Source organism: Syzygium oleosum, unplaced genomic scaffold, assembly GCF_021117445.2.
Source record: "Syzygium oleosum isolate NSW1041296 unplaced genomic scaffold, Sole_v2.1 Sole_v2.13, whole genome shotgun sequence".
NCBI lineage: Eukaryota > Viridiplantae > Streptophyta > Magnoliopsida > Myrtales > Myrtaceae > Syzygium > Syzygium oleosum.
This window is the reverse complement of record NW_026607497.1, coordinates 5,242,646-5,525,103: the sequence shown is the minus strand read 5'-3', so window position 1 is coordinate 5,525,103 and position 282,458 is coordinate 5,242,646. Positions and strand designations below refer to the sequence as shown.

Sequence of the window (282,458 nt, the reverse complement as noted above, 5' to 3'; positions counted from 1 at the left end):
TAGAAAAGCTTTATTTTGTGGGATTCTCCTTTTGTAGAGATCTTGTAATTTCTTCCACAAAGTATCCACTTTCATTTCTTGAGTAACATGATAAAACACACTATCGTCCATCCATTGTTAAATAAACCCAACCGTTTCTCTATTTATTTGCTCTCATTCTTTTTCTTCCTTGTCTTCTTTAGCCTCATCACCATTGACGAGATCATACAAATCTCTGCGATATAACATGTCTTCCATTCGAGGCTTCCAAATGGAGTAATTTGAGGCATTTAACTTAAACATTGTCCCCCTATTTTCCTCCATTCAATTTAACTACTCATGTCGGCTCTCATAACACTTTGTTGGAGAGAATCGGGCAACAATTCAACAAGAACTAACACAATCCAAGATCAATTTCTTCCCAAAACTAAACCAACCGAAATCGACTTAACCCCAGCAACAACCAACAATATATTTCAGCAACACAACCTCCAAATAAGTAAATATAATGCATAAATGATAAAAAGACAAATGCAACAACAACACCAAGATTTTACATGGAAAACCCAATGCCGGAAAAACTACGTCAGCAATTTCCGATCAAATTTGGCCAGATGGACTTGATTACACTAGTTACCTAACTAGTGCGCTTTCGGTACCTAATCTTGTTCAATCATCAACAAAAATGTTCAAGCAGCCTTCTTGCAAATAATAAATCCTGAGATTCTATTCCTAACCAGGCTAAAGAGAAACAATAATATTGAAAGTGCGCAATTGAATAGTAATCAAAATGTAAATGCACAAACAAACGACCTAACACTTGTATGCAAAAAAACATTCAAAACCTTATTGTAAAGCCCTAAAGCTTGTTCAATTTGGAGCAAAATTTTTAATCAAAGATTTTCGCATATTTCAAGAGAAAATTAATCAAAACCCAATTTCCAAGCTTTTTCCTAATTTTAGAAAAAATACTTTTTTCGGAAATTTTTAATATTTTTATTTATAAAAAATAATTTTTAAATTTAATCCGAAATAGGGACCCAGGCTGGCCCCTAGGGCCCAGTCCGAACATGGGCTATGATCTGGTCCTGCGTTTTTTGGGCCAAAGAAGACACGATTGGGCTTTTGTATCAAACCCATCTTAAAGCGATGTAAAGCCCAAGCAAACAATAGTCCAATATTTCTACCATAGGTAATGAAGCCCAAAAATCATCACTCCAATTCAAGCCCAGGACTCACTAATAAAGAACAAACAAAAACCCGCACAATACTTTCTCTACTCAATCCGCACGCCCGGTAGTCATCTTTTCTACAGACCGAAAATGCTCAAGCTCAATCAACATGAGTTCCAGAAACACCATTAAAGCTCTACACGCCGAAACCCCGAGTCATGGTCGCGGTCCATGGCATCCATCATCGAACCTCCTACCGTTGATCGATCGCCTCTGATCGTTAAACACCACCGTCAGCCACCATCAAAGCAAACGCAATAACGACCGGGAAACAAATATAAAAGACAACGTGCAGATTCGATTTCATTAACCAAAGATTCTAACTGAAATGGTGCTCATTATCCAATGGAAGATTCTTTTCATGAAAACAAACACGCTCATAAGTGTTCCAAATAGTCCAGGATCGGAATAAACTGTATGCTAACCTGGTTTGGGCATTTTAACAAACACACCGTGGGCGATTTCTCAATGGTGTTTAGATACTCAAAGCAACTTGGCGACAGACTCCTGAATCAAAGCCAACGTGCAAACGCATTAAACCTCGTCAGTCCAACATCAAGACTAATCCTATTTTCGCTCAAACAGAAACTATATCTGGACACTTTTTTGCTCGTATCTTCAGCGAACCATGACAAAGGAATAGATTCGTACCTTGTCGAAACAGGGCTCCGATAGCAGTCGATGAACGGGTGGCTTGAGACAGCTAAGAGGTTCGTCACCAACTGGGGTACGGACCGGTGATGGAGCTTCAATCGTGCGCAAAGCTTGCTGGACTACTCAGCCAAAAGGCAAGGTCGAACAGGGGAGTCGCCGGCACATCTTTCGGGACCGATCTACAACGAGAAGCGACGATGAACGATGCTGCGGGACGCCGTGGGGAGTCGGTAATGAACTTTTTAAAGTCTTTTCTTTTCTCAAAATCTCAGTCTCTCCTGATTGTGGCGTCTCCCGCTCTCTCTGAATCCCGTATGAGCTTGTGGAGGTGAACACAGGTTTCGGACTTGAAGAACCCCCGCTTCGAGTCTCTGAGGTCGAGGACCGGGGTGCACTCCTTGCGGCGGCCGAACCGAGAGCGACGAGAGATGATGCGGCGACGGCGAAACCCGCGGGGATGGCAGTGAACATCGATGAACAGCGACGAACGGTGATCTCCAGTGACGATCGAGGAGAATCGGGAAGGAAAAATAGTTGTTTTCGGAGAAAGAATCCTTCGTCCCCCCTCCTCTCGTCTCGTCTCGTCTCCTTCTCTTTAATGAGCGACCGGCAGGCACGTATGGTCTCTGCCGCCGCCAGCCTGCCGTGGCCGGCCTGATCCCGACCCAGGGATCACGCCACAACCTGCTCTGCCTCTGCCGCTTCTTACTTCATTGTTTTGTTCCTTTTGCTCGTACCAACGAGCGTAAGGGAAGGCCGAATGGGGGCTAGGCTGAGGGGGAAGTGGTGCTGGGCCGAAATAAATGAAAGAAAGAAACGGGCCAAAGAAAGAAAAGAGGGATTGGGCTGGGAGAGGAAAGAGCCCGAATGAGGGGCAGTGGGGAAGGGCCGGATCGGACCGGATCGAATATTTTAATATTTTTAATAAATAAATTCTATTATTATTAGTGTGAATGCTCCTAATATCTATATGTTATGCAATTTAGTGAGAATCATTTTTGTTTAGGGGTTAAGAATTAATCCCTAATTTTCTATGCAATTAAATCATAAATGAATAGCCAAAATTTAGGTGTCAACATTCATGAAGGTCAACATTCATGAAAGCATATTAATCAAGTCTACGATAAAATCATTAAAGGACTTGCATGGCTATGTTCATAACCATATGGTTGACAAATGTATAATAACTTTCGGTCCACAATCTACAGCTGACTTGTAATCTCAAAGATTTTAGTGTTGATTCTTCATGACAAATTTCCATGCCAGATAAATTTATTAATATCTTTGGCTGAATGGGTTAAGGTCGGTCTTCACTTCTAATGGCACTTGCTTCATTTTTCTGTTTTTTGCTTCTTTCTTCTTAAAGTTGTGTGCTTAACAGATCTCATTATTCATCTTCTCAATTCAACTTATACACAATTGTCCCCAAGAAATAAGAAGATAAAACATTAAAAACAAGCCCCCATAAGGGAAATACCATTTCAAGCCGATCTAGTGACATCTTTATTCATTGAATCTACGTTACATAGTTTTTTTTTTGGGTCTAACTACATTACATAGTTTTTTTTTTGGGTCTAACTACATTACATAGTTTAAAGAGACAACTAAGACTCAGCAATTTCATTATCCATGAAATTTGATGGCTTTTCGCTTTGACTTCTCCATCCACTCGGCTGCTCTTTTCTTCAAGATTCTCACAACTTGCACGAGCCATTTGGGCCTTCCCATTTCAAATGCCATGTATGTTATGGAAATCCCAATTACGATTTCAGATGCATAACCAAGCCACACCACTTTCTGCTTGAACCATTCATGCACTTCGGGGTCAAAAGTCGACAAGGACGACTGTGGAGGAGGTTGAGCATCACTAGGGCATGATTTTGGCAATGGAGTTCCACATAAGCCTGAATTCCCACTAAACGAGTCGCTTAAAAATGTGCTTAATTGCTTGTCTTGAGGAATTCAACCGATGAGTTGATTCTTCGAGAGGTTTAAGTACCCAAGGGATGCCAAATCTCCCAATTTTTTTGGGAATTACCCTACTAAGCATGTTTGAAGAAAGATCAAGCCATCCAAGATTAGTCAAGTTTCCTACAGTCAAAGGGATAGAACCAGTAAGGTGGTTATGAGAAAGGTTGAGCCCTATAAGAGAGTGAAGATGTCCAATAACTCCCGGGATATCCCCTTGGAAAGAGTTGTGTGACAAGTCAATGGTGGTGAAGACTGTCAAGATCTTCACTAACTCAATCTCTAGCCTTTTCATCGTCACAGTCACCGAATTTTCATATGATCTCCATTGGAAAGACTGCTTCATGTACAATGATCCGTCTTGCCCATCTTCTCTATTCATCGTTCCTTTAAGGTTCATTATCAAGTTAGCTAGTAAAGGACCACCAAAGTTGTTGTTGGAGAGATCCAAAATGCGTAACTTGGGAAAGAAGAGACTTCCCCTCAGAATATTCAAATGACCCTTAAAATTGTTGGACCTCAAAATAAGAACTTTTAGTTTTGGGAGTTTTCCCAACCATCTTGGGAATATACCATCTATTTGATTGCCACTGAGATCCAAAATTTCTAGATATGTACATTTGACAAGGGACCGGGGCAATGTGCCTTTGAACTAATTTCGACTCGAATCAAGAGTTGTCAATCCATATATAAAAAAAATTGATTGTGGAATCGTGCCCTGAAGTTGGTTCATTCGCAAGTTCAAAACTGAGAGAAGGGTGCTAAATTTGTTAAGCATCGAGGCAAACTACCTGTTAAATCATTGTTAGACAAGTCGATCATCTCGAGATTGGTGGCATTGCATATCAAAGAAGGGATCTTTCCTGTTATATTATTATTTGCAATGAAATAATACCTTGTGATCAGAGATGGAAGTGGAATTGGCCCTCCAAATTTGTTGTTGGACCTAATGAGGTGTTGGAGAAAACCTTTGCGGGCCACCATCCCATAAAATTGTTGTTGGAAATAAATAAATATTCAAGAGCAGGGAATGAGAGTTCAAAGGCAGTGGGGTTGATCCTACCGTGAAATTTGTTGGATTGCAAATCAAGGAGAAACGGTTGTGGTGCTTCCAACCAATGTGGGAAGATATCATTAAACTTGCTGTGACTGAGAACTAGTATTGATAAGTTCACGCATTTGACTAGGGAGCACGGTAATGACCCTTGTAATTTATTACTGCTCAAGTCTAGATACTTAAGATCAGTTATATTACCAAAACATAGGGGCAGATTCCCCGAGAAATTATTGTTAGACAAATATAAATCCACAAGTGAACTTAACTGACAAATCGAAGAGGGGATCTCACCAGTAAAATCATTGTAAGAGGCATCAAAGTAAGAGGTATAAGGTGAAGGGAGATTGGAAGTGGCCCTTGGAAGGAATTGTTCCATAGGTCAATAGTCCACAATCGCTTCCAATGCAATTGTTGTATGCCTCCCACAAGAAGGTTACAAGAAAGATCTAAATGTTCCAATGTATCCCAGCTTACTCCCAAAAACCACCTCGGGATCTCCCCACTAATCTTATTGAAAGAAAGGTCTAAGTCTATCAAGCTTTCTAACGAATTCAAGAAATATGGAACTTGGTCAAGTTGCAATTTGACATAATCAACACTTGAAGCTTCGGTAGAAGAAGAGAACCATTGGAATAGAGAGTACCACGAAACCAATTGCAAGCAAGATCGAGACGGATGACGTTACCGGTGACAGTGTTGCAAATGACCCCATTCCACCACCAACAATCTACGCTCTTGTTCCATGCGAAAGCCATATTGCATGAGCATCCTCCCTGTTCATAATGGGAAAGATAGGGGCCCGACGTCTTTTTATCAAGGACGAAGGAATTCTTAAAATTGAGCGAGCATCGCGCTGGTCAGGAGGGCAAAGGGGGAAGGCAAAGGAAAGATGGGAATGTAAGAAAAAGAGGAAACGGAGGAGGCCAAGGATCCGATACCACTCCATTTTGCAATTTAGCTCGCGAGTGAGTTTATTGTTGGTGGGGAATGCCTCAACTTATATAGCCCTTGTCAAGGTGAAGTCATTGAAACAAGTCTTCTCTCAAAGGTCTGTTGGTGGGCTCACAACATGTGTTAACCGTTCTAAAAGCTCTGTCACTTGGCATACAAGTAATTTCATGTAAGATTCAGTCAAAATGATTTCTCATTTTCTCATGGTTAAGGAAGATTAGATTTTCTGTTAAAGTTAGTTTAGTCAATAGGTACACAAGCATGTAAAACAAATATCCAGGTTAAACGAATTTCTTTGCTAGACACATACACTTTACACTATACATTACCTTTACATCAATCATGATTCACGACGAGGATGGACAAATTGAAACATTAACAGGGAGAGATATTTGACGTAAGCTTTGTGACCCCAACCCTCGAAGTCTATACTACATCCTGAAGATTGTTGGGGAGAATCGGGGTAGCAATTCAACAAGAACCAAGCCTAATCCAGGATCAATATCTCCCCCATAATTAAATCGACCAAAATCGACTTAATCCTAGCAACAACCAATAATATTCCAGCAATTCAACCTTGCAATAATAAGGAGACAAATGCAACAACGACACCGAGATTTAACGTGAAAACTCAATTAGGGAAAAATCACGGACCGCCCCAAAAAAACTTCCACTAATCACCAAGAATAGTGGGATACACAAAGTTCTTCTCTAGTCACACACTAGAGGTACAACATCAACATTATAACATCATTTCCATCACCACAAATGTGGATTTACATAAATAGAGGAGCAAAACCCTAACCGCGAATGGAAAGTTTGGAGGAGATTCTCAATGAATGAAACCGATCAACTAGTAGCCCTTGGTCTCACGAACAACATACTAAAATTTGAGCTAATTCCGACAACGTTTGGCCCTCGAACCGGGACTGCGAAGATGCGCCCCTTTTCTTTCTTCTCTTCCCTGCACTCTCATGCTCTCGGTGAGACTCACTCTGTTTTTCTCTCTCTTGGGCACACTCACGATAGCAGCACCTTTTTCTCCCCTTTTTTTGACTTTTTGACTTTTCTTTTTTTTTTCTTTTTAACATATTGGCTGGGCCCCACAAATGAGACGGACCCAGCCAACAAATCTCCCCCTCCGCCTCATTTGAGAAGTTCCATCATGCCCGTCTTGTTTCTACACGAATCAAGTTTCACCATGGGCAAGACTTTGGTCATCATGTCAGATCCATTGTCGTCGGTATGGACTTTCTCGAGTAGAAAGAGCTTCTCTTCTAATTTTTCTTGGATCCAATGATACTTCATATCAATATGCTTTGACCTTGAATGCAACACCGAATTTTTGCTGAAATGGATAGCACTCATGCTATCACAATATAGAACGGTCTTCTCTTGCTTCAAGCCCAACTCTTGTAGGAATTTCTACATCCACAAAAGTTCCTTATCTCCTTCGGTAATAGCGATATACTCCGCTTCAATCGTAGATAAAGTAGCACATTTTTGCAATCTTGACTACCATGAAACTGCTCCCTCTGCAAAAATCATCATGTAACCCGATGTGGACTTTCGATAATCAATATCACCAGCATAGTCCACATCTGAATAGCCACTCAACTCAGGCTTTCCATTTCTATAACACAAGCAGAATCTGGAAGTGCTTCTAAGATACTTCAAAATCCATTTAACAGCAGCCCAATACTATTTACCGGGATTTGGGAGAAATCTACTCACAACACCAACTGCATAAACAATATCTGGTCTTGTACAAACCATGGCATACATCAAACCACCCACGGCCGATGCATAAGGAATTTTCATCATCTCTTCCTTCTCTTTCTCACTTGTAGGACACTCGTCACTACTTAACTTGAAATGACTAGGAAATGGAGTACTTACCGGTTTACATGTGCTCATGTCAAATCTTTCCAACACCTTGTCAGTGTACTTCTTTTGAGATAGCCGAAGTTTCTTGTTCAACCTATCATGAGTAATTTTCATGCCAAGTATTTGCTTAGCCGGACCTAGATCCTTCATTGCAAAAGTTTTACTCAACTCATTTTTTAAGCTCTTGATTTTTCATATCATCCACATAGAGTAGGAGGACAAAAAAATCATTATCCGAGAATCTTTTCATAAAGATACAAGAATCGGAGTTGGTCTTACCATACCCATGATCTTCCATGAATGATTCGAGCTTCATATACCATTGCCTTGGTGCTTGCTTGAGACCATACAAACTTTTTCTCAATTTACATACAAGGTGCTCCTTGCATTCGACTATAAAACCCTCTGGTTGCTCCATGTATATTTCTTCCTCTAAGTCTCCATGAAGAAAAGCCGTCTTTACATCAAGTTATTCAATTTCTAAATTCAAGGTGGCGGCCAACCCAAGAACAACTCGAATAGAAGGCATTTTTACAACCGGTGAAAATATCTATTCAAAGTCAATTCCTTTCTTTTGACGAAAACCCTTCACAACAAGCCTAGTCTTGTATCATGGTCACAAACTACTTTCTTCCGTCTTCAACTTATACACCCACTTATTTGTGAGTTTTCTCTTGCCCATAGGCAACTTCACCAATTCAAATGTATGATTCTCATGCAATGATTTGAGCTCCTCAGTCATTCTTTTGATCACATGACATAGCCTCTTCTTAAGTTTCTGGCTCTCCTGCTGTCGCGACCGAACTCCCGAGCCCTTTTTTATCAACATGCAAAAAAGGGGGGCTCGCCTGGTACGTGTTAAGTCTAGATTTGGGACTTAACTCGGGCTCTCCCAAGCCCATACCATATCGCGACTTAGGGTTTAAGTTTCTTAACATGCAGATGATTTATATCGAGGAGTCGCCACTAATCGATTTGGGGTGGGTCGATTAGAAACCCAAATAGGGTGATGGGAGAATCACCCAATTCCTACGAACTAGAGATTAAATGAGTTCGGGGACTTGGTTACACTAGTTGGATAACTAATGCCCTTTCGGTACCATTTTACCCTGTTCATTTCTGAAAACATTTGTCAGGCAATTTGGATTGATTTTAGGACCTTTCTCCTAACATGTGAGGTGATCAAGCGAGTGCATAATCAGAAACGATTAGCAGTCAGGAACACAACAATTCATGCAGCCTAAGGTTCTAACCTTAACTAAGTCAGATGACATTCAAAACACAACTCATGCGATTGTATTAAAAACATGCATAATAATACGGCGATAATAAAAATAACATGCAAAATATTAACGTGCAATCTCAGGCTTGTCCAATTTAAATAAGACAATAATATGCATAATAATACAGCAATAAATTAAAAACTTAGATATAACATAATTTTTAAAAAAAAAATTAAAAATTTTTTTTTTTGAAAAGAAAAAGAAAAAAATAATAATACAAAAAAAAATTTAATTTTTTTAAAAAAAAATTTTTTAATTTTTTTTTAAATGAAATAAAATAAAAATATAATATTAACCGGATCGGGTCGGATCCGACCCGGGTCAACAGATCCGACCCGAGCGTTGACCCGGCTCGGATCGGTCAATCCGGGTCGGTCGGAACCGACCCGGGTCAACGGATCCGAGTCGGTCGAAATCAACCCGGGTCAACGGATCCGACCCGGGCGTTGACCCGGGTCGGAACTGTTAATCCGGGTCGGTCGGAATCGACCCGAGTCAACGGATCCGACCCGGGTCGGGTCGGATCTGTTGATTCGGGTCGAATCCGACCCGAACAAACAGACCCGCGGGGAGGGGGGCGCCGGAGAGGCCAAAATTGGCCGTCCGCCGGCTGACCCAGGCCAGCGCCGCCCCCAAATCGCCCGACTAGGACCGCCTGTGGGCTGTGCCACTCACCTGAGTCGCCGTCAGACCACCGTTCGCTGGCCGGCGATGAAACAAAAACCAGCTTGGTTGAGACATTTTGTCGAACACTGGGCGTGCGCGGTGGAAATCAGCCGATTTCGACCTCCTCCGGCGGCACGGTTAGCTCCGACGGCTGCGGCTGACGTTCGACTGCGAGTGGGGACCGGGACCGGCGACGGCATGGGCCGGGAATCGCGCGACTCGGCCGGCGCGAGTCCCGGCCGGACCGCGTGCAAAAAACAGGGGAGGACAGAGGTGATCGGGACCCGGGGATGCTCACCGGTCGACGGCGCGGCTGGGCGGTTTTCTGGCTATTCCGTGGGCGACGGCGATGCTGCTGACTGTCCTTCCTGTTCCGGCGTGGCCTCGGTTTGCTCTCTCTCTCTCTCTCTCTCTCTCTTTTCTCTCTGTGTCTCTCCCTGCTCTGTTTTCTCTCAAAATGGCCGACCGGGCCGCTTCGGGTTGGCTGGCCGGCTTGCTTGGTGACGACGAGGCCGGGCTGGGACCCGCAAGACCCTCCGAGGCTCCTCTCTCTTCTCGGTTTCTCTCTGATTCTCTCCGGCCTCTCTCGGACTCTCTCTCCGTTTTTCTCCAAAAATGGCCGACCCCGGCTCTCTCTCTCTCTCTGGCTATTTATAGTCGGCGACGACGAACCTATGCCTCCCCGCGTCGGCGTGACGATGGCCTGCACCGGCCTACCTGCCCCGCGACTTTTGCGGCCATAGCAGGCCGGTGCAGAGCAGAGCAGAGGGGGGGCCGAGAGGAACAGGGAGCCGAGAGGGAGGAAGGGATAGGGAGAAGGGAAATGGGGAGGACGGGACTGGCCATTAATGCCAGTCCCGTCGGCATGCTCTCTCGGCCTTCCTCTGGCCAGATAGCGACGCCGAGGAGCGGCGCCGCCGTGCGTCGGCGTGACGTCTCGAGCAGGGGAGAACAGGGGCGAGAGAGCGACCGGCGAAGGGGAAGAAGAAAGGAAGGGCTGGGCCGGGCCAGGCCCAGCTGCGGGGGAAAAGAAGAAAAGAAAAGGAAAAGGGCCGAGCCCGGGGGAAAAAAAGGAAAAAAAAGGAAAAAAGAAATGGGCCGGGTCGGCCCAGCTCCGACCCGGCCCGACTCGATTTTTTTTTTTTTAAATTAAACTCTATAATAGACTCTATTAGTGCAAATGTACCTAATTTCTATATGCAATGCATTTAAATTGAAATATTTTTGTTTTAGGAATTAAAGAAAATTAATTCCTAAATTTTGTGTAATTAATTTTTGGAGATATTAAAAATAGGTGTCAACACCTGCATTGTCTATGTTCTCTTTCAGATCTTCTAACCTGAGGTAGAACTGGCTGTTTTTGCTTAACTGGCTCAACTGGTTGTTCTTGCTCAACTGTTTCACCTGTCTTAACTGAAGAATCAATATTTTGCGAGAATTCACCATCTTCATGATTTCCATATACTTCTCCCCCGTGATTTCTACCCAATACAGTAGGAGGACTTAGACTGAAACTAACATAATGTTGAGCGACATTCTTTGGCCTCCCTAGATTATCAATGTCTTCAATGGTTGATACTCAAAGAATACCACATCTCGGCTACTAATGACTTTCTTTGCAACTGGATCCCATAACCTGTAGCCAAACTCTTCATGTCCATAACCCAAGAAGATACACTGTTTAGACTAGTCATCAAGCTTCGACCTTTCATCTCTTGGAATATGCACGAATGCCCGGCAACCAAATACTTTCAAGTAATTATACGAAACATCTTTCCTACACCAAACTCTTTGCGAAACATCCCCCTTAAGAGGAACTGATGGAGAAAGATTTATCAAGTCCACTGCTATTCTCATCGCTTCACCCCAAAATGACTTGGGCAACTTCGTATGAGAGAGCATACATCGAATTCGATCATTAATTGTCCGGTTCATTCTCTCCGTCACTCCATTTTGTTGTGGTGTTTTTGGAACAATCTTCTCAAGCTTGATACCATAATTCCTGCAATAATGTTCAAACGGGCCTCTATATTCACCACCATTGTCAGCTCGAATGTATTTCAACTTCTTCCCGGTTTCTCTTTCTACGTTGACATGAAATTGTTTGAAAGCCGCAAGCGCCTAGTCTTTAGATTTCAAAGCAACAACCCACACTTTTCTAAAACAATCATCAATAAATGTCACAAAGTACAATGCACCACCAAATGTTCTAGCATCCATGCAACAAACATTGGTGTGAACTAAATCACGTACATTTGATTTCGTATGTGGAGAGGAACTATGAAATGAGAATCTATGTTGCTTACCCGTAAGGCAATGAGTACATTCCTTCAGATTTCTCTCCTTCAATGGTAGGAGATTCTTTCTCGCGAGAGTTTCAAGCCCCTTCTCACTAAGATAACCGAGTCTCATATGCTATAGGTCAACTGAGGAGTCCTCCACTACATTCACATCTTCCTTGACCAACTTAGCTTGCATGGTGTAGAGAGTGCATGTCTTCTTACCCTTAGCCACTATCATGGAACCCTTAGTCAATTTCCATTTGCCGTCACTGAAGGTATTGCAATAACCATCATCATCTAAAGCACCTGTGGAGATCAAGTGAAGTCGAATATCTGGAACATGTCTCACATTTTTCAGAAGCAAACTACATCCAACGTCGGTCTCCAAATGAATGTCTCCCATGCCGATAACCTTGGAAACACCACTGTTTCTCATCCTAACACAACCAAAATCACCGCTGCGATAGGAAGTAAAATAGTCATGTCGTGAGGTGACATGAAATAAAGTTCCAGAATCAACAACCCAGCTAGAGTCTTGGCATGTAAGGTTCACACAACCATCGTCACATATAAACATAATATCGCCATCGAATGCAACTGCTGCTGTAACCTGTTTTTCTTCTTTCTTTTGATCACCATTTTTTTCATGAGATTTATCTCTCTTTCGCAACCAACACCCTTTGGCATAATGTCCCATCTTTCCACAATTGTAGCACTTCACACTCCTCCTCGACCTTGACTTCGATCTTCCTCTTGACTTGCCCCTGTTATCATTACTTTGAAACTTTCTTGATTGAGTTCCCGCCCTGCTTTCTATGACAAGAGCCTTCGATTTAGAAGCATAATTCAAGCTTTTTCTCCTTGTTTTTCATTGAATAGGACCATGCTCATAGAAAGCACATTGGAAAGAGCCTAATTGTTTAATGCCATAACCAAAGTGTCCCAACTATCGGGAAGAGTACCAAGCAATGGACATGCTTGCAATACATCACCTAAGTTAATCTCAAGATTTGTCAATTGATTTACAACATCTTGAAATTCACTCAAGTGTTCCGACATGCTACTTCCCTCCTTGTATCTCGAGTTCACAAGTTTTTTAATTAGAAAAGCTTTATTTTGTGGGGTTCTCCTCTCATAGAGATCTTGCAATTTCTTTCACAAAGTGTCCTCTTTTGTTTCTTGAGCAACATGATGAAACACACTATCATCAATCCATTGTTGAATAAACCTAACCGTTTTTCGATTCATTCGCTTCCATTCTTTGTCTTCCTGATCTCATTTAGCCTCATCACCCTCAACGGGATCAAACAAATCTTTACAATATAACAAGTCTTCCATCTGAGGCTTCCAAATGCTGTAATTCGAGGCATTTAACTTAAACATGGTGCCACTAGTTTCCTCCATTCAATACTAGAATCTCAACGCTAGCTCTGATACCACTTTGTTGGGGAGAATCGGGGCAATAATTCACCAAGAACCAAGCCCAATCCAGGATCAAAATCTCCCCCACAATTAAACTGACCGAAATCGACTTAATCCTAGCAACAACCAACAATATTACAACAATGCAACCTTACAATAATAAGGAGACAAATGCAATGACACCAAGATTTAATGTGGAAACCCGATGAGGGAAAAACCATGGACCGCTCCAAAAACTTTCACTAATCACCAAGAATAGTAGAATATACAAAGTTCTTCTCTAGTCACACACTAGAGGCACAACATCAACAATGTATCAACATTTCCATCACCACAAAGGTGAATTTACATAAATGGAGAAAAAAAACCATAATCGTGAATGGAGAGTTCGAAGGAGATTCTTAACGAACGAAACCAATCAACTCATAGCCCTCGGTCTCACGAACAACATACTGAAATTTGAGCCAATTCCGATAACGTTTGGCTCTCGAATACAGCGTCTCTCTCTTTGCAACACCATGCTAGCTTCTCTCTCTTTTTCATTAGTAGCGGCTGGATGTTCTTGAATCAATTGTACACTCCGGACAAGCTTTCGCAGCTCCTATTGGCAGTACAACATAGGAAAATATTCACTATAAACATGTAAACTCAATGGGAAAATTGTCTAAAAAGTCCTAAACCTATTGTACTTTTGCCAATTCAAACCTAAACTTTTTAAGTTCGCCAATTCAGTTTCAAACCTTTTCACTCCTTGCTAATTGAGTCTATCCTGCCAATTTTGACAGGCCAGCGCTGATGTGGCCGCAGGCTGTTTGGGCAACGCTGGTGTGGTAATTTTTAAATATTTTTTTTGAATTTTTAAATATTTTTCTTTTTTTTTCTGCCCTTCTTCCACTACCGGCCAGAGGCACAAGCCGACGAGGTCTACCTCGCCAGCCTCTGGCGAAGGTCGCCCCCGCTGGCCACTGGCGAGGGCGAACCTCAACCGCCACTACCAGGTCGACCTCGCCATCGCTAGGCGTCACCTTGCCCATATCCTGCAAGGTCGAGCCTCGCCCAGCCATGGCGAGACCGACTTCGTCGTCGCTGGGCAAGGTGACGCCCAGCTACGGCAGGGCCGACCTCGCCTTGATTGGGCGAGGCCGGCCTGGCAGCGGCGGGTGAAGCTCGCCCTCGCTAGTGGCGGCGAGGTCGACCTCGCCTGCCCAAGCCTCTAGTCGATCGCCAGATTGGCCAGAAGGAAGAAGGGTAGAAAAAAAAGAAAGAAAGAAAAGGCAAAAAACGAAAATAATATTTAAAAATTCGAAAAAAAAAATATTCAAAAATCCTCACGTCAGCGTTGCTCCGATGGCCGACACAGGCAAGCTAAAATTGGCCGGATGGACTCAATTGGCAAGAAATGAAAATGTTTATGACTGAATTGGCAAACTTAAAAGGTTTAAAACCGAATTAGCAAAAGTACAATAGGTTTATGACTTTTTAGACAATTTTCCCTAAACTCAACACTAATTATGACAATGCGACATAGTGGATGTCAACCACGCTAACCATTGGCAATTGGCAAACGCAAATTTCAGCGACGGGCAATGTTCGCATTGTGCACTGAAGAACGGTCTAAAGATGGTGAAGTTTGTGCATGGCAAGGGCAGCCACATACATAATGTTGTGCAAGTTAGAGGAATGAATTAGCCCGACCAACTACTATAGGCTTGTGCAGATGTTACCTACATGCCCATGTGTAAAGGTGTGTGCCCATGAAAAACCATCAATTGCTTTACGTTGTCAAGTGCAGAATGTCAAATGAGAAATTAATTTCTATTTTCAGTACATAAAACTGTCGACACTTAATATTAAGTACTTAAACTCTTAGTACTTATTTTTTTAGTCTTATCAAACGAGCTTTTAGACTTCGAATATGCGGGCCTAGTTAAGCTCCCAAGGGCACCCATAAAAGAGAGCATGGGCGGGCCACGACATATCGCTGGATTCTTCTGTTGAAAATAATAAATGGAAAATAAATATGGAGAAAGAAATGAAATAAAAAATAGCCTCATGTAAGTTTTGGAAATGAGGAAATAACATAATAAAGTGAAAAATATCGCATCGTACTGACAAGTGTCAGAAAAATTGGTTTTTAAGGATATAATATTCGGAATCAAGAAATTGGGGGCGGGCTTGGCTAATAATTAGGTTTATTCACCCTATCCAATGTTGGAATTCAGCTTGTCGAATACAGAGGTGGCCCGATCGTTAAGAATTATATAGGTCGGGATTCCTTTTATATTCTTTTAAGGCCAAACCCAACCTCTGTTTTCAACTCTTTATCATTTTCATTTGTCTAATTTTCTTTTGCTTCCTCGTTCCTTTTACAAACAACGTCCAAGTCATAGAGAAATATTACTGATGAATACTCGATGATGATCTTATGAGCTTTTCTGAGGACTCGTGTTTCAGTGTTGAAGGTCACACCGTGTTAGAAACAGAAAACGATTGCATGCCTTCAAACTCGTACGAAATCGCCGTTTTTTTACTTTCGGGAGTGGGGGGTTTCTTCTTGGCACTTGCTGTCTGAGGACGATTCTCAAATGGCTTGAACCCCAACCACGAGCAATTGGCAGTTTGATGTGGAACTTCATTTGCTCGACATATCTGGAGTCCATGACAACGCAGCAAGCACTTGTAGCTAGTCATGGCCACGGTTCAGGAACCGCCGGTTCCGGTTCGTGGCCACGTATGAATCGGAACCGGCGGTTCCGGGCCGGTTCCGGTTCCGGCCGATTCCGGTTCCAGCTGGTTCTGGTTCCGGTTCGTAATTTAAAAATTAATAAAATAAATTATAAAATAAAAATTGCAGGCCTAGTAGGCTGGTCCTCCGTCGGTCGTTGCTCGGGCTTCGCAGCCTTGGCCACGGTGGCGGAGGCGGGGTTCAAGGCGGCGAGGAGATGAAGCGGGAGACGGGGGCGGCGGCGAGGGGGAGAAGGAGGGGGCCGGGAGGGGGACGGGGACGGGGACGGGAACGGGGAGGAGGAGCGGGGGGTCCTCCTCCTCCGGGATCGGGAGGAGGGGAGGAGGAGGGGGCGTCGGCGTCGGCAGCTGCGGCCATGGGCGGCAGCGGCGGCGGCGGGGGTCAGATCTGGGGCGACGGGAGGTGGGCGGAGGAGAAAAGGGGAGGAGGTGCAAGGTAGCGAGGGGGAAGGAGGAGGGGGCGTCGGCGTTGGCGTCGGCGGCCATGGGTGGGGGCGACGGCGGCGACAGCGGCGGGGGTCAGATCTGGGAAGACAGGGGGCGGGTGGAGGAGAAGAAGAAGGAGGAGAAGGAGAAGGAGAAGAAGAAGATCAGAGCACGTGAGAGAGAGAGAGAGACATGTCAATGCAGCAGCAGTTTTTTTTTTTTTTGGAATCGGAACCGAGCCCGTAGGCCACGAGCTGGTTCCGGTTCTGAACCGCGGGCCCGGTCAACGGGCCGGTCCCGGGTTTGACCCGGGCCGGTTCCGGGCCAAAACCGGCCTGTGGCCATGTCTACTTGTAGCTCCATGGGAATGAAACCTTCAAATTGGCATACCCATTTCTCCTGAATCTGACTTACAATCTTGCGAATCGTCAGACCCTGTAAGCAAGAACAAGTAATTGGCGTGAAATTGATTTTCATTGCGACATGGATTAGCCATGTTCTAATGTATAACTAGGAAATCACAGAGTGTGGCGAAGGAAATTATGAAAGTGGAAAATTCAAAAAATAAAGGAAACACGTTCTATTAAGATTTCAGGCTATCGAAAAAGAGCGCCTGCTCACATCTAATGCGAAATCTTGTCTATAAAGATATATACACATACACGCATTCCTAACACTTCAAAAGGGTACCGAAAAACCTAATTAATCGTCCTCAGGGATCAGAAATGGAACCACGTAAAATGCAGGCCACCATATCACCCCACAACTGGATCTTATCAACTGATCTCTAACACTAACACATGGATCCTCCCATCTTCCAGCACTGATCCGTCTCCCATATCTGCCTTGGGCAACGCGCTGACACCGCGGCGGCAGTGATTGCTACCGCGAACCGGCTACGCCCCGGGAGCAGCCGCGTTGGCAGACACGGCAATGTCTGGTTGCGAGACCCTGGCAAGCCTCTGGTAGGCAGTCTCGAACTCCTGACACATGGCGCCAGCCCGGATTCCCAGCACCTCGTACAGTTGTCAAAGTCGTCATGTAACCAATTGAGCCCTTGTTCCATGAGCTTGTCTTTAGATAATATGTGAACCCAGCATTCTACGCCCTTGTTTCACGAGCAACAATCACTGTCGTTCTTCCACCCACTTGTCCTGGGATTGCAGTATGAATGGGAGTCATTAGAAGAGTGAGTGAGTTGCTAAACTACAGTAATGTATTGCTCGGCACAGGATGACAAAATTGTTCTGTTGAAAAAGGGAGGACCCATAATTGTAAAGAAAGAGAAACGAGAAAACAGAGGATTTGGCATAAGCCCATGCTATACCCAATATATCACAGGGAATAGAATTTTGTAAAATAGCAAAGTCGATGATATATACACAGACATGTTTGAGTATAATATAATATTTAGGGTGTGTTTGTTTCGCGAAAAATGAATGATTTGAAAATATTTTTCAAATGATGATTGCTCGTATTATTTACAAAAATGAATGAACGAAAAATAATTTTCATCGTTTACGAAAATTTTTAGACGTAAATTATTGTTGATAATGACAACATTATTTGTTGACTAATTATTTCAAGCGATATAAGACATCATTTTTACGAAAATTTTTATCAAATCATTTATATTCTGCGAAACAAAGAGAGCCTTATTGACTCATGAAAATAACAATGCCGAGTTCAAATCTCATACTTGATTTTCACGCCTGCTTCTTTTTTATTGTCTTTGTCAAGAAAAAAAAGTGCGGGAAGGGGTTCTATTTTAAATCAGAAAGAATGACAAAGCTTGTGGGAAATTCACCGGGAAAATTACCAAAAAAATCCTAAACCTTTTGCAATTGTGCCAATTCAGTCCTAAACCTTTTTTTTTTGCCAATTCAGTCCTAAACCTTTTACAATTGTGCCAATTCAGTCCATCCGGCGACTTTTGGCCGGTCGGCGCTGACGTGGACGCCGACCGGCTGACGTGGCAATTTTTCATAATTTTTTTTTATTATTTTTTGAATTTTTTTATTTTTTTCTCTTTCCTTTTTTTTTCACCTATCTTCTTCCCCAGTCGCCAGTCCGGCGACCGGCGAGAGGCTGAGGCCAGCGAGGAGGCCTCGCCAGATCTGGGCGAGACCTCGCCCGGCGACGGCGAGGCTGACCCTCGCCCGGCGACGGCGAGGCCGCCCAGATCTGGCGAGGCCTCGCCGTAGCTAGGTGAGGTCGACCTCGCCCGGCGACGGCGAGGCTGGCCCGGCGACGGTGAGGTCTCGCCAGATCTGGGCGGCCTCACCATCGCCGGGCGAGGCCTTGCCCGGTCATGGCGAGGTCGGCCTCGCCGGCGACGGCGAGGCCGCCCAGATCTGGCGAGACCTCGCCGTCGCCATGGCCGGGGCGAGGTCGAGCTCGCCGGGCCATGGCGACGGCGAGGTCTCGCCAGATCTGGGAGGCCTCGCCATCGCCGGGAGAGGCCTTGCCGTCGCCGGGCGAGGCATCGCCCAGATCTGGCGAGGTCGACCTCACCGTCGCCGGGCGAGGTCAACCTCGCCGTCGCCGGGCGAGGTCGAGCTTGCCAGGCGACGGCGAGGTCTAACCAGATATGGGCGGCCTTGCCGTCGCCGGGCGAGGCCTCGCCCAAATCTGGCAAGGTCGACCTCGCCGTCGCCGGGCGAGATCAACCTCGCCATGGCCTGGCGAGGTTGACCTCGCCCAGATCTGGCGAGGCCGGCCTCTTCGTCGCTGGGCGAGGTCGACCTCACCCATGGCCGGCGAGGTGGACCTCGCCGGCCTCAGCCTCTCGCCGGTCGCCGGACCGGCGACCGGGGAATAAGATAGGCGAAAAAAAAAAAAGAAAGAGAAAATAATAAAAAATTATTAAAAATTGCCACGTCAGCGCCGGCTGGCCAAAAGTGGCCGGATGGACTAAATTGGCACAATTGCAAAAGGTTTAGGACCGAATTGGCCAAAAAAAAAGGTTTATGACTGAATTGGCACAATTGCAAAAGGTTTAGGACTTTTTTGGTAATTTTCTCAAATTCACCACATTCTGAATGTACCATTGACAGCGAGCCATTTAATAAACTTGTTTTCTTGCAAATTAATCAATACCAAAACCGAAACGAAGCTAAAATGGCAGCTAAATGCTCTTTCGGATCAAATTTTGAACTTCTTCATGAAGCCACATTTCTTAAGGCCTAATTCCAAAAAAAACCCTCAACTTTACACTTTGTCCCAATTATATCCTGAACTTTTTTTTGTCTCAAGAAAAACCTCAAACTTTTATCCGAGTCCCAAACCTGCCCTCCCGTTATAAATCCGTCCAATTAACGTCAGAAAAAAAAAAAAAAAAGAGAACCGGCAGCTGCGGCGATGGCCAAGCCTTCGCCGGTGGCCGCCACCACAACCGCCGGGAAGGAGCGGCGGCCCTCGCCTAGGCCTTCCTGAAGGCCGACGACCCTCGCCGTCCCCGGGCGAGTCGCCGGCGAGGGCGTGCAGCCCCCGATCTGGGGCGAGGGTCGCCCTCCCCCGGATCGGGCCGCACGCCCTCGCCGGTGACTCCGCCAGGGCCGCGAGGGTCGCCGGCTCGGAAGGCCCAGGCGAGGGCCGACGACCCTCGCCGGTCGCCGGCCCGAGCGAGTCGCCGGCCGCCGGCCCGGGCAAGTCGCTGCCGCCGGCCCGGCGAGTCGCCGGTGAGGCGTGCAGCCCTCGATCCGGGAGGGCGCGGGGCCGGCGAGGGACGCCGGCCTTCGGGAAGGCCCTAGCGAGGGCCGCCGCTCCTTCCCGGTGGTTGTGGCGACGGCCACCAGCGAAGGCTTGGCCACCGCCGTAGCTGCCGGTTCTCTTTTTTTTTTCTGACGTTAATTGGACGGATTTATAACGGGAGGGCAGATTTGGGACTCGGATAAAAGTTTGAGGTTTTTCTTGAGACAAAAAGAAGTTCAGGATATAATTGAGACAAAGTGTAAAGTTGAGGGTTTTTTTTTTTAATTAGGCCCATTTAAGCAGCAGAAGATTTAACTCAAGGTTTCAGGACTCTTCTAGTTTAGTACAAGTCCTGCTATTATTGGGGAAGACACTCTCCTTTATTACTTTTGATCAGTAAAGTCCCAACATAACATGTGTAAACCGTCCCCGTGAAGATGACAAATTACAAGTGAGCGCGTTTTTCGCTAGCAGTCTACAAATTGCTTACATACTTTATTAGTAATCAATTGATCACATATGAACAAATAACTATTTTACCACCATAAATTCCTAGTCGCTTATTAACTTTTGATTGCACGAGTACCCATGTTTATTTGTCAGTAACATCTTAATGAAATAATCAATTTACCATGTTTAAAAACCCTAGAAGATTACAAGCAGTAGTCCGTTCCTAAAAATGAGCACATTTTTTCCGTTTGCAGAGTTCGAATTGCTTACATATTTAACTAGGAGTGTCGGTTAACGGTTGCAACTTAGGGACAAAATAATTATTTTACTATTATAAATTTCTAGTAGATTATTAATTTCACTAATAGACCATTGGGCTGATTCGGACTACATAGAGGATACCGATGAGCCATTCATAAGACTGTCAAATATCACTCTAGAAATACATTTTATTTTTTAGGTTAATACCATGAAAAACCCCAAACCGGTACACCTGTGACAATTTTACCCCAAACTAATTTTTTGACCACCAAAAGCCCCAAACTGGTATACTTGTAACAAATTTACTCTCGGTTTGTTTCCGTTAAATTTTACTGTCAAATTATTTTGTTAAATGACAAGCGACAATTAACTGATGTACCAGTTTTATGTTTTACCCTCCGTTTGTCATTAGTTTACCAGTTTGTGATTTTTTGTGGTATTAATTCAATTTAACGGAAATTAATAGAGGGTAAATTTGTCATCAATATACCAGTTTGGGATTTTTACTGGTCAAAATATTAGTTTGGGGTAAATTTATCACAGGTGTACCAGTTTGGGATTTTTTGTGATCAAAAATTTAATTTTGGGTAAAATTGTTGCAGGTGTACAAGTTTAGGGTTTTTCATGGTATTAATCCTTATTTTTATCATCTTACCTACCAACAAAGGCAACGTGACAGATTATCAACGGAACGAAGGATATCTCATAAATTAGATTTACTTGATTGGAAATTTTTGGGGTGCGTATTTGCCGGGCTACAGAGTTTTTCTCCTTGACTCTATTCATTAGAGACATTGGAGTTGTCTTCAGGGCACTCATGCAAATTGGGCATTGGCAGGCTGATCTAATAACTTGGATTTTATTGGTGAATTTCTTCCATTATACCTTGCCACATAATACATGGCAAGGAAGTCTTTGTTCGGTATTCATGAAGGCATATTGATCAAGTCTGTGATAGCATTATTAATGAGGACATGCATGGCTATGGCCATAACCATATGGTAGACAAATTACTTTCGATTTTGACAGTCAATTATTGGGGAAGGCGCCCTCTTTTATTACTTTTAGTATAGTTAATTGGAATTCGAAGATGCTTTGAATATTCCGTTGAACGTTTTTTGTTCCACTTTGACCTATGTTCTCTATCAAAGAAAATGTATAATAGCTTCCGATCCATAATCTACTACTGACCTGCAATTTCAAAGATTTTAGATTTTGATTCTTCATGACCAATTTCCATGACAGATAAATTTATTAATATCTTTGACTGAATGGGTTAATGTCGGTCTTCACTTCTAATTGTTTATAGACCAATCAAGGCTGCGCCTAGGGGAAGATGGAAAAGATATCTGTAGAGGTTAATGGCACTTGCTTCTTTTTTCTGTTTTTTGCTCTCTTTTTTTCCTGAAAGTTGTGTGTTTGACATATCTCATTATTCGTCTTCTCAATTCATCTCATATACAATTGCACCGAGAATGAAGAAGAGAAAACATTAAAAACAAGCCTCCATAAGGGAAATAGCATTTCAAACTGATCTGGTTACATATTGATTCATTAAATCTACATTGCATAGTTCAAAGAGACAAACATTGCATAATTTAAAGAGACAACTAAGACTCAACAATTTCATTGTCCATGAAATTTGATGGCTTTTCGCTTTGACTTCTCCATCCACTCGCCTACTCTTCCCTCCAGCATTCTCACTTGCACGAGCCATTCGGGCCTTCCCATTTCAAATGCGATGTATGCTATAGAAATCCCAATTACAATTCCAGATGCATAACCCAGCCATACTACTTTATGCTTGAACCAACTCTCATGCACTTCGAGATCAAAAGTCGACAGGGATGACGGTGGAGGAGGTTGAGCATCACCAGGGCATGATTTTGGCAATGGAGTTCCACATAAGCCTAGATTCCCACTAAACGAGTCGCTTGAAAATGTGCTCAATTGCTTGTCTTGAGGAATTCGACCAGTGAGTTGGTTCTTCGAGAGGTTTAAGTACCCAAGGGATGCCAAATCTCCCAAATTTCCAGGAATTACCCCATTAAGCTTGTTTGAAGAAAGATCAAGCCATCCAAGATCAGTCAAGTTCCCTAGAGTCAAAGGAATGGAACCGGTTAGGTGGTTATGAGAAAGGTTGAGTCCTATGAGAGAGTGAAGATGTCCAATAACTCCTGGGATATTCCCTTGGAAAGAGTTGTGTGACAAGTCAATGGTTGTGAAAATGGTCAAGATCTTCACTAGCTCTGTCTCTCGCCCTTTCATCATCACAGTCACGGTATTTTTATATGACCCCATGTAGGAATGTTGTGGCATATACAATGGTTCGTATTGCCCATCTTCTCTATCCATCATGCCTTCAAGGTTCATTATCAAGTTGGCTGGCAAAGGACCGCCAAAGTTGTTGTTGGAGAGATCCAAAATGCGTAACTTGCTAAAGATGAGATCTCCCTTTGGAATATTCAAAAGACCCTCAAAATTGTTGGACCTCAAAATGAGAACTTTCAGTTCTGGGAGTTTTCCCAACCATCTCGGGAATGCATCCCCTAAATGATTGCTACTGAGATCTAGAATTTCCAGATATATACATTTGACAAGGGATCGGGGCAATGTGCCTTCAAACCGATTTCGACTCAAGTTAAGAGTTGACAAGCTATTTTTCGAAGAAAATGATTGTGGAATTGGCCCTCCAAATTTGTTGTTGGACAAATCTATTACATCTAATGAGGTGTTGGAGAAAACCTTTGTAGACCACCATCCAGTAAAGTTGTTGTTGGAAATTAATAAAGAACTAAGAGCAGGGAAGGAGAGTTCGAAGGCAGTGAGGTTGATCCTACCATGGAATTTGTTGGATTGCAAATCAAGGTAATACAATCGCGGTGCTTCTAGCCAATGTGGGAAGATATCATTGAACTCATTATGACTGAGGACTAATACTGATAAGTTCGCACATTTGACTAGGGAGCGCGGTAGTGGCCCTTGTAATTTATTGTTGCTCAAGTTTAGATGCTCAAGATTGGTTATATTACCAAAATAAGGGGGTATATTCCCAAAGAGACTATTGTTAGACAAATCTAAATCCAAGAGTTTGGTCATATTACCAAAACATAGGGGCATAATTCCCGAGAGATTATTGTTAGACAAATCTAATCTCAAGAGTGAACTCAACTGACAAATCGAAGAGGGGATCTCATCGGTGAAACCATTGTCGTTGGCGTAAAAGTAACGAGTAGAAGGTGAAGGGATCGGGAGTGGTCCTTGGAATGAGTTGTTCTGAAGGTCAATATACAACAATTGCTTCCGATGCAATTGGTGTATACCTCCCTCAAGAAGATTATTAGAAAGATCTAAATTTTTCAATGAATGATGGCTTATTTCCCAAAACCACTTTGGGATCTCCCCACTAATCTTATTGAAAGAGAGGTCTAAGCGTATCAATCTTTCTAACGAATTCAAGAAATAGGGGAACTTGGTCAAGTTGCAACTTGACATCTTCAATAATCGAAGCTTGGGGAGAAGGAGGGAACTATTGGAATAGAGAGCGCCACGAAACCGACGTAAAGAAAAATCAAGACCGATGACATTACCGGTGACATGGTCACAAGTGACGTCTTTCCATGAGCAGCAATCTACGCTCTTGTTCCATGCTAGGGCAAATGTGCATTCACGCCGTAGATAAGAGATAAAAGAGGGACAATAGGTTAAATCAAGGACGAAGGAATTCTTAAAATGGAGTAAGGCATCGCGCTGGTCAGGAGGGCAAAGGGGGGTGACAAAGGGAAGATGGGAATGTAAGAAAAAGACGAAACAGAGGAGGCCAGGGATTTGTTGCCACCCCATTTTGCAATTTGGCATGCAAGTGGGTTTACTGGTGGTGGGGAGGGCTTCAACTTATACAGCCCTTCTCAAGTGTGAAGTCATTGAAACAAGTCTTCTCTAAGGTCCGTTGGTGGGGTCACAACATGTGTCATCCATTTTAAAAGCTTTGTTGGTCGGCATACCAGTAATTTCATGTAAGATTCAGTCAGAATGATTTCTCATTTTCTCATGGTCAAGGAAGCTCAGGTTTTCTGTCAAAGTTAAGTTTTTTAGTCATAGGTACACAAGCGTCTAAAATAAAATATCCAGGTCAAAAGAAATTTTCTTTCCTAGACACATACACTTTACATTGTTCATTACTTTTGTATCAAACGTGACGAGGATGGACAGAAAGAAATATTAACAGGGGGTGATATTTGACAGAAGCTTTGTGACCCCCGACCATCGGGGTCTCCACTGCATCCTGAACATAAACAGTCTGGTGGAATATTGTGTTTTGGTCGAGCAAAATGGCTAAGAAGTCACAATCTTCTTGAAATGACTTAATTGTGATCACAAATTTGGTTTTCTTGATTGTCTTGGTGGGATTCCTTGGCTCTCTCTCTCTCTCTCTCTCTCTCTCTCTCTCTCTCTCTCTCTCTCTCTCTCTCTCTCTCTCTCTCTCTCTCTCTCTCTCTCTCTCTCTCTCTCTCTCTCTCTCTCTCTCTCTCTCTATATATATACACACACATGCGATGTGGAAGTCTTCTCCGCTTTTCTTGAAAGGCATATTACTCAAGTCTATGGCAGCATTTTTCATTTCATAGATATGCGTTGCTCTGTCATCACCGTCCGATAAATGAACTTTGGATAATTTATCAGGAAGAGGGCAATCATTTATGTTTTTTTTTCCAGTAATACAACTTTGAATTTTGCAATACTTTGAATGTCTCAAGTATCTTTAAGTTTGATGGAGTTGCTTATCTATTTTTTTTCGGCTACAATAGCTTACGACAACTTACATTAAGACACTGTAACTTCAAAACACGTATTACTCCAGTACCTAGCTGTGAGAGTAAGATGTAAAAAAATTATATGATGATTTTATAAATCTTGACATACATTTGAAAATGTGAGAAAGCAAACCTGCATCGTATGTCTATTCCACACAGACAGTAGCTTCAATTTCAAAGCAAAACCAATATCTCGAATTGGCCACACAACTTGTTAAAACCTACATAAAGTCCTTGTGGAAAGGCCTGCATAATTGCTCGGGATGCCGTGAATTTGATGCCACCCCATTTTGCACTTTAGCAGGCGAGTGAGTTATTGATGGTTGGGATAGGGATTCAACTTGTGTAAAAACGTTGGGAGATGGAAGTTTTTTTGCAGAAGGTATATAAATGAGATATCCACTAGTACCACCCCCTTTGCAGTGGCATACGTAAAGGAGATTTTGCAAGAATCGCAGGTTTGGATTATCTGCATAATGCTTGCAAGCTGCCCATGATCCTCAGAGACTAAAGACGACAAACATCTTGTCGTGTGAACTCAATTGTGCTGGACTTGGTGGACTATGAAAAGCAAAAATCAGACCATCATCCCATTCTCAACATGAACTGACTCTTGATGACCCACGCTTTCATATTCCAAGTCAAAAAGTCTGTTTTCACATTGCAAAACTATCGTCCGACACGCTTTATTCTATCGTACGAAAACCAAAAGAGGGGAGAAGGAAGAGAGTTGCATTACTATAGGCACTCAGGTGGTCGTTGTTCTGCTTTTTGTTTCAAGTCAAGTCTCCTCCATTATTGCTTACCAATGATGAATCGCTTCTCGTATGCTCGTAAGATTTACCCAACTTAATAAATTTGGTTAAGTTTGTATACAAATTGCCGATATGTTTTACTTTCATCTTCAATCATTGATCATCACGGTGAGCAGAAGAGTGCATAACTTTTAAGATTAAGCATCACATTGATCTCTCTCTCTCTCTCTCTCTCTCTCTCTCTCTCTCTCTCTCTCTCTCTCTCTCTCTCTCTCTCTCTCTCTCTCTCAGTTATATTTCTTTTCATTTATCAGGGTAAACACGAGCAGCATATGAAAGTTAATCTTATGTACATGATGGATTATATAATAAGATCATGAAGATCAATTGAGGATTGGCATGTCTAGAATCCACATGTGATTGATTATTTCGGTTTTGTTTAGTCCAGATAAACATTTTTGTTTTCGGCTTTGGCTCGACGTTTTCAAAATCTTCCCATGCATGTTATTCTAAATAAAACTGTTTGGCAAGGTTATTTTAGAAACTGTTATATAGTCTTGGGATGAATTACATTCGTGTTTTAGAATGTATTGTATAGTCATTTTGTTCTCCAATCTCTTATGAAAAAAATGAATTGACAGTAAAGAGGCGAAGAAGAGGTTCACGAATTGAATTTTAATTGGCATATAACATACAAAATTTCAAGAACTCAAAGCCTATTCAATATAACAAACCACACAATGAAATCAAATTTCGGCAAACCATCTCTTGCTTCTTTTCTTGTACCAATTCCACCAACCCAAGTATCAGCTGAGTAAACTCACCAGAATAATTTCTTGTGAAAACAGCTCCATCCTCAGAAGAACTGCAAGGAGAGAGTGTCCCACAATGGCTGCATGAATCACGACTTGAGATAATAATAAAGAAAGACCCATCCTTTGCTTCTTTTCAGGTGCTTTCTTTTCTCCTTTGATAAAGTATGATCTTGCTTTATTTTAAGATGGTCAAATCTGGTAAAGAGATAATAATAAAGAAAGACCTGAATGAATTTGAAACGGACCAGCATAATCTCGTAAAATTAGGACAAAGTATTCTTCACGTTCGTGCCGCTCAAAACACTATCTTCCCTTGTAACAGTCTGAATTTTCGATCCTTTTCCCGGGATATAAGAAATGAATATTTTGGCCAATGCACTTATAGTGAGATCTCACCCGGAAATGCGCATTCACGGGATGCTAACCTTAGGGGTAAGGCCATTACGAGACTGAGTTCACACGACCAAAGAACTCGACCTTGGTTCGACCTTCAACCATAAGGATTGACGAGGGAATGTTTTGGGCCAACAGAGACCGATGTATTTGATTGATCGTGTCCGAAGGGCACTAGTGACAGACCCTCGCAATCACATGACAATCGAGGTCGCCTTGGTTCGAGCAAACTTAAACGTGATTTGACTTAGTGTCGGTCACGGGTGGAGAGCGCGTAATCCCAATGAGCCACCCGTTAGCCAAAGATAAGCTAAAGTCGTGATTGTTCGATTTTAGTCATTTCTTGGAATTCGGGCTCGGGAATCGAGAATTTTGAAAGTGACAATTTTGAGCGGCCGATGACATTTTTGGCTTGGCTAACCTTGGGGCCACCCATTTCTGCAAAAAAAATGGATTTCAGTTCGGGACTGGAAAAATTACGATTTTGCCCCTCGGGACCCCGACGTTGATTCTGAGGCCATATGAGATTATTTTTTGAGGCCGATGTCATTTTAGGGTGGCCACGGATATTTGGAGTGGCTTCGGTCAAAAATTGGAATTTTGGCTCGGAAGTGAAAAGTAATATTATTTTAATCCCCAGGACTTTCCAGTCGATTTTCGAGAGCTTAAAAGGCTATTTTCGCGATTCCGACGCCATATTATGTTGGCCACACCCATTTGGGATTGGTATAGCCAAAAATTGGAATTTTGCCCCGGGACCGGAAAATGACCATTTTGCCCCTGGGCCGTTTTCAGTTCCGAATTTTGGGAAAATATTTGGGATAATTAAAAGTATTTATCAGCTGAATTATTGGACCTAATTACCTTTTTGCCCATCAATTATTTGGCTGGAATGATTAAGGCCCGTTAGATTAGGGGCATTTTGGTCAAAACCGTCGGATGGGCGACACGTGGCGCAACTAGCCCCCAATATTTGACCAGATTGGACTCCCTCTCTCTCTCCTCCTCCTCATTTTCGGCCAGCAGCCCCCGATCAGTCCCTCCTCCTCCACGTTTTCTCCTCCTTGGCCGGTTTCTCCCTCTTGGAGTTCGCCGTTGCCGGAGCACCGCCGGCCGCCGTCGCTGCTGCTGCCTCGTCTAACCACCACCCACCAGCACCACCACCCTTGACCCGTCCCCTTATCTCTCTCTCTCTTGTTTTCTCTCTCGGCGAAAAGGAACTGCCGTGTACCGCCGCTTGGAGGCCGACCGCCGCCGCGCCGAAGCTGGAACTGGTGAGCTGCTGCCGCCGCGATGCTCCAGCCGGCCGTACGTTGCTGGACGTCGGCGTCCGTACGGTGTCCGTATGGCGTCCGTACGTCTCCGCCGGCGACGTCGCTGCTGTTGCTGCTGTTCCGCACCGTTCCAGCCCTGGTTTGTCTCGCTTTTTAGGGTAAGTGTCTCCCCCAAAAACTACCTAGGACCTCGGGTATTTCTAGGCTCGTTTAGGACCCGGTTTAGGCAGTTTTGTGGCTGTTTTGGGACTGAATGAGTGATTGATTGTTTGGTGGTTGTGGACTGAATTGGCGATGAAAATTTGAGGTTTAGGAAGCTCGGGTAGGGCTGTGATGTTGTGGTTGGATTGGGGGTTGAATTGTGCAATCGATCGGTGGGATTATGCTATGAATTGAATTGTGTACGTGGTTCTGTGATTTGTGATTGTGGGCTAATTTGGATTATGCTTGGGTTGAAGGTGGTGTGGTAATGTGCCGTAGGTGTGTAGCCATGAGGTGTGGTGGTGTGATAGTGCATTCGCGTATTGAATTCGCGTGTCAAGAATGTGTGATTAGGTGGCGTGTTCGTGTGATGAGAATGTGCAATTGTGAAATGTGTGTGAAGTGTGTATGTTTGGCCGTGCGTTTGTTGGCCGTGTGTATGTGTGGTTTGAGTGGAACGAGGATACAGAAGTGTGGGATTGGTTGGAAAGGATCCGTCCTGAGGCGTGTACGTTTACGCGGGACGATGCCGTCCCTGACGAGGTGACGATGCCCGGCCCGACGGGGTGACAATGCCTGACGTGGTCAGAAGACCGTTGGCCTGATGCGTTTTACGCGGGCGCGGTAGAAGGAAAGTGTGTGTAGGATTCCGTCCTGAGACGTGTTTGTTTACGCGGGACGATGCCGTCCCTGACGAGGTGACGATGCCCGGCCCGACGGGGTGTCGATGCCTGACGAGGTCAGAAGACCGTTGGCCTGATGCGTTTTACGCGGGCACGGTAGTGGTGGAAGAGTTGAGAATGAGCGGGAATTGGCTTGAAGTGCAAGGTTTGAGAAAGTGACACATGGTGTGAGTAGTGTGCGAGTGTGTTTGTATCGCGTGATGTAATGCTTAATTATGGGGTAGAAACTGCTAGGCACGGTATGGGACGTGCCCAAGTGATTTCTGTCTTATAATTGAGGCACGCGCGTGTCTGTGATGTATTACTGTGAGGTGCCGGCTGTATTATGATCTAACGTGCAGGAACGTGCATGATGGGTTCCAGGTAAGTTCGTGTGTGATTGTTAGATTGATTGATCGTTGTGTGAGATGCGTGCTCTGTCTGGCGGTACGTGAGTGCCTACGTGGGGTTTGGAGTTGTACACTTATTGAGATTCGTCTCATAGTTGTATAATCCACAATTTCAGACCTCCAGCCGTAAACCCGGGAAGTTCGCCTCTTTTTTTTTTGAAGTTCGAGGAACCGCTTTTGGTGCCCGGTGGAGCTGCAAGTGAGTGTCCGGAGGCTCAAGCCCGAAGAATCAGGAGCAGAATGGAAAGGAAGGTGACCAATAGACTTTCCCTAGGGTATTTTAGGGGTTGTTTAACTTGGGTTATCTGATAGTGAAGTTAAGATAACCAAACCCCTGAACTTTTGTTAAAACGGTGGCGGAAGATGTTCGTCTGTATTTATGTCTGTAGTATGATGTTTGTATATTTGGTGCTGTATGAAGATGTTGTTGTTTGATTCTTATGGTGTTCTACTCCGTCGTCGTCATCTTTCTATCCGGGGTTTTTATATTCGCTTCCGCATGTGGCTCTGATGTTTGGGTTGGGTCGGCGACGTTCCTGGGACGTCACATCATTTCGACCGGAGCGGGATGTCGCAAGCTTGATGGGGTTCGGGGCGTGACATCCCTCATCATCGGCTGGTCTATGATTACTATCACGACTGGTGCTCCAACAAGAATAGTATGATACTAAGGGAGCGTTTTTTATATGACAGTTCCAATATAAAGAAAGGAAAACTTCCAGAGAGGCTGATTTTATGGAAAAATTACTATTAAAGTCCTAATCCTATTTCAATTGTGTCAATTCTAACCTAAACCTTTTAATTGTGCAAATTGAGTCTTAAACATTTTCATGTTTTGTCAATTGAGTCCATCCAGCCAATTTTGGCTGGAAATTGCTAACGTGGACGCTGGCCGTCCTCCGTGACACCGGCGATACTAACATGGATATTTTTTAATAATATTTTTATACTTTTGAATTTTTGTATAATTTTTTTCTATTTTCTTTTCTTTGCTTTGCTTTCTGTTTTTTTCCCTAGACTTAGGGCCAGCAAGGGTCACCAGCTGACCCTCGCTGGTCGCAAGGGCATCACGGCCTCACCAGGTCCAGTTGAGGCCCGCGATGGCCTCACTCACCCAGACCCAGTGAGGGCCGTGGCACCCTCCCCTGGCCAAATCCGGCAAGGCTTGCCAGCCTTAAGTCTAAGGAAAAAAAGAAAAAGAAAATAAAAGAAAAAAGAAAAAAAATTCATAAAATTATTAAAATATCAGTAAAAAATATCCACGTCAACGCCAGCCGTGTCACGTAGAACAACTGGTGTCTATGTGAGCGATTTCCAGCCAAAATTGACCAATGGACTCAATTAACAAAATGTGAAAATGTTTATGACGCATTTGACACAATTAAAAGGTTTTTTATTGAATTGGCACAATTACAATAAATTTAGGACTTTTTTGGTAATCCTCCTCTCATTTTACTTGTGAAGCATATAAAAACACTGAATCGAGCAATTCATGAAAACAATCTAGCAATTCGCTCCAAGGACATAATTCAGCAATATTTGAACACGCGTTAGGCTCCCGTGCTCCACTATTATGTCTGCTCTGCCATAGTGCCGTTGCAGCTTCATGCAACTACAGCAAGCCACCAAACATGACTTGGCTAAACTTGCTTGGAACGACAAGTCCATCTCATATGACATGGCTAGTCAATTCTCCTCGTTATCAAGAGAACTACTTCAATCTACTCGTATCACATTCTAGTTATTAGTGGGAGTATAATTTGACTTGATTGTGTACTCCACGGCCAACTGCACACGGAATTCGTCAAGCATTCTCTTGAGAGAATCGAACTCTTCAAGAATCCCAGAACAGCAGATCGTGTGAGAGCATTTTCTTTTATGAAAAAAATAAACAAATGATCGATGCAGAAATGCAACAGCAATAGCGAGCAGAAATTTTTGTGAGCTACCAACCCTAATCCAAAAGAAACCATAGAGCTAAAGTCACGTTTACGGATAAGCCAAAAAGAAAAGAAATGAAATCATTCTTCAATTTCAGTTCAATAAGTAATGTCTTTTGTCCGCAATCAAAAGGGAAAAGGCGTCTCAGGCTGATTCATCCCAAAATAAATACCCTTTTGGCAGGAATATGTCCTAAGCAAACCTCTCTTTCTGGTTGAAGAATGCGAGACAAAAATGTAGAAAATCGACACAATCTCTTGTTAGCATCCAAGTTCTGATTGCATATAATTTCGACAATTTCAAATGAATTCCCCATTTTTTTCCTCTCTCTCTCTCTCTCTCTCTCTCTCTCTCTCTCTCTCTCTATATATATATATATATATATATATATATATCCACGTGACTTTAACGTTGATGAAAAGAATAAGAAAAGTCACGTGGGCGAGCAACATGTAAACACATGTTTCAAGTTATCCACCAAATAATGTTTCAAGTTAACCACGTGACTTTAACGTTGACTTCTGGTAGGTATATCTTAGCCCGTTGATCATGTAAACACATGTTTCAAGTTATCCACCAAATAATGGAGATCACAGTTTTTTGGATGAACAATTGTTCATGCTTTTTTTCATTTTAAACTTTGAATGTAATTTAGGATCACCAAAATATTAACTTGTGAAGAGTTGTCGCGACCTAAAAATCAGGTTTTCGATCTTAGGCTAATGGATTACTAGATCAATTAAATTAATTAACCTAGCTCGAATTCTCCCAAACTCTACCAATTCGCAACTTAGGTCCAATTATGAGCATGCAAATATTTTCAATGGGAGCCGCCACTAATCATTTAAGGTAGGTTGATTAGAAACCTAAATAAAATAGCGGGAGTACTATTTTATTTCTGCGAACCAGAGATTATAAATCCGGGGACTTGGTTACGCTAGATTATCCTAACGTCCTTTCGGTACCAATCTCAAGAAAAACGCTCAATTCGGCAATTTTGATGAATTCTAACTTAGAGTTCAAAGGTGCAATTTTTTTTTATTTTCTTTTTTTTATGATTTTTTTTTATTTTTTATGTATTTTCGAATTTAAATTTAAGTCGCAAATCTTTTAGTAGAAAGATTATAACCGCTAAATCTTTCGAACTAAGTTTCGATCTGAAGCCTGACAGATCGATCCTAAAAATTCGAAATACCCGCTATGGAAATAACTCTATCTAAAGCCTTATAGATAGACTTATTCCCATGTGTGCGGTTGCGGATTAGGAGATTTTCCTAACCGATCACATCTTGAAAAGATTTTGCTATCTTGAATATCTTGGATATATTCAAAAGATTTTGAAATTTTCAAATTCTATCCAAGTAATACACATCCAAGATTTCCAAAAAATATTCAATTAAATCGCAGTTTTTAAATTAAGCGAGGCAATAAAATCCTAGTTAGATAACGCCCTCATCACTCAAAATCACATTAACATCAAATAACCCAATTTAGATAAGTGAAATATGGAGACCAAATTTGGCTTGAGAAAATGACCTAGTTAGGATGATTTGCTTCCGAAACAGGACTGGCGGATGATGGCGAACTTGATGGTGGCTTCACTGCGCGGACACCCACGAATTTGCTGGACGTTGATGATGAAACACAGCGCTACAAACGCTGCAAAGGTGTAGAACAGTAGCTTGGGTGGCAGTGGGTGATGCTCAATGGCTTCGCGGCACAGCAAATTTGTCACCATTGGCTCAAACTGTTGCGGAACGGAACAGCGGGTTCCGACTGATTACTGGAGCAGAGATGTCATCGAGCGGCTAGGACTGGACATAGTCATCGACTGGTCACGGTAGTGCAGAGGCGTCGGCGAACTGGATCAACAGCGACACGACAAGAAAGGCAGCTCGTGAAGGAACGAAGCAGCAAGCAACGTTGTCGGTGCAGCTTGTTCAAATACTTGTTTAAGAGATTGGACGGACTCGACAGCAAATCGCAGATGGGAGCGTCAGCAATCGGCGAGAGTACGAGGGTGACCAGTCAGAGAGAGAGTCTTTGAATTGTTGAGCACGTGAAAATCTACAACAGAAAAACTCAAGTGTGGCTGCAAATAGGAGAATGTCACTGAAGCTATTGACTGGTGGTCGTATAGTGCAACCACAAGTGGATAAGGGCTGGTCAATATGTTGCAACGGGTGCAGGAGTTATGAGGACTCGTCGGAGACTTGCTGGATCAAGTGTTGTAGCGAGTGGGAACCAAGACCATGAAGAAAAGACCTCGCTCTGTTCTATTCTCTCTCTTTCCTGTTCTCTCAATTGTGTGAAGTGAAGCCCCCCCTTTACCTTTGTTCGTAAGTGGCCTTTTATAGGTGGCATACCCTAGGGTTTTCATGGAAAAAGATAGAACTCAATTTCCTTCCAAGAATTCTAGAATATATTGCGTTTTATCCTTTCCTTTTTTCAACCCTTTCTTTGTTGACCAAATTTTTGTACGCAATCCACAGAATAAATTTTGCCCTCTTTCTTTATATTCACTTCCTAGGACAAATCAATTTGACAAATACCCCAATGAATTTTGGTAATGATAATTAATGGGCTAGGTCAAATTTTCATTACCGTGGGCTTAGTCTAGTTAAGCTCAGAATCATTCACTTAAGTCCGTCCGCTGCCTGTCTAATGCAAATGCAATTATATGAGCCAATTACTATAAATGCTCCTAAAATCTATATGCAATTTAACTAATTAATTTTTTTCTAGGGACCGGGATCGATCCCTAATTTTTATGCAAAGAATTACTAATTGGGTCTCCAAAATTTAGGTGTCAACAGCTGCCCCTCTTTGAGTGGAGGCTCGCAGAGGTTTCGCTCAAAGACTGAAACCTAAATTTAAACCATGCAAAATGATGAATGATCTTCTTCTTCTTCTTCTTTTTTGGGTTTTAATTCCAATTTTTCAAATGCAATGATGCATGATATGCAAACAATACGGAACGTATGCTAAGGCTTCTCACTTCATGAAGAGCGGTGAAAGAGCCTTACATACGGATCGCACAAAAAGCGCCCAAGTGAGGGAAAGCTTTATAATGCTGTGAACTTCCTCGATCTCCAAACTTCTAGTCCACTGGAAGTAAGGTTCTCAAGGTACCGGATTGCCTATCTGTTACCTGTAGTTTCCTACAGATGCGAAATAATGCATGATATGAAGAAAGAATTAAAAGGGACGTGTTGCCTATACCACCGGGCAATCACGAAAAGAATCATGTCACATGTTCCATTAGGTGAGCATGAGGTTAGTTGTGCCACCTATTCCACTGGGTGAACACGGAATGACAAACTATGCCGTCTGTTTCACTAGGCAAACATGAAATGGGGTGTGTTGTCTATTCCACTGGGCAACACAAAGAGATATGTCACCTATTCCACTTGGTGAACATACGAGAGAGATCATGTCTCCTATTCCACTGAGTGAATACGAAAACAGAAACAATGAAGAATAATTAGCATATGTACCTGAATTCTTCTTATGTTATAAAAATGATAGAGCTAATTGCATTGCACCTGTTTTTACCTAAGAAAATGTTAAAATAACACATGCGCATGGACAAAGAAAACATAATTCATGAATCTGCCTGCATTACCAAGCTTCACTGGGGAATTTATCAATAAGAACAACAATTTCCTCCTTTTGACAATTCGATCACATTAAATGAGAGACCTTTAATCAGAAATGACTTTTCACTCACTTTCAATGAAAGGCTTTTGACTCGACCTTTGATGCGGGTATCACTCAAACTCTCTTTATCGTGCTTGACAAAGGTTCGGATATTCTCAAAATTAAGTATGACTTGGCCATTCTGAGAGGTCTTTATAAGGATTGAAACTCAGGCTTGGTCAAAGGTTTCACAATAGGGACTCATGAGAGTCATAACTTTGAAAGAATTGATATCACCAGCTGCTCCGGGTTTATAAGTCAGGAATGCTGCACAAATGAGATAGAAAAATCTTGCTCGCACTTCTTCGAGCAACATTTATAAGCATTTGAAACTCTACGTTAACTCAAGTGCCCTATTCTGAAGAGACTTCGGTAAGGGTTGTAATGTAGATTCGGGTAGGCTTGAAATGAATGGCCTATTTCCATCAAAGGGGGTATTATGAACATGGAAATTGGTGATCATCCAATCATGCTACTGATACCATTGATCTATCTCTAGCAATTGCTCCACAAATGAACCTTCAAATGGTCTTTTCCTTAAAGAATGATCTTGCATATCAACTCAGTTCTCGCTGAAGCCTTTCTTTCTCTCATCATTTTTTTTTTGGTTTTTTTTTTTAGAGAGAGATTTTCTTTTCGAGAGATTTTTCTTCCTCTTTTTTAAGAGAGCTTTTTCCGAGAGAGAGAACTTCGATTTAATGGAGTCCTTTTGCGTCCTTTCTGATGAATTTTCTTTTAAGCTCCCATTTGCCTCAAGTCACCTTGAACTTGCGTTGAGATGATTTCATTTGTTTATCACAAGAATGATCATCAATCGGGTTGAAATGAATTCACCGCTCAAATTGGGTATGCAAAGGGTATAATGTGTAAGGATATAGAAAGAAATGCTTTTCGTCATATCTAAGGCACTCGAGCTAACACAGAATTTGCATGCAGTAAATATACTTGAAGATTGATGCAAGTGAAAGCGAGAAAATTCTAACCATTTTGAACTTTCTAAGAAATCGCCCCAGTATGGGGTTGTTCCTGACAGGGGTAACAAATGAAACTTCGTTCAAAGGGTTAAGCAAATGATAACTTGTAGTGTTTAGATAGAGGGAATGAATGCCTCTCATCATTTTGGTCGTCATTCTTTTCGTGAGATAATCCTTTACCTTGTCAGCACAGAATTTTCACTCAACTCGCACTGGGGATTATTATTCAGGACGTGTATGGAAATGACTTGCCTTTCATCATCTTGAAGTCTCTCATGCAATATGATCGCTTCATTAGGACAGAAATAGATTGCCAGATCAAAAGCCTTCCTCAAACAAAGCTTAGTAACATAACAAGAAAATCAATTGATTCATGAAATTCAATTTGAGACTTGATAGAAACAAAGTCAGAATGAGTACAAATCAAGTGCAATACTTCTTCACAGAATCAGAATTAACTGGTCTGGAAAAAACACGACCATCCATCTCGGCCAAAATCAAAGCACTTCCTGGAAGGACTTTCTTCACAATGTACGGGCCGCCATAATTTGGGGCAAATTTTCCTTCTGTAAGAGGAACTATCGGCAATAACTTCCGTAGGACAAGGTCGCCTACCTGAAAATGTCGAGGCTTGACTTTCTTGTTGAAAGATTTAGCAACTCGTTGTTGGTAGCACTGGCCATGACATAAAGCTCTAAGCCTTATCTCATCAATCATGTTCAACTGGTCCAATCTCTGCTGGATCCAATCTGCTTCTGACAATTGTACTTGTGAAAGAATACGTAACGAAGGAATTTCAACCTCAACAGGTAGAACTGCTTCCATACCATACACAAGAGAATATGGAGTTGCCCCTGTAGATGTCCAGATAGAAGTCCGATATGCCGTAAGTACAAAAGGTAATCTCTCATGCCAATCACGATAGTTCTAAGCTGTTTTAGCCAAAATTTTCTTGATATTCTTGTTGGCTGCTTCGACCGCTCCGTTCATCTGCGGACGATATGGAGAGGAATTCAGATGCTTGATCTTGAACTCCTTGAACAGATCATCCACCAATTTATTATTTAAATTCGACCCATTGTCAGTAATTATGGTCTCAGGTGCACCATATCGAGCAATGATGTCTCGATGAATGAACTTCACCACATTCCGGGCCGTCACTGTTGTATAGGACATAGCTTCGATCCACTTCGAAAAATAATCGATAGAGACCAGGATAAACCGATGTCCATTTGACGCTTTGGGATTGATTGGGCCAATCACATCAATGCCCCACATAGAAAATGGCCATGGTTCAGACATCTGATGCAATTCATTCGAAGGAGTATTAATCTTGTCACCATGGATCTGGCATTTGTGACAACTCCGGACATGCTGAATGCAATCACTCTCTAAAGTGAGCCAGTAATAACCCATCCTCATTATCTTCCTTGCTAGCATATGACCATTCATGTGCGGATCACATACTCCCTCATGTACTTCTAGCATCAAACGAACAGCCTCGATTGAATCAACACACCTTAATAAAACAGAATCATAGGACCGCTTGTATAGGCATTCTCCGCTCAAGAAGAACTTCGACGCCGTTTTCTTGATATACTTTTGGTCAGATGTGGTACTTTTCTCAGGAAACTCCTGTGTTTGAAGATATGCCTTGATATCATGATACCACGGCTTGCCGTCGGGCTCTTCTGTCATGGTCATGCAATAAGCCAGTTTATGTAAGACCTCTATCTTTAAAGGTTCAACTTCTAACCCATTTGTTACTCGTAGCATTGCCGATAACGTAGCCAGAGCATCGGCAAAATGGTTTTGAGTCCTTGATAAGTATTCAAACGAAATGTCTTCAAACTCTTCCACCAACTCCTCTAGATAGGCGTGATAGGGCTGCAACTTAGCATTTCTAGTTTGCCACTTACCAACGGTATGAAAAATAATGAGGGCTGAATCTCCAAACACCTTAAGTCGAGCTACTCCCATTTCGATTGCAGCTTGTAACCCGCGGATGCATGCTTCATATTCAGCGATATTGTTCGTGCAAGGAAATATCAGTTTTGCCGCCACTGGATAATGTTGTCCGCCTGGGGATATTAAAACTGCCCCGATACCTGATCCTAACAAGTTTACGGCCCCATCAAAATACATGGTCCATATATACTCATCAATTGGCATGACTCTATCCTCTAGTAGACCCAGATCCTCATTTTTCCCAGGATTTTTGGCCAGGACATCAGCAATTACTCGTCCTTTGACTGATTTTTTAGACAAGAATTGAACATTGAATTCTGAGATGAGAATCTGCCATTTTGCCAGTTTTCCAACCAAAGCGGATTGATTGAGCAAGTATTTGACGGGATCACACTCTGTTACAAGCAATATCTGATAGTGCAAAGTGTATTGCCTCAACCTGTGTAGCACCCAGACCAGTGCTGCGCACGTTCTTTCTGCTTCAGAATAGTTCATCTCAGAGGCGGTGAACTTCTTACTCAAATAATAAATCGCACGCTCTTTTCCATCCTCTTCACTTTTTTTAGCAAGCATGGCACCTAAAGACTCGCTGTGGATTGTAAGGTACAGGGTCAGAGGTTGCCCCGGCATCGGCAGAACAAGCACCGGCGGATTCATCAAGTAGTGCTTAAACTTGTCGAATGCCAGTTCACACTCTTCGTCCCATCTAACCAGCGCATTCTTCTTGAGAAGTTTAAAGAAAGGCTTCGCTGTCTCAAATAGCTGAGAAATAAATCTGGCTATATAGTTTAGTCTACCCATTAAGCTACGAACTTCTTTTACCGAAGAGGGAGATTTTATTTCACAAATGGCCTTCACTTTTGACGGGTCAATCTCAATCCCTTTGTCACTGATAATGAAGCCGAGTAGTTTGTCAGAAGCTGCCCCGAACACGCATTTTGCCGGATTGAGGCGCAATTTGAACTTGCGAAGCCTGTCGAATAATTTTGTCAAGGTTTCTATGTGATCTTCTCCACGCCGAGTTTTTGCAATCATGTCGTCAACATAGATCTCAATCTCATTATGCATCATGTTATGGAACAACGTGACCATTGCCTGCTGGTAAGTTGCCCCAGCATTTTTGAGACCAAAGGGCATCACCTTGCAATGAAATGTCCCCTATAGAGTGGTAAATGCTGTTTTCAACTTATCATCCTCGTTCATCAAGATCTGATTATAACCTGAGAAACCATCCATGAAGGAAAATAGTTCGAACCCGGTTGTGCTGTCCACAAGCACATCAATGTGTGGGAGTGGAAAATCATCCTTAGGACTAGCTTTGTTCAAATCTCAGTAGTCAACACACACTCGAACCCGACCGTCTTTCTTCAACACTGGGACTGTATTAGCGACCTATTTTGAGTATTGGGTAGTCTCAATAAATCCCACGTCAAGAAGCTTCATGACCTCTTCTTTGATCTTCTTTGCCAGTTCTGGCTTAGCTCTTCGCGGCCTTTGCTTCACGGGCTCAACCGAAGGATCAGTCGGTAGACGATGTTCGACGATCGATCGATCGATCGAGACCCGGCATGTCAGTATAAGACCAGGCAAAGATGTTTTGATAATCCTTCAACAATTGGGTCAAGCGTTTGGCCACATCTTCAGGGAGACATGCCCCAATCTTCACCTCTCTAGGATTCTCCATGTCGCCAAGATTGATCACTATGGTTTCTTCAACAGTCAGAGGCTTAGATTTCTCATGGATTTCTAAGTTCCGTTGTATCTCTTCATCATTCGGATTAGAATTTTCTGATTCATCGGATTGACTTGCATCACATATATGAGGATCCATGATTCCCGTCCCTTCGCATGCCTCGAGATTAGTCCTGAAACATGAAAGAAAAGGATCAAAAAGACAAGACAGGGCTTAACTACATGCAATTTTTGAAAATTGATCATTGCTTTTTGAAATTCATTTTGCTTTTGAAGACCTCGAGACGAGAATTCTTAAGAAACTCAACCCTCAGTTCTTACTGTAGATGACAAATTTTTCCAATCGTTGGTTATCGTCATCGGGTTGGTTTGGGGCACTTCAACAAGATTCAAAATGATAAAAACCTCTGTAATTTTACTGATATCGAATCAATGAATTACATCTTATTGGATTCAAAAACCTAAGCGCAACATGAATTGGAATGAAAATCGAAAAAAAAAAAAGCAATAAAGATTTCCACGCAGGGGAGATACGAAAACTGGAAATAATTACTCTTGAAGGCCGGCGCCCATCCCTTCAAGTGGTCCTTAAGTGATTGCACCAATGGAGGTCTCAGCAAACCAACCGGTGAGGTAGGGTATACCATCATTAAAGTCAAAGTCCACCACCCTCGACTTCGGCTTCTTGAAAATACAGAGTAGCTGGTCATCCTCAGAATCATCAGACAAACTGACCAAAATCGCTTTACCGTGCTTCTTAGGCGAGTCAGTTAGGACTTGTGGCGACTTAGGAAAGATAAGCCCAAGATCATCCTCAGTTGGGCCCGGCTTTAAATGCTCATATCCCTCCACTACTCCAGCTGAGCGAAAGGTGTGGTCAATGAGAGGTGGTAAGGGACTTTGACCTGCTCCTCTTCGGCCTCTACAACAATCATGGCCTTGTCCGCAGCTTCCCGGCCCATGATATCCCAAACCAGCCATGTGGGATTGTCCATTTGTCTCAATCGGGACATGAATGCCTTGGCCTTCCTTCCCAAGACCCTAACCTGGCTCAAAACCATTACCGACCATGACCTTGGCCATCATGATAGCTGCATTAGAAACCTCAGGAACGGGCAACGGCATATCAGAGGAAGCCTGAACAACTTGAACTATCTCAAATGAATGATAGCTATCCTCCTCAACATAATCGGGCTCTATGTATGGGACCGATGTCGCATTGAAGATTCGGTGATCTTCCTCTCCATAAACTGTAACCAATTTTGCCTCAGCCACAAACTTGATCTTCTGATGCAAACTGGAGGGCACTGCGCCTGCATTGTGGATCCATGGCCGTCCCAGCAAGAAATTGAAAGCAGAAGGGATATCCAACACTTGAAAAAGAATATCGAACACCGAAGGTCCGATTTGCAGCTCTAAGTTAATTTGGCCTATCATATCCTTTTTTACTTCATCAAAGGCTCGAACAGAAGTCCTGGCTACTAGCATGGTAGATGGATCAATGCCTAGCCTTTTCAAAGTAGCCAACGGGCATAAATTCAAAGCTGACCCGTTATCAACAAGTACCCTAGCCATGTGAGTCTCCTTGTACTTCACTGATATATGAAGCGCCTTATTATGACCACGTCCTTCAACTGGGATTTCCTCATCAGAAAATGCTACTTGATCCTTGAGGAGGATCGCCTCGACAAACCCCTCTAGCTTATCTTCTTCAATAGTCTCGGGCACATGAATCTCACTCAAAACCTTCATCAGAGCACCCTGATGCTTATCTGATGTCCAGAGAAGTTCCAACAACGAGACTTGTGCAGGTAACTTTCTCAGTTGATCAACCACGTTATATTCACTAGCCTTAATCACAGCTAGGAATTCCTTTGCTTCTTTCTCGGCCACTGGCTTGGCTGGTTGATTATCAGCATAAGTTCGCCCTGACCTCATTATCAGATCAACATTGTATGACCATGGAACCATCTTGTCACTTTCATAAGCATAGGGCTGAGGTGATGCCAGCACCAATACTTCAGAAGCATCGGGTATAACGATCCCGAGGTCATCGTTAGAGGCGTCCTCGAGAGGGGGCATGTCAGTTAGCTCAGGATCCAACTTAACTTGTTCATCTGTCAACATTGCGAGTTTTTCATTCCAGTCAATGATGACCTGAGAGATAGTGGCCACTACCCCGAATTCATCAGCCGTCCCAATCATTCCCTCTCTTACCAACTCATCCACCTTCTTCTCTATTTCACCGAATGACACCACTTCACCGGTCGAAACATAACCAGCTCGGACTAAAGCATCGAACATATCCTCGAAAGGGACCCTGAAGCCTTGAACCTGCTTGACCCCCAGGCCAAGGACAACATTTGCACTGCTCGAATGATTAGGGAGTGGATTGTTCTGCACATTGGGCTTACCGGCTGGCTGTAGTGCAAACGCTCCAGTCTCGAGTAGATCCTGTACTCGATGTTTGAGCACTTGGCAATCATCTGTCGAATGTCCTACCTCGCCTCTATGGTAATCGCATTTCTTCGACGGATCATACCTTGCAAAGCCGGCAGCGTTAGATCTTTGTGGCTCTGAATTCAGCAAGTTCTTCTTCCTTAGCACCGCCAGTACCTGAGATAACGTCTCAAGAAGCGGAGTAAACTGGCAAGGTTTGCGTTGCTGGCGTGGGCCCTATTGCCTTGCCGCCCATAAGAGGTTGTCTGCTGGGTGGTAAATTGTAGCTTCGGAGCCTGAGCTGGCGTCTTCTGTACATAAGTCATGTTGACTTCGGGGACATGCTCTTTGTCCTTCTTACTAGTAAATCTCTTGCCTGATGAACCTGACTCACTGTACCATCCTTTCTTGAGCCCGGACTCAATCTCCTCACCCATGGCTATCAGCTGGCTAAAAGATTGGACGGCCGATACTAACATTCGTGAATGAACCGGCAGCGGTAGAGTGGACACGAACTATTTCATTAAGTCACGTTCTGAGGGTTCAAGCATGATCTGTCCCGCCATGTTCCTCCAGCGAGTGGCATACTCCATTAGAGTCTCGCCCTTTTTCTGCTCAGCTCTTTCCAGGTCTTCCCTTGTAATGGTGACATCGAGATTGAACTTAAAGTGCTTGACGAAAAGGTTTGCCACCTCTTCCCACGAGTCCTTCCGGTTGATCTGGTGGTTGGTATACCACCTCATTGCAGTATCCTTCAAGCTTGCTTGAAAGGTTTGGATCATTAGAGGTCCGTTAGAAACATATCTATTCATGAGCCCCTAGTACATCTCGATGTGCTGAATTGGGTTTGAGGTGCCGTCATACTTCTCGAAAGCTGGCATCTTGAATTTATCGGGCACTTGGACCCGGGCAAAAATAGACAAATCAACAGGCGGAACACTTTGAGTTCCCTCCACTTCACGTAACCTCTAGTCGAGCTTAGCCAGCAACTTGGCATTCTCATCATTGGGGGGTGGATGAAGAACATGGGCCACCGGAGACGCACTAGTGTCAATCAAAATGACATCATTCAGTTGAAAGGTTGGATTAGTATTTACTGCGGGAGCTTTGTCAAGGCGGAGGCCTTGACGGGTTGGAGGTGGAATCTCCGATTGAGAGGCAGCATTGATCTGCTGCTGCTTAGCCATGAGATCACTCATCATTTTGGACATGGTAGCTGTGATCTGCTCATTCATTGTATTCATGTGTTCTTTTAGCTTTTCGTCAATCATGGCTGCAATCTCGGCTTGATTGGCCATCCTTCTTTTGGTCACTGATCGAGTATTATAAGGATGAGGGCGATCTGTGGCAAATTACCTACAAAAAGTAACGATCGAATAAATACAACAAGTAAGAATAGCGAGTCGGTCCATGACATCCTCTAGACCCCCATGACGAAACTTCTTTCGAAAGACTGATTCGTCCAGTAAATTTCAAAATTCCAGATTGCTTTATTCAGTAATAAATAAAATAAAATAAAATAAAAACCTGGACTAATTCCAAAATTTACAAATTATAGCTTAATGTTTCTCATTGAATTGCCCAAAATGGAAAATGTCTCAAAGGAATTCCTAGAAAGATCGTCCAGAAACAGCAACATTTATTACTAGAAAACGTCAATAGTAAGCTAACATTTCCTCCTAAAAAAAAAAACTCCCTAAATCAAACATGAAATCAAATGGTCTTCCTTTTTTTAGAGGCCACGTAATCTATAGACGAATGGGCCTTCAAGGCACGCCGTAATCGTGCATTCTCTTCAGCCAAAACATATGCCTTTTCCTGGGCCTTCATCGCCTTTTCTTTGCTGATTTTGATTTGGGTCTGATGGGTATGCCGCGCTGTCACAACCGGGATCTTCGGGAGTATCTCAGCAGGGATGGTATGATACTGAATATACCGGGTCGTGGCAAAGTGACTCTTCATCCTTCCGGTGGGCTCATCTGCGAGCCAAATCAGCTTCTGAGTGGAACATTTCTGCCAAGCCTCAGAATGACGCCTAAGCTCGGCTCTGTAGTACTCGCCCTTCTCGAACTGGACTTGAAATTCATTGGGCCTGAGTGGAGGTGGGACATCCTGCAAAACTCGGAATTGTCGTGTAACTCAAAGGGGCTGATAGCTGGTTGCCCCATAAATGCCCATCAAAGGTACGGGCTTCTGATCGCCATGGCATAGTCGAGCCTCAACCTCCCGAAACCACACAGCTTGCCAAAGGAAAATCTTAGAGTTTGGATCCTTGAACAGATGGACCCATTGTGTATAGTGCAAACTCTTAGTTTGATCTTGGATTTGTTTGAACCTTTAAAATGGTTATCAGTCATGCCCATTTCAAATACAATCATATTTTCCCCAAATTGAGAAAGATGTGAGAAAAGCCAGATTTGTAAAAGCTTAATCGGGGCTCGAAAAGTTCTATCTCTTTCTTTCTTGAATCGTGTCAGAGATATGAAAGTCTCTGCCAGAATTGTGTTTATGAAACTAATTCCACCACATATTAGTTTTACCGTCCAAGCTATCACGGGATCAATAGCATTTTGACAGAATGGAAAAATGATGAGTCCAAAAAAAGCTAAGATAAAAATCTGAGATCTCATGAGGACGGAGCTATTTTTGAAACATTCAATAAGAAAAGATACTGGGCATGCTTGACAATTACCCTTTAGCACTTTTTCAATTTCTTTTTTAGTCAAACTCAAAAATTCAGCAAGCGCTACTACAGGATCTACCGGAATGGGTGGTTCAACTATATCCAACTCAATCGATTTCCCAATGGCAATACTGTATTCTTCCAGAGTTGGTGTGAGCTCAAACTTACCTCCCAACACAAATGTGGTCGTATCGGAGCACCAAAAATGAGCAAGTGCCTGCATGATCCCGCTCTGAACATTTATGTCTAGGATTGGCAGCATGAATCCAATGCGCTTGAGAACGTACTACTAACCATCTGGCTTCAACTGGCCCCATAACTTCTTGAGCTCTAGCTTCGGAGTAGGCACGAAACGGATATCAAGGCGACCCATTCGTATATAGACCACATGATAAATGACTCAACCTAGATCAAGGACCGACCCAAAATAAGATGAAGAAAACCAAAGATAAAGCTCAAAAATTACCGCCTTTGGGGAGAAAGTGTCAATCACAGAGACATGCACATGAATCGTGAGTTTAAATCTTAATCAATCTACCCTAAAGGCTTTTGCAAAGTGAAATGATGAACGGAACAACATGTCGCAGCCTCGCGCACAATCATCATGACTAGTCGTAGCCTCGCATACAATAGTCATGACTAGTCGGGTCCAATCACTTCGGCTTGGTTCGGTCGACAAGGGCAACCCCCATGCATCGTAGCCTCACGTGCATGAAGACGGCCCTTGAGCCATTTTTTGGAAAAATTTTCGGGATCCAAATGGGATAACCTTTAGCGAAGCCTTACCGCCAAGGTTAAAGAACCATCTAAATACCATCTTAAAACTATGGGTGTGACCCAGGTCCGGTCACAGGTTGTGTGTGGTGTAGTGCAAATACGGTAAATCATGCACAACAATTACATGCAAACACCGCTTCAATAGTACAAAAATTAAATCACAATTCCAATCCACCAAGCCTGCAAAACAAATGGTTAGCCAATCACTACTCCCCTTATAACTCCCATTCTGCAAAACCATTTAACACCTAAGAATGAGAATTCAATCAAATTTTGCCAAATCGAGTGATTTTTCCATGAAAATTTTCTGGCCTAAGTCCTCCTTAAATTTTCAAAAAATTCAAGTCAATCCCCAGCGGAGTCGCCAAGCTGTCGGGACTTAAAAATCAGGGTTTCCGATCTTAGACTAATGGATTACTAGATCAATTAAATTAATTAACCTAGCTCGAATTCTCCCAAACTCTACCAATTCGCAACTTAGGTCCAATTATGAGCATGCAAATATTTTCAATGGGAGCCGCCACTAATCATTTAAAGTAGGTTGATTAGAAACCTAAATAAAATAGCGGGAGAACTATTTTATTTCTGCGAACCAGAGATTATAAATCCGGGGACTTGGTTACGCTAGATTATCCTAACGTCCTTTCGGTACCAATCTCAAGAAAAACGCTCAATTCGGCAATTTTGATGAATTCTAACTTAGAGTTCAAAGGTGCAATTTTTTTTATTTTATTTTTTTATGATTTTTTTTTATTTTTTATGTATTTTCGAATTTAAATTTAAGTCGCAAATCTTTTAGTAGAAAGATTATAACCGCTAAATCTTTCGAACTAAGTTTCGATCTGAAGCCTGACAGATCGATCCTAAAAATTCGAAATACCCGCTATGGAAACAACTCTATATAAAGCCTTATAGATAGACTTATTCCCATGTGTGCGGTTGCGGATTAGGAGATTTTCCTAACCGATCACATCTTGAAAAGATTTTGCTATCTTGAATATCTTGGATATATTCAAAAGATTTTGAAATTTTCAAATTCTATCCAAGTAATACACATCCAAGATTTCCAAAGAATATTCAATTAAATCGCAGTTTTTAAATTAAGCGAGGCAATAAAATCCTAGTTAGATAATGCCCTCATCACTCAAAATCACATTAACATCACATAACCCTATTTAGATAAATGAAATATGGAGACCAAATTTGGCTTGAGAAAATGACCTAGTTAGGATGATTTGCTTCCGAAACAGGACCGGCGGATGATGGCGGACTTGATGGTGGCTTCACTGCGCGAACACCCACGAATTTGCTGGACGTTGACGATGAAACACAGCGCTACAAACGCTGCAAAGGTGTAGAACAGCAGCTTGGGTGGCAGTGGGTGATGCTCAATGGCTTCGCGGCACAGCAAATTCGTCACCGTTGGCTCAAACTGTTGCGGAACGGAACAGCGGGTTCCCGACTGATTACTGGAGCAGAGACGTCATCGAGCGGCTAGGACTGGACGTAGTCATCGACTGGTCACGGTAGTGCAGAGGCGTCGGTGAACTGGATCAACAGAGACACGACAAGAAAGGCAGCTCGTGATGGAACGAAGCAGCAAGCAACGTTGTCGGTGCAGCTTGTTCAAATACTTGTTTAAGAGATTGGACGGACTCGACAGCAAATCGCAGATGGGAGCGTCAGCAATCGGCGAGAGTACGAGGGTGACCAGTCAGAGAGAGAGTCTTTGAATTGTTGAGCACGTGAAAATCTACAACAGAAAAACTCAAGTGTGGCTGCAAATAGGAGAACGTCACTGAAGCTATTGACTGGTGGTCGTATAGTGCCACCACAAGTGGACAAGGGCTCGTTAATATGTTGCAACGGGTGCAGGAGTTCTGAGGACTCGTCGGAGACTTGCTGGATCAAGTGTTGTAGCGAGTGGGAACCAAGACCATGAAGAAAAAACCTCGCTCTGTTCTATTCTCTCTCTTTCCTGTTCTCCCTTCCCCCCCTTACCTTACCTTTGTTCGTAAGTGGCCTTTTATATGTGGCATACCCTAGGGTTTTCATGGAAAAAGACAGAACTCAATTTCCTTCCAAGAATTCTAGAATATATTGCGTTTTATCCTTTCCCTTTTTCAACCCTTTCTTTGTTGACCAAATTTTTGTACGCAATCCCCAGAATCAATTTTGCCCTCTTTCTTTATATTCACTTCCCAGGACAAATCAATTTGACAAATACCCCAATGAATTTTGGTAATGATAATTAATGGGCTAGGTCAAATTTTCATTACCGTGGGCTTAGTCTAGTTAAGCTCAGAATCATTCACTCAAGTCCATCCGCCGCCGGTCCAATGCAAATGCAACTATATGAGCCAATTACTATAAATGCTCCTAAAATCTATATGCAATTTAACTAATTAATTTTTTTCTAGGGACCGGGATCGATCCCTAATTTTTATGCAATGAATGACTAATTGGGTCTCTAAAATTTAGGTGTCAACAAGAGTCAATCATATGCAAATTGTTATGCTTTTCGTCACTCTAATATGTTTGTTTCGGGTGAAAAATGTCGCGTGCAATCAGAAGCAAGTATTATTTCAGCTCTGGCTTCAACTATGCATAATAAATAAATATTTTGTTTGCAAGATCAAAATGATGAGGGTATCTGATGTAAACAAAGTACCTTTCACGGACATAATTCTCCAATCTCTTATGAAAAAAAAAATGTTGAAACATAAACTTAAATATGGTACAGCGAAAAAGATTATAACTGAATGCACAGTAAAGAGGTGAAGATGAGGCTCATGAATTGAATTTTAATTGGCATATAACATACAAATTTTCAAGCTCTCACAGCCTATTCAATATAACAAGCCACACAATGAAATCAAATTTCGGCAAACCATCTTTTGCTTCTTTTCTCGTACCAGTTCCACCAACCCAAGTATCAGCTGAGTAAAACTCACCATAATAATTTCTTGTGAAAACAACTCCATCCTCAGAAGAACTGCAAGGAGAGAGTGTCCCACAAAGGTTGCATGAATCACGACTTTAGATAATACAAAAGAAAGACCCATCTTTTGCTTCTTTTCAGGTGCTTTCTTTTCTCCTTTGATAAAGTCTAATCTTGCTTTATTTTAAGATGGTCAAGTTTGGTAGAGAGATAATAATACAGAAAGACCTGAATGAATTAGGACAAAGTAATCTTGACGTTCGTGCCGTTCAAAACACAAGCTTCCCTCATCAACGGCTGGTCTCTTGATTACTATCACGACTGGTGGTCCAATAAGAATAGTCTGATACTGAGGGAGCGTTTGAAATACGATGGTTCCAATATAAAGAAAGATAAACTTCCAGAGAGGAATTCTACTTGTGATGCTTCCAAAAAGCATATAAAAACACCGAATTGTGTTCTATTCCAAAACAATTGACGTCCACCATTACATACAATTAGATCGAGCAATGCATGAAAACAAACTAGTAATTCGCTCCAAGGACATAATTCAGCAATACTTGAACATGCGTTAGGGTCCACTGTTATGTCTGCTCTCTCATTGCAGCTTAATGCAACTACAGCAAGCCACCAAACAGGACTTGGCTAAACTTGCTTGGAACAACATGTCCATCTCATATGACTTACCTAATCCTTTTGGCGATTACAAGGGGTTACATTATCCACATCTCATATTATCTAGCAACACTTATTCACAAGCAATTATTCAACCACACTTTTTGACAAAAAGTTACAAAAATCATAAATTAGTGGACATAGACATAACAACCCAGCCATTATGTTATTGTGTTGATTACTTGCTGGTGATGACTTTCTCGATCAACTCCCTAAGTCTTGATAAATGCTCTCATCGATAACTTTCACGTTGTGTGTTATCGATTCTCTTCGACAACGTCGACCGTTCTAACCAAACTATCTTTCATTGACCAATTTTTCCGCTTGTCGATAATAACCAAAAGTTGGTCATTATTTGGATGTCTACATATGCCCATTTTAAAAGAATTGAATGATTCATCGATCATTTCATTATCTTAATATAGATAATCAAGAGTCATCTATATCCCTTGTCATCGGCAAATTTGATTCTTCCTTGCCAAATTACATCCTGAATTATTTTCCTAAAAACAATACAATTAACTGTGTTGTGGCTTATGAATTGTGCCACTTGCAACATTTTTTGCTTACTAAATCTTCTTTACTTGGAAGTACTTGGCTTTCTGTTGATTTAATTAGGCCACTTTCAGACGTAAGTCAAAGATTTGGCCCGATTTGTTGATATGAGATAAGTAAACTTGAGCGTCTGGAGCCCTAGCCATTGGACATACAAAACGCGGCCTAAAAATTTGAACTTGATGCCATATCTCCTTATCCATTATCTATATTTTAAAAATACATTTAAGCTTGTGGACTTCCGGCTTATCTATTCTTTTTTAAAGTTAATTTCAAATTAAGTGGTATTAGACAAAATTATATTCATTTCTATACCCTTGTAACTGGATTTTATTTATGTGATTTAGCATATTTACTCAGAAGCAACTAAAATAAATCACATGTGATTGCCTTTTCTCATGCCAAACACATATCATATTTCCGAGTGCTTTCACCTAAAGGCTACATCAAAGGGGATTGGATTCCCATGTAAAAAGCGTTTTAGCTTTGTCAAAAATAAACAAAGTTTAGGAAAAAAGAAAAACAGCGGGAAATGGCTTTCCAAATTCCCCGGAAAGGACGTTAAGACAGCATTCAATATCACCGTTCCTTCTTCTTTCGAGTGATTCTTACACGCTAAAATTAGAAAGAAAAAACTTCGACACAAAACCTTGCCATGAAATGGTCTTCATTAGACTGGACCATGTTTCTGTGTACTTTTCTTTTCTTTTCACCGACGCTAAAGTCACGTTTACGGATAAGCCAAAAAGAAAAGAAATGAAATCATTCTTCAATTTCCATTCAATAAGTAATGTCTTTTGTACGCAATCCAAAGGGAAGAGGCATCTCAATCCGAATCACTCAAAAATAAATTCCCTTTCGGTAGAAATATGTCGGAATCGAACCTCTCTTTCTGGTTGAAAAATGCGAGACAAAAATATAGAAAATCAACACAATTTCTTGTTAGCATCCGAGTTTCGATTGCATATGATTTCAACAATTTTCATATGAATTCCCCATTTTTTTCCTTCCTCTTATATGTTTTTTTTTTTGCTAAATTCCTTCCTCTTATATGTGTGTGTAAGTAAACTGGAGCATCTTTCTGGGTACTTTTCTGTTTCTTTTCATCGACGCTAAAGTCACATGAGCACGCGCGCACGTATATCAAATGTCTAGTGTACTTGTTCCGTGCTTACGTGATGTAATCAGAATAGATGCGATGCTAGTAAAGTATGAAAGAGGATACACTATGAGAATATCTAATATAGTTGATTGCGGTGTATGCAGATCGGTATTCATTTTGTAGGCCGTATTAGCCCACGACCTTCCTAGGGAAAAAAGGAAGTGATTGGTAATTTCAGTGCAATTTGTATCTTGCACAGAATCCAAATACATTTGTACTGCCCTGAGCATGAATATTACGCAGGTGGATTTGAATTCAAAAGGATAAAAGATCTGTAACCAGCAACGTCTGTTTCCACCGATCTTCGAATGAAGAAGGCAAATGAAGCTTCAAGCAGCAGCGGTAGTCGATGCAGATTTGCTTTGTAGCGACAAAGTTGAAAACAACCTCTTTTTGCATTCCTTCCTTTTTTTTTTTTTTAGGGATTCATTCCATTCACTTTCATTTGATTATTTTCTTTCCTTCCTCACTTCTTTTCGAAACAACCTGCAAGTCATAGGGAAATATTACTGATGAATCCTTGATGATGAACTTTATGGTCTTTTCTGAGGACTTCTATCTCGGCGATGAAGAACACCGTGTTAGAAACAATAAATCAGAGCATCATGGATTGGCCATGTTCTAATCTAAAACTAGAAAATCACAGTGTTACAAATCCTAATTTAATTGGACGAGGGAGTAATGGAAGAGGAAAATTCTAGAATAAAGGAAACGCTTCTATTATGATTTCAGGGTGTCAAAAATGAGCCCCTGCTTGCATCTGATACAGAATCTCTTCTGTGAATATAGACACACCGAGTACCTAAAAATCTAATTAATCTTCATGAGTGCTCAAAAATGGAGCCACTTCAAATGCAGGCCACCATATGATCCTACAACTGGATCTTATCAACAGATCTCTAACACTTAACACATGGATCCTCCTCGCTACCAGCGCTGATCCGTCTCCCATTTCCGCCTTGGGCTACGCGCTGATGCGGCGGCGGCAACCAACACTGCGAACTGGCCAGGCCACTGGAAATGCATGAACCTGTCGTGTTGAATACGAGAGAGTGGCATATGCCTCGTGGACCCGCATGAACTCAAGCCTCGATGCGGCGACGTCCAGGTGCAGGACCCTGGCGAGCCTCCTGTAGGCAGTCGCGATCTCCTACTAAAGTGGCCACAGCAGTCATTTTTGAAGAGTGAATGAAATGCTAAATTGCAGTGATGCATTACTCAGCCCGGGATAACATAATTGATCTGTTGAGAAAGGGAGGATGAACAACTGTAAAGAAACAAACGAGAAAACAGAGGATTTGGTATAATCCCATGCTCTACTTCAGGGCTTTGGCTCAGTGGCTCTAGGAGAGCGTTTCACTTACTGGAGTCATAAATTAGATTACATGACGGGAAAGTTTTTGGGGTCCCAATTTCCGTTTTCATTCAATCTTGGCACATAATGCACAGCAAGAAAGTCTTTGTTCGCTGATCTGAAAGGCATATTTTTCAAATCTGTGGTAGCATCTTTTATCTATGAGACAATCTATGGGAAAAATGTGACCATTAATATAGACGTGTGGCTATGGCCATGACCATTTGGTAGACGATTTACTTTGAATTCGGACGGTTAATTATTCAGGAGGGCACTCTCTTTCATTATTTTGTTATGGAATTATTTGGAATATGAAGATACTTTTGAATATTTCACTGAACATTTTTCTAATCCACTTTGATCTATGTTCTCCATCCAAGACAATGCATAATAGCTTCCAGCCCGCAATTTATTGCTGACTGCAATTTCAAAGATCTTGGTGTTGATTCTTCGGGACATACTTTCATGGCGGATTAATTCTTTAATGTCTTTGGCTGAATGGGTTAAGGTCAATCATCACTTCTAATTCTTCACGAACAAATAAAAGCTGCGCACATGAGAAGATGGAAACGATATTTGTAGAGATCAATGGCACTTGCTTCATTTTTCTATTTTTTGCTTCTTTCATTTTTTAAAGCTGTGTGCTTGACAGATCTCATATTTATCTTTTCAATTCAACGGATATGTAATTGCACCAAGAAATAAGAAGAGAAGACATTGGAAACAAGCCTTCATAAAAGAAATGACATTTCAAGTAGTCTGGTGAAATCTTTATTCACTGAACCTATGTTGCGCAATTTAAAGAGACAATTCGTCAACAGTTTCATTGTCCTGGAAATTTGTTGGCCTTCCGCTTTGGCCTTTCCATCCACTCGGCTGCTCTTCTCTCCAGCATTCCCACACCTCGTGCGAGATATTTGGGCCTTCCTGTTTCAAATGCAATGTATGCTATGGAAATCCCAATTACGATTCCAGATGCATAACCTATCCACACCTCTTTTTGTTTGAACCAACTCTCATGCCCTTCGCGGTCAAAAGGTGACGAGGATGATGATGGAGGAGGTTGAGCATCAATAGGGCATGCTTTTGGTAATGGAATTCCGCATAAGCCGGGATTCCCACTGAACGAGTTGCTTGAAAATGTGCTCAATTGCTTGTCTTGAGGAATTCGACCGGTGAGTTGGTTCTTGGAGAGGTTTAAGTACCCAAGGGATGCCAAATCTCCCAATTTTCTAGGAATTCCCCCATTAAGCTTGTTCGAAGAAAGATCAAGCCATCCAAGATTAGTCAAGTTCCCTAGAGTCAAAGGGATGGAACCTGTAAGATAGTTGCGAGAAAGGTTCAGCCCTATGAGTGAGTGAAGATGTCCAATAACTCCTGGGATATCCCCATGGAAAGAGTTATGCGACAAATCAATGGTGGTGAAGATGGTCAAGATCTTCACTAGCTCCATCTCTTGCCCTTTTATGGTCACGGTGACGGAATTTTCATATGACGCCAATTGGAAAGACCGTGTCATATACAAAGATGTGTCTTGCCTAGTTTCGCCATTCATCATACCTTTAAGGTTCATTATCAAGCTGGCTGGCAAAGGACCGCCAAAGTTGTTGTTGGAGAGGTCCAAAATATGTAACTCGGGAAAGAGGTGAGCTCCATCGGGAATATTCAAAAGATCCTTAAAATTGTTGGACCTCAAAACAAGAACTTTTAGTTCTGGCAATGTTCCCAACCATGTCGGAAACGTATCCTTTATTTGATTGTCACCGAGATCCAAAACTTCCAGATGTTTACATTTGACAAGGGACCGAGGCAATATGCCTTCTAATTGATTTCGACTCAAGTCAAGAGTCGTCAAGTGATTTCTCCAAGAAAATGATTGAGGAATTATGCCTTCAAGATAATTCATTCGCAAGTTTAAAACTGACAAAGTGCTAAAATTGGTTAAGCACTGAGGCAAGCTACCTATCAAGCCATTGTTAGACAAGTCGACGAGCGCAAGCTTGGTGGCATTGCACAACAAAGAAGGGATCTTTCCTGTTATTTTATTACTTGCAATGGAATAATAATATGTGATGGGAGATGGAAGTGGAATCGGCCCTACAAACTTGTTGTTGGACAAATCTATTACGTACATTGAGCTGTTTGAGAAACCCGCTATGGGCCATCGTCCAGTAAAATTGTTATGGGCAATAAATAAAGATTGAAGAGCAGGGAAGGAGAGTTCAAAGGCAACGAGGCTGATCTTACCATGAAATTTATTGGATCGCAAATCAAGGTACTCCAGATGCAGTGCCTCTAGCCAATGTGGGAAGATATCACTGAACTCGTTGTGACTGAGAACTAATTCTGATAAGTGTGCACATTTCACTAGGGAACGCGGTAATGGCCCTTGTAATTTATTGATGCTCAAGTTTAGATACTGGAGATTGCTTATATTACCAAAACATGGTGGCATATTCCCAGAGAGATTATTGTTAGACAAATCTAAATAACTGAGTGAACTCAAATAGCAAATCAAAGAAGGGATCTCGCCAGTGAAACCATTGCGAGAGGCATCGAAGTAAGAAGTAGAAGGTGGAGGGATTGGGAGTGGTCCTTGGAATGAATTGTTTTTAAGGTCAATTTCGGACAATCGCTTCCAATGCAATTGTTGAATACCTCCCTCCAATAGGTTATGAGAAAGATATATTGTTTCCAATGTATCATGGTTTATTTCCCAAAACCACCTCGGGATCTCCCCACAAATTCTATTGTGAGAGAGTGCTAAGTGTGTCAATCTCTTTAACGAATTCAAGAAATAGGGAAACTCTGTCAAGCTGCAAAAAGCTAACCCCAACACTTCAAGTGAAAAGGATGAATAAGAGAGATTTAGAGTCGTTGCTGGAATTGCACTCAAATTAGAGGAAATGTGCGAGTCAGCAAAGCTATTACCGACAAGATTGAGGCTCCGAAGATGGCGAAGGAGAAAGAGAGAGCTAATGGAATGGAGAGTGCCGCAAAGCCAACTGCAAGTAAGGTCGATCTCAATGACGTTACCGGTGACATAGTCGCACGTGACACCATCCCAGGAGCAGCAGTCCATGCCCTTGTTCCATGAGATTGTCTTCGGATAAGAGGTGATCCCAAGATACTCGTCACAACTAAAATGGGATGCCTTGCTATCAAGCACGAAGGAATCCTTAAAATGGAGCAAGGCATCGCGCTGGTCAGGAGGGCAAAGGGGAGAGGCAAAGGGAAGGAAGGAAAGTAAGAAAAAGAGGAAACAGAGGAGGCTGAGGATTTGATGCCACCCCATTTTGCAGTTTAGGACGCGAGTGAGTGCTTCAACTTATATAGGCCTTCTAAAGTGTGAAATCAACGACACAAGTCTTCTCTTGAAGGTCTGTTGGTCGGCATAAGAGCAATTTGATGCCATCCCATTCTGCACTTCAGGACACGAGCGAGTTTATTAGTGGTGGGGATAGGGATTCAACTTCCACTGCCCTTCTAATAAGCCTAGCTATCAAAACAAGTCTTCTCTGAAAAGTACTTTGGTGGGTTACTGCCAGACACATTATATTTCCGAGTGCAATACGGTGTGTGCTCACGAAAAACCATCAATTGGTCTACAATGCCAAGAGCAGAATGTCAAATGAGTAATAGATTCAACAACCCATGGAGTTTCTTTTCTTTTTTTCCGGCTGGGATGGAGTAGTACAAGTAGTTATAAGAGCATTGCAAAAGATTTGAATGCTCCAATAATAAAAGTAAAAGCTCAAACTGTAGGAGATACCGGGAATTACTAAATATGGGGCTTTAGGTGCTCATTCAATGGTCAAAAGAGAGGATTTGATTCATTCTTGCCGGCCAAAATCAATGGAGTGAATGGAGTAAACTTCATCGACTATTTGAATGTCTTTACTGATTAAACCGTCGAACCACCTGCTTGCGATGCTTGCATGTTCACTAGACTCCTGGGAAATTGAAAATCAAAAAGCAAGTCGTTAATGAAAATGCCTGAACGAATGAACCTACATTTTCAATAATTAAGCGTTGGGAAAATATATGGTTGATGAAGATCTGATACCATCTCTGCCTCCAAAAAGTTGTTTATCACGTTATCTCATATTTAGGTGATTAAGAAAAGTTGTTCGTGGTCTAAATCTGTGGTGTTAATAGTAAGCCAGACAGCCAGGACTCAACCTTGCTGTGCGCCTAAAGAAAGGTAGTAGTAACTCCCAAAATTAGTGGAAATGAGATAGTAATGGCTCCATGTTAGACTACATGCTGAAGTTTTTTATACGAAAGAACTGCTCCCACTCCGCACTACTTACTATGTGAAAATTAAACACACGTCTCTCTTTTTCCAAATACGTGCGACTTTGATTTTGAAGTTTGGGTTTCATCCAAAACCTTTTGGCCAGTAAAGGGCAAGGCAAATGGAGTCTCTTGCAAAAAATGATTCATATGCAGTCTGCTGACTAAAGATGCACAAGGCGATTAGGTGGAGGAGGAACTGGAGTTATGCAGCAACATTTTTAAGAAATACGGAGAAGAAGATGATGCAGAAAGTGGTGCGGAATCAAAGAAAGGGATGTATGAATTTACAGGCAATGGTGAGCTCCCACGGAGATTGGTTCTTCTGATATACACTTCAGACAATTTTACGCAAGTCTTTGTATTGTATGAACTGGACTAGATTATTTGACATATTTAACGTATCACAGTAGTCGTATCCTCTGTAATATCGAAGAAGTAATTATCCATTTCAAGCGTGTCTATGAATGCGCCATTCTAACTGATGACAGTAATTTACAGAAGGTAATATATTTCCTTTGTCCCTCCATGTAGTTTCCGTACGTCGCATATTTTTTTTTTTCTTCAGACCAAAATCATCTAAACGTTATGTCATTCTATATACAATACAATTAACCTATTAATTATACGTGGCAACCTTAACTTTTCGTACTAGAATATACAAAAATTACCGTGCATGCACGCATCGTGCTGTGAGGTCTAATGTATCTAATTCGATGTATAAGGTTTCCATGGTTTAGAACACTCGTATAAATTAGCAGCTCTCAATAAAGACGAAGCCAGGATTTTAGAATATGCTTAAAAGATTGGTAACCAGCAAAGTCTGTTTCCAATGATTTTTTTAATAACAACTAAGGAACTAAAGTATCGAATCAATTAAGTACTGGTAAAACTTTCTTCTCTAGGTGATTGGAAAGTGGACTCCTCACACAGCCCATACATGTTGAACTCGTTTCCCTCCAAGAGGATGCAAATGAAACTTTCAGTAGCAGCGGTAGGCAATGCAGACTTTTTTTCAGCAACAAAGTAAAAAACCAGGTAGCCCTTCCTCTTCATCGCGTTCTTGCTCAAAATCTTCTTTCTCCTCCATCATTATCTTCGCCAACCCAAGCCTCCGATACAGATAAAGCTTGCAGCCTGCTGTGGTCACCATCTTTTGTGGCCTCAATCAAAGCATCCATCAACTCGGGTTCAACTTCTCGCAGCTACTTCCCTAACAAATGCAATTCATTAAGGAAGTTTACATTGCATATTATGGACTCGTGAGGCATCAATGAATCATTGACACCTTTCGTGCGTATTTTGTAGAATACAACTAAATAAAACTGCTTTAGCGAAAAGAAAAAAAAAAACCAAGACGCTTGTGTTCCATCTGGAAATGAAAAGTAGTGTTGCAAGCAAAATTTCAGATTTTTCGCACAGCTTGAGCATTCATGTACGCCTTTCCCGAGCACATCATTAGCAGTTACACTCATCTATATTAATATATGCTCAAGGAACTATACTGCAAGTAACATCAAAGCATTTTAAAAGTACAAGCTGACACACTCAAACTCAATCTAAGTGGGAAAAACGGGGGAGTTAGATAATAGCTGCTTATTCCAAGAACTATTTTGCCCAGAAAGAACTCATTGCGCAACAGCCAAGCATAGCAAAGAAGATACCAGGCGAACCGGCAACAAAGGTAAAAAGATTCTCACAAACACACATATACACACTCGCAAAAACATTGAAGAAAACGTGACAGTACCATTGTAATTGAACTGCCTTCGCTTGCCTTCTCGAACATCCGGCCCCAGTCCCTGCGACAAATCAACAAACGTCTCAACGGCATAAACAAGTAACAACTCAGACCAAAAGCCTCACGAGAAATAGCCACGCATTGCAGACTCTTGCTCCAGAGAAGCCACTCTGCAATTCCCCACTTTAGAAAAAGGGATAATGAATCTACAATGCTACACCATTGACATCATCATATCCACGAAGCCGGTAAAAGCTCAAAATCGCGACGCCTCCGAGACACGTCCTTTTTTTCCCAGCAATACCTGAGAGGATGCGCTTGATTCCGTCATCTTCTCGGGGATCGCACGGCGGGGGGCCGGTACTGGACGCCGCGGTGTGCTGAAGGGACCACCGTCTGGAACAGACAAATGGTGAGGATGCGACGTTGTTCCAAACGGCGAAAAAGGTGAGGGAGAGAGGGGGGGAGCAATGAAGGGAAATGGTGGTGGTGCAACCTCGGCCATTGCCGGAGTGGCATGTAAAATAGACTCATCTAATAACTTTGGATTTTACCGGTGAATTTCTTCCGTTATCATTCGCTCTTGCCACCCAATACACAGGCGGATTGTGACCACTAACAAAGGGCAAAAGTACACCAGAAGTGCCATAACTTATGTACGGCGATCACTTTGATGCCATAACTTTTTTTCGGATCACTTTGGTGCCAAGTCGGAGGAAAAGAGATCACTTTAGTGTCAATTTATAGGAAATCCGACGTGCCATTTTTATTAATTTTTTACGCCGACGTGGCTCCTGCCGGAGAGGCTGGTCGATGTGTACGATCGGCATTTTTATTTTAAATAATTTTTTCCAGCGTGTACAATCAGCATTTTTAATTTTAAATATTTTTTTCATTTTTTTTTCCTCTTCTTTCCTTTTTCTTTTCTTTTCTTTTTTTTCTCTACTCCCCTCGCCGGCCGGTTGCCGGTGGCCGGCCGACCACCAGCAAAGCCCGGGAAGGGCTGGGCGAGGGCGGCCTTGCCCATGGCCGGCGAGGGCGGCCTCGCCGGCTACGGGCGAGGCCGCCCCTCGCCGGCGTTAGGCGACCCTCGCCGGCGTCGGGCGAGGAAGCCCTCGCCCGGGCGGGCGAGGGTCGCCCTCACCCGAGTCGGGCGTGGGCGACCCTCGCCCGCCCAGGCGAGGGCTTCCCTCGCCCGACGCCGGCGAGGGCTTCCCTCGCCCGACGCCGGCGAGGGTCGCCCTCGCCCAGCCCTTTCCGGGCTTCACCGGTGGCCGGCCGGCGAGGGGAGAAAAGAAAAAAAAAGAAAAGAAAAGAAAAAGGAAAGAAGAGAAAAAAAAAAAGGAAAAAAATATTTAAAATTAAAAATGCTGACTGTACACGCTGGAAAAAATTATTTAAAATAAAAAATGCTGACTGTACACACTGACTCAGCCTCCGACGAGCCACGTCGGCGTAAAAAATTAATAAAAAATGCCACGTCGGATTTCCGGCCAAATTGGCACTAAAGTGATCTCTTTTCCTCCGACTTGGCACCAAAGTGATCCGAAAAAAAGTTATGGCACCAAAGTGATGGCCGTACACAAGTTATGACACTTCTGGTGTACTTTTGCCGCTAACAAAGACATGCGTGGCCATGGACAAACGAAAGTCACGCACACATGAAGATGGAAAAGATATTTGTAGAGGGGAAATGGCAGTTGCTTCATTTGTCGGTCTTTTACTTCGTCTTTTTTTAAAGCTCTGTGCTTGAGAGATCTCATTATTCATTTTCTCGATTCAACTTAAAAACAATTGCACCGAGAATCAAGACATGCCTTCATAATGGAAATGTCATTTCAAGCTGCTCTGGTGAAATTCTTATTTGTTGAATCAACATTGCACGGTATAAATAGACAACTCCCAAATAATTCATTGTCCATGAAATCTGATGGCCTTTCGCTTTGGTCTTCCAATCCACTTGGCTGCTCTCCTCTCCAGCATTCTCACACCTCGCGCGAGCCATAAGGGCCTTCCCATTTCAAATGCAATGTATGCTGTAGACATCCCAATTACTACTCCAGATGCATAACCTATCCACACTGTTTCGTGTTTGAACCAACTCTCATGCCTTCTGCGATCGAAAGATGATGAGGATGATGATGGAGGAGGCTGAGCATCACCAGGGCATGCTTTTGGCAATGGTGTTCCGCATAAGCCCGGATTCCCACTGAACGAGTCGCTTGAAAATGTGCTAAGTTGCTTGTCTTGAGGAATTCGACCGGTGAGTTGGTTCTTGGAGAGGTTTAAATACCCAAGGGATGCCAAATCTCCCAATGTTGTAGGAATTCCCCCATTAAGCTTGTTCGAAGAAAGATCAAGCCATCCAAGATCAGTCAAGTTCCCTAGAGTCAAAGGGATGGAACCTGTAAGATGGTTGTGAGAAAGGTTCAACCCTATGAGTGAGTGAAGATGTCCAATAACTCCTGGAATATCCCCTTGAAAAGAGTTGTGCGACAAGTCAATTGTTGTGAAGATGGTCAAGATCTTCTTTAGCTCAATCTTTTGCCCTTTCATTATCACAGTCACGGAATTTTCATATGACCCCGATCGTAAATCTTGTGTCATATACAATGATTTGGCTTGCCCATTTTGGCCGTTCATCATGCCTTTAAGGTTCATCATCAAGTTGGCTGGCAAAGGACCGACAAAGTTGTTGTTGGAGAGGTCCAAAATGCGTAACTTGGGAAAGACCCAAGCTTCCCTGGGAATATTCAGAAGATCCTTAAAATTGTTAGACCTCAAAATAAGAACTTTTAGCTCTTGGAGTGTTCCCAACCATCTCGGGAACGTATCCTCTATCCGATTGTCACTAAGATCCAAAACTTCCAGATATTTACACTTGACAAGGGACCGGGGCAATGTGCCTTCAAACCGATTTCGACTCAAGTCAAGAGTCGGCAAGTTACTTCTCAAACAAAATGATCGAGGAATTGTTCCCTCAAGGTTATTCATTTGCAAGTTCAAAACCGAAAGAAAGGGGCTAAAATTTGTCGAGCACCGAGGCAAGCTACCTGTTAAGCTGTTATTAGATAAGTTGATCATCTCAAGCATGGTGGCATTGCATATCAAAGAAGGGATCTTTCCTGTTATGTTATTGCTTGCAATGGAATAATACATTGTATCAGGAGATGGAAGTGGAATTGGCCCTCCAAATTTGTTGTTGGACAAATCTATTACTTTTAATGAGGTGTTGGAGAAAATGTTTGCGGGAAAGATATCACTAAACTTGTTGTGACTTAGATCTAGTGAAAAGCACACACATTTGACTAGCGAGTGTGGTAATGGCCCTTGTAATTTATTGCTGCTCAAGTTTAGAAGCACAAGATTGGTTATATTACCAAAACAAGGGGGTATATTCCCCGAGAGACTATTGTTAGACAAAGCTAATGTGGAGAGTTTGGTTATATTATCAAAACATGGGGGCATATTCCTTGATAAATTATTGTTAGACAAATCTAATATCAAGAGTGAACTCAACCGACAAATCGAGGAGAGAATCTCACCAGTGAAACCATTGTCATTGGCATAAAAGTAACTAGTAGAAGGTGAAGGGATTGGGAGTGGTCCTTGGAATGAGTTTTTCTGAAGGTCAATATACGACGGTCGCTTCCAATGCAATTGGGGTATAGCTCCCTCTAGAAGGTTATCAGAAATATCTAAGTGTTTCAATGTGTCATGGCCTATTCCCCAAAACCACCCCGGGATCTCTCCACTAATCCTATAGGAAGAGAGGTCTAAATTTGTTATTTTTTTTAACGAATTCAAGAAATAGGGGAACTTGGTCAAGTTGCAAGAAGACAACCTCAACACTCGAAGCTTCGGGAGAAGGAGGGAGCTATTCGAGTGGAAATACCCACGAAGCGCACTTCTGGGAAGATCGAGACCTATGACATTACCGGTGACATTGTTGCAAGTGACGCCATCCCACGAGCAACAGTCTGTGTCCTCGTTCCATTCGTGTATCTCTGAATCAGAGGTGTACCCAGCAACATCCACTCCACAAACAAAGTGGAACCAGCCGCCATTACGCACATAGGGACTCTCATGGAGGACGAGGGAATTCTTAAAATGCAGCAAGACATCGCGCTGGTCTGGAGGGCAAAGGGACGAGGCAAACGGAAGGGAAGAATGTAAGAAAAAGAGGAAACAGAGTAGGCCGAGGATTTGATGCCGCCCCATTTTGCAACTAAGCATGCGAGTAAGTTTATTGGTGATGTAGGGTGCTTCAACTTATATATATATATATATAGCCCCTTCTCAAGTCTGAAGTGATCCACACAAGTCTTATCTTAGAAGGCCTGTTGATCTGCTCCAAACATGGGTTAGCTGTTCTGAAAGCTCTGTCGGTCGGATTGTTGACTACGCCATTACCATAGTGATGTCTTATAACTGGATTGTTGCCGGCCAAATTAGACCCACTTGATTAATATTACCGAGAGACTTTGAAAAATATCGGTAAAGTCCCATTCATATTTGCGAAATCACTGAATCTTTTCTTTGGCCTAAACATATGACGACTCCAACGGGTGTTCCCACCTGTAGGAGCTACAACGCCTTGTTTTAATGACCCGGCGGCCGGTCTACCCCTACACCCCATGTCCCTCCATATTGTGTTTTTCTTCTGGGGGGGCCTGGGATATCTCATTATTTTGACATCCCGTATTCCGGATGAAGCATTTTAAGGACATGCTTAAACATATGACGACCCCGTTCCAAAAGTTCTGTTGGTCGGCAGAAGTGTGAAGTGATGCCAACCCATTATTCACTTCAGCATCCGAGTGAGTTTATCGGCGGTGGGGAGAGGGATTCAACTTATATTGCCGAATAAATATTGTAATTCTGAGTGCTTTCGCCGATGGCCACATCGAAAGCGTTCTAGCTTTGTCAAAGATAAACAACTCTTAGGGAAAAAGTCAAAAACAAAAACGGTAGCAAATGGCCTTCCAAATTGACCGGCAAAGGACGATAAAACAGAACTAAATATCACATTTCGAGTGAAAATTTTGCCATGGGAATGGTCTTAGTTAGACCGGACCATGTTTATTTTCACCAACGCTAAAGTCACGTTCGCGGAGGAGCCAAAAAGAAATAAAATGAAATCATCCTTCACTTCCAGTTCAAAAACTATTGTCTTTAATTCGGAATCAAATGGGAAAAGGCGTCTCAATTCGAATCACCCCGAATACATTCCCTCTCGGCAAGAATATGTCTTAATCAAACCTCTCTTTTCGTTCAAATTGCAAGGCAAAAATGTAGAAAGTCGACAGAATCCTTCGTTAGCATCTGAGTTCCGATTGCACATGATTCCGACAATTTTCCTACAAATTCCCCACTTTTTCCTCTTCCTATTTTACTTTTGATAAGGTTCATTCATTTTGATACATGTCACTAACAAAAATAATTGAATTTTTTGGATATCATTACTAATTAAATGGACATGCTATAAAGTGATGATAAAATATCTTTAACACAAGAGTACCTGAGATTAATATTCCTCAAAGTTCAAATTATTGTAGAATTTAAGATAAAGTGATAAAATATCTTTAAGTTTAATAAATTTTTTGTTAAATATTTGGTGGCTACAATTGTGCCAAAAAGTGAAAAAAAAAAAAAAAAGAAGACATAAGCTACATTTGATCATCTGGATTTCTAGTCAAGATAAGACTAGATAGGATGGGATATGAAATTCAAGAATTTTGTTATATTATATCTACTATTTAATGAATCGCAGTAATACAATCAGATATTTTCATATCCTATTAAATCCATTGTTTGGTACGAACTGCATATCAGTGTAAACGAACTTAAAAATGCACAAACGAAGATAGTAAAATATCTCACAATTCACTGCTAAAGAAACCACAAAGACACAAACAGAGATAACCTCCATCAATGAATCCTTAAATACCATAAAATATCTCATTACAGCATTTCAGAGCCTCGCATTCAATTATAATAAGAAATGTAAATAGGTTATAACAATATCGATGAGATAGATCAGCTAAAATTGCCGATCTAGTAAGATTGAGAAAACATAATCATTCACCTTCGTGGTTTCAAAAAGTATAGTGTTTCGACTATCTCGGCTACTTCATTTCCATTTACTTATTTTTTATTATTTTTCCCTCTCTTTTTTATTTATTTTCCTTTTTATTTGTTTTTTATTGCTTTCCATCATTCCTTAATTAATATTTTATTAAATAATAAACTATAGTAGTATACCTAATAAATGTAATAAATATAAATACTATATATATAATATATGTTATAGAATAGGAAAAAATCAAATATATAAATAAAAATAGGAATAAATATTAACGAAAATTGCTGTTATATGTTTTTGTTATTTTGAATTTTCTATTTGTTATATTGAAATTCAAAATAATTTTATTTAATTTTATTAATTTAAAATTTTTGTTATTCGAAAAAAATAAATTTTATATCATGAATATAAAAAAATCCTATTCCCCTTTATCATACTCCCCTATAGGATATTTTTGTCGGAGTTATAACTTGGGAATCTTGATCGTCATTTCCAAGAGCTTTCTTTTGACTTCATAAAGTCCTTGTGAAAAGGCCTGCACAGTTGGCTGGGAGGCGAAGCATTTGATGCTACCAAATTTGGCACTCCATCATAGGAGTGACTTAATTGGTGGTGGGGAGAGCAGCTTCGACGTATAAAGACTTCGAAACACTAAGGCTGCGTTTGGTCATCCGAATTTCTAAACAGAATAGGACTGGATAGGATAGGATAAGAAATCCCGGGATTTCTTCATATCCTATCCATTGTTTGGTGGACTACGGATTAAAGTCGGATAGGATAATTTTTTTTTTTCTATTCACGGGTCCGGAAGAGTCGATGAAGGAAAAAAAGCCGAGAAATTTTTTTGGTGAAAGCACACAATGTGTGGGGATGAAGATGACGGCGAGTGAAGCGTAGGGTTTCTGGAAAAATAGGCATTAGAAATCCTATCCGGATCTATCCCACCTCCCCCCCTCGGATTTTTTTATCCAAGCTATATCCGGTCTATATCCGACCTTATCTTATCCTGGACCACCACCAAACACACGATAGGATAAAACATATCATATTCTGACTTTTATCCGGTCGACCAAACGCAGCCTAAGTGTTCTCTGAAAGGTGTGTTAGTGGGCTCACATAAGGCTTATTTGGCAAGTTGTTAAATAGTAAAAATTTCTACGCTTTTGTTTCCAGAATCAGTTTAGAAACAGAAATCCCTTTATTAAATTTTTTGTGCCCGGGCACAATTTTGCGAAAAATTATTCCCAGAATTAGTTTTGAAACAGAATCAAGAAGCAAAAAAAAGTAGCTTCTTGATTCTGGAACAATTTTTCCATTTCTGATTCTTTTTAGTTTTCTTCCTTTTTGTTGGTTCGTTCTTCTTCTTCTTCTTCCCGGCCTGCCGCCGGCCATCGGCCACAGGCCAAGGTTGGCGAGGGCGGCTTGCAGTCGCAACGACGAGGCCTCGCCCAGCCATGGCGAAATCGAGCCTCGCCCAGCCAAGGCGAGGCCGGCGGTGAGGGCCACGACGCCCTCGCTAGCCCTGGCCTATGGTCGGTCGCCAACACCGGCGACCAGCCATGGCCAAGGAAGGGAAGAAAAAAAAGAAAGAAATATTAAAATATTCAAAATATTATTAAAATATTATTAATAAAAATAAATTTTGTGTAGTTACCAAACGCATTTATGTTCTTTTTCTATTCTAAGAATAGAAATTTTGGGCAGTTACCAAACCCCTTCAAATTCTTAGAAATTATTTTCGGACACAGAATCAAAAAGAATTATTTTTTAGAAGAATTAGTTTCCGAGCACAGAATCGTTGCATGCGCACCCATAGACTTTCAACTTCTTCTCCCATCGTCTCCCACAAGACCAGTTCAACTTGCCATGCGGGTTGGGAGTTGAATCAAGATCCATCTCGATCTATTTTTTTCCTTTTTTTCTTTTTTTTTCTTTTTTTTCCACCCCTTCTTCTTCCTCAAGCCGGTCACCGGGCATTGGCGACCGACCATAGGGGAGGACCTCGCCGGCCTCGCCAGAGCCTCACCGTCTCCGGGCAAGGTCGGCCTCGCCCATCGACTGGCTGAGGAAGAAGAGGAGGGAAAAAATTGAAAAATAAAAACAAAATCAAAAATTATTAAAAATTATTCATGTCAGCGCTAAGTAGGCCGGCCGACGTCCACATCAACACTTTCCAGGCCGGATGGACTCAATTTGCAAGAAGTGAAAATGTTTATGATTCAATTGGCAAAAATGCAAGGACTTTTGTTTCTAAAACAGCGAACAGAAACGCATGTGGGTGAAGGACAAGTACAGAAAGTGCAGTGGGAGTGTGAGAGCGACAGTTCATCCTTAGTGGAGATGGTGTTGGACCGAGAAGAGCCCCCTTGGGCCTTGCGGAATATCTTAATTGAATGCAATGATCTTTTAGCTCAACAAGCTTCAGCGAAATTAAGTCATTGTCCTAGAGAGGCCAACCAAGCAGTAGACTAGGTAGCTAAAGCCCATTGTACAAGAACTCTTCCTCCAAATTGGGTGTCTTCACCCCCCCAGCTCCTTCGGGATATTTTGTTTTCGGATACTTGTTCATTTTCATCATATAGACCTCTTTTTTATGAATGAATGAAAGTACTTCTTATGACCAAAAAAAAAAAATTTTGGCAAAAATGCAATAAGTTTTGGACTTTTTGGACAAATTCAATTTGCGTTGCCGATCGGGAGTTGAATCAAGTTCCATTTTTTTATAGTCCTTAAATATATATTTAAAAAAAAACCAGTAACGTATTGGAAATCATATTTTTACAACGTACCTATTTTTTTATGCCATTAGTATCTGTAATTTTTACAAGCATTTCGCTTGGGTTGTTAATCATTGAATGTAGAAAATACCAATAAAAACACTTGTCGAGTTGGACATCCAAAACGCGGCCTAAAAATTTGAACTTGAGTGCATATCACCCTATCCACTATCGATAATTAAATTCGTTCGTGTGCAATCGAAAGGGGAAAATTCACCCAAAAATATGTGCCTTAATCAAACCTCTCTTCTTGGTTGATGCGAAACAAGTACATAGAAACATCAACACAATCTCGTTAGCATCCAAGTTCCGATTGCTTATGATCCCGACAATTTTCATACAAGGTCCCCCTTTTTTTTCCTTCCTATTTTGCTTTTGATAAGGTGGACATTCATATTGATACATGCCACAAACAAAAATAATTAAATCTTTTTGGTCATGATTTTGACTATAGGCTTCAGCAAAACACTTTCAATGTAAAAAATCTTTCAGAGACATGAGCGCACAAAAAATATATTGATCTTGCTGGTGCAGCAATCTCCGGGGTGATACGCCCAAAAGAGATGGCAACGGCATCGCTCCCTTTCTAATACCCAACCAGAAGAGAGCGCTTGCACCCGCGGAAGAAATGTGAGTGAACACAGAGACCGCGCATGGGAGGCGATTGGCATTAACTATTATCTTTCCAGCTATTGCCTCGGATTGAACCCGGGACTTCCTAAATCTAGCACCCCATCATCAACCCCGGTTCTTGGTTCATGTACAACCATGCATAGTAAAACGACTTAACCGGACCCCAAAAAAAGGAAACTGTAATGTTACAAAATAGATTAGTACGAGAGGTGAGTATCAACTGTGTGATCATATAGTGCTACTATGCAATTGCCTTGCGAGGTTTCGGAGGAAACCGGTAAGGGATTTCTGAGCCCTTAGGAGAGCTATGCTAGCTTCTCTCTCGTTTTCATTAGTAGCAGCTGGCTGTCCTTGAATCGACTGTACATTCCGTACAAGTTTTCGGAGCTCCTATTAGAAGCACAACAAAGCAAAATATTCAGCATAAACATGGAACCTGAAAATAATTGACAATGCGACATAGGAGATGTCAACCACACTAACTACTGGAAATTGGCAAATGCAAAATTCAGCGACAGGCAATATGTTTGTATGTGCACTGAAGATCGATCTAAACGTGGTGAAGTTTGTGCATGTCAGAGTCGGCCCATACATTATGTCGTACAAGTTGGAGGAATGAATTAGCCCGGCCAACTATAGGCTTGTGCAAATGTTGCCTACATTCCATGTATTACGGTGTGTGCTTATGAAAAACCATCAATTGGTGTGTGCTTATGATGTCAAGAGCAGAATGTCAAATGAGTAACAGATTCAGCAACCCATGGAGTTTTTCGTTTCTTTTTATTTCGGCCGGCATGGATTTGTTCAAGTAGTTATAAATGAGCTGCAAGAGATTTGAATGCTCCAATAGTAAAACTAAAAGCTCAAACTATAGGAGATATCTGTCAACTTACTTGCCGGTCAAAATCAATGGTGGGAATGGAGTAAACTTCATTGGTTATTTGAATGTCTTTACTGATTAAACCATCAAACCACCTGCTTGCGATGCTTGCATGTTCACTGTACTCCTGGGAATTGAAGATTGAAAAGCAAGTCATTAATGAGAAACCTGAACAAATGCTAGAGAAGGAAGGTGGACATTATGTAAAACTAAAATTTCATGCATGACCAATGAATCCCATCACTAATGAACCTAAATTGTCAATAAATATAAGCATTGACATATTTTTAGGGTGATGAAGATCTCATACCATCTTTGCCTCCATAAAGTTGTTTATTGTGTATCTCATCTTTAGATATTAAAAAGGTTGTTCATCGTCTAAATCTATGGTATCAATAGTAACCTACAAAGCCAACATTCAAACTTGCTGTGCACCTAAGAAAAGACAGCAGTCACTCTTGAAAAAATTAGAAATGAGATATTAATGGCTCCAAGCTAGAATATATGTCAAATGTTCTCGCTGAAGTTTTTTATACAAAAAAAATTCTCCCACTGTGCACAACTTAGTACGTGACGGTAAACACCTGTATCGCCTGTCCACTAAAAAGCAGCAAGTTTGATTACTAATGTAACCTCTTTTATAAAAATATGCAACTAGGGTTCCCATGGATAACTATTTACTTCCAACTCTCACAACGTACAACCTCGATTTTTGAATTTTGGGTTTCATCCAAAACTTTTTGGTCAGTAAAGGGCAGAGCAAATGGAGTCAGTTGCAAAAAGACTCGTATAGAGTCTGCTGACTGAAGTTAATCCAGGCAATCAGGGAAGACGACGAACATCGTGCAAGATGGAGGAGGAAATGGACTTGATGCAGCTTTCACATCCAGTATAATTTTGAAGAAATACACAGAAGAAGATAAAGATGCAGAAAAGGACAAAGAAAGTGGTGTGGAATCAAAGAAAGGGATGTATGAATTTACAGGCAATGATGAGCTCCCACAAAGATTGGTTCTTCTGATAAACACTTATTTTTAGACAATTTCATGTGGTTCTTTGAATTATGGGATAATGACACAAATGGTCCCTGAACTTTGGTTCAATGCGCAATGTAGTCCCTGAACTTTTAATTTGTTCAATGTAGTCCTGAACTTTAGCACGATGTGCAATGTGATCCCTGAACTTTTAATTTATTCAATATAGTCCCTGGACTTTTGGTACATGTTCAACTTAGTCCCTGATCTTGAATTAATTAAAGGACAATATTTAACATATTCATATAGTTCAGGGACTAAGTTGAACATGTACCAAAAGTCTAGGGACCACACTGAACAAATTAAAAGTTCAAGGCCCACATTGCAAATTGAGCTATAGTTCAAGAATCACATTAAACAAATTAAAAATTCAGGGACCACATTCCACATTGAACCAAATTCAGGGATCATTTGTGTCATTTTCCTTGGATTACATGAACCAGACCAGATTATTTGGCATATTTAATGTATCAAATTAATCGTATCCTCTACAATATCGAAAGAGTAAAGTAATTATCCATCGCTAGCATGTCTATGAATGTGTAATTCTAAGTGATGATAGTATTTCACAGAAGATAACCAATGTCCTTTCTCCCTCCAAGTAGTTTCCTACATTGCATATTTGTTTTTCTTAAGACTGAAATCATTTAAATGTTGGGTCATTCTGAATATAACAAAACTTAACCTATTAATAATGTGTGGTAATCTTCACTTTTCTTACTTGAATACACAAAAACTATTGCGCGCACGCACGGATCATGTTGTGAGATCTAATGTATCTAATTCGATGTATAAGGTTTCCATGACTTAGGACACCTGTAGAAATTAGCAGCTCTCAGTAAATACAGAGCCTGGAGGTCTATCCTTAATAGATTTGTACCAGCATCGTCTGCTTCCAATGATTTTACAGTAAAAACTAAGGAACTAAATATCGAATCAATTAAGTTTAGGTAAAACTTTCTTCTCTAGGTGATTGGGAAGTGGATTCCTCACACTTCTACATGTTGAACCCATTTTATTCTAAAAGGATGCAAATGAAACTTTAAATAGCAGCAATACGCAATGCAGATATTTTTTTAAAGCGACAAATTTAAACCCCATGTACCTCCTCCTCTTCCTCGTCTTCTTCTCCAAAATCTTCTTCTCCTTCATCATCATCTTCACCAACACAAGCCTCCGAGACAGATAAAGCTTGCAGCCTACTGTGGTCACCATCTTTAGTAGCCTCAATTAAAGCATCCATTAACTCAGGTTCAACTTCTCGCAGCAACTTCCCTAACAAATAGGATTTATTAAGGAAGTTGACATTGCATACTATGGACTCATGAGGCATCAATGAATTAGAGAATCAACACCTCTCGTTCCTATTCTGTAGAATACAACTAAATAAAACTGAACGCGAAAAAAACCAAAGACGCTTAAGTTCCATCTGCAAATGAAAAAAAGTGTTCAGCAAGCAAAATTTCAGATTTTTGGCACAGCTTGAGCAATTCATCTACGCCTGTCTCAAGCGCATCATTAGCAGTTACTTATCTCTCATCAATATATGCTCAAGGAACTATACTGCAAGTACCATCCAAGCATTTCAAAAGTACAAGCAGACAAACTCAAACACAATCTTTGAAGGGGTGGGGGCGTTTGGGTGTGGAAAAGAGCTTCTTATTCCAAGAACTATTTTTTTTTTCCAGCAAGAACTCATTGTGCAATGGCCAAGCATAGCAAAGAAGATTCTCACAAACACACGCATACGCACTCGTAAAAACATTGAAGAAAATGTAATGGTACCGATGTAATTGAACTGCCTTCGCTTTCCTTCTCGAACATCCGGTCCCAGTCTCTGCGACAAATCAACAAACATCTCAACTGCATGGACAACTAAAAAAACTCAGACCAAAAGCCTCACGAGAAACAGCCGCGCATCGCAGAAGCATCACCTTTGCAATCATCAGAGCGTCCAGCACCTCTTTCTCCAGAGAAGCCACTCTGCAATTTCCCATTACAAGAAAGAAAGAATCAACCTACAATGCTACACTATCGACATCGCTATGTCCACGAAGCCCGTAAAAGCTCAAAATCGCGACGCCTCGTGGACACATTTTTCTTCCCCCAGTAGTACCTGAGGATGCGCATGATTTGGGGATTGGAGAAGGAAGCGAGCTCCATGCCCCAGCGGACGGCCCGCCGCGCCTCGCGCTTCTTCTGGTTGCGGCTCTTCTCGGAGTCGGAGTCGCTGCCGTCACCTTCTCGGGGGTCGTAAGCCGGTGCGGAGTTGGGGAATCGGAGCCCGCGCGGCCGGTAATGGACTTCGCGGCGGGACGAAGGGACCAAAATAAAAACCAGACTGTGGCGAGGATGAAGATGATGATGATGCGACGTTGTTCCAAAGCGCGAAAGAGATGAGGGGTAGGGGGAGAGAGGAAGGCCGTGGTGGCGGTGGAACCTCGGCCATTGCCGGAGCGGGCGGACGAGGTGAGCCATCGTCTGGTGCTCTCAGCCTCACCAGCTTCTTTGTCGCTGGAGCTAAATGATCGAGCTGAATGTATCATTGGCCCAAAAATAGCCCACATGAAGTTCTGGGCTTCAAGCATCTACGAACATCATCATGACTAAATTTTGGGTCGTGATCGGTGCTGGATTCAAACCCAACAATCCCCGAGGGGTCAAAGCGCCGCCGCTCATCATCGTCAACGCCCGCCACTTGTTTAATCATCATATGCTCATGAGTACCCTGATGACGAAATTCGCGAGCTTTTTTTCCCGAGGACTCCTGTTTCGGCGTTGAAGAACGCCGCGCTGGAAACGTGAAGCGATTGGCTGTGCCTGGGCTTGATAGGTCAATGCCGCAAAACCCGTCCAAACCCCGCTTTTTGACTTTTGGAGAGTATGAAATGTCCGGCGACATGGGTTTCTTCTTTGTACTTGCTGACTGCCTACGATGGTTCTCGAATGGCCTAAAACCCTAACCCGAATCCCGAGGACCACGAGGAGTTGGCAGTCTGATTTTTTAACTTCATTTGCTCGACAAATCTGGAGTCCAAGGTAACAAAGCAAGCGCTCTGGCATACCCATTTTTCCTGAATCTGACTTATAATCTCGGGAATCTGCGAACTCTATGCACAAGAACAGGTGATTGGGGTGAAAATTGATTTTCACAGCAACATGGATTGGCCATGTTTTCATCTAAAACTAGGAAATCGCGGACTGCAATTGGATCCCAATTCAATTGGACGAAGGAATTACAGAAGAAGAAAATTCAGACATGAAGGGAACACATTGCATTGTATTAAGATACCAGGCTGTCAAAAAAGAGCGCCTGCTCCTCACATCTGATACAAAATCTCGTCTGTGAATATATATATGTACACACACACACACACAGATTACTCATTCCTAACACTTCAAAAGAGCACTAAAAGCCCCAATTAATCTTTCGTCAGGGATCAGAAATGGAGCCACTTAAAATGCAGGCCACCATATCGCCCAACAAACTGGGTCTTCTCAACTGATCTCTAACGCTAACTCGTGGGTCCTCCTTAGCTACCAGCACTGATCCGTCTCCCATCTCCGGCTCGGGCCACGCGCCGCTGCGGCGGCGGCGACGGCCGACACCGCGAACCGGCCAGGCCCCTGGAACAGGGTCCGGTCGTAGTCGGCCCGCCGGTCTGGATCCGAGAGGGTGGCGTACGCCTCGTGGACCCGCATGAACTCGCGCCCCGCCGCCGCCGCCCCCGCGGCGCCGGCGGAGGTCGCGGCGACGTCCGGGTGCAGGACCCTGGCGAGCCTCCGGTAGGCGGACTTGATCTCCTGGCCCGTGGCGCCGGCCCGGATCCCCAGCACCTCGTACAGCGAGGGCGACTGGGACCGGGCCCCGGCGGCCACCGCCCTCGGCCTCGGCCTCGGCCTCTCGGCGGTCGACGTCGCGCAGGAGGCGGAGACTCGGAGCGGGCGGCACCGGGCGGCGGACGGCGGGGGCGCGGGGGAGCCGCGGCGGGACGGGAGGGCGGGACCGGAGGGGACGGCGGACAGAGAGAGGGACGCGGACGCCATTGGCAAACTTCGTCAACGTTGGATTTGATCTTGTTGTTCTGCTGCAGAGTCGAGAGCTCGATGGTTGAGTCCTGAGTGGTGAGCTGCGGTTAAGGAAAGTTCGCCTGGAGTTGGGGCTTTATTGGGAGATTGGGGCGGGGGGCGGGAGTTAACCGTGGTTAGTTGGGGGGTGGGTTAAGGGCCGAGGCTTATCCGCATCTGAGGATGACTCAGCGAAACGTCGGTGTGCCCATAGAATCTATCTCTCGCTCTCTCCGCCCACGCACATGGTGTTTGGGGATAAGAAGGCTCGGACAATCTGGGGCTTCGTTGTCTGCCGTCTGAGTTGGACAGATTTAAAGGAAAATCAGGAAACGGAAACGACCGTTTCATCGCACCGGTTCGGAAAATACGGCGCGTTTCGCGACTTGCAAATTTTCGGAACGTTTTCTTTAAATTGGAAAAGGAAAAGACACTTGATGCTGCCCCCGTTTAATATATCTCGGGTGAAACTGAGAATGGCAGAGTAAGGGGTAATTTATCTCGGGTGAAACTGATTTCGAAGGAGAATGCAATTTACTTATAAAATGGAAATGCGCTTCCTGACTTAGGAGAGCACGACCAAAACTGTTTTTAAGAATTCGTTTTCACATCGAAATGTTTATTCAAGGGACCGCAAACGAAACTAAGAACCGAAACTTTATTGACTTGAACTAATATATGAATTTGCGTATGATACGTTGTCGATCATGATCATGATCATGTGTTTCGATGTGTTTTTTTTCTTTTTTTGGGATGTGCTTTTCGAGTGGATTTGCGTGTTCCGACTTGGGGGCCCAACGTGGGTGGATCCACGTCGAGCTGGGGGAACGCGTGAAGAAGCGAATTTTTGAGTTTCGTCGAATGAGGCCGACGATGAGTTCGATAGCGTTGTCAAGTTGACTCCTCTTCTGGCCACTTCATTGATGACGTAGCACGAAGTTTCCAAAAGGAGGAGATCGAAGCATTTTAGTCGAACAGATGAACGGCTCTTTGATCTTCTGTCCTGTACGCTTTGATTCAACGTGGTTCGGGTCAAACCGTATTATTGCAGAGGGGGGCGTCAAGCCAAGCGGCCTTTGCGGCGTTCGCTCTTTGATTCCTCCATGCCCTCTTCCCACTTCCCACATTCCCTGCTCGGTTTGGACTTACAATAATTCGGAGATTACAGAAAATAATATGATTTATATCATGCGGCGAGTTGACCGCCTACAAGTTTTATTGTTTCGGCGAGAAATAGTTATTTCGACTTTATCCGTTCGCATATGCGACGTGGTGCGCGTTTGTGTGGTGTTTTCGTGTGAGGATCGGGTTGATTTTGTTAGTATAAACCTGGCAAAACTATACATCCGATCGATAGAGGTTAAGCAGAGGATATGAAAGAAAGGATTCGAATAATTATAAGAGAAGAACGAAAGTAGAGGGATGAAATGATCATGGTCGGATGCCCACGAGAGGGAAAAATAGTGGGCATGCATTTGGAATGAACTCCGTTTTTTTTTTTGGACTATATTTTCTCCAACACCACACTTTTCTGATTGGAGAATTACATATCGCAGATATCACTCGCGTGCAAAATTTTATTAAAAGACATTTTGGGTGATAGATATTGTTGTAACCGATCCATCGGAAAAAAGAAAAGAAAAAGAAGAAATATTTATAAAAAAATTCAAAATTTTATTCAAAAAATGTTCACATCGGCATCAGTCATGCCACGAAGGACGGTTGGCGTCTGCATTAACGATTTTCCGGCTAAAATTGGCAGGATGGACTTAATTGGCAAAATGTGAAAAAAAAAATTTAACACTTAATTGGCACAATTGAAATGTTAATAACTGAATTGGCACAGATATAATAGGTTTATGATTTTTTTGGTAATTATCCCCCAAAAGATTGAGTTGGGGACAAGAACACTTATTAACCAAACACATGGATCTGTCCACCCAAAAAATGGAGTTATTTATATTCGTCGTATGGGATCATGTCGTGTGCATCGACTACACATAAGCTTGTCCCCCAAGCACTTAGCAACTTCATGGTAAAACAAATACATAGTTTTCCAGTTTATATTAATTGGCAATTCCTATGATATTATAATTGGTTGAAAATATATGGATTAATACCACCAAAATCCTTAAATTGGTACACATATGACAAATTCATCAAAAACTAATTTTTTTAATAACAAAAAACCTCTAAACCGGTACGTTTATGATAAATTTTTCCTCCCTAGTTTCCATTGAATTGTATAAATATTATGAAAATCACAAACCCGTACACTTATGACAAACGAAAGGTAAACCCTAAACTGGCACACCCATTAACTGACACATGTCATCAAACTAAGCAATTTGACAATAAAATTTAATGGAAATTAATAATTGGTAGATTTGTTATCAGGTGCGCCAGTTTGAAATTTTTCAGATAAATTTGTTATATAGTTTGGAGTTTGTAGTGGTATTAATCTAAAATATATACTTGAGGTGAAAGTTCGGGTTCATGTATACAATGGTATAAAGTTGAGGGTTCAGAAAATAATGATTTCTTTTTCTTTTCTTCTTTTGTCAAATAGCAGTGACGATTTGAACTGCTCGGTTTTGTTTACAACTTTCAAGAACTGGGGTCGGGTCAGGTCGGCTGATGTAGCTGCGTTGTTTGTTTTTCACCCTTGGATCTGCACTCCTGTTCACCTTTGGCCCCAACAAATAATAAATTCACTAATTCATGGGAAAACAGGAACCGCAATAGGAAAAAGGGCGATTCTCCCCGCTTGGGACACTCGTGCGATGGCAGATACAGGGGACACGTGTCGAGCCGCGGTGCATTGGGCGGTGGGTTCCTGCTTCCATTTCGAGGCGGACTAATGCACGAGGGAATCTTTCCGCTTCTTTCATTTTTTATTACCCAGGCTTTTCAGTTTACGTCCACCAATAGCATCCTTCCACGTGTACCGCCACAGCAGTCGCAGCACTAACTAAATATACGTTAACGTTCAAGGCTGTTCATTGGTCATCAGCAGCAGGTTTTTCGTTAAACTGTGTGTACAACATTCGTTAACCTAATTTGAGCCCGAAAAACGTCACGCTTGGCCTGAAAATTCGAACATAAAGGGAAACACATTGCATTGTATCGAGATTTCAGGCCGTCAATAAAGAGCGCCTGCTCCTCACATCTGATACAAAATCTCGTCCGTGAGTATATATACACACTCACACATGCAGATTACGCATTCCTAACACTTCAAAAAGGGTACTAAAAACCCTAATTATTCTTCGTCGGGGATCAGAAATGGAGCCACTTAAAATGCAGGCCACCATACCATATCGCCCGACAAACTGGATCTTATCCACTGATCTCTAACGCTAACTCGTGGGTCCTCCTTAGCTACCAGCACTGATCCGTCTCCCAGTTCCGGCTCGGCCCACGCGCCGAAGCCGCCGCGGCGACGACCGACACCGCGAACCGGCCGGCCCCCTGGAACAGGGTCCGGTCGTAGTCCGCACGCCGGTCTGGATCCGAGAGGGTGGCGTACGCCTCGTGGACCCGCATGAACTCGCGCCCCGCCCCCGCCCCGGCCGCGACGTCCGGGTGCAGGACCCTGGCGAGCCTCCGGTAGGCGGTCTTGATCTCCTGGCCCGTGGCACCGGGCCGGATCCCCAGCACCTCGTACAGCGAGGACGGCTGGGAGCGGGCCCCGGCCGCCACCTGCCTCGGCGCCGGCCTCTCGGCGGTCGACGTCGCGCAGGAGGCGGAGACTCGGAGCGGGCGGCACCGGACGGCGGACGGCGAGGGCGCGGGGGAGCCGCGGCGGGAGGGGAGCGCGGGACTGGAGGGGACGGCGGACAGAGAGAGGGACGCGGACGCCATTGGCAACTTCGTCAACGTTGGATTTGATCTTGTTGTTCTGCTGCAGAGTCGAGAGCTTGACAGTGGGAGTTCTGAGTTGCGTGCTGCGGTTAAGGAAAGTTCGATTGGAGTTGGAACTTTATAGGGAGATCGGGCGTGGGGGGGAGTTAACCGTGGTTAGTTGGGGGGTGGGTTAAGGAGGAGGAAGAGGGAGGGACTAAGGCTTATCCGGATCCGAGGATGACTCAGCGCCACGTCGGTGTTTTCTCTCTCTCTCTCTCTGTCTGCCCCGCGCCGCGCACATGGTGGGGATAAGACTCTGACGATCATCTCTCCGAGTTGGACAAATTTAAGTAAAAGTAGGGAAGAAACGACGAATTCATTGCACCGATTCGGAAAATAGGGTGCGCTTCGTGAATTGCAAATTTTCGGATTTCGTTTTTCCTTTCTCGAAAATTTGTAAAAAAAAAAAAATTAGATGCTGCCCATTTAATAGATCTCGAGTTTCGACCCGAAAGAAAATTAGTTCTCGAGCGAAACTGAAAATGGGAAACCGAGGGGCTTTTCGGTACGAAAAATAGATCGCGAAATTATTATTCCAGAGGAAAATGCAACATACTTATAAGATGGGAACGCACTTTTTTAGACGTCAGAATAGTACGAGCAGATATTTTTGTTGAGGGAGCTTGTCCACATCGGAACGTTTACTCGCGGGACCGCAAAAGAAATTAAAAAAACCGAAACTTTCTCGGCTTCGGCTAATATTCGAATTCGCATTTGATACGGTGTCGTTCACTTTTTGAGTGTCCTTTCCGAGGGAAATTGCGCGTTCCGACTCGGATAATACTCACGTGGTGGGGGCCCGATGTGGGGTGGATCCACGTCGACCAGGGGGAACGCGTAAGGAAGCGAATTTTTGAGTTTCGCTCGAACGAGGCCGACGATGAGTTCGATAGCGTTGTCAAGTTGACTCCCCTTCCGGCCACTTCATCGATGACGTAGCACGAAGTTTCCAAAAGGAGGAGATCGAAGCATTTAGTCGAACACATGAACGGCTCTTGATCTTATTCTGTACGCTTTGATGATATGAGGTTCAGGTCAAACTGTATTATTGAGGGGCTTCGAGTCGCCTTTGCGGCTTTTGCTCTTTGATTCCTCCATGCGCCTTCCCACATTCTCTCCCTGGTTTGACCTAGAATAATTTAGAGATTAAAGAAAATAATATGATTTAATATATCTGCGACGTCGCGCGTTTGTGTTGTGCTTTCGTGTGAGGATCCGGGAGATGTGTATAATAGATTATGTTGGCATAAACCTAGCAAAACTATGTATTTGATGGAGGTTACTCAGAGGCGGAAAGAAAGGATTCGAATGATTATGTGAGAAGAATGAAAGTAGAGGGATGAAATTATCATGGTTGGATGCTCGCGAGAGGGGAAAATAGAGGAGATGCATTAGGAATGAACTCCTTTTTTATAGACGATATTTTCTCCGACATCACCCTTTTTTGATTGGTGGATTACAAATTGGGAATACAACCCACGAACAAAATTTAGTAAACAACATTGTAGGTACTAGGTTATATCTATAGCTGTAACTAATCAATCAGAAAAAAAAAGAAAAAAATATTTTGACTTTCTCCGTTTGCATCCACGACAGTTGTGCGTTTGCATTGTGCTTTTGTGTGAGGATCGAGGAGATATGGATAAGAGATTATATTGGTATAAACCAGGCAAAATTGTGTATTTGATAGAGGTTAATTAGAGGTGGACAGAAAGGATTCGAAAAATTATGAGAGAAGAAAATAAGTAAAGGGATGAAACTATCGCAGTTGGATGCTCACGAGAGGGAAAAATAATGGGGATGCATTTGGAGTGAACTCCATATTTTTAGACTATATTTTCTCCAACACCACCCTTTTTCTTATTAGTGAATTACAAATCGTGGATACCGCCCGTGTGCGAAATTTCAATAAATAACATTGTGGGTGATGTCTACGGTTGTAGCTAATTAATTACAAAAAAAGATTAAAAGATAATTATTCAAAAATTTATAAAAAAATTATTTATGTCAACACTGGTCGTGCCACGTAGGATGGCCAACATCTACATCAGCAATTTTCAGGTCAAAATTGGCCAGATGAATTTAATTGGCAAAATGTGAAAAATATTTATGACTTAATTGACACAATTAAAAGGTCTGAGACCAAATTAGCGCAAGTATAATAAATTCAGGACTTCTTCTTGGTAATTATCCCTTAAAAAGTTGAGTCGGGGACAAGCCCTTATTAACCAAATACATATATTTGTCCACTCAAGATGGAGTTATTTATATTTGCTATACGAGAGATCGAAATCACGTGGTGTGCATCAACTCCAGATAAGCTTGCCCCCCAAGCACCAAGCAACTTCATGGTAAAACAAGTACATAGTTTTCAAGTCTCTCCCTATACATGTATAATCGGTGGAAATATATACTTGATGTGAAAGTTCAGGTTCATGTACACAATGGTCTAAAGCCGAGGGTTCAGAAACAACGGTTTCTTTTTCTTTCATTTTTTTGGCTAACTGCTCGGTTTTGTTTACAACTTTCAAGAACTGGGTTGGGTCCAGTTCAGTTGATGTAGCTGCCGTGCTTTTCCACCTCTGGATCTCTGCACTTCTGTTCACTCGTGCGGTGGTGGCTGCTTGCAGGGACACGTGCCGGACCGCCGTGCATTGGGCGGTGGGTTCCTGCGATTTCGAGGCGGACCATATGTACGAACGGGAATCTTTCCCCTCTCCCCTCTTTTTAATCATTCATGGTTACAGTTTGCGACCGCCATTAGCATCCCTCCACGTGTAGGCATTAACGTTCAAAAAGACCGCTAATTAGTCATCAGCAGCAGGTTTTTCGTTAAGCGGTGTTATAGCTATAAGCCAACAACATTCGTTAAACCTAATTCGAGCCGATGAAACGTCATGTTTGATCGGCTGACCATTCCGAGTGGCGGACGTGTGGTTCGCCCGCCGGCGATGACGATATCGAGGACACTCATTCATGCGAACTCCGTTTTTTTTAAGGACAAATTGCGTACTTCGTCTCTCGTACACTTGATTCCTTTTTCCGTTCCTTTGGAAAAACATCCTAAGCAAGCAAGATCAGAAGTTGTCATTTTTCCTTCCTGATGTTCCGCAAGTCGTGATCAACTTGTCTACATTTGCATTTCGCACGTAATGTTAGGGTGCTCCCATTTCCTTAAACCTCGCTAAGTCCAAAAAAGACCAGTATCAAGTTGCTCTTGTTTTTGTTAGTTCTTTTCTACAGCACATAACTTTAAAACAATGATTTCTGTCGCCATAAACACAGCTCTGTCACTCTCATCTTATCGTTACCGAGACAAGGACCCGGCGATGACGATATTGAGGACACTCATTCATGCGAACTCCTTGTTTTTTTTTAGGACAAATTGCGTACTTCGTCTCTCGTACACTTGATGTGTCGAAAATTTGTAGGTATTAAACGCACTTCGTCGTGATTCCTTTCTTTCTTTAGTTTCCCAGGAGCGCTTTCTCTCTAGTTCTTTTTCTCATACTAGGAAAATTCGTTCACACAATGTCGATATGAGCACTCAAAGTGTGAGAAGACTAGTTCAGTTATCGAATGCATACCTCCAACAGCATATTTTCGAGTAACAAATTCAACTCCGTTTCAAAGTTTGTAACTTCAATATTTCTTTTAAGTGGGACATATAGCCATCGTCTAGCCAATGTCAAAATAATTTGATGCATAAGTGGTGGTTGTTTGCTTCACACAATTAATGGCGTCACGTCCCACAACAGTGTTCCCATATTCAATGGAGGACATCGCATTTTTGTGATGTGATAAATTCACGAGACTAAGGTTAAATAGATTGAAAAGAGTGAAGGGAAATCGAAGTCACACAGTCCATGGAAGAATTTTCCTTAATTTGAGAATGATGTGAAAATGAATGGTGGAGATAGAGTTCAAATCTCTACTAAAAAACTCACGCCAGAGAGTGGGAAGGCTTCTCTCCAAAACTAAGGGTGCCTTTGGAAAAATTGTAGGGGATTTCAAAGTGCAAATAATGTTTGGTAAAGTGTAATTTAAAAACATATTGGGAAGCAACGTTAACTCAAATGCTGTTCGAAAAAACTACTCTTTGTAAATGATTTTTGCTAGTTTTTTTTAAAAAAAATAAAGGCAATTAGGAAAATTTTATTAATTGTGGGACTCTATGCCGAGAAAGTTGAAAACCCAAGGCACCCCAAGACATGCCTTGGGCTTCTAGCATTAGCAAAGCCAACTTTTCCTCATGGTGAATTGGATAAAAATCATCAGACGCCCAAAGTTTTTCCCAATGAGTTTTGGAGGCCCAAAACTCATTATGCCTATCAGGGCCCTTTTGGGTGTGCATCCATCTTGACTCGACGCAACAGGATAGCAGTGGAGGTTTAGGAAGGACAAATCCAGGGGGAGCTCTTCTCAGAAGAAAAACTTTTTCTAATTCTGCATATGTTTGCACCAACCAGCAAAAATCGGTTCGAAGAGGTGAATCGATCATTTGAAATTCAGATTGACATGACCCGCGACCCTCAAAACCGGACCCTCAAAACCGGAATCCATGTCCAGCTCAAAGTCATTTGGCCCAAGCCTCGACACCCCGATGAGCATTTCGGACTTAAGATCCTATAAGCCAAAATGGTCGATGCCTAGACTCGCAACCACAAAATCCCGAACCCTAAACCAGACTCCAAACAGCTGCGAGTCATACACGCATGCAAAAACAGCAATTTGCATTGAAAATGTAAATTTGTTTTAGTCATATATGCCCATCATTAGCAATAAGTGGGGTTTCCTTCGAGGCATTTGGGGATCAGAAGGTACAAAGTATTGGAGTGCCCGGGTTGTCGTAACCAGGCTTTGGGTCGGTACACCCCTCTCGCATCCTGTATTATCGCGAGCATTGACCACTCATCATCCCCCGTTAAACTGCCTGAAGGATCATGCCTTAGTCCCTCCACCATCCTTCTTTTTTATGAAACGAGCTCCTTATGCACTCCCTCCCTCTTCGTCGATGTGGGTCAACATCTGCCACCATCAAATTAGGGCACGCATGGAATTCATTCTGGAGTAGAAATTCTGCTCCAGAATGCATTCCGAAATAGAAATGCGTTTGTTAAAAAATTTCCGAAATGCATTTTGAAGCAATTTTTGTATTCTGGAATAAAAATGCGTTTGTTAAAAATACTTGATTCCAGAATACATTCTTGATACCATAATGAGTTTTGGGCAAGAAAAAGAGAAGCTACTTTTTGTAACTTCTCTCTTCCAGAATGCATTCTCCCTATTTTCCCTCTTTTTCATGGCCTTTACAACACATTTTGAGATCTCACTATTTTTTTTTTTCAGAAAATACATAAAAATTGAAAAATTCCAGAAAAATTCATAAAAATTTCCAGAAAATAAAAAAAAAAGTCAGATTTCGGGAAAATAGGAAATTTGGTGAATTTTTTTCAAAAAATATAAAAAAATCAAAAATTTCAAAACTTCACATAATGGCTTAGAATACCTTTGGGCACCCACTTTGAGTGAAATTTAATTTTTTTTGAGGTGCCCAAAAAAATCAAAATTTTCAAAATTTCACAAAACGACTTATAATACTTTTAGGCACCCACTTTGAGTGAAATTTAATATTTTTGAGGTGCCCAAAAAAATCAAAAAATCAAAAAATTCAAAACTTCACAAAATGGCTTAGAATACCTTTGGGCACCCACTTTGAGTGAAATTTAATTTTTTTGAGGTGACCAAAATAATCAAAAAATCAAAAATTTCAAAACTTCACAGAATGGCTTAGAATACATGTGGCCACCCACTTTGAGTGAAATTTAATTTTTTCTAGGTGCAAAAAAAAATCAAAATAGATTTCTATTCCAAAAATCAATTTCTGGAGCAGAATTAGTCATGTTTTATCAAACTGATTTCTCATCCAAAAATCTGGCAAGAATTCCGGAAATCAATTTCTGGCAAGAATTTGATTTCTGGAGCAGAATGGTTACCATTCGCGCCCTTAGAGTCCAGTCTAACAACGTTTCAGTTTTGTCGAAGCTTTCTTTCTTTCTTTTCTTTGGGCAAAAACTACCGAATACCTTAAATTATACCCGTTGTGACACATTTACTTTAAAAAAGAATTTTGTAACACCAAAGATCTCAAACTTGTACCTGTGTGATACATTTACCCTCCATCAAAATTCTGTCAATGAAAACTGTTAAAAATATGCATATATGGACGCTAGAATGCAAACAGTGTTGACATGGCGCCCACGCGGCTTAAGTAAAATAAAAACGACCAATTTGGCTAAAAAAATAATCTGATTGAACCTTGATGGAAAGTAAATGTGCCACATTAGCACAAGTTTGAGTTTTTTATGTCACCGGAAAATTTTTAGGATATATGTATTACAGTTGATATTGTTTGAGGGTTTTTGATATCACAAAAAAAGTTTACGGTGAATGTGTCACAGTAAGCATAGTTTGGAGTTTTTTGTGGCTTTTTCCCTTCGCTTTTAAGTTTTCTAGAAGCACTTTTTCTCTAGTTCTTTTTCTCATACTAAGAGGATTCATTCACACAATATCAATACAAGTGCTCAAATTGTGAGAAGACTAGTTCAATTCTAGAACACATACCCTCTAGCCGCATATGTTCAAGTAACAAATTGAACTTCGTTTTAGAGTTTGTCACGTCCATATTTCTTTTAAGTGGGGATTGAAGATATAGTCTAGCCTATGTCAAAATAACTTAATGCATAAGTGGAAGTCCTTTGCTTCACACAATTAATTGCGTTACGTCCCTCAAAAGTGTTCCATAATATGAGAATCCTTGAAAATGAATGGCGGATATAGATTTCAAAACCTTACTAAAAACTCAGGCCGAAGAGGGGGAAGGCTTCTCTCCAAAACTAAGCGTGTGTTTGGAAACACTATAGGAGAAAGCCTTAAAAGGGTTTTTCTAAAGGGTTAATCCCACGAAAAATCCCAAACTTGTACACTTGTGACAATTTTACCCTAAACTAATTTTTTGACCACAAAAAACTCCAAACGGGTACATCTGTGACAATTTTACCCCGAAGTAATCTTTTAACCACAAAAAATTTCAAACTGTTACACCTGTAACAATTTTATTCCGAACTAATTTTTTGACAATCAAAATTCCCAAACTGGTACACCTGTGACAAATTTACCCTCCATTAGTTCCCGTTAAATTTTACTATCAAATTGCTAAGTTTGATGACACATGATAGTTGACGGGTGTACCAGTTTGAGGTTTTACCCCTCTGCTTGTCACAAGTTTACTAATTTGTGATTTTTCGTGATATTAATCCAATTTAACGAACACTAAGGAAAGGTAAATTTGTCACAAATACACCAATTTGGGATTTTTAGTGGTCAAAAAATTAGTTTGAAGTAAAATTGACACAGGTATATCAGTTTGGGGTGGTCAAAAAATTAGTTCGAGGTAAAATTGTCACAAGTTTACCAGTGTGGGGTTTTTGGTGGTCAAAACATAGTGTGGGGTAAAATTGTCACAGGTCTACTAGTTTGAGGTTTTTTATGATCAAAAAATTAATTCGGATAAAATTGTCACATGTGTACTAGTTTAGGGTTTTTCGTGGTATTAAACCCTTTTCTAAAATGCAAATAGTATTTGGTAAAGTATAATTTAAAAACATATTGGGAAGCAACTTTTGATTTAAAAGCCGTTTGGAAAAAAACAACACTTTGTAAATGACTTGCTAGGCTTTTTTTTAAAAAAAATTTGCAAACCTTTCCAATGTAACACAGCCGTCATGGGCTAGATCTAGCGACCTCAAACAAGACTACCTAAGGTCACACTACCTCAAGGTTGCTTGGGTCGCGCGATCTAGGGTCACCCAACCCCAGGTGTTACCTCGCCTAATCTCGAGCGGAAAGAGATTTAGGGTTTCTAAAATAGACGGCAAAGTTGGAATTTTTAATAAGTTTTTTAGGGCAATAAAGAAAACTAAGAAAATCTTATTACTTGTGGAACTTGTATGCCGGGAAAGATCCTTCCTTGGGCTTCTAGCCTTAGCAAAGCCAACTTTTCCTCAAGGTGAATTGAAAAAAAGACATCAAACACCCAAAAATTTTCCTATTTTAGAGGCCCAAAACCCCTTGGAAAAGTAGTTCCCAAGGCTCAAGCTGGACATTTAAAGCTAGCGTTGCCTTTGCAACTTGCCCAATATGCCTATCAAGGCCCATGGGTCTGCATCCATCTTGACTCCACACAACAAGATAGCAGCGGAGATAGCAGCGGAGGTTCAGAAAAGACAAATCCGCGGGAGCTCACAGAGGAAAAACTTTTTCTTAATTCTGCTACTGTTTGCACCAACCAGCCAAAAACAGTTCGAAAAGGTGAGTCAATCATTTGAAATTCACTTTGACATGACACGCGACCCTCAAAACCGGAATCCATGTCCAGCTCAAAGTCACTTTGACATAACAGGAATTTAGACAGCTTGAATTGAAAATGTAAGTTCTTTTAGGCATATTTGGCAATCACTAGCAACAAGTGAGTGATTCCTTCGAGGCATTGGGGATCAGAAGGTACGAAGGATTGGAGCGCCCGGGTTGTCGTAACCAGGCTTTGGGCCGGTACGCCCATCTCGCATCCTGTATTATCGCAAGCATTGACCACTCATCATCCCCCGTTAAACTGCCTGAAGGATCATGCCTTAACCGGTGTGCCACCTTTCTTCTTTTATTGAACAAGCTCCTTATGCGCTCCGTTCCTCCCTGTCGATGTGGGACTTTCCGTTGTCGTACGTGTACGTCACCCGCCTCCTGTTCATGAATAATTCACCAACCAGCCACCGCCCGCCTCTCCCTCTTGGCTTAAGCCGCTTCGCTTACTTAGCTTTTACCATCTATTTTGGGGACCCAAAAATCGGAACGGACATATGAACGCTCAAGATGAATTAAGTTCGCGCTGTGACTTTCGGACGTGTATGCATGTTTCTTTGATGCAATAATGCTGGGAAGGGATCCTCTTGCTTGCGGGAAGAGACCGGTTTGCATCGTACGACAAGTGCTATTGGTCAGATAAGCCGGGAGAGCCCGAGAGAGAGAGATCTGCGTCCATGGTAATCTGAATTCATTGATTATTCTCAGTGCATCAATGAAAGCGGTTGTGGTGTAGATCGGCACTGCAGAGTATCGCTGCCGCGGGGCATTCCAGTCCAGTTAGCTGAAAAAGGATTTGGAGACAACGCTGATGTAGCAGCAGCAGTGACAGGGCTGCTCAATGCAGCAAAGCAAGTACCTAACCAGCCTGATTTCGGTTCTCTGTGGCTGCCGTGCGACGTAACACAGCAGGACGTAAATGCATAGGAATAATGGTGCCACGTTATGAGGAGAAACATTCAACATGTTGCTGGGCAATCTGCACCTGCTAGGCTGCAATGACTTGTGCAGTATACTAAGGTATGAAGTATTTCTACCATATAAGGAACGTCCCCAGTTCAAAGTTGGAGATTGAATGACAACGAGTCAATTGACATTGCAGAGATCTGGACAATCGCGTAAGACCGATATGAGTGAGCACAAAAGTTTCCTACACCAGTTGTAGTGAAATCATCATAATTTTCAAATGTGAGCTTTGTATTTAAAATAGATACTGACGACAGCCTTTAAGGGTTTTATAAGCTTGACCCTTTCTGAATTTTCTCTCACAAAGAACCAAAGAAAAGTTCACCAGCCACTCTCCGGTTATCAGTAGAGATACGCCATTGTTGGTGATATGTATAATGGTGATCCATGATTTGAGGGACATATACATTGATAGACATACAAGGAGCTATGCATCATAGATGATACGATACTATAAATTGAATGAAGGAAAAAAATCAAGGAACTCGTTTTTCTACTCTAACCCGTCCATTAAATCCAAAAGACTAGAATTTCTGTGTTCCCACGTCGGCGAGCTTCCAGTACTCCTGCTCAGTGCCCACACTTTGCTGTTCCTCTTCCTAGAGAATGAAAATTCTTGACTCTTGCTGATCCCTGGGACCATTCTCCTGCAGCACACCTGGTTTAAGAGAATCCTATCTTCTAGTGAAATTAGCATTGATTTCGTTTTTACTCCGGAGTTCAACGGTGAAGATTGCTGTATCCTGGGATGAAAACCCTGGCCCTTGGGATTTGAAGATTGAAGGGGCAGAGACTTGAAGATCATGTGATCCCGGTGTTGAACAAGAGCAATCAAGCGGTGAAGCCATGTGATTAGCTCGAGGATGTAGAGGTCAACTTTGTGCTTATCCGCGTGATAGAGGGTTTGGAGGCGAATCAGACTGTTGTTTGTAGATGTGGTCTTGCCAAACTCATTTCTGTCCACGAAAGACCAGAACTTCAATAAGAGTGACCCAACAGATATTAAAGTAAGATTGATCCCTCAAGTGATCTAACAAACTCTAACCGAATGTTTGGCTTTATTTCTACATTCGATGACATTATGCCGCATCATTAATACATAACATTTGCATCTTCCTTGGATCTTCGGTTTAGCAAAAAAAAAAACGTTTTCTTTGCATCTTCAGCAGTGCATCTGTGTGCACACCCTCACATGCGTGCATGCACGTGTATGTGTGTGTGTGTGTGTGTGTGAGAGAGAGAGAGAGAGAGAGAGTTTGGCTCACCCATTGTTTGCCCATTCTCCAACCCAGCCAAAACCTTGATGAGCTCTGCACTCAGTTCACATAATAGAGAAATATAAACGACATGAATAGAAGCCTAAAAACAAAATGAGAACATTTTGCGCGGCAATGAAACAAATCATTATAACCGATAAACCTACTTAATAGTATTTGTTGCAACGGGAACAAGCCATTGAAGAGACTTCTCCATCTCGGCCTTCACCTGAGATACTGACAGCTGAAGAAAGCAAAATGCTAAACAGATATTAGTCATTTAGTGAGAGAAAGCAGCAGCTAACACTAAATTAATATGCAACAAATGATTAAAACCAAGGGAAGCAATTTTCAGCGTGGTTGACACCACTGCTGATGCAACACGGACCTCTTCTTTGGTATCAGCATGCTGCAGTTGTCTCTGTAGAGCTTTCTTAACACAAGGAGGCAACCCATGATATAACGCGTCCCTTGTGCTGGGAGGAAGGGACGCTGGACGGGACGCCTGAAAAGTAATACAGAAGATCGCAATCAGTGAAAAAAAGATCTTTTTTCGGGCGAAATCTCCACACTACTTTCAAAACATGTGGATACCCTCTTGTAAATGAGACAGTTGGGAACTTACAATTGTATCTATCTGATTTATTAGGTTGGCGTAGTGTAATGCAAGGCTAGCTACGCCCAACCTTTCGGGATTGTCATTGTTTTTGTTAGCATCCTTCCAGACTGATGTCGAACCTGGTAATTGGGCACGAGCAATGTGGTTCAGAATGCATTTTGCTCAACTTAAGGCCGGAAATTAAATATAAGATGCTTGCATGCTTTTGATAGTAAGGATGGCTAGGTAGAAAGAGATAAGTCTCAGTCACTGGTCTTTTCATACTGACTGGAGTTGCAAATATGCAGATAATTGGTCCGCAAGCATACAAAGATGTTATACCGATCCTCTCTTGAGCCAGATAAGTAAACCCGAGGGGAATCCTTTCCACCCCCAAAAGGAAAGAGACCAGCTTTGACAATTCAAAGTCACCTCTAGCAGAAAACATTTTTAGGGGACACATACGAATAACAAAATCCACAAAGATGACTAAGGATTGCACAAGGTGCTACTATTTTCCTTTTAATTTGTTTCTCTCCTTACTTCCGTTGACTCGCGAATTAAAACACAAAAATATCTTAAGGAAGTGACAACTTAGCATTAGAAGCATGACCATGACGACCCAACTGAGCTCGTACCTCAGTGTCCTTGAGACCTAAAGAAGCATCACCATGACTGCCAGAGTCAAGGTTTATATGAGTTGATTACATACGAGCAATTTTTTTAAATTGCTTCGTATTACTTTCTATTAAAATATTTCGACATAACTACACAGTACAGATGCCGTAGATCTGCCATGCAATTCAAAATCTTTTTGTAGTTTTTTCTCTACTAAAGTGAATAAAATGAGTACCATTATCTCCAAAAGCTTCACAGATTGCTTGATGTATGTAGGTAACAATATCAACAAGCTTCTCAATGATCTGCAATAAGAACAATGCATTATAAGAAATTATCATCAGCGACAAAAACATGATGTCCAGTAAAAGACGGACAATAAAGTATCAATAGCGATCCAGTGTCAAAGTGCTATAAAACCAATCGACGCTAGAGATGGGATAAATTCTCGATGAGAAAGGGCCAAAAGGCAATTAAAACATATCAATAAGTACATAGAGATGAACTAATACGAGAAACCGAATTTGTAAGTGTGCATGTTTATTAAGCATCTTCAGGAAAGTTCACAAAGTGCAGTTCCACTTGAGTATTTACTTATCCTCTAACAAGTAGCCACTCTTACCTCCTCCAAGCTTTTAGACCAGAGAGATTTCTTTTTCAAGCTCTTTACAAGCTTTCTTTGATGTTTTAGCTCACTTTGCAACATCGAGATACCTTCTCCTAACATCCAAAGAACAAAAGCGATTAGAATTATTACAGCACCACTACTTTAAGTAGGGGAGCAGCAACTGATTTGGTTTGATATTTAGTAACCAGCTTGTTAAGTCGTAAAAAACCAAAGAAGAAGAGAAGAAAATAAATGAAGCAAGTCTGAAGACCTGAATTAGTCATGTCAACAACTTAAGCAGCTGCATTTTTCCTTGTGAAAGGTAGTAAAACTATCAGGACAAATGTAGTCGTAAGTCTAACCTTTACGAGGGAGATTCAAAGACTCCACTTCCTCAAGCTTTTGCCTATAGTCTTGGTCGAATCTATCCAAAGCCTGCCATTCATGGTACAGTTCCTGCAAATTTTGAAAATGTTAACTTCTCCAAGAATATAGCCTGGCTTAGACCACCAAAGACACATGTACTAGTCGAGTGTGAAAAGATTTGAAAAGGAAAGAATATCTAGAGAAAATCATCTGTCGTGTAACGGAAGTGATATTTGTTTCCTCACGATAACAAACTTCATTTAAGTATGAATATCTGCCATATCATGTAGAAGTTCAGGTGAGCAAAAAAATGCGGGACAGACATCCTTCCAACTACACATCTCTAAAGAGTCGGAAGATATATTAACTGTACTTGGAAGAATATTTTTTTTTTGGTAAGGTACTTGGAAGAATATTAGTGAACACTTAATCCTATTATATTTCTAGAATTGGACAATGCTTCCAAGGAATAGATAGAATTAAATTCTATGCAATGCAGAATCAAGTAGAGATAATGGGTCAGCAACTAAAATTTAGCAGGCAGATCTGACGCGTATACATAATTCTTACAGAGGTATGCTGGGCCAGAGTACTCAATTCTTGCATTGTCTTTTCTGCTTCAGATCTTAGAATTTCGTTGCCCGAGTCTTCCACGTCCAGTCTGTGACAATTAGGTCATTCCAAGAAAATTGAGTTACTATCAACACGTTGGAGGGGAACTCATACCCAAAACAAAGCTTCATTAGAGCCTAATTACGTCGAAAAGTGTCGACCCAGGTTGTGCCATTGCGGATCTCTGCATAAGTCTCCGAACCTAATGACTTCCCGTGAAAAGACATCAAGTTCCTCCCTGCATACATCCCAAGAACATTAGGCATTATTAAACCACAAGTTCGATGTATGCTTACTTAAAGATGAGGCTCAAAGGCCTCTTAACTCCTTTCTCACGTAAAAACTTATACCTTTTATCGGCAGCAGCGATACTTAGCAACTCTTTCATGTCTCTCGAAACCAGTTGCTGCACCCCTTCAGAGTGTAAAATCTCCTTCTTCAAGAACTGGATATTTTCTTCTGACAGAGATTGCAGTAAGTTTGCACCTTTGACTATTGTATTAGCTACCTCAAATGCCAGTATAGAAATCCTATTTCCCCGGGAAGCCATTCCAGAGAAACCGCTACCGGAATGCAGATTTGACACACTGCTTCCAAGCGTATCGAGAACATCTACTGCCCTCTCAAAACCCATCATGCCGGCTTTTCCTATGAATGAATTTTTCGGTGTAACCTGAAAAATGTCAAAAACTTCAACATAGGAAACATAAATACTCAAAGGGCAAACCAGAAAGGTACCAGATTTCCACTCGAGAAATTAACTTAAACCACAATTGTTCTGCTAAATTAAGAGTACTATTTCAGCCATTAGCAGCCCAATACTTCTAAGACAACCTAGAATAGAATCACTGTCAAAGGTTAAAAAACAACACATTAATTAATAAATCAAAAGTATATACTAACAGAGGATTTCAACTGGAAAAGCAAGAACTCCTGCTGCCAACCTGAAGAGTTCTGAGTTTACGATAGGTTGGACGAAACTTATTGAACAATGTGCTAAGTATCGGACTTACAGTTGCGAACCTTAAGACAGGCAAGAAAGTTCTCATAGCATATAGCAAGCTAACTTTCCACTTGAAAGGAGAAGTAATATTCTTGAAAGCTTAAAATCAAGTTGACTAATTTGCTGCAAGACTAATTCTCTGCCTTATATGTGCACTAAGATACTTGTGATTTTTGCTTTTCAAAATTGAGCGTAAAGGAAGAACAGGCACAATGCCCCCTATTGCATGCAGCGTTATGATTTATTCGATCATCAACCATATCCACCATAAAGAACAATAATTACTCGGCGGTAGATCAAAATCTGCGCTGAGGCTTTGATATCAAGCAAGAATTGCAGCTATTGCTCCTTCGTACAGAATCTCGTAGTTGTTGCAGTTTGGACGGGAATTTCAGTGATAACCGCTACTTTTATTTTCATCATTTTGGTTCTATTTGCATTCTTCTTCGTCGATCACCAAATGCAATGCTTTTTCATAGCATGGAATGCATGAGAATTCCATGTGGCATTCCAATCCAATTAGGCAAATTCAACGTTATGAAAGATTAAGAATGACATCGATTCCCATGCCCTGAATTGACTAGCATAGGCACAAGTTTCTTTCCCTCAGATTGGCTTCATCAAAGATTCAAATGGACCACAATTTATCTATTAATGATAGACATCCATGGCAATTTTTCTTAGTTCTATCCTCGACTTTTTGCTGATCATCAGTAAAGAATGACAATCGCACAAAAAACCAAGATTCACATAGGCAAATCTTACCTTGCTAAGTCCTTTTCTAGCAGGAGTCGATGGCTTTGATGGCTTCAATTCTCTAGAGAACGAGAGCAGCTCGCCGGAATCGAACTTCGATGGTGACTTCCTATAATCACTGCTCTTATGATTCGGATGAGAGACCTCTCTTGACTTGGTAAAGCTGGCTTTTGACTTGAGCTTCCCAGAAAATCCTGTACTCTTCGCCCCTGAGGATTCTGTCGTGTGCTTGCCCGTACCCCCCGAACAAACCGCTCCCATCTTTTCTCTTTTTCTTTCAATCCAGACCAAATCGAAATCGCACTGAACAGAAAAGTAGCCCAAGAAACAAGAGATCAGCTCAATCACTGCAACTGCTGGTACGAGCTCATTTGATTAATGCTCGTCCAAAGCAAAACTCTCACCCCAAATGCCGAAACAAGAGAAGATTTTCCTTTTCAAGAACTCATATCCTTCCCACACTTCCCCTTCATTTCGTCGAGAGCCAAACGAGGGTCAGTGGGAAAAAAAGGGGGTAGAGGGGAAAAAGAAGGAAAAAACACGGGGTTCCCAGAATTCAACAGCTTCACAAGCGAAACACAAACAGCAGGAAAAGTACAAAGAAAGAAAGAGCCAATACCTATTCAAACAGAGGAGCGCTCAGCCGAGAGAGATATATTTTAAATCCCAAATGGAGAAGAAAACAGGAGGGCGGTGGATTAGTTAAAAAAACAAAAACAGAGGACTGTGAGGAGGAAGCAAGCGGAAGGGGAGACGAATGATGTTAGAGATGATGCTAGCTATGATGTGGAAGGAGAAGGAACGCAGGATATACGATATACCCAGATACTATCTCTGGTCAGTTGTCGTAATTATCATTACCGATAACTATTATCGCGATCTGGTGGCAAGTGATTTGACCAAGAAAAAGGAAGGGCAGGGGCGGGGGGATGACGAGGGAGCTAACGCGTAACACCCAGCAACAATGGAAATCTCGTGGACAGTGGGGGAAGGTTTGATTTTGAACATTGATTTCGCGACCGCAGCGAATGGGAAATCTCTCCCCCTCTCTCTTTCTCTCTCTTTCTTTAAGGCGAATGTGAGGCGGGGTTTGAATTCTTTCGTCGAATCAGAGAGAGCTTGGTGGGTGTCGGGCGGAGGAGATAAGGGGGGGAGCAGCAACTGTTGACTTGTTCTCCTCGCGTTCTTTAAAGAAAAAAAATAAAGGCGGAACCTTGAAAGCGAAAAAACGGAAGCTTGACACACACACAACACAACACAACACAACACAACATAAACAACAGCAAGAACAACAACAAAAGAAAGGAGAAAAGAAAAAGAAAAAGAAAAAGACACAGACACGACACAGAGAGAGAGAGAGAGGTTGTATTGTAATGGCGGGGAAGGAGGAGCGGGGGGGTTGGGAAAGACCCGCCTGCCTTGCCCGCCCTTCCCTCGCCTTGCCTGCCTTTGCCGTGTTGAGGGGCGTTCTTGGTTTTTTCATCGGTTTAATGTTAAGGAGTGGTGACGTCACTGTCTGCCTGGTCTATTCAAACTTCCCCTGTTTATCAGTTTCTCCCTCTCTCTCTCTCTCTCTCTCTCTCTCTCTCTCTCTCTCTCTCTCTGTCCCCAGTTTTGACTTTTTTCATCTTTTGGCTTAACTGCGACTCTTCCTTCTTTGGCCACCTGTTCTGCATTGAATCCCCATTTCCGGTTGTTCTGGTAGTTGGCCGTGATTTTTTTTGGCCTTTTTATCTTAAGGAAAAGTCACCAAATATTTACTGTTTTTTTTTATCGGTTGTATTTGCTACGGCATATTTACCCTATAAAATGTATCCTCCGCCAAGTTTTATTATGAGATTTTTCGATCAAAAAACTCGTTTTAATTTTATTTGAATCGCGCAAGTGCCATGTCAATACTCTTTGCTTTTCAACGCCCATGTAGGCAGCTTTGTAATAGTGCTCCTTAATGAAGGGTATATGTGTCACACATATATAAATTTTGAATTTTTTTATATTACAGAAAAAAATTTAAAGTAAATTTGTTACGGTAAGCATAATTCGGTATTTTTGGTGATTTTTTATCTTTTTATTTTTATGAAAACGAGAAGAGTTTTGTTGGTGATGTGACGAGTAACTTTTGACTTCTTGGGAAGAGCCTAGCCTTTTCGTACATTTGTGAGCAAATGTCCCATTTTTGTGCCCCAAAGTGTTAAAGATATCCCCGTGATTTCAATATGAAAGGAATGTTCGAAACACCCAAACTAATTTTGATCGGATATGATAATAATCATTATTTTAAAAAAAATCATTACTAAACTTCATCATGTTTTCGGTCTTTTATTGGATCGCGTAGCTGAGTCCACGGTTATAAAGAACTAAACAAACAAATTGAAACTAGTGGACAGTGATATAAGAGAAATGTACACATAATTACTTGACTCGATCAAAGTACGACCACGTTCGGAGAGCGACGGTCAATAAATTCACGAAGAATTCCACAACTTTGTTGCTTGTCTTTCGACTCCAACCTTTAACCACACTCAGAATTGACTTGATGTTTCTAACCATCTCTCGTAGCGTTTCCTCTTATAAGACCAAATAGAGAGAGAACTCCAAAACACTCTCGACAAAAAATTGCATGTAATAACGCAAAAAGATAATTAGATTGAAACAAAACGTGAGACGACTCAATTTTGAGAAAATTCCGTGTCAAACTGAGTGCTCAGAACAAACATAATCGACGTCCAATGTGACCCCAAAACCGAGGATTGGACGGAAATCTCTAAGGCACATCCCGCACCATATCGCCGCATATCTTACGACGCTCTAAAATCTCATTACTACGACGGATTGTCAAGGAAACAAATTTTATCAACGTCCACCCAATGTAATCGCAACCGAACATCCTCCCTTTCAACTCAATCGAATTTTTCTCAAAACCAAGACAAATACCACCACAAAAATTGATTTTCTCTTTTGTTTATGAATCTTGGTAATCGTGGGGAAATCGAAGTTTTCTTATTTTTTTTTTTTGGGTCAAAGTGGGGAAATCGAAGTTGACTTGGCAAACTGTTGTCGCAGGTCCCATGCCCTGTATTTGTTTTCGTTTGGGGACCAAAGGAGGAGGAAAGATCATCTTTATATTTTGGGTGGTGCTGAAAAATTAGAGCAAACGAACACCAATCCAACGCAAGATCTCTCCATCTCTCTGGTCGGTGCAAGGCAACCCGAAGCAAAGGCAATTTGGAGTTTGAATGGTTCCGCTCATCGCCGCGTGCAAGTTTTAGATTGCACGTTGCCCACTCTTTGCCCAACTCTTAACAAATCCAATGTGACTTCAACCACAATGTTCGAACACCTACATGTCCACCTTTTGATTTGGTCAAATAGATACTTAATCAAATAGATGCTCTAGTCTTGATACTAAGATTGACCAGAGTTTTTTATTTTTTTATTTTTTTATGATTTCGTGACGTGGGTTCGGCGGTGAAAACCGCGCTTCTTCTCGTTTGACGTAATTCGGATAACACGTGTTAAACCGGGTCGAAGACAACAGAGATATATCTCGAATGTAATTAGTAGAAAACAAAGGAGTGTCTTCCATCGGCCCTATTGGTTGCCGAGTTCTCGACAGCCGTGAAGATTTTAAAAGGAAAAACACGGAATAGACCGGCGGGGGCTATTTCTCTAAGGTTCGATACAACCGCGACTAAGACGATTGATGTAAAATATTCAGGCAGGATGAAGACCGTGAAAAGGCCATGTGTGACCTGTTCAAATGTATTGAAGAGAATATGCTCTTACCTAGAAGTTGAACGTCAATGTTGACTTTGATCTTTCCATTCGAGAGGAAATGCATGTTAAAATTCGCAATTAGGCCCTCCCCGTGATTTCACAACAATCCGCATCGCTTTCGCTCGCCAAAACCGGCGAACCCCTATTCCCAACCAACATCGGGGCTATTAAATTGCGGACTCTCGCTCGGGATTTCCGACTCAAAAATTAGAAAAAACCGCTTGAGAATGCAGCAGGGATCGGCGAAAATTCATATAATTAAGCATATAAAAAGAAGAAAAGAGATGGGATATGAAGACCTTGATTTGTCAAGAAGCGCCGCTTTGATTGCAAGAAGAAAAGTTCACACGCAATCCACGCCATAGGGATTAACATGAGAAACTTCCCCCCGTTGACTTTGATTAGCATCGGCTCATTTCCCCCCTCCAAGAAAAGTAAAAAGAAATGGGATTATTCCCAAAAACTCGATTAATTACTAATTAAATACAATCGCGACCGTGTATAACTACGTCGAGGTCATTTCTCCCCAAATTCATTTTCTAGCAAAAAAGGGTCAATGCGAGGGAAACACGAAATGGCAAAATAAGGAAGAGCTTCGGAGTATTAGAAAAAGACAATCTAGAAGTCTCAAATCATGGCGAACATGGAGAGCTTAGAATATGCTCGTGGGCAAAGTCGTCACCTGTGGTCAAATTCGCATTGTTTGACCCTAGGATGGATGAGGAAGAGGGAGAGGAAGGAAGCAAATAGATAGGACCAAAGTTTAAGTTAAGTTACATCACATGTACTCGTGTTCGGCGCCCCTCGAATTAGTTTAATTTCATCCGACGAGAGGTCGAGAAACGGGACATGGGGCGATGGTATTATGGAGAAAGAGGGTCGATTTGTCGAATTCAATCGAGGGTAATCGAGTGATCATTATAATTAAGACGAGAAAGTATCATATGAGTGGAGGACCTTTCTTCCATACCAATCGCATCATTACGGCAATGGATTGAACTGTACGATCCTTTAAACAAATGGTACTTCAATTGGGATGGGAATTTCGTGGGCAATTTCATGCATGAACTGGGTCTAGATTCCGTTCAAATTGATGGGTTTGAGTTGACTGGAGATATTTGACTCAGTCTCTTTGCATTTTGGGAGGCCGTGATCCGGACAGTCGATTGCGGTCTTCGGCGACGGTTTCGGCCGGGTACCGATCGGACCGCCTGTCAGATCCGTTCCCTAAGCACTGTAACTCGATTTCTCTAGATAGTGCTTCGACGATATTCGTTGCGACTTTCGTTCTCACAAAAATAAAAAAAAGTCGTTATGAAAAAGAGAGCGAAATGTCGCGGCTCTTGCACTCGACATTCTCTTGCAATTAGTTCTCATTGGGTTAAGACTTTTCATGACCACGAAACACATTTAGAACGGCTCACTAAATAATTAAATATCGAAAAGGCAGGACCGCCGTGAAAAAACGTGTTTGCTTTTGGAGAACGCGGGGATTTCAGTTGAACAAAGTTAAGAAAAAAGAGAGGGTCTTTATTAATTTCAAGTAAAGTCGGTTCTTGTCAGCGTGGGATTGTCAAAATTGGATTTATTGGGGGGGGGTTTTGCCCTTCAATAACAAAGGCAAATTTGTCGGAAAGAGTAGGATACACAAAAATTGAGATGGCCACGAAATTGTTTTGTTGGCCCTTAGGTTGTGGATCTAGGGCCCTAGCTTAGTTACCAAGCCCACTTTGGGTCTCTTCCCTTGCGCACAATTGCTCGATTTATTAATATAATTAGAATATTAAACCGCGCAATAACGCGGGACCAAACAGATTTGACAATCGCGACATCATCGATCTTTTTATCGCGCCAGAAATTTGATATAATTAGAATATAAAATCGCGCGATAAAATGGGACCAAACAGTTTTTTCAACATTCGCAGCACTCTCTATTCACTTCAATTTGTCTAGATACTTTGCCGTAGTAAAGTTTAGACAGTTTTATTACGTGGTAGAACTAGATGATGAAAGATGGAGGAGAAAAAGTTCAAATTAGATGCGCCATATAATAATTTAAGAATCGCTTTTTTTTGAAAGGAATAAAAAAAAATAGATAAAAAGGAAATAAAGAAAAAACACCGAAGCCATCAATTCTAGACTCTCGCCTAGATTTTCCCCTCCTACACTGATAGAAAACTCATCCTTTCTTTCATCTTGTTATACAGATCTTCATTTGATTGGCCAAAAAGAAAAAAAAGTAGCCATGGAGAAAATTCAAAGATCTATTCCTCGAACATATACATACGCACACAGATAAACTTTTTGGGTGTCCATAAAATCTTTGTTAAAGGGTAATCGTATAGACAAAATTGAGTTTTTTTTACGCAGCAAATGCTTAAGAATCACCCCTTAACACGATTGCTGGACTAGACAGAGGACAATTTAACACGACCCCCCATCTCTAACTGTCTCCTGAAGAAGGAGATGGATTGTTCAAGACATGATTTTGCAAAGGGGGGCTTATTGAGAGAAAAGGAATCGAGGCTGCATTAAGGGTCGTGTCTCAGATGAGACGAGTCACGAGAAACATGTCGAACCCAAAGGCTCATCATCCGATCACAAAGACCCATCAATAACAACATAACAACACCACACCACACACACCACCGTTTGATGCAGGTCGAGACAGATGATACATGACAGAGGACGATCCACGCGAATCGGATGCCACAGGCTACCGCGAAAAAGCCCAGGTCAGGAGTTCAGGATTCAACCGAGTTTGGACAAAGGGGGGTTACAAAGTGGGGGGTTTGGGTTGCATGCATCAGAGTCATGGAAGTGTGTGAGACGAATCAACATCGTCGGCTCTTTTGCCCAACTTCTCACGGTTCGGACATGTTCCTCGTCATTTGCATGAATCCCCACCCCCACTTGCAAGTATCAAAATCGTGCCACGACAGCCATAATATAATCGAGAACAACAAACACAATTCAGTTGATAATAAGAAATATACAGAGAGAGAGAGAGAGAGAGAGAGAGAGCTGAGATTAGAATAGTAGTTGACCGTGCTGAGGCTGCATCGCCCGTACTCGCAGAGGTAGGATGGAGCTGCGTCAATGCGACATAAATAAGCGATGGGAGAGACCGACCTAGGGTTTCGCACTCGTTCGCGGGCTTCACGACGGGCTTTAAATCCCAAGCCCGATGGCTTTGGTTCGGATTCGGGTAGGTGGGCTTGGGCTCGGGCTCATTTACTGGCCTTGGCGTGATCGGGTTGCTAACCAGTAGACCCGTCAATCGGGTGGGTCGGGTAAAATATGGGCCCTCCCAAAATGACCCATTTATCCCGTTTTGACCATTTTCATACAATACATGTCTAGTGACTCATACCCGACCTGATCATTTAGGAAAACTCATACCCAAATTGAAACGAGAGGACGAATTGAGCGAGCGTCAGATTGAGTGAGTGAAGAGAGAGTTATAGAGGTAGGTTGGGTCTAAGTAAGTTGTGAACCTATGTAATACCCATATTATTTTTGGCATTATCATTCTAAACCTATTCATGACCTATTTACTGAATATATCAATTCATATAACAACCCACCCCATCAAATATGGATTAAGAAACGAGTATATGACCTATGTTAAAATATCTTTTAAACAGCCGAATGAACATACTCTGCAATTCTCAACTAACCCACCAATCTCTCGTTACGCGTGAGCTCGCCCTCATTTGCAAAGCGAATTATTTTAGGTCACGTGTGTGTTTGGGGAGTACCTCGAAGACGTTCTCAGTCATGATTTTTTGCTCACAAGTTCGTCGGAAAAAACATAAACCCACCTTCCCTCTCTGCCTATCCTATTCGCCTCTCTTTCTTGGGACAACGAAGCCCCAAATTATAAGGAAAAATAAGTAAAACTCTCTTATCAGAATCTAAAGCGAACGCTTTGTTTTGAAATTCCGGTCAAGTCTCTTTGAATTAACCAAAGCGTTTTCGGCCCAAAACGTGAATTCCGCTCGAGAATCGCAATCGCGACCAATTAAAAATCAAAAAGCCGCTGGGGCCCTAAAGGCAAGGACAGGAACCTACTACCTAGGGCCCCCCGGAATTTACCAATCTACCCCTCGCCCTTAAACCCCGCGGCGTCCCGGGGGCGGGGGGGGGGGGGGGAGTCGTTGGAGCCCCCCACCCGAGTACGAGGAGCGTGAAGTGAACGCGCCAGAAGCTGAACCAGGTGACGGACCGCGCGTGCAAGGTACGCTCGGCGGAGATCGCGTGAGGAACATGGCCGCGTTCTGACCAATTCCTTGACAGGTTGGAAATTCAGTTTCTGCTGACCAGCGGCGACCCTCTCTCTCCCCCCGCGAACTAGAATTGGACTTAGCCAAAAAATTTAAATCTTTTACTAAACAAAAACGTAATTCGATAAGAAATCGAATTACGTAGCCGAGAAAAGAACGCTCTTTTTTTAATTATGGAAATGGTATAATCGGTAATCGCATCCTGAATCGGGGAAAAATTATTCTATAAGAATGGGGATGGCGAGAGCCGTGAGCAGGAGGAGAGGGGAACAGATTTCTTTTCCCTATCCCACCTTCTCTCTTTTTACAAATTCCAAATATTCCGTAAAAAAATAGAAAAGAGAAAAAAACACAAAACCCTAGCGCTCGCCCTCCACAATTCGTCTCATCTTTAGGAGAGAGAGAGCGAGAGAGAAATTGGCAAAAGGGAAAAAAGACAGAGAAGAAGAAGAGAGCGAAAATACGCCCGTCATCTAAGCTGGACGCGTGGCTTGACAGCGGCGGCCGTACTCTTGGCCCTGTAGATCAGCTTCCGCCTCTGCCTCGCCTGCGCCGCCCTCGCCCGGTTGCTCCACTCCTCGTCCACCACCGCCGCGTCCAGCGGCGCCAGCCCTATGTTCAGGTCCGGGATGTCGCGCCCCCGGTGCTGCTGCCGCGGCGGCGGCGGCGGCGGCGGCGAGGGGCCCGCCGGGTCGCCCGTCTCGCTCTTCTCCGGCGCGCTCGCCGCCTGATCGGGAATCGGCGGGAGGCGGCGATCGGAGCCGGGGGGGAGAGACGCGGCGGCCGTGGGTTCGGCCGGTTGGCCCCCCAGAGCCAAACGGGTGATCGGTTCCGGTCCTTGCTCGGACCTTTCGGGTATTGCCCGAACGATCAGCTGTAAAACCCGAGGAACAGGAAATAAAATAAAGGGTTAATAATGAAATTTTAAGGCAAAAGAAAAGGGGGAAATTCGGAGATAGTGCCATTGACGCAGTACTGTACCTCTTCCTTCCTGGATTTCAACTCCGAATTCAACGCCTTCACTTGGTCGCGATAACGCCTCACATTCTCCACCTCCTGCGCGAATTCGAAAGCGCACCAAATCAAACAAACGTGGGACGATTGCGCCGCGGAGGGACAGAGAAGCTCAGTGATTGGATTGCTCCAGAAACGAAAGGGGACGTTAAAATTGCTTAAAAACAGTACCTTTCTGAGAGCGTGGCCTTGCTCCTCCAGCAGCGCTACGAGCTTCAACCAGTCCTCTCTCTTCTGCACAAACCCGGGGCGGAAGAGAACGGAAAAAACAGAACGCCCACGTGAATCAGCAAATCGGACTGACATTCAACGCCGAAGATGACAGAGGAGAAGGAAGAAAGGACGCAATTTGAGCATACCCTTTTGGCGGATTTTCTCTTGGAGTGGGATTGCTTGGCCTTGTTGCCGTCAGATTCGCTGGGGGAGAAGGAGAGCGGCGTGTCGGGGCTCGCCGCGTGGACCTTCGGCGGGCCCGCTGCCCTCTCCTCGATCGCGGCGGCCCGGCCCGGGCACTTCGCCGGCTGCTGCTGCGGCGGCGCCGGAGACGGGGCCGCGGGGGAGGGGGGAGAGGAGGAGCCGGAGCCGCCGCCGCCGCGGAGGGCCGATCTCCGGCGCTTGGCGCCCCAGCCCCGCGGGAAGCGATCGGCGAAGAGCCACCGCAGCTCGAGGATGATGTCGGCCACCCGAAGCTCGTCCTCGGTGAAGTCCAGATAGCAAGGAGCCGCTTCGCTGCGCTCTGTCTCCATGCTTGTCTTCCGTCCTCCCCTTCTCACGGCTTCTTCTTCTTCCTCTGCTCTACTGGGGATTTCTCTCTGTCTGTGCAGAAGACCTGCGCGCGTGACAGGAGTTGGCGCGCCGCTTAGGGAGGAGGAGGGAGAGAGATGGGGGTAAGAAGAAGAATTGTGAGGGAAGAAGGATGGGAAGAGGGAAGAGGGAAGAGGGAAGGGGTAGAGAAGATTGTGTTTTAGGCTTATAAGGGGGGGGAAAGAAATCCGAAGGAAGGATGTGGGTGGGTGACACGTGTAGGTCGGAGAGAGATGGGGAGATTGGTCTTTAGGGTTTATATGAGGAAACCGAGGCAGGGAGGGAGACGCACCGTGTGAGAGAGAGTGTGGCTTCGTACGATTTGCGGAAAAAGGGCTCAAGGAAGAACCGGAAAGGGTCAATTGGGAGAGGAAGGGCAAGTGTTTTTCTTTTTTGTATTGAATACCCCACCCGTACAAAAGTAATCTTATTATTTTGAATAAGGACATGAAGCGAACTTTATTTCGAATAAGGACCTGAAGTGACTATATTCCCTTCGAATAAGGGCATGACCTCACCAATTGATCAATGGCATTTTCGTTCTTTTAGTTCTTTCTTTTCTTTTTTTCCTTTTTTTTTTCCCCTTCGTCGCTAGCCAGCGAGGGTCGACGAGGGCCCGGCGACCCTCGCCAGCCACTAAGCAAGGGCCCGGCCGGCCACTGGCAAGGGTCGCCTTGCCTAGGCCCTCGCCGGCCGCGAGCAAGGCGCGAGGGCTAGCCTTGCTGGTGGTCAACGAGGGAGAAAAAAGAAAAGAAAAGGGAAAATAGAAGAAAAAAGAAAAAAAAGGAAAAAAGAGAGTAAATGACGAAAATGCTACTAACTAGCTGGTAAGGTCAAGCTCTTTTTTGAGATTGATATGCCATTTCGGACTCTTCTTTGAAACAAGATCCACTTGAGGCCCTTATTTGAGAGAATAAGGGCATTTCGGGTCTTTATTTGGAATTTTTCTTAAATTTTATAAAATTAGACTCTAATTGAATGATTTGAAAAATATTTTCCTTAAAATTACTGTTTCTATCGTTTGAAATAATTAGCCAATGGAAATCGCTTTTAATTTATGTCTAAACATTTTCGTGAACGATGAAAATATTTTTTGCACATTTATTTTTCAAACAATTGCTTGTATCGTTTGAGGAAAATTTCTTGATAAAGGAAAAATATTTTTGTAGAAATCAATTTAGAGGAAAATAATTAATTTTTATTTGCTTGATGGTTTAAGAAAATTATCCTTCTTACTAGAAAGGGAAGTCGTTTTCCTCGAATCTAAACTTATTGTTTTGAGTCTCATTTTCCGTAAATCGGTCAATTCGTCGTTATCCAAACATAGGAAAGTCAGAAAAAAAAAATTCCGAAAACAAATCTCCTTCAAATAAACGGACCCTTGATACATAATCGGATGTGTCTGATTTGTAATAAATAGTGATTAAATAGCACTTGCAAATTGCAATTATGCTAAGTTTGTGGACCAATCATGATACACATACTCTCACTGGTTCATGTGTATAAGTTGTGAAAAGAGCTAGGCAATTTTATCTATCGGATAATGCACGACTCGAACCCGATCATTGTTACTCTTATTGAAAAAAAAAACTTAAGATTATTTGGATGAAACCCTAAAAAAAACGAAAATTAATAAATGATCTACCTTTTCTAGTATCTCATTTTAGAATTCTTGCATCTTAGATTATTTTGATATTTTGTTTTGTGGTTTTACCGCATTTGTTTTGTAAATAAATAGTTGTAATAGCAAACCTACAATAATTCTCGGGTTTGGATGGGACCCGACCCGACCCGATTGGTAATTTTCCATGATATTTTTGTTGCACTTGTTGTACTTTTGGGTCATGAAAAGTTGGGAACATGACAGGCCAGGTTGGGCCTTAGCACATGGCCCAGTCCATCAAAATTGTCTACGTTCCTATGTTAGCCAAGCCCATCATGGCTCGTCCTCGGACAATCGTAGTGACCACTGTCCATTAATCGAGATGAGGAGGCTTAATCTGATTTATTATGAAAAAAATCGTGCTTAATACTAGGGGTGTGCATTGGTCTCGGTTCAGTCCGGGAACTGGACAGGACCGAACCAAACCGGCTGGTTTTGGATGGTTCCCGGTTCCACGCAAGGAACTAGACCACCCAAAATAGACTAATGGACCGGCCAAATTTTCTATATATATATTTTTTATTTTGAAGCAAATCCTAATTAGTAAATTATTTTTCTCTTTTATCGTTGGAAAATTCTCACCTATAAGGAATAGAAGAAACCACCCCCCCAAAAAAAAAAAAAAGAAAATAAATCACCGATTCCAAGACTGAACCGGAATTGAACTCGACCGGTTGGTCCAGTTCCAGGTTCTAGGTTGGAAACTGATCACCCCTACTTAAATACTATCCTCCTGAGTCATCTAACATTAGACACACACTTTAATTGTTTCGAAAATGCTAGACTCACTTAATTTTGGTTTGCGAAAATGATTTACTTAGTGATGTATCCATTTGTTCATTGGTTTTTTAACACAATTCGATTTTTTAAAGGCTATTCACGATCTGACACATCGCTTATTAAAGTAATTTTCAACCAGCGTGCCTAAGTCTAGCATTTATGTAATTGTTTTTGTGGAGTGAAGAAGGGATAAAACAAAGTGCACACAACACACGTATAGTCGGCCTTTTACGTTCGTGTCCCTCGATAATCAAAATATAAACACATGGTATGTGGTTAGAGATATAACTCCACATACAATGTAGTAAATCCCATGTAACCTTCAATCTCAAACTTTTGCTATATATATTTATACGTTGCAATAAAGTCCATACCTACTATAAGTAGAATAATAAGAGGTATCGAGGGATATATGAATTGTCAACATAATGGACGAAATATAACGACGCTAATTTAGAAAGTTCAAATATGTCATATAGCTAGTGTTTCTAAAGAAGAGATAGTGAGGGCAAAAATTGAGCGCCCATTTTTTCAACTATCAATATGATATTGTTAATGAGTGTCTTCCGAGGCATTGATCCAGCATTTTTTTATCATGAAGTGTATCGATTTTCAAAGTATCGATCACACATAACTCAAGAAGAGCAGTGCCGTTTGCAATTATAAATTTTTGTTTATTTGGTCGCATAATAAGTGTGTATGAGGTATGTTTTCACCAAAACCCATTTCTTTGTGTGTGGGAGGGTAAATGGTAATAGTCAGCTTGACGCAAATTGCCTAACGATAAGCCTGATAACTGCAAATTGATCGCTTGATCAGTTCTAGCAGCAACTCAATCAACTCGAGAGCATTACAACTCGATGAAAGTGCTAATATTGCTCAGTGCTAGTTAGATCTGTCAAATGTGTGGGTTTGGTCGAAAATGGTCCAATCCAAATCAATCCATTTAACTCTTTTTGACCAATTTTCATGCAATACAAATCTAGTCATCTATAATCGACCCGATCCATATTTCTAAAAGACTTTTATATTAACCAAATATAGGAAAATTCATATTCAGGTGAGAGCATGAGATTGAGTGAAGAGAAAGACATAAAAGTAGGTTAAGTTTAAGTAAATTGTAAACCCATTTATTAACACTGATATTATTTCAGGTTTTACCATTCTAAATCCATTAATAACCCACTGAATATAATTAATCTATATAACAACTTAGTCCATCAGATATAAATTAAGAAATGGGTTTATGATCTATTTTGATATGTTTAATTCTAGTATATAAAGCGATGCCATTGATCGATCATGCATGGTTGGGACGTGCATGCGGTTGCCACCTGTCTCGTTTCGAAAACCTACAACTCTCAGGAAATTCAATAGAAGCCTACTTACCATTTAATGATCTCTCAGCACTAAAATACCAATATCCCGAAAGATGACTTGATTCCCCCCCCCCCCCCCACCTGTAAAGCCTTGAAAACATTGCATGCAAATCGAAAAAGGAGAAGGCCAAAGAACATATTCCCATTCCCAAATCTCAATCATCAATCCCCTCAGCTTTCTCCCTTCAACCCCAAGAAGCAAAACCACAAAATTTTTAATGCAGAAGAGATATACGAGCGGCCATTAGTCACAGGAAAAAGTCGGCTGCGAGAATAGAATCAAAACCCCCCCTCTCGAGAATTTGTGCTAAAGCAGACACAGAGAGATGCATCTCTCACCTCCTATAAAGTCTGCCAAAATCTGAACTCGCACACACAGAGGCCTGATCCCAACTTCACATACTTAGCCCAGAAGAAACTAGAAGCTGAGAAGCTAGAGGAGAAAACCATAGGAAGAAAGAAGGAATAATGGGGTGGCTGATCAAAGAGAAGAGAGGCCCTGCCTGGAAACGTGGGTGGACGGAGCAGACCATCGCCTCCATATCGCCACCGCCCATGCCGGTCATCATCCTCTTTGGCATCGTCGTCCTCCTGCTCTGGCTCTCCTTCCACATCAACTACACCAGGCAGATGGAGAGCACGGTCATCAGCCTGAAGCTCGTCCTCCTGCTCTTGCCCCTGCTCTTAATCGTCCTGGCCCGCTGTCTTGCTGCCAACAGCGGCCGGCTCGTGATCCCACTCCCGGACGCCGACCCCGACACCATGTACCGCGCCAGCCGCACGCCGTGGGGCATTGCGCTCCTCGTGGGTCTGGTCCTGGTGCTGCTTTCCTTCCAGTCAAATTTCCGTTCCCAGTGGTCTCCTTGGTGGTCGTCCTATTACCATCGGTAGCGTTTCAGCTGGCAAGGGATCTTAAAAGGAGAAGTGTTGGTAGAGAGTTGGTTTTTGAACGTTTAATCAAGAGTGAACTTTTACTGGTTTATTAGGTTAGATTGAGGTTCCGTATGTCAAGTTGTTTTGGATGTTTAACTCTTTTGCTTTCTTTCAAGCTGTCAATGATAGATACGGTTTGCTCGTAACCGCTAATCAGCGACTCTGATAAAGAAGTACGTTACTATAACCTCCTCAACTTGTTTCGATCAGGGTGATTGCAATTTCAAGACGTGTTCGGAAATTATAACAACTTGGATAGTAACATTCACATGAAGTAGATATACATCACAAAGAATTCATAGGCATACCATGCCTTTTTAAAGGAGCTATAGTGGGTGATGGTAAAAAAGCTATAGTGAACTCTTGCATTACAATCATGAATATCTTCATCGCGAAGATCACAGAGCATCTATTCTTTAGACACATTGGGCGAGCAAACGCACAAATTTACAAGAAAATGACAAAAAAAGTCGACTCTCTTCTTTCATGTCGTCCACAGTTGCACAAGAACTCAACATGAAGACTCATATACAAAGCATATTCACTCGGAAGGTCACAACGCTTCTCCAAACCTATAAAGGGTCAATTGAATTGACTTCCAGAAAAATAGTGATAAAATACACTGCGGCCAGAACGTCGTGCGTTAGACAAATAAGTACAGACAATAACGTCTCTAGTTCAACCTACCTAAGAGTAAGGGAATGCGTCGTGCGTCATCTCACAGCTGAGGCCTTCAATTTGGGTACTTTAAACGAGGACGAGAACAGCTTGGGAGTATCAATAGCAATGGCCTTTCTTTTCGACCTTCCGGTTCCCTATTGGCATCAAAACAAGTGCATATTCAGACACGAAGAAACAAAATCAGTACATTTCAATCAGCTCAAAATATTCAAACCTTTGAGAAATGGTAAAACTTTCTAGTTCGGTTTCATTAACGTTATATAACAAGAAAATACGAGCAACATTCTCAGTTCCAATAACTTCACGTCTTAAACGGGTTGTATGAAGACCTCAGTTAGTCGAATGACACAAGGAGAATAGAGTACCTATACTTTGCAAGCGCATTTTTACTCTGCGGGAGGTGATGCTTAGCATCTGAAAACATGTTAATACCCTAAATCTGATCATGTCAACTGTAACCGTGAACAAGGAGTAAAATTACTGACTTGCAGCCTCAAAATGCTACATCTACATGCCACTGATTGATGAACCAAGCACTATGAATGGCATTGGTGCTCGCCGATGTCTTTTCACAAAGTGATAAATCCATGGTGTCACTACTCCTCCGCTGTTTTTTCCTCTTTTCCCTATATCTTACAACTAATTATTTTTTGATTTCCCTATACCTATCATCAACTTTCAGAGGACAAGAACCACAAAATGGGACACATGCAACAAGAAGCATAGATATAAATTAAGATTCTTTCTAATAAGACCAACTTCATGCAACATCACAAAGTATAAAGTTTACCTTTTCGGAATCTTTTAGAGAATCAGAGACTTGTGGATGCCCCGTTTCTTTCTTCACAACGACAGAGCGTTTATGAGCAACACTATTTTTTCCCTCTGTTTTGGAGGTTCTAGTTCCTGACGTGCAGCGACTCAATACAGGTGTCACAATGCTCTTCTTCAGTACTTCTGATTCATGGGCAAGCCTGGCTATTTCTTCATTTCGTTTACCCAAGATGGCTTCCATTTCATCTATTTTATTCTTTAACTCAGTGATAGTATTATCCTTCTCACCGTTCATCATTTCAAGCTTCTCCATACTGGTAAAGAGTCTCGATATTTTCTGATTTGCAAGATCGAGTTCAGCCCCTTTGCTCTTTAACTTATCATTCAAGTCAGTTTCCAATATGTTATACTGATGCCACACAAACTTCTTCTCTGCCAATAATGCCGATGCTTCAGAATTCTTTTCTGAAAGGAGCTTATCATACTCAAGCCTCAACTTTTTCATTTCTTCCTCCAGCGAGTGCGTGCGCTCCTCTTGCACTTCCTTGGCATCTTTAGCAGACTTCCTATCGCTACTTCTGAGTCCTCTCCTCGTTTTTCTGGTTTCTGCAGAGTTATTTAATTGAGCACTCTCCTGCGAATCGTTGAGAATTTGCAGCTCACAATAGTGTCCCAGACAAGCACTAACAAAAATTGACATCGAAAAACACTAACCTCAAGTTCAGAGCATTTCCGTGGAATAATATCGAGGCACCCTCTAAAATCAGCCAACTCATCATCTGCTTGTTCTGTATAGACAAGACAGTTTTAGCGAGAATACTTAGAGAATCATAACTCAAAATCATTCAGACCGAAGCACATAACTAGGTTTACTATACTTCTGCAAAGGCAATGGGAACACCAATAATGGATCACTAACAGATACTCTTTGATTGTGAAGACAATCTAAAAACAAGAGGTGCATCTCCCTCCAAATCTCATAGCTAGTAAGTTAATTGCTCTTAAAGACAGGAAGTTCTAGATTACAACCTAAAATTTAAACACTGAAATCTCTTCATCGACTCAATTATGGTTCCCGAAATTATACAAGAACCAACATAATCAAATGAAAAAAAAGAAAAATCCGAAATTGGGTGGAATTATATGAACTTATATCAGAAAGAGATTAGAAAGAGAAAGCGACTAACCTAACTTCAATTTGTACAAAAGGGCCTCCCTTTGCTTCAACCCTAAAGCGAAATCCAACTTTGTCGACCCGAGAAAGTGCGCCATGTCTTGCACCTTCAAAGCCCCCTTCATCTGCACAACAATTCCGCATGACTAATCAGAAAAACCCGCCCCACCAAACCCATCCCCCAATCATCAAAACCCTAAAATCAAAAAAATCTCGCTCAATCGCAAAGACTTCTTCCCCCCCTTTGGTGGGTCGGGTCGGTCCCGTACCTGAGAGATTCGGTCCTTGAGAAAACGAACGTCGGAGTCCCAACGTCTGTGCTGCATCCTGATGCGATCCTCCAGGAGCTTCCTCTCCTTGACGAGAGTCACGAGCTGCGCCTGCTGCGCCCCTAGCATCTCCACGAGCGCGTTGAAGACCTTCCGCCACTTCCGGCGGTCCGATGAGGCTTCAGAAGCGTCTTTCCTGGTCACCATCGCGAATCATAGAAGGAGAAGCACGCACAGAGACAGAGAGAGAGAGAGAGCCAAAGTTTCGATCTTGAGAAGAAAGAACAGTGAAGCAGAGAGAGAGAGAGAGAGAGAGAGAGAGAGAGAGAAGCGTCGTTTCAAAACTACAGTCCCACCAACGGTCGAATACCAGGGTGAGGGGGTATATATAGTGGGCCGACATGAGTTTGGGCCCAAAGTCCAAATGGGCTTTTGTAGATTAATCTATTCCACTACCTAAGAAGATTCCGGGGTACTATAGCATATGTACATCTTGTGAACTTCAACAAATGACTTAGGATTAACGTTAAAGAAAAAAAAAATTTACTTTAATCATTCTACATTGAGACGATCCCAAGAAACGATTTATTAGTTCAAGTGGGGACGAAGACCAATCCATCACTAACTTCCCTTTCTTCCTTTCATCGGGTGGTTTTATTTTGACATGACAAAATTCGGTTCAATCTGTTCTTTTCGCTGTTTAAAAAACATGCTAGGAGTTGCCTGTTGTCCGGTCTTTTCAGGGCTCGTACGATTGCAACCCATCACTAACTTCTTTTTCTTTTTTTATTAGGTGATTTCATTTTGACATGACAAAATTCACTTCATTTCGCCCACTTTCGCCACTTTAAAAACCTACCGATCGGGGCCTTTTGGATTCTTCACGATTATTTCTTGCTCTCATTGTATCGGGTCGTCATATATGTAGACAAGGAGTGCCTAAGTAATTTCTTCCAAGTGCTAGGGGTCAGAGTAATTTATCCTTCCTCGTTTCATTCGACTGATTGGGAAAGCCAACTAAATGAGAGAGAAATTGACTAAATATCAAAAAAAAGAAGGAAAAACCTCCAAAATTACACGACTATAGTGGGAAAATGTTTCTGTATGCAACACTTTCATTACTGGAATCAGCCACTTATTTGCGATACATTTTCATACACACTGTACACAAACTCTTCCAAACGGAAACGACGACGCACATAACAATGTCCCCAAGGTCCCCAAACCCTCCACATTCTTCAATATAATTCACAAAGCCGAAAACTTTTGCATTATAACGACCCAGTTCTCCAAAATCACAAACATCTGTATATACTACAAGAACCCGAAGAGGCAAACGGTAGATCTATGGCGAGAGAGCACGGCTAGGGAGTTAGAATGTTTTCGGTCTCATGGGCACTTGAGCCTGCCGCCGTGTGTGGTCATGGTGGCGTAGCAGGGACAGACATCGGTGTTGCCGGAGGTGCCCGAAGGGACGCAGCTGCACCGCGCGCAGCACGTCCCGCACGCCCTGTGGCAGAGCCGCTGCCTCGACGCCAGCTGGCACCGGGCGGCGCAGGCGGCGTCGCAGTCTGAAAAGAGAGTTCGTGCCACATGCATGAGTTAGTAATTTCATTCCAACAAAAACCTGTCCAAACTTTTTCACAGTTGTGCTGATCGGATGTATCTGTGAACGCTACTGTGCTCGTAAACTATAAATCCCCGTGTACAGATAATATTGATTCCGCAAGACATGAAAGAAGAAGAAAAACACAGAGAGAGATGAGTTAATCATATGCTCACCGATTTTGCCTGAATCAGAGCTCCCGGCCACCTTTGTGCTCTCCTGCAACATTAGGAAAACATGCATATGCACAAGGTCAATCACAAAAGCGGTCGAAAACAGAGCTAATATAGATAACTAGGTAATAGTTTTTAAACATCGCAAACTATTTGGACGTACCGTCTGATCGGCGGCTTCGGCGAGACTGAGGAGGAGGAGGCAAAGGAGGATAGAGGCAATCAAAACCTTGGAGATGGCCATAGCTGACTAAGAGTCGAGGTGGACCTTCTCTCTCTGTGGTTATATTTGCAGTTCAAGACAGAAGTGGGTTATTGCAGCAAAGCTCGGTTTGTGAGGAAATGAGAGAAAAGGGTGGTCATATATATAGTGAGAGTGGAAAAGCTAAGGGTGGTCATAATCTGAAGGCGAGAACAGGGGACATTCCCTGCTTTTACCTTGAATTGATGCATTGGATGGCGCGTCGGATATCTCTGGTGGAGCCAGCAAAATGGCCTTGGAAACCCGGAATCATGTGGACCAAGAAGGTTTGTCTTTTTATATTTCTCATCTTTACTACGTTGGAGGGTTGCCAATCGGGGGACGACTTTATCTACTGAGCTCAATCTGGCCCGGCCGGTGGTTTTACTGAACAGGAAAACTTGATCAGCTAGGGTTTGGTATGGCAACCATAGTTAAGAGTAAAGCATGATTTTTCGGAGGATCCCCGTCGACCTGATTAAGTTGAATTGGAGAGGCAAATAAAACAGCTCGAAAAAATTTTACACGGAGTCTCGTACTTGTAATTTGAAGCATAGTTTTCTGAGATTGATTCGGTGTTCAAATGCTTTGATGTTTATACCGGGTGTTACTTGCGGTTTGTAGTTTACTCTGATCCGGTTTGGAATCCACACAATGTTGAGGTTGAGGTTTTATTTGTGAGGACGCAAAGGAGGATTTGAGAACAAGCCTCGATGAGCTGAGGACGAGAGACCTAGCCGCTCGTGAGGTGCTCGGACGCTACAAGACACCAGCAAACACCCCACCAGACGGGTGGACAGGGCTGTTCTGCATTTCCAGGTTTGGTAAGCGGAATTTCACGTGTGGCTATCACCCGATCGCCCAGGTTTAACATCCTCAAATCATATCTAGTCCCGCTCATTGCCTTAAATTTTCCAATTAAATTTTCCGAAACGATTTGATTCTAGGACCGACGTGCCGGGTGCTGTTTTCTTAGCCGTCAGAGTTCACATGCTGATAAAGATCCTGGCATCTTTATCCTAAACCTCTGACTCCGTTTGGTATTTTGCTTGACCTCCGATACAATCACGTGTCCCAGGATTCGTAGTCGGAATCGGCACGACTTGCGGAGCATGGCTAAGTTAATACAACTTGGTCAGTGGGAACACGGTGTGGGAGCCTCGAGATAAGACAGCGAAGGAGGGTAAGTGCTCTTTGAATGGTGGTGGACCAATCCAGCTTAAGCTCTGGCCAATAATTGATCGAGTGAGATTCAAAGCCCTTGACTCGGTGATGGAAGAATACTGCTGGGAAAGAAGCCTACTTTAGAGTTGGTGAGTCGGATAAGGCCGAGTTGGGTTGACGGTCGGAGCAACTGGACAGCATCTCCTCAATAATTTGCATGGTGACTCCCAGCTGTATGTGTTATTATATGGCATAGCATATGATGTGCCCTTGGGGATTTTATCCGACTCACTTGATGATATGTACGTGACTTTGCTTAGTCACACATACTAATAATAACATGTTATTGTGGGGGAAGTTAATTAAGATTAGAGAAATGATTATGAGATGGCTCGATCACTTTTTAACGAAGCGACGGAGCCATTTTTGCCACTCACTTTCCATTATTCTTTATATTAAAAAAAAAGCTTTGCTAGCATAATGGTATTTGAACTAAGAATATTGTAAATTATAAATTCTTGAAGCAGTGGATTTCATAATAATTTTTAATTATTTATTTTTTTTGATAAAAAATAGGTTGTTAATCTTATAATGGATTAATGATAGTGGAGCCCACCCCATTATAGCGTTTCTAAAAGAGAGAGAGAGAGTAAGTGGAGCCCACCCCCATTATAGCATGAAAGTGAGTGGTTCTCCTTGCATCTTTACTGTATGAAAGTGATTGTTCCGCCATGCTAGCATTCCTCTTAAACCTGTAAACCATATTGACAGGAAAAATTATATTGAAGTTTCACATAAAAATTTAAAAATAAATTAATAAAATTATAAAATTTATAAATGAATTAGCATCCGTATAATAAATTTATAATTGATTGGGTAATTTCCCTTTATCCAATCCATTTATGTGGTTAGACTTTTCCTTAGTGATTAGTTGATTATATGAAGATGCGAACCATTAAACTTTTATCCTCTTCAAAATTTCAAGCAAAACATCCATCTTCAACTCAAGCTCAGAGTTCTAAGTTAACCATTACAGGTCTTTAAGGAATCTTGAGTAAATTCGATTTGTAAGCAATGAAACACACTTGAAATTACTTCACTAATCAATCATTGTTAATATGAAATGGAGAAATAATAGGATTATTAATAGAACAATGCTTAGAGGACGGTACACGTATCCCAAAATGTGGGTTTTTCAAATTGACAATCTATTTAAAAAATATTAAAAAATGGAAGCCTGATCACATACACTCGGGTATGTGTGGTACTTTCGATAAAGTAACGTTACTGTCTTGCAAGCATTTCTCTAATTAATGTCGTTTTATAACGACTTTAAAAGGGTATTCGGGTGAGTAAAGATAATTTAACACCCAATGCAAATTTGTGACATAGGTTAGTCAATTACTTTGTGCATCTCCAACTATTTATGGGAGATGAGCTCTTGCCAAGGGTACTAAGTTTGGTTTACAAATTGATATGACACATTAGTAATTGATTTTTAATGATAAGTGATGGGACACGAGCACTTAATAAGAGTTTCTCACATCATTTTGTAAATCATTCGAAAAAAATCAATCCTTTTCCCTTTTAAAGGTATCCTTGTGTTGATATACACAAGATATTTCAAGCCTTTATCAAGTACTTTAATTTTGATCAAGCGAACGGTTGCATATTGAACTTCAAAAACTAACAATTCAAACTTTGATAAAAGACTATGGCACACCCAATGACATACACGGATATTTTTTAATAATTTAGCCATCACGCTTTATTAAATAAAACTAAACATTCTTATATTTGAACTACCTATCTGTGTTTTGGGTTGCCTCTTATCCACCCAATGATATTGGTGGAATAACTCACGTGTTTAGTATTTTACTCACCTAAGATGGACTTCCTCAACACAAATAAATTGCTCGCTAATGGGTTATGATAAAGCTGTTTTGGTTTTGATTAGTTTAAACATGGATGCATGAAGCCAACTTCGTCTCCTACACACTTTCAACGGTGATGGGCCGGGGGTCTCAAATTATTTGAGCCAAAGCACAAGAAACCTGTCGCATTCACATTGAAAATCGATCCATTCAAACCACTCAGCTCCGTCCGATTCGATACTTTGGTGGCCTCGGGGAGCTTTTCTAGTTTGGCGTTTGCTGGAAAACAAAAGAAGAACAGCTGTGTATGCAGGGTTTCACAGCTGGCGGATGATGATGCTCTCTTTCTCTCATTTGGTGTAGGTTCGATCTAAGACTGAGAGCTGAGAGCCCCAGCGCTTTTTTCCTTTGCCCAATATCGATCATGTTGGAGTTGGCAAATACTTCGAGGACCCTTGTTTCTCACACCGGGTACGCCCACGTGAGCTTAGGGAAACTGAAGTGTTGTTCGACGACACGTGACCCATGCGTGCGGAATGCGGGGTTCGGGCGGCGCCCACGCTGGGTGCCCTTGCCGCTGTCAGCGGCGGGGGTTCGGGGCGCGCCGACGGGGTTTTGCTTTGCCGGTCGGCGGACGGCCCCCGCTCGCCGTGAGCGGGCGGGCTCGGGGCGGCGCCCGAAACCTCAACGGGTTTGGGCTGGCCCATGTGGTGCGAGATTAAGAGATTTCATATAGGTTTAGGTTTTGGGCCGTTTGGTGCATATATATATTTTACTCGTTTTCGATCATTGTAACGAGTTGAGTGGTACTAAACCGAAAACATAGTGAAATCTCTTTGCGGGACGTAGCCCTAATCGAGGGTGAACTAAATTCGTGCATCGTCTATTTTCTCTTTTCTGCGTGATCGTTCTGTTTCGGTTCTCGATACATCCCTTCAATTGGTATCAGAGCCGGAGTTGTTCGAGGAATTAAGGTTTATTCGAGATGTCAGGAGGATCACGAATTGAGATAGAAAAATTCGATGGGACGCGATTTGATCTGTGGAAGATGAAGATGGAGGATCTTCTCTGTGATCGAGATCTCTGGTCGGCAATCGAAACGGAAAGGCCTGTTGCTGCGCAACCTGGTGTCGTGATAGGCAAGGAAGCGGTGAACGATGGGGATTCAACTTCCAAACCGGCAGATCCGAAGGAGATTGAAGACTGGAATCGGATTGATCGGAGAGCAAAGGGTTTGATTCGGCTTTGTCTCGCAGACTCGATTCTGACAAACGTGATGGGGGAACCTACAGCCAGGGACCTATGGCAGAAACTGGAGTCGCTGTATCAAAGTAAGTCGTTGGTTAATAAGCTGTTTTTGAGGAAAAAGCTGTATAATCTTCGGATGCATGAGGGCGACTCGTTTTCTGCACATCTGTATAACTTTAACACATTGATTAGTCAACTCGTATCAATCGGTGTTAAGTTCCAAGATGATGATAAGGCAATAACACTGCTCTGTTCACTGCCGGATTCATGGGATAACCTGATTGTGGTGATCGGGGGTGGGGATAAGGAATTATCGTATGAAAGTGTGTGTTCTGCCTTGTTATCGAAGGAGACACGAAGAAAGGGATCGGGAAATTCCGGTAAAGAGGCATTGACGGCCAGGGGAAGGCCAGCAGAGAAGACTCTGAATCCTAGAGGATCCAGATCCAAATCTCGTGGGCGATCGAAGAGTAGGGAGAGGAGGGTATAGTGCTGGAAATGTCAAGAGTGGGGCCATGTGAAGCGGGACTGTAAAAACAAGCCAGTTTTTAAGAAAAAAGCTGAATCATCCTCGGGTAAAAAGGAGGTCGATGCAGGAGATATGTATTTGGCTGCTGCGTGTATGGCGCAGTCAGACAAGGATATATGGTTGATCGATACCGGTGCTTCATACCACATGACGCCTCATAGACACTGGTTTTGTGAATATGAGCAATATAATGGTGGGGATGTCATGCTCGGAGATGATACTGCAGTTCAAATTGTCGGGCGTGGCAGGGTGAAGCTGAGGATGAGTAATGGCACGGTGAAGACTATTCCAGACGTGATGCACATACCCTTGATGAGTAGAAATTTGTTATCAGTCGGTACGATGGCTGATTCGGGGGTTATTTTTAGCTGTGATAAGGATTCGTGCAAGATGACTCGAGGTTCTATTGTGATTGTACGAGGAGTCCGTTACGGGACATTATACAAGCTGCTCGGGGAAACAGTGACTGTTGGTAGCGGGTTCGTTTCTGAAGAGGCCAAGGAAGATGGACATGAAACGTCCATGCTGTGGCATCAGAGGTTAGGGCATATCGGTGAAAAGGGACTGTCTACCTTAGCTTCAAGTCAGATGGTAGAAGGAATTCCAAAATGCTCTATGGGTTTCGGGTTCTGTGAACACTGTCTCCATGGAAAACAGAACCGAGTTAGCTTCCAACACACTGGTACAAGAGCAACTGAGGTTCTCGAGCTGATTCACAGCGATGTCTTTGGACCTACTCCTACTCCATCTATTGGAGGATCCAGGTACTATATATCATTCATAGATGATTTTTCGAGATATAGTTGGATTTATTTTATTAAAAGTAAATCAGATGTATTCGAGAAATTTCGAGAATTTAAGGTTTTGGTTGAAAACCAATTGGGCAGGAAAATCAAGGTCCTTCGTACAGATAACGGAGGTGAATTCTGTTCGGATAAGTTCGAGCAATTTTGCGTGGATAATGGTATTGCAAGGCAGAAGACGACTCCATATACGCCTCAACAGAATGGGGTAGCCGAAAGATTAAATCGGTCACTTATAGAAAAGGTGTTGACACCTAAATTTTGACAATCCAGTCAGTCGTTCGTTGCATAAAAATTAGGGATCGATCCCAGTCCCTAGACAAAAAATTAGCATATAGATTAGAAGCATTTGAATTTGTATTTAGGCTCACATAGTTGCATTTGCATTGGACTGGCGGCGGATGGACTCAAGTGCAGAGGTTGTGAACTCAATGGAAATTGGACTAAACTCGCGTGGATTAAAGATTTTGGCCTAGCCCATTTATTTTTGCGCGACGGATCCTACACTTAGAAAGAATTTTCGTAAGTTCACGATCTAGGGACATGCGATCAAGAGCAACATATAAATCGTGCAAAAGGTTATATTCTTGATTGTGTGTATATTATATGTTTGCCATATATTTGGTGCATAATTCTTGATCAAGAATCGATAAAAAAGAGAGAGATTCTTTTCCGAGTCTTGAAGGGCGTAATCTTGTCGGTTTAGCGTGGAATATTGGCTGAAATACGGACAATATTCTGATTTGGGGAGTGAAGAAGACAAAACAAATATAAAAGAAGATGTGTGCGAGAGGGGAGAGGAGGAAAGAAATTGCAAAGCTAGATTGTGCAATATGTGGTTGAAAAGAGAAAATATTGTATATTTTCTTTCCTTGGTGGGCTCCATTTCTTGGCATATAAATAAGATGATAGTGCAATGCGTGAAGGGGGGGCTTTTCTTTTGGATCGGATCAGACACAAGAAACACAGAGAGAAAACACGAGAGCGAGAGAGAGGAACGGGGGGAGAGAGAGGATCACGGGTGGACTTGTCCTGCCGCCGCATCCGTGTGGCCTCACTGCCGGGCCTCCATCAACGTCGCGCACGCTCACGGCCAGACCTGTGGCCGTGAGTCACTGCTGCCCCGAAGTCGACACTGCCGTGCCCGTGTCGCCCATTCCAACGCCGGGCTGGTTGCCGCTTCTCCCTGACACGCGCGGACTCCTGCCGCTGCTGTTCCGTGACGTTGCCGTCCCACTGCTGATTGCTGAGCCGCCGCCTGTCGCTGCTTCTCTCACGGCCAGACCTGTGGCCGTGAGTCGTGACCCTCCTCGCTCCGATCTCTACTGAATCCGCACCTCTGCTGCTCGTGCCCCGTTCAAGCCTGCACCAGTGAGAAGTCCTTACACAACGACGCTGAACCAGCCCTCTGACGACGAAGCCATCGAGCGCCGCTTACTGCTCCAAGTTCAACGCTCACGACGTCACCGTTCTCCTTCTCTTGCCAATGCGAGACCACAACATCCAGCAATTGGTCTGACGTCCCTGCATGACTAGATCGGCTTTTGTTTGATACACACTGAAGCATTGAAGACAGTCAAGTGGAAAGCTTAATTGTGTGGGCTTAAATAGTCAAAGTTTGATAATCAGAAGAAGACCATTACAAGACCAGCCAGATTCGGTCAAAAGCTGAAGGACGACGATGCATTTGCTGCTCCCGAGTTGACCGAGAGCCCACTGTCGAGTCACGCCCCTGCTGTTGCGTCACTCTCGCGGCCGACTCCGTGGTCGCGAGCCAGTCCATTGTCGCCGCATCCGCCGTCGATCGCTCGTCGCCCGTCATCGGTTATCCGTTGCCGGTCCACTCGCCGCGATCCCAATCCGCCACGAGTTCAAATTTGGAATTATCCGCCAATTAGGTAAGATTATCCGAATATTTATTTAATTTCCTAGTTTTCGGGTATTCGAATATTTCGTGAATATTTTGATGGATAGCTATATATCTTAGGATAATATTTGCGATATCCGCAATATTCGAAAACACCTAAAAATTAGGAATCATTCCTAATTTGGCAACGTATCTGGACGACTATCCGACCTTATCCCTAAGGTACGATACGCGGCGATACGGAAAATCGTTATCTTGTCCATAATCACTTGGATACGATAATATATTTAATTTGCTTTCCAAATTTAAACAATCAACTTTCTGTCGATATCTATAACCCTATAGATATGACCGTTAGTTTGATTTCTTTGCCTTATCTGAATTTGAAGAATCTTGCGGATTGCGTGGATTGTTTGAATGTGATTGGTATCTTTGTTTGATTGTTTTTCTTTTAAATAAAGAAAATCAAAAAAACATGTTAGTTAGATTTAAATTAGAAATTTTGCATGCTTAGGGAATCTTAAATATATCCAAAAGAATAAGATAACTATTTGATTTAAATTGGGATTTAAGGTAGCATATTTCCTAGTTTAAATTAGAAATTATTTAAATCTTTGTGGATTATTTAGGATATTTAATAATTTCGAATTTTAATAAAAATCCCAAAAAAAAAGAATCACTTTAGGATAGATCAAATCATTTTCTCTAGGATAGATTGCATGTTAATTTGAGTAATTTTTAATTCCGAATTTCATTTGAAAATACCAAAAATAAATCATTTGTCCGTCATTAGAATTAGGTCACGTTGTCGCATGACATATAGTTTGCATGTTAGGCTGCATTAATCGCATGTTAATTTTTGCACGTCATTACACATAGGTTAGCTTTCATTTAAATAAGTGAAAATCCTAAAAAAATATTGAGTGAACTACTTGTTAATTAGAAATCATATTAGGATTGTTGATGTGATTTTCTAGCTAACAATGCAGATGCTTACGTTGCTTCGAGGTAAGTAATTCTCTCAATCTTGCAATTTATTTAATGTTTTGATTATTGGGTGTTACTTTGGTGGTTTGCGTACCCGCATGAACATCTCACATGTTAGTGATTAGGCAATAAAATGGATCCAGATTGCATGCATAAACATTTTTTTTGAAAAGAAAAGGTACCGAAAGGGCGTTAGACTAGATCTAGCGTAATCAAGTCCCCGAGCTTAGAATCTCTGGTTCGTAGGAATAAAACATATCTCCCTATGTTTTATTTAGGTTTCTAATCGACCTACCACAAATAGATTAGTGGCGACTCCAAGTATGAAAACTTTTGCATGTTAAAAACTTAAACCCTAAGTTGCGAATTGGTAGGGCTTGGGAGGGCCCGAGTTAGGCTTAGTCTTAACAATTCATTAGCCTGAGAGAAATTTTAGGTCGCGACAAAAGGCAAGATGCATGCTGAGTTGGGCAGGTTTGGGGCCAGAATTTTGGGCAGAAGCTGTAGCCACAGCCAGTTATTTGAAGAACCGGTCACCGACCTCATCAGTGAAGGATCGTACACCATATGAGGCAGTGTTTGGGAAGAAGCCGAATCTGTCCCATGTTCGGGTGTTCGGGTGTGACGCATATGTTCATGTACCCAAGGAGAAGCGGGGCAAGCTTGACAACAAGTCTGAGAAGAACATATTTGTCGGATACAAGGAAGGGGTCAAAGGCTATAAGCTGTGGAATCCAGAATCAAAGACCATTGTATACAGCAGGGATGTTGTCTTTCGTGAATCACAACCCCAGGTTGGCACACAGAAAGGTGATGAGCCCAAGAAAGTGGTAGTGCTTGAAGAAAGTCCTATAACTGAAACTGTGAAGATGATTCCACAAGGCACACTAGTAGAGTCTGATTTTGAATCTGAGCAAGGGGACTCGATTAATGAAGACGAGGATGCAGATTCAGATGAAGACCCGGATATAGATAGCATGCCGGCTCTCAGGAGATCGACGCGGGAAAGAAAGGTACCACTTCGATACTCACTTAGTGCTTTGAGTACGTTTCATGCTTTGAGCATTACCGGAGATGATCCTAGTTCTGTAAAAGAGGCGAGATCTATGGATGATGCGAATCAGTGGGAGCTCGCAATGATAGATGAGATGCAGTCGCTTGATAAAAGTGAAACATGGAGCTTGTGTAAATTGCCTAAGGATAGAAAGGCAATTGGGTGTAAATGGGTGTTCAAGCGAAAGCTGAAACCGGATGGGACTGTAGAGAAGTACAAGGCTAGGCTTGTAGCCAAGGGGTACTCTCAGATTGAGGGAGTTGACTATGACGAGATTTTCTCTCCCGTGGCGAAGTTGACCTCGATACGGTTTGTTCTGTCCATAGCAGCTGCATATGATCTTGAGGTAGAACAGATGGATGTAAAGACGGCATTCCTTCATGGGGACTTGGAGGAGGAGATATATATGAGGCAACCAGAAGGCTTTGAAGTAAGAGGAAAGGAGAATTTAGTGTGCAAATTGAAAAAGTCTTTATATGGGCTGAAGTAGTCACCGAGGATGTGGTACCAGAAGTTTGACACGTACATGCTCCAACTTAATTTTGTGCGTTCAAATTCTGACCATTGTGTTTATGTGAAGAGAACGGGCGATCAGTTTGTTATTCTCACGCTATATGTGGATGATATGTTGTTGATCGGGAATAGTGTGAAGATGGTGAATTCCGTGAAGAGTTTGCTGGCCAAAAAGTTCGAAATGAAAGACTTGGGGCCTGCAAATTTTATTTTGGGCATGCAGATTAGGAGGGACCGTGAGAAACGGAAGCTGTGGCTAGGGCAGGAGAAATACATAAAAGAAATATTGAAGAAATTCAATATGATAGACTGCAAGCCTGTTGGTACCCCTATACCTTTAGGGACCAAGCTATCTGCGGAACAATGTCCAAAAACAGATGAAGAAGCTGAAGAGATGGCCCGAATTCCATACGCGAGTGCAGTGGGTAGCTTGATGTATGCTATGGTGTGCACGCGTCCGGATATAGCCCAAGCAGTGGGAGTCTTGAGTCGATACATGTCTAACCCAGGTAGAGAACACTGGAATGCGATCAAAAGAGTTTTCAGGTATCTTCGTGGAACTTTGAATTTTTCTTTATGTTTTGAAGGTACAGGGAATGGAAACATGCTTGATATCGTAGGCCATGTAGATGCTGATTGGGGTGGAGATATTGATAGTAGACGGTCCACTAGCGGATATGTTTTCACATTGTTTGGTGCTGCATTGAGTTGGATGAGCAGGAGGCAAAGCGTGGTAGCGCTTTCTTCTACTGAGGCTGAGTATATGGCTCTTACTCATGCTGGAAAAGAGGCCGTATGGTTACGGCGGTTGTGCTTGGAGCTCGGTTTTGAGAAAGGTGCCATAGAGGTGAGATGTGATAATCAAGGGGCTATTTATTTAGCTAAGAATCCAGCATTTCACTCACGCACAAAGCACACTGATATACAATATCATTTCATCCGAGAAAAGGTAGAGAAGAAAGAGGTTCGGCTTGTAAAGGTCGACACGGTAGAAAATAGTTCTGACTTCCTTACTAAAGCCGTCACAGGTGCGAAGTTTGAATGGTGCTCTACTGCGATTGGATTGAAGAAGAATGATATTGGAAAGGCCCTCATTTGCACGAAGTATCCACCAAGTGGGAGAATGTTGGAGTTGGCGAATACTTCGGGGACCCTTGTTTCTCACACCGGGTACGCCCACGTGAGCTTAGGGAAACCGAAGTGTTGTCCGACGACACGTGACCCATGCGTGCGGAATGCGGGGGTTCGGGGCGCCGCCCCGACACGGGTGCCCCGCCGCTCGGCTGGGCCGGGCTGGGTTCGGGCGCGCCGACGGGGTCTCCGCCGCCCGGGCCAATGGATTGCCGCCTGGCCAGCTCGCCGGTGAGCGGGCGGGGGCTCGGGGCAGCGCCCCCGAAACCTCAACGGGTTTGGGCTGGCCCGTATGGTGCAAGATTAAGAGATTTCATATAGGTTTAGGTTTTGGGCCCGTTTGGTGCATATATACATTTTACTCATTTTTCTGATCATTGTAACGAGTTGAGTGGCTGTAAACCGAAAACATAGTGAAATCTCTTTGCAGGACGTAGCCCTAATCGAGGGTGAACCTGGGTAAATTCGTGCATCGTCTATTTTCTCTGTTTTCTGCGTGATCGTTCTGTTTCGGTTCTCGATACATCCCTTCAGATCAAAAGTACAAAACCCATGCAACTTTTACGTACCAAACCAACCTCAACTTCAGAAAAACACGCAGGAAATGAAAGCCAAACAGCCCACGCATGCAGGGAGGGTGTGCTGATGACCACCTTACGCGCTTCGAAAGTCGGCCGCAAATAATTCACCCAGCTACTTGCTACCAACCCTATGGCCATCTTAATGAGACAGTCCACGAGAAGGACTTGCTTGCTCTAAGCCTATATATATAGCCACCCTCTATCTTCCCATTTCATTGTATCAAACTTCATTCGACCAAAGTCATCAGGGCTACATCATTGATATTCAATTCTAACTCTGAAAAGGCTCGTCCATGGCCGTCCACAGGCTGTTAATTGCTTCCGTCTTAATCTCCGTGCTTCTTCTTCAGCTTGCCGAAGCTGACATGGTACCAACTTGTTCTGCTTTCGATTATTCTATATTCCGCTCATTTGATTTCTTCTCTTCTGCATCACATTAGCTACTGTCCATGCCTATTAACCTAAACAACCCTTTTGTGTCCTTGACAGGCGCAGGGAGTTGGAAATGCAGGAGACAATTCCAAGCTTCCAAAAATGGGTACAAAGCTATCTCTCTTTTTCGCTCGTAATATTTAAAAGAAATAATCGTATAGTAACATAAGTCTTCATGTTTGTTGTGTAGACTGCGGCGGAGCGTGTGCCGCCAGGTGTCAGCTGTCTTCGAGGCCTCGCCTTTGCCAGAGGGCTTGCGGGACGTGCTGATCCCGCTGCAACTGCGTCCCTCCGGGCACCTCCGGCAACCTCGATGTCTGTCCGTGCTACGCCACCATGACCACCCGTGACAACAAGCACAAGTGCCCATGAGATACTCGACGGGCTTCATTTTCTTTCTGCTGGTCGGACATCGATCGCTCAAGCTCGTGCAGTTGCTGCTAATTATTATAGGGATGTTGTTGTTGTTGTTGTTGTGATTTCATGGCGCTCATCAAGAAGTGGTTTGCAATTGCAAATTCACAATGTGTTCAGCAATTCATCTGTTGTATCCATCGTGAATGAAGTTTTTCCATTCATCTTTCTTCCCACTGCACTTATTACTCGTTCGCTCACCGCGATTGATCAACGAGAAATTTACAATACGTATTAAATTAAGTCTAAATGGTTAACATTGTAAATTTTACGTCGGTCCAATGTGAGTTCCACCTATGTTATATTCATTTTAAACATATTCTAGATTCACCGTATGATTTCTCCCGATTGATAACTGATGGTTGGATCGGTGAAAATCAAAGTTTGGGGCCTGAATTTTACTCGAATGGATAAAGTTTAACCTTTGCTGGTCTTGCAAGCAATTGCTGAAACATGAAAACTAATTTTCCACTTGGTCCATCGCAAATGCTGTTGCGGAAGCAAACGATCGAACAATAAAATAAACGGAATAAGGAAATAAATTGGACACCAGATTTATGTGGTTCGGTCGTATAGCGATCTACGTCCATGGGGAGAGCAATAACGAATTCCACTATAAATCAAGCAATACAATAGATATTACAATCACACTTGAGTCATTCAAAAGCTCTCAGTATTTTCCAAGCCCCAATTACACTCAATAACTCACGCAGTGTTTAGCGTCGCAATTCCTTACGAAATAATCTCTCAATCTCACGAAAGAATTATACACAAATTTTTATCACAAGAATTTGATTGGTTTAAACACTTGAATTCTTAATGTAATTCCACGAATAAAACCCACGGAGAAATATCCATTGTCAAGAACTCGTGAACAGCGTTTCAATATTTCTCTCTTTCTTGGACATGAATAGAACGAAGACCACGCTGTGACAACTCTTCACCGTCTGACCCAAAAAGAATAATATATATACAACCTTCAGAGAAGTCCCGTGTGAAGCCCACGCCTAGTCAAAATAGGAAATAAAATCCAACTGATCCCCCTTTCTTTTCTTCTTGTCACTGACCCATTGTTGACTGATTCCATGTCCAGCTCAAAGTCCGCGCTGGACTTTCCTATTTCAAACCAAGACTCCAACGCCCATCAGGAAAGATGATTTCTTCTCCGACTTCAATGTGGAAACAACCTTGATTACGTCACGACTCAAACACGGCAAATAATGTCCGGAATCTGCAACATTATATTCCGAACTTTCTTGCACTGCTTATACAAAATTCGGTTTGGATCGGGTTTGTTCAACGGGCTCAAACTCGAGATATATTTTAATAAATACAAAACCCCAAAAATCAAGTGGCCAGGAGAGGAACCAAGCCCAATCACATAAATGGTCTTAACCATATCTGTAAGCCCAAATTCACTAAAAAACAAAAGCAAAGTCCAAAAGTCCACGGTTGACATAAGCAACAAAAATGGTTGGCTTGGTTGACACAAGCAACAAATCTCAATTGTTAATAAAAATATCATTTTCACAATTTATCTCGAATGATACCATTTCGCTTGCGTTGATTAATTCGAACAGATAAAATCGTCTTACGTCGAAAAGGTTTAAAATAACTATAATACATGGATTCTGAGATCGAACCCCGGGGACAAAAGATATGACCTTAGCAAGGAAGCGCGAGCTGATTTACGGTCCAATCCTCCTTCTTAGGCAGTCCATCACCACATGATCCTGTGCCAAAGTACCTTTCTCTTTGCGAGCTTAATGAAAAGTGCTTGCTCAAGTGACTCTGTGGTTTTGCACCTGTCTCACCATTGACTTCTTTTTACAGATTGGACCTTAATCATGAACAATGTAGGAAAAGGCCATACCAATGCCCAACCCACGATTTGATTGATACTGACCATTGATATAGCAGGATCGATTTATGAGTCTCTTCGAGGACAAATATGTTTATCTTCTGCTTAAATGTTAAGCATGGGGAAATTTTCTCTCCCTCTCTTCCATGCTCAATCTATAAATAAAACTCGTTTATGGAATTCCAACCACACCCCGTTACACTCGAAGCTAATGGTGTTGTTGAGACTCTGTACAACCTTGCTGCTCTTCTCTATTCTCTTAATCTACAAAGCTGAATCAAATTATATGGTAAAACATACCCTGAGTTTTCCTCATGTTTTTGCTTTAAATGTCACTTTTCAACCATTTTTGAAGATCTGTTGTCATTGAATATACTTCCATTGAGCTTCCATTTATACTCTAACTCTATCGATTTTTTTTCTTTTTGTTAAGTAACTCAGTTGAACACAGCTGACACACTAGCACCCTCACCTCCACATACAGGTATGGACACAAACACATTTTAATTATCTTCAAAACTAGAAATCCCAAAAACCGGTTCACTTCAACTTGTTCTTCTGTCCTTAAAGGGGATTAAATAAAAGAAGGAAAAAAATCCGTCTTCCTCTTCCATGTAATAATGATCATTCTGAGCTTTGTTCTTATCCCGTTCATCTCAAGATTGTGATGGAGCTTGTGCTGCTCGGTGCCAACTGTTGTCGCGGCCGAGCCTGTGTTGGAGGGCATGCGGGACTTGCTGCGCTGGCTGCGACTGCGTGCCCCTGGAAACTTCTGGCAATTACGACGCCTGCCCTTGCTATGCCAAGATGACTGCCCACGGAGGCAGGCTTAAATGCCCCTAGAAGGGTTTCATCATCGACTAAGCTTCACCTGCGAAATATGTTTCTTTTTTTTTAGTGCATGGCCAAGTTTATGTAGTCTTTCCTGATGTATCTCAGTAATAAAGACTTCAGTCATGTCCAATCCATAAATCAACTCTCGTAGCAATGATTATTAATATTGATGGATCATGGAACTTGCCCTGGACACGTGCCGGGTGCTGTTTTCTTAGCCGTCAAAGTTCACATGCTGATAAAGATGCGAACATCTTCATCTTAAGCCTCTGACTCCGTTCGGTGTTTGCGTGGTTGACCTGCAATATAATCAAGTGTCCAAGGATTGGTCGTCGGGATCGGCACGACTTGCTGAGTATCGCTAAGCAACTTGGCAGTGGGAACACGTGGTCGAGCCTCGAGAAAAGACGACGAAGGAGGGCAGTGCTTTTTTGAATGGTGGTGGACCGATCCAGATTAAGCTCTGGCCAATAATTGATTCAGCAAAGATTCAAAGCCCTTGACTTAGTGATCGAAGGATACTGCTGGGAAAGAAACCTACTTTGCTTACTTCAGAGTTGGTGAGTCGGATAAGGCCGAGTTGGGATGATGGTCGGAGCAACTGGACACCATCATCTCAATAATTTGCATGGAGACTCCCGGCTGTATTTGTTATTATATATCATATCATATGATGTGCCCTCGTGGATTTAATCCGACTCACTTGATGATATGCACATGACTCTGCTTTAATCACACAGACTAATAATATGTTATGTAGGGAAGCTAATTAAAATTTAGAGAAATGATTATGTGATGGCTCCATCACTTTTTAATAGAGTGACGGAGCCGCTTCTGCCATTCACTTTTTATTGTTCCTTATACTTAAAAAAAGAGAGAGAAAGAAAATAAGTGGAACCCACCCCATGCTAGCGTGAAAGTGAGTGGTTCTCCTTGTGCCGTTATTGCATGAAAGTGATGGTACCGTCATGCTAGCGTCACTGGCCAGCAGTTTCTTAGCCGCGGAAGAGTCGATAAGGCTAGGAGTGAGCATGGTCCGAGTGGACGGTTCCCACCCTAGAATCGGAAACCACCCACTAAGGATCGGTTCTAAAAAATTGGAATCGAAAACCGTCTGTTAGTTTCATAGACCCACCCAGGAACCAGATCGTGATCTGGTCTGGCTCTCGAGTGGATCCATGGAACCGGTCCCACTAGCCAAGGATGGAGACGGAAAGATGGGGATGGAGACGGAGATAAAGAGTCGGAGACGGTGAGGTGAGCATCGACCAAAAAGAGTGAGAGAGTGAGAGTGAGTGTGAGGCGAAAGCGAAACAAGGTGTTTCTCGGCTTATTGTGAGGCTGTAAGCGTCGAGTAAGTTAGGTTTAATTTTGAGATTTATGATTTTTCTTTTTCTTTTTTTAAAAATAAAAATTAAATAAATATATTATATATATTATATATTATATTTATTATATTACCGATCCAGTCCGGGTGGACGGGTGGGTGGGTGGTTGTTTTACACCTAGAACCGGGAACTGAACCGGTGCCCAACAGTTCCCAAAAATTGGAACCGGAAACCGGACCGGTTCCCTTAGGAACCATCGGTTCCGGGCAGTTCTCGATTTTTTTGCATACCCCTAGTTAAGATCTTAGGCCAGCCTTCCTTCTATAGTTGTTCCTAAGAATAGTACTGCGAATAACATCCTTATATCGGATCGTATCAGGCCTAGTTTAGCTCGGGTATCCAGTTCCTCGAGTAAGGCATGCAGAACAATACGGTACAACAACTGGTTTCGGCTTGCCATGGCCTCATTGGGAGGGCGGCATCAGCTCCTAACCATTTTGTACACGGGAAACCAACCCCACCTTCATAGCTCCTAAGGGTATATTTATTCTAAGTTAGAACTCCTAGCATAAACCGCCTCGACGTCATTCTCACGAACCAGTTGTATTATCCCCTCCACATCACTCATTCTTTACCCCGACAGCACCAAACTCCACTCATAAGGGTATGAGAGTACGAAATAATCACGGTCCGTGACATTAATGTCCCTCTTAAACTTATAGACCATATTGACAGGAAGGATTACATTGAATTTCGGACAAAAATTTAGGACTAAATTGACAAAATTGAAAAGTTTTGGATTGAATTGGTATCCGTATAATAAGTTTTGGATTGATTGAATAATTTCCTTAGTCCTACCATTTATGTGGTTAGACTTTTCCTTTATGATTAGTAGGTTATAGGAAAATGCGAACCATTAAAATTTTATCCTTTTCAAAATTTCAAGCAAAACATTCATCTCCAGCTCAAAATCAAAGTTTTAGGTTAACCATTGCAGGTCTTTGAGGAGTCTCAATAAATTCGCTTTATAAGCGATGAAACACACTTGAAAGTACTTCATTGATCAATCATTGTTAATATGAAATGGAGAAATAATAGGATTATGAATATCGCTTTAGAATGACTATAAAAGGGTATTTGGGCGAGTAGGCATAATTAAACACCCAATACAAATTTTCACATCGGTTAGTTAATTACTTTGTGCATCTCCAACTATTTACGTGAGATAAGCTCGCGCCAAGGGTACTAAGTTTCGTTTACAAATTGATATGACACATTATTAATTGATTTTTTAAAAATAAGTGATGGGACGCGAGCACTTAACAAGAGTTTATCATATCATTTTATAAATCACTAGTAAAAAATCAATCCTTTTCTCTTTTAAAGGTATCCTTGCGTTGATATACACAAGATATTTCAAGCTTTAATTAAATACTTTAATTTTTTTCAAGCGAACGGTCGCACATTGAACTTCAAAAGCTAACGATTTAAACTTTGATAAAAGAATTATGGCACACCCAATGATATACACGAATATGAACTCGATCCTTTTAATAATTCAGCCATCATGCTTTATTAAATAAAATCATTATTATGTTCGAACTACCCGTCTGAATTTTAAGTTCCCTTTTATCCACACGATGATATTAGTAGAATAATTCACGTGTTTAGTAATTTACCCACCTAAGATGGTCTTCCTCAACGCAAATACATTGGTCGCTAAAGGGTTATGACAAAGCTGTTTTGGTTTTGATTAGTTTAAACATGAATGCATGAAGCCAACTTCGTCTCTAGACTCTCTGCACACTTTCAAGGGTGATGGGCCGGGGTTCTCAAAGATTATTTTGAGCCAAAGCACAAGAAACCTGTCGCATTCACATTGAAAATCGATCCACTCAAACCACTCAGGTCCGTCCGATTCGATACTCTGGTGGCCTTGGGGAGCTTTTCTAGTTTGGCGTTTGCTGGATAACAAAAGAAGAACAGCTGTGTTTGCCGAGTTCCCCAGCTGGCAGATGATGCTCTCTCTCTCAGTCTCATTCTCATTTGGTGTAGGTTCGATCTAAGACTGAGAGCCCCAGTGCTTTTTCCTTTGCCCAATATCGATCAAAAGTACAAAACCCATGCAACTTTAACGTACCAAACCAACCTCAACTTTCGAACATAATGTCCCCATTTCATCAGCTCATGGCTAAAAAAACACAGGAAAAGAAAGCCAAACAGCCCACGCATGCATGGAAGGTGTGCTGATGGCCACCTTACACGTTTTGGAAGTCGGCCGCTAGATGATTCACTCGGGCTACTTGCTACCGACCCCTATGGCCATCTTAATGAGACAGTCCAAGAGAAGAACTTTGCTTGCTCTAAGCCTATATATATAGCCACCCTCTATCCTCCCATTTCATTGTATCAAACATCATTCGACCAAAGTCATTAGGACTTACATCATTGATATTCAATTCTAACTCCGAAAAGTCTCGACCATGGCCGTCCACAGGCTTTTAATTGCTTCCGTCTTAATCGCTGTTCTTTTTCTTCAACTTGCCGAAGCTGACCAGATGGTAACAACTTGTTCTGCTTTCGATTATTCTATATTCCGCTCATTTGATTTCTTCTCTTCTGCATCGCATTAGCTACTGTCCATTCCTATTAACCTAAACAACCCTTTTGTGTCCTTGACAGACGCAGGGAGTTGGAAATGCAGGAGACAATTCCAAACTTCCAAAAATGGGTACAAAACTCTCTCTCCTTTTCGCTTGCAATATTTAAAACAAATAATCGTATAGTAACATGAGGTCTTCGTGTTTGTTGTGTAGACTGCGGCGGAGCGTGCGCCGCCAGGTGTCAGCTGTCGTCGAGGCCTCACCTTTGCCAAAGGGCTTGCGGGACGTGCTGTGCCCGCTGCAACTGCGTCCCTCCGGGCACCTCTGGCAACCTCGACGTCTGTCCGTGCTACGCCACCATGACCACCCGCGACAACAAGCACAAGTGCCCATGAGATGCTTGACGGGCTTCGTCTCCTTTCCGATGGTCGGACATCGATCGCTCAAGCTCGTGCAGTTGCTGCTAATTATTATAGGGACGTTGTTGTTGTACTTTCATGGAGCTCGTCAAGAAGTGGTTTGCAAATTGCAAACTCACAATGTGTTCAGCATTTTATATGTTGTATCCATCGTGAATAAAGATTTTTCATGTATCTTTCTTCCCACTGCATTTATTACTCTTTCGCTCACCGCAATTGATCAACGAGAATGGTTAAAATTGTGAATTCTATGTCGGTCCAATGTGAGTTCCACCTATGTTATATTCATTTTAAACATAATCTAGAGTCACCCAATGATTTCTCCCGATAGATAGCTGATGGTTGGATCGGTAAAACTCAAAGTTTGAGGCCTGAATTTTACTCGAATTGATAAAGTTTGACCTTGGCTGGTCCTGCGAGCAATTGCTGAAACATGACAAACTAATTTTCCACTTGGTCCATCGCAAATGCAAAACCCCAAAAATCAAGTGGTCAGGAGAGGAGCCAAGCATAATCACATATGGTATTAACCATGTGTGTAAGCCCAAATTCACAGAGTAAAAGCCTAAAAAGTCCACAGCGGACATAAGCAAGTTTGGTTGACACGACAAATCTCAATAGTTAATAAGAATATTATTTTCACAAATTGATGGTAAAGATTTATCGAGGCATTAGAAGAAGCACTTATGTAATATATTATCTACACCTGTCATTTATGTCGTGTATTACGTATTATGAACATTCTTATTTTCTTTTCAAATGATATAATTTTGCTTGCGGTGATTAATTTAAACAGGTGAAATCGTCCCACATCGAAAAAAGGTTAAAATGAATATAATAAATGGATTCCGAGATCGAGCCTTGGGACAAAAGATACGAACTTAGCAAGGAAGCATGAGCTAATTTACAGTCCAATCCTCCTTTTCAAGCAGTCCATCACCATATGATCCCGTGCCAAAGTACCCAATCTCTTTGCGAGCTTAATCAAAAGTGCTTGCTCAAGCAACGTTATGATTTTTCACCTATCTCACCATTGTCTTCATTTACAGGTTGGACCTTAATCATGAAGAATGTAAGGCAATACCAATGACCAACCCATGATTTGATTGATAGTGACCATTCGTACAACAGAATTGATTCATCGGTCTCTTCGAGTGCAAATATGTTTATCTTCTGCTTAAATGTTAAGCATAGGGAATCTACCATTCGCAGCATCCACCTACTCGTCACTTTTTACTGATCGGGTAAAACTAAAGAAGTAACCTAACTCTCTCCCTCTCTTCTTCCCAGCTCAATCTATAAATATAAGCTCGTTTCTGGAATTCCAACCACACCTAATTACACTCGAAGCTAATGGCGTCGTTGAGGCTCTGCACAACCTTGCTGCTCTTCTCTCTTCTCTTAATCCACCAAGCTGAATCTGATTATATGGTAAAACGCACCCTGAATTTTCCTTTCGTTTTTGCTTTAAATGTCACTTTCCAACCATTTTTGAAGATCTGCTGTCATTAAATACACTTCCTTCGAGCTTCCATTGGTACTCTAACTCTATCGATTTTTTCTTTTTGTTAGTTGATTCAGTTGAACACAGCTGACACACCAGCGCCCTCGCCTCCACCACCTATAGGTATGGACACACAAACACATTTTAATTATCTTCAAAACTAGACCAAAAACCAGTTCACTTCAACTTGTTCTTCTGTCCTTAAAGGAAATTAAATGAAAGAAGTAAAAAATCCATCTTCCTCTTCCAAGAAATAATGATCATTATGAGCTTTTTTTCTTTTTCTGTGCATCTCAAGATTGCAATGGAGCTTGTGATGCTCGGTGCCAACTATCGTCGCGGCCACACCTGTGCAAGAGGGCATGCGGGACTTGTTGCGCCCGCTGCGACTGCGTGCCACCGGGAACTTCAGGCAACTATGACGCCTGCCCTTGCTATGCCAACATGACTACCCATGGAGGCAGGCATAAATGCCCCTAGAAGGGTTTCATCATCGACTTCGCTTCACCTGCGAAAAATGTTTCTATTTTGGTAGTGTATTGCCAAGTATGTGCAGTCTTGCCTGACGTATCTCAGTAATAAAGACTTCTGTCATGTCCAATCCATAAATCAACTTTCATGGCAATGATTATTAATATTGATAAATCATGGGGCTTTCCCTGGAATAAGAGAGCAAGATTGGGTTCTTGTAATTTTAGTCTTGAAGTGTTGCTGATAGGATTATAATGTGATTACAGAGTCGCATAATCTCGGTTTAATCAGGCAGGAGAGTGAAAAAGAACAACTGCTCATCACTCGCGCATGACACGTGAGCCGCACTTTGCTCAGATGTCATTACAGAAATTTCACAGACACCACTGAACCTGATCAATGGGAGAGCGGCTCAGTCAATCTGAAAGGCAAATTGGATAGATTTAGCTAAGCTATTTTCTTCATATGAGGTCATTTTTTAATTTGGAAAAATATTATGAGCAGAGATAGATCAAATCACGCATTCGATACTATTAAAATATTGTCTCATATCGCTTTATAACATATGCTCTACCTATCAGCTAAGTTTACGGGTTAGGCTTTCTAACATAGTATCAGAATCAGTGTTATCTCTTTCACATATGTGCGTCCATACCCCATCAGTCAAATTTCGCGTGCCGCTCCTATTCCGGCTTGCACATGAGAGGGACATTTAAATATTTTCCCACATCAGATTAACTTTTGTATTGGACTTTTTAATAAATACAAACTTAATTTGTTGCTGTAACCTGTAAATCATTTTGAAGATTCATAGTATCATTTCTTTGCAAGACGGGCTTAGCTCGGGCACAACTGGTTTGAACCAGGCTTTATAACCGAGTGCCGTGCCTGGCCTAGGGCTTGTCCAAATTGAACTTTCGAGCCCATGACTTGTCTGCTCATTAGTAGATCTAATGTTAGAGATGTTGATTGAAACATTTTGATTCTCTTCTTTCTTGCATTGGTATTCGCGTATGAGAAATCAGAGGGTATCAGCGTATTGGATGAGTAACAACTGTGGACACTGCAATAATCATTTCACGAACCGTGAATTCAATGACACAAAAAACTTCTTGTTTAATGGCATTAGTAGGATGATCTTAGAAGATTATAGTTAATTTTGTTTGAGCATGTGTATATGTCAATTACATGTAAGAATTGATACAATTTATGAGATTTACAAAGTGCTTTATAAACCTTTAGATAGCCGGGTTTCCATACTTGTGCCCCTCAAGAGTTCATATTGGAAAAGATGAACTCTTGATTGGCCAAAAAAAAGAAATGGTTATGTGTCTAATTACAAGGTATTGTTGTGAAGAATGTCCCAAGTAATATATTTTTTACTTCGTTAACCTTTTGTCTTTATTAATACATGTAAATTATCCCGTGCACGTGCATAAAGCAAGTCTCCGAGGGGTCTGGCCATGAAAGTTAATATGAGTGAGAGATATTGTGATTTGAATGAATAATCTGCAACATTCAAACTGAACATTTAACCACTCAGACACCCTTTACAAGAATATATTCTATTTAGGGTTAATATTACAAACAGAACTTGTGAAATTTTTTTCGACATATCACTCTCATCTCTTACAGTTGAGATGAGCAATTAGTTATACAGTAAAAAGAATACCACCGATTGAAATAAGTAAAAAAAGGAATTATATGGTCCGTGTGCGTACTATCTATCTAGTTAGCTATAGCTCTTCAATTTTAAAAGCATGTATTGCGGATTGAATAAATGGGAAAATATCTACCGTAATCAGCTGAAAATGTTGACCAAGCGCTTAAATGTGTGATGCAAATATGTCAACTCTTATATCCAGATCACATTAATTCATTCTCATAGTAATCTTGTGAGCATCACGATACAAGTTGGGCCTTATTCAATGCACGTGGACAACATGATTTGCATGCATTTATGAATCTCTCGAACTGAAATGTTTAGATGACAAATTAATGTATCGAGTACCATAATATTATCTCATCAAGAAGACTTGACAAGCATTCCAGAACATCGATAGATAAGATTTTAACCAATAAACATAAGAAAGAGGGCCGTGCGTGAAATAATTTTTTGTTCATTTCTTGAGAAGGCGCAGGAAGAAGGTAGACCATTTCCGATCCTTTCTGGGGTTCATGTCTGATGTGGGACATGGAAGGATGAAGCGTTGTGCTCCATGAGTCAAAGATCTCAATTCTTCTTCGAACTGATGTTTCTTCTTCGCTTGCACACGTTCTTTCCCTGATCCAACTCCGTCGTTCCTCCATTAACTAGAGCGGAGCTGTTCCTTGTGGATGCTTTGATCTCTATCTCGCATCTCATGCGGTTCCGACGTATCAGGCATTGCATTTTGCCATCTTCATGTTCATCTCGGATAGGCCTTGGTCAGGAATGAAAGCTCCCTCACCTTTTTCTTTGGCCTTTAAGCTTCATATTCGTTCTGCTCCTTTGCGCAATACACGGACTTCTCTGTTGAAAATCCATCGTGAAATGATAACGTCTAAGTCCGAGTTCCAAATGCCGAAACGCCAGCTCAAATATGATCCACACCAGACAAGCCACATGCATTTGGCAAATGCTTACTTGGCATCATATCATTGGGTTATTATTGTTGAAACATACGTGTGAGAAGTATTAAAACGAACCCCACATTGGAGAATTTGGTATAGCGTGGAGCAATTGATGTATCATAATCACTTGATAATTCATTAGCTTAAATTTTTAAGTGAAGGTGAATCCAACTGAATATATTAACGAACTCGAGTTTGGGACGAGCAAACCTAACACCGAGCTCACACTTTCTGCTGTGCACTCCCAACCCCCTTTCGTAATTAGACACACATCAATCACTTTTCGCTAAAGAAGTAACCTAACTCTCTCTCTTCTCTCTTGAGTGCTCAATCTATAAATAGAACTCCTTTCTTGAATTCCAACCACACCACATTACACTCGAAGTTAATGGCGTTGTTGAGGGTCTGGACAACGTTGCTGCTCTTCTCTCTTCTCTTAACCCATCAAGCTGAATCTGATTATAGGGTAAAACATACCGCGAATTTTCTATTTTTTTTTTTTTGCTTTGAATGCTACTTTGCAACCATCTTTGAAGGTCGGTTCACATTGAATGCACTTGTTTTGTTTTGAGCTTCCAGTAATGCTCTGATCAAATTCTCCTTTCGTTAGGTGATTCAGTTGAACACAGCCGACACACCAGCTCCTTCACCTCCGCATATAGGTAGGAGACACAATCACATTTTAAATCAACCTCAATGCTAGAACTCCGAATTACCTGTTCACTTTAAGCTTAGTGTTTCTTGTATTTTTCATGATTGCGGGGGAGCTTGCGTTGCTCGGTGCCAACTGTCATCACGGCCATGCCTGTGCAAGAGGGCATGCGGGACTTGTTGTGTCCGCTGCGACTGCATGCCGCCGGGAACTTCCGACGACAACGACGCCTGCCCTTGCTATGCCAACGTGACCACCCATGCATGGAGGCAGGCGTAAATGCCCCTAGTAGCTTCGCCTGCGAAAATGTTTCTGTTTTTGTTCATGTATTGTTAAGTCTCTGAACTTTTGCCTCATGGATCTTAGTCTTTTGTCATGTCCAATCCATAAATAAAAAGTTTGGGGAAATTGTCAAATCAGTACTAAATCTATTGTACAGCAGCCAATTCAGTCCTAAACTTTTTAATTTTGCCAATTCAGTCCTAAACCTTTCTAATTCTTGCCAATTCAGTCCTTCTGGCCAATTTTGGCTGGCCGGCGCTGACGTGGCCACCGGCCGTCCGGCCAACGCTGACGTGGCAATTTTTTATTATTTTTTTCAATTTTTTTAATCTTTTTTAATCTTTTTTTAATCTTTTTTTTTTTTTCTGATTTCTTCCTCTGGCCGGTCCGGCGACCGGCGATCGGCGGCCGGCCAGAGGGGAGGGCCGACGAGGTCGACCTCGCCGGCCTCGCCGCTGCTAAGGCGAGGTCGAGCCTCGCCGTCGCCTGGTTCGTGAAAGCAAGGTCGAGCCTCGCCCGGATGCGGCGAGGCTCGACTTCAGCCGTTGCGACCCGGGCGGCAGCGAGGTCGGCCTCGCCGCCGCTGGGCGAGGCGAGGCCCGGCGGCGGCGAGGCCGACCTCGCCGACGCCCGGGTCGCGACGGCGAGGCGAGGCCTAGCGGCGGCGGCCGACCTCGCCGTCGCTGGGTCGCGACGGCGAGGTCGAACCTCGCCGTCGCTGGGTCGCGACGGCGAGGTCGAACCTCGCCTAGATCTCGGTGAGGCTCGACCTCGACGTCGCGACCCAAGCGACGGCGAGGTCGGCCTCGCCGTCGCCTAGGTTGCGACGGCGAGGTCAAGTCTCGCCCGGATCCGGCGAGGCTCGACCTCGCCGTCGCGAACTAGGCGACGTCGAGACGAGGCCCAAGTGGCGAGGCCGACCTCGCCGTCGCGACCCAGGCGACAATGGCAGGCCGACCTCGCCGTCGCGACCCGAGCGACGGCGAGGTCGGTCTCGCCGCCGCTGGGCGAGGCGAGGCCCAACAAGGCGAGGCCGACCTCGCCGACGCCCGGGTCGCGACGGCGAGGCGAGGCCGACCTTGCCGTCGCCCGGGTTGCGACGGCGAGGTTGAGCCTCGCCGTCACTGGGTCGCGACGGCGAGGTTGAGCCTCGCCGTCGCTGGGTCGCGACGGCGAGGTCGAGCCTCACCCGGATCCGGCGAGGCTCGACCTCGCCGTCGCGAACTGGCGACGGCGAGGCGAGGCCCGGCGCGGCGAGCCGACCTCGCCTTCGTGACCCAAGCGACGGCGAGGTCGGCCTCGCCGCTCTGGGCGAGACGAGGCCCGGCGGCGGCGAGGCCGACCTCGCCGTCGCCTGGGTCGCGACGGTAGGTCGAGCCTCGCCCGGATCCGGCAAGGCTCGACCTCGCCGTCGCGACCCGGGCGACGGCGAGGTCGGCCTCGCCGTGCTTGGCCTCGCCTCGCCCGGTGGAGGCGAGGCCGACCTCGCCGTCGCGAACCAAGACGGCGAGGTCGGCCTCGCCTCAACACGGCGAGGTCGACCTTGCCGGGTCTCCCTTCTGGTCGGCCGCCGATCGCCGGACCGGCCAGAGGAAGAAATCAGAAAAAAAATAAAAAAAAAGATTAAAAAATTGAAAAAAACTAATAATAAAAAATTGCCACGTCAGCGCCGGCCGGCCAAAATTGGCCGGAAGGACTGAATTGTCAAGAATTAGAAAGGTTTAGGACTGAATTGGCAAAATTAAAAGGTTTAGGACTGAATTGGCCGCCGTACAATAGGTTTAGGACTAGTTGACAATTTTCCCTAAAAAGTTTTCATGAGCAATTTATTAGAGTATGCGAGTTTAACTGGATTATATGATATATGTAGAATGAATTTCATGTTACTTTATTTTAATTACTATGCTTATATGCCAATCGTGGGCCTTTTCATTTATCTAACCATGTGAACTCTAGAGGTCACAAGGTTTAACATCAAGAACGTTTATAAACCGGGCAATAAAACGGAACCTTCAACATTAATCACCTTCGGAGATTCTTCAATCCTCAATATCATAAAAAAGTACTCACGCGGAGAATTATAGGCATTTAGGCTCCATTTGTTTCGCAGAAAATAAATGATTTAGAAAACTGTATTTATCGATCGAAATGATTAATCAACAATGCAAAACAAACTGAGGTTTAGTATCTAAATATTCTGACACCCCCTCTCGCACTTAAGCTGGACGTAGGCCTCTTACCTAGCGTGGAAGTATATAATGAGGAGGCAAATAAAATGTCCGGAAAGATTTGAATCATGGACCTCCTGCTATGATATCACGTGAGATTTCATGTGGGGCTACCGTCAACTGTTCTAAAATTCAAGTTATTAGATGAACGTGCGATTTAACCGATCGAACTGAATTTTAGCTCGGGTCTCCCGACATTAACGTTCCATGTTAATTAATCATGGTGCTTGCCTTGGAAGAAGAGAGCATAATTAGGATTATTCTAATCCCCTAGTAGCCTCGTAGTGTTGCTGATGGTACATGCATCGTGATCTGGTGTGTAATCACGCAGGAGAATGGAAAAAGAGTAACCTACTCATGGGGTCGCGCACGAAACGTGAGGGAGCCTGCCCGCGCCGAGCTGCATGTGGAATTATTTCCCCTGTCCATATAATTGATCGCCCCCATCGGCCGTCCGGACTCGTTTGTACTGGCGTGCCACTGAGAGCCACCGCAATCTCTCTCTTTCACGCTCGCTACTCCGCGCGCGCGGAAATTGGTAAAAAAATTGCTTATACATTAATATAGAAATGGAAAAATGACACGCATGATTCATGAACTTTGGTCAAATGTGCAATGTGATCTCTAAAGTTTAGCCCAATATGCAATTTCGTTCTGAACTTTCAATTTGTTCAATATGGTTCATGAACTTTTGATATATGTTTAATCTAGTCTCCGAACAGTATGAAAATGTTCAATGTTCAGGGACAATATTAAACATTTTCATATAGTTCAATGACTAAATTGAATATGTATAAAAAGTCCAGGGACTACATTGAATAAATTGACAATTCATGGACCACATTGCACAATGGGTTACAGTTTAGGGACCACATTGAATAAATTAAAAGTTCAGGGACCACATTGCCCATTGGATCAAAGTTCAGGGACTATTTGTATCATTTTCCCTATAGAAATTTATCAAATCAATGAAGGGGCGGCTTGGTCCATCTGAAAGGCAAAGTGCATAGATTTGGATAAGCTATTTCCTTCTTGGACTCGGTACTTCTGAGCTCATCCAGCCCGATCAAGTCTACCACCTTTCGAATGCTCTCTACCTCTTAGAAAATTAGTATGCGCGTTCCTCCCTACACTAGAGAGTACCAATGCTTGGTGGTTTTACCATTCCTTAGATAGTAAAGCTCTATATTGCTAAAAAAACTTATGAAGTAGGTTGGCCTAGGGTATGCTCTAAGCACCGGGTCCAATTATGAATTTCAGCACCGGCATCGCTCTGGCATTTATTATGTTGATTCGAGTCATTATCATCTAGGCTTGTTGTACTCCACCAATTTTTATCACGTTTTAAAATATGGGATAGGGTCATTGGCGATGTGATTTTCTCATGCCTTTTTTTTTTTTGTTGCTAAAACAAACCTTCCATTTCTCATGATTTTCTCATGTAGAATGGCGGAGAAGAACGACCGGCGCTACCAACATTTTTCCGAGCATTATCATAGGGATTCCACGTCCGTTGCGAAATGTTCGATTTTAGTAATAACTACTCCACACTATACACAACAAAAAAGGAAAAAAAAAAGAAGAAAAAATGAAAAATTGAGATTGGTGAGCCAGTTGCCACGACTAAGTAAGGAAGTCTTTTCGCACAAGATATATTACAGTCAAAGCAATTCGGTACCAGCAGTTGAAAGCATCGCTGATAATGTAAATCGAATTTGTGATCTCGCGAAAAGTCTCGCCACCCTTGTCGGGTCATTATATTCGTTGCCGCGTAATAATTGGTCTAGAAAGTCTAACCCACATTTTCCTCGTCCTACTCGAGCACGTTCCACGTGGCAAGCATCTAGGGATCCTCGACCGACGCCGTCCGATGGGGGCAAAACCCCCGAGATCTCAGTCGGATCGCCCCCCGAAAGGTTCAGATAAACCGTCCGTCCAGGAAAAGCTAAGCACGCCCGCACCGGATCCGGGCCTCCCCCCAAAATCCAGGGCAGGATGTGGTGCGAGCGAGTGTGACTCCCTGCATGGACCGCGAACTGGACACGTTACGAAGCGGAAGACAAAAGGACGTTGGGCGGAAGCGACAAAAGGCGAGGGGGGCGCAACGGCGGCGTTTCTTGGTGCGAGCGAGCGGGAGCTTCTTCGCCCGTCCGACGTGGCCGGCGCGTCGGATTTCTTGGTGCTTCTGCCGCCGCTGCTGCTGCTGCCGACGAGGCGGCGAGCGACGGAGAGGGAGAGGGAGAGGGAGAGGGAGAGGGATCTGCAGGGGCCGTTGATCTTGCGGGGTGAAGAAGCGAAATGAAGACGGTGGGTTAAGTTGCAGTTGCGTAGGTAAATGCGAATGCGAGATTTATGGCAGGAGGCCGTTTTTGGTGGTGAATGCATTGAAGCGAGGTTTTATGTAGAGCGCGAGCGAGTCGGGTGGGCGTTCGCTGTGCAAGGAGAAGAAGAGAGAGAGAGAGAGAGAGAGAGAGAGAGGGAGAGAGTTGAGTTTTGGGGTGAGTAATTCTCGCGGATCAGAGAGAATTTCCATCAGTTTCGGCTCTTGGGAAGAGGAGGGCTGTACCCGTCTCTTCCTCCACCTCGCGTCCACAGGCTCACTGCTCTGTTCCTTCTTCTGTTTCTTGATTCTGGGTTTGAATCAAAACCAGTTCTTGTTCTAAAGAACTCAGCATTTTTGCTCTTGCCATGTTTTTCTTCTTCTTCTTCTTCTTCTTCTTCTTGTATGGTGGGAATCTGTCTGTGGTGCGAATTAAATTATTGGGGTGGGTTCTCGGGTCTGATGCACCAACCTGTGGGGACTGCGACTGATTGGGGGGAGAAATCCCACATTCATAATTGTGAACCATCAAGGGGATTGATTTGGAAGACAGAGATAAGGGTCTTTCAGACGATCTCTCTCTCTCTCTCTCTCTGTACGTCCCGGAGTTTTTGCATGAATCAAGATTACTTCTTCACGAGTATCTTGAGAGCAACCCCATCTTCTGTTTTTCTCCCTTTTCTTTTTTTCCTCTCTTTTTTGGCGTTTTGTGTACGAATGGTTACTGAATGAACCCTTTTACCCTCTCTCCACCTCTCTGTCTCTCTCTTCTCTCTCTGGAAGAATCAGATTCTCAGAACACGAGGAACGAGTTGCTCTTCTTTTTGGCCCATCTTTACCATTTTGCTTCTTTTTAGCATTTCTCTCCAGTTAATATGCACTGCTTCTCGCTTCAGTACTTCTCTCTCGCTTACTCCCTCTCTCCCTCTCTCTCTCCCTCGGTGCCAAAGCCAACACTTTTGCTCTGTATTCACATTTTTCTTCCTTTTATGCTTTTCATGAAACTCTTTATGGAAAAACTCCGGTCTTCTGATCTGCAACTCCTGCTTTTCAGAGTCGCATAGTTGTTAACAAAGCAGAGGAGCGAAGCGAAGCGGTAGATCTGGTTCCGGGTCGTTCAGCTCTTGGGGTCGTTTCTCAGACGCGACAACTTCTTGTGAGCCAACGAAGCCGCTTTCGCTAAAATCAGGGGAAAGGAAAGGAAAGGAAAGAGAAAAAGAGAGAGAGCAGGAACAAATTAAATGAGAGCACTGTCGTTATTGTCTCACTCGCGGTCGACTCAGAAATGGACAAGACTCGCGACGTGATGCGTAAAGCCAGTCGGTCCTCGCCTGCAAAGCGACACTTCGATGGCCAACCTCTCAGAACTCACCATAGCACCCACACCAACGACAACAATAATATCTCCTCTGGTAAATTCCAATCCCCTCCAATTGATAATAACGAGAAATTTTATTCTCTTTCTTTTGTTTTCGCTTTCGTTAAGATTTGGCGTGTTGTTATATTTTTAAACTGCCAGATTTCTGGTCCAAGCAATTTACATGTCCTTTTCTCGCGTAGAAACAGAACTGCCATTTGTTCGTGGCGTTTTTTGTCGTTTCAGTTCTGAGTAGACTCGTGTCCGGTCCGGTGATAAGAGGTTTTTGCTAAGATAATGCTCTCTCGTTTTTGTTATCTGGTGGTGGTGGTGGGGTGCTTTCCTTTTCTTGTAGCTTTGGAGAGGTCGAAGAGAGAGAAGCTCAAGAAGCTGAGCTCTGTTTGCGAGAAGAGTGGGAGCTTCGTGGACACTAAAATGAAGAAGGGCTCTGGTGCGTCCCCCAGAGAAGAAGATGGGGTCGAATTTGTTGCTGCTGCGAAGAAATTGAAGCTTCCCAGAAAGGTGCCTGTCCATCTCGAAGCTGCTGTTATAGTTCTTGTTCCCTCTTCATCATCGTCTTCTCTTTTCATTTTCCCTGCCCCTGCTCGAGAATTTGTGAAATAATGCATGCGAAAGTGAAATGGGCCGTCGGCTCGTGTTCGTTTCTTCAATTCGAAATTATGAAATTCGTGTCGAATCGTGTGGCGATTGACGTCTTTAAAATGTGGTCGGACGTACAGTTGTTGGGCGACTGCAATGCCGTCGACAAAGCCTCTGTTCCACGGAAGCTCCGGTCAGGTGTGCTCCTTTCCTTACGTTTCTTTGCCGGCGAGCCATAAAAGCGTTTGTCTTTGCTTCCTTTGCGTTGGTTTTTCTCATATTCTCTTTTGCCCCTATCTTTTTGTTCGTATTAATTGATTGGTTGTGCCATTATGCTTCACATTAACTGCTTGGAGACCCCAGTTGGTGTTTAAATTCAGTTTGCTTTAGGTGGGTCTTGTGAGAAGTTTCTCGCTTTTGTTTGTGCGCTCGAGTTTGATGGATTGGAACTGAAGCAAAATTGAAAGCTTCTTCTTTATTTGTTTTTTTGGCCTTTCCCTCTTTTGCCCTTTTTGTTTCTTTTAATGGACGCAAGATTCTTGCGTGCTTTCTCTAGTCACTTAGTAATTTACTATTTTCTTTGCTGCGACTTTTTAAGTACATTGATGCTCTTAAAAATGATGGTGTAACGTTTGGGATTTGTCTTCTTTTCTGCATCTGAACTTACTTTTTCCCCCCCCGGAAGATGACCTTTTCTTTTCCATGGAGCACAAAAGTTTTGAGATGAATAGGAAAGTGAAGGAAAGACCTCACTTGATTGATATCTGAGGCATCTGCTATGTGGATAACTTTGCTTTGCATTCACAGCCATGAAGAAACGCAACCGTCAATCTCTCTCTCCTACTTTGCCCGATTCGAAGAAGACGAGCCATTCAGTACGTGGAGGCGAATCGCACAAAAAGAATGGCGTAAAGAGATTCAAAGTGAGCTGTAAATCTAGTGTATTTCTTTTTTTTTTTCTTTTTTCTTTTGTTGAGAACTTAGTTGAAGACCAGATAGAACAATCACTTTTCCTTACCCCTCGAAGTTGGTTCTATGGATTCTTTTGCATACTTTGCTCTATTTGCGACCATAGATTCTTGGGACCAATTACATGTATAGCGGATACTATTGTTGCAGAAGGAAAGAAATTCAGGCTGGTCCCCAAGAGCCGCTGTTTCTGGGTCCATCACGAAAGATGAGGAGGAAGTGGCCGAGGCCTTGTATGCATTGGCTGGTATATCTCCCAACAATGCCACTAATGACAACACATCCGGCGGCGATTCTTTGAAAGATGGTTGTGGGGGAGCTGTGCCTGAAGTTACAGAAAGTTCAACACTCTCAAAAGGTTCGCCATAATAATCTTGTCCTGCGTCTTTAGATTATTTTATCTTTTAATGCATTTACTGATATGCCATTTACCAAATTCCACAGTTGCACAGGGAGAGTTGAACTCGGATATCCTGGCTACTGGAGATAATGACGAGAAATCGTCTAAAGAAACCACAAAAGCCATTTCTTTGAGTGAACCTAATTTGAATGAACAGCATGTTTTGGTAGGTAGCGCAGACCACCTTGATGTTTCAAAAAGTATTACTGAAGCTAAACTACAACAAACACCTCTGTGGTCTAAGAGTGAACAAAGCTATGAGAAATCGCACAGTGCTTGTGGTTTGGGCTTCACAACCGAGTTTGGCCTTGCCTATAGGTAAGATGTATTCCAGCTAATTATAGCTCTCTCTCTCTGTCTCTCTCCATTCTGAAATTCTTCTTTATACTCTTAGGTTTAAGCAGTCTGATGAGATGGCTTGCTCACTCTCTCTAGGGAAGCAAGAAAATAATTACCCCCTGGTGAGCATGATGATCTCATTTGATCTTTCTATAGTGAGAATTTTGATGAAAATGGAGTGACAACAAAATTACATTTTCAGGCATCAATTACTGTAAACCAATTGGAGCACCGGGACATGGTCAAGGACTCGAGGAATGATTGTATGTAGGATTGTGAATGTCTCGCTATCTTGTTTAGTAATTTTAACTGAGCTTTTCGAAATGGGAATTAGTAGTTGGTTTTGTGATTAAAGGTACCACCTGGTCGCTGTGCGCGTCATCTACAATGTCGAGTGAGGCCAACATTCTCTTGCAGTGAGTTCTTTTACCTTTTCTATTTTGGGCCCTTCCCAATCCACATCTTTCCATCAGTTTCTCTTCCATTCTCTTGTCTATGACTCTTCCATTCTCATTCTCTCTTTCACCACACAGGTCTCGTCCGGTCAAGATGCCTCCCTGGTTGGACGCTGCTGTCTGTTCTACGAAGCCAGGCTCAGTGGATACATGCTTGTCAACCCAAAAGGTGAAAAAGGACATATCATCTACATTGATCTCATTTGCTTCCTAGGTGTAATTCGCTAATTAACTGAATGATGTATGTTTCACAGGTTTTCCAGACATTGGTTGATAAAAGGCCTTGGAAGAGGTGTGCAACTCATGTGCATATATGTCATCTCATTCGGCTATTACAAACGGAAGAGAGTAAAGACAGCCTGCTACAGCCTAAGCAAATAAAACAAGACAAAGACAGGAAGCAGGAACAATTTGCCCAAATCAGCCTTAATGGGTTTCGTGGAGTCTTTTCCGCTGCTGGCATAGAGTCGGACACTAAAAGGAGACTTGATGAGGTTAGAAGTGTTACACTTCTGCCAAAGAACCACACTCAAGATAGGCAGGTCGCATGTCCACCTTCAATATTCCCCAAATCGGAGAAGCTGGTCAGCTCGTCATGTCTTCTTTCATTTACCTTTTCCATTTTTTTTCTTCTTTCCCTCCGTCCTTATTCCTGATCGGTCTCTGCAGGCTTTCGATTTCCTGTCTCTGTCGGCTGGAGGTGGTGGGGTCAATTTCAGGAATACCAGTGGTAGTGCTGGAAGAGTAGACAAGTCAGAGGCTCGGCCCCAACTGAGTTTTCCTTATGTTGATTCTCTTACTCAACGACATATCTCCATGGGTCAAAATCATTATTTGTCTGCTTACTGCGACCAGCTCTCAGGAGTAGCATTGCAGCAGGTTTGCTTCTTGCTGGGAACCTTCATCCATTGTCTATAATCGCATTACAACATGTCAACAATGAGCTTGCAATTTTGTTCTAGGGCCAGATGCAGCTACCTGGCTTCCTTGGCAGTTCTGGATCTCCGTCTGTGCTTAATGGGACAATGGTTTCGGCTAAGGAACAGCAACATCAACAGCTGCTTTGGGCAGCCCAAGTATCGGCTCAGTGCAAGCCTGTGGCTGTGGCTAATTCCAAGACCATGGCTCAGTATCCTAGTTGGCAAGGTGGAATACGAGGGTGTCCTACCCTGATCCCACGTCCTCAAGCAGTCCTTCCTCCTTCACCTTCTGCACTCGAAGTACTCGGCCCTAAATACACTCCCATACCGAATCATCTTCATCACCAGCTCCCTTCCCTTAATTCATCAATGCCTCATCATGGCATGAAAAGGCAAGACCACCATCCCCACTCTGTTTACCAAGAAACCACGGCCCGGTTTTACACTGGTGGCTCATTGCCATTGCAGCTACTATGCAACGAGCACCTTTGAAGTGAGGTGTGCGGCTTTGAATTGAGCTGCTGAATGCTCTTCAACTTTGAGATGAGCAAATCGAAATTGAGCTCCCATGGACAATGTGTGTTGGACTCTGATTGGTGGCCATCATTGACCAGTTGAAGTAGCGGTGAAGAACGAGGACGCACTTGTATGCAAGTGGGGCATAATCAATGAAGACACCATTCATAACTCAACTCTTATAAGATGCGCAGAAGTGCAGATTGATTGGAGGAAACTCGAGGCTTCATCGGCGAGATATTTCTACGCATAAGTGGTGGCTCAACCCCTGAATAGATCCATCTCTTGGTGTTTGAGTTCTTAACTCGTTGGGCTGAGGGAGAAGCTACAGTTTCTCTCTTATATATGGACAGCTTCTGCGAACTTTAGTTAATCTCATCTACATATAGAGCCATTTTGTTCCTGTTCTTCCACATGTGATGTACAGGTCAGGCACTCTGGCTCAGGTGTTGATACTTTGTTAGAGGTACTAAAAGCTGGAGGAAGACTTGAGGGAAGAGGAACGATTCTTCAAATGCTTAATTGCTTGTATGGAGTCTTTAGTAGAGAGCTTGAAGTTTCAATAGTTAAACGGTAGGACATTTCCTTTTGCAAAACCTTAGGTATATTTCACATGTATATATTTAGATGACGATTGAATTTTCATATATTTCACATGTGTATGTTTTGATGACGATTGCCGTATCGGCGGCGGGGAGGATTCGAAGTCAGCTTTCGATTAGGGACTTAAAAGCTACGTTCCTCATGGTAATGAATTACGATGAGAAGAGGTGGCATATAGTAGGCCTAACATTCTTAGGAAGTGATATGGTAGTGGATGCTCCCGACAGAGCTCGGGTCCGGGGCTTGACTGGTACCGGCTTGAGCATTTCCTGGATCGACATTTCACGGGCACCTCTGGCGTGCACCTTAAAGAAAATTTTCTACGAGGCTCGATTGGAAGAAAGGGTAAAGTCTGGCACAAAAACTGCTCATGAGTGCCGCAATAAAGCAGATTCAAAGATAGCAAAAGATAACCCCTTAGTTGCCTTTTCTTCACCAAATCAAGTGAGAAACGAGAGGAATGAGAGCTTGTGTGGGCATCTCGTCGCTTCTTCAGATAACAAAAAAATCATGCCTAAACATCGCATGTCGTAAGAGTCTCACTTGTCAGATCCATTGAAAGGTATCACGTCACATCATAAGTCACTTTTGTCGCCGAAGGAAATTTATTGTATGATTCTCACTTGTTAAAACCCCATTGAAATTTAGCACGAAGCATCATATTTTCAGGGGAAAATGAAAACATACAGGGCATATTTGTTTACCGAGCTAGAAGCCGGAAGCTGAAACGAGTTGAAGTTAGTACGAGGAATCGAGTGACGATAGTCGAGCTGCTTCAGCTGAGACGTCGCTCTCCTTTTGGCCTTAGCAAGTGGAGAATGCCAGAGAATCCTTCCAATCCACTCCATGAGAGGATGCAGATTGGCCATAGCAAATGTATTGGATCCCTGCACTTAATGATGGGATGTCTAGATATTTCTTTCTATTACTCTTGAATTAAGGGAAGCTAACTTAAGGAAAGCCGAAGGCAAGAGAGATTCGCTTTTCATGTGCCCCACAAAGGCTTGCTAGCATTTTGGTGGAGTTATGATGACGTGCTCGACCACTTCGAAAAACCCGTGCTTTTAGAGCCTCTTCACCGAGTTTAGGTCTCGGAAACGGCTCTAATGATCCAAATATTGTGTTACAAAGCGAGTGCGGAACTCTGCTATTGGTAATATTGGTAATCCATGATATGAACAAGTTACCATTTGACGGCAAAAAGGAAAAGAAAGACGAACAAAAAAAGACCATAACTTGAGCACTTAAAAAGGTGTTTTTCGTCGCTGCAAAAAGAAAAACTTAATAAAAGATGAAAGTGCTCGTCCTGAACACCAAGTAGCAGTAAGGGTTCCCTCTGTAAGGCAAGATCATGCACTTAATCACCACGACTACTGAAGGAAATACTCCATATATACATGCATACATAGAGCTGACGAAGAGCCCACCAGAGATCCATAAGATGAAGACGACATTTGACCCACCAGCTCTGTTCACCTTAGGAAAATTTTAACAGAATTCCAGTGAAGTGGACGCCAAGAAAAGGAGCCTCTCTTCCTGATATTCTTGTTGCTCCCTCTTGCCTTGACCAAATCTCTCTCCCCACAGCCTGCAACCACCGTTCTCTCCTTTTCTCCTCCCACCTCTCTCTCTCTCTCTCTCTCTAAGATCTTAATAAAAAGCTCATCCTTGTTGCCACCTTTCACCAGCTCTCTCTCTCTCTGACACACGGGCGCTCAGCATTCATGGACTCTGGAGGAGAAAATGAAAGGGCGGAGATCGACACGAGACCACCTTTCCGGTCAGTGAGAGAGGCGGTCTCGCTGTTCGGCGAGCGGGTTTTATCCGGGGAGGTCTACGTCGGTAACAAAACCAAAGACGTGAGTTCAGAGCTGCCTGTTAAACATGTCGCACTCTCATTCAGTGATTTGCTCACAAACTACTGTCACTTTCTGCCTGGTCTCATGTCTAATTACTTATCACACATCATAAGTGCTTCTTCTACTTTAAGCTGGCTCTAATGTTATTATCATATCTAGTCACTGATTGCCGTGTTGATTCGATGGTGACATTTTTTTGGTGCTTTGAATTCTTTCGAGAGGGATTAAACAACAGGAAATGACAATGATCATTGTCCGTCATTTTCAATAAATTCACAATCATCTCTCGATGTAGCGCGACGCGTAATTAAAGTAACAATTATTAGCCAACTTTTCATAGAGTATTCGCTTCAATTGGATTTCATCATTCCAGCAAGACATGGAATGATACTAAACTTGAACTTTATTAGGGGATCAATAATCACTTTGGCTTTCAGTTTTACGGGTCCCTGTTGATAAGAAGTGGATGCGATTAGAAGCAAGCATCTAAATCGTACCTTACAAAAAAAATTGTTCCAAGTGGACTGTCTTTGATTTACATTATTATCCTTTGGCGACCATATCGGGTCCACTAGATAAAGTGAAACATACATTAATCTGACATATTAAATGATATATATGTAAGTATATCTTTATATATTTATTGACATACTTGTAGAGCATGCATGACTAGGTTGTGTCATAATTCCACTAACACTATAGGGTCACTCTGCTATCGGATAATTGGTCAAGTAGATTGAACAATAACCAGAAATTATTCGTTACATTTCTAGATTGGAGGAGCCTCCAGGATTGGGAGAGTCACAGCAGAATTGGAAGAAGCCAAACGGAGGCTCGAGGAGGCGAGAGAAGAAGGCGTGCGAATGGCCGATGCCCTCTCCTCCCTACAACAAGAGCTCGAACGCACGAAGCAAGAGCTGGCGCGGCTCAGGAAGCAGCAATCCTACAAGCACCCCATCAACACGGTGGCTGAATCGATAGAGGAGGAGGAAGAAGAAGAGGAGGAAGAGGAGGATGTCAAAGACGTCAAGTCCGTCGAGGCTCCGACTGAGTCCGAGCGTGCGGAAGCGCTGTGGTTCGACGACGACGACGACGAGAAGGCGGGCTTTCGTGAGAAAAGGTACGTGACCTTCGCCGACCGAGCACCGACTCCGCAGAGCGACGACGAAGTATGGCGGGGACATCCTTCGACAGGGAACAAGAAGACGAAGAAGAAGAAGAAGAAGAAGCCATTGATTCCTCTGCTCGGAGAGATTTTGTCAAAGAGGAAGGGACATTCGCATCACCAAGAAGTTGCATCGGTCCGAGACTGGATGTAAATTATTTTTCTGTCTTCAACCATTGGGGACAACCTCTTAATGTGTTTGATCGTAGAGAAGGACGTGAGATGCTGAGAACTGTTAATTTGGTGGCTGGATTGATGTGTATGGTGTGGAATTCGAGCCGTATTCCTCCAATGAATCATGTATTTTCGGGTGTATTTCGAGCAAGAAATAAAGGTTATGTTCTGCGCCTAGAAGTGCTCCCTCAATTTCAATTATCCACGGCGTACTAATTTTTCTAATTATCCAAGAATTCAAAACCCCAGCAGCTAAATGCTTGGTGTGATTTTAGTAAATCTCATATCGATTCATATGAAATTTCATGAGAAAATTTCTTTATAACGAGACCCTCCCCCTTAAGCTGAGATTCGTGAGATTTATGTCGCTGCCTGGTATACGTTTTCACATCCGCAGCTAATTCCATCTACGGTTGATCTTCCCTTTTATTGGTGAAGGTTACATGATCCAATTGATGGACTACTTGCTCAAAGTGTTGATTAAAAAAGACAAAAGCCACAAAAACTCCAAACTATGTTCGCTGTGACACGTTTACCCTGAATTTTCTTTTGTGACATTAAAAATTGCCTACCGCGACACATTTACCATAATTTTTTTGTTACATAAAAAACCAAAAACTTATACCTATGTGACACATTTACCCTCCTCCATTGAGGTTCCATTAGATGATTTTTCAATCAAAATAACGTCGTTTTTATTTCATTGCGTAATGTTAGCACTGTTTGCTTTCTAGCGTTCATATGGGCAGATTTTTAACTGTTGTCTTTGACAGAAGGTAAATGTGTTACGTAAGTACAAGTTTGAAATTTTTGTGACACAAAAAAAATTTAGAGTAACTGTGTCACAGTGAGCATAATTTATAGTTTTGGTAGCTTTTGTCCTTAGGAAAATGGAAGACTACGCAAGCGCGCGCTCAACAACCCCAATCGCAATCCCATCAGCCTAGACAGCGACCAACCTAAAAAAGGGAAAAAACAAGACCAAATGTTGGGACTAGTGAGAAATTCCAGTTCGATTCACATGCAAATCAGTAAATGATTGAGTTGACGACATGGGCTCCTAATATCATTTTTCCAGGTCAGAATGCGACTTGTTCAAGTCAACAACCACTACAAACTATAAAGCTATCCTGCCTGACTAAGCTATCGCGAAGCATTTCGGTTTCCCCATTTCGACACCAAACGCCTTGGAAGCGCTCTCTCGGGTACGAAAATGTACTACCATAACTAGAGTCACGGCAAAGATCGATCAAAAACCTCGTACGTACAATGTCACGAGAAGCAACCCGCCCGACAGCTAAAATTGCACCATCCGTGACATCAGTAAAAGAGATCCGGTCCGGTCCGGTCGTTGGTCGCGTCAGCAACCCCGCTGGAAAATATCAAAGTCCCCTTTACTTTTTATCGGTGAGGGGGATGTCCAAAAACAAAGGCAATTTAAAGAATGAGAGACATGGGACAACAAATTTATATCAACATCATTTGGTTCCAATACCAGTTACGGTCCATCAACCAAACTAAATTCTACTTTTCGCAAGCCAACATCAAGATGTCTCCGAATCCGTTTCCTTTCTGGCTGGGGCAGAACGGGCTTTCCTCAATCTGCCGCGTGTCCGGCGGAGTGTCTCTTCCATCACGGTTTCTTTCGGGGCAGGATTGCCGTTTTCGGTCGAGGTAGATGGCTGAGCTTCAATCTGTTTATCTGCGGCTTCGCTGGACGCCACTTGGGTGGCATCTTCTGAAACAGTGGCCGTCTTAGGAGCTGGAGGAGCTGGAGGAGCTGACGGAGGAGGAGCTGCTTTGGGCACGTTCGAAGGACCTGCCACTTCTGCCACATCCTTCGCCTCCTGCATTGATGATGTACTTGAAGTAGGGGATGGCGGCTCCTCATTCTCAACCTGAACTTTCGGAGTAGGTTGGCGATTCGCCGGGCGAGTTCTATTACCTTGCTGTGGTGGCTGTAACTTACAATGTCAGATAGTTATTGCCTAAAACAAAAGCATGTTGTGTAGTTTGATATGATTCCTGATTTAATCTCGCAAGTTAAAACAGTCTCAGAATATATTATGATAACACCACAACTCATGGATCAGCGGCCTGTTCGTGATTCAGATACAAAGAAACAACTCTTGCGGTCTTCTACAAAAGAAAAGAAACTCGCCCGGTTAACTTTAATCTCGCAAGTTTAAAGTAAAAACAGTCTCAGAATATATTATGATAACACCACAACTCATGGATCAGCAGCCTGTTCGTGATTCAGACACAAAGAAACAACTCTTGCGGTCTTCTACGAAAGAAAAGAAACTCGCCCGGTTAACCCACTGCCTAGAAGATCAAAGCACCTACTTTATCTCATGTAGTTAACCAAAGCAAGTCAGACGTTTTCTTACATCGAACTTGAGTATGACGTATTGCTAAAATCTTTGGGAAATCTCACATCAGTGGTTCCCCTTAGAAACATATAAGGATCCTAGCATCTCTTCTCACACTTGAGAGTGTGACATCATTTCCTAGTAATCACCCACTAGGACATGAGGTCCAAACTCCAAAGAAACTGTCAACTCCATAATTTTGCAGAATCAGAACTTGTTGAGATTAACAATAGGGCATTTACACATGGTACCTGGGCAGGGCGTGGCACTGGTGTCGACTGAGAAGCTACGTACTGCAAAATCTCAAAAACTCTCGTCTGACCATAGCTTGCAGCTCTTTGCCAGTACATAACTGCAAAGTCTCCAGCTCGAGTCCTCAGTTCTAACAAGTTGCGATCAATGTCACTCTCGTGCTTTGCAACATATGGTCTGAAGAACGAATCATAGACATAGGTTGTTCCCTGTCAGAACCACACATGAAGGATAAGAACATAAGGTTCTACAGAGTTTGACTCCACGTGATCATTGGTCAAAGACAGACTTGGTCATTGAAAATGGAGAAAGAAATCAAAAAGCAACGTGTCACCAATGTCAAGAAAGTTACATACCATTGTTTTAGGATACCAGAGATATATAAAGAACGCCAGCTTGGCTTCACTGTACATAGGAACCCTTCGATAGGAAACAAAGAGAAGAATTGAGACCAGCATAAGAACCCAGTGACTGCTGCCAAAGTATAAAGAAGCATTCACAATGCCGACTCAACTCCCTACCATGAAACGAAAGTATCGCCAATTCTCTCGCCAACCGTCAAAACAGCTACTAAAATCCTGCAGCTCACAAGCAAGAAGAATCACCACGACCGATACTTTCCACAGACATTGAAGACACAAATGGCAACTCAGTAAGGCGAGAGATACCAGTATTGGCACCAAAAGCGCAGTTGCTCGATCTCCGGCTTATTCTTTTCAACCGTCTTGTAGCACTCGTATGCTGGATAGGCATAGCCAAAGACCAATCTGACAGACAGTAAGAGGTCAAAGTTAACATCTACCATCAAACCAATTTAGCTCCTTAGCAAATTTCTAAAAAGAAAAAAAAGAAAGATCCGAATACATACACAAGTCCTCTGGTAAGAAAGGATCCAATCATGTTGTGGACCTACACCTACACGAGCAGAAACCAAAAACAGCTCAGCTCCAATCACACAAAACATAAGAGTCCAACCGAGACGAAAGTTTGCAGGTCTCTGTAGACATAATTAATCATGATGCATATCAACTACTCGACCGGTACGGTGCTAACTATTCCGCGAAGAACCCAATGTTCCGAGCTAAACAACACGTTTATGCCTCTTCAAATTCACTCTCTGCCGACTAAATAGTGTCAGAACAGAGAAATTCTCTCCACAGTGTGTGCCTAGGAGTTCAATCAAAGCCGAATCCAAATCTAACAGGCGAAAGGAAGCCGCGGCTGCAAAAGACGTTTCTCTCATTTTTTCCTGCAGTTTCTCGGCGTCCGAATAGCTCAAGCCACAGAAAATCTGGAAACGCGAGATTCGAGAATGCAAGCAAGCAAGCAAGCAAACACGGGATACGAAAAGAACTAGGGCAAGAAATTGGCCCCAGGAAATATCTCGAAACCATCCAGAGGACCACGATGCAACCAAGAATGCTCGACTCGAGAACGTGGCTCGAGAACAAAATCCTAAACGTCTCGATCCAGATCGACGAATCGGAATCCGGAAGGCGCGAGACGGCGGCGGCGGAAATCAGCACGGAAGAATGCTGCTACGACTCTCATCCCGTGAAATCTACTCGGCGACTTATCCGGATAGGGCGGCGCGCCGAACTACCCGAACACGGACAAAAATGAATACCGACCGGAAATCAGCGGCGCACCTCTCCGATTACAGGCCTCGAGGGGAACGCGACCACGAAGCGGACCAACAGGCAAGAGCGAGGGAACCGAAGGTCGAGAACGAGGCGCGGGGAGAGCTCGCGAGTCCCGCGACGGAGCGGTGCGCAGAGATCCGAAATCGCCAACGAGAGCGAGAGGATGCGCGGGGAGCGAGGCCCGGATCCGGCAACCCCGCGGCGGCGCTCCGGCGGACCGTTGCGGTGTCGGCGGCGAGGGGAGGACGCCCCGCTCACAGAGATAGAGAGGGAGAGAGAGAGAGAGAGAGAGGGGTAGCACTGGTTTTGAGGAGTTTTTGAAAATGTCTTGTGGATGATGTTAGGAAGAGCGTTTCGTGGGTGGGTCCAATCAAAAGCAGCGACGACGACGACGACGGAGTGGGACTTGACGGTTTAAGGAGCATTTGGTAATTATGCTATTTTTGAAAATAATTTTTGCTCAGAAATATCTTTTTTTATGATTTTGTTCTCAGAAATAATTTCTGAGTATTTAAAGGGATTTGGTGACTGCCCAAATTTTCTATTTCTGGAATAAAAAAAGAACAGAGATGCGTTTAGTAACCGCACAAAATTTCTTTTTTATTAATAATCTTTTAATAACAAAATTTCTAATATTTTGAAATAATTTTTTCTTTTATTTTGTTCGCCATGGCCCGCTCCGCTCGAGCTCGAAGCTTGGTCGAGAGCCTCTCTCCCTTTGTTCAGATGATAACGAATAAGAGGAAGACGATGCGAAGTTGAAGACGAAGATCCACTTTGGCCAAGCTTCGCCCTCAGGCCAAGCTTCGAGCTCGAGCGGAGCGACCATGGCGGTTGCCAGCTTCAAGCTCGCGGTCACCATGATCAGCAACTACGACGAAGCTCTCGAAGGTCTAGGCGGCAGTGGGCAGCGACGGACGAGCTCTGGAAGAGCTTTGGTCGAGCGATCGCGAGGTTGAAGGTGATGAATAGTAACTTCGAAGACGATGAACGGTAACTCACAATGAATAGTAACTTTTTTTAAAAAAATTTTCTTGATGTAGCGCCATGTAAGCGCCATATCAGAGTTTTAACGGAGATTTTTAACCGAACCCTAATAGAGGATAAATGTGTCACAATGGGTATAGTTTGAGATTTTTTGTGTAAAAAAAAAATGTTTGGGTAAATGTGTCACAATGGATATAGTTTGGGATTTTTTGTGGTATTTTTCCTGGGGAAAAAGTGATAAAAAAAACTTCAAACTAGGTCTACTGTGACACATTTATCTCAAAAAATATTCTGTGAAATCAAAAATTCCAAATTATGTTCACCGTGACGCATTTACTCTAAATATTTTTGTGACATAATAACCTGTGTGACGCATTTAGGGTCTGCATAGCAACGTTTCTGTTCCCAGAAATAATTTCTGATCAGAAATAGTTTTTTCTATTTCTATTTCTTGGAACAGTTTCTGAGCAAAAATAGCGTTTAGTAACTGCACAAAATCTATTCCTGGAATAGAAAAAAAATAGAAACGCGTTTAGTGCGCGAATGATCCATTTCTATTCCATGGACGAGTTTCTCTCTTCTGGGCTACCGGCGGAGGACGGCAGGTGGCGGTGGGGGGCGGAGGACGATGGTCGGCGGCGGCAGAGGATGGCGGCCGGCGGCGGGAGGCAGTGGAGCACGGCGGTCAGCGGCGGAGCACGGTGGCGTTAGGCGCGGTGGCAGCGGCGGGGCGCGGCGGGAGGTGGCGCGGCGGAGGGTGGCCGGCGTCGGTCGATGGAGCACGGCGGCCGGTGGCAAAGGATGGCGGCCGGTGGTGGGTGACCGCCGCGTCGGGTGGCCGAGGCGGGAGGTGCTCGCGGCGGGGCGGCGCGGCCCAGGTGGTGGCCGATGTCGGGCGGTGGAGCACAATGGCCGGCGGCGGAGGATGGCGGCCGGTGGTGGGCGGTCGGCGACGGTGGAGGACGGCGGCCGGTGGTGGGTGATCACCGGCGTCGGGTGGTTAGGCGGGGAAGCGGCCGGCCGGGTGGCGACCGGCGTCGGGTGGTTGGCGGGGGAAGGCGGCCAGCGCCGGGTGGCGACCGGCGTCGGGCAATGGAGCACGGCGGCTAGCGGTGGAGAACGGCGGCCGGTGGCGACAAGCGTTGAGCGGCGGAGGACAGTGGTCGGCGACGGGAGCGGAAGCGGGCGGGAGGCGGCCGACGGGCGGGAGGCGGCCGGTGGGCGGGAGGCGGCCGCGGGCGGCGCGGCGGGAGGTGGCCGGCGGGCTTTGGCCGCGGGCGGCGGCGGAAGGCGGCGGTGGGCGGGTTGCGGCCGATGGATTGTTTCTTGTTTTTGGAGGATTCCAGAAAAAATTGTTTCTCGTTTTTGTTTCAGAAACAAAGAAGTAGATTTTTTTTTGCTTATTATTTCTGTTCCAAATTTATCCCAGGATCACTTTTTTGTTCCGGAAACAAAAAAGTAGATTTTTTTTACTAAATGGATTTCTGTTCTTTTTCTGTTCCGGGAAATAAAAAAACAGAAAAACAAAGAAACAGAAACGTTACTAAACAGACCCTTACCCTCTATCAAGGTATAACAATCCTACGCGACTCTCGTCTTAATGGTAAATCTCGGTCGTGGTTGCCGAACTTCAACGAATTCCACAATAAAAGCTGTTGGAATTTGATATCAATCACCAAATGCGTTGAAATTTTAGTTCTTTTGCCTTTGACGTATTTTGACAGATGGTTCAACTTTTCCGGCGAAACATCGACGTGACGGACTTGGTAACCGGTTTCTAAACGTTACGTTACAGCACTCTGCTAAAGAACTGGTTGGATTCCAATCAAAGTGATCTTCATATTTTCCAGAGCGATTCGAATCGAAGTTCATCGACTTGGTTGCGAAATTGAAAAAGCTTCAGGGGCGCTGCTAGTGCAATACGTACTTAATCGTGTACATCAAGACTTGTATTTTTTTGGTCGAAAAAAAAGATCCCATGCATCATAATAATACCGAGAGGTACATAAAAGTCATACAAAGCCTAACAAATCTCAAACAACTGCGAAACAAAGCAAATACTGAAACTCAAATAACAAAGCACAAAGCACTGTCTGCAACTAAAAATACACTCTCGTCCCTCTAGAAGAGATCTGCCACTGCAATACTTACTTAATCGTGTTGTACATCAACACTTTTTTGTGCAACTGGGTCCCGGGGTGATTAATTTCGAGGGTAGAGGAGTGAGGTGGGCTCCATTTGGTGAGCAAAAAGTATTTTGATCGTTACGGACAAGGCTTAACGACTAGATTTGTACAGGTGGACAAAAAACGCACCGTAAAATTGCCCCCCACAACGGTTTTCATAGTGTTACTTTTTACCCCCACCCACTAAATGGGTCCCTTCCTTTGTCGCAATTTCAATTTCGTACGCCCCCCTCCCCCCCTTGCCCTTCCTTCGTTTTTTCCTCCTTTCGTCCCGAGCTGGGGGACCTTCCCTCTTTGCTTTTCCCGTCGCTCTTGCGGGGGGTGTCGGTCTCTTTTTTACCCAAACAAGATCGGAAGATGTCACCGAGGTCGCGCAACATCGGATTTCCCCGAAACAACAAGGCGGAACAAAGTCGCTTGTCGGGCGACGTAATATGGCATGCGCGCGAGAAGCAAGTTCATGCCAGCAAGATCTCCTCATTCGGGGCGGGCCGAAAATGTTTACTGTAACGACCCGATTAGATGATGGCAGGGAGTAGTAGCTGGGGTTAGAGGGTATGGATAAGGAGCGGCTCCTGGTAGGCTTCTAGGATGGTGAAGAGGGCAAGAATGAACCGAACTGTATACCGAATATGAAGAGAGCGATTATAAAGTATATATATATGTGTGTGTGTGTGTGAAAACTGGAATCAACGTGTATTTTGACGTAACGGCAATGCCAAAGCTAAGCGTGCTCATTCGGGGCGGGCCGAAAATGTTTACTGTAACGACCCGATTAGATGATGGCAGGGAGTAGTAGCTGGGGTTAGAGGGTATGGATAAGGAGCGGCTCCTGGTAGGCTTCTAGGATGGTGAAGAGGGCAAGAATGAACCGAACTGTATACCGAATATGAAGAGAGCGATTATAAAGTATATATATATGTGTGTGTGTGTGTGTGAAAACTGGAATCAACTTGTATTTTGACGTAACGGCAATGCCAAAGCTAAGCGTGCTCAAGTGGGAGCATTACGAGAATGGTTGACCTTCTGAGAAGGAATTCACTTGTACGCCAGAGGACAAAATCGTGAGATTTGGTATGGGACGGGCCAAAACAAATAATACCTGAGTGAATTAAATCTAGGGCATCACACTTACCATGAGCTTAGATTCTTTAAGTAATTTCACGTTTACCTTTGAATTAGCCATAGGATAATGAATAAGGCTGAAAAAGATAAGAGGGACGTACGCATGGTGAATCGAAGTGCCCAAAGCTTCCTCTCCAGAACGAATCTGAACTTTCGTTCGCGTCGCCCCCACCAAAAAGGAAGGGTCGTGTCGAGGCACAACATTCAATTATTAAATGCATGGAAAGGGTCCAGTTCGGTTGAACTGCTCTAGCAAAAGCATGTGACCCGCGTCCATGTTGCATCAACCATTGTTTATGTCCTAACCTACGTCGTACACGATATAGAACATGGTTTATCATAAAATATGAGCCCTCGTATAAGGTTAAACAATATCATATATAATTTAAATATATCTAACAAACTTCGTGCAGGCTTTATCTCATTACCCTATGGTGCGTCGATCTCCATATTCTATGCGAGTTTGAAAAGCGGGTGTGCATCGGGACAAATTGCTGCTTGCCCCCACCACCATTAGCCTAAGGTATTAGGTCGATTAACGCTACTGTCGAAATGTAATCAATTGCGACTTTCGTGTTGCTAATTTCTCTAATTCTTCGACAAGTCTTGGTCACGATGGACGTGCTTTTTTTAAGGATTTGAGGTGACCTTAATTGGGGTGGAATCATGCTTTAAAGAAACGATTTCACTGTGTTCATGACTTTGGGAAAAGCCCTTTATTCCCTAAGGATATGGATTTAATCTTTTCTCGTCTCTTTATCACTTGTGCAAGGAAACTAGGGGAAGCTAAAGAGAGAACAAAGCTCAGGATCCGTGCATTTACCGTGAGTGCAATGAACAAGCTTAACAAGAACGGTGCCGAAAGATTTTTATGTTATGTTTGAAGAGGATGTAAGGCATGTTTACTTGTTTAGGTCTAGCCTGCCTTCATCGGTTGGTTCAGTCCTGTCGATCCAACTTCAACTTGGTCCTGGCTAGATCAATCGGTTTTCGGGTCAGAGTTGGCTTCCGGCACGCGACGGTCTCTATTAATCTCCATGATTTCTGTTTCACCAGAAAATGCTCCCGCGGCGAAATATAATTCACTGAAAGTCGTTCTTCGGTTCTTAATGTGAGGAGACCGGGTTCTGTGGCGACTCCGGACCGAAAATATCCAGGGAGACAAGGAAAAAGGGCGAACTTTTACGCTGAACTTCGAACCGAACTATATGTACAAACCATGCCGAAATTTAATCGACGACAAAGCTTGAAAATACAGACGCACACGTACACAAAGATGTAACGCCGGAATTTAATCGACGACGCAACACTCGGGATAGAGATACACGCCGGAATTTAATCGACGACGCGAATTGGAAAGCTACAACTAAGGAAAGATAAAGTGCGGTACATGAAAGTAAAGATAATTGAAAGATAACATGTTGTTTGATTTTGTCGGGGGTCCTCTCTCCAGTAGATGGCCAGTGATATTTATAATGATTGTGTGGTAACTGCTCCTTAGCAGTTTTCAACAGTTGTGCCCATGTTCTTCCATTCCGAAAATCTTGTCTTCATGTCCATGTGATGCCATGATTCTGCTTTCAAGATAACTGTCTCACGATCTTGTCCACAAGTGATAACTTCCTCATAATCATGGTTCCAAGTAACTGTTCTCTCAAAATACGCATGTATGCTCCTTAGTGGTTTCCAACAGTTACGTTGAATCCACTACCTTGAAGGTTTTTTTTTTGCTCCGCTACGTTGGCGGTTGCTTTGACTCCACTATGTTGACGGTTACTTCTTCTTTCTGCATCTCTAACTAGTCACAACCGTCGACTTCCTCTTAATGTCGAAAACTCTACAGTGATTTTCTGAGTAAACTCAAAACATAAAAGTTGTAGATCCAGGAGTCTTCGTTCTTTTGGCTTTAGAATCAGGTCAATCCGATTTGTCTCGAAGAAGTTATGACCATTTTCCCGAACTAGCGCATAACTGCAATTTCGTCGAAGTATCGATAAGATGAAGTCACGACCGTCGACTTCCTCTTAATGTCGAAAACTCTACAGTGATTTTTTGAGTAAACTCAAAACATAAAAGTTGTAGATCCAGGAGTCTTTGTTCTTTTGGCTTTGGAATCGGGTCAATCCGATCTGTCTCGAAGAAGTTATGACCATTTTCCCGAACTAGCGCAGAACTGCAATTTCGTCGAAGTATCGACAAGATGTCGAAGTCCTCGACAAGATGAAGTCACGACCGTCGACTTCCTTTAACCTCGATGGCTTCTACAGTGATTTTCTGAGAAAACTTAAAACATAAAAGTTGTAGATCCATGAGTCTTCGTTCTTTTGGCTTTGGAATCAGGTCAATCCGATCTGTCTCGAAGAAGTTATGACCATTTTCCCGAGCTAATGCAGAACTGAAATTTCCTTGATGAAGTCGTGACCAGTCTTGTCAATAATACCCAAAAATTTGTCATCTTTGGGTGTAAACATATACACTGGACACGTGTTATTTATGTTGGCAACTTGATGATATTTACTTTCACGTTATCTCAAGTCTCTGCCATGTGTCCCTTGATGATCTTTGACCATGATTGAGCCATGTTGACAAGTTGGCCATTTTTTGGTGTAAACAATTTCTGAACATAGCCTAGTCACTGGGCCTCTTTATTGAGGTTGGTGTTTTGTGTGATCATCGAAGGCGATATAGGCACGAGGAAAATTTCTATAGGACGACACTATGCCCTTGCAACGCTTTATGGCGTGGTATATTGAGCACAAAATCAGTGCGGTAGAGATGGAAAATGCTTCGTCGAAGGAAGAATTAATGGAGTTAGAGAAAGACCTACAAAATGTGGAAGACGACCGTATATAAAACAATATGCGAAGTGTTTGTAAGTTACTGAATACTTCATACATAATCGAGGGCTATCACCTGGAATGATCCATATAAATAACCAATCTTGTATAGTAAAACGAGATGTAGTTCGCTGTTGTAATGGATAAAGTAGTAGGAAGAGGAGGAAAAGAAGGAGCTGCAGTAGTTGTAGTAGTAAATGCTGTTGTCATTTTTGTCATCGTCGTTAGGACGAGTGCAAAAACATGTGGGAAGATTAACTATTTCGTAGTTTCGAGTGTGTGCGGCCTGCCATCCTTTAGATTGATTAGAGAATGCACGAAACATCAGAATGAGTTCGTGCACTTACGCATCATCAAAGGAGAGAAAGTATGGTTGTCCTGTCATGGGTTGCAGCACCAGCATTAGAGGAATATTCAAGAGTACGTTAAGGAAGCCTCCTAAGTTCATGGGAACTATCATGTCATTCAACTTCAACCCGAGCTTAGTGATAGCGAAAGTAAGGTGTATGCAGCACCCACCGGGAGTTGAATTGGCCATCTTCTATAGACAAGAGGCTAACACACGGGCACTTAGGCCATGCATCATCTAATCAAATCAAATCCTCTTGGGCTTTGGTCAAGTGAAACATGCGGTGGATCCTCCAAGAAACAAGTACCTTTCTTTCTTTGAACAAACCTGTTCATTGGGGGACGAGTGTACAATGCCAATGATTCCCAGTTCACCGGCAGGAGTAATTCCTTCACGTGGTCCTCATTATATCTGTTTGTTTGTTGGCATGTCCCTTTCATCTCTCTTTTTATCCCCCCAATTTAACAGTCTCCCCACAACCCCACAAAAAGAAGAAAGAAAGAAAGAAAGAAAGAAAAAGCCTGTGTCTACTGTCTAGTTTCTCTCTTCCAAAGATTGCAGCAAGAATGAGAGAAGCATGAAGAAGATGCTGAGTGAAATCTTTGAAATCTTTGATTTTGTGCAATGAGGTGCTCGTTATGATGACCTTCTGAATGAAATTCAATTGGACATTAAAGATCAATTAGCGGGTTAATTACCTGTTTTCGAGAGTATCAATCGTCTAATTGCCTTTTTTTTTTTGCAAACTGGGTATAATTAAGATGGAGAGACCCAAGAAATCATGTGCCCTGATTAGTACTTCTAATCATGCTGCACAAGAAATAGAGCTCCTGCATAGGAGCTGTAGAAACTTTTCTGGACCACATTACTGATTGCTGATTGGCTTCCCATTTTGCTTTGCCGCTCTTTGTGCCTAGGATCCCGTTCATTTCGGCTTGGCTCCCCGAAGGAGAGCGTCCATTGTGAAGCTTACAGAAAAAAGTTACAGGCCAGTGGCAACTCATCAATCTCTTTATGGCAATGTCAAGCTCCATAGATTAGATTGATTTTCCACACGAATTAACATACGGAAAGCAGCTAATTTCGACCTCTTGTCGGATGATCTGCTCCTCGACGACGCGTTCTTGAGGCGTGATTTTGCACTAGGAACTACTGAAAGATCTTCTAGGGCAATAAGGTCTGTAAGCGCATTGTGTAAATAAGGAACAATAATCGTTTCAAGGTACTTCAAATTAGTGGGTGTAGGGCATAGTAAATCTCATGGTTGCGGTTTGGGTAGAGAATGCAAAATGAAGTTCCTCTTGGGCCTTTACGCTACTTGGGCTCAACCCAGATATAGATTATCACGGAAATGGTCATGATATGGGCCAAGCTCACTCCTTATTAAATTGAATTCATGGTGCAAGAGCAATAATGCTCGAGAGAACAAATATCGAGGGTACATAATGGTGTATCAAACTGTACAGAGATGTTCTGATAAAGTGGATCACGTTGACATGCTCAACCACATCATCTCAAAAATCAACTGTGCAGGTTGATCTTTTAAGCTAATCAATCATCTCTTGGCCTAGCTTGTTTTAAGTGCACTGGTATGGTTGCAGCTTGTAATGCTCCGGTTCGATGTATCTACTCAAAATTCCTAAAAAAAAAATCATGATTTTTGCCTTCAATGGTGTCCCATAAGACATAGGGTATTGTAAATTCCCCAGACTTATCATTGTCGGCTTATCATTCCTGCAACCTTGATTGAAATAGGAGCTTGTCAAGAGCCACGCCTTATTCAAGTGTTGAACAGATGGTGATCTCTTCACTTTTCTTCCGAATGAGCTGGTTCGTGCTCAAGCTACACATCTATATGGAACAATGCGAGGCTGTTCATTCAACGTGAGGTGGGTTGCCCTCTTTCTCATTCCCCAGGTGAGGTCGGCAATATTAGAGACAACCATTTTGGATGTGACATGAACAAACATAGCACGAGGAAAATATGAATTACAAAGAGAAAATTTCAAGATCACACAATACAATCCAATACGTAAAATCCATACATTGACATGAATTAGCACTTTTTCATAATAACTCGAGAAGCTACTAGCTACTTTACAAAATTAGATTACCAAACATGACTACGCGCTAGGAAGGGCAATCTCTTCCCGTCACCCAAGTCTGCCGGATCCGGTTCGATCCTCGACGTTGATTTTGCGAGTCTCACGTGAAGGGTCGAGCGCGCGAGTCCCGCAAAATCTAACGGTCGCCGTGGGCCGAGTCCACTGAAACAGGTTTCCGGAGAGAAAACTCCCATTCCTCAGTGCGGCGCAATGGCCACGTGGGACTTCCTAAAGCAATGGTGCGCAGGAGTCGTCTCCAACAGGAACAGTCATGTGAATCCCAGACACAAACGCCACTAGCCCCACATATCCAAAACTCCTCTCGGTTCGTGGCGTCGGTGAGCTTTCGCTCTGCTCAGCTTTCTTTGGAACTCGCGAGATGTTTGCTTCTCTCTCTGTTCGCGTTTGAGAATTGAGCAAGAGACATTTGAAGTTTTCGAAGCAGATTTCTGCGCAGAAGCAGGGGAGCTTTTGGGTAGAAATGTCGCTCGCGCCTTCGCTTCCTCGTCTCCGAACTCCGTTCCTCCATTCGCCGCTCAGGCGCTCTGCCTCTCTGCCCACCAAGTCCGCCAGAGCCCAACGCTCGCCCCTTTCCTACCCGCGCATCAGGGCTGTCGATCTCGACCAGAACACGGTTCGTTTCGCGTTACCTCCGGTTTCCCGCTAGAGAAACGGTGTTTTCCTTTTCTGGGTCGTGTCGACATTCGTCGGATACGCGTTCGGCTGTGAGAAAACGGTGCTGGTTGTCCAGGTTGTGGCCATATCGGTGGGGGTTGTGAGCGTGGCGGTCGGTATCGGCATCCCGGTGTTCTACGAGTCGCAAATCGATAGCGCTGTGAGTGTTTTTCTCCCGTTTCCCGCTCCTCTGGGTGCATGTGTATTCGCTGCGATTGAACGAATTATGGACTTCTTCGAGGTGTTTGATCGTGTGCTCATTCTGGGGTTGAAAATTGTGTTTCTCAGGCCAAGAGAGAGAACACGCAGGCGTGCTTTCCTTGCGATGGATCCGGCGCTCGTAAGCTATCTCGGACACCCCCTTTTGACATGGTGTTGATTCTTGAGTAGTCGAGTCATGATGCTAGAGGTTACTATTTGACATGTTTGAATTGATGAAGATTCTCGGGTCGTTCTGTACTCGTCGAATTGCATTGCTTTATTGCAGAACATTGTATGCTCTTGCATTCCTCATACCATCCGACTCACTAGATCCAGATGCACGTCGGTGCTTAAGCATTTGTCCGTCTAAGAAGTAGGGAGTAGTCTGGATCATGAGCGAGTTGTTTAAGTGATGGTACTTGCTATTTGGCGAGGATGTTGCTTTCTTGTCAATTACATTAAAATGGAGCCCATTAAGCTATATCCGAATGCACGCCTGCATGGCATGATGAATGCTGTCGGATAATCTCCTTACTTCCGAGGCGGTGGGGCTTAATTCATCTTCATCAAAAGATGCTTTTATGAGCTCTCAGGAATTTGGAGTTGAGCTCCACACTAACTGCTTAAATACATCCCTTGCTTCACTTGAGCTAGAACCCCGGTGAACTCCAAAGTGGTCTCTTATGTTTGGCATCATAGGACCAGCTGAGCACTTTGATGATGGTATGTGTATTTGCTGACTGTGAAAAACGAAAAAGATTCTATTTCAAATATGACAGCGAAAATTGAACTCTATGAAGGAGTCCAAATTTAAGCTTTCGCTGTGAAGCTATCGGCGTGTGGATTTGCTGGGCATCTAATTCCAACCGATACAGAAGCAAATCACGGTTTATTGTATACAGTTCTAGTCCCAATTCAACGCAATTAAATTACATAAATATCCTTCATTTCATATTCTGAGAAAGTGTTGCCATCTCCAGAGAGGTGCAGATTTTGCATGGGCACTGGCACTGTGACTGTGGAACTTGGAGGTGACGAGAAGGAAGTGTCACGCTGCATCAATTGTGATGGTGCTGGCTCTTTGACTTGCACCACATGTCAAGGATCTGGGATTCAACCCAGATACCTCGATCGCAGGTAAGCTTCTCTCATCTGGATTTCTGTTTATTCTCTCATAGAGTAAAACTCTTGGATATTGATTTTAGATCAAAAGCTTAAGCTATAGTCATCCACATAAGTAACTTGAAATATGCAACAACATTGTCGGGCCTTATCATGACAGAAATTCAGACAACACTAGAAGGGATATACTGCAGTATTGTACCCCCTTGTGAACCTCAAAGTGGGTACACTGATTCACTCTTTACATTGCAACCCGTTGGTATCATCTCATACTAATGCAATCTGAAGATATCAACACAAGTCTTACGGTGCTAGCTTGTTCCTGAAGAAAACGATATGCATTCTTTATCCTACGAATGGATGATTCAATTACTTCATTCAATTAATCATTGCCGATGTTGCACTCGGTTCTAATACAAAACAAAACCTATTTTGAAAAAGGATCTTGTTAATGAGTTCTCCAGGCACTTGTAAATTATACTAAATAAAGAAATATTCTCATTTCCAATGAACTGATTGCACATAATACGAGAAAGACAATGCATTGGAAATGACAATTATTCTTTATTTGGGTGTTGGGGCACTTGTTAACAAAATCCTTCATACAATTATCATCTTTTTTGTTAAGTGACTTATGTGCAAAAGAGAGAGAATTATTATTGTCTCGTGAGAAATACTAAATGATAAAAAAGGAATGCTTTTAAGCGCATCACGGTGCAAACGCGCTGACTGAGCCTGCGGCATCCTTACCACTTTCTGGCAAGTGGTGCACCTCAGTTCAATTCCCCTACCACGAGTAACAGCATACTATGTTCTAGGTGACCATCAACACGTGTCTGTATACAGTGAATAAGCAGTTAAATCTTGTGTGGAAGAAGACGGACATGATATTTGTCCATCCCTCAATAGCGGGAGAATTTCGTTGTAGGATATGAAGTTCTATGCCATGGAATATTCACAGAACCATAATGTGCATTTCCATTAGTATCAGGACTGAATCTACAAATTGGTTGGACTGCAATTATAAGCTTGGTGATGCCCATGTGATTTATATATATTTTGGGTGGACAGAGAGTTCAAAGACGATGATTGAAGCCCTTGCAGCAGCAGCAGCAGCAGCAGCAGTCTGGATGTGGCTCGAAGACTTACGGACACAGTTATTTGGGAAAGCATAGACAGAGTATCACGTTTTTGGTTACTAATTGCATTATTGTTTGATTGTGTGTGTTATCTCCAGTTCATGTTGTAATCACCATTCACAATTCACAGACTCAAGTGTGCGAGCTCTCTTTTCTTCTCGTGTACATCCCTTCCCCCTTAAAGAGACTTGGCCGTTGGGCTTAAAGAAAATTGCCAATCAAATTCACTGTAGAGTGTAGTATAGCGCGTCGCACGCGACATTTAACATATCAGCAAAACCCAACTAGTATGTCTGAGAAGTCTAGAATAAAAAAGTCTTGGGCTGCAACTCTTCTTGAGAAATCCCCAGTTCTCTCTCTTTATCTCCCTCATATGATCTGCCGAACCCGATGACAATGGTGTGAACAAAGAAACTTTAGAACGAGCACCGTTTATAACTGTTGAGATCGATCTTCTGAATTGACATGATTCAGTAAAAACCAAGAACTCTCTCAATGGGCAGCTTGGGCACGTACGACCCTGTCCGCTTAGTAAGAGTTAACAAGTGGGATTTTGCTAAGCTTGGCTAAGTCGTTCTCTCTCTCTCTCTCCCAGCCAGCCCAAATCAAATCCTAAGGTTAGAATCATAGGCCCAAAGATGGAATCCGCCCGCCCCCATTGATCAATTCCAGAGAGCATACATGCCAGGAGTATAACAATAATATCCCTGAACTGATAGCCAATTTGGGACCAACCACCAGATCGTGCGCTAGCTACACATGCATCGAAACCCAACTTTGCTGGATTCACATAGGACCTACTCGGTCCAAGATTTTGCAAGAAAGGTAGGGAGAGAAACTTTTCTCCTTTTTGACCAAGATAATGCGTTGGTGACGCGTTCGATCTTTAGTGTTTATCCAGAAGTAGGAACGACCGGCCCCTAAAGAAGGTGAAAAAACATGTGAAGACCCTTTGAGATCTCGACGGCAAGTTCCTCTTTTTCCACTTTTGATGCTTTGATAGCTACCGAGCGAAAGCGGAAAAAGAGAGGCAGACACCGATCCCCCACCGTTGCTTTCACCCCTCTCTCTTTCCATACACACACAAACCAGCCAGTCGGCAGCGGCCTTTGCGGGTACGGGTCTACGACAGGTGTGCTCGTCTTCTGTGCACACGAGGCGCTCATCCATGACTGGACTTAAAAAGGATCTGGAAGTTCTTCGAAAAGATGGTGAAATTTCGAACAAAAACCCATCACAATCTCTTTCCCCCTCCTCAACTTTCGAAAGCAAAATTTGGATAGTCATTAACAATCCGAATATACAAATTACAGAGGATCGAAGCTAAGCCAGTGATCCAATCCTTGCCCCAAGATTAGACTCTAACCAAGAGAGAAACTGTCGACCCCAATGATCAACAATTAATAATTCAAAAAAAAAAAAAAAGAATGCAATCCCCATGGTGATATCCGCGGCCTATAAAACAAAAGACCGTGGTGGGGACCTGCACGATCCTTCTTCCTTTGCCTTTAGCTTTTTCACATTTTCTTTTTTTTTTCTTTCTTTTTGGGAGCCCAAATCATCTACAAAGTCGTGTCAAACTTTCGCGAGAGAATTCCCCCCGAATCAACGGTGGTCAATCCTCCATCGAAAGGGTAGTGTTTCTGTGTGTGAGTACTTAGTGTTTCTCTGGGGGAGGGGTCAACGGGAAATGTCTGACTTGGTGCAGTATCCCAGATGCTGCTCCATCTCCCAGGTCAGCTTGGAGGCCACCCCGCTGTGCTTCGGCTCGTACTCCTGGCACAACCAAGAAGTCAGTCGAATCAAGGGCTCAGATCACAGATGAACTTCACGAGGGAATGAGGATGACAAGAGGGAGGAAGGATCAAGAATTTTGTACCTCGAGCTTGGCGAGGAGCTCATGCGCAGTCGGGGCAGAGACGATGATGTGGCGGGCGGAGGGAGTGACGAAGCCTTCGTCCACGGCCTTGTCGATGAACGACAGGAGCGAGTTGTAGTACCCGTCCACGTTCAGCAATCCCACCTGCGGAGCACAACAAGATCAGGTTATACATCATGGGTTCCATTCCCTGTTTTTCATGTTTTCTTTTTCGTTTTATCGAAGGAACAATTGAACATGAAAATACCCATCATTGCCTTCCCTCGCCAATATGAAAAGGACATGGCATGATTGACATGGATCTAATACCCATCTTTTCTTTAATACTGCGAAATATACTGGGTTTTTGCTAAGTGATGATATGGAGTTTAGTCGACAAACATTGTCACTCGCTTTTTTCCCAATTAGTAACCATTTAGTTCATTATTGTAGCGTACCGTACGCCGATAGAAACAAGTGATGTTAAAAGAAATGGAGTTCGGGTGATTACCGGTTTGTCATGGATTCCCAGCTGAGCCCATGTGATCACCTCCAAGAGTTCCTCCAAGGTCCCATAACCACCTATGCAGAAACCACCAATTCAGCGAACAATCGTCTCAATTTTGTGCACTAAGCATACGTGAAAAAACCAAGTCCATATCAAATGAAAGAGGAGGTACCAGGCAAGGCGATGAATGCATCGGCTTGACGAGACATCTCGGCCTTCCGCTGGTGCATGCCCGACACCGCTCTCACTTCTCCGATCGTCTCTCCCGTGATCTGAACACATAACAATGTGCCGTCCTTATTAGATTGACCCCTCATTTAACTCCCCAAATCACTGTGTCCCCCAACTGGACTATTTCGGCCAAGTCAGCGTCTCGTTTTGATTGGTGTGTTGACAATAATAATCTCAATTATTGATGTGTTTCAGGCATAAATTCTAAAACAGATCACAATCACGAGGACAGAAACAAAAGGCATGATTGATCATGTGTGGGGTGGCGGGTGCGAGAAGTGCTCCGGGAACCTGATCCCTATTTATTCCATCATTGAAGCGCTACAAAAAGCCTAACGACGTCCTCAACTTGCTAATGCAAGTAGCTCGATTTATAAAATCTACAGATCGTCAACTTGTGAATGCAAGTAGATCGTTTAGAAACTGCACAGTGAGTTTACCTCTCTCGGCATCAGCGTCTTGGGAATCACCCTGCAACCCAAAGAAGACAAAGGATACAGGCAAGAGCTTCAGGCACAGAGGTCAGAGGGAGAGAGAGAGAGAGAGAGAGAGAGAGAGAGAGAGAGAGAGAGAGAGAGAGAGAGAGAGAGAGAGAGGGGATGTTTTACCCCAACACGTGGCGGCCCCCATCGTACACAACTTGAGAAACTAGACCCATCAAACCAATGCTGCCTCCACCATACACCAGGTCAATGTCCCTTTCGACCTGCGAAAAGTTGATAAAATTGTTGAAGTGACGGGTTCGATTCAAACACAATGCCCCTGCAAGAGCTCTCTGCCATTCGATCCAAACAGAGCGCTCCTCGAATAATTACTTCAATTATCACCATACCCTCCTCACGCCCTCCTCTTATTTTAGTCCCACTCTCCTCGTCCGCCTAGATTTTCAAATCCACTTGACTCCGTTTTTCTTGCAACACAAGAAAAAGACAAGCTCCAGCAGACAGGAGTTCCTGAAAAACAGAGTCCCCTGTTTCTCTGTTTTGCGCTCACTCTTCACGAATCACTCGATGCAGACAAGGAATGGTTCCATAGCTTTCCCAGTTTGACGAAAAGGGTATCAGAGCATGCTTAGATTTTTGGGCTTTAATTCAATGAAACAGCTCAATTAAACCCATTCAGCTATGGAACAGAACCGGGGCGTGCGCGCGTGTAAACTTCTATATATTCATAGCCCCCAACAGATGTACAGCACAAAGCAAGTTCAACTTCTATCTATGCATGTCTAGCCCAATAAAGCACATATCTTTCCATTTCCATGCACGCAAACAAATCTCTCTCTCTCTCTCTCTCTCTCTCTCTCTAGGTTAGAAAAAAACTCGGAACAGTACCAGTTGCTTCCCGAGTTGAATGGCAGCGTGCTGATAGGAGGGGCTCTTCCCGGGGCTGCTCCCGCAGAAGACGCAGACGCGCCTGAATCTCGATTTCAGGGGACTCTGGCGCTGGTTCTCCATAACAGGGAAAAGCTCGAGCTCGGGCGCAATTGCTTCGAATTGCAGGGCCTCGGGTTCTTCCCCCCTTCGTTTGTACACGCTTCGTCCCGGATACAACACGAGCGAAAGCGAAATATCAAACCGGAGCGATGGACGGATGGATGGACGGATGGCGAGAGGAAAACAGAGACCCCGCGAGCAAGAATGCGTTCGTCGTGTTCACCGGTCAGCAATCAATCGACCAGACGACCGGAGCACGAAAGGAAGAGAGGGAGAGAGGGAGGAAAGGAAAGGAAAGGCAGAGGCAGAGGCCAAAAAGTTGGAGGGAGGGAATGATGGATTGTGTTCTTGGTCCCCTTTTTATATCGATTATGGATTGTCAATTATCGATCAACCGCACCCGACACGTCACATCTCCCCTCTCAATTTCTCGTCTCGTGAGGTGATTTGTGACTTCGCAATAGAAATGTCCCCCCATTGATGAATCCATATCTTTTAAGTCCAATTTTCACGAACCTTAGTCCTTAAATTAATCATGGCGCACGAAGAAAAAACATAAACAGAATGATCACCTCCGTCCTCGGAGCACGACCGCGCCGCGGCGCTGTTTTCCGATCGCACGAGACCGATTCATCATTTCGACAGGTCAGTACGCCCGACGAATGGTGGCTCCCTGAACTCCTACGTGACGACACGGAATTCCGTATGGATTAATCGGCAACACGCCGTTTCTCCGTTTCGGTTACAGGGCATCGGTATAAAAACGGGTCGTGCTATTTTGTGTTCGCGCGAGACTTATCTACCACTGCTAATAGCCAAAATCATAAGTTGCGTGTGATTAGAGACATGGTTGACTCCCCCAACACACACCGAAAACATCACAAAATGATCACCTATGTCCTTGGAGACGATCGTGTTGCGCTGGTTTCCGATCGCGCGAGACTGATTCATCATTTTGACAAGTCGGTACACCTGATGAATGGTGGCACCCTAGACTCCTATGTCGCGATGTGGAGTTCCGTATGATGGATTAATTGCCAACACGCCGTTTCTCCGTTTCGATTACGGGGCATTGGTATTCGAACGGATTTGAAAAACGGGTCGTGCTAGTTTGTGTTCACGCGAGACTTATTTACCACCGCCAATAGCTGAAGTCATAAATTGTGTGTGATTAGAGACATGGTTGACTCTCCCAACACACTCTTAAAAACATAACAAAATAATCACCTCCGACTCGGAGACAATCGCGCCGCGCCATTTTCCGATCGCACGAGACTAATTCATCCTTTCAACAGGTCAGTACACCTGATGAATGGTGGCACTTGGACTTCTACGGAGTTCCATACGAGGTCATCCTCTGTTTCAGTTACAGGGTATCGTCATTTGATCGGATTTGAAAAACGGGTCATGCTAATTTGTGTTTGCACGAGACTTATCTACCACCGCTAATAGCCAAAATCATAGTATGCGTGTGATTAGAGACATGGTTGACTCCCCAACACACTCTGAAAATTTGGCCAATAAGGAGGCATGAGATAGATAGTTGTGTGGGCTGGTTGTAAATATTATAGAGAATGTACATATTTTTTAACTTTAATTTTTCACAATTTGGTCTACTTTTAAATTACAATGAGGAACACGACGGATTTAAATAAACGAGAAGGAATATTCTACGGGGCTCCTCAAACATTTAAAAAATTTCCAAAGGAAGTCCATACCGCGGCTCGTGATGTCCATGACGGATCTCGTGGCATGCACGTGAAGATATCATTTGACACCTTTCACATGGCGAGAGGAAGAAAAAGGGGTTTTGACCCCAAAAAATGAAGGAAGGAAAAAAGAGGAATATATTTCACAAGTGTGTGTATATATATTTGTGATTTTTTGAGGGTCGAATATAAATTAATACATGGTATGCACGACATCCCACCTTATGGGGGGAGGTCTAGATTGTAGAATCCGAACGTTCACACACACAGACGGTCCATCTGAACTTAGAAGATGGGGGATTACAGCTGTTTTGTGTTGTTCTTTGCTATGTGCATGTGGATGATATGTGCTAGGGTTCGGTAACCACTTAGGGCCGTGCTATAGATTCAATATCGTTTTCCGAGGTTCTTAGAATAATTGAACGTTGAAGTGACGGGTTCGGATGCCGGATGTAAGAAATCCTTAGTGAAGCCTTTTTTACGATGAAGAAATATCGACGTGGCCCGACCGAGCAAGGGGTGCCCGAGAAAGGGAACGACTTATTTAGATCCGAGCGTTTGCACTTTCGGACCTAGCGAGCATAGCGAAATTATTAGTATCTTGCCTTTTATTTCTTTTCCATTCAAGTTGACCTCCTGTTCATAAGTACGTCAAGAAAAAACCTTTTAAAAATTTTTTTTTGGTCGAAATGTAGATTTCCATTCATTCATTCAACTGCGGATTACAAAAGTGAAGATGACAAGCGTCAATACAAAATAAATCCGAAAGAGATTGGGGCGGTCTAGACACCCAGTTGGATGGAAGCATCCCTTTTCGATGATTTTTGGCGATCCAATCTGCTACTTGATTGGTCTCGCGCAGACAATGGACTAGAGAAACCCTCTTTAATTGGGAGAGTAACTTGTTACGTTCCTCAAACAGACTCCTCAAATCCCATGGGCTCAAAGCTGGGTCATGAGTGTATTTTACTGTAGCTGCGTTGTCTGACTGTATGCAGACTTCCAACACTAGATTGTTCTTCGTCGCTGCCTCTTCTCCCAGACAGCACATAGCTTCCTTCACTGCTGCAGCTTCAATTTCCAGCAGGGAGGAAGCAGACGCAGCTCTAGCAAACTCCACAGTACACAAACCTCTGTGATCCCTGCATACCCTAGCCACCGATCCCTCTATTTCCCCTTCGATCCACGACCCATCTACGTTAAATTTCCAGCTTCCATGTTCTGGGCACATCCATCGCGCTGTCTTGGATTTCACCCGCCATCTCCACGACACAGGTAAGTTTTGCTCCCGGTAGTTACCATTTAGATTAATTGCTTCATCAACGATTGCTCCCGATCTTGGGCTGATTTGATGGAAAACCCAGGCGTTCCTTGCCTTCTAGATTTGCCAGAGAATTCCTGCAAGCACCTCTCGGCCGGACTGTTCTGTGATGTTGGTAAGGGATTCGTTGAACCATTTATCCATTCTTGATAAATTTGCTGGTGGTGCGTCCACTCGAAGCCTCGGATCTGACCAGATGTTGTTTGTCCAGCTGCAATGGGCGAATATGTGTTCTGTTGTTTCTGGGTTTTCCCGACAAGTTGGGCATAAAGGGTCGGGTAAGGCCTTTCTTTTGTATAGATTTTCTGATGTAGGCAGAGCATTGTGACACACACACCACAGGAAGAAGCGGATTTTTGGCTCGTTTTGTAGTTTCCATATCTTTGTCCATAGTGAGCGGGGCTGCTGATAAGAGGAGGACGCTAGATCTGTATTTAGCTTGGTTGACACAGCTCGTAGCTTGGAGTAACCCTGTTTTACCGAATATTCCCCTGATGAGTTTCCTGTCCAAATTTGTCTATCATTGTCCGAGATTGGCTTTAACCGTATGGCCATAATTTCGCTCTCAATTTCCCCTTGAAACATCCTTTGTAACTGATTAACATCCTATGTTTTTGTCTCCTGGTTGATCAGTTCTGCGACTTTTTCTGGGTCATCTCGGTTTGCTGGGCCACCTTTTAATCCGCGTTCCAGCCATATATCCTCTCTGATGTTAATGCAATCTCCATTCCCGACCAGCCATTTCACGTCTGGGCTTAAGGCATCTCTTCCCATTAGTAAACTTTGCCACCCCCATGAGGGGCGGGATCCCTTTGTGGCTTTCCATAGATTTCCGTTGGGGAAGTAAATACCTTTAAGTAGCTGGCTCCACAATGCTGTCGGATCTTGAACAAGTCTCCATGCTTGCTTTCCTAGCATGGCTTTGTTATAAGTAACTAGATCCTTAAAGCCCAATCCACCATCTATTTTCCTTTCTTTGAGAAGTTCCCATTTTCTCTAGTGGATACTCGATTTAGATGAGTTCTGTTTCCACCAAAAGGAGGCTATTTTCTGCTCAATTGCCTTGCACACCGAAATGGGGATTTTGAATATGGACATTGCATATTGGGGAAGAGCTTGTACTACTGTTTTGATTAAAATCTCCTTGCCCGCCTTTGAGAGCAGCTTTTCCTTCCAGCCTTCCAACTTCATGTTTACCCTTCCTAGTATCTACGCGAACATCTGTTTTTTTGTTTGTCCCAAATCTGATGGAATGCCAAGATATTTCCCAGTTTTCTCCATGATTGGTACTCTTAGTTCGGACGCCATGTTGCTTTTAAGGTTTTGAGGGTAGCCCGCGCTACAGAAAGATCCCGGATTTGTTTAGATTGATTGCTTGTCCCGATGCGAAACAGTATTGGTTTAGGATATTGGCCAGATTTTGACATTCACGTATATTCCCATCCAGGAAGAAGATAGCATCGTCAGCGAATAACAGGTGTGACAGAGTAGGGCAGTTCCTGTTTAGTTTGATACCTTTCAAACTCCCATCCTCTACAGCCTTTCTTAGTAGGGACGATAGCATGTTCGCCATGATTATAAACAAGTAAGGAGATAGTGGGTCTCCTTGTCTAATTCCCCGAGAAGGTTGGAAGTACTTTAAAGGTTCTCCGTTCACTTTTACACTGAATGTGACAGAGGAGATACACTCTTTCACCAACGACACCCACTCTTCGCAGAAGCCCATTTTCTTCATGCTAGCACAAAGGAAGTCCCACTCAACTCTGTCGTAAGCTTTTTGCATGTACAACTTTAGGATCGCCTGGAACTTCTTTTTTCTCTCCCGAACTCTTAGCTGATGAAGGATCTCCTGGACTATAAAAATATTATCTTGAATCTGTCTCCCGCTCACAAAGGCGCTCTGTTCTATTGCTATGAGATTTGGGAGCCAGGGCTTAAGGCGGTTCGCCATCACCTTAGAGATGATATTGTAGCTGAAATTGCATAGGCTGATAGGTCTGAATTGTGTGATGCTTTCTAGGATTGTAACTTTAGGGATAATCACGATGTGTGTTTTGTTAAGCTCCGGGTCAAGGTGTCTTGATTGGAAGAAGGAGCTGACTAGTCCGTGTAAATCGTGCTGTAATTCCTCCCAATGATGCTGGTAAAATAGGCTATTCATCCCGTCAGGTCCCGGGGCCTTTGTAGCTCCTTGCCGAAATGTAGCTTGTTTTACTTCTTCTAAGGTGACCGGTGCCATCAAAGCCTCATTCATTTCTTCTTGGCCAGGAAAGGAACATTGGTCTAGTATTGGATTGAAGTTCCTGGTGCCCACTGTCTTGAACAAGGAATCGTAATAACTGGCAATGTGCTGGCTAATAACTTTGGGGTCTCTACACCAAGTATCATCAATTTTCAGCATTGAAATTTTGTTCCTTTGTCTTCTTTGGACCGTAGCTGCATGAAAATATTTCGTGTTTTTATCTCCCCACTTAATCCAATTAATGCGAGATCGCATACTCCAATATTGCTCTTCTTGTTTCCATAAATTCTGTATTTGCACTTTGATTTGCTGGATTTCTTTTCTGCTTTTGCCTCCATTTCCTGAATTTGTAAGGATCGTAAGTCTTCTTTTTAGGATCTCGATCTGGTTGTGGGCATTGGAGAATTTATGCTTACTCCATAATTTTAGAGCTTCAGTGGTCTTTTTCAATTTTCTAGCGAACGGTATTGGGTTGTCTTCCAGTTCACCCCAAACTTCTTTCACCAGCTCCTTACACTCCGTATCGGCCAGCCAAAACGCCTCGAACTTGAATTCTTTTTTCCTTTTAATCCTGTTTGGTTGGAGGGATAGCAAAATTGGACTATGGTCAGACCCTATTGCAGGCAGTGCAAAGGCTTCCGCATTTGGGAAACTCACTCTCCAGTTTATATTACAAAGGGCCCTATCTAGCCTTTCCCGCACCAGTGCTCTTCCTTCCCTGTTGTTGGCCTAAGTGACTGCACAACCCTTGCTTTCAATATCCATGAGTGAACATCTGTTTAAGCAATCTTGAAATGCTACTAGCCTGTAGTGCTCCACTCCATTACCCCCAGATTTTTCCCAATGGTACAAGATCTCATTAAAGTCCCCAACACACCTTTAAATTGAAAGGTGAGAAAATTACCAAAAAAAAGTCCTAAATTAATTGCACTCGTGTTAATTCAGTCCTAGACCTTTTAATTTGGCTTATTTAGTCTTAAACTTTTTGACGATTTAACAATTTAGTCATTCCAGCCAATTTTGATTGGAAATTACTGACATGACAGTTTAGTTAGCATTGGCCGTCCTACATGGCACGACGGTTGACGTAGATGTGAACAAACATTTTTTTAAAATTTTTTCCGAATTTATTATTATTACTTCTTTTTTCTTTCCTTTTTTACTAACCCTTGGCCGGTGACCCTCGATTGGTGTGGACGAGGGTCGCTGACCCGATTGTGGCCGGTGAGGATCCGCCGACGACCTCGCCGAACTAGGGTTAGAAAATAAAAGAAAAGAAAAAAGAAAAAAAAAATTATAAATTCAGAAATTTTTTATAAAAAACTATCTACATCAGTGCCGGCTATGCCACGTAAGGCGCTTGACGTTGACTAGACCGCCACTTCAGCGATTTCCGGCCAATTTAGCTGGAAGGACTAAATTGGTAAATTATCAAAATTTTTAGGATTAAATTGACACAATTGAGAGGTTTAGGACTAAATTGGCAAATTGGTGCTAAATTAGTTAAATTGAAAGGTTTAGAATCAAATTGGCACAAATACAGTAAATTTAGGATTTATTTAGAATTTATTTGGTAATTTTCCCTTGAAAGATTGTGCAAACTATCTTTAACTTGTCTTATTTTAAGAAGCTTTCAGACCAATAACGGTCTGTTATCGATCGTGGTATCATGTTGGGCCAATGTTGATTTTAAAGCTTTTTAAACAAGATAATATCCACGGTAACAGTGATATCACATGTCACAGGATTCTCGTGTCATTAATTCCATTTCGAATTGAATTAATATCACGAAAAATATATATGATAAATTTACTTTAAATTAATTTTTTGATCACTAAAAATCCCAAACTGGTACACCTGTGACAAATTTACCATAAATTAATTTTTTGATCACCAAAAACCTCAAATTGGTACATTTGTGACAAACTTACCCTCCGTTAAATTGGATTAATACTACAAAAAATCATAAATTGGTAAATCTGTGACAAACGGAGGGGTAAAACCTTAAACTGGTATACCCGTCAACTGTCATGTGTTATCCAATTAAGCAATTTGACGGTAAAATTTTACGGAAACTAACGAAGGGTAAATTTGTCACAGATGTACCAATTTAGGATTTTTGGTGGTCAAAAAATTAGTTTGAGGTAAATTTGTCATAAGTATACTAGTTTGAGATTTTTTGTGGTATTAATCCTTTCGAATTTCAAAAAGTTAGGTGATTATAAGAGAAGTGATCGTGACATCCTAAGTTTCCTATTGATGGAGAGAGGGCTTATGATGTTATCGTAACGAAAGATCTATATCAAATAAATGTCAACTGGAGTGGTCATCTGGTCAAAAGAAAAATAAACGAAATATATTTAAGGAAATTTCTTTCAACCATGTCTTTAATTGGCAGATTACAAGCTATGGACATCATCTACACGCAAAACTCAACTAAATATAAATAATGGGTGACGTCCATGTTTGTAACTTACCAATCCAAAGCCTGCTTCAAGGAAAACATGGCCCATCTTTTAGGTATATCTCATTTTTTCTTCTAAAATAGAAAAAACATTCCTAGCCTATAATATATCTTTCAGTTTCTTCCTTTCTCATCGTCCATATTGATTTTTTGGGGGCAATATCCTATTGGTGACACCTTGCACTCCATTAAAATAGCCACGTGGGAAACTATAATAAGCAAAAGTTGATAGGCTTTGCTTTAGCCATGTTCAAGATTAGGGTAATCGATTTCAGGGTAGATGGGTTCCCATCTTGAAATTTGAAATCGGACCAGACAGAGTTGATTTCCAATTTGTAGATTCGAGAGCCGGCCCACCTGATTTTGGAACCAAAATTAGTCCGGTCCGATCCGGTTCTAGGATCGGTCCCGAAATAGGTGATTTTTTTTTGGTTTCTTTTATTCCTTATAGGTAGGAGTTTCCCAACATTAAAAAAAATAATTTACTAATTAGGGTTTGCTTCAAAATAAAAAAATAATTAAAAAATTTTGGTTGGTCTGATGATCTGGTTTCTTATGTGAAACCGGGAATCGGACCTGTTATTCCTAATTCCAAATTTTTGGAACCAGAAATCGGACCGGTCCCTCCGGGAACTATCCAGAACCAGCCGATTTGGTTTGGTTTGATTCCCGAATTGGACCGAGACCGATGCACACCTCAATTCAAGATGATTATGTGATGGAACAAGAGACATTGTATTACGTGTATAGTTGGATATTTGTCTTACGACTGTTTTTTTTTTTCCAAAAATTTAAAATTTTTGAAAACTTTCCCATCATATCCGGGTATTGTATTCGTTTTGCGTCGTTTGTAAACCTCACAAGCGAGATACAAGATGTGGACGTAACCACATCAAAGGACCACTAGAGGTTGGAAAAAAATGCAGAAAACCTATAATATTGGAAAAAAAAAAATACAAGAGAAATTGTCGAGAAAACTCATGACCCGTAATATGTCATCATGTTAGAAAAATGCCTTTTAATCCCCCCAAAAAAACATATCAATTATAAAACGGGACGGGCAACGTTATATAGCGTATTTCTGAATAACTCATGAGGAGTAGCATAATTTACAATGTAAACCATATATACACATATGTAAAATCAAATCTATTTACCAAAATGGGCTTTCATTTCACCATGCATCAAGGAGCCACACAATTGTCTATTGTTAAACTCCGGTGGAAGTCATTTCTAAACAGCCTATGAACAGACAAAACTTTTAAAAGTCATCGCAAATGATAGTACAAACAATAATAATAATATTCATAAATTATTATCATCATAATAAAAACAAGTAAACAGAGAAATCCAACTGCAAAGTTTATTAATTAGCAACTTGGAATTGCTTAGACGGCGGTCATCTGCATGAAAACGACGATGGAGGTGAAAGAACCGACCGTTCACCCAACTCTCTTTGCCCTCTTCTGTCGAAATTCAAAACCTACCGCACGAACTGAAGTGAAGGGAATCAGGCCGTGTTCTTCATGCACCCGCTCGGGTCTTTTTCGACATCATGGGTGTCGAACTCGATACAACGATTTAAACTACGATGATCAGATGATAGATTCGATCAATCATTCCCGGGATGATCATGCAGGCATTGCTCAAAACCTCGTTTCCATTAGTTTATGCCCGAAGATCCTCATCTTCGATCATGTAGTTCGCTTCCAAGGATCCAAAAATGACATACTGCGATCTCTCTCAAAGTGATTCGGTTGTGTATGTGTGATTTGTTTTAGAATGCTGGCTAGAATTACTGAAATTAGTTTATGTAATCAATTTATGAGTTAATGTGGCAAGCTGCAAGTGATTATCGTTCAAATAAGCGAGTCTTATTCAGCACTCGATGGCAGTCTATCACATGTAAATAGATTTTTGAAAATATCCAAATAAGCATCCGACCTATCTAATTATTGTAGATATATTTATTTTCTTTATAATATGCTTTTTGCAAAAAATTCATCCATTGGTGGATGATATATAATTGGCCCTTTTGAGCTGGTGCAATCTTGGTGCCAAGAAGCAGGCAGGCAGGCCTCAGGACGAGATCATCTCCCACAAAAATTTACAAAAAGAAGAAAAAAGGAAAACGAGTCAATTTTTTTCTTCTTTTTTAAACCATAATTTCCAAAAAGAAAATGGCACGTGTCTCTTGTGTAGTGGAGTCAATTCATCCTGAATGGAATTTGACGGGGGAAGGTCCGTGTGGTATCTTCTTAGCATTTATTTTAGGGTTGGATAATGATAAATGTGTACGAAACCCTTTTACCTGGTCATATTATAGAATAATCTACTCAACTTTCTTCCCTTTTTCCTTGGACCACCCAAGAAAAAAAGGGCGAAAACATCTTTTTTCAAATTTTCTAGGGACTTAAATATACTTCGTGTGACCTCGGCGGTTTACTTCATTGAGTTGCCTTAAACGGCTCCTCATTCAACGGATTAATTTGGACATATTTTCTTGTTGTAATGTAATAATGCAGTGTTATCTTTATAAATATTATGAACACTCTCATAGGCTCGAGTTGGACTTTGATCATTTAGATGATAAAGGGAGAGTTTCAAGAATCCCCTCTAAAGATGAGAATGTTGCAACTTCGACTCTTAGGTCCTAGATGTACATGAGGCAGTACGTGCTTTGAAAATTTGTGGTGGAACAAGGGATGACTAAATCTGTGTATTCATGATCCTACCGATTATATTGGTATCAACATACTATCACAGATCTTGAAGTTTTTGATAACTAAGGTGTTAGAAGTTTTTGATAACTAAGGTGCACGGACATATAGATTTGGCCATTGGAGACATCTCGAAAGCTTAAAATATTATCTGCAGAGTTCTCGAGATTCTCACCCGCTCCATGATTTTGGGGGAGTCATGAGGATGCGATCTTCACCAATGCGAACTCATACCACAGCTTCCTGTCCTTTCCATTTCTCATCAGTTGATTAATGAATGGAAAAATCAGCGTAATTTCCATTGACCCCGTGGTTCTTATCCAATCAAACAAAGTTGCCCGCACACTAATCTCATCAGGGTGTTGTTGGTCGCTGTTCCGTGTTTCGCTGCAGGATCCTCAGTAGAATATTCTGTTATTAAAAAGGGGTCAGTGCAAATCTGTCTTGTGTCACCTATCTCCATATAAACAGTTTATATTATTCCCCATTGCTTTACTTGGTCAATCCGAGTTGCCTTCCGGTGGCTTAAAGGTCATGCAAGCACCAATAACATCACCATCTGCCTGTCTGCAAAACACAACCTTTTTCCACAAAATTTTTTTGTTCATTTGATCCCCCCCAACTTTATTTATTCATTGGATGTAGAAAAGAGGGGCTTTGAGTCTTTTGACCAGCTTCTGCTATGTGTAGCTAGAATACAAAACAAAAGTGATTAAGTATGGTAATGTGGCTATAGAATGTACACATCTTCAAAGGGGGGTTGGATCCTTTGGAAGGTGGGAGAAGGAATTACCTACTACTACTACTCCTAGATTGAAATAAAATAAAGGGGGCCCTGTGTGTCCATTTGCGTTCGATCGGTACAAAGACAGTGTCTCGTGTGAGGAGGGTAGGCAATTTAGGAGGCAGTGACATAAGTTCTTTTGGAATTTGTATGACCTTTTCGAGGTCTTTTTGGATCTAGATTCAATGGCTTGCTTTTTCAGTCGGCAGGCAAGTCAGCCCTCTCCTGAAAGGTCGCCGTATTTTATGACTGGGGAAAAACGTTGCATTAGGGCGCGGGCATTTGGCTCCAATCTCTCACACTCCTTTTTATATCAGCAAAAAGATGAGGAGGCGATCAATGCTGGCGGTGCCCCTAATGGTTATCTTAAGTTTTCTCATTTGCGTTACGGAATGTTCGGTTTGAGCCATAATTATTTCGCACCGTCCGCTACTCAAAGATCTAAACTTGGTAAGACTGTCACTATAGCTCTACCAAGATGCCAGCAGTCGGAAAGTCTCTATACGAAATATGCCGTAGTCAGATAACATAGCATGAGTTGTTTGGAGATTCTTTAATGACATAAATCAAACTTGTGATCTTATATAAAATAGGTGACTCCTTCGCTACCGAGCAGAGGTAATCTGAATCTCTTGTAGTTTGGAAGCGAGAAGTTGCAACTTTTGGGTTATAATCTAAAACAATACCTTGGTGCAATATTTGTAAAAAAAATTTACGTTACGAGAGAAAGTCTTACCAATTTGGGAATTAACAAATCGACCCCAGTCAAATTCATCTAAATCAAAATTTTTTTTTGATGTAAATCCATCACAGGGATTTTGGAATTTCTGCGGGTTATGCATTGATTATAGATGAAGTTTCAAAACTTAATGGCCGACAGAATTTTAAGAGAGTCATGTGAACTTCGAATGACAACAGATCTCCCACAACATTTTATATGCATATCCTAAGGACGTGGTGCATTCACATAAAGAGAGAGAAAAAAAGAACAGAAGGAAAAGATTTGTCAATGGATGACGCAAATCCAAGCAGATTTCCACATACTTTATTTCATCCTCTTTTGGCCTTTTGATTCCGCTAATTTTGTCGCGCTAGCTTCCAGGAGTAATCTTAAACTACGACAGGAACTTAACTTATGTACACATATGTTTAACATCTTCCTTAATACCCTATAAACTTCCTATCATCCATCTCTAGCTCTAGCTATAGGAACAATAATTCCAAACTTGTAATCATTCATCGTGGTCTTCTGGTGGCTTGAAATGACTTGTATCTTGGTGCAGCAGCGGCAGTACTTATTAACTCTCCTAATTAGGCTAATCATTTGCATCATGATGACATGTGCTTTGTGAAGGTACCCCTTTGCTATGGCCCTAGATTCCTTCTCCCCGGGGCTTATTGTGGAACACTTGGTCTCTGAAAACGATGGAAGGGGGATATTCGAGTGAAAAATTATTGTGACAAGAAAGAAACTAAGTAGAATAACGTGACGAAAAGAAAGCTATGGAACTTTATTGACGCTACTAGCCTATCCCCATGACCACCCCACTCAAATGTTTTAGTAATTAGTAGTAGTTAATCACCTAGCTAATCTGCTTAGCTACCATTATATTAACATCATTATTATTAGATATAATTGGGGCCAATCACATGGATCAGTGGCCTCTTACATTATTAACGCTCGCATTCCCTTTCGAGATTTCCCAATTTTTTTATTTTCGGTATTCAATCTTAATTACAGCTAAACAAAGGGGAATGAAAGATGCTCATAGTTCCAGAAAAATTGGTGCAGAGGACATGTCGTTCGATTGCAATTGCATCATTAATGACATCATCGACCATGAATGTTGCGTCAGGTCTGCATCATAAGGTAATCTCAGTTCTCAATAATAGTGCTATTTAACTCGAGGCCCTCTGGGTAAGATCAAGGTGGTCTGGACTCTGGGCACAGAAAGCCGATCGATCCTTGGATGTAATTATATTTATGTACGAAACATACATAAACTAATATGAAGAAAATGATGGTCTATAACGTTGCGTTGATTATACCCATGATTGAAAAGGATGCACAACTTTTAAAAATGTAAGTATATAAGATATAATATAACAACATATTTCAGCAATGTGAGATTCCCTTGCGTGTAAGCCGATTTCTTATACTCGCGTGTAAAATGGGCACGGCTCGTATTTTGTGTGAATCTACCGTTGGGAAAACCCTCCACGAGCAACGAGTATGAAAGGGATGTGTTAGGATCCGATGTTTTGATATCGTATTAGAATGCCCAACCTCAATTCTGTTAGCTATAAGATGGAAGCAGACTGCATGTATATAAGATATATTGTTGCAATGTACTTAGGCAAGGTGGGACTATACTTAACATATATGAGGGATATTTACAATAACCAACATCAACTTTGTCCTTTGCCAAAGTGTGCACTCTTCAGCACCTTAATATGTCAGAATTAAACCGACGCTATACCTCGAGTCTATATGGTTAGAAGAACTATATGGTTAGAATACGAGAAAATTGTCCAAAAAGTCCTAAAACTATTGTACGGTAGTCAATTCAATCTAAACCTTCTAGTTGTGCCAATTTAGTCCTAAACATTTTATTTGTGTCAATTTAGTCCTAAATATTTTGAAGAGTTGCCAATTTAGTCTACAATCTTTTTGCTACTTGTCAATTTAGTCATTTCGGCCAATTTTGGTCAGAAATTGCTGATGTGGATGTCAACCATTTTACGTGGTGGTAGGCGCTGACATGGACAATTTTTGCATTTTTTTAAATTTCTTTCCTCTTTTTCTTTTTTCTTTTTCATTTTTTCCCTTTCTTTCTTTCCCTTTTCTTTTCCTTTGGCCTGTGGCTAGTACTTGGCCATGGCCGGCAATGGGCCATAAGTGAGGCCTAGTGAGGACAAAGAGAAAGAAAAAAGTGAAATGAATAAAAAAAATGCAAAATTGTCCACATTAGTGCTGGCCATGTCACGTAAAATGATCGGCGTCCACTTCAGTAATTTCTAGCCAAAATTGGCCGAAAGGACACAATTGACAATTCGTCAAATGATTTAGGATTAAATTGGCAAATTTTCAAAAGGTTTAGAACTAAATTGACATAAATGAAAAGTTTAGGACTAAAATTGGCAAGTTGTCGAAGGTTTAGGATTAAATTGGCACAATTGAAATGTTTAAGGCTGAATTGACCGTCGTACAATAGGTTTAGGACTTTTTGGACAGTTATCACGTTAGAATAAATTTCCACCGGTATCGAGTGAGCAAAGGCACTATGTGTATTCATATACAAACAAATATTTCGATCACAAAAAATTTCATAAAACCAACCCCAGATGAGCAAAACTACCAAAGATAAAGTTTATGAGGAGGGATATACAGTTGCCCTAAAACATATGCTTCTGCAAATGAACATTTCAGAAACAAAATAGTGTACAAGGAAACGCCGTAGGAGTTTGCTTTTTTTTTTTTTTCCCGGGGCATGATTTTCTTCTCCAGTTCCTTTTCTTTTCCTCTGTACACACGCACATTTTACATAAAAGTGCCCTGCTTTATACGAAACCGACTGCTCCAATAGGGCGGGCCAATCTTTTCTTGAATAAGATGGGCTTTAATATTCTAATTTCACACAGAAATACTAACAGAACGGTGTCTAGGCTCATCATGAAATGGGTTAATATAAATTTAACAAGTAACCAAAAATGTGTTAGCAGGATTTCCCACTTTAGAGTGGGGGCAGGAGCCTCCACTTTTTACTACGTGGCGCCGCCGCTGAGGACCACGGAATAAAAAATGCCAAAGTTTAAGGAATTTAGGAGTTTGATTGACAGCCCGATTATGATAAAAATTATCCTATCTAACATTTGGTAGCGCTCTGAATCGGCTATGTCCGGATAAAATTTTAGATATGTAATCTGACATCTACAGGAGGGGCTTGGATAGGATGGACATTTGGACTAAAGAAAAATCAAGAATAGAACTCATTCATCCTTGCTCAGAGTCGGGGAAGTAGCGGTGGTGGTAGCGACAACCGCACGAGACAATCATCGTCCTTAAGTGACCACAAGACGGTGGTTCTGACCCAGGGAAAGTAGCAGGAAGTAGCAACTGTTTGGGCGACTGCTGCGAGGCAATCGTTGCTCCTTACACAACCACCACACGGTAGCGGTAGCTCCTCCTGTCTTACAAGGTGTCTCAAGAGTTCTCGCCTTCTTTAAAAAGGAGCTAACTTGTTAGGATAACAGTCATTCTTTACTGAACAAAACTACTCAATCTCTTCCTCATGAATGCAAGGAACTTCTAATGCGCACAAAAACAACGACGTTTCACTAAGAGAAAAGATCCATACATGATCAATGACTCGTTGATTATGAGCTAACTGTAATCCCATTACGTGAATCGATTATCGAGGGATACTGTAATCTGATTCAACATGTAAAGATCTTATCAGACCCTACACCAACGCCTTGTCAGAGTACAGGTCACTTTGAGTTGTGAAGCTATGGTCTCTCTCTCTCTCTCTCTCTCTCTCTCTGCATTAATGGTTTGGTCATGCAGAATTTAATGTTTTCACCTCCGACCAATCTCCGTGTCGCATTACATGCAACTCTCAACGAAAGTCCTACCTAATCACTCACGTGTGCGTGCGCTTTTGTTGACAAATACACTTCCAAGAATGTCTGAACCAGAACCCATTCATGGAACGACTGTTCCTGGAAGCTTATTCCACGCATGAACCTTCAACTCTGGAGGTGATTACTCTGTCAATATAAATTATAATTTGTTATTGTTGGAATGGGAGGACAACATCGAAAAGGTAAGAGATAAGGCAAGGCCCAAAAGAGGGGACAGTTTCATGGTGCATGGCATTTTGTCAAAAAAGCTGAAACCCTAATGGGTCCATGGAATTTCCCACCACCCGACCATTTGGAGCTGGGAATGAGCTTGCACACGTGTGGCTGATTGACATTTTGCTGTTGACCTCTTGCCAAGCGCCATTCTGTTCCCAACCCCACCACACGTGCGTTCTCACTCATCTCAGATGTATATTCGCCAAGTCAAGAACATGATGTATTGCAGAGGTATACGGTATCATCATATCATCAAAGTCTGGCAATGGTAGGGAAATAGATCGGTTGAGGGAAACTATCTTATCCTTGAAATTGATGGATCGTGACAGCGTGATTGCAATTGCTGAAAGTTCATGCGCGATTATTTGATTGTTTGATCCATAATATCTACCTAGAAAGCTGTTCGGAGCCCCATCCTTCAACGTGGGTTTTGATGATGTTTTTCCATTCTAGGCTTATTGATCCCATTACAAGGATTGAGAGAGTTTTCATTTATCATGTTCAGATTGGAGAATGGTCTTTTCCCTATCATCCAGCCAATTTCTCAAGAGAGAGTTTTCTGTGGTTTGTGCCTCTATAATTGTCTTAGAACATATTTGCCTAGTCTCGACAACTTTTGGTTAGTGTACTTTCGTTTCCACCGCATCAAAGATGCATCTTTAATTCTTCTGTTCTTTTGGGATGTACCTGATTCTCTGCTAAATGTTGCTGCTCAGGAGAAGTGATGCACAGAGAGAGGAGGCATGGAGTTAATTAATGATAATCAAAGTGGGGGAAATCTCACGAGACAATCAAAGGGAGCATTAATCCAGGAATAAAGGCTATTCAGGTTGGCTTTATTGGGACAGCATAAAGTGACCAAACAGGCTTTTAGGGAGAATCACAAAGAATTGAATGAAGCCAAATTTGTTGGTCCTGACTGGAGTTGGGCTAAGCTTACATGCCCCATATTTCAATTAAGCCCATTTATCTTATGAAGAGCACATTCCTTGCGTCATTGACAAGCATGGCTCAATTCAGTGTACTCTTTTTCTGTTTCATCTCTCTCTCTCTAAGGGCTTGGGCCTTCTTCTGCTCAAAATTTGCACCTAACCCCATTTCATGCGCACTCCCTGTAGAGCAAGCAACCGTTGGATCACGTGAGCCTCATGTGGGCCCTAGTTGCTTCGTAAGTCGATGTGCTCTAAGTACACTTAAACCGGGTCCAACGGGATCAATGTGCTAACCATAACAGCACGAGTCCATGTGCGCACCTATGTGGGCCTGTGCATTTTATTTTTCGTATGCTTGGCATCAACAATCAAAATCACTTCCTTCTCCTTCTTCTTCTAGGTCTACCAAAAGCATTTTTCATCTTTTAATTTTTTTTTCTCCTCGAAGGTGACATATACTCACTTACATGTTCATACCGTGCTGTTGTCATTCCTTTCGTAAGAGAGTATCTAGAGCATGTGGCAGCTCCTTGCGTCTATGAGAGGCATTCGCGGTATTATTTTCCTTTGTTCATGAATTAGTAGCTCCTAGCTTAGCATAGTAAGTAAAGATCCATTTAAGGCGCATTGACCATTTTTCGTGATTGAAAATTGATGTGAAGGAAACGATGATGAACACGAGTATATCATTTTTCAAAACCGTCGAAATTCGGAGAGATTTTCTCTCTCAAATCACTTTCTGAACAAAATGTCAAAAAGCTATATGCTAGCTAATCTTGAACACAACAAATGAACCTCTCTAAAATACTAGGAACATAGGAAATATTCCACGTGAATAGTTGTACTAAAAATATGACTCTAAATCTGGCAATATTAATGCATATCTTTCAGGACATTAAGGCCTAAGTCTACTTCATGGACCAGGTATGAGTCTATGAAAGACCCATTTCTCGTTTTCCTTTATAGTGCTTTTTTAGAGTCTCGATCTTTCATATCAACATTATACTTAAATTTCCCCGAGCCATTAAATCTTTTATGACCATAAAAAAATAGGTACCGTATTCTACACTCTTCAATCTGGTCCTAAATTCATAATCTCCGGTCGTTTTCTAGTGGGCTCACTAATCAATCGAACGAGACATCGAAATGCGTTTGTCAATGTTTAGGTTACGTAATTAATGCATGGGGTTGGGCTATGCTTGTGGTACACCCGTATGTACCCTTTGGACGTGCTGTTAATGGGACCATTTAGCATTTAATTCTTGTCTTAAAGGCCTTTGCGACGAAATAGGTTACTGATTTTTGGTCTCTATCTCAGGATTAACGGGTCAAGAAATGCCGTATGTTGATATGCCCTGTGAAAACGCAAAATAGCGTAGGTAAGGGCCACATGAAACGCTAACCAATTTCCTTTCCCTTTTCGTGACATTCACGTGCTTTGCATAATTTCTTGAATATTGCAAATCTGCTCTGGAAGGGGCCAAAACTTCTAGACGGATCATTATCTGAGCGTATAAACTAACGAGTTACGCCAAACGTCAATAATAGTTCCCGGGAACGTTCAACGTGTTCCTTTTAATGTTTTTTTAAAGTTCAAGATCTTATATAAGTATCAATTATATAATTAGAATTCTAATGATACAAGTCAAAATTAGTATGAAAAGAATGATCGAAGCACATGACTTAATATACAAGCCTTATCCATCAAGCAACCCTTCCGAGATTGGCCTTATTGTGAGTTAGCCAATCCCTTTCGGTGGGAACGGTGTGTCACTTGATTCGTATAACTTAGGGTTTGGTCGGAGTTCATCAAGCCAATCTCATTCACAGAACATGGGGGATTGCTTCTACAGAAGACCTGCAAGTCATGGCCCATCCCGTGTTCACTCGCGAACACACCGTCAGATCTCTGCTCACGTCGAGACGAGACCCATTTGCGGCTTCTTTGATCTTACGTGCATTCTCTTCATTGAACGTTTGGACGCATTCGTTTCGTTCTCTTGGACGGTTCGTGGAGCCAACTATGGTACGAAGTACATTACAACGTTGATGCTTCTTCATTTTCGTATGCGGGATAAAACACGTACGTGTCCGTTGTAAAGTCAATGTACCCTTCCGATATTGTTTGGAAAATTATAAAAAAACACATAAATTTATTTCACTTATGCCAATTTAATTATAAACCTTTCAATTGTATAGATTGAATTTTAAATATTTTGATAATTTATCGGAAATCGTTGACATTGACGTTAACTATTCTACATAACACGACCAACGCCGAAGTAGATAAATTTTATAATTTTTAAATATATATATTTTTCTTACAATTCTGGGCCAGCGAGGGTGTTGGGCTCTTGCTTGGATCTAGGCGAGTGACCCTCGCTTATGGCTAGCCCTAGCCCAGACCATGCTTTGGTGTCATAGTCCTCACTTGGATTTGGGCGAGGGTCGCGATGCCCTCGCCGAGATAGATAACATGAGCGATTTTCGGCTAATTGGCTGCATTGACAAGTCGTTAAAAAGTTTAGGACTCAATTGGCACGGAGATTAGGCTGCTCTTCTCTCTCGATTTAGATTTAGGTCTAGATCTGGGGGTTTTACTCTCTTGATTTAAATTTAGGTCTAGATCTAGAGTTCCTTAAAAATATTTGATTTGTATTCTTTTACCATATTGATGTTGGTGTCTCTACACGATGATGGTGATAAGGACGTTGAACCTAGACACGCATCGCAAGCTGTTGCAAAAGGAGTGGGGGATCTCGACGTGTGCTCATCACTGAATCTGATGATCGGTCGTCGAACGTTTACGGTGGTAGATCTGTTCTTGATGGATGAGAGAGTGTTTCTAGCCGTAAACTGTGTTTTGTGTTTTGTTATTTGCATTCTAGTATATGCTCTGTTCCGCATTTGTTTGGGATTTGCTAGACTTGTCAGCCTTCTATGTATCTCTCGAGTATTATTATGATGAATGGAATCTTTCTTTCGATAAAAAAAATTGGCACAATTAAAAACTTTATGATTGAATTGATATGAGTGTAATAAGTTTAGGACTTTTTGATATTTTTCCCCTGCTTCATTCATGCATCTGAATGACTATGTAAAGGGTGGAGTAATTGCAGAATAAGCAATCGCAAGCGTTACCCAAACTCATTTTATCGCACATACAAACCAATCACATATGGAAAAATACACTGGCTCCTTCTAAAATACAAGTTCTCATATAATAGCTGTACTTTTTTTGACTTTCCCAACCGTATATATACACGCAGATGAAGGGTCAGCCTAACGAGTCACATCAATTTTCCGCCAAATAAAAAATAATATTTTAACCTGCAAAAAATTTATGAAAGAGGATGGTATGAATTTAAATGTCAATGTTCATACGATCTTATAGTTTGGCATTACATAAGAACAAGACATAATTACCAGCCAACATAGGTGGAAAGTGTAAAAAAAAGTCCTCAATCTATTGCATTTGTGCCAATTTAATCTTAAACATTTTTTTGAGCTAATTTAGTTATAAATCTTTTGATATAGTGCCAATTTAGTTGTTCTTCTGACTAATTTTGATCGGATATTGTTGATGTGGACATTGGCCGGTCTACGTGGCACCACCGGCGCTGAAGTATTTTTTCTTTTCTTCTTTCTTCTTCCTTTTGCCAGTGACCGGCCATGGGACATAGGCGATGGATGGCCACCGGCCATGGTCGGGCGGGTTGGCCTCCCCTGGGTGAGGGTCGCCGTCACCCGGCCACCCTCGCTCAGGTCACAGCAGCCTCACCAAATTTGGCCTGTGCAAGGTTGACCCTCGCCAGGCCTCACCTGGGCGAGGGCGAGCCCTGGCGAGGGCCTGGCGAGGGCTCTCCTCGCCAAATTACGTGTATTGTGTCATTAGGTTTAAAACTAAACTTGAAATGATAGGGGAAGATCAGAATGCAGACAATGTGTTGAATGGAGGAAACGAACGGTTTCCTTTCTTCGGTATGAAGATGAATAGACTTTATCAGAGGCTCACAACTCTTCTGAATTCTGAAGGTGATTCTCACTTCTCATAAATTCCCCAGTTCCGTGTCCTATTCCGTGATCCTTGTACTAACAACATTGTTTGGACCACCTCCCGCCTGTCCTCCATCTCTTGATTCATGCAAGTCCCCTTCTAATGAAGACCCGACTTCTTTTCCGTGGTGTGACACAAGAAAACGAGTGTTCTATTAGCAATCAATGGTGTGGACCGATGCCTACTATCGGTTTACCACGATGCCGTCGCAATCGGTTTGTGATGCAACTGTGATGGTGGTAACAAAGAGAGAAGCTTTTTTTTTTCTGGCTTCTGTTCAACTAAGATAGATTTAAACGTAAAAGAAGCCAAATGCGTTACTACTTACTCTTATGGCAAGAAAGTTAATCTACAGAAAGAAAGTATCGCACCAATTGTGTGCATGTAGCGACAATTGATTTGAATATAGCCCAACTTGATGCTCATTGCACACTAGCAATAAGGGAAAAGTGCCAAAAAAGTTCTAAACCTTTTGCATTAGTGCCAATTTAGTCCTAAACCTTTTTTTGGTGCCAATTCAGTCCTAAACCTTTTGCATTGGTGCCAATTTAGTCCTAAACCTTTTTTTGGTGTCAATTAAGTCCTAAACCTTTTAAATTGATGCTAATTCAGTCCTAAACCTTTTGTTTTTGTGCTAATTTAGTCCTTTCGATCAATTTTGACCGGAATTTGCCGACGTGGATGCCTGCCGGCCGGCGGCCGGTCATCGGCGCCAACGTGGACAACTTTAATAATATTTTAATATTTTTTGAATTTTTATTTTTTTTCCTTTTTTTCCACTTTTTTTTTTGGTCCCCCCTCCTTCCTCTGGCTGGTCGCCAGTCCGGCGACCGGCCAGAGGCTAGAGGCCGGCGAGCTCGACCTCGCCAGCCACTGGCGAGGGCGGTGGCCTCCGGCGAGGGCTCGAGCCTCGCCATGGTCGGGCGAGGCCCGACCTCGCTTGGTTTGGCAAGGTCGAGCCTCGCCCGACCAAGGCGAGGCTCGAGCCCTCGCCGGAGGCCGCAGCGAGGGCGAGCCTCGCCATGGTCGGGCGAGGCCCGACCTTGCCGGATTTGGCGAGGTTGCTGGGCGAGGCTCGACCTCGCCAGATCCGGCAAGGTCGGGCCTCACCCGACCATGGCGGGGCTCGCCCTCGCCGCGGCCTCGCCCGACCAAGGCGAGGCTAGCTCTCGCCAGTGGCCGGCGAGGTCGAGCTCGCCTGCCTCTGGCCTCTGGCCGGTCACCGGACCGGCGACCGGCCAGAGGAAGGAGGGGGGAACCAAAAAAAAAAGTGGAAAAAAAAGGAAAAAAAATAAAAATTTAAAAAATATTAAAATATTATTAAAGTTGTTCACGTCGGCGCCGGTGACCGGTTGCCAGCCGGCAGGCGTCCACGTCGGCAAATTCTGGTCAAAATTGACCGGAAGGACTAAATTGGCACAAAAACAAAAGGTTTAGGACTGAATTGGCACCAAAAAAAGGTTTAGGACTAAATTGGCACAAATGCAAAAGGTTTAGGACTGAATTGACACCAAAAAAAGGTTTAGGACTAAATTGGCACTAATGCAAAATGTTTAGGACTTTTTTGGCACTTTTCCCCTAGCAATCAAGATGGCCTGAAAATATCTATAATCAATCTATATCAGCAAATGTTGGTATAGAATTATTCACTATTGTGGCCGGATAATTGTACAAAAAGTCCTAAACCTTTTGTATGACGATCAATTCAGTCATAAATCTTTCAATTATGCCAATTTAGTCATGAACCTTATGTTAAATACAAATTAATTACTGTCCTCAATATGGATTATAATTTGGTAAAAAAAATCATGAACCACTCTAACGAGGATAATAATATTTAGATTTAAAAAGTGCAATGAGTAGACAATACATTATTCATTTTGTATATATATAAAGAATAAGATAAAAAGGAGGAAACTCAAGGAAGGAGTGAAATCGTGAGATAAACAGAAATACTATTTTATTACGAAAACAATAATTTTCTGCTTTCAAAATAATAAATTAAGTTGGTATCTATTTTCGAAATAACAGATTTTATCCGCAACCATCCATCCGAACAGTTTTTTCATGCGAGAGACGGTTTTTTTCCTTTTTTGCTTCAAAAAACAAAGAATCTTTTCAAAGTTTTCTAGATGGATATTAATTATAAGAAGCTATGTAACAATTCATCCGGTAGCAAGTAAAACAAAAAATGGAAACTTAAATACCAAAACTCTGTGATAGAGAGTAAATCAGTGAATTGCTTTATTTGTTTACCTAAACAACTCCCTCCTACCTAAATTATCATATTGTCCTTAAAGTCGAGGTACGAATGCATTTACTGATAAATTTCCTCCTCAGTAACTGCCGGAAATTCTTGATCAAAGATGTGCAGGTACAAATACACCCTTGGACCTTTTCTTTTATGTCCTCCAACAGGTCATTCGAGCCGGCCGGTTCGTATGAAAAGAAGCCCGGTTCGTATGAAACCCCGTTTGTTTAATTTGAATTTCGAAGTATATTGTTGGGGATACTGCCCAACCTGAGACTATTATAGTATTTGGCATCAAGTTAGAAGCTTGACACCATATAGTAGTGACAAAAGCAAGCTTGGCTTGAGACCATGTATTATGAGAGGGACCAAGTTGTCCTTTGGAAGGGCAACAAAGGGTTCCTAACCCGACCGGCCTACCCAGACCCCCAAAGCAGCCCTTGGTCGCTTTGTTTGGTTCCAAAGACAATCTTTTCTCTCTCTCTCTCTTCTGGGGAAGATTTCTTATGGTGTTTGAATATCATTGGCATAAATAACCAGAATCAAACGCTAACATAAAAACATGGAAAATTCATATACTTTGGTGTGACGAATCAAGAAATTTTTCACATTATTGATCAATTGTGATTGCTCCGATCTATGTATAAGTAATAAAATGATCAAGAATCTCCGCTTTCACGAGAGTTTATAGTTATTACATGTTAACCATAAACGCTTTTTAACTAACAATACATTTGATTAGGCCAAGAGATCATCTGTTTGAATTGTGATAAGAACTTACTTTCCGACACACAATTGATAAGATATAGGCTATAGCTGTTTGTCGAAGAATTAGAATTACAAAAGGGCAATCTTACATTGGGTCAACTAGCCTAAATAGAGTAGGGGCTTTAAGTTCTTTTTTATTTTTTCGTAATTCTATAAATCCTCGTTAATTTTGGATAGACTCCATCTGTGTTCTCCCTTGTCCCACCATAAATCCCCCAGAAACCCCTTCCTCTCTAGTTCACCCACCTCCTTCTAATCTGTTCTTTCCCCCACTCTCCCATCAAACTGCCGCAGATAGTGCAAAGAAAAGAAGGAAAAGAATGACTCTCGGAAAATCAAGTAAGCTTTCTCAAACGGCGGTGATCAAGCAGATCGTGACGAGGTGTTCGAGCTTTGGCAAGAACAAGCACTCGTGCGATCAAGAAGGCCTTCCTCTGGACGTGCCCAAAGGCCACTTTGTTGTGTACGTCGGCGAGTACAGAAGCCGGCACGTCGTCCCCATTGATTTCTTGACCAGACCCGACTTCCAGAGCCTGCTCCGGCAAGCCGAGGAACAATTCGGTTTCCACCATGAGACTGGCCTGACGATACCTTGCGGAGAAGAAGAGTTCGTGTCTCTTTGCTTCGGCCACAAAGGAGAGCTTCAGTCCCCGAAACCCAGTCCCAAATAGGGAAAAGGTGGGCAAGGGTTTTGGCGTTCTGGGTTCATGTTTTTCCCAATTTCTAAGGGGTTGGTCGTCCTTTAGTTTCTCCTAGGAAGAAACAGTGGATTATTAAATAGGAATGTAACCTGAAAACCCGTGATTGGGGTTCGGTTGGGCAGATATGTGAATCAACTGTCTGGTTTGTAGAAATTTCCTCACGTTGGTGTGTAGTGGAAGGTGTGCCATTGTACATTACCTACCCTGTGAGAAAATTTATTGATTTTTGGGAATCTGTTTCCCTTAGTTTTAGTGTTTTACTCTCTCTCTCTCTCTCTCTCTCTCTCTCTCTCTCTCTCTCTCTCTCTCTCTCTCTCTCTCTCACATCTACAATTAGGTATACAAATTGCACCTGACCACCAGTTATGTTTGTTAAAATGTCATCATAAAAAATATTATATGTGAATCTCGCGTGTTGAATCTTGTACATTTTGGAAGTTTTAAGCGTTGAGCGGTAAGAAAAAGCCAAAGTATGACCGGTACAAAATTTGTATTAACAAAAAAAGAAGAAGCAAAAACCAATACCTATGCGCCCTGCCTGTATGAATTAATCTTAGCTGCGCAGACCGCGTTTTGTTTTATGCATCCGACGTTCTCTATTGTTGATGGGAGCGGATAGTTACTTGCATCAAGCAAAACTATCCATGTCGTAATGAATGTGGCATGTGCGGAATTTGATTACACAGTTGTATTCATGAATGCTCCATGAGGAAGTACTTCAGGTTCTAAAAGACGAATATGGTAGGACAGCATTGTTTTGTGCTTCTGTTGGATATGGATTCCCAATATTTATGTGAGGAGCTTTTCCAGAAGAATCAGGGGACGACAAAAGGAAAATCCGGTTCTCGAAGAACTATGTGGTGATCTCTTGGAGGGTCTTCTAAATTCTGCAACTATGCTAATTTCTTACGCATTTCCCTCCTTCAGCTGGACTTATGTATGACAAGAACCCTCGATATTTTAGGAACCTTCTGAAAAAGTAGAGAGAACCTTCTTTTTTACTCTATTGAAATTTCCTTTTCCTTTGATAAAGAAAGAATCTTCATAATCAGGGCCCAATTAGTTTGCCCAAAATCGCAGACAACAGGTGGAGGGAATGTCTTGTGAACTGTCAAAAGGGATGGTTCACTGGTGTCACTATGTTACTGTTTCTCACTTGGATCCATTATATGTATTATCTGAGACTGAAATTGAACGGGGAATTCTAGTAGAGTTCTTCCCTTGTACGCAAACTTATCTTATGACGCCTCGCCGGAAAAGAAAAAATGAAAAAAAAGAAAAGAACAAAAAAAAAATCAAAATCAAAATTATTTTTGGACGAAAATGTCCTTGATTGCCAGCGACCGGTTAGGTCAAACCCTTATTTGAGACTGATATGACCACTTCAAACCCTAATTTGACACAAAGTCCACTTCAAGTCTTTGTTTGAGAAAATAATGGAACTTAATGCTATTATTTGGAATTTTCCCTAAATTGTTCCACCAGATTCAAAAAGTACAACGATTCCAACACCTCAAAATCATAAGAACATAAGCAATTCCTTTGTTTGATTACCGGTTTAATCAATTTCTTGTTTTTGCCCCGGCTTAACCACCAATCTAGTAGTAGGGAAACAATATGAACTTTGCTGTTAACATTTGGGTCTATTTGTTTAGTGAAGATCTTGACCATCTTTACAACCACTGACTTGTTGCGCAATTCTTTTCAAGGAGAAATTCTTGGGGTCTTCGGACATTTTTACTCTCTCATAGGGCTTGACCTTTCTCTTAGCCATCTTACAGGTTCCACCTCTCCGACTCTTGAAAATTTGACTGATCTTTAATGGCTCGATCTAACTTCAAACAACCTTTGTCGGGGAATTCCTACGCTACTACGAGACTTGGCATCCCTTGGATACATGGACCTCTCCAAGAACCAACTCATGAGACGCATATCGCAATACAAGCACTTGAGCACATATTCAAGTGACTCTTTCAGTGAGAATCCAAGCTCATGTGGAACTCCATTGCCAAAAGAAAGAAAAAAAAATATTTAAAAAATTCAAAAAATTATTATAATATTATTAAAAATATCCACATCAGCACTGGCCGTCTACCGGTTGTGCCACATAGGATGGCTGGCATCAATGTCAGTGATTTCAGACCTAAATTGACCAGATGGACTAAATTGGTAACAATGTGAAAATGTTTAGGACTATATTGGTCCGATTAAAAGGTTTAGGACTAAATTAGTATTAATGCAATATGTTTAGAACTTTTTGGTACTTTTCCCGATGTATAGAGAGAAAATGCATGAAGTAACTAATGATAATTCAGATCGGCTTATTGGGACAACATAAGTGATCCACAGGAATCACAAAGAATTAAATGAAGCCTAATTTGTTCGTCGTGACTGAACCACTTGACCTATTTAGAGTTGGGCTTAAGCTTATATACCCCAATTTCAAATCTCAAATAAGCCCATTTATCTAATAAAGAGCACTTTCATCGTGTCATTGGCGTGCATGGCTCAATTCAACATGCTTCGCTCTCTCTCTCTCTCCTTCTGTTTAAAATGTGCACCTGAACCCATTCATGCGCACTCAATATAAAGCAAGTAACCGCTGAATCATGTGAGCTTAACATGAGCCCTAATTTATCCATGAGTTGATGTGCTCCGTGTGCACTTAAACTTGATCCGATGGGATCCATGTGCTAGCTATAGCCGTACGGGTCCATGCGTGCGCATATTATTTTTAGGTCTAACAATACCATGGCATCAAAAATTAAAATCACTTCCTTCTCCATCTTCTTCTAGGTCTAGCAATATTATGTTTATTTATTTATTTTTTCTTATTTTTACCCAGGGTAACGTACTCAATTACATGTTCAACCATGCTGTTGTCATTCCTTTCGTGAGAGTATCTAGAGCATGTGGCCACTAATTGCGTCTATGATTGTCAAAGATGCATTCACGGTATTAATTTCCTTTATTCATAAACTAGTTGCCAGCATAGTATGTAAAGATCCATTTAAGGCGCATCGGTCACTTTATGCGCTTAATATTTGACGTAGAACAAACGATGAACATGAATTTCTCAGTTTCCAAAGCATGCTTGTAGAGCAAGAATTGCCTACGGTGAAATTCGGAGAAAGTTCCTCTCTCTAATCACTTTCTCAATAAAATGTCAAAAAAGCTACCTGCTAGCTACTATTGAACATAACAAATGAATATCTCTAAAGTACTAGGAACATTGGATAATATTCCACGTGAATAGTTGTCCTGAAATTATATGGCTAAATCTGGCAATATCAATTCGCAACTTTCAGGACACTAAGGCCTAAGTCTAACATCATGGACCAAGGTACGAGTCTATAAAAGACCCATTTCTCGTTTTCTTCTATAATGCTTTTTTAGAGTCTCAATCTTTCTGATCAACATTATAGTTAAATTTCCCGAGTCATTAAATCGTTTCTAACCATTACAAAGATAGGTACGCTATTCTACACTCTTCAATCTGGTCCTAAACTCATCATCTCCAGTTGTTTTCTAGTGGGCTAACTAATCTAACGAGACATAAAAATGCGTTTGTCAATGTTTGGGTTATGTAATTAATGCCTGCGGTTGTGCTATGTTTGTGGTACATCCGTATGTACCCTGTGGACGAGCTGCTAACGGGACCATCTAGCATTTAATTCGTGTCTTAAAGGCTTTGCGAAGAAATAGGTTACTGATTCTGGTCTCTCCGTGCATTCATGGGTGAAGAAATGCCGTATATTGAAGCCCTATGAAAACACAAAATAGCGTAGCTGAGGGCCACATGAAACCCTAACCAATTTGCTTTCCCTTTTCTTTACTTTTAAGTGCTTTACATAATTTCTTGAATATTGTTAATTTGCTTTGGAAGAGGCTGAAACTTCTAGAAGGATCGTTATCTAATCGTTATGTGAAAGTTATAATTTTGTCCATGTAAAGATAGAGCATGCACTGACCTGACGATGTATGCTATATATACTCTTCATTTATAAGTGATTTGATAAGTCAAGCTGAGTTTAAATAAGCCAACAACTTTGTGCAAGGTCCCGCTTGCTTGCTACTGTAATCTTGGCAAATGGCTCAGCAAACACTATTGCGGGGGTTACTAGCTAAGTGGGAAAATTGTCAAAAAAGTCATAAACATTTTTCATTTGTGTCAATTTAGTCCTAAACCTTTTGTCTTTGTGCCAATTCAGTCCTTTCGGTCAATTTTGGCCGGATTTTTCTGATGTGGACGCCGACCGGCCACCGATGCTGACGTGGACAACTTTTAATAATATTTTAATATTTTTTTATTTTGATTTTTGATTTATTTATTTTTTCCCCTCCCCTCCCTCCTTCCTCTAGCTGGTCGCCGGGCCAGAAGCCAGTGAGGTCGACCTCATCGGCCACTAGCGAGGCTTGCCCTTGCCAGCGACGGCGAGCCTTGTCATGGTTGAGTGAAGCTCGAGCCTTGGCCGGAGGCTGCAAGGTCGATGACCTCTGGCGAGGGCTCGAGCCTCGCCAGCGGCTAGGCGAGGCCTAACGTTGCTGGATATGGCGAGGTTCAGCCTCGTCCAGCCATGGCGAGGCCCGACCTTGCCAGATATGGCGAGGTCCAGCCTCGCCCAGCCATGGCGAGGCTTGCCTTCGCCGTCGCTGGCGAGGGCGAGCCTTGTCGGCTTCTGGCCTCTGGCCGGTCGCCAGTCCGGTGACCAGCTGGAGGAAGGAGGGAGTGGAGGGAGAAAAAAAAAGAAAAGAAAAAATAAATAAATAAAAATTCAAAAATATTAAACTGTTATTAAAAGTTGTCCACGTTAGTGCCGGTGGCCGGTCAGTATTCATGTCAGCAAAATCCGGCCGATGACTGAATTGGCGTAAAGACAAAGGTTTATGATTGAATTGGTACCAATGCAAATGGTTTAGAATTGAATTGGCACAAAAAAAATGTTTAGGACTAAATTGGCACCAATGCAAAAGGTTTAGGACTGAATTGACACAAAAAAAAAGGTTTATGACTAAATTGGCACAAACGCCAAAGGTTTAGGACTTTTTTGACACTTTTCCCCTAGCCAAGTTATACGTAGCTTCCTCCTAAGTGACTTGAATCAGTCTTGGTCTTAGGTTCAGATCCTCATTGTTCTTTCGTTATGTGAAATTTTGGTTCACTTGGAGAGTGCGCTTGGCAGCCTCCATCTTGATATGCCCTTGGACGGTGGTGAGGATAGGGTGATGGCCTGGCCTTTCAAGGCAAGTTCCCAGTTGGAAAATGCGTGGCTTAAATCAGGCATTTCGGTGGCAAGTATGAAACTCTTATGGTAAAGCTAAAGGAGGAATATAAAAAAAGATCCATTAGTAATTAAAATATTTAGTATCACTATCGTCACTTAGAAATCATTTATATAGATCCCGCTTCTTGAAATGTAAAGTCCTCCTAGCTCCAAAAACTTGATCGAGCTTATTTGTTGTCTCTCCAATTCAACCGACCTGGATTGGAAATTCTAAAATGGAACCTGGTTATGTATCTCTCTTATCCCAATTGTCATTTACTGCCCTCTGGACTCCTTTTTCATCTCATTCCCTATTCAACTTCACACGTGTCTCCACCATAGCTCCGTTCCAATTTACATGGGAGAAAAGGTATCAAAGTATATCAGATATTTCATCATTACAAGGTTGTACTTGCATTGTGCAGACACGTAGCATGTGTCCGTTTCATTGCTCGAACTTTCGGAAAGGTGGATAGTACGGCTCTACAAACTTTTACGTGATATCAGGTATATGGCAAGAAATAAATTTGATGCCCTTAAAATTAGCTTATGTCCTTCATGCTTTCGGAAGTCATCTACCACCAAGATATTTAGTTGTTGCGCGAACTTTTCCACAACCAGTCTTCTGGTGTGTGTCATATCATCTTCCGGTGACGAAACTAAACTCGAGACAGCATTTCGAGGAAGTTTTCCGCATGAAGAGTAGACGCACCAGTTGCCTTGCAAATAGCCTTTCTTGGCCTGTTATGGAGATGCTTGGTCAAGTTTGCCAAGCCAATCAGTTCACGGATGACCTGTTTGTTGTTGCTTTGTTCTTTCGACATTATAATTTAAGTATCTCATGAGATGTACACTTGCAAACAAGCACTAGTCTTAAATAAAGGGATTGAAACTTTCATTCACATTCCTTTGTGTCTGTTCCCAATGAACTAACAAGCACTATGGGCATATTCTATGGTCGAGGATGGAGCTACTGGAATGGAGCTTGGTTAATTAAACGAGGTAGAATGGCAAAGAAAATTGGAAATGAAAATTTTTGCATTACTACACTTTCATTAACATGGTGGGAGGTCTAAATGAATAAAAAATTAATTAGGATGGATTAACAGGAAAAGCAGATAGATATGTGGATCATTAAGTAAACATTGAATTTGGTAACTTATGTATGGAGAAAAAGTATACTATAGTAGTAAACATATTTATTTAACTTGCCATTTTGTATAGCAATTTGAAACAATAATGTGAGATTTTGTGGGACCACTACCAACCGTACTATGCTAGAAAGTCCAATTTAAAAGTTTAAATTAATAGGTAGAGAAAGACCACATGTATATGATTTGTTATCAAGCAATATGAGATAATATTTCAACACTCCTTATCTCGTACAAGTCGGATTATAAATGACATGTGGAATTTGCTTGATGGGGGGTGGACACACATACGTGAAAGGGATGGCACTATTTCGATACCATGTGAGATTTTATGGGATCATTGATAACTGTTCTAAAAAGTAACATGTTAGATAGAGGCGTTGTCTAATATTTAAACATCATAGCAAATAAAACTCAAACCTTTGAAAAATACAACCCATTCGTCCCCATATGCAGTAAATTTTAAATCTCTTCCTATACTGATTTCTTATTTTTCATTTCGACTCCTTTTATCTTGTTTCAATTGCCTCACTCCTATTTACCAAACATGTACTGAGAGTGATGCCGAAGCGCGATAGAAATTAGGTTAAACAGAAGAATCAAAACGATAACGAGGAACAAACTGTTCTCTCAATCGATTAACAATCGATAAGTTTTCAAAAACATCCAAAAACTACTGCCTCTCAAAACCCTAAAAACGAGTTTATAAAGGGTGTTAACCCTAATGACAAAAAAAAACGCAAAAATTACAAAAATACCCTTAATTCGAAAATTACTAAAATAATTTAAAAAAACCGTCTAAACGACCCCGAATCGCGAAAATCCATTGTTAATCATAGCCTAAGGCTATGTGTATTGATCAGCACGCCGTTTCGCTTCAGCCGACCAAATTTGAGCTCAATCCGATATCGTTGACTTCAAGCCCGCCGGTTCGTCCAGTCACATAACGGGTCCGCCGGTCCCCTAGGTGCATCATCCTCCCCTGCTAGAGAAAGATTCGTCCTCGAATCTGCTTCGTCTTCATTGTCGTCAATCTCTTCAGGGTCTTCTTCCTCTTCGGTGTAGTAAGGTGACAAATCTGCTACATTAAAAGTTCCGAAACATTGTGCTCACCGGCAACCCGGTGGCAACTCTTTCGATACGACATCAGCAAACTCCTCAAGCAAGGGCAGAACTTGGGTAGGAATTTCGGGACTATCAGAATTCTGCTCCATCACCACAATGGCAAAAAGCCCAGGCGCGTTCACTGCCTCTTCTAGAAATTCTGACCTGGACAGCAGATTATTCTTCACTTCCTTTCTCAAATCTGAAGGACCTAGGGTAATGGTTCGACCATCCTTCTTGAAGGTATAAGTATTTCGAAACCATCATGCTTTGTGTCTTTCTCAAAGCGCCACGGCCTCCCCAATAAAATATGGCAAGCATCCATTGGGACTACATCACACCACACCTCATCGATGTAATTTTTTCCAATCGAAAATTGCACAAGACACCTTTTGCTCACCTTCACCTCGTTCCCTTTTCTAAGCCACGACAACTTGTATGGTTGAGGATAATCTTCTGTTTTTAACCCCAACTTTTCCACCATAGTCGTGGACACCACATTCTCACAACTCCCACCATCTATTATTATGCTGTATACTTTTCCTCTACTAGTGCACTTAGTATGAAAAATATTATGTCTAAGCCATGATTCATCATCCGCTACAGCAACATTTAATATTCTTCTAACGACTAGGGACTCACCAGAATCAGCATAGATAATCCCTTCCTGTTCCGCATCCGCATCCTCTTCTTCGCCTTCAGATTCATCATAAACTGGACCTTCATCAAAGACTGGATTATCAACAAGCGTCACAATCTGTCGGTTCGGACAATCAGCAGCAAAATGCCCGAATTCCTGACACTTGAAACACCGCTTGGCTGCAGTTCCTCCCCTGCTAGTTCCAGCACTATTATGCCCCTCCTTGGATGCAGGTTTAGAATTCGCATCCTTAACTGCAACTGGTGTCGAATTTACTGCAGATGTTCCCGCTTTTCCTTGGGATTCTTTATCTGACCACTTGGAACTGCTGCCTGACCACTTTGAATTACTGCTCTTTCTTTTAAACTGCCCCTCCACCTTTAGGGCTAGTCTGCACACATCCTCATATATCCAATACTGCTGTAATTGGACAACATCAGAGATCTCATATCGCAGCCCTGCCAGATATCGTGCAATCATCTGCTCGTCTTCCTCCGTCACATCACAACGCATCCGCAAGCGATCAAATTCTTCCGTAAATTCCTCAACTGTTTTATCACCTTGCTTGACGTTATAATACTCGATAAACGTCTCTTGCCTATAATGGGTAGGCAAAAAAATTTTCTGCAATAACTTTTTCATCTTCTCCCAACGATCCACCTTCGGCTTCCCCTCTCTAGCGCGTTGCTTTTTCACGTGTTCCCACCAAATCGAAGCATGTTTTCGCAGCCTAATAGCCACTAACTTCAATTTTTGCCCCTCAGTTAGGTCTTTAAGATCAAAAATCCGTTCTACTGTATGCAACCAATCAATAAACTCATCAGGATGAGCCTTACCATTAAACTCGGGAATCTCGATCTTCATTCCGAAATTTTGAGAAGAGCGCTGATTTCCAGGTTGTACTCCTCGATTCTGCCCCTGGTTCAGAACCCCGAAAGGGTTTACGTCCTCCTCTTCATCATCGGATGGATCCTCAGATTCTGCTTCTTCTTCGGATTGAACGCCCAATCTCGCCTCTGCAAGTTGTTGCTCCAAATCCTGGATTCGTCTTCTCTGTTCTTCAATTTCTACGTCTTACAGATCTCTTAGACGCGGTTGGTCGTCTGCTTCAGGAACGCCTCCACGCCCCTGGCCACCACGAGCCCGCCGTCCACGACCGCGATTCTGTTCAGCCATTGATTCAAGCAACCTGTGCTCTGATACCAATTGATGCCGAAGCGCGATAGAAATTAGGCTAAACAGAAGAATCAAAACGATAACGAGGAACAAACTGTTCTCTCAATCGATTAACAATCGATAAGTTTTCAAAAACATCCAAAAACTACTGCCTCTCAAAACCCTAAAAACGAGTTTATAAAGGGTGTTAACCCTAATGACAAAAAAACGCAAAAATTACAAAAATACCCTTAATTCGAAAATTACTAAAATAATTTTAAAAAACCATCTAAACAACCCCGAATCGCGAAAATTCATCGTTACTCATAGCCAAAGGCTGTGTGTATTGATCAGCACGCCGTTTCGCTTCAGTCGACCAAATTTGAGCTCAATCCGACATCGTTGACTTCAAGCCCGCCGGTTCGTCCAGTCACATAACGGGTCCGCCGGTCCCCTAGGTGCATCAGAGAATGTGTGAATCCGCCATTTATGATGAAAAGAAAGATGGAAGCACATGACTTAAAATACTAGCCTTATCAATCAAGCAACCATTCCGAGATTGGCCTTATAGTGAGTTAGCCAATCCCTTTCGGTGGGAACGGTGTGTGTCACTTGGTTCGTTTAACATGGGGTTTGGTCTGGGTTCATCAAACCAATCTCATTCACAGAACATGGGGATTGCTTCTATAGAAGACCTGCAAGTCATGGCCCATCCCATGTCCCACTCGCAAACACACTGTCACATCTCTGCTCACGTCGAGACCCATCTGTCGCTTCAGCTTTGATCTTACGTGCATTCTCTTCATTGACCGTTTGTACGCATTCGTTGCATTCTCTCGAACGGTTCGTGGAGCCAACTACGGTACGAAGTACATTGCAACGTTGATGCTGACTTCATTTTCGTATGCCGGATAACACGTACGTGTCCGTAGTAGAGTCAATGTACCCTTCCAATACTGGTCATCGATGCAACTGAACAAGTATGTAACAAGAGCACTATTTGGAGCATGAGCAATTGCAAGCATTATCCAAAGTCATTTTATCGCGTCCATCAACCCGATCACATATGAACATTTTATGAGATCCAAAGGCTCCTGCTAAACTTCAAGTGATGATGGAAGATGAGAATGAAGACCAAGTATTGAATGGAGGATACCCACGTTGTCCTTTGTTCGGTTAGGAAGATGAATAGACATTATCAGAGGTTTACAGCTCTTCTGAATTCTGACGGTGGTTCTCGCTTCTCTTCAAGTCCCCAGCTCAGTGTCCTCTTCCGTGATCGTTTGTACTAACAACATTGCTTGGACCACCTCCCTCCTATCCTCCATCTCTTGATTCAAGCGAGTCCCTTTCTAATGGAGACCCGGTTTTCTTTTTCTGCACGGCATGACACGAGAAAACGATTGTTTTATTAGCAATCAATGGTGCAGACCGATGCCTACTATCGGTTCACCGCGATGCCATCGCCATCGGTTTGCAATGCAACTGCGATGGTGGTAATGGAAAAGAGAAGAGCCTTTCTTCTTGCGCGATGAGTAGAATTCTGTTACTTAGATGGATTTAAACATAGGAGAAGCCAAATGCGTTACTACTTACTAATACGGCAAGAAAATCAATCAACAGAAACAAAAGTATAGCAACAATTGTGTGCATATAGGGACGGTTGAATTGAATGTAGCCCACCTTGACGCTCCTTTGCACACTAGCAATCAAGATGGCCTAATAATATCTACATCCAATCCGCATCAGCAGATGTTGGAACAGGCGTTATAGGAGATGTTTTGACTATTGGTCGCCTGCAGCCTACTATTGTCGTCAAGGGAAAAGACACATTAATGGAAAAATCCCATCTTAATTCATCCAACAACTTGAAAAACCAAAAGCAGTGGACCCTCTTGGGGCTCAATTTAAAAGGATACGGTGTTCCCATTAGCGTGTCAAATCTCAATCACGTTTTAACCGATTGATGCATGTAAATAAAGTAAGCATCAATAGTTAAAACTCCCACATTGGCAAACCAATCCGCAGGGCGATTGTCCTCTCGATGAACATGAATTATTTTGCTACCGCTGAACGTGCTCGTGTCATGCATTATATCTGCGGAGTACTGGGTTGCACATGGCTATGTAACTTCTTTCTTCAGTGGTTAAGCATGTCCAGCCTAGGTTGGAGCCTACTTCGATAACAAGAGTACGTCAAATCGGACACTTGAATCCAATGTATCATAAGCTTAAGAAGAGACAATCGTACGATGATCGGATCAACATTGACGGGGAACCAACATCGTGAAGGTAGAAGACGATTTCCTCAGTTAGACCAAAATCGAAACTGAGGTAATTTTTCATATGCACGTTAGAAGTCGCTAATCAAGTCGAACGTGTTCACACCGAGGGGAAAAAGATATGTGGTTTTCTTTCTAAAGAGATACAAAACACCATCTAGAGTGACATGAGATCACGTCATTGCTCACGTATACTTCTACAAACTTTAAAAGGCCGTTTGATTACATTTACTTTAGTTATATTGATGGATAATAAAAACATATAGTTTGTATTTAGACTATTTTGACCCTTTTTAAATAAAATCAATGTTTGATACCGCCGAATGATAAGTTTTTATTCAACATCGCTTTCGTTAAACAACGTTGGTTATACCTAACTATTGATCATACTTCATTCTTGATCTTTTCTTGTTACATGATACTTTTCATTGGTAAACTATAATACTCATGGCACACCTCGGGACCGTAGAATCCGAGTGCTCATTGCTTCGCCCAGGAGTATTGACACTATTTTCACTTAATTGCCGGTGATAACAATATTAATCTAATCTAAAATAATGAATTTAAATTATTTGTTGTCCTCAATATGGCTTATAATTTGGGAAAAAAAAATCATGAACCTTAGAGATGAGAATAATAACATCTAAATATTAGAAGTGCAATGCGTAGTCAATACATTATTCATTTTATATATAATTAAAGGACAAGATAAAGAAAGAGAAAACTCACGGAAGGAGTGAAATCGTGAGATGAACGAAAACACTAATTTATTATGAAAACAGTGATCTTCTACTTTTAAAATTATAAATTAAGTTGTTCTTTATTTTCGAAAGAATAGATTTTATCTGCAACCATCCAAATAGTATTTGACACAAAGATTTTACCCGCCGGCCACTGGCAAGGGCGAGCCTCGCCGGCCCCTGGCTGGGCAAGATCGGCCTTGCTTTGGCTGGGTGAGGCTCGACCTTGCCTGGGCGAGGCCAACATCGCCATCGCTTGGGTCAGGCTCGCCTAGCGACGGCGAGGTCGGCCTCCCCATGGTTGGGCGGGGCCAACCTCGCCATCGCATGGGTCTCCCTCGCCGTTGTTGGGGAGGCCAGGGGCCGGCGAGGCTGGGTGAGGTCGGCTTTGCCGTTGTTGGGTGAGGTTCGCCTAGCCAGGGGTCAATGAAGTCGACCTCGCTGGCCTCTGGTGAAGCCCGCCCCCGTTGGCCACTGGCCCTTGTCGGTCCCTAGCTGAGTGAACCTTGCCCAACCTTGCCAGATCTGGGCAAGGTCGAGCCTCGTTGGCCCTTGGCCTTGCCTAGTGACGACAAGGCCGACCCAGGTGACGGCGAGGCCGACCTCGCCTAGCTAGGGGCCAGCAAGGCTCGCCCTCGCTAGTGGCCGGCGAGGTCGAGCTTCGCCAGAGGCAGGTGAGGTCGACCTTGCCAGCCCTCGCCTCTGGCTGGTCCGGCGACTGGCTAGAGGGAAGACCATAAAAAAAAAAGAAAAAAGGAAAAAAATTAAAAAATTCGAAAAAAGCATTAAAATATTAAAAAAAATTGCCACATCAGCATTGCCCCGATGGCCAGTGCCGGCTAGACTCCAAGTCAGCTCCGGGTGGCCAAAATTGGCCGGATGGACTAAATTGGCAAGAAGTAAAAAGGTTTATGACTCAATTGGCAAACTTAAAAGACTTAAGACTGAATTAGAAAAAGTGCAATAAGTTTAGGACTTTTTTGACAATTTTCCCGTGCAATGTCGTCCCTATACTTTTAATTTATTTAATATGATCCCCGAACTTTTGGTACATATTCAAGTTAGTCTCCGGACTATATGAACATATCCAATGTCATCGTTCTATTAATTCAACTTCAGAGATAGCATTGAACATGTGACTATATTGAACATGTATCAAAAGTTTAAGGACCACATTTAACAAATTGAAAGTTTATGGACGACATTGTCTATTGGGCTAAAGTTCAGGGACTATATTGGAAAATTTAAAAGTTTAGGACCACTTTGTACATTGAGCCAAAGTTCAAGAATCATTTGTGTCATTTTCCCTTTTTGTTATTTTTTTTTCTTTCAAAATTCAAATAAAGCCGTTTATGTAAACATAACCAAACGGCCTCTTATGAATGAATATATTCTATATTTTCTTTGCTGTATCTGTACCATAAGTGCACGCGCTACCAGAATACGAAAGAAGAAAAAGCTGATGATAAGGAATTGGTCAATGTATATGTATAGAAACAAAAAAAAAAAAAAACCCAAAAAAGGAACATTTTCAAATTTTTCTAGACCAATATTAATTATCAGAAGGTATGTAACAATTCACCCGGACGCAAGTAAAACAAAAAGTGGAAACTTAAATTCAAAAAACTTTTTGATAGGGACTAAATAAGCGAATTGTTTTATTTGCTTATCTAAATAACAACCTACTAAGATAATTACCATATTATTTATTATACTCGAGTTACGAATGCATTTACTAATTAAATTACCTCGTCAATAATGGCCGGAAATTCTCGATGAAAGACGTGCAAAGTACAAATACATATCCAACGTTTTCTTTTATATCCCGCAATAGATCATTCGTGCCGGCCGGTTCGAATGAAAAAAAAAAAAGCCAGCTCTTATTCAAAATCATTTGTTCAATTCGAAGTACATTTTTGGGGATGCTTCTCAACCCGTGACTACCTAATATTTGGGCAAAAAAAATTAAAAAACAAACGTGAGACGATAGTAGAGACAAAAGAAAGCTTGACTTGAGAGACCAAGCACATACGAGAGGGACCAGGTTGTCCTTTGGAAGGGCAACATGTGGATCCTAACCCGATGGGCCTACCCAGAAAACAGCCCCTGGTCGCTTCTTCGCCTCTAAACACAATCTTTTCCTCTCTCTCTCTCTCTTCCTTTGCAATATCTCGAATGTCGTTCGAACATGATTGGCATAAAACAACCAGAATCAATCGCTAACGTAAGATCATGGCCAATTCATTTACTGTTGCGTGAGGAATGCAAAGGTTTCGCATTTATTTGTCCTCCATAAGCAATAAGAAGAGGATCGAGAATCTCCGCGCATTAACCAGTCATTACATTTCATCTATAGACACCTTCTCAACTAACGATATATTTTAGTTAAGCCAACCAGACAATATGTTTGAATCGTGGTGATAAGTATTCGCTTTCGGACTAAATCATGATGAGTATTTGCTTTCGGACGCGCACTATTGAGAGTACATAGGCCATAGCTGTTTGTCAAGGAAATAGAATTACGAAAGGGCAAATCTTGAATTGGGTTAAGTAGCCTAAATAGAGTAAGGAGTATGAGATTTGGGAAAATTCCAAATAAGGGCATGAAGTGCCATCATTTTCTCAAATAAGGGTCTGAAGTGAATTTTGTGTCAAATAAGGACCTAAAGTTGTATGTTAGTCTCAAATAAGGGCATGAAGTGAATTTTGTGTCAAATAAGAACTTGAAATGGCCATATCTATTTCAAAAAAGGGCCTAACTTTTCTTGTTCTGAGGGCATTTTCGTCTTTTAACTTTTTTGAATTTTTTCCTTTTTTTCTTTCTTTTTTTCCTTTTTTTTTTTTCTGGTTTTCCCTTCTTCCCCGGTGACCACCCAGCCGGCCATCAGCGAAGCCCGGCGAGGCCTAGGCGAGGGTCATTGTCGCCCCATTTGGCAAGGGCCGCCCTTGCCTGCAACAGGCAAGGAACGGCCTTGCCCTGGGCAGGGCCAACCCTCGCCGGCCATGGGCGAGGCTGGCCTTCATAAGATCTGGGCAAGGGTCGCCTCGCTTGCTACTGGCGAGGGACAGCCTCGCTTGCCATCGGTAAGCCAACAGGGGAAACCAGAAAAAAGGAAAAAAGGAAAGAAAAGGAAAAAAAAAAAGGAAAGGAAAAAAAAAATTAAAAAAATTTGGACGAAAATGTCCTTGACCTCGTCGGTCGGAATATTTCGCCGGTCGGTGACCAACGAGGCCAGGTCCGTAGCTGAAACTCTCATGATAACTTCAGGTCTTTATTTGAGATTGACATATCACTTTGGATCCTTATTTGATACAAAATTCACTTTAAGTTCTTATTTGAGAAAATAAAAGCGCTTCATGTCCTTATTTGAAATTTTCATGTCCTCATTTGAAATTTTCCACGAGATTTTTCTTTCAAAGAAAATTACACTCTATACTCCTACTGTGTCTCTCGCTTGTCCCCACCATATAAACCCCGACAAGCCCATTCCTCTGCAATTCACGCACCCCCTTCTGATCTCTGTTTTCCCACGCTCTCGCATCATACTCCCGCAGATAGACCAAAGCAAAGGAGAAGAAGAATGGCGCTCGGAAAATCAGGCAAGCTTTCGCAGACGGCAGTTATCAAGCAGATCGTGAGGAGGTGTTCGAGCTTCGGCAAGAACAAGCACGCGTGCGATCAAGAAGGCCTTCCTCTGGACGTGCCCAAGGGCCACTTCGTCGTGTACGTCGGGGAGCGCAGGAGCCGTCACGTCGTCCCCATCGATTTCTTGGCCCGACCCGACTTCCAGAGCCTGCTCCAGCAAGCCGAGGAGCAGTTCGGGTTCCACCACGAGACGGGCTTGACGATACCTTGCGGGGAAGAGGAGTTCGTGTCGCTCTGCTTTGGCCACAGGGAAGAGTTTCGGTCGCCGAAACCGAATCTCAGATAGGGAAAAGGTGGGCATGGGCTTGGCGTCCTGGGTTCATGTTCTTTTTCAGTGTTTTTTAGGGGTTTGGTCGTCCTTGATTTAGGGGACCTTTGCCTTTGAATGGAAAAGAAAAGACGGTGGATTAGTAAATAGTAATGTAACATGAAAGCCCGTGATTAGAGCTGGGTTGGGCAGATATGTGAATTAACGCTCTGGTATTGAGAGTTTCCTCACGGTGGTGTGGAGTGGAAGGTGTGCCATTGTGCCTTACCTACCCTGCGAGAGAACTCGAATTTACTGATCCTGGGGACTCTGTTTCCCTTAGTTCTAGTGTTTCCGTGCACGCCCTATCTTTATGTATTGATCTTGGCTGTGCAGACTCTGTAATCTTTGTGTTACTGATACATGCAGATTGTTACTGGCGACAAGTAAAACTATCCATGTCATGCAGAATTTGATTATAAAATATTTTCCACGCTTCATTAGGACTTATGTTAGGTTTTATGGACACTTGGATAATTAACAACGATTTCACGGCAGTATCATGTTGTGCTTATGTTGGGCATGGATTCCACGTAACAGTAAGTTTGGTATTTACTATCTTCCTTTGACCTCTTAGTTTATATCCTTTCTTCTTGTTTATGCGTCTTTTGTCATCGGTTGATATATTTAGACACATCAACCGCTCTCGGTTCATGATGGTATTAAAGTCAAATTTCTCGAATTACTTGATCCTCTTTCACCCATTCGCAGATTGCGTTTTATTCATACACGATTATAGCTTTCATCTATTAATTCATGGATGCGAATCTCTGGGCGCGCTTCAAAATCAGTCATCTTACCAATACCCATGTAAGGAGCTTTGCAGAAGAATCAGCGGAGAGCAGAAAGAAACTCCTTGTTCTCGAACAGTAAGTGCTAAGAACTGTGGACCCTGCTGATTTCTTGGAGGGTCTTCTAAATAGTGCAACTATGCTCATGCATTTCCTTCTTCGAGCTCGACTCGTTTATGACAAGAACCCTCGATATTTTCGGACTTGAACCTATCATCGTTTTTTCATTTTTAATAAATTTTTCCTTTTCATTTGATAAACAAAGAACCTTCAGAATCTGGGCCCAATTAGTCTTGTCCAAAATCACAGACAACAGGTGGAGGGAATGTGTTGTAGACTGTCAAAAGAGATGGTTCACTTGTGTCACTGTTTTCACTGTTCCTCACTTGGATCCATATAATGATATATGTCATTTGAAATTGAACGGGTGGTTCTAGTTGAGTTCTTCCCTTGTACGCAAACTCATCTTATTGGGCAACTCTCATTGATAATCCTCCATGGATGGAGCAGCCATTGGTTAATTGAAGTCCTCATGCAGACAAAGTTATCTCAGTGCATCGCTCTCTATTTCCCTCTCTGAAGTTACAGACTGGACATCTATATGCCCGAGGAAATTCAAAAACAAGATTCAGCCCTGGTCAAATACTTCTTGCTAAAGTGGAGGGTTAAATTTAGTTTTTTAAATAATTCTTTCCGGATCGAAACTCATATACCAAAAATCATTCCTTAAGCGAAAAGCGTATTATTCTTAGGTATCTATTGTGAGTTAACGCATTTAAATTTGAAACAACTATTCCCCCACCTCGTCCCCACTCTCGTTACGACAAATTGCATTTGAATATGACAGCGGATCAATCCCTCAACAAGGGTCACAGAAGCCTCAAGCATAGAGGATCCCAAGACAAGATTTTTCCTCAATTAGTGTCATGTATGTCGTCACGCCATTAAGTCACTAAATACTAATAAACACAGGGCTAGATGCAAATACGCAATGATTCAAACACCTCCGAATCGTAAGAAACTCAAGCAATAACTTTGTTGATGACCGGTTTAATCAATTTCTTGTTTTTGCCCCGGCTAAACCACTATATATTAGTTGGGATACAGTATGAACTTTGTTATTCACTTTGAGGGTCTATTTGTTTACATATGGAAAAAAATAAAAAGTAATTTTTTTTTCACTTTTCTTGCTAATAATTAAAATATATTCAAATCGAAAAAATTACAGAAAAATTATCGGTAAATCTATGAGTCAGTATTTATACTATGTAAGCTTCAAGTGCTTGAGTTGGAACAAAGTCAAAGTGCACGCGCCGCAATATTTGACCAAAGTAAAAAGTGAAATGTAAAAGTTATTTCAGGCCCGCCTTATTTACCCTTCTATTTTTGTTTAGCTTGTGAAGTCTAAATGGACTTTCATTTCTACGTTATAACAAGAATGAGTTCGGTTTCACGCACGGGACATAACGAGTTAACAAAAACAAAAAGAACCAATTCCCTTTATATAATTATATCTTGTGAGTTAGTATTAGCATGTTACTTATTCTTAATCACTCTAAAAACCAATAAACTGAAAACCTTTTATTGCATAAGCATCTCTAATATACAACTTTATTATCATTACTTAAATATATTTAATAAATAACTGAGACTCGAGGATGCAATGTTTGATTACATAAGTTATCTAGTTCTTGAGATAAGGTTGACCAAGCAGGCGGGCCTATGGCTTGACAACATGAACATGCTGCATCTTACTAAACTCAAATTGAATTCGTTGACATGTCTCCTTCCCTGCTCTAAAATAGACAGCAAAATATCTTAACAAATGGTACATTTTAAACATTCAGCCAAATTTCCTCACATTAGATCACATGGCATGATGGAGCTGGACTCAGTTCAATTTTAAAATTTGAAGAATTTCGAGGGGATAATGTAATTTAATTCGATTTATTCAAAGAAGGCAGTCTCAAGCAACATTCGAATGGCCAATGGAATCTGCGATCTAGTTTAGCTTGGTGACGCATTGCGCTAACAATCTTTGACCTTTTCTATCGTATATTGTGCCTACAGATTCATCAATGAATGTGTTGGCTCATTATTGACCGTCCAGGGCCAGAAATTTCAAGCAATAATTGAGAACATGGCTAATTCCATCTTTTTAATCAGGACTAGCTCTATCTTAGTCTATGTTTTAATCCTCTAAATCTATCTAATTTCTGATTCATAATGACCAAGTCGCACGCTTCTGTTCATTGGATTGAGGTTGGGTCCGGTCCATTTGTCTGTTATATTAGACAAGAAAATTGTCCAAAAGGTCCTTAATCTATTTTGCAGTGGCCAATTCGGTTATGAACTTTTCAATTGTACCAATTTAGTTATAAATCTTTTGACGTTTTGTCAATATAGTCCTTCTGACCAATTTTGTTGAGAAATCGCTGAAATAGATGGCGGTTGGTTTACGTGGTACAAAATGTGTTGACGTTAATATTTTTGCAATTTTTGAAAATTTTGTGAATTCTTTTCCTTTTTTCCTTTTCTTTCTTCCTTTTTCTTTTTTCCTATTTCCTTCCGCCAGCCACAGGCGAGGGCTGCAACCCTCGCTCGTGGTTGACGAGGGCTTGTCGACCCTCACCCAGTGGCGGCGGGGGTCGCTAGTGCTTGGTGGCCCTCGCCAGCCCTTAACAGTGGGAAAAAGAAAAGAAAAGAAACAAAAAAAATAATTCAAAAAAATTTAAAAATTTTGCAAAATTGTTAACGTCAGCACCGGTCATCCTAAGCTGGCCATTCCACATAGGATGGTCGGCGTCCACGTCAGTAATTTCCGGTCAAAATTAGTCAAAAGGACTACATTGGCAAATTATCAAAATGTTTATGACTAAATTGACACAATTATAAGGTTTAAGAGGAAATAGCTGCCGTATAATATGTTTAGGACTTTTTGGATAATTATATGAAGAATAAACAGTATTGTATTATCATGAAGGCTATATGACAATTTGCAAAGATCATTCCTTAAAATCCTAAGTGACACAAAAAAAATAATTCTAAGCAGCAGAGAAATTCCGAAAATAAGTAAATGGGCCGAATCAATGCATCAAATAGACCTAAAAATAGAAAAGTGCCCTGAACCTCATGAATACGATGAATTTTGTGGGCCGAAATGATAGATGTGTTCCTCAGTCTTGGTGCAACATGGCACTCCTGATTTGGTAAGATGGCCCCGTAACTTATCTTGGATCAAAAGTTATGGCCTATTATCAATGGTTGCACGAGTTTGTGTTTCGGGCCAACTATTTAATTTTTTGCTTATCCGAACGTTCAGAAAGTCCTCAGCAGCCGTTCTGCGTCACCTTGGCTTCTTAAACCTCTGGGAGGACCAATTTGCCGGTTGAATACCTCAAGACAAGCCATTGAGCACATTCACAATGATTAGTGGGAATCCAGAGCATTGATCCTTCTTCTTGACTTTTGTCCTCCTTTTCTTGCATTTTGCATCACTCAAAATAAAAAAAAACTCGATTTATTTTTCTCCTTTTGCTTGATTACCGAGTGGAGCCTTGTCATTCCTCTGCTTTCGTTTAATTCTCTGTCGTTATGATTGAGTAAACAAAGACTCACGCACAAAGCTTGCCCATGGAGTGATTCCTTTGAGGGTCTGTGACCCATTTGGGTTGAGCCATAGGGATGTTACCTTTTTTGGGGCATATCGATCCTTGCTTAATTGATGTTCTGATCTCAGGAAACTAAACCAGTTCTTGCTTAGACTCAAGATTATAATACATAAATGGAGGCGACAACCATTACTTCCTAAGTATCCTTCCGCTTCTACCAAGTACAGTGATCATGATTTGCTGATTGTCTACTTTAGGTTCAGAAATATATTATTTGCGATATCCTTTACCAATTGGTCTTGAAACAGATTGTCTCAAAGTTTTGTGAACAATGTTTGCAAACGTGACAGCAAATCTGAGGTTCTCTGCAAAGGAACTTCTTTTACTGGCCAAAGCAAAAATTATAACTGTCGACAACCGTGCCGAAAGTACTGTCATCATTATCGTGCACATCTGATCACTTCCTCTTTTAGCGGCTTCATGGTTTCTTTTGCATTCGGATTAGTAGCTCACAAAAATTTCTCCTCGCTATTGCCATTGCATTTCTGCATTGATCATTTGTTTATCTTTAAAGTAAAAGAAAATGCTCTCACACAATCTGCTGTTCTGGGATTCTGGAAGACTACGATTCTTGTAAGAGACTGCTTGATGACAAGTCATTGTCCTGTGTGCAGTAGGCAGCAGAGTACACAATCAAGTCAAATTATACTCGCACTGATAACTAGAATGTGGTATAAATACATTGAAATAGTTCTCTTGATGATGAGGAAAATTGACTGGCCAAGTCATGTTTGTTGGGTTGCTGGAGTTGCATGAAGCTGCAATGAGCGAACAGACATAGAAGTGGAGCCTAACGCATCTTCAAATATATTGCTGAATAATGTCCATATAATGAATTACTAGTTTGTTTTCGTACATTGCCCGATCTAATTTTATGTGACTGTGGAAGTCAATTGCTTTGGAATAGAAAGCAATGCAGTGCTTTTATTTGCTTTCAGGAAGCTTGACAAGTAAAATCAGCCTCTCTGGAAGTTTTCCTTTCTGCGTATTGGAACATTGTAGATCAAATGCTCCCTATCAGACCATTCTTGTTGGACCACCAGATCATAATAGTAATCAAGAGAGCAGCCGTTGATGAGGGAAGATAGTGTTTTGAATGGCATGGATAGGAAGATTTCTTTGTTGTAGTTATAAAAGATCGTGCAGGTCTTTTTTCAAATTCATTTAGGTCTTTCTTTAGTATCATCTCCTTAGCAGACTTGACCATCTTAAAATAAAGCAAGATTAGACCTTATGGAAGGAAAAAAGAAAGCACCTGAAAAGATCATGTGATGATCACATCATAAATTCCATTAAGAACAAGTTTAATTAAACTCATTGTCCAAATAATACAGCAAATTTAATAGTACCTGTTACTTAATAATATCTCCATTTGGTCTGTTGATATTAAGGGTGACAGTACATATGCCTGGAGGAAGCTACTTAAGGCAACATCTGTTCTTAAGCTATATGTTTGATATATCATTGTAAGACACCTTGGTAGGGTATGATCATGGCATCCCCAAGGTGTTCTGGTAGATGTTTACCCTCCAAGAGTCATGTACGATGCAACTTGAGACCAAATTCTTTGGTTGCCCCTGTTATTAATGGAGATGATTGGTTATGGCCTCCTGCAAGGTCTGATTTGTTAGTCCTGATTCATGCAGCCTTTGTGGGACCCTCTCCCCTTGCAGCTCTTCAAGAGGATAGAGTTGTTTTCACTAGAAATTCTTCTGGTCAGTTTACTCAGGTGACGCTTGGGTTAGGAATTGGTAGGAGAAAAGAAGCAAAAGATGGTTTGTCATAGGATTTTCTGGTTTAATCCCAACCTGCCCATATTTGATATCATTGTGTGTCTTGTTATATTGAATAGGCTGCAAACATTTGATAGAATGAGTCAGTGGACTTTAATTGATGACATGTGTGTCTTGTGCTCCTCTTTTCCTGAATCTAGGAACCATCCATACTTCGGCTGTGCTTTCCCTAAGGCTGTATGGACTATGAAATCATCTTCTGGAGCTGCTGGGATTTCGTGGAAGTGTGGTGCATGGGATTTTGAGTTTGAATGGGTACTTCGAATTGCTAAGGGGAAATCTCTGCTTAAAACTGTGCTAAAGCTTGCTTGGAATGGGGCTATCTATCAAATTTGGAGGGAGAGAAATGATGTGTTGCAAGATCATGTTGTTCCTCAGATTGTTCGAGTTATCAAGTGGGTTGTTTTCTCTGCCTGAGTTTGAATTCAAGCTGTGTTGCAGGAAAAGAATTTGTTTTTGACTGATGCAGACAAAGCGATGTGTTCCAGATGGGGCATTGGGCTGCAGTGGATATGAGCAAGCTTGATTTTGGGCTTTAGAGAATGAAAACCTACTGGATAAATGTTTGACACATAGACGTGTGTTGACGCATACGCATTTTTACATGAAATTGGACTGAATGGTATCGGAGGGGAGTAAATTAGGATCAACGGTACCGGTTTGAGATTTTTTGTGACATGAAAATTTGTTTGGAATAAATATGTCATGAGGTACTAATTTGAGATTTTCAATGATAGTAGTCCAAATTTTAATTTTTGAAGAGTTGAATGTTCGTAAGCATTTCGTTGTCATGGAAATTAACCTATCTGATGTTATTCATGGAATCTCTCTAATGAGGTGACCTCTCATGAATATATCAAAGATAGTAATTTATCTCCGATTAATTACGAGACCTCTCTCTCTCTCGTGGTCCTGCACTCTGTTGGCCTCGTCAAAGGGAATCTCTCAGAGGAAGCCAAGTTGAAAATTCAAAACTTGTATTGGACTGGAAGGAAAAGAATTTGAAGTTTTAGCAATTTTCTCTCCAAATTTTAGCAATTTTCTTCTTCTGAATTAGCTCCTTCACTGTCCATAATCCTACCCGAGAGTCAAGTCTCCCGAGGACTTCGAGCAAAAAATCATGCACGATTCATCGTCATGCTTTGGAGTTAAAGTCTCCCACTCTCCCTCCAAGTCTTCTCCGTACCTATCCACCATTGACTTTTGCAAAGACTTGGATCACGCATTGCATAGACTTATCGTGCGCCTTTTATTTCACGAAAAATAAATTATTTAAAAAATATTCTCTAAAAAACGATCGCTTGTATAGCTTATAAATATAAATGAACGAACAATAGTTTTATCATTCATGAAAATATTGAAACATAAATTATTGTTAATAACGAAAATATTATGCATTGAGTAATTAGTTCAAGTGATATAAGCGATTATTTTTACCGAATTATTCATTTTTCGCGCACCAAATGAAGCCTTAGGGCCCGTTTGGCAACTTGCCAAATAGTAAAAATTTATATTCTTTTGTTCATAGAATCAATTTGGGAACAGAAATCTGTTTGTTAAATTTTTTGTGCACAATTTTGCAAAAAATTGTTCCCAGAATCAGTTTTCGAACAGAATCAAGAAGCAAAAAAAAGTAACTTCTTGATTCTGGAACAATTTTTCCATTTCTAATTTTACTTGATTTTCTTCTTTTTATTGGTTTGTTGTTGTTCTTCGGCCTACCGCCCACCTAGAGGTGGCCACGGGCCGGTTTTGGCCAGGAACCGGACCAGAACCGGCCCAGTCAAACCCGGGCCCAGCCCGTTGACCGGGCCCGCGGTTCGGAACTGGAACCGGCCCGTGGCATACGGTCCCGGTTCCGGTTCCTGAAAAATTTGAACCGGCCCGGAACCGCCGGTTCCGGGCCGGTTCTGCGAAAAAAAAAAAAAAAAGATTTATTAAAAAAAAAAAAAAAAAAGCCTGCAAGTGCAGGCTACAGCACAGCCTGCACCTGCAGGCCCGCAGGAGAACGGGCCAACGGACGGCCCAACAAAAAAAAAAAAAAAAATTTATTTGCGGCGGGGCTGCGGACGTGCGAGCCTGCTGCAGCCAGACCTTGCGGGTGCGGCGTGCGGCCCATTGGGGCAACGGCTACGCCCCAACGGGCATTTTTATAATAAAAAAAAAAAAAACACATAACCGTTGCAATTTTGCAACGGTTATGTTTTATTTTTTTTAATTCTAAATTTTCTTCTATTTTTTTCCTATAAATTCTCTCAAATTCTCACAATACACACACAATTCTCTCAAATTCTCTCAAATTCTCTTCTCTCAAGTCTCAAATTTTCTCAATACTCGAAATTCTCTCAAATTCTCTGAAATCCTCTCAATTTTCTCAATCCACGCAATTCTTTCTTAATTCTCCCAATTAATCCGCTCAATTCTCTCAATCCATTCGAAAAATGGCAAGTGGAAGTCGAGTGCCAACTGGTAAAGGTAAGAATATCGCGACGGAATCCCATCATTCTTTTGATCCTCGTGAATATGCAGATTTTCAAGATGATGAAATCAACATTTTTCACGATGTGGAGCGCGTCCCGACGCAAGAAAGTTTTCATCCTCCTGCTAAAATATCTACAACAAAGGAAGCGGAACGGGAATTTACATCCGACATTTGGAATCACTTCACGAAAATGGAAAGGTTTGATATCGGTCAAAAAAGGTATGATATAATTTGTAAATATTGTGGAAAAATATATAAATATACAGGTGGACAAGGATATGGAACATTTAAACGACATCTTATGAGCAAACATCCAACTGAAACGGGAATCGATATCGGGCAACAACAAATTTCTGGGTACGTCAATCCTAACACTTCCCCTTTATTTTGTTTTAATGAAAAAACTTATAAGGAAGAATTAGGCAAATTTATTTCCGTTGAGCATTTAGCATTTAATTTTGGAGAAAGATTTGGTTTTAATGAATTTGTACAAAAAGCATGTGCTCCACAAGCAAAACGTGTTTCTAGAAATACAACTAAACGAGTAATTAAAGATCTTTACAAAAATGGAAAAAATGATTTACAAAATTTTTTTATGCAATTTAATGGATGCGTGCATATAGGTAGTGATATTTGGAGTGATCATTGGCAAAATCATTCTTACATGGGCATAACATGTCATTGGATAGATGACGAGTGGACTATTCAAAAAAGAGTTATTGCATTTAGAGTTTTCGATGATCATCATACGGCAAATAATATTTATAGACTAATTAGGCAAGTTTTAGAAGAATATTATTTGCTTAACAAAATTTTTTCAATTGGTTTTGATAATGCCGCAGCAAATACCGCTTCAATTGCCGAGTTAGAAAATATTTGTAAACCCGCTTTTGGTGGAAAATTTTTTCACATTAGATGTGCTTGTCATGTTTTAAATTTATGTGTACAAGATGGTTTGAAAACTCTTGATATTTTTCTTCAACCAATAAAAACGGCGATTCAATTTTTATGGAAACATCCCAAAAAAATGAAAGAATGGGGTAGATTTTGTAGAGATAATGGCAAAAAGCCAAAAAGATTTCCAAGAGATGTTCCAACTCGTTGGAATTCTACTTTCCACTTGCTTAGTGAATCTTTAGCATATAAAGATTTATTATGTGCATTCATTTCTAATAATATACCTGAGATTAATTTATACCCACAAGAGTGGCATATTTGCCAAAAAATTTTAGATCTTTTAAAGGTTTTTAATGATGCAACTTATACTTTGTCTGGTGTTTATTATCCTACTACACATTTATTTTTAGTAGAGTGTACTAATATTATCGGAACTTTTGATGAATATGAAAATGATGTTGAATTACAACCTACTGTAGTTGCAATGAAAATGAAATGGCTTCATTATTATAGTGAAATTCCCATGATTTATTTAGTTGCTTGTGTTTTTTATCCGCGTTGCAAATTGGATGGCTTAAATGATTTTTTGCGTGCGTATTATCAATGTTTACATTATGATGTGACAAATGTTACAACCATAGTACGTGAGGTTAAAAACGTAGTAATAGAATTATATAATGAATTTTATACTAAATATAATTTAGGTGATATTAGATCTTCTCAATCTACGGAGATACAAAATGACAGTACAGGTAAAATTAGTAGAGGGTACCAACTTTTATTACATAGACAAAAAAAACAAAAGGGAGTAATAGGAAATATTTCTGAATTAGAGAGTTATCTAACCATTTTATTTGAGTTTACTGAAGCCGAAGGTGGTACAGATTTTTTTATTTTGGATTGGTGGAAGAGGCACACAAGCCAATACCCAATCCTTTCTCTTATTGCAAAACAGATTTTTTCAACCCCTTGTTCTACAGTTGCGGTCGAACAAGCATTAAGTGCCGGAGGTAATATTTTGAACGAACATCGTTCAAGATTATATCCAGAATCAGTGGAGATGCAAGCTTGTGTTGCTGATTGGACGAAGGCTCAATACCGGCAACAAGAGATAGATCGGAATAATGAATCCGAATTCTTTAACGACGGAGATACTACCGCTACCACTATCGGTACTGGAACGGGTAGTGACGATTGAGGGTAAAAGAACTATTGGAGTTGGCAAATATTTCGGGAACTCTTGTTTCTCATACCGGGTACGCCCACGTGAGCTTAGGGAAACCGAAATATAATCCGACGATATGTGACCTCTGGTCCCCTGCGCACGGAATGCTTAGGTTTTGGGATAATTTTAGGGTATATATATTGTATTCCTTTTTTTTTAAGATCGTTGTAACGAATTGTAATGTGCTTAATGATAATTTATTAAGTTGAAGCCCTCTCTTTCTCTCTTGTCTTTTTGTCCCCAAATTTGAGTACAATTTACATTTTAATCACAATTTATATTGAATAATGTTCTATCACAAGAATAGTATTTTTTTTATTTTCATTTCTGCTTTTCCTTTTCTGTTTTTCTTCTTTTTCTTTTCCTTTTCCTTTTCTGTTTTTCCTTTTTCTCTTTTTCGTCTTTTTTCCTTGTTTCTGTTTTTTAAAATTATAATTTATATTTTAATTTTTTTTTCTTCATCCGCGGCCGCCGGCGTCGGGCGAGGGGGCCCTCGCCTGGGCTGGGCGAGGCCGGCCTCGCTGGCGCCGGCGAGGCGAGGCTCGGCCTCGCCGCAACGCGCGAGGCTCGACCTCGCCGGCGTCGGGCGAGGCCGGCCCTCGCTCGGGCGGGCGAGGCCGGCCTCCCCGATGCCGGCAAGGCTCGGCCTCGCCTCGCAACCGGCGAGGCTCGACCTCGCCGGCGTCGGGCCAGCCGGCCTCGCTCGGGTTGGGCGAGGCCGGCCTCGCTGGGTTGGGCGAGCCGGCCTCGCCCGACGCCGGCAAGGCTCGGCCTCGCCCCTGGCGAGGCTCGACCTCGCCGGCGTCGGGCGAGGGCCGGCCTCGCCCGACGCCGGCGAGGGCCGCCTCGCCTAGAGGCCGGCGACCTCCGCGCCGGCCCCGGCTATGGCCGGCCGCGGAGGAAGAAAAAAAAAAGAAAAGGAAAAGGAAAAGAAAAAAAACAGAAAAAAATAGGAACCGGCCCGGAACCGGTTCTGAACCGGAACCGGCCCTGAACCGTACGGTTCCGACCCGGAACCGGAACCGCCAGAGGCGGTTACGGTTCCGGTTCACGCTTGGCCACGAACCGGAACCGCCGGTTCCGAACCGTGGCCACCTCTACGCCCACCTCCCATCGGCAATCGGCCACAGGCTAGGGCTGGCGAGGGCAGCTTGCGGCCACGATGGCAAGGTCTCGCCCAACCAAGGTGAGGCTGACCTCGCCGTCGCAACCCAAAGGCCGGCGGCGACGGTGAGGGCGGCGGCGAGGGCCGCGACGGCCTCGCCAGCCCTAGCCTATGGCCGGTCGCCAGCGACCGGCAACCGGCCATGTCACGCCCCGAACCCCAACGGGCTCGCGACACCCCTTCCACGGTCGTATTGAACGCGACGTCCCAGGACGCGTCGCCGACCCAAACGAACTACGCAAGCGGAAGCGAAATAAAACAACCCAGACAGTAAAAATATGACGAAGGGATAGCACAAAACAATAATTCCAAATACACAACATTAAAACGGAGTAGTGGTTGGATATCCTACTTCGCTATACAAAAGAGGAGCACACAAAAATATGGGGCAACTTGACCCGTCCTTGATCTCCGAGATACCCTTGCAGCGTCTCCAGTCACTCATGGTCGCGGATCTGAAATGGTTATTTAATAACCGTGAGAACGAGTTTCAATAAGCAACCCCCTATACCCTACGTAGGCCAATGCGTACCCAGACAAGTCGTTCATGCAATCTACCCCATAACATATAAAATAAAATCGCATCCTTATACTTACCTCACCATCGAACCCATGTAAACTCTGCACGTTAGTCAAATCGCGACAAGACAATAATACTAACTCAATAACATATCACAATCAATCAAACGCCAACCACACTAGCACTCAATCAATCCCACCAATTCAATTACACATTCAATCAGCCAGTCCAATCAGTTCAATCAATTCAATCACACACAACTCGCATGCGTGGTCGAACAACTTTCCACGATCTCCCAGGTCCTTTCACACTGCCCGCGCCACTGCGCCTCAGGCCCAATCTCACGGCCAGCGCCCACTTGCGCCTCGAGCTCGGCCCTCGAGATCAAGCCGGGCTCGGTCCCGCGTAACCACGCCTCAGGACATTTTCCCCTTCCATTGACCCGCGTAACCTACGCCTCGGGTCCGGTCATGCCTTTCTCGCCACACCCGCGTAACCACGCCTCAGGTTGGCAGCCCTCCGATCAATCCGGGCTTTTCTCATGCACATGCACCACAACGCAATTCGCAATTCTCACAAATCGTACCAATCAAACTCAAGGCATGCTCACCACAATATTCCACCAATCCGACCTTCAAGTCGGTCACATTCAGCTATCAACTCCACTCACAAACGCCACGATAAGTCAATCATTGACCCACCAACAATAGCCACAAATATGCACTCACAATCATCCCAATTCCAAATCACAAGCTCACGATTCCGACATTCAAGTCAACACATTCAATTAATCCAATTCACCCACAAGCACCACGACAATTCAGTCGTGCTATTTATCTCAGTCAATCACTAAATTAGCCACACAATTACCGCCACAATAATTCACAAATTGAGCACAATCAGTCAAATTAGCCCACGCCTAATTTAATTCCTAACCCGGTACCAAGCACATCCTAAACAAGTCTAAAAATACCCATAGTCCTAAATAAGGAATAGGAGGTCACTTACTTGGTTTTGGCCCGGAGAAAATCGGCTCGGGCCAAAAATGGCCCGGGTGAACAGTACCGAACTAGGCGCGGGCACGGGCCAACGGGCACGGTGGCCGGCCAACGCGGGCACAATGGCCGATCGGCGTGCCTGGCGCACGGGCGCGATGGCCGTGCGGCGTGCCGAGGGCGCACGGGCGAATGGACAGGGCGACGCGCTTTGGTCGGACGGGCGACGCGCGCTGGTCGGACGGGCACGGTGCAGGGCGAGCTCGGCCACGGCCGGGCGCCAGGCTGCAGCTACGGCCCGGGCTGCCCAGCTGCAGCCACGGCCTGGCTGGCTGGCCGGGAGCTAAAGCCCAGCTAGCCAGGTCGGGGCGGCGACCGGCGGCGGCGGCGACTACGGTGACGGCGACAGCGACGCGGCGGCAGCGAGCTGGACAAGGAGAAAAAGAGTGAACCGGGGGGTGAGGGTGAGGGTGAGGAGAGAGAGGATCGAGGCCGAGGGGAGAGATGGCGGACCGGCGGCGACGAGGCAAGCATGGCGGCGAGCCGGATTGGCGGAGCGGGCCGGCCAGCGGCGGCAAGCTGGGACGGGCCGGGCCCGCGGCGGTCGCGGGGGCGAGCTCACGGCTCGTGCGAACAGGGGGAGGGGATAGGACAGCCGGTCGGGGGCGATGGCTGACGGACGGCGCAGCGCGGCGGTCGAGCTGGCCGGCTACGGCAAGGCACGCGGCGAGGAGCGGGACGGCGTCGGGCGGAGCGGAGTCCAGACGCGGCTCGTCGGGGAGGAAGAAGACCGAAGTAGAAAAAGAAAGGAAGAAGAAAGAGAAGAAGAAGGAAGAAGAAGAGAGAGAGGAGAGAGGGTGTCAGAGGAGGGGGGAAAGAATGGGCATGAGTGACGTTGCAGGGGGGTTGCGTGCGGTCAGAGAGGAGAGAAGAGAAAGGAGAGAGAGAGAGAGAACGTGCGCGGTCAGAAGGGGGAGCGTGCGCGCGGAGGAGAAGGAGAGAGGAGAGACAAAAATAATAAAAAAATTAACTTCATTCAAATATTAAATGCGATTCGATGGCCCAAATTTAAAATCGAAAGCGATCTACCAGTCCAAAATAAGCCTCGCATATAAAAAGGGACAAATGCCGATTTAATTAAATCAAACTATAGCGAGGGAGGTCTACTAGTCCAAATTCGCATCCGGTCAAAAATCCACTTTTCACATATCCCGGGTAATCTCGAGGCTGGCCACAATAATATCGACACCGTCCAATTTATTTTGTCCTGGAACTCCCAGAAATTCGACACCAAAGTTTGGGCTCTAAATAACGGCCAAATTCGATCGAGCGCGATTCTAGCGAAATCTCAATTTTAAAACAATAACCGAGAGTGATCAGTTCCCGGGCGAGATTTTACTATAAGCACACTAACGAATTACACGTTTTATAAATCCCAACTATGGGCCGAAATTCGGAATGTCACAGGCCATGACCAAGGAAGGGAAGGGAAAGAAACGAAAAAAAAGAAAAAAATATAGGGTTGGAGGAAGTAAAGTCGAAAGGAATCTCTCTCTTTCGTGGTCCTGCGCTTTGTTGGCCTCGTCAAAGGGAATCTCTAAGCGGAAGTAAAGTTGAAAATTCAAAACTTGTATTAGACGCGAAGGAAAAAAAAAATCGAAGTTCTAACAATTTCGTCTCAACATGTTCCAAATTTTAGTTATTTTCTTCTTCTGAATTAGCTCCTTCGCTGTCCACAATCATGCCCGAGAGTCAAGTCTCTCAAGGACTTCGAACAAAAGATCATGATTCATGCATGGCTCATTAATCAACATAATGCTTTGGAGTTAAAGTCTCCCTCCAAGTCCTTCTCTGTCACTACCCATCGACTTTTGCAAAGACTCGGAACAAGCGTTGCATAGACTTATAAGGGGTGGTTAGTTCGGCTGAAAATGAATTATTCGAATTTTTTTTTTCTAAAAACGATTGCTTGTATAATATTTTTGTCGTTAATGGAGATGATTGGTTATGGCCTCCTGCAAGGTCTGATTTGTTAGTCCTGATTCATGCAGCCTTTGTAGGACATTCTCCCCTTGCAGCTCTTCTGAATATAGCGTTGCTTTCACTAGAAATCTTCTGGTCAGTTTACTCAGGGGACGCTTGGGTTAGGAATTGGTACGAGAAAACAAGCAAAAGATGGTTTGTCATAAAATTTTCTGGTTTAATCCATACCTGCCCATATTTGATGTGATTGTGTGGCTTGTTATATTGAATAGGCCGTTAACATTTGATAGAATGAGTTAGTGGACTTCAATTGATGACAAGTGTGTCTTGTGTTCTTCTTTTTCTGAATCTAGGAACCATCCATCCTTCGAATGTGCTTTCCCAAAGCTGTATGGACTATGGAATCATCTTCTGGAGCTGCTGGGTTTCATAGAACTGTGGTGCATGAGATTTTGAGTTTGAATGTATACTTCGAACTGCTAAAGCTTGCTTGGAATGGGGTTATCCATCATATTTGGAGGGAGAGAAATGATGTGTTGCAAGATCATGTTGTTCCTCAGATTGTTCGAGTTATCAAGTGGGTTGTTTTCTCAGTCAGAGTTCGAATTCAAGCTGTGTTGCAGGAAAAGCATTTGTTTTTGACTGACGCTGATAAAGCTATGTGCTCCAGATGGGGCATTGGGCTGTAGTGGATATGAGCAAGTTTGATTTTGGGCTTTGGAGATTGAAAACCTACAGGATATGTCACGCCCCGAACCCCTACAAGCTCGCGACATCCCCTGCTCCGATCGAATAGTTGCGACGTCCCAGGAACGTCGCCGACCCAACCCAAACGTCAGAGCCACATGCGGAATCGAATATAAAAACCCCGGACAGAAAGATGACGACGACAGTGGGTTAGAACAACAGAACAATCAAACAATAACAACAACACTCCACACAATACTACTGTACTGAACAAACGATCATAAGTTTACAAACATAATTAACACTTAAACATTCATAGCCACCGATTTAACAGAAGATCAGGGGTCTGGTTAACCTAGCTTCATTATAGGTCAAACTAGTCTAAACAACCCCTACAATACCCTAGGGAATTACTGGTTGTCTTTCTTCCGCTCCTGATTCTTCGGGCTTGAGCCTTCAGAAATTCACCTGCAGTTCCACTGGGCACCAAAACAGCTCCCCGGACTTCCAAAAGAGGAGACGAACTTCCCGGGTTTACGGCTGGGGGTCTGAAATTGTGGATTATACAACTATGAGACGAATCTCAATAAGTGTACAACCCCAAACCCCACGTAGGCACTCACGTACCGCCAGACAGAACACGCATCTCACACAACGATTAATCAATCTAACAATCACACACGAACCTACCTGGAACCCATCATGCACGTTCCTGCACATTAGACCATAATACAACCAGCACATCACAGCAAGGAATCACAGACACACGCGTGCCTCAATTATAAGACAGAAACTACTTGGGCACGTCCCATACCGTGCTTAGCAGTTTTTACCCCATAATTAAGCATTACATCACGCGATACAAATACACTCGCACACTGACTCACACCACGCATCACTTTCTCAAACCTCGCACCTCAAGCCAATTCCCGCTCATTCTCAACTTTTCCACCACTACCGCGCCCACGTAAAACTTATCAGGCCAACGGTCTTCTGACCTCGTCAGGCATCGTCACCCCGTCGGGTCGGGCATCGTCACCTCGTCGGGCCAGGCATTGTCACCTCGTAAGGGACGGCATTGTCCCGCATAAAAGAACACGCCTCAGGACGGAATCCTACACTCATACTTCCTTAATTACCGCGTCCGCGTAAAACGCATCAGGCCAACGGTCTTCTGACCTCGTCAGGCATCGGCACCCCGTCGGGCTGGGCATCATCACCTCATCAGGGACGGCATCATCCCGCGTAAACGTACACGCCTCAGGACGGATCCCCTTTTCCAACCAATCCTACCTTTCCATATCCTCGTTCCACTCAAACCACACTTACATACGGCCAACAATCGCACGGCCAAACATGCACACCTCACACACATACATAGCCACGAACCAATTCACATCTCACGTACACTTCACAAACACACGTTCTCGTCACACGAACACCACACGTTCACCCACACTCGGCACACGAACTCGTTACGCAATCACACCACCCCACTAGCAGTTACACACATGATGCACATGGTCACACTACCACGCCACATTCAGTCCACTATCACTCGGAAAATCAGCCAATCGCCACCAGTCGCACAATCATTCCAACAATTCCATACAAGCCACAAAACTACCAATCAAGCACGCAATATAACCACAATCGGTCCGCCACATCACAGCCATATCCAAGCCTTCTAAACCTCACCTAGTTAGTCCTGAATCAGTCCACAACAATCCAAACACAAGCCCCTAATTCAGTCCCAAAACAATCACAAAAATCGTCTAAACCGAACCCTAAACGAGCCTAGCAATACCCGAGGTCCTATGTGGCGATTGGGGAAGTCACTTACCTAAGAGAAACAGGGCAGCTCGGCTGGACAGGGGCGGGGACAGCCGGAACAGCAGCAGCAGCCGAGCAGGGTCGCCGGCGGCCAGGCGGGCGAGCGGCTGAGCTGTCCTGGGCGGGTGGCTGGCGGGTGGTTCATGGCCGACTGGGGGTGGCGTCCTGGTCGTACAGGGCATGGGAGGACGGCCAGGGGTGGCTCGGTGGTGGCTGAGCTGATCGGAACAGTGAAACAGAAGGAGAGAGAGAGAGATAGACGGTGATGAGGCTTGGCCGGAAAAGAGGAGGAGCAGCGGCGGGCGGCTGGGCTGGGCGGCGACCGGCGGCGGCGAGCTGATGGCCGGCCTTGCTGGGCTCACGCACGGGGAGAGGGGAGAGAGAGAGAGAGAGCAAGCTGATCGGTGGGGGGGTGAGGAGAGAGAGCGATCGTGAGAAATGAGAGAGAGAGAGAGAGAGAGAGAGAGAGAGAGAGAGAGAGAATAAATAAATCTACCCCCAATAATTCACCCTGGAAATTACCAAAATGCCCTTCTCACTAACCTCCGATCTAACGGCCACGATTCAATCTCATCCTCATCCGACGGCCCACATCTAATCTTGTCCAACATGTCAAGGGGCGAAAAGGTAACTACTCAAAAAGGGAGAGGGGCATTTTGGTCCTTCAATTTTCGGCCACACTAGGTGTTTCTCAGTTCCCTGACTTAATCCAGTCCTTAAAAATTCGTTCGCGGTCCCAGGGGCAAAACGGTCATTTTTCCGGTCCCGGGTCGAAATTCCATTTTTCGCCCGTACCAACCCCAAATGTGTGTGGCCAACATAATATGGTGTCGGAATCGCGAAAATAGCTTCTTAAGCCCTCGAAAATCGACTGCAAAGTCCTAGGGATTAAAATAATATTATTTTTCACTTCCGAGCCAAAATTCCAATTTTTGACCGTAACAACTCTAAATGTGCGTGGCCACCCTAAAATGACATCGGCCGAGAAAAATAATCTCATACAGCCTCAAAATCGACATCGGTGACCAGAGGGGCAAAATGGTAATTTTTCCGGTCCCGAACCGAAATCCATCTTTTTGCAGAAATGGGTGGCCCCAAGGTTGGCCAAGCCAAAAACGTCATCGGCCACTCAAAATTGTCACTTTCAAAATTCTCGATTCCCGGGCCCGAATTCCAAGAAATGACTAAAATTGAACAATCGCAACTTTAGCTTATCTTTGGCTAACGGATGGCTCATTGGGATTACGCGCTCTCGACCCGTGACCAACACCAAGTCAAATCACGTTTAAGTTTACTCTACCCGGGACGATCTCGGTTGTCATATAATTGCGAGAGTCTGTCGCTAGTTCCCTTCGGACACGATCAATCAAATAGACCGGTCTCGGTTGGCTAAAAACATTCCCTCGTCAATCCATATGGTTGAAGATCGGACCCAGGTCGAGTTCTTTGGTCGTGCGAACTCAATCTCGTAATAGCCCTGCCCCTAAGGTTAGCATCTCGTGAATGCGCTATTCCGGGTGAGATCTCACTATAGTGTATTGGTCAAATTCATTTCTTAAATCCCGGGAAAGGGATCGAAAATTCAGACTGTTACATGATAAATGTTTTACACATAGACGTGTGTTGACACATGCATTTTAGCACGATATTTGATGGAATTCTAACGAAGGAGAGTAAATTTGGATGATTGCTATCGGTTGGAAATTTTTTGTGAGACGAAAATTCATTTGGAGTAAATATGTCATGAGGTACTAATTTGAAATTTTTAATGGTTGTAATCCAAAGTTTAATTTTTGAATAGTTGAATGTTCGTAAGCATTTCATTGTCATGGAAATTAACCTATCCAATCATATTCATTGGATCGCTCTAATGAAGTGACCTCTCGAGGAAATATCAACGATGATCATTTATCTCCAATTAATCACCGGACCCCTCTCTCTCTGTCTCTCTCGTGGTCCTGCGCTTCGTTGGCCTCGTCAAAGGGAATCTCTCAGAGGAAGGAAAGTTGAAAATTCAAAACTTGTAATATACGGGAGGATTTTTTTTTTGAAATTTTAGCAATTTCGTCTCAACATGTTCCAAAATTTAGTTATTTTCTTCTTCTGAATTAGCTCCTTCACTGTCCACAATCATGCCCGAGAGTCAAGTCTCTTAAGGACTTCGAACAAAAGATCACGATTCATGCATGGCTCATCAATCAACATAATGCTTTGGAGTTAAAGTCTCCTTCCAAGTTGTTCTCCGTCACTACCCATCGACTTTTGCAAAGACTCTCGGAACAAGCGTTGCATAGACTTATAAGGGGTGGTTAGTTCGGCTGAAAATGAATTATTCGAAAAATGTTTTTCTGAAAACGATTGCTTGTATAATATTTTTGTCGTTAATGGAGATGATTGGTTATGGCCTCCTGCAAGGTCTGATTTGTTAGTCCTGATTCATGCAGCCTTTGTGGGACATTCTCCCCTTGCAGCTCTTCTCAATATAGGGTTGCTTTCACTAGAAATCTTCTGGTCAGTTTACTCAGGGGACGCTTGGGTTAGGAATTGGTACGAGAAAACAAGCAAAAGATAGTTTGTCATAAAATTTTCTGGTTTAATCCAAACCTGCCCATATTTGATGTGATTGTGTGGCTTGTTATATTGAATAGGCCGTTAACATTTGATAGAATGAGTTAGTGGACTTCAATTGATGACAAGTGTGTGTTGTGTTCTTCTTTTTCTGAATCTAGGAACCATCCATACTTCGAATGTGCTTTCCCAAAGCTGTATGGACTATGGAATCATCTTCTGGAGCTGCTGGGTTTCATAGAACTGTGGTGCTTGATATTTTGAGTTTGAATGTATACTTCGAACTGCTAAGGGGAAATCTCTGCTTAAAACTGTGCTAAAGCTTGCTTGGAATGGGGTTATCCATCATATTTGGAGGGAGAGAAATGATGTGTTGCAAGATCATGTTGTTCCTCAGATTGTTCGAGTTATCAAGTGGGTTGTTTTCTCAGTCAGAGTTCGAATTCAAGCTGTGTTGCAGGAAAAGCATTTGTTTTTGACTTACGCTGATAAAGCTATGTGTTCCAGATGGGGCATTGGGCTGTAGTGGATATGAGCAAGTTTGATTTTGGGCTTTGGAGATTGAAAACCTACAGGATAAATGTTTGACACATGGCCTTGTGTTGACACATGCATTTTAGCACGATATTTGATGGAATTCTAACGAAGGAGAGTAAATTTGGATGAATGCTATCGGTTTGATTTTTTTTGTGAGACGAAAATTCGTTTGGAGTAAATGTATCATGATGTACAAATTTGAAATTTTTAATGGTTGTAATTCAAATTTTAATTTTTGAATAGTTGAATGTTCGTAAGCATTTCATTGTCATGGAAATTAACCTATTCAATCTTATTCATGGATCACTCTAATGAGGTGACCTCTCGAGGAAATATCAAAGATGATCATTTATTCCAATTAATCACCGGACCCCCCTCTCTCTCTCTCTCTCTCTCTCTCTCTCTCTCTCTCTCTCTCTCTCTCTCTCTCTCTCTCTCTCTCTCTCTCTCTCTCTCTCTCTCTCTCTCGTGGTCCTACGCTTTGTTGGCCTCGTCAAAGGGAATCTCTCAGAGGAAGGAAAGTTGAAAATTCAAAACTTGTATTAGACGGGAGGAAATTTTTTTGAAATTTTAGCAATTTCCTCTCTACATGTTCCAAATTTTAGTTATTTTCTTCTTCTGAATTAGCTCCTTCACTGTCCACAATCATGCCCGAGAGTCGAGTCTCTTAAGGACTTCGAACAAAAGATCATGATTCATGCTTGGCTCATCTATCATCATCGTTCTCCGTCACTACCCACCATTGACTTTTGCAAAGACTTGGAACAAGCGTTGCATAGACTTATTAGGGTGGTTAGTTCGGCTGAAAATGAATTATTCGAAAAATATTTTTTAAAAAAGATTATTTGTATAAGATTTTTATCATTCATGAAAATATTTAAACATAAATTATTGTCGATGATGAAAATATTGTGCATTGACTAATTATTTCAAGCGATACAAGCGGTCGTTTTTATTCATTTTTCACGAACCAAACGGAGCATTGATCTACTAAATCAAGCCAATAGATTTAAGAACTTGTGTGACCCATGCTGGACACCACTAGAAGCACGGTTGTCATGCGGTTTCTGCAAGGTTGTGTTCACCATATCTCTGATAGACTAAGTTGATATCGAAGTTTTACGACTTTTATGGCTCTCGAGATTTAGACTTGGAACAAGGAAAACCTATATGTCGGTTCCCCACAGTGAGGTCCATCATGAATAACCCCATCGTCTCTTGAGCAGAAAAAATCGACCATCCAGGATTATTCTAGGATGGTGTGAGTAATTATACAGATTTCATTCGTATATGAAATTGTTGACATATATAGACATAGTTTGAGTTACTTTAGCGTATGTAAAAATTGCTAATCAGTTGGTAAATATGACTAGTTGGATGAATAAGCTATTAGCCACATGAAACACGTTAGCGTTCTATATTAAAAGTTACTAATTGATGAGAAGAAGTTACTAGTTATTTAAATGGTCAAGCTTCACTTGTTTATATAAGAATGGGAAAACTGCACAAAAGGTCCTAAAACTTGTCGTGAAAGTGCAATTGAGTCCTAAAACTTTAAAAAATGCAATCAAGTCATAAAACGAGATTGATCTTGGTTTAACTCCCAACCCGGAGGGTAAGTTAAAGTAATCTTATGGGAGATGATGGGAGAAGAAGTTGGAAGTCTGCGAGCCCACCAACAGACCTTTCAGAGGAAGACTTGTGTTGGAAGTCCATCTAAGTCGATGATGAATCGCTATCCCTACCACCAATAAACTCACTTACATGCTGAAGTGCAAAATGGGGTGGCATCAAATTCTCGGTCTCCCAAGCAATTACGCGGGCCTTTCCACAAGGACTTTATGCAGGCCGCCAGTTCGGAACATTTTGATTTTGCCTCAAGTTTGAAACTAGACTAGAATCTGTGGTGGAAGGAAAAAGAAAGCTCCCGGAAATGCCGATATAGAGGTTTTGAGGTTATAACGCGAGGTGATTCCATAACTGCTAATCCTAATCTTTGGTGACGGGGACAAGGACCGCCGCTCCTCTAGGCCGCTTGTTGTTTTGGTCAGACTTCTATCGGATTTACATCATGATGGATGAAATCATCGCATAAAATTTTCATATCTCGCCCTCTGAGCTAGGTGTTGGAGTTTACTTTATGTGCCTCCCCTAAGCTATGTCCTTACATCCTCCACTGAATTCTTTCGTCGTGACGGTTATGACGTTTAACATTCATTTGTCAAATGCTAGTGGATACATAGGAGGATTTGACTTGACATAAACTAGTAACTTAGTATTCAAGTGAATTTATGTTGTGTATATTTAGCGATATGCTAGGGTCACTTTAATTTTGAATTCAACTAATTAAAGCGGAAATATGTCTGCTATAATTGTAGTTGCGCTGCATTGTATATTTAGGAAAATGTTTTCCAAATCATTCATTTTCCATATAACAAACGGAGCATATTTTACATTCAAAGTTTACAACAGAAAGGCATGCACAACATGTGACTATATCATCACCGGACTAAGATATACCTATAAAAGAAAAAAAGCCACACTCTCCCATCACAATGGATGAGCAAAATGAAGCTCTTACTCGCATAAGCACGGACCCAATACATCCGAAGACTATAGAGGACTTTTTAAAGTAACGTTGCCAAACTATTTTATTCAAAATAACATGAATGAGAAAATTTTCAAAACTTCAAGCCAAAGCCCAAAAAAAAAAATTATCTGGACTAAATGAAACCAAAATAATCAATCACGTGAGGATTCTAGACATGCTAATCCTCAATTCATCTTGAGAATCTTAATATATAAACTATCAGATACATAAGATTAACATTCATATGCTGCTCATGTTTGCCCTGATAAATGGAAAGAAAAATGACTGGTCAAAAAACTGGAAGGATAATACAGAAAGTATCTAACTTCTCTCTCTCTCTCTCTCTCTCTTTTATGGTCCGAAAAGTATCCACCTTGAAAAGAGCTATTTATACGGAGAAAAAATTATCATTGACTGCACTGCTCATGGAAACCTGCTGTTTAAAAGGAAAAAAATATACATAGTTGCCAAACCTAACTCGCTCTTTGTTTGTGTAGAGAGAGATCCTCATTTAAAAAATAAAAACACCCTCTTAAAGAAAGTATGAAGATGGAGTCGACAAAAACTTCATTTGAAGAGAATCAATAAAAAATTTTGAGGTTTGGAAAAGAAAAGACGACCGGGAAGATGAGACGACTAGTGATCCAACTAAAAACCTTACTTGTCATGGGGCATCGACAAGCGCGCTCTAGGGATGATTGACCCCTTTATATTGTTTAGATCACGTCTAGACATGTATAATACAAGAGTACTTGAGTTAATATTTCTCAATGTTAAATTATATGTGCGAGTTAAGTGTCAAATAACTTTTTTAGGCTGTTAATTGCTCTTATATTTGACGGTAATTACCTGAGGCTTTCACATGGGTATGGCTATGGGTTGTTAATTAGGCAGTCTTTCTTCATTAGTAGAACAACTCTGGTTAAATTCTATTTCCTTTTTGTGACTAATCAGACATTTTGCTCATCAATAATGGAGGCCACCCGAGTGCATCTATCTAGTAATGCCTCTAAAGCCCCTTTTACCCCCGTATTAGGACGTCGTACGATAGAACAAAGTGCGTTGGACAATATTTTTGCCATGTGAAAACAGACTTTTTGACTTGGAATATGAGAGCGTGGGTCATCAAGAGTCAGTTCATGTTGGGAGTGCGATAATGATCTGATTCCTGCTCTTCATATCCCGCCAAGTCCAGCACAATTGAGTTCACAAGACAATCATTAATTAAAAAATAAATAAATTTAGATGTCAATTCAATTGCCACGGAGTCCTTCCAATTCTGCCAAAATCAATGTTTTGGCTTGCAATCATTCTACAGATAATCCAAACCTGCAATTCTTGCAAAATCTCCGATTATGCCAATGCGAAGGCGCTGAAGTGGTAACAGTGGATATCTCAGCTACATACCTTGTGCAAAAAAATTCCTATTTCTTCGCCCAACGTCCATATAATATTTGGCGAGCCCTTTATTAAACTTAAAGGTAGTTTATCACTTTATCTTAAATTCTGCAATAATTAACTTTAAGAATATAAATCTCAATTACTTTTGAATTATAAATGTTTAAACGTGATCCAAATAATATATATAAAAATTGTTTTTTGAGTGAAGTGTCAAATAACCTTTCTAGGATTTTTATTCGCTCTTATATTTGACGAAATTACTGGAGGCTTTCACATTGTTAAGGATTTTTAATTAGGCAGCCTTTCTTCATAAGTAGAACAACTCATTTTAAATTCTGTTTCCTTTTGTGGCTCATAAAACCTTGTAATTCTAGATTTGAAAATTTTTTTAAAAAAAAGAAAGAGGTCTGAAAGGTTGCGTGGTTGAACACAACATATTGATCTCGCATATTAAACGTTGATGTCAAATTAATCCAATACTTTACCATTGCTCCACGTGCAATGATTAGGAACTGTAAAATATCATGAAATTACTCGTACTCTGACCAACAGAGCTTTTAGAATGGTTAACACATGTGAGAAGACTTGTGTCGATGACTTCACACTTGAGAAGGGCTATATAAGTGGAAGCACTCTCCACCACCACTTAACTCACTCGCACGCTAAATTGCAAGATGGGCTCGCATCAATTCCTTGGCCTACTCTGTTTTCTCTTTGTCTTACATTCCTCCCTTCCCTTTGTCTCGCCCCTTTGCCCTCTAGACCAACGCGATGCCTTGCTCCATTTTAAGGATTCCTTCGTGCTTGATAGCATGGCCTCGGACTCTTACTCTTATCGTTTGGATAATTCTTCTTATCCAAAGACAAAGTCATGGAACAAGAGTGTGGACTGCTGCTCGTGGGACGGTGTGACTTGCGATGATGTCACTGATTACGTCATCGGTCTCGATCTTACTTGCAGTTGGCTTCGTGGCGCTCTCCATTCCAATAACTCCCTGTTTCTCCTTCGCCATCTTCAGAACCTCAACCTTTTTGGTAATAATTTTACTGGCTCACGCATTTCGCCAAATCTGAGTGTATTTGTAAGAATGACTCATCTGAATCTCTCTACTTCACTCTTTTCGGGTACTGTTCCTAGTGAAATCTCTCACCTGTCCAAGCTAGTGTCACTTGATCTCTCTAACCGTTTAATTGAATCAAATGGGCTCTCTTCTCTCAGGTTGGAAAATCCGATCTTCACAATGCTTGCTCAGAATCTAACGGTAGTGAGAAGGCTTGTTCTTGATGGTATAAACATGTCCATGGTTTCAGCAAAGTCCTTTGTGAATTTGTCTTCTTCTTTGACACATTTAGGGGTTCGTGATTGTTCCTTAAGGGGGATATTCCCAGTTACTATTTTTCGATTCCCGAGCCTAACTACTCTCGAATTGAGTTTGAATAAAGACATGTCTGGGATTCTTCCCAAATCCAATTGGACCGGTCCTCTTGTGCACTTGTCTCTCTTCCTTACAAGCTTTTCAGGAGAAATACCCAATTCAATTGGTAACATGAAGAGTCTAAGATATTTAGATCTTGGATGGTGCAAATTCACAGGACACGTCCCTTCGTCATTGGCTAATCTCAAACAACTCCAAATCCTATATCTTGACGGGAATAACTTTGGTGGGGTTATAGAGTTTGAAATCTTTACAAAGCTTAAAAATCTACAGGTGCTTTATGTTTCTGCGGAACTAAATCTAACCCATGATAGACTGAACTATACATTTCCGAAGCTTGAACGGCTGTGGTTGTGTTCTTGTAACTTGACCAAGTTCCCTCATTTCTTGAGTTCATTAGAAAGATTAATATTTTTAGACCTCTCTTCCAATAGGATTAGTGGGGAGATCCCAAGGTGGTTCTGGGGAATAAGCCATGATACATTGGAATCCTTAGATCTTTCTAATAACCTTCTGGAGGGAGGTATACCACAATTGTACTGGAAGAAATTGCAGTATATGAATCTTCCTAACAACTCATTCCAAGGACCACTCCCAATCCCTCCACCTTCTACTTATTACTTTTCGGTCTCCAACAATGGTTTCATTGGTGAGATTCCATCTTTGATTTGCCAGTTGAGTTCACTCTTTTATTTAAATTTGTCTAACAATAATCTCTCTGGGAATATGCCACCATGTTTTGATAATATGACCGATCTTGAGTATCTAGACTTGAGCAACAATAAATTACAAGGGCCATTACCGCACTCCCAAGTCAAATGCGTGAACTCATCATCATTATTTCTCAGTCACAATGAATTCAATGATATCTTCTCAAACACCTCATTGGGTGTAATCAATTTGTCCAACAATAAGTTTGGAGGGCCAATTCCACTTCCATCTCCCGTGACTTTTTATTATTCAGTTGCAAGTAATAATATATCGGGAAAGATCCCTTCTTTGTTATGCAATGCCAGCAAGCTTGAGATCATCGACTTGTCTGACAACGGCTTGACAGGTGCCTTGCCACAATGCTTAACAAACTTCAGTACCGATCTGTCAGTTTTGAACTTACGGATGAATCACCTTGATGGCATAATTCCTCAATCATTTTCTTCAAGAAATAGCTTGGTGACTCTTGACTTTAGTCAAAATCAGTTTGTGGGCACTTTGCCGCAATCCCTTGTCGAATGTAAATATCTAGAAGTTCTGGATATCAGTAGCAATCAGATAGAGGATACATTTCCGAGATGGTTAGGAACACTTCCAGAGTTAAAAGTTCTCATTTTAAGGTCCAACAATTTTAAGGGTCTTTTAGATATTCCAGATGGAGTTGACCTCTTTCCCAAGTTACGCATTTTGGATCTCTCCAAAAACAATTTTGGGGGTCCTTTGCGAGCCAACTTGATAATGAACCTGAAAGGCATGATGAATGGCGAAAATGGGCAAGAAAAATCACTATATATGACCCGGTCTTTCCAAGGGAGTTCATATGAAAACTCTGTGACCGTGACGTTGAAAGGGCTGGAGATTAAGCTAGTGAAGATCTTGACCATCTTCACAACCATCGACTTGTCGCGCAATTCTTTCCAAGGAAATATTCCTAGAGTCTTTGGACATCTCCACTATCTCAAAGGGCTCAACCTTTCACACAACCATCTTACAGGTTCCATCCCTCCAACTCTAGGGAGCTTGACTGATCTTGAATGGCTTGATCTTTCTTCGAACAAGCTTAGTGGGGAAATTCCTAGAGTACTGGGAGATTTGGCATCCCTTGGATACTTGGACCTCTCGAAGAATCAACTCACTGGTCAAATTCCACAAGACAAGCACTTGAGCACATTTTCAAGCGATTGGTTTAGTGATAATCCAGGCTTATGTGGAACTCCGTTGCAAAAAGCATGCCCTGGCAATGCTCAACGTCCTCCACCATCGTCCTTGTCTTTCAATTGCAAAGGGCATCATAGTTGGTTCGAACAAAAGATAATGTGGATGGGTTATGCATCTGGAATCATAATTGGGATTTCCATAGCATTCATCGCATTTGAAACAGAAAAGCCCAAATGGCTCGTGCGAGGTATGAGAATGCTGGAGGGTAGAGTAGCTGAGTGGATGGAGAAACAAAAGCAAAAGGACATCAAATTTCATGGACAATGAAATTGTTGAGGAGCTGTTTCTTTAGATTGTGTTATGTAAATTCAATTAATAAAGACGTTACCTGACCAGCTTGATATGTCATTTCATATATGAAGCCTTTTTTGTAATGCCTTCTCTTCTTGTTTCTTGGTGTAATTGCGTATTAGTTGAATTGAAAAGATGAATAATAAGATCTGCCAATCACACAACTTTAAGAAAAAAGAAGCAAAAAATAGAAAAAATGAAGAAAGTGCCATCAACCTCTACATATATCTTTTCCATCTTCCAGTGTGCATAGCTTTTGTTTGCCCATGAAGAATTAACCCATTCAGCGTTGTTAATAAATTAATCTGCTAAGGAAATGTGTCCTGAAGAATCAATACTAAAATCTTTGAAGTTGCAGGCCTGTAGTAGATTGTGGATTGTAACGTATCATACACTATCTTTTATAGAGAACATAGGTCAAAGTGGAACAGAAAAATGTTCAGTGAATTATGCAAAGTATCTTCAAATTCCAAAATTCTACTAAAAAAGCAAAGCTGCAAGAGTTGCCTTATACATGAGTAGTGTGTTTGTAAATGGTCGAATGGAAGAACTGGAATTCACTAGTGAACTGATGCAGATCCCTCAGGTAAGATTCAATGCCATTACCTTGAAAATATGCGTAATTGAGAGCAAAGTAGGTCTTTGAGCTCCAACTATCCAACTAAATGGATACATGAATAAACTAGCACAAGTGTCTCGTCCATTGTTGTCGACCCGGAGTTGGGCCGGCTTGGGTCACTGTCCAATGACTTAATTTTTTGGACCGAGTCCTAGGTCCGCTCATGGGGATAACGATATAGCGTTAACAAGTTTAGCCCCTTCCTCAGCTGACTTTTTCCAAAAAAGATTTAAAAAGATAAAACGGATAACTTTAATCTAATCGACTTCTCATTATTGAATTTTAACTTTTCTTGTTCATCTCTGTAAGAATTATACTCGAAGTTTGAGCTTGAGTTTTGCTTATCCTTTAACTCTAGGATAGCATTTGTATTTATAGAGTTTTTCTTCTAACTGTTACAGCAATTACGTGAGATAATAATGGACTAATTCAAAATATTTTGAATTTTGAATTAGTCAGTTACAGAAGTAACTAGAGTAATAACTACATCTGTTACAGTAATAACTAATTGAGATAAGAATGGACTAATTCAAAATATTTTGAATTTGAACGAGTCATGCATTATTATCCTTAACAGGCCCCCGCAAGTTGAAGGTGGTCTTCTTGATGATCTTCAACTTGGATATGAGCATATCATGACGACACCTTGTAAGAGGCTTGGTGAAGATATCCGCTATTTGGTCACGTGTGGATATGAAGCGAACCTCAAGTTTGCGTTGTGACACTAAATGGTGGACGAAGTGAAAGTCTACCTCGATATGCTTTGTTCTAGCATGAAAAAGTGGATTAACCGTAAGATACGTTGCCCCTAGGTTGTCGCACCAAAGGATAGGAGGTTTTGATTGAGAGATGCCCAATTCTTGTAACAGTGATTACAACCATACCACTTCTGTCGTGGCATTTACCAATGCCCGATACTCAGATTCGGTTGAGGAACGTGCAATGGTATGCTGCTTTTTGGCTGACCAAGAAATTAGATTTTGACCCATATAAATTGCATAACCTCTTGTTGAGCGCCTATCAGTGGGACAACCGGCCCAGTCTACATCACTGTATGCGTGGAGTTCTGTGGTGGAGTGGGAACTGATGAACAATCCATGCGAAACGGTTTCCTTTAAGTAGCGTAGGATCCGCTTTACCGCACTCTAGTGGTCTTCTGTTGGTTCTTTCAAGAACTGGCAAACTTTGTTTACCGCATAAGAGATATCTGGTCGAGTTAGAGTGACATACTGAAGAGCTCCTACTGTACTCCTATACAAAGTAGTATCTTCAAGTGGCTTACCCTGATTAATTAAATTGGTATTTGTAGCCATGGGAGTGTGAACCGGTTTAACACCGTCTATTCTGGTTCGGCGTAGGAGATCTGTCACATACTTCTGTTGTGATAGGAGGAGCCCTGATGGATGTTTGATCACCTCAATTCCCAGGAAATAATTAAGTTCGCCCAAGTCCCTTATAGAGAACTGCAGTTGATAGTGTCTTGAATAAATGCCGCGTTGGACCCTGTAATAACAATGTCGTCAACATAGATGAGCATGTAAATGGAGAAATTGGGCCGATGTAGTATAAAGAGGGAAGTATCGGTTTTTTATCCAATAAATCCCAGTGATTCTAAAAAGATGCTCAACCGATGGAACCAAGCTCGCGGTGCTTGTTTCAATCCGTATAAGGATTTTTGTAGCTTGCATATATGGTCTGGCCTTTCTTTATCAATGAAGCCCTGGGGCTGAGCCATGTAGACTTCTTCAGTCAAATTACCATTTTAAAATGCATTGCTAACATCCAACTACCGAAGTTTCCAATTCTTTGTCACAGCTAATGAAATAACTGTACGGATGGTGGTTGCTTTAACAACGGGACTAAACGTTTCTGTGTAGTTGATACCCTCATGCTGATTGTAGCCCTTGGCCATGAGGCGGGCTTTGTACCGATCTATCGAACCATCTGCATGTGTCTTGACTCGATAAACCCATTTGGAGCCCACGACATTTGCTTTGGGATTCGGTGGAACCAAAACCCATGTTCCATTACGCAACAAAGCATTGAATTCTTGAAGCATCGCATCCCTCCATTTTTCATCTTTATTAGCTTCGGTGAAACATCGTGGCTCTTCCTTAGAGATTATTTCAGTCAAGTTCACATCTGGCAATGGATATTTAGTGCTGGGCCTCGGGTTTTTACGCAGCTGCATCGAATGGGTTCTTGATTTTTTATAAACCGGTTGTGGAGGTATCACAACAGCTTGTTGTGAGGAGGCATATGAAAGAGCCTCATTAGAACCTGCACCAGCATTAGACGGACTAGAAACCAACGTGTTAGATGTTGAAGCAGTATTAGTATTTGATAATGTCGGTGATGGTTCTTGAAAGGTGGGTGGAGAAGTGTTAGAGGGTAGGGTAGGAGGTAGAATATTACCATTAACACCATGGTTTGCCTGGGAGGACATACCAGCTGTGGAGATTGTCAACCAAGGATGTGATGGTGAGGGTATTTTAGAAGGGTGGGAACCAAGTGTGGCGAATGGAAAAATATTTTCAATAAAATGAGCATGTCTTGCAATATACATACATCTAGTTTTGTAATCTAAACAATGATAACCAACATGCAATGGACTATATCCTAAGACCACACATTGAGTAGAACGGAGTGAAAACTTATGCGAATTGTATGGCCTTAATAAAGGGAAAACAGCACAACCAAATATTTTTAAAAACTTGTAATCTGGTTCTTGATGAAAAAGTGTTTGAAAAGGTGAGATATTATTTAAGAGTGGTGTAGGTAATCTGTTAATAAGGTAAATTGTAGTTTCAAAAGCATAAGGCCAATATTGAAGTGGGAGAGATGCATGTGCCAATAATGTAAGGCCGGTATCAACAATATGGCGAATTTTTCGCTCAGCTGCTCCGTTCTGCTCGTGAGTGTATGGACAAACTACACGATGGAGAATTCCATGGTTTGATAAAAAAATTTATTTAGGGTTTTGTATTCGCCACCCTAATCAGACTGGACGGCTTTGATGGATTTTTCAAATTGTTTCTCAGCCATGATTTTGAACTTTTTGAAAATGGAAGGAACCATAGATCGATTTTGAATAGGATAGTACCAGGTATATTTGGAAAAATCATCAACAAATAGAACAAAATACTTATAACTGGAAATAGAATTAATTGGAGCCGGTCCCCATACATCAGTAAAAATTAAATCGAGAGGTGCTTTACTAATACTATGAGTGGGGGGTAGGGGTGTTTTATGAGATTTGCCTAACAAACAGGAAGCACATTTGCTGAAATCAAATGTAGAACATGGCAAATTGTTTGAACGAATCAAAGAGCGAACTTTGCTTTGTTGGGGATGACCCATTTGAGCGTGCTAGTAGGGGCTGTCACGCCCAGACTCAAGTCTAATGCTTTCCACACCTCACTTTCATGAGTCGAACAGTGCGACATCCCAGGAATACGTCGCCGACTCAACGGTCTCGCATCAGAGTCAATCGTAGCGGAAACAAATAATTAAACCCGGACAATAAATTGGAGAACACCAGAATTAAACTTGCACGACCAACCGCCAACACTTACAAACCTTACATTATCCACATATGAACATACTTACACCTTCCCGATGTTTCTGGGTCCATAAATTTTACATGCACATCCACTGCGATTACCTTAAAAACCATACATCAAAAGAGGCAAATTCCTTATCTACCAAAAGCGGTACTACACGAACACTTGCTCATCGCCTCCTCACCAGTCCTTGCGTCCTTGGTACGGCATCCATTCAGGGTGTACTCCACGAAATTACGCTCGATGTGCATGACTGTACCAAAACATTCTGACGGTGGCGGTGGTGATTGATTCCTTGTTCAGGCGGGTTATCTGAAATGGTTTGGTTTATACAACCATGAGACACTTCTCAATAAGTTGCAACCTAAACCCTACCTAGGCTATCATGTACCTCCAGACAAACACACAAACACGCACATTCGTGCACATCAAGTCATCACATCGCAGGCACATCAAATAATACTATCAGGCAAAATCATGCGCACACCCGCATTCAGTCATCATCACGTCATATGCAAACATGTGCATGTACCATTCTCATCCCACATACTCATTCCGTTCTCATTTCCTCTTTTCCACATCACTCGCCAGCGACCCGCGTTGAAGTACACTCCTCAGGCACACTGCGACTATTCATCACCACACTTTCGGCCCGCGTACCCGTACACACCTCAGGCCTCTCGATTGCACCCCGAGCATCACACGCCTCGGTCCGATCCCACATTCACACTCGATCGCGCCCCGAGCATCACACGCCTCGGTCCGATCCCACATTCACACTCGATCGCGCCCCGAGAATCACACGCATCGGTCCGATCCCACATTCACACTCGATCGCGCCCCGAGCATCACACGCCTCGGTTCGATCTCACATTCACACTTTCCTCAGCCCGCGCCAAATGCGACAGGCCTACATGATCGAAACCCGAGCTTATAATGCCTCGGTCCGATCCCGGTCTCACCCGAGCTGATCGTGCCTCGGATCGATTCTCAACCTTGTTTTTTCAAGCCTTAGCCTGTGCCAAATGCAACAAAGCTACGTGATCGCTGCCCAAGCTTATGATACTCGGCCCGATCCCAATACTCGCAATTCCACACCTTCACATAAATTCCACAATCACATGCCACACCACATTTCTTTCTTACTCATGCGCATGCTCGACACGCATATACCACACCCAACTGGCCCATCACACGTGGCCTGTGCACGCATCAATTAACACGTAAAACATGCTCACTCAGCATTCGACATGGCCAATTTTAACAATTAATTTAATCTGGCCCACGTGTGCACATAATCAAACACATTTCAATCCATCAAATCACAGTTCAATAAACACACAAGGCCACTCATGGACCCACAAACACAGCCACGTTCATAGGCATAATTTTGACATTTCCGAGCATATTAAACACCACAATCCAGCCATACTACCACACACCAAACCGACACCCTTTGTCCTTAAATCGAGCCCTAAGCTCGCCAATTCCATCCCACAATATCCGACACTCTAATCAATCTCACTCCAGCCTCGAAACATCCTCATTTCATCCTCAAATCACCTCATATAACACACATTCAAGCCTAAATTCTGGTCACGAGGCATCAACAATTCAATCCCGACACCAACTCCATTCCGCCCATCAAAACAAACATCCAAAGAATCGGGTAAAAACTGGGCAGTTTACACAGTGACCGAAATCCCATCCAAATAAATAGTAAACGACCGACCAAAAAAAAAAAATAGTAAACGAACTCCGAAAATTCTGAAATTTGGACACGTTGCGTAAAACATCTTGATGAACATTTTTCATGAAGAACTCGAAACTCAAGTTCCAACTGGAAACACCTCTTTTGGTCACTTGAAGTCAGACAAAATCCGATTCGCTCGAACAGCCCGTCAGGCCATCAAAATACAACTCATTCGGTACCCAAATCATCTTGAAAAGCCTTGAAATTTTTATATGTTATAGAAAAAAATTTCTCCAACAATTCTCGTGAAGGAAGTATTTTGAAAATAGGCCTGGAAAAATTTATAAAAATTCGAACAGACCCGAAGGTCGGGTGAACAGTAAATCGGGCAGTTTTATTTCGGTCCAAAGATGGACTTCCGAATGGCCTCAAATGATCTCCAAAAATTCCCAAATTAAAGTATGTTATACCTCAAGATGTTGGGAACAACTTTTATGAAGAAACCTTCCTCAAATTTGGCCCAAACAATTTTCTAAAAAAAATAGCAAACCGGGCAGGTACAGTAACTGCGAATCCGCGATTCACCCCGAACCGATTTCTACCGAATTCCAACCGCCAAATCTCATTTCCCGACGTCTAATCCAACCCACAACAACCACTAACAGCCATACTCAGCCACCAATAACCATGATCAACCACCAATAACCATTATCAACGCCTTAATCAACCTCTAAATCCCCTAAACCGCACCCAAACGAGTCCGAAAAAATACCCGACGTCCTAGGCGAGGTTTAGATTACAACTTACTTGGTTCTAGACTAAAGCGGCTAGAACGTAGCGCGGCGGCGAATGGCGGGGACGGCGGTGCAGCTTGGCGGTGGCGAAGGCAAGCGGGGACGGCGCGGCGGCGATCCGGCGATGGGGGCTTCATGGTGGGGGAGAGTTCGGGAGGGGGAGAGAGGAAGAATTTGGTGGAGAGGGGTTGCCGTGGGGTAGGACAAAATGAGTGAGGAGAGAGAGGAATTTTGACTTAAATAGTCAAATTTCTTGACCAACTTGGCTAATTACCAAAATACCCTTTATCTAATCTTTTTGATCCGACAGTCCAGATTTGATCTTATCCTGAAATCAACGGCCCAGATCGAATCTCATCCAAAATATCCAAGGGCAATCTTGTAATTTCTCAAAAAGTCCAATGGTAAAATTGTCCAATCAAAATTTGAGGGCAAAATTACCAAAATGCCCTTTACCCTTAAAGCTTGTCCTTTAATAAATCCTAGGGGTATTTTGGTCACTTTCTCCGTTTCTTGTCCAAATCGAGTTTTTCCGAAGGATTTAAGCGCACCAAAAATTCGCACGTGTCACGTGCGACGTCGTCCTAATGCTTCGGCGGACTTCCTAATTTTCCGGTGTCCAATTTGGGTAAAAATTCAATAATTAAATTCTATTAAACGCAACTCGAGCGTTTCTCGAGCTAACGGGCGGCTTGCTGGGGAAATTCGCTGAATCGACTCATGACTGATACTGAATCGAGTCACATACAAGTTCGTTCGGTACGTGACGACCTCGATTGTCATTAAAATCGCGAAGATCAATCACTTGATCCGAGGGTACGATCGTTCGGTATAGGTTCAGGATTATTCGTCAAGTCGTTTCGTGGTCCAGCGGAATCACCTGCGATCCACTACTATGACATTGGCGAACCGACCCCTAACTATCCTTGGATCGGCCAACAATGGCTCAAAATATCACTTCCGCGATTTAATGGTCAAAATCCATTCACGATCGAATTTCCTTTAGTCGCGCGAATTTAATTTCCCCTATTAGCCTTTCCCTAATGGTTAGCATTCCCAGGAATGATCAGTTTCGGGCGAGAACTGACTACAAGTACATTCATAAAATCCAGTATTTCATAAATCCCAAATGGACTAATTTTTTTCAGGATGTCACAGTGGCAGTGGCGGAAGTATCAAGTGAAATTGTGTTGGCGGATGGAGATGTGGTATAAAGACCCGGCAGCCGGTATAGTCCATCCTTAAGCGAACCTTGGAGTAGTGGTGTTTTGGTCTACAAATCGTTCACAACAAAGTGAAATGGATGAAATTCAAAGAAGCAATTGTTATCTCGTGTAAAATTATGGACAGAAAGCAAATTACGTGTAATGGTAGGGACATGAAGGATATTTGAGAAATGGAAAGATTTGTTAATAGGGGTTTTGAGAGTGGAAGAACCGACATTAACAATGTCTAAACCTACTGTTGCGAAAATTCAAATCGGCATTAGCATAAATATTACAAACAATACAGAATTGTAAAGAAACGAAATTGCAATAACAAAGTCGGAATCGATACAAATGAATACCGAGGCCTGTGTTTGACACAGTTTCCTTAAAACAGATTCGTTCCCTCCAGTACGCGATTGAGGTTTCGTGAACGTCTGTCTCCCAGGATACAACGGTTGACAACGAAGAAGAGATCACGGCACTTCCAAGCTTTCGGCGAACTTAAACAAACTCGAAATGAACACTACCGAAAAACAGTGCAAATGCAGAGAGAGCGTAAAACCAAAGGAAGAATGATTTCGATAAAAAGGAACAGAGGGGAGAGCAATTCGGAAATAATAACGGCCGATTAAATCTATCGTTACAAAATCAATACGAATAACGGACGATTAAATCTGCCGTTATGAAATCAATACGAATAACGGACGATTAAATCTGCCGTTATAAAATCAATACGAATAACGGTCGATTAATTATGCCGTTATAAGATCAATACGAATAACGAACGATTAATTCTGCCGTTATAAGATCAATATCGCACGTTATGAAATTCGTAACTGTTTGAGTTGAAAGAAAAATAAATCAGAAGGCAAAATTGGGCTCGTCGCGAGGCCCACTTTTCGGTCCTGCAATCGTGTACGCGGGATGTGCGCTCGCGCCCAAGTTTCAACTTGTCGGGCGTCGGATTTGCACCCCCCCTGCGCCTGCGCGCGAGGCAGAGAGTTTGTGCTATGATAATTACCACTTCAAATAAGTGTAACTGTATATAAAGCACTCCATAGCCTTCTTTCTTTTCCGATGTGGGAATAGTGTTTTTCCACTTCCCACTTCCAACTCAAGGGTGTTCTTTGAGCATCAATTTCTCATTCATTCACCCATCAATTTATCCCATATTTCCAACAATCCCCCACATGAATGAAAATTGTTTTAGTTTTGACTCTGTGATAGTGTTCAACAATTGAAACCTGCATAGGATAGGTAGGTATTACCCTTTGAACCTTTCCTTGTGAAAGTATATTTACTTTACTAGTTGTCCAGTAGACATGATGTCCTTGAACTATCCAGCTTTCTTATGTAAATGAACCATACACTTCACACAGGAATCATCTAAACGTTTGTTCAGTTCTCATAGTTATGTTCGTTTTGACCATGAACATCAACCTGGTTCTGCAAGAGTTTCTAAAGAATTTAGCCCTTAAATAATTCTCCTTTGAAGTGGCCCCACTTCTCTCTCACATAGGTGATTACTTAATTTTGAGTAATTTGTTTACTCCATTTAAGAATCATTAAAGCAAAATGCTATCCTTTCAATTACAATATCACTGTTATTTTATAGGGAAAAAACAACCAAAAACCCCAAACTTTGTCATCTGTGACACATTTACCCCGAACTTTTTTTTGTGACACCAAAAACCCCGAACTTTGCTTTTTGTGACACATTTACCCCAATGTATTTAGTCCATGGGCATTTTCGTCTTTTCTGCTTTTTCTTTTTTTTTTTTTTTTCTTTTTTTCCTTTCCGGCGAGGGGGCCTCGCCGCCGGGCCTCGCCGGATCCGGCGAGGGGGCCCTCGCCGCGCCGAGCGAGGGCGGCCCTCGCCGGATCCGGCGAGGGCGGCCTCGCCGGCGTCGGGCGAGGTTCGCCCTCGCTCACCCAGGCTAGGGCGACCTTCGCCCGACTCGCGAGGTCGACCCTCGCTGGGCGTCGGGCGAGGGTCGACCTCGCTCGAGTCGGGCGAGGGCCGCCCGCTCGCCCGGCGAGGGCGGACCTCGCCCGACCGGCGAGGGTCGCCTCGCCCGGGCGAGCGAGGGCGGCCCTCGCCCGACTCGTGCGAGGTCGACCCTCGCCCGACGCCGGCGAGGGTCGACCTCGCCGAGTCGGGCGAGGGCCGCCTCGCCGCCTGTGCGAGGGCGAACCTCGCCCGACGCCGGCGAGGGCCGCCTCGCCCGATCCGGCGAGGTCGACCCTCGCCGGCGCCGGGCGAGGGTCGACCTCGCCGAGCTCGGGCGAGGGCGGCCCTCGTTCGCCTGTGCGAGGGCGACCTCGCCGGCGTCGGGCGAGGTCCGCCGCCCGGGCGAGCGAGGGCGGCCCTCGCCCGATCTGGCGAGGTCGACCCTCGCCGGCGCCGAGCGAGGGCGGCCCTCGCCGGATCCGGCGGAGGCCCTCGCCCGACTCGGCGAGGTCGACCCTCGCCCGACACCGGCGAGGGTCGACCTCGCTGAGCCGGGCGAGGGCGGCCCTCGCTCGCCAGCGAGGGCGAACCTCGCCCGACGCCGGCGAGGGCCGCCTCGCCGGATCCGGCGAGGGCCGCCCTCGCTCGACGCCGGCGAGGGCCCCCCTCGCCGGATCCGGCGAGGCCGACGCCGACGAGGCCCCCCCTCGCCGGAAAGGAAAAAAAAAAGAAAAAGCAGAAAAGACGAAAATGCCCATGGACTAAATACATTGGGGTAAATGTGTCACAAAAAGCTAAGTTCGGGGTTTTTGGTGTCACAAAAAAAAGTTCGGGGTAAATGTGTCACAGATGGCAAAGTTTGGGGTTTTTGGTGGTTTTTTCCCTATTTTATATAGGAATGGTTTTAGGGATAACCCCCACAGTGACATCACTAAGTTTATATAATTAGGTTGTCCCTTTGAACCTAGATCTTGGGATCTTCAGTCAACTAGGTTGGGTTTCCTTTATACCAACTTATTCTTTCATGGGCTTCAGTCCCATTCCTCTTGTCGATTTCTCAACTAACTCTCTGTTTAACCCTTTGGTTAGCGGATCCGCAATATTATCCCTTGACTTTACGTAGTCAATAGAGATAATTCCTGTTGAGAGTAGTTGTCTAATGGTATTATGTCTACGACGTATATGTCTAGACTTACCATTATACATATTACTATGTGCTCTTCTAATCGCAGATTGACTATCACAATGTATACTTATTGGTGGCACAGGTTTTTGCCATTTTGGAATATCCTCTAAGAAATGCCGTAGCCATTCAGCCTCTTCACCACATTTATCTAATGCTATAAATTCAGATTCCATTGTGGATCCGGCTATAACAGCTTTGTTTACGTGGATTTCCAAGATACGGCTGCTCTCCGCTAGTGTGAATACATATCCACTAGTAGATTTTGAGTCTTTTATATCGATATCCACGCATCACTATATCCTTCCGTAATGCCGGGTATCCGGTGTAATGCGAGCCATAATTCCGAGTATATCGTAAGTACCTGAATACTCTCACTATTGCTTTCCAATGGTCAGCACTCAGATTACTTGTATATCTACTTAATTTACCAACCGTATAGGCAATGTCTGGTCTAGTACAACTCATTAAGTACATTAGACTTCCAACAACTCTAGAGTACTCTACTTGAGAAATACCTTCTCCTCTATTCTTGGAAAGATGAAGACTATTGTCTAATGGTGTTCTAGCAATACCAGAATCATTCATGTTGAATTTTTCAAGAATCTTGTCCACATAGTGTGACTGGTTTAAAATGAGACCTTCTGATGTTCTTGTGATTTTAATTCCTAAAATCATATCAGTAGGTCCCATATCTTTCATGTCAAATCTTGAATTCAACATATACTTGGTAGATTTGATCATTTTATCATCACTACCAACAATTAGTATGTCATCTACGTAAAGAAACAAAATGACATAGCCATTTGTTGTCTCTTTAATGTAGACACATTTATCACATTCATTGATCTTAAAACCATTGGTAATCATTGCATTATCAAACTTTTCATGCCACTGCTTTGGTGCTTGTTTTAGGCCATACAATGATTTCACCAATTTACAGACTTTCCTTTCTTGTCCTGGAACTATAAAACCCTCAGGTTGTTCCATGTAGATTTCTTCATCCAAATCACCATTTAGGAAAGCTGTTTTTACATCCATTTGATGTACTTCGAGATTTCGCAATGCTGCAATTGCAAGTATCATCCTAATGGAAGTTATTCTCGTCACAGGAGAATAAGTATCGAAGTAATCTAAGCCTTCTCGTTGTTTGTATCCTTTGATCACAAGTCTGGCTTTGTACTTATCAACAGAGCCATCTGCTTTCATTTTCTTTTTAAAAATCCATTTGGACTTTAAAGGCTTACAACCAGGAGGAAGATTCACTAGCTCCCAAGTATGATTCTGCAAAATAGAATCAACTTCACTTTTTATTGCTTCTTTCCATAGAGGTCCCTCAGAGGAATTCACAGCTTCTGCATAATTTAATGGTTCCTTTTCTAACAAAAAAGTTAGAAAATCATTTCCAAAAGATTTTTCCACTCTTGCTCTTTTGCTACGTCTCGGTTCTAGTTCATGATCTGAGTCATGAATTTTATGAGCCGAATCGCGACTTTCTTCATTCATAGTTTCATTCTTTCGTTTAGATGAACTTGATCCATCATTGGATTTACAAGGAAATACATTTTCAAAGAATGATGCATTCCTAGATTCCATGATCGTATTCTTGTGTATATCTGAAATTTTTGATTTATGCACAAGAAATCGATATGCATTACTGTTATGTGCATAGCCTATAAAGATACAGTCCACCGTTTTAGGACCTATCTTTGTCTTCTTTGGTGTTGGAACCGCCACTTTTGCAAGACACCCCCACACTCGCAAGTGTTTGTAGGATGGTCTCCTACCTTTCCATAACTCATAAGGGGTTTTATCCTCTTTCTTTCGAGGTACCTTATTTAAAAGGTAATTGCTTGACAATATAGCTTCTCCCCACATATTTTGAGGCAAACCTGAATTTAGTAATATCGCGTTCATCATTTCTTTCAATGTGCGATTTTTACGTTCAGCAACACCATTTGATTGAGGAGAGTAAGGCGCAGTTATTTCATGTATAATTCCGTGTTGTGCACAGAATTCACCAATTGGTACTTCGTACTCGCCACCTCTATCACTTCTCAATCTTTTAATTCTCTTATTAAGTTGATTTTCAACTTCATTCTTATAAAGAATAAATTTCTCTAAGGCTTCATCTTTGCTTTTAAGCAAATACACATAACAGTATTTAGTGTTATCATCGATAAAGGTAATAAAATATTTATTACCACCTCTCGTTTGTATGAATTTCAAATCGCAAACATCACTATGAATTAATTCAAGGGGTTCCGTGTTTCTTTCAATTGTTTGAAATGATGATCTCGTTAATTTTGCCTCAACACAAATTTCACATTTATGTTTTGAATCAATTTGAAATGAAGGTATATGTTCCAAGTTAATTAATCTACGCAATGTATCATAATTAACGTGTCCTAGTCTACCATGCCATAAATTGGAAGACTCAAGCAAATAAACGGAAGACTTATTATCTTTATTGATAATTGTCATTACATTGAGTTTAAAAAGCCCATCAGTTACATATCCCTTCCCCACATACATTCCGGATTTAGACAAAATAACTTTATCTGACTCAAATACCATACGAAATCCATGCTTGTTCAACAGAGACCCAGAAACCAGGTTCTTTCGGATTTCTGGCACATAAAGAACATTGTTTAGAGTCAGCTCTTTTCCTGAGGTCATCTTCAGCAACACCTTCCCTTGGCCTTCGACAGCAGAAGAGGCAGAGTTTCCCATAAAAACCTTTTCCCCATTAATTGGTTCAAGATTTGTGAACAGGTCCTTATTGGAGCATATGTGCCTAGTAGCACCAGTGTCAATCCACCATTCCTTCGGATTGGACCCAACTAAGTTTACTTCAGAAACCATTGCAGAAAGGTTTATGTTTGACACGTCTTGAGCGATGCCACTCACCATATTTGTCTCATAATTCTTCTTCTTCGGAAGTCTGCATTCCATAGATCTATGCCCCATTTTACCACAGTTGAAGCATTTTCCTTGAAACTTGTTCTTGGAAACTCCTCCTTTTGGTCCCAACTTTGGCTTGGCAATCTTCTTGTTCTTGTGGCCTTGTCTAAGCTCCACAACATTTGCCTTAGCTGTAGTAGGATTGAGCCCTTTGCGTTCAAATCCTCTATTGTCTTCTTCAATTCGAAGTCTAACAATTAGCTCTTCCAGGTTCATTTCCTTTCGCTTATGCTTGAGATAGTTCTTGAAATCCTTCCACCCAGGAGGTAGCTTTTCAATAATAGCAGCCACTTGGAAGGTTTCACTCAAGATCATTCCTTCAGCCTAAATTTCATGCAAGATCACTTGAATTTCTTGCACTTGACTGATCACAGTCTTAAAGTCCACCATCTTATAATCAAGGAATCGACCGACAACAAATTTCTTTGCTCCGGCATCCTCTGTTTTATATTTTCGGTCCAAGGCTTCCTATAACTCCTTTGCCGTCGTTTTTGCACAATAGACATTGTACAATGAGTCATGTAGGCCATTCATGACATAGTTCCGACACAGGAAGTCAGAGTGCTTCCATGCTTCAACAGCGTTGAAGACTTGCTTATCCGTTTCTCCATTGGATAACTTAGGAGCTTCCTCAGTCAAGAATCTCGCAAGATTCAAGGTTGTTAAATAAAACAGCATCTTTTGCTGCCACCTTTTAAAGTTCGATCCGTCGAACTTTTCAGGTTTCTCACCATGGTGGACAGAAACAGCAGAAGGAACAGAGGATGAGGCAGGCAGTTGGACAGCTGAGGCATAGGCAGAGTTTTTGGCGATGTTGTCAGCAGCCACATCGACACCATCGTTTCCAGCAGCCACATCCACGACTTCTTTACCCGTAGCCATTTGAATTTCTAAAAGCACGAATCTGTTTTAAGATTGTTACGAAAATTCAAATCGGCATTAGCATAAATATTACAAACAATACAGAATTGTAAAGAAACGAAATTGCAATAACAAAGTCGGAATCGATACAAATGAATACCGAGGCCTGTGTTTGACACAGTTTCCTTAAAACAGATTCGTTCCCTCCAGTACGCGATTGAGGTTTCGTGAACGTCTGTCTCCCAGGATACAACGGTTGACAGCGAAGAAGAGATCACGGCACTTCCAAGCTTTCGGCGAACTTGAACAAACTCGAAATGAACACTACCGAAAAACAGTGCAAATGCAGAGAGAGCGTAAAACCAAAGGAAGAATGATTTCGATAAAAAGGAACAGAGGGGAAAGCAATTCGGGAATAATAACGGCCGATTAAATCTGTCGTTACAAAATCAATACGAATAACGGACGATTAAATCTGCCGTTATAAAATCAATACGAATAACGGACGATTAAATCTGCCGTTATGAAATCAATACGAATAACGGACGATTAAATTTGCCGTTATAAAATCAATACGAATAACGACCGATTAATTCTGCCGTTATAAGATCAATACGAATAACGAACGATTAATTCTACCGTTATAAGATCAATATCGCACGTTATGAAATTCGTAACTGTTTGAGTTGAAAGAAAAATAAATCAGAAGGCAAAATTGGGCTCGTCGTGAGGCCCACTTTTCGGTCCTGCAATCGTGTACGCGGGATGTGCGCTTGCGCCCAAGTTTCAACTTGTTGGGCGTCGGATTTGCACCCCCCCTGCGCCTGCGCGCGAGGCAGAGAGTTTGTGCTATGATAATTACCACTTCAAATAAGTGTAACCGTATATAAAGCACTCCATAGCCTTCTTTCTTTTCCGATATGGGAATAGTGTTTTTCCACTTCCCACTTCCAACTCAAGGGTGTTCTTTGAGCATCAATTTCTCATTCATTCACCCATCAATTTATCCCATATTTCCAACACCTACTCCATTAGCTACACGAAGAGATTCATTACCGTTATGTGGTGTAGAGATCTGCAGATTTGCGATGTCAGGCGTCACATGGTGAGTAGCTGCAGTATCTGGAAACCAGTCTTGCTGCGATGGAGTAGGAAGAATCCTAGCCATATTAGCAGTAGGCCGAGGTGCACCGTTGTTAGACTGCGAGTACCTAAAATAACATCTTGCAGCCGTATGGTTATATTTCTGATAAATTTGGCATCGGTCTTTCCTGTTTTCAGATTGATTGCCTGAGTTTCCATAATTGCGCTGGTTGCCTTGTCAACGGTATTGAGGGTTTTGGGTGGTAGATAGTTGGAAATTGGAAATCGATTGAGGTTGATTAGTAGGGGTGGATGATGGAGGGGTGTAAGTGGTACCATTTGCCTCTATAGGTACCGTAGCAGATTTCATTCGAAGCTCATGATTGAGGAGCAATCGATGGAGTTCAGGAAAGGTTATCGGATCAGGTTTTGTAGCCAAGGCAGCAATAATGTCAGAAAAATCAGAACCAAGATTACGAAAGACAATGGCATTTAATTCTTCATTCCCTAGAGGGTGATTGGCAGCAGCCAATTGATCCGAAATGTACTTTACCTCGCGAAGATAAGTTGAGACAGACTTGTCACCTTTGGATGTATTTTGGAGTTGCATATGAAGCTGAAGAATGCTTGTATGTGATAGAGATCCAAAAGCAGTTTCTAGAGCCTTCCAGACATCGGCAGCAGTAGCTAATCCAACCACATAGGGTAGGACATTAGGTGAAAGAGAAGATATTATCCAACTAAGAACAAGTTGGTTTTTTCGAATCCATTCATCATATGCAGGGTTCGGTGTAGCAGTAGTGGAGCCTGTGGGGGTGATGGTTGGAGGAGGACATATAATGCTGCCGTCAAGATATCCCATTAAGGACTGGCTACGAAGCAACGGAAACAACTGGGTTTTCCACAATAGAAAGTTATCACCGGAAAGTTTGAGGCTAAGGTGGTGTTGCACAGCCGAAGTGGATGTGGGAGATGACATCGTGAATAGAAGAGGTCGAAAAAAAAAATGGAAGAGAAAGAAGAAATAGCAGAGGTGTTTCCAAGGATCCTACTGGTCGCTCTGATACCATGTAAGAATTATACTCGAAGTTTGAGCTTGAGTTTTGCTTATCCTTTAACTCTAGGATAGCGTTTGTATTTATAGAGTTTTTCTTCTAACTGTTACAGAAATTACATGAGATAAGAATGGACTAATTCAAAATATTTTGAATTTTGAATTAATTCGTTACAGAAGTAACTAGAGTAATAACTACATCCGTTACAGTAATAACTATAGTAATAACTAATTGAGATAAGAATGGACTAATTCAAAATATTTTGAATTTGAACGAGTCATGCATTGTTATCCTTAACAATCTCTAACGACTCTTGTGTGGAAGAAAATGATATATTGGAGAAGTTGTTTACCTTGAAACCAAAAAAAGAAAAAGAAAATTTTATTACAGATCGGGAGTACAAGAATGTTAAGCCTGAAGATGGTTGGTCCTGCAATCATTCCATATTGGCCTAGAACTGGCCGGAAAGGTCCACATATACCTCAATGTAACACTGGCCCTAACTAGGGATTGGAACTACAGCATCAAAGTAGATTTTTTGATATATCGTATGATATGTTGGAATAAATAGAAACAATACTTTTGGCGGTGTGGATGATATTAAAATAATTAAATATTAAACCACGCCTTCATCTAACAGCTTAAACTTTTAAAACAGTTGTCAGTGGTCTAAAAAAATCTCACAAATAGAAGAGCCTAATAATATCTTTAGACTTCTAAAATGAAAATATTCGAGGATTTTGTCTTCGTTTTGGATGGAACCGCAAAAAGAGAGAAGAGTTAACATCATTGGAGACTCAAGTTTTGGAATTAAACCAGTTGAGACTATGCAGCAATTATCAATTGAACAGTGTCCTTTCCTTGATATTGTCCCGCATCACTTGTTTCTGTAGATCATCTTATCTGCTCTATATACTTTGGTCGACCAAATGATGTTTTATGAACTTTAAATTGGATATGCCGCCACTGATATACATTTTTCATCGATTTATATAAAAGAGATGCTAACATTAAGATACATGGTCACATTAAACCAATTCCATTGTGGGATTGTCAGAATTTTTCTTTCTTGAACATTAAACACCCAAATCTATGCCCATCTAGGTTTGTTCGACTGATAAAATCAATATTATTCCCTTGATTTTCTCTGGCAGTACATGTTCAGAGCAATGCGCATTAATTCGCTCGCTATAGTTGGGAAAAATAAGAAACAAATCGGCTAACATCAAGCATCCGACCAGACATGTACTAGAATGACCCCGTCATATCCAAAGGAGCATCAACCTTAGCACATTAATCAGTATGCGAGACTAAACATATCGTAAGATGTTGACTGCCTCATCTTGCAGTACTAGAGATAAATACAGCTCGTACTGACACATATGCCAACGGTAAGTAAATTTGAGTCAGCGATACCAATTTGACATTTTTTGTAAGGCAAAAGTTTATTTGGGGTAAACGTATCAAGGGGTACTAGTTTGAAGTTTTTAATGATAGTGATCCAAATTTAAGTTTTGAATAATCGAATTTTTGTAACCACTTCATTATCATGGAAATTAACCAATCATTTTAATCATTGAATCCCTCTAATGAGGTGACCTCTCAAGCAAGTATCAAAGATGATAATTATCTCTAATTATTTGCAAGACCCCTCTCTCTCTCTCTTGTGGTCGGCCTCGTCAATGGGAATCTCTCAAAGGAAGCAAAGTTGAAAATTCGAAACTTGTATTAGACGGGAAGGATTTTTTTGTTTTTTTTTTAAGTCTTAGTAAATTTCTCTCAAAATGTTCCAATTTTAGTAATTTTCTTCTTCTGAATTAGCTCCTTCACTGTCCACAATCCTACCTGAGAGTCAAGTCTCTCAAGGACCTCGAACAAATGATCATGCACGACTCATCATCGTGCTCTGGAGTTAAAGTATACCTCCAAGTCGTTCTCCGTCGCTACCCACCATTTGACTTTTGCAAAGACTTGGAACAACCATTGCTTACACTAAATATTAGGCGCCAGTAAGAAATAAAAGATTAAAAAAATTACTAAAAATAATCGATTGTATAACTTACAAATATGAATAAACGAAAAATAATTTTATAATTTACGAAAATGTTTAAAAATAAATTATTGTCGATAATTAAAATATTCTCCATTGACTAATTAGTTCAAGTGATACAAGCGGTTATTTTTACGAAAATGTTTCTCGAATTATTCATTTTTCGCGATCCCCATAGTCTACTAAATCAAGCCACTACATTTAAGAACTTTTGGGACCCATGCTGGACGCCACTAGAAGCATGACAATCACGCAGTTTCTCCAAGGTTCTACTCACTATATCACTGATAGACTAAGTTGAAATTGAAGTTGCAGGACTTTTATGGCTCTCGAGACTTAGACTTAGAGCGAAGAAAACCTATGTCGGTTCGCCAGTGAGGTCAACCATGAATAACCCATCGTCTCTAGAGCAGAAAAAATCCATCATCCAGGAGTATTCTAGGATGCTGTGAGTAGTTAAACAGATTAAATTAGTATAAGAAAGTGTTGACATATATAGAGGTAGTTTGAGTTACTTTAGCAAGTGTAAAAATTGCTGATCAGTTGTTAAATATGACTAGTCGAATGAACTAGCTATTAGCCACAAGAAATACAATACGGTTCTATATTACTAGTTACTAATTGATGAGAAGAAGTTACTAGCTATCTATATGGTCAAACTTTAGTTGTTCATATAAAAATGGGATAATTACGTCAAAAGTCCTAAAACTTGTCACGAAAGTGTGATTGAATCTTAAAACTTTTAAAAAGTACAATCAACTTTTAAAACTTGTTAAATTGGTGCAATCAAATCATTCTGTTAACGCCATCAATTTAGCTAACGGAATATGCTGCGTGTCATTTTCAACGTTGAGAATAATTCACTATAGATTCATTGAAAATTACTTTGAGTAATTCAAGGTTACTTATTATATAGAAAGAGGTACTAGTGTTATTAACGGGAGACAAAGATTATTTTGAATAATTACTTTCTTGCTCTAAAACAAAACGAGATCGATCTTGATTTAACACCCAACCCGGAGGGCAAGTTGAAGTAATCTTATGGGAGACGACGGGAGAAGAAGTTGGGAGTCTATGCGAGCCCACCAACAGACCTTTCAGAGGAAGACTTGCGTTGGAAGTCTATCTAAGGCTCCGTTCGTTTGGCGGAAAATATTCTCCCGGAAAATATTTTCCGGGTTTTTCGGTGTTCGGGGGGAGGAAAACGTTTTCCGTGGGAAAATATTTTCCTTCCCCCCCTCACAAAATAGCCTAAGTCTATGGAAAATGACTTCCACTTCTTTAAAAGCGGAAATCATTTTCCGGAGCTTCTTCTTCTTCTTCTTTACTAAGGTCGCCGGCCACCGCCGCCTCCGGTCGCCGGCTGCCTCTGCCGCGGCTGCCGTCGGCCGCCGCCGCCGCCGATTGCCCGCCGCCGCCGTCGCCGCCGCCGGTCGCCCGCCGCCGCCGTCGCCGGCGGCGAAAAATATTTTCCGAAACTTTTTCATATTGATCGCCGAACACCGGAAAATTATGTTCCGGAAAAACATTTTTCAGGAAAATAACTTCCGGGAAAATATTTTCCAAAAGGAGAATATTTTCCGCCAAATGAACGGAGCCTAAGTCGATGATGAATCCCTATCCCCACCACCAATAAACTCCCTCACATGCTGAAGTGCAAAATGGGGTGTGGCATCAAATCCTCGATCTCCCAAGCAATTACGCGGGCCTTTCCACAAGGACTATATGCGGGCCGCCAGTTCGGAACATTTTGATTTTGCCTCAATTTGAAGCAAGACTAGAATCTGTGGAGGAAGGAAAAAGAAAGCTCCCGGAAATGCCAATAGAGATTCCAAGGTTATAACACAAGGTGATTCCGTAACTACTAATCCAAATCTTGGGTGGCGAGGATAGGGACCGCCGCCCCTCTAGGCCGCTTGGTTTTTGGTAGACCTTCAAAATGGGCCATAAACCTATTTTTAACCCATATATTAGTAAATTGATTATAAATGAGTTAGTTATATTTACTAAATTAGTCATAAATGGGTATAGGTATAATATTGGTGTTAAATGGCTCGTAAATGGGTTTACAACTTATTTAAACTCAACTCATCTCTCTTGCCTTCACTTAATCTCGCGCTCTCATGTCAGTTTAAGTATGAGTTTTCCTAGATTTAGTTAAATATGGCAATGTTTTAGTAATATGGGTTGGGTCAGGTATGAGTTGGGTTGGGTATGAGTCAACAAAATTGCATTGCGCATAAATGGGTCATAAACGGGTTAATGGGTCAATTTGGGTTGGACTATTTATGACCCGATCCAAACCCGACCCGACCCACCAATTGACAAGTCTAGTTTTTTGTCAGACTTCTATTAGATTTATATCATGATGTATGAAATCGTCGTATAAAATTTTCATATCTTGCCCTATGAGCTAGGTGTTAGAGTTTACTTTATTGCCTCCCCTAAGCTATGTCCTTACATCCCTAACTGAATTCTTTCGTCATTACAATTGTGGCGTTTAACATTCATTTGCCAAATGCTAGTGGATACATAGGAGGATTTGGGCAAAAGTACACCAGAAGTGCCATAAATTGTGTACGGAGGTCACTCTGGTGCCATAACTTTTTTTCGGAACACTTTAGTGCCAAAATCGGAGAAAAATAGATCACTTTAGTGACTCTGCCCAAAATTCCGGCCAAAAAGCTGATGTGGCATTTATATTTAAAAAAAATGGTTTGACTTGTACACATGGAAATTATGTGGCTTTTTTCCAAATTTTTTAATCTTTTTTTTCCTAACTTTTTCCCATTCGCCGGTCGCCAGAGGGCCGGCGAGGCCAACCTCGCCGGCCTCTGGCGAAGCTCGCCCCTCCGGCCACCAGCGAGGGCAAGCCTTGCTGCCCCCTGGCTGGGCGAGGGAAGCAGCAGGCGAGGGCTTGCCGCCACCCCACCACCGTCGGCCGGGCGAGGGAAGCCCTCGCCTGGGCGGCGAGGGCGACCCTCACCCGATGCCGGCGAGGGCAGCCCTTGAGTCGGGCGAGGTCGAGGGAAGCCCTAGCCTGGGCCAGCGAGGGAAGCCCTTGCCTAAGTCGGGCGAGGGCGACCCTTGCCGGCGTTGGGCGAGGGCTTCCCTCGCCGGCCCAGGCGAGGGCGACCCTCGCCCGTCGCCGGCGAGGGTCGCCCTCACCAGATTCGGCGAGGGCAGCCCTCTCCTGGGCCGGCGAGGGAAGCCCTCACCTGAGTCAGGCGAGGGCGAGGGAAGCCCTTGCCCACCCAGGCGAGGGCGATCCTCGCCGGCGTCGGGCGAGGGCCGCTCTCGCCGGCGTCGGCGAGGGCAGTCTCGGCCGACGTCGGCGAGGGTTGCCCTCGCCAGAGAAGAAAGAAAAAACAAAACATAAAAAGGAAAAAGACGAAAATACCCTTGGGTTAAAGTGTTGTGAGGTAAATGTATCACAATGAGTATAATTTAGGCTTTTTAGTATCACAAAAAAAAGTTCAGAGTAAACTTGTCACAAATGACATAATTTGGGGTTTTTCGTGTAAAAAACAGTTCAGGGTAAATTATCAAAAATGTCATAATTTGAGATTTTTGGTGGTATTTTCCTTTTTTTTGTTTTTTTTTTTAATTATTTTAATATAATTTAAATTTTATTTTTCTAAAAAGTACACGTCAGCGGACTAAACGGCGTCGTTTTTGGTTTTTAATGCTGACTGGACCTCTCCGGCGAGCCATGGACCTTTCCAGCGAGCCATGTCAGCACCACGTAGGATTTTCGGCAAGTCATGTCAGCATTGGCACTAAAGTGATCGTTTTTCAAAAAAGTTAGCACCAAAGTGATCCGAAAAAAAGTTATGGCACCAAAGTGACATCCGTACACAAGTTATGGCACTTCTGGTGTACTTTTGCCAGAGGATTTGACTTGACGTGTACAGACTAGTAACTTAGTATTCAAGTGAATTTACGCAGTGTATATTTAGCAATATGCTAGGGTCACTTTAATTTTGAATTGAACTAATTAAAGCTGAAATTTGTCTGGTATAATTGTAGTTGTGCTGCACTGTAACTATCGTAGAAAGTATTCCAATCAGTGTATTTTGATGATACAAATTTTAAAGATACAACATTATGAAGTATATAGGACTTTTTAAAGTAACCTTGCCAAACTATTTTATTCAAAATAACACGAATGAGAAAATTATTAAGACTTCAAGCCAAAGCCAAGAACAAAATAATCAATCACGTGAGAATTCTAGACATGCTAATCCTCAATTGATCTTGATAATCTTAATATATAAACTATCAGACACATAAGATTAATATTCATATGCTGCTCATGTTTGCCCTGATAAATGAAATGAAAAATAACTGGTCAAAAAACTGGAAGTATAATAAAGAAAGTATCTAACTTCTTTTTTTTTTTTTTATGGTTGGAAAAGTATCTAACTTAAAAAGAGCTATTTATATGGAGAAAAATTATCATTGACTGAACTGCTCATGGAAACCTGCTGTTTAAAAGGAAAAAATTTACATAGTTGCCAAACCTAACTCTCTCTCTGTTTGTGTAGAGAGAGATTTTCATTTAAAAAATAAAAACACCCTCTTAAAGACAGCATGAAGATGGAGTCGACAAAAACTTCAACTGAAGAGAATTAATAGAAATTTTTGAGGTTTGGAAAAGAAAAGACGACTAGGAAGATGAGACGACTAGTAATCCAACTAAAAAGCTTACATGTCGTGAGGCATCGACAAGCACACTCTGGAGATGATTGCCCTTTTTATATTGTTTGGATCACGTCTTAACATGTATAATACAAGAGTACTTGAGTTAATATTTCTCAAAGTTAAATTATATACACACACATTGTTGTCTGAGTTAAATGTCAAATAACTTTTCTAGGCTGTTATTTGCTCTTATATTTGACAATTATTACCTGAGGCTTTCACATTGTCATGGGTTGTCAATTATGTAGTCTTTCTTCATTAGTAGAACAACTCGAGTTAAATTCTATTTCCTTCGTTGAATAATTAGTCATTTTGCTCATCAATAATTGTTATATTTCGTCGGTCCGCCCATGATGTGTGTGTCCAAGGGACACCATTTGCTCTAATAAGAGGTGTGTCTGAGAGACACCTTTTGAAGAGGTGCAAGGAGAGTTTCTTAATGGAAGTTAAGATAACTTCCTCGGAAGATGAACAATTTACAAGAGAAATTCAGAACTCTCTCACTCGACGCATTAGGATTCCGTATCTACTTTGAGAAGACAATCGGCATTAACGCTGCGGAACAAGTATACTTTCCTTGTGATTGTATTCGGACCAACGTGTAGTAGATTCGTTTATCGTTTGCTGGTGATTTAACGTACGATCCTGGAAATTTTGTTTGGAGTGCATTGAACAGGTTAGTCGATTCTCCCTACACACGCTTCTAACAATAATGGAGGCCACCTGAGTGCATCTAATTAGGACGTAATTAGGACGTCATACGATAGAACAAAGTGTGTTGGACAGTATTTTTGCCGCGTGAAAACGGACTTTTTGACTTGGAATATGAGAGCGTGGGTCATCAAGAGTCGGTTCATGTTGGGAATGCGATGATGATCTGATTGTTGCTCTTCATGTCCCACCAGGTCCAAGCACAATTGAGTTCACAAAACAATCATTAATTAAAAAATAAATAAATTTAGATGCCAATTCAATTGCCACGGATTTCTTCCAAATCTGCAGATAATCCAAACCTGCAATTCTTGCAAAATCTCCTTTAATTATGCCAATGCCAAGGCGCAGAAGTGGTAATAGTGGATATCTCAGCTATATGCCTTGTGCAAAAAACTTCTTACTTCTTCTCCCAACGTCCATATAATATTTGACAAGCACTTTATTAAACTTAAAGGTAGCTTATCACTTTATCTAAATTCTGCAATAATTAACTTTGAGAAATGTTAATACTAAGTTCTCTTGTATTAGATATGTTTATATAAATTGTTTTTCGAGTGAAGTGTCAAATATCTTTTCGAGGCTTTTGTTTGCTCTTATATATGACGAAATTACTGGAGGCTTTCACATTGTTATGGATTGTTAATTAGGCAGCCTTTCTTCATAAGTAGAACAACTATTTTAAATTCTATTACCTTTTGTGGCTAATAAAACCTTGTAATTCTAGATTTGAAAATTAAAAAAAGAAAGGTCTGAAAGGTTGCGTAGTTGAACACCACATATTGATCTTGCATATTAAACGTTGATTTCAAATTAATCAGATACTTTATCATTGCTCCACGCGCAATGATCAGGAGCTGTAAAATTACATGAAATTACTCGCATTTCGACCAACCGAGCTTTTAGAATGGCTAACACATGCGAGAAGACTTGTGTCGATGACTTCACACTTGAGAAGGGCTATATAAGTGGAAGCACTCTCCACCACCACTTAACTCGCTCGCATGCTAAATTGCAAAATGGGGTCGCATCAAATCCTCGGCCTTCTCTATTTTCTCTTTGTCTTACATTTCTCCCTTCCCTTTGTCTCGCCCCTTTGCCCTCCAGACCAACGCGATGCCTTGCTCCATTTTAAGGATTCCTTCGTGCTTGATAGCATGGCCTCGGACTCTTACTTTTGTCGTTGGGATAATTCTTCTTATCCAAAGACAAACTCATGGAACAAGGGCGTGGACTGCTGCTCGTGGGACGGTGTCACTTGCAGCAGTGTAACCGGTAACGTCATTGGTCTCGATCTTACTTGTAGTTGGCTTCGTGGCGCTCTCCATTCCAATAGCTCCCTCTTTCTCCTTCGCTATCTTCAAAGCCTCAAACCTTTCAGTAATAACTTTACTGGCTCATGCATTTCGCCTAATCTGAGTGCATTTGCAAAAATGACTCTTCTGAATCTCTCTACTTCACACTTTTCGGGTACCGTTTTTAGTGAAATCTCTCACCTCTCCAAGCTGGTGTCACTTGATCTCTCTTCCTCTTATATTGGTGAATTAAACGGGCTCTCTTCTCTCAGGTTGGAAAATCTGATCTTCACAATGCTTGCTCAGAATCTAACGGTAGTGAGAAGACTTGTTTTTGATTGTATAAACATGTCCATGGTTTCACCAAAGTCCTTTGTGAACTTGTCTTCTTCTCTGAGACATTTTAGTGTTAGTGGTTGTTCCTTAATGGGGAAATTCCCAGTTACTATTTTCTGGTTCCCGAGCCTTACTACTCTCGATTTGAGTTCCAATGAAGATATGTCTGGGATTCTTCCCAAATCCAATTGGACTGGTCCTCTTGCATACTTGTCTCTCTTTAATACAAACTTTTCAAGAGAAATACCCGATTCAATTGGTAACATGAAGAGTTTAATATATTTAAATCTTGGATGGTGCAAATTCACTGGACACGTCCCCTCATCATTAGCTACTCTCAAACAACTCCAGCACCTATATCTTGGAGGGAATAACTTTAGCGGGGTTGTAGAGTTTGAAATATTTACAAAGCTTAAAAATCTACGGAGTGTTAGTGTTTCTCAAGAGCTAAATCTAATCTACAATAGATTGAGCTATACGTTCCCTAAGCTTGAAACGTTGATGTTGCGTTCTTGCAACTTGACCAAGTTCCCTTATTTCTTGAATTCGTCAACAAAATTAACAGTCCTACGCCTCTCTTCAAATAGGATTAGTGGGGAGGTCCCAAGGTGGTTCTGGGAAATAAGCCATGATACATTGGAATTCTTAGATCTTTCTAATAACCTTCTGGAGGGAGGTATACCACAATTGCACTAGAAGAAATTTTTGTGTATGGATCTTCGGAACAACTCATTCCAAGGACCACTCTCGATCCCTCCACCTTCTACTTTAATATTTTTGGCCTCCAACAATGGTTTCATCGGTGAGATTCCCTCTTCAATTTGCCAGTTGAGTTCACTCTTGTATTTAAATTTGTCTAACAATAATCTCTTTGGGAATATGCCACCATGTTTTGGTAATATGACCAATCTTGAGTATCTAGACTTGAGCAACAATAAGTTACAAGGGTCATTACCGTACTCCCAAGTCAAATGCATGAACTTATCATCATTATTGCTCAGTCACAATGAATTCAATGACATCTTCTCAAACACCTCATTGGGTGTAATAAATTTATCCAACAATAAGTTTGGAGGGCCGACTCCATTTCCATCTCCCGTGATATTTATTACTCCATTGCAAGTAATAATATATCAGGAAAGATCCCTTCTTTGTTATGCAATGCTAGCAAGCTCGAGATCATCGACTTGTCTGACAATGGCTTGACAGGTGCCTTCCCACAATGCTTAACAAACTTCAGTACTGATCTGTCGGTTTTGAACTTAAGAATGAATCACCTTGAGGGAACAATTCCTCAATCATTTTCTTCAAGAAATAGCTTGGTGACTCTTGACTTTAGTCAAAATCATTTTGAAGGCACTTTACCGCAGTCCCTAGTCGAATGTAAATATCTAGAAGTTCTGGATATCAATAGCAATCAGATAGAGGATACATTCCCAAGATGGTTAGGAACACTTCCAGAGTTAAAAGTTCTCATTTTAAGGTCCAACAATTTTAAGGGTCTTTTGGATATTCCAGAGGCAGCTGACCTCTTTCCCAAGTTACACATTTTGGATCTCTCCAAAAACAATTTTGGGGGTCCTTTGTGAGCCAACTTGATACTGAACCTGAAAGGCATGATGAATGACAAAAATGGGCAAGAAAAATCACTATATATGACATGGTCTATCCAAGGGAGATCATATGAAAATTCTGTGACCGTGACGATGAAAGGGCTGGAGATTAAGTTAGTGAAGATCTTGACCATCTTCACAACCATCGACTTGTCGCACAATTCTTTCCAAGGAAATATTCCTACAGCCTTTGGACATCTCCACTCTCTTAAAGGGCTCAACCTTTCACACAACCATCTTACAGGTTCCATCCCTCCAACTCTGGGGAGCTTGACTGATCTTGAATGGCTTGATCTTTCTTCAAACAAGCTTAGTGGGGGAATTCCTAGAATATTGGGAGATTTGGCATCCCTTGGATACTTGGACCTCTCGAAGAATTACCTCACTGGTCAAATTCCACAAAACAAGCACTTGAGCACATTTTCAAGCGACTGGTTTAGTGATAATCCAGGCTTATGTGGAACTCCATTGCAAAAAGCATGCCCCGGTGATGCTCAACGTCCTCCACCATCGTCCTTGTCTTTCATTTGCATAGGGCATCATAGTTGGTTCGAACAAAAGATAATGTGGATGGGTTATGCATCTAGAATCATAATTGGGATTTTCATAGCATTCATCGCATTTGAAACGGAAAAGCCCAAATGACTTGTGCGAGGTATGAGAATGCTAGAGAGTAGAGCAGTTGAGTGGATGGAGAAACGAAAGCAAAAGGCCATCAAATTTCATGGACAATGAAATTCTTGAGGAGTTGTCTCTTTAGACTGTGTCATGTAAATTCAGTTAATAAAGATATGCGATTTCTTATATGAAGCCTTTTTTGTAATGCCTTCTCTTCCTGTTTCTTGGTTTAATTGCATATTAGTTGAATTGAAAATATGAATAATAAGATCTGCCAAACACACAACTTGAAGAAAAAAGAAGCAAAAAATAGAAAAATGAAGCAAGTGCCATCAACGTCTACATATATCTTTTCCATCTTCCCGTGTGCATAGCTTTTGTTTGCCCATGAAGAATTAGAAGTGAAGAATTAACCCATTCAGCCAAAGTTGTTAATAAATTATTCTGCTAAGGAAATGTGTCCTGAAGAATCAAAACTAAATTCTTTGAAGTTGCAGGCCTGTAGTAGATTGTGGATTGTAACGTATGATACACTATCTTTTATAGAGAACATAGGTCAAAGTGGAACAGAAAAATGTTCAGTGAATTATGCAAAGTATCTTCAAATTCCAAATAATTCTACCAAAAAAAAGCTGCAAGAATTGCCTTATTCATGAGTAGTGTGTTTGTAAATGGTCGCATGGAAGAATTGGAATTCACTAGTGAAGTGATGCAGATCCCTCGTGTAAGATTCAATGCCATTACCTTGGGAATACACATAATCGAGAGCAAAGCAGGTCTTAGCACTAGTGTCTAATCCACCGTTGCCGACCCGGAGTTGGGCCAGGTTGGATCGCTGTCCAATGACTTAATTTTTGGGACCGAGTGCTAAGTCTGGTTGTAGAGATATCGATATAGCGTTAACGAATTTAGCTCCTTCCCCAATTTACTTTTTTCCACAAAAGATTTAGAAAGATAAAACGGATCATTTTGATTTAATCGACTTCTCATTATTGAATTTTAACTTTTCTCGTTCATCACTAACGACTCTTGTGCGAAAGAAAATGATCTATTGGAGAAGTTGTTTACCTTGAAACCAAAAAAAGAAAAAAGAAAAATTTATTACATATCGTAAGTACAAGAATGTTGGGCCTGTAGACTGTTGGTCCTGCAATCATTCCATATTGGCCCATAACTGGCCGAAATGGTCCACATGTACCTCAATGTAACACTGGCCCTAACTAGGTGAGTGGAACTATAGCATCAAAGTAGATTTATTTGATATATCGTATGATATGTAGGAATAAGTAAAAACAGTACTTTTGGCGTTGTGAATGGGACAGAGGAGCCTAATGATCTTCGGACTTCTAAATTGAAAATATGCGAGGATTTTGCCTTCGTTTTGGATGGAACCGCAAAAGGAGAGGAGTTAACATCATTGGAGATCCAAGTTTTGGAATTATACCAGTTGAGACTATACAGCAATTATCTACTGAACAATTTCTTTTCCTTGATATTGTCCCCCATTACTTGTTTCTGTAGATCATCCTGTCTGCTCTATATACTTTGGTTGACCAAATGATGTTTTATGAACTTTAAATTGGATATGCGGCTGCTCATATGCATTTTTCATCGATCTATATAAAAAAAAAAGACGCTAACATAAAGATACGTGGTCACATTAAACCAATTCCATTATGGGATTGTCAGAATTTTTATTTCTTGAACAAACAACCAAATTAATGCCCATCTAGTATTGTTAGACTGATAGAATCAATATTATTCTCTTGAGTTTCTCTGGCAGTACATATCAGTGCCATGTACATGATTTCGCTGGCTGTAGTTGGGAAAAATAAGTAAGAAATCGGCTAATATTAAGCATCCGACCAGACGTACCAGAATGACCCCAGCATATCCAAAGGAGCATCAATCTTGCACATTAACCAGTATGCGAGACTAAACATATCGTAAGATGTTGACTGCCTCCACATGCATGGAATTAATATGCCTCAACTTGCAGTACTAGAAATAAATACAACTCGCACTGACACGTATGCCAATGGAGAGTAAATTTGAGTCAGCAATACCGGTTTGAGATTTTTTGTAAGACAAAACTTTGTTTGGGGTAAATGTATCATGGGGAATTAGTTTGAGATTTTTAATGATAGTGATCCAAATTTAAGTTTTGAATATTTGAATTTTGGTAAGCACTTCATTGTCATGGAAATTAACCTATCATCTTAATCACTGAATCCCTCTAATGAGGTGACCTCTCAAGCAAATATTAAAGATGATAATTTATCTCCAATTATTTACAAGACCTCTCTCTCTCTCTCTTTCTCGTGGTCATGCACTTTGTCAGCCTCGTCAATGGGAATCACTCAGAGGAAACAAAGTTGAGAAATTCGAAACTTGTATTAGACGGGAAGGATTTTTTTTTTTTGAAGTCTTAGTAAATTTCTCTCAAAATGTTCCAATTTTAGTAATCTTCTTCTTCTGAATTAGCTCCTTCACCGTCGACAATCCTACCTGAGAGTCAAGTCTCTCAAGGACTTCGGACAAAAGATCATGCATGACTCATCATCATGCTTTGGAGTTTAAGTCTCCCTCCAAGTCGTTTGCCATCACTACCCACCATTGACCTTTTGAAAGACTTGGAACAAGCATTGCTTAGATTAAATATTAGGCGCCCTTTGTTACGTAAGAAATAAATAATTAAAAAAATTACTAGCAATAATTGCTTGTATAACTTACAAATATGAATAAACGAAAAATATTTTTATCATTTATGAAAATATTTAAACATAAATTGTTGTGAATAATGAAAATATTCTCCATTGACTAATTAGTTACAGTGCTACAAGTAATTATTTTTACGAAAATGTTTGTCGAATTATTCATTTTCCGCGAACCAAAGGAGTCTTAGTTTACTAAGTCAAGCCAATAAATTTAAGAACTTGTGGGACCCATGCTGGACGCCACTAGAAGCACGACAATCATGCAGTTTCTGCAAGGTTCTACTCACCATACAACCGATAGACTAAGTCGATATGACTTTTATGGCTCTCCAGACTCAGACTTGGAGCAAAGAAAACCTATGTCGGTTCGCCAGTGAGCTCAATCATGTATAGCCCATCGTCTCTTGAGCAGAAAAAATCCATCATCTAGGAGTATTCTAGGATGGTGTGAGTAGTTAAAAAGATTTCATTCGTATAAGAAAGTGTTGACATATATAGAGGTAGTTTGAGTTACTTCAGCGTGTGTAAAAATTGCTAATCAGTTGTTAAATATGACTAGTCGGATGAATTAGCTACTAGCCGCATGATGTACATTACCATTCTATATTAAAAGTTACTAATTGATGAGAAGAAGTTACTAGTTATTTAAACGGTCAAGCTTCATTTGTTCATATAAAAATGGGATAACTACACCAGAAGTCCTAAAACTTATCGCGAAAGTACAATTGAGTATTAAAAATTTTAAAAAGTATAATCAACTTCTAAAACTTGTTAAACTTGTGCAATCAAGTCATTCTGTTAACGTTATTAGTTTAACTAACGGAATATGTTGCGTGTCATTTTCAACGTTGACAATAATTCGCTATAGATTCGTCGAAAATTACTTTGAGTAATTCAAGGTTACTTATTATATAGAAAAAGGTACTAGTGTTACTAACGGGAGACAAAGATTACTTTGAATAATTACTGTCTTTCTCTGAAATAAAACGAGACCGATCTTGATTTAACTCCCAACCCGGAGGGCAAGTTGAAGTGGTCTTATGGGAGACGATGGAAGAAGAAGTTGGAAGTCTACGCGAGCCCACCATCAGACCTTTCAGAGGAGACTTGTGTTGGAAGTCTATCTAAGTCGATGATGAATCCCTATCCCCACCACCAATAAACTCACAAACATGCTGTAGTGCAAAATGGGGTGTGGCATCAAATCCTTGATCTCCCAAGCAATCACGCGGGCCTTTCCACAAGAACTTTATGCAGGCCGCCAGTTCGGAACATTTTGATTTTGCCTTAAATTTGAAGCTAGACTAGAATCTGTGGTGGAAGGAAAAAGAAAGCTCCCGGAAATGCCGATAGAGATTCCAACGTTATAACGCGAGGTGATTCCATATCTGCTAATCCTAATCTCTGGTGACGGGGACAGGGACCGCCGCCCCTCTAGGCCACTTGTTGTTTTGGTCAGACTTCTCTCAGATTTATATCATGATGCATGAAATCATTGTATAAAATTTTCATATCTCGCCCTCTGAGCTAGTTGTTAAGAGTTTTCTTTACGTGCCTTGCCTAAGCTATGTCCTTACAGTTACATCCTCCACTGAATTCTTTCGTCATGACGGTTATGACGTTTAACATTGATTTGCCAAATGCTAGTGGATACATAGGAGGATTTGACTTGACATATACAGACTAGTACCTTAGTATTCAAGTGAATTTACGTTGTGTATATTTAGCAATATGCTAGGGTCACTTTAATTTTTAATTCAACTAATTAAAGCGGAAATATGTCTTGTATAATTGTAGTTATGTTGCATTGTATATTTAAGAAAATTTTTTCCAAATCATTCATTTTCCATATACCAAACGGAGCATATTTTACATTCAAAGTTTAGAACGGAAAGGCATGCACAATTTTTTTTATTAAAAAAAAATGTAATCCCTATTATTTGGTGGATAATTCAAAACATGTGACTATATCATCAACGGACAAAGATATACCTATAAAAGAAAAAAAGCCACACTCTCCCATCACAATGGGTGAGCAAAATGAAGCTCTTACTCGCATAAGCACAGACCCAACACATCCCAAGGACAGCACTACTCATGGAAAATGTTGTTTAAGGCTCCATTTGTTTTGGGAAAAACAACTTCGAGGAAAATGTTTTCCGAATTTTCCAGCGTTCAGTTCATGGAAAATAAACTAGTCAAGAAATAAAATAAAAATAAAAATAAAAATAAAACATTATTAAAAGGAGTGTAAGGAAGAAAATAAAATCAGATTTTCCATACCGAACAACGGAAAATATTTTCCAGTTTATTTTTAGGCTTTGACCAAACACTAGAAAATATTATCATTTTCCTGAAAAATGACTTTCTAGAAAATATTTTCCAGAAACGTTATATTTTTCGCGAAACGAACGGAGCTTAAAAGGAAAAAATTTACATAGTTGACAAACCTACTCTCTCTGTGTTTGTGTAGAGAGAGGTTTTCATTTAAAAAATAAAAACACCCTCTTCAAGACAGCATGAAGATGGAGTGGACAAAAACTTCAATTGAAGAGAATTAATAGAAATTTTGAGGTTTGGAAAAGAAAAGACGACTAGGAAGATGAGACGACTAGTAATCCAACGAAAAAGCTTACCTGTCGTGAGGCATTGACAAGCGCACTCTGGGGATGATTGCCCTCTTTATATTGTTTGGATCACGTCTTAACACGTATAATACAAGAGTACGTGAGTTAATATTTCTCGAAGTTAAATTATATGTGCGAGTCAAGTGTCAAATAACTTTTCTTGGCTGTTATTTGCTCTTATATTTGACGATAATTACCTGAGGCTTTCACATTGTTATGGCTATGGGTTGTTAATTAGGTAGTCTTTCTTCATTAGTAGAACAACTCAGGTTAAATTCTATTTCCTTCCGTGACTAATTAGACATTTTGCTCATCAATAATGGAGGCCACCTGAGTGCATCTAATAATGCCCTCTCCCATTTTCTAAAGCCACTTACCCCCCCGTAATTAGGACGTCGTACGATAGAACAAAGTGCGTTGGACAATATTTTTGCCGTGTGAAAACAGACTTTTTGACTTGGACTATGAGAGCGTGGGTCATTAATAGTCGGTTCATGTTGGGAATGCGATGATGATATGATTCTTGCTCTTCAAATCCCGCCAAGTCCAGCACAATTGAGTTCACATGACAATCAATAATTAAAAAATAAATTAATTAAGATGCCAATTCAATTGCCGCGATTCCTGCCAATTCGGCCAAAATCAAATGTTTTGGCTTGCAATCCATATGCATATAATCCAAACCAGCAATTCTTGCAGAATCTCCTTTAATTATACCTATGCGAAGGCGCAGAATTGGTAATAGTGGATATCTCAGCTATATACCTTGTGCAAAAACCTTCCTATTTCTTCTCCCAACGTCCATATAATATTTAACAAGCACTTTATTAAACTTAAAGGTAGTTTATCACTTTATCTTACATTCTGCAATAATTAACTTTGAGAAATATTAATATTAGGTACTCTTATATTAGACATGTTTATATAAATTGTTTTTCGAGTGAAGTGTCAAATAACTTTTCTAGGCTTTTGTTTGCTCTTATATATGACGAAATTACTGGAGGCTGTCACATTGGTATGGGTTGTTAATTAGACAGCCTTTCTTCATAAGTAGAACAACTCATTTTAAATTCTATTTGCTTTTGTGGCTAATAAAACCTTGTAATTCTAGATTTGAAAATTTTAAAAAAAAAAGGTCTGAAAGGTTGCGTAGTTGAACACAACATATTGATCTTGCATATTAAACGTTGATGTCAAATTAATCAGATACTTTATCGTTGTCTCACTTGCAATGATCAGGAGCTGTAAAATTACATGAAATTACTCGCACTCCGACCAACCGAGCTTTTAGAACGTCTAACACGTAAGAAAACTTGTGTCGATGACTTCACACTTGAGAAGGGCTATATAAGTGGAAGCACTCTCCACCACCACTTAACTCATTCGCATGCTAAATAGCAAAATGGGGTCATATCAAATCCTCGGCCTCCTCTGTTTTCTCTGTCTTACATTCCTCCCTTCCCTTTGTCTCGCCCCTTTGCCTTCCAGACCAACGCGATGCCTTACTCCATTTTAAGGAATCCTTCGTGCTTGATAGCATGGCCTCGGACTCTTGTTATTTGGATAATTCTTCTTATCCAAAGACAGAGTCATGGAACAAGAGCGTGGACTGTTGCTCGTGGGACGGTGTGACTTGCGACGATGTCACCGATTATGTCATCGGTCTCGATCTTACTTGCAGTTGGCTTCGTGGCGCTCTCCATTCCAATAACTCCCTCTTTCTCCTTCACCATCTTCAGAATCTCAACCTTTTTGGTAATAACTTTACTGGCACACACATTTCGCCAAATCTCAGTATATTTGCAAAAACGACTCATCTGAATCTCTCTTGTTCACACTTTTCGGGTACCGTTCCTAGTGAAATCTCTCATCTCTCCAAGCTGGTGTCACTTGATCTCTCTTACTCTTATATTTATGAATCAAATGGGCTCTCTTATCTCGGGTTGGAAGATCCAATCTTCACAATGCTTGCTCATAATTTAACAGTAGTGAGAAGGCTTGTTCTTGATTTTGTAAACATGTCCACGGTTTCACCAAAGTCCTTTGTGAACTTGTCGTCTTCTCTGACACATTTTAGTGTTCGTGATTGTTCCTTAAAAGGGATATTCCCAATTGCTGTTTTTCAGTTCCCGAGCCTTACTACTCTCGATTTGAGTTTCAATGAAGATATGCTTGGGATTCTTCCCAAATCCAATTGGACTGGTTCTCTTGCGTACTTGTCTCTCTTCTTTACAAGCTTTTCAAGAGAAATACCTGATTCAATTGGCAACATGAAGAATTTAACAGTTTTAGTTCTTGAAGTGTGCAAATTTACAGGACACATCCCCTCATCATTGGGAAATCTCAAACAACTCCAATACCTATATCTTGGCCGGAGTAACTTTAGCGGGGTTTTAGAGTTTGAAATCTTTACAAAGCTTAAAAATCTACAGAGCCTTAGTGTTTCTCAAGAACTAAATCTAACCTACGATAGATTGAGCTATACGTTCCCTAAGCATGAAAGGTTGAGGTTGCGTTCTTGCAACTTGACCAAGTTCCCTTATTTCTTGAATTCGTTAGAAAAATTAATATACTTAGGCCTCTCTTCAAATAGGATTAGTGAGGAGATCCCAAGGTGGTTCTAGGGAATAAGCCATGATACATTGGAATCCTTAAATCTTTCTAATAACCTTCTGGAGGGAGATATACCACAATTGTACTAGAAGAAATTGTGGTGTATGGATTTTCGGAACAACTCATTCCAAGGACCACTCCTGATCCCTCCACCTTCTACTCTACACTTTTTGGTCTCCAACAATGGTTTCACTGGTGAAATCCCCTCTTCCATTTGCCAGTTGAGTTCACTCTATTCTTTAAATTTGTCTAACAATAATCTCTTTGGGAATATGCCCCTATGTTTTGGTAATATTACCAATCTTGAGATTCTAGACTTGAGCAGCAATAAGTTACAAGGGCCATTACCGCACTCCCAACTCAAATGCGTGAACTTATCATCATTATTTCTGAGTCATAATGAATTCAATTATATCTTCTCAAACACCTCATTGTATGTAATAAATCTTTCCAACAATAAGTTTGGAGGGCCGATTCCACTTCCATCTCACGTGACATTTTATTATTCCATTGCAAGTAATAATATATCAGGAAAGATCCCTTCTTTGTTATGCAATGCCACCAATCTCGAGATCATCAACTTGTCTGACAACGGCTTGACAGGTGCCTTCCCACAATGCTTAACAAACTTCAGTACCGATCTGTCGGTTTTGAACTTACGAATGAATCACCTTGAAGGCACAATTCCTCAATCATTTTCTTCAACAAATAGCTTGACTCTTGACTTTAGTCAAAATTGGTTTGTAGGCACTTTACCGTAGTCCCTTGTCGAATGTAAATATCTTGAAGTTCCGAATATCAGTAGCAATCAGATAGAGGATACATTCCCAAGATGGTTAGGAACACTTCCAGAGTTAAAAGTTCTCATTTTAAGGTTCGACAATTTTAAGGGTCTTTTGGATATTCCAGAGGCAACTGACCTCTTTCCCAAGTTACGCATTTTGGATCTCTCCAAGAACAATTTTGGAGGTCCTTTGTGAGCCAACTTGATAATGAGCCTGAAAGGCATGATGAATGGCGAAAATGGGCAAGAAAAATCACTATATATGACATGGTCTATCCAAGGGAGCTGATATAAAAATTCTGTGACCGTGACGATGAAAGGGCTAGAGATTAAGCTAGTGAAGATCTTGACCATCTTCACAACCATCGACTTGTCGCACAATTCTTTCCAAGGAAATATTCCTACAGTCTTTGGACATCTCCACTCTCTCAAAGGGCTCAACCTTTCGCACAACCATCTCACAGGTTCCATCCCTCCAATTCTGGGGAGCTTGACCGATCTTGAATGGCTTGATCTTTCTTCAAACAAGCTTAGTGGGGAAATTCCTAGAGTACTGGGAGATTTGGCATCCCTTGGATACTTGGACCTCTCGAAGAATAAACTCACTGGTCAAATTCCACAAGACAAGCACTTGAGCACATTTTCAAGCGACTGGTTTAGTGATAATCCAGGCTTTTGTGGAACTCCATTGCAAAAAGCTTGCCCCGGCGATGCTCAACGTCCTCCACCGTCATCCTCGTCTTTTAGTTGCAAAGGGCATCATAGTTGGTTCGAACAAACGATAATGTGGATGGGTTATGCATCTGGAATCATAATTGGGATTTTCATAGCATTCTTTGCATTTGAAATGGAAAAGCCCAAATGGCTCGTGCGAGGTATGAGAATGCTAGAGAGTAGATTAGCCGAGTGGATGGAGAAACAAAAGCAAAAGGCCATCAAATTTCATGGACAATGAAATTGTTGAGGAGTTGTCTCTTTAGACGGTGTTATGTAAATATAGTTAATTAAGATGTTGCCCGACCAGCTTGATATGTCATTTCTTATATGATGCCTTTTCTGTAATGCCTTCTCTTCTTGTTTCTTGGTGTAATTACATATTAGTTGAATTGAAAAGATGAATAATAAGATCTGCCAGTCACACTACTTTTAAGAAAAAAGAAGCAAAAGATAGAAAAATGAAGCAAGAGCCATCAACGTCTACATATATCTTTTCCATCTTCCCGTGTGCATAGCTTTTGTTTGCCCGTAAAGAATTAGAAGTGAAGAATTAACCCATTCAGCCAAAGTTGTTAATAAATTAATCTGCTAAGGAAATATGTCTTGAAGAATCAACACTAAAATCTTTGAAGTTGCAGGCCTGTTGTAGATTGTGGATTGTAAAGTATCAAACACTATCTTTTATAGAGAACATAGGTCAGAGTGGAACAGAAAAATGTTCAGTGAATTATGCAAAGTATCTTCAAATTCCAAATAATTCTACTCAAAAATAGCTGCAAGAATTGCCTTATACATGAGTAGTGTGTTTGTAAATGGTCGCATGGAAGAATTGAAATTCACTAGTGAAGTGATGCAGATCCCTCGTGTAAGATTCAGTGCCATTACCTTGGGAATACACATAATCGAGAGCAAAGCAAGTCTTTGAACTCCAACTAAATGGATACATGAATAAACAAGCACTAGTGTCCAATCCACCGTTGCCGACCCGGAGTTGGGCTGGGTCGGGTCGCTGTCCAATGACTTAATTTTTGGGGCCGAGTGCTAAGTCTGCTTGTGGGATATCGATATAGCGTTAACGAGTTTAGCTCCTTCCTCAATTGACTTTTTTCCACCAAAGATTTAGAAAGATAAAACGGATCATTTTGATTTAATCGACTTCTCATCATTGAATTTTAACTTTTCTCGTTCATCACTAACGACTCTTGTGCGAAAGAAAATGATATATTGGAGAAGTTGTTTACCTTGAAACCAAAAAAAGGAAAACAAAAATTTATTACATATCGTAAGTACAAGAATGTTGGGCCTGTAGACTGTTGGTCCTGCAATCATTCCATATTGGCCCATAACTGGCCGAAATGGCCCACATGTACCTCAATGTAACACTGGCCCTAACTAGGTGAGT

At 42.1% G+C, this 282,458-nt stretch overlaps 28 protein-coding genes, 2 long non-coding RNA genes, 2 other non-coding genes and 1 pseudogene across 40 annotated transcripts; 16 read left to right on the top strand and 17 right to left on the bottom strand.

Annotated features, from left to right (window-relative positions):
* Positions 1–156: 156 nt before the first annotated feature.
* LOC130139622 (uncharacterized) lies at positions 157–2,564 on the bottom strand. 2 transcript variants are annotated; one of them, XR_008817719.1, is made up of 3 exons: positions 1,863–2,561; positions 1,440–1,718; positions 157–560 (listed from the first exon to the last, which is right to left on the bottom strand). It is a non-coding gene; the product is annotated as an uncharacterized LOC130139622 (long non-coding RNA). The 2 variants fall into 2 exon arrangements; XR_008817720.1 differs by lacking the exon at positions 157–560 and having other exon boundaries at positions 1,490–1,718; positions 1,863–2,564.
* A 924-nt stretch (positions 2,565–3,488) lies between these two features.
* LOC130139698 (receptor-like protein 9DC3) lies at positions 3,489–4,215 on the bottom strand. The gene is made up of 2 exons (XM_056317241.1): positions 3,978–4,215; positions 3,489–3,769 (listed from the first exon to the last, which is right to left on the bottom strand). Exons 1-2 carry the CDS (start codon positions 4,213–4,215, stop codon positions 3,489–3,491), a joined length of 519 nt encoding a protein of 172 aa, XP_056173216.1.
* An 18,338-nt stretch (positions 4,216–22,553) lies between these two features.
* On the bottom strand, positions 22,554–24,616 carry LOC115675036 (receptor like protein 27-like). Its single transcript, XM_030597628.2, has one exon. The coding sequence runs from the start codon at positions 24,449–24,451 to the stop codon at positions 22,583–22,585; it is 1,869 nt and encodes a 622-aa protein (XP_030453488.2). The 5' UTR covers positions 24,452–24,616; the 3' UTR covers positions 22,554–22,582.
* A 29,347-nt stretch (positions 24,617–53,963) lies between these two features.
* LOC130139697 (receptor like protein 27-like) lies at positions 53,964–55,274 on the bottom strand. The gene has a single exon (XM_056317240.1). It carries the CDS (start codon positions 55,272–55,274, stop codon positions 53,964–53,966), a length of 1,311 nt encoding a protein of 436 aa, XP_056173215.1.
* Positions 55,275–58,144: 2,870 nt separating this feature from the next.
* LOC115675129 (uncharacterized) lies at positions 58,145–59,682 on the bottom strand. The gene is given in 7 exon segments (XM_056317239.1): positions 58,145–58,227; positions 58,230–58,279; positions 58,353–58,468; positions 58,470–58,517; positions 58,519–58,649; positions 59,187–59,259; positions 59,482–59,682. Coding segments are annotated over 7 exon segments (702 nt in total).
* A 1,247-nt stretch (positions 59,683–60,929) lies between these two features.
* LOC115665236 (receptor-like protein 43) lies at positions 60,930–63,473 on the bottom strand. Its single transcript, XM_030587112.2, has one exon. The coding sequence runs from the start codon at positions 63,411–63,413 to the stop codon at positions 61,089–61,091; it is 2,325 nt and encodes a 774-aa protein (XP_030442972.2). The 5' UTR covers positions 63,414–63,473; the 3' UTR covers positions 60,930–61,088.
* A 4,839-nt stretch (positions 63,474–68,312) lies between these two features.
* Positions 68,313–73,293, bottom strand: LOC115675038 (uncharacterized). Its single transcript, XM_056317187.1, has 6 exons — positions 72,703–73,293; positions 72,521–72,569; positions 72,372–72,423; positions 71,692–71,861; positions 69,566–69,679; positions 68,313–69,062 (listed from the first exon to the last, which is right to left on the bottom strand). The coding sequence occupies exons 1-6, from the start codon at positions 73,062–73,064 to the stop codon at positions 68,901–68,903; spliced, it is 909 nt and encodes a 302-aa protein (XP_056173162.1). The 5' UTR covers positions 73,065–73,293; the 3' UTR covers positions 68,313–68,900.
* A 553-nt stretch (positions 73,294–73,846) lies between these two features.
* On the bottom strand, positions 73,847–74,742 carry LOC130139669 (chaperone protein dnaJ 11, chloroplastic-like). Its single transcript, XM_056317188.1, has one exon. It carries the CDS (start codon positions 74,631–74,633, stop codon positions 74,124–74,126), a length of 510 nt encoding a protein of 169 aa, XP_056173163.1. The 5' UTR covers positions 74,634–74,742; the 3' UTR covers positions 73,847–74,123.
* On the bottom strand, positions 73,847–78,636 carry LOC130139670 (chaperone protein dnaJ 11, chloroplastic-like). Its single transcript, XM_056317189.1, has 2 exons — positions 78,013–78,636; positions 73,847–74,101 (listed from the first exon to the last, which is right to left on the bottom strand). The coding sequence occupies exon 1, from the start codon at positions 78,516–78,518 to the stop codon at positions 78,036–78,038; it is 483 nt and encodes a 160-aa protein (XP_056173164.1). The 5' UTR covers positions 78,519–78,636; the 3' UTR covers positions 73,847–74,101; positions 78,013–78,035.
* Positions 78,637–83,369: 4,733 nt separating this feature from the next.
* On the bottom strand, positions 83,370–83,483 carry LOC115675212 (small nucleolar RNA Z279/snoR105/snoR108). The gene has a single exon (XR_004005016.1). It is a non-coding gene; the product is annotated as a small nucleolar RNA Z279/snoR105/snoR108 (small nucleolar RNA).
* A 3,628-nt stretch (positions 83,484–87,111) lies between these two features.
* On the bottom strand, positions 87,112–87,225 carry LOC115675213 (small nucleolar RNA Z279/snoR105/snoR108). Its single transcript, XR_004005017.1, has one exon. It is a non-coding gene; the product is annotated as a small nucleolar RNA Z279/snoR105/snoR108 (small nucleolar RNA).
* A 1,058-nt stretch (positions 87,226–88,283) lies between these two features.
* LOC115675074 (protein PSK SIMULATOR 2) lies at positions 88,284–95,015 on the bottom strand. Of its 2 annotated transcripts, XM_030597685.2 has the most exons (14): positions 94,380–95,015; positions 94,165–94,227; positions 93,770–94,063; positions 92,352–92,674; positions 92,147–92,239; positions 91,960–92,050; positions 91,386–91,479; positions 91,039–91,136; positions 90,652–90,721; positions 89,826–89,938; positions 89,589–89,705; positions 89,368–89,444; positions 89,210–89,254; positions 88,284–88,900 (listed from the first exon to the last, which is right to left on the bottom strand). In XM_030597685.2, exons 3-14 carry the CDS (start codon positions 94,019–94,021, stop codon positions 88,438–88,440), a joined length of 1,836 nt encoding a protein of 611 aa, XP_030453545.1. In that variant the 5' UTR covers positions 94,022–94,063; positions 94,165–94,227; positions 94,380–95,015; the 3' UTR covers positions 88,284–88,437. The 2 variants fall into 2 exon arrangements, with proteins under 2 accessions (XP_030453545.1, XP_030453544.1); XM_030597684.2 differs by lacking the exon at positions 94,165–94,227.
* Positions 95,016–102,252: 7,237 nt separating this feature from the next.
* Positions 102,253–103,700, bottom strand: LOC130139716 (actin cytoskeleton-regulatory complex protein pan1-like). The gene is made up of 4 exons (XM_056317302.1): positions 103,197–103,700; positions 103,009–103,071; positions 102,805–102,879; positions 102,253–102,697 (listed from the first exon to the last, which is right to left on the bottom strand). The coding sequence occupies exons 1-4, from the start codon at positions 103,581–103,583 to the stop codon at positions 102,293–102,295; spliced, it is 930 nt and encodes a 309-aa protein (XP_056173277.1). The 5' UTR covers positions 103,584–103,700; the 3' UTR covers positions 102,253–102,292.
* A 4,126-nt stretch (positions 103,701–107,826) lies between these two features.
* LOC115675114 (uncharacterized) lies at positions 107,827–108,542 on the top strand. Its single transcript, XM_030597730.2, has one exon. It carries the CDS (start codon positions 107,932–107,934, stop codon positions 108,352–108,354), a length of 423 nt encoding a protein of 140 aa, XP_030453590.1. The 5' UTR covers positions 107,827–107,931; the 3' UTR covers positions 108,355–108,542.
* A 95-nt stretch (positions 108,543–108,637) lies between these two features.
* Positions 108,638–111,611, bottom strand: LOC115675113 (spindle pole body component 110). Its single transcript, XM_030597729.2, has 5 exons — positions 111,295–111,611; positions 111,039–111,150; positions 110,566–110,639; positions 109,868–110,485; positions 108,638–109,211 (listed from the first exon to the last, which is right to left on the bottom strand). Exons 1-5 carry the CDS (start codon positions 111,499–111,501, stop codon positions 109,110–109,112), a joined length of 1,113 nt encoding a protein of 370 aa, XP_030453589.1. The 5' UTR covers positions 111,502–111,611; the 3' UTR covers positions 108,638–109,109.
* A 770-nt stretch (positions 111,612–112,381) lies between these two features.
* On the bottom strand, positions 112,382–113,432 carry LOC115674916 (snakin-2-like). Its single transcript, XM_030597434.2, has 3 exons — positions 113,237–113,432; positions 113,077–113,119; positions 112,382–112,865 (listed from the first exon to the last, which is right to left on the bottom strand). Exons 1-3 carry the CDS (start codon positions 113,315–113,317, stop codon positions 112,684–112,686), a joined length of 306 nt encoding a protein of 101 aa, XP_030453294.1. The 5' UTR covers positions 113,318–113,432; the 3' UTR covers positions 112,382–112,683.
* Positions 113,433–125,135: 11,703 nt separating this feature from the next.
* LOC130139714 (snakin-2-like) lies at positions 125,136–126,080 on the top strand (annotated as a pseudogene).
* Positions 126,081–127,983: 1,903 nt separating this feature from the next.
* On the top strand, positions 127,984–128,654 carry LOC115664394 (gibberellin-regulated protein 11-like). Its single transcript, XM_030586331.2, has 3 exons — positions 127,984–128,077; positions 128,206–128,256; positions 128,434–128,654. Exons 1-3 carry the CDS (start codon positions 127,984–127,986, stop codon positions 128,613–128,615), a joined length of 327 nt encoding a protein of 108 aa, XP_030442191.1. The 3' UTR covers positions 128,616–128,654.
* Positions 128,655–132,325: 3,671 nt separating this feature from the next.
* LOC115664393 (snakin-2-like) lies at positions 132,326–133,130 on the top strand. Its single transcript, XM_030586330.2, has 3 exons — positions 132,326–132,495; positions 132,617–132,665; positions 132,751–133,130. Exons 1-3 carry the CDS (start codon positions 132,418–132,420, stop codon positions 132,930–132,932), a joined length of 309 nt encoding a protein of 102 aa, XP_030442190.1. The 5' UTR covers positions 132,326–132,417; the 3' UTR covers positions 132,933–133,130.
* A 1,097-nt stretch (positions 133,131–134,227) lies between these two features.
* Positions 134,228–135,061, top strand: LOC115664391 (gibberellin-regulated protein 11-like). The gene is made up of 3 exons (XM_030586329.2): positions 134,228–134,387; positions 134,529–134,583; positions 134,759–135,061. Exons 1-3 carry the CDS (start codon positions 134,310–134,312, stop codon positions 134,938–134,940), a joined length of 315 nt encoding a protein of 104 aa, XP_030442189.1. The 5' UTR covers positions 134,228–134,309; the 3' UTR covers positions 134,941–135,061.
* A 2,871-nt stretch (positions 135,062–137,932) lies between these two features.
* Positions 137,933–138,475, top strand: LOC115664395 (snakin-2-like). The gene is made up of 3 exons (XM_030586332.2): positions 137,933–138,010; positions 138,155–138,204; positions 138,298–138,475. Exons 1-3 carry the CDS (start codon positions 137,933–137,935, stop codon positions 138,473–138,475), a joined length of 306 nt encoding a protein of 101 aa, XP_030442192.1.
* A 4,537-nt stretch (positions 138,476–143,012) lies between these two features.
* Positions 143,013–149,255, top strand: LOC115663500 (uncharacterized). 7 transcript variants are annotated; one of them, XM_056317255.1, is made up of 15 exons: positions 143,641–143,992; positions 144,081–144,438; positions 144,739–144,905; positions 145,124–145,181; positions 145,791–145,906; positions 146,103–146,310; positions 146,397–146,518; positions 146,597–146,670; positions 146,747–146,813; positions 146,894–146,954; positions 147,047–147,107; positions 147,225–147,315; positions 147,401–147,730; positions 147,816–148,025; positions 148,109–149,255. In XM_056317255.1, exons 2-15 carry the CDS (start codon positions 144,312–144,314, stop codon positions 148,556–148,558), a joined length of 2,142 nt encoding a protein of 713 aa, XP_056173230.1. In that variant the 5' UTR covers positions 143,641–143,992; positions 144,081–144,311; the 3' UTR covers positions 148,559–149,255. The 7 variants fall into 7 exon arrangements, with proteins under 7 accessions (XP_056173229.1, XP_056173228.1, XP_056173230.1 ...); XM_056317254.1 differs by lacking the exon at positions 143,641–143,992 and adding an exon at positions 143,013–143,028 and having other exon boundaries at positions 144,091–144,438; positions 146,397–146,670; XM_056317253.1 differs by lacking the exon at positions 143,641–143,992 and adding an exon at positions 143,326–143,340 and having other exon boundaries at positions 146,397–146,670.
* A 1,541-nt stretch (positions 149,256–150,796) lies between these two features.
* Positions 150,797–152,554, top strand: LOC115663499 (WEB family protein At1g75720-like). The gene is made up of 2 exons (XM_030585499.2): positions 150,797–151,044; positions 151,818–152,554. The coding sequence occupies exons 1-2, from the start codon at positions 150,910–150,912 to the stop codon at positions 152,361–152,363; spliced, it is 681 nt and encodes a 226-aa protein (XP_030441359.1). The 5' UTR covers positions 150,797–150,909; the 3' UTR covers positions 152,364–152,554.
* A 1,202-nt stretch (positions 152,555–153,756) lies between these two features.
* On the bottom strand, positions 153,757–156,971 carry LOC115663501 (putative HVA22-like protein g). Its single transcript, XM_030585503.2, has 7 exons — positions 156,657–156,971; positions 155,876–155,922; positions 155,676–155,774; positions 155,529–155,585; positions 155,364–155,427; positions 155,007–155,216; positions 153,757–154,341 (listed from the first exon to the last, which is right to left on the bottom strand). Exons 2-7 carry the CDS (start codon positions 155,905–155,907, stop codon positions 153,928–153,930), a joined length of 876 nt encoding a protein of 291 aa, XP_030441363.1. The 5' UTR covers positions 155,908–155,922; positions 156,657–156,971; the 3' UTR covers positions 153,757–153,927.
* A 9,653-nt stretch (positions 156,972–166,624) lies between these two features.
* Positions 166,625–169,608, top strand: LOC115675100 (protein SPA, chloroplastic). The gene is made up of 5 exons (XM_030597717.2): positions 166,625–166,873; positions 166,991–167,074; positions 167,203–167,254; positions 168,096–168,252; positions 169,309–169,608. Exons 1-5 carry the CDS (start codon positions 166,721–166,723, stop codon positions 169,328–169,330), a joined length of 468 nt encoding a protein of 155 aa, XP_030453577.1. The 5' UTR covers positions 166,625–166,720; the 3' UTR covers positions 169,331–169,608.
* A 985-nt stretch (positions 169,609–170,593) lies between these two features.
* LOC115675099 (cytokinin riboside 5'-monophosphate phosphoribohydrolase LOG3-like) lies at positions 170,594–173,721 on the bottom strand. The gene is made up of 7 exons (XM_030597716.2): positions 173,305–173,721; positions 172,582–172,679; positions 172,414–172,444; positions 171,915–172,014; positions 171,746–171,816; positions 171,256–171,399; positions 170,594–171,152 (listed from the first exon to the last, which is right to left on the bottom strand). Exons 1-7 carry the CDS (start codon positions 173,425–173,427, stop codon positions 171,057–171,059), a joined length of 663 nt encoding a protein of 220 aa, XP_030453576.1. The 5' UTR covers positions 173,428–173,721; the 3' UTR covers positions 170,594–171,056.
* A 2,331-nt stretch (positions 173,722–176,052) lies between these two features.
* Positions 176,053–179,561, top strand: LOC130139721 (uncharacterized). Its single transcript, XR_008817818.1, has 4 exons — positions 176,053–176,390; positions 176,480–176,551; positions 179,270–179,411; positions 179,483–179,561. It is a non-coding gene; the product is annotated as an uncharacterized LOC130139721 (long non-coding RNA).
* Positions 179,562–197,700: 18,139 nt separating this feature from the next.
* On the top strand, positions 197,701–198,472 carry LOC115675101 (protein SMALL AUXIN UP-REGULATED RNA 12-like). Its single transcript, XM_056317352.1, has one exon. It carries the CDS (start codon positions 197,835–197,837, stop codon positions 198,183–198,185), a length of 351 nt encoding a protein of 116 aa, XP_056173327.1. The 5' UTR covers positions 197,701–197,834; the 3' UTR covers positions 198,186–198,472.
* A 15,518-nt stretch (positions 198,473–213,990) lies between these two features.
* On the top strand, positions 213,991–214,895 carry LOC115675078 (protein SMALL AUXIN UP-REGULATED RNA 12-like). The gene has a single exon (XM_030597693.2). It carries the CDS (start codon positions 214,132–214,134, stop codon positions 214,480–214,482), a length of 351 nt encoding a protein of 116 aa, XP_030453553.1. The 5' UTR covers positions 213,991–214,131; the 3' UTR covers positions 214,483–214,895.
* Positions 214,896–240,307: 25,412 nt separating this feature from the next.
* Positions 240,308–243,445, top strand: LOC115663605 (receptor-like protein 6). Its single transcript, XM_056317339.1, has one exon. It carries the CDS (start codon positions 240,316–240,318, stop codon positions 243,271–243,273), a length of 2,958 nt encoding a protein of 985 aa, XP_056173314.1. The 5' UTR covers positions 240,308–240,315; the 3' UTR covers positions 243,274–243,445.
* Positions 243,446–270,477: 27,032 nt separating this feature from the next.
* On the top strand, positions 270,478–271,650 carry LOC115675117 (putative receptor like protein 25). The gene has a single exon (XM_056317460.1). The coding sequence runs from the start codon at positions 270,984–270,986 to the stop codon at positions 271,623–271,625; it is 642 nt and encodes a 213-aa protein (XP_056173435.1). The 5' UTR covers positions 270,478–270,983; the 3' UTR covers positions 271,626–271,650.
* A 6,674-nt stretch (positions 271,651–278,324) lies between these two features.
* LOC130139696 (receptor-like protein Cf-9) lies at positions 278,325–279,566 on the top strand. Its single transcript, XM_056317238.1, has one exon. It carries the CDS (start codon positions 278,481–278,483, stop codon positions 279,564–279,566), a length of 1,086 nt encoding a protein of 361 aa, XP_056173213.1. The 5' UTR covers positions 278,325–278,480.
* Positions 279,326–281,330, top strand: LOC130139753 (receptor-like protein 33). The gene has a single exon (XM_056317414.1). The coding sequence runs from the start codon at positions 280,653–280,655 to the stop codon at positions 281,292–281,294; it is 642 nt and encodes a 213-aa protein (XP_056173389.1). The 5' UTR covers positions 279,326–280,652; the 3' UTR covers positions 281,295–281,330.
* Positions 281,331–282,458: the final 1,128 nt, after the last annotated feature.

Excerpts from the sequence above, each read along its gene's own strand:
- LOC130139698 (XM_056317241.1), bottom strand. The coding sequence starts at position 4,215 with ATGAATAGAGAAGATGGGCAAGACGGATCATTGTACATGAAGCAGTCT. Across the intron at positions 3,770-3,977 it reads TTCTCATAACCACCTTACTG|GCTTATGTGGAACTCCATTG; the intron begins GTTCTATCCCTT and ends GTGGGAATTCAG.
- LOC115675036 (XM_030597628.2), bottom strand. The coding sequence starts at position 24,451 with ATGTCAAGTTGCAACTTGACCAAGTTCCCCTATTTCTTGAATTCGTTA.
- LOC130139697 (XM_056317240.1), bottom strand. The coding sequence starts at position 55,274 with ATGTACGTAATAGATTTGTCCAACAACAAGTTTGTAGGGCCGATTCCA.
- LOC115665236 (XM_030587112.2), bottom strand. The coding sequence starts at position 63,413 with ATGCTTAGTTGCAAAATGGGGCGGCATCAAATCCTCGGCCTACTCTGT.
- LOC115675038 (XM_056317187.1), bottom strand. The coding sequence starts at position 73,064 with ATGGCTCACCTCGTCCGCCCGCTCCGGCAATGGCCGAGGTTCCACCGC. Across the intron at positions 72,570-72,702 it reads CAAATCATGCGCATCCTCAG|AGTGGCTTCTCTGGAGAAAG; the intron begins GTACTACTGGGG and ends GGGAAATTGCAG. Across the intron at positions 72,424-72,520 it reads ACGCTCTGATGATTGCAAAG|AGACTGGGACCGGATGTTCG; the intron begins GTGATGCTTCTG and ends GATTTGTCGCAG.
- LOC130139669 (XM_056317188.1), bottom strand. The coding sequence starts at position 74,633 with ATGGCGTCCGCGTCCCTCTCTCTGTCCGCCGTCCCCTCCGGTCCCGCC.
- LOC130139670 (XM_056317189.1), bottom strand. The coding sequence starts at position 78,518 with ATGGCGTCCGCGTCCCTCTCTCTGTCCGCCGTCCCCTCCAGTCCCGCG.
- LOC115675074 (XM_030597685.2), bottom strand. The coding sequence starts at position 94,021 with ATGGGAGCGGTTTGTTCGGGGGGTACGGGCAAGCACACGACAGAATCC. Across the intron at positions 89,939-90,651 it reads TGAAGCTTTTGGAGATAATG|GTTCGACATCAGTCTGGAAG; the intron begins GTACTCATTTTA and ends CCCAATTACCAG. Across the intron at positions 89,706-89,825 it reads TAAATCAGATAGATACAATT|GCGTCCCGTCCAGCGTCCCT; the intron begins GTAAGTTCCCAA and ends ATTACTTTTCAG.
- LOC130139716 (XM_056317302.1), bottom strand. The coding sequence starts at position 103,583 with ATGGAGACAGAGCGCAGCGAAGCGGCTCCTTGCTATCTGGACTTCACC. Across the intron at positions 102,880-103,008 it reads AAGGCCACGCTCTCAGAAAG|GAGGTGGAGAATGTGAGGCG; the intron begins GTACTGTTTTTA and ends GAATTCGCGCAG. Across the intron at positions 102,698-102,804 it reads TGAAATCCAGGAAGGAAGAG|CTGATCGTTCGGGCAATACC; the intron begins GTACAGTACTGC and ends CGGGTTTTACAG.
- LOC115675114 (XM_030597730.2), top strand. The coding sequence starts at position 107,932 with ATGGGGTGGCTGATCAAAGAGAAGAGAGGCCCTGCCTGGAAACGTGGG.
- LOC115675113 (XM_030597729.2), bottom strand. The coding sequence starts at position 111,501 with ATGGTGACCAGGAAAGACGCTTCTGAAGCCTCATCGGACCGCCGGAAG. Across the intron at positions 110,486-110,565 it reads GGAAATGCTCTGAACTTGAG|GAGAGTGCTCAATTAAATAA; the intron begins GTTAGTGTTTTT and ends AACGATTCGCAG. Across the intron at positions 109,212-109,867 it reads CTCTAAAAGATTCCGAAAAG|GGAACCGGAAGGTCGAAAAG; the intron begins GTAAACTTTATA and ends TGATGCCAATAG.
- LOC115674916 (XM_030597434.2), bottom strand. The coding sequence starts at position 113,317 with ATGGCCATCTCCAAGGTTTTGATTGCCTCTATCCTCCTTTGCCTCCTC. Across the intron at positions 113,120-113,236 it reads CCGAAGCCGCCGATCAGACG|GAGAGCACAAAGGTGGCCGG; the intron begins GTACGTCCAAAT and ends CTAATGTTGCAG. Across the intron at positions 112,866-113,076 it reads CTCTGATTCAGGCAAAATCG|ACTGCGACGCCGCCTGCGCC; the intron begins GTGAGCATATGA and ends CTCTCTTTTCAG.
- LOC115664394 (XM_030586331.2), top strand. The coding sequence starts at position 127,984 with ATGGTGTTGTTGAGACTCTGTACAACCTTGCTGCTCTTCTCTATTCTC. Across the intron at positions 128,078-128,205 it reads TATGGTAAAACATACCCTGA|TAACTCAGTTGAACACAGCT; the intron begins GTTTTCCTCATG and ends CTTTTTGTTAAG. Across the intron at positions 128,257-128,433 it reads ACCCTCACCTCCACATACAG|ATTGTGATGGAGCTTGTGCT; the intron begins GTATGGACACAA and ends GTTCATCTCAAG.
- LOC115664393 (XM_030586330.2), top strand. The coding sequence starts at position 132,418 with ATGGCCGTCCACAGGCTTTTAATTGCTTCCGTCTTAATCGCTGTTCTT. Across the intron at positions 132,496-132,616 it reads TTGCCGAAGCTGACCAGATG|ACGCAGGGAGTTGGAAATGC; the intron begins GTAACAACTTGT and ends TGTCCTTGACAG. Across the intron at positions 132,666-132,750 it reads TTCCAAACTTCCAAAAATGG|ACTGCGGCGGAGCGTGCGCC; the intron begins GTACAAAACTCT and ends TTTGTTGTGTAG.
- LOC115664391 (XM_030586329.2), top strand. The coding sequence starts at position 134,310 with ATGGCGTCGTTGAGGCTCTGCACAACCTTGCTGCTCTTCTCTCTTCTC. Across the intron at positions 134,388-134,528 it reads AAGCTGAATCTGATTATATG|TTGATTCAGTTGAACACAGC; the intron begins GTAAAACGCACC and ends TCTTTTTGTTAG. Across the intron at positions 134,584-134,758 it reads CTCGCCTCCACCACCTATAG|ATTGCAATGGAGCTTGTGAT; the intron begins GTATGGACACAC and ends GTGCATCTCAAG.
- LOC115664395 (XM_030586332.2), top strand. The coding sequence starts at position 137,933 with ATGGCGTTGTTGAGGGTCTGGACAACGTTGCTGCTCTTCTCTCTTCTC. Across the intron at positions 138,011-138,154 it reads AAGCTGAATCTGATTATAGG|GTGATTCAGTTGAACACAGC; the intron begins GTAAAACATACC and ends TCCTTTCGTTAG. Across the intron at positions 138,205-138,297 it reads GCTCCTTCACCTCCGCATAT|TGATTGCGGGGGAGCTTGCG; the intron begins AGGTAGGAGACA and ends TTGTATTTTTCA.
- LOC115663500 (XM_056317254.1), top strand. The coding sequence starts at position 144,312 with ATGGACAAGACTCGCGACGTGATGCGTAAAGCCAGTCGGTCCTCGCCT. Across the intron at positions 147,108-147,224 it reads GAGGCCAACATTCTCTTGCA|GTCTCGTCCGGTCAAGATGC; the intron begins GTGAGTTCTTTT and ends TTCACCACACAG. Across the intron at positions 147,731-147,815 it reads TCCCCAAATCGGAGAAGCTG|GCTTTCGATTTCCTGTCTCT; the intron begins GTCAGCTCGTCA and ends CGGTCTCTGCAG.
- LOC115663499 (XM_030585499.2), top strand. The coding sequence starts at position 150,910 with ATGGACTCTGGAGGAGAAAATGAAAGGGCGGAGATCGACACGAGACCA. Across the intron at positions 151,045-151,817 it reads TCGGTAACAAAACCAAAGAC|ATTGGAGGAGCCTCCAGGAT; the intron begins GTGAGTTCAGAG and ends TTACATTTCTAG.
- LOC115663501 (XM_030585503.2), bottom strand. The coding sequence starts at position 155,907 with ATGATTGGATCCTTTCTTACCAGAGGACTTGT. Across the intron at positions 155,217-155,363 it reads TCTGGTATCCTAAAACAATG|GGAACAACCTATGTCTATGA; the intron begins GTATGTAACTTT and ends TGGTTCTGACAG. Across the intron at positions 154,342-155,006 it reads CAGTGCCACGCCCTGCCCAG|CCACCACAGCAAGGTAATAG; the intron begins GTACCATGTGTA and ends TGTAAGTTACAG.
- LOC115675100 (XM_030597717.2), top strand. The coding sequence starts at position 166,721 with ATGTCGCTCGCGCCTTCGCTTCCTCGTCTCCGAACTCCGTTCCTCCAT. Across the intron at positions 167,075-167,202 it reads AGTCGCAAATCGATAGCGCT|GCCAAGAGAGAGAACACGCA; the intron begins GTGAGTGTTTTT and ends TGTGTTTCTCAG. Across the intron at positions 167,255-168,095 it reads TTGCGATGGATCCGGCGCTC|AGAGGTGCAGATTTTGCATG; the intron begins GTAAGCTATCTC and ends TGCCATCTCCAG.
- LOC115675099 (XM_030597716.2), bottom strand. The coding sequence starts at position 173,427 with ATGGAGAACCAGCGCCAGAGTCCCCTGAAATCGAGATTCAGGCGCGTC. Across the intron at positions 172,015-172,413 it reads AGACGCTGATGCCGAGAGAG|ATCACGGGAGAGACGATCGG; the intron begins GTAAACTCACTG and ends TTATGTGTTCAG. Across the intron at positions 171,153-171,255 it reads AGCTCCTCGCCAAGCTCGAG|GAGTACGAGCCGAAGCACAG; the intron begins GTACAAAATTCT and ends TGGTTGTGCCAG.
- LOC115675101 (XM_056317352.1), top strand. The coding sequence starts at position 197,835 with ATGACTCTCGGAAAATCAAGTAAGCTTTCTCAAACGGCGGTGATCAAG.
- LOC115675078 (XM_030597693.2), top strand. The coding sequence starts at position 214,132 with ATGGCGCTCGGAAAATCAGGCAAGCTTTCGCAGACGGCAGTTATCAAG.
- LOC115663605 (XM_056317339.1), top strand. The coding sequence starts at position 240,316 with ATGGGCTCGCATCAATTCCTTGGCCTACTCTGTTTTCTCTTTGTCTTA.
- LOC115675117 (XM_056317460.1), top strand. The coding sequence starts at position 270,984 with ATGATGAATGACAAAAATGGGCAAGAAAAATCACTATATATGACATGG.
- LOC130139696 (XM_056317238.1), top strand. The coding sequence starts at position 278,481 with ATGGCCTCGGACTCTTGTTATTTGGATAATTCTTCTTATCCAAAGACA.
- LOC130139753 (XM_056317414.1), top strand. The coding sequence starts at position 280,653 with ATGAAAGGGCTAGAGATTAAGCTAGTGAAGATCTTGACCATCTTCACA.